Source organism: Gobio gobio, assembly GCF_949357685.1.
Source record: "Gobio gobio genome assembly, chromosome: 24".
NCBI lineage: Eukaryota > Metazoa > Chordata > Actinopteri > Cypriniformes > Gobionidae > Gobio > Gobio gobio.
In genome coordinates, this window is record NC_137120.1 from 14,822,400 (window position 1) to 15,100,141 (window position 277,742).

The 277,742-nt window shown below is 38.0% G+C and overlaps 6 protein-coding genes and 1 long non-coding RNA gene across 8 annotated transcripts in view; 2 read left to right on the forward strand and 5 right to left on the reverse strand.

Moving 5' to 3' along the window:
* Positions 1–5,302, forward strand: part of hoga1 (4-hydroxy-2-oxoglutarate aldolase 1) — an 11,165-nt gene extending 5,863 nt beyond the window's left edge. Inside the window, exons 6-8 of the mRNA XM_079807681.1 lie at positions 718–814; positions 2,268–2,401; positions 2,684–5,302. Of these exons, the coding sequence (XP_079663807.1) occupies positions 718–814; positions 2,268–2,401; positions 2,684–2,833 (381 nt within the window). The 3' untranslated portion in view covers positions 2,834–5,302. The remainder of the gene's footprint in view (positions 1–717; positions 815–2,267; positions 2,402–2,683) is intronic.
* A 30,427-nt stretch (positions 5,303–35,729) lies between these two features.
* lcor (ligand dependent nuclear receptor corepressor) lies at positions 35,730–90,910 on the forward strand (the record flags this gene model as incomplete). 2 transcript variants are annotated; one of them, XM_079807597.1, is made up of 7 exons in its annotated part: positions 35,730–35,852; positions 58,536–58,601; positions 78,272–78,351; positions 81,448–81,574; positions 84,141–84,467; positions 85,225–85,321; positions 87,363–90,910. In XM_079807597.1, 7 exons carry the CDS (start codon positions 35,756–35,758, stop codon positions 88,417–88,419), a joined length of 1,851 nt encoding a protein of 616 aa, XP_079663723.1. In that variant the 3' UTR covers positions 88,420–90,910. The 2 variants fall into 2 exon arrangements, with proteins under 2 accessions (XP_079663723.1, XP_079663724.1); XM_079807598.1 differs by having other exon boundaries at positions 35,756–35,852; positions 84,144–84,467.
* Positions 90,911–103,949: 13,039 nt separating this feature from the next.
* slit1b (slit homolog 1b) lies at positions 103,950–176,797 on the reverse strand (the record flags this gene model as incomplete). The annotated part of the gene is made up of 37 exons (XM_079807599.1): positions 103,950–109,534; positions 109,603–109,808; positions 112,826–113,126; positions 113,196–113,350; positions 113,423–113,553; positions 114,787–115,015; positions 125,072–125,209; positions 125,952–126,048; positions 126,127–126,266; positions 126,336–126,430; positions 126,512–126,636; positions 126,706–126,869; positions 129,663–129,734; positions 129,866–129,937; positions 130,026–130,097; positions 131,906–131,974; positions 132,073–132,211; positions 132,347–132,513; positions 132,596–132,739; positions 134,807–134,956; positions 135,067–135,141; positions 135,293–135,437; positions 135,595–135,621; positions 139,479–139,642; positions 139,719–139,862; positions 140,048–140,119; positions 146,589–146,660; positions 146,829–146,900; positions 149,498–149,642; positions 151,865–152,028; positions 152,106–152,177; positions 152,289–152,360; positions 152,476–152,547; positions 162,662–162,733; positions 163,905–163,976; positions 164,275–164,346; positions 176,628–176,797. 37 exons carry the CDS (start codon positions 176,795–176,797, stop codon positions 109,290–109,292), a joined length of 4,593 nt encoding a protein of 1,530 aa, XP_079663725.1. The 3' UTR covers positions 103,950–109,289.
* A 6,522-nt stretch (positions 176,798–183,319) lies between these two features.
* Positions 183,320–213,505, reverse strand: arhgap19 (Rho GTPase activating protein 19). The gene is made up of 11 exons (XM_079807649.1): positions 213,446–213,505; positions 209,205–209,482; positions 205,742–205,822; positions 199,132–199,341; positions 198,830–199,056; positions 198,667–198,753; positions 194,682–194,747; positions 194,396–194,560; positions 190,074–190,190; positions 189,873–189,975; positions 183,320–184,921 (listed from the first exon to the last, which is right to left on the reverse strand). Exons 1-10 carry the CDS (start codon positions 213,487–213,489, stop codon positions 189,880–189,882), a joined length of 1,371 nt encoding a protein of 456 aa, XP_079663775.1. The 5' UTR covers positions 213,490–213,505; the 3' UTR covers positions 183,320–184,921; positions 189,873–189,879.
* Positions 213,506–213,823: 318 nt separating this feature from the next.
* kcnip2 (Kv channel interacting protein 2) lies at positions 213,824–236,019 on the reverse strand. Its single transcript, XM_079807744.1, has 9 exons — positions 235,589–236,019; positions 222,423–222,521; positions 222,160–222,284; positions 219,221–219,290; positions 219,021–219,091; positions 218,683–218,790; positions 218,473–218,577; positions 215,163–215,225; positions 213,824–214,601 (listed from the first exon to the last, which is right to left on the reverse strand). Exons 1-9 carry the CDS (start codon positions 235,656–235,658, stop codon positions 214,554–214,556), a joined length of 759 nt encoding a protein of 252 aa, XP_079663870.1. The 5' UTR covers positions 235,659–236,019; the 3' UTR covers positions 213,824–214,553.
* On the reverse strand, positions 229,948–233,545 carry LOC307121024. Its single transcript, XR_013815920.1, has 4 exons — positions 232,619–233,545; positions 232,157–232,223; positions 231,946–232,027; positions 229,948–230,197 (listed from the first exon to the last, which is right to left on the reverse strand). It is a non-coding gene; the product is annotated as an uncharacterized lncRNA (long non-coding RNA).
* Positions 236,020–242,117: 6,098 nt separating the features above from the next.
* Positions 242,118–276,285, reverse strand: armh3 (armadillo like helical domain containing 3). The gene is made up of 26 exons (XM_079808269.1): positions 276,174–276,285; positions 275,719–275,828; positions 273,540–273,596; positions 273,317–273,463; positions 270,470–270,577; positions 270,305–270,397; positions 266,481–266,555; positions 266,309–266,395; positions 265,182–265,238; positions 265,057–265,100; positions 264,920–264,980; positions 264,726–264,772; positions 264,470–264,545; positions 264,277–264,370; positions 261,462–261,563; positions 260,954–261,012; positions 260,776–260,841; positions 260,410–260,479; positions 260,261–260,321; positions 258,360–258,448; positions 255,789–255,871; positions 255,560–255,686; positions 255,397–255,472; positions 253,278–253,356; positions 248,444–248,560; positions 242,118–244,460 (listed from the first exon to the last, which is right to left on the reverse strand). Exons 2-26 carry the CDS (start codon positions 275,818–275,820, stop codon positions 244,368–244,370), a joined length of 2,070 nt encoding a protein of 689 aa, XP_079664395.1. The 5' UTR covers positions 275,821–275,828; positions 276,174–276,285; the 3' UTR covers positions 242,118–244,367.
* Between the last annotated feature and the right edge of the window lie 1,457 nt (positions 276,286–277,742).

Genomic DNA, 277,742 nt, shown 5'->3' on the forward strand with positions numbered 1-277,742 from the left:
CTAAAGATGGTTTCTGTCATTTTAGGCAGTTTTTATCACGATGATTTCATTTCAAGTGTTCGTTTTTTTAAATAAGTTTAATTTTAGTTAGTTATTTGATGCTATAAAAACGGGGGGTGTGACGTCATGATTGACAGCTGAGATTGACGGCTTCTCTGAGTGAAGTTGTCACTTGAGACAACAAGAAATCATGTTTTCAGCTATATAAGACACTTTTTACTGAAAATATTATATTGTTATGGCCTTTAACATCTTGTGATCCATGACAATAAGTAACAAATTATTAAAATAATTAAAAATATTAAAAAGCAGAAAAATGACTTTGGACACAATGTACCTGCAATTATAGAATCACCCATATATGAATCATCTAACTCAATATATATATATATTATAAGAAAAGTAATCTAAAAGTAATCAAAATTAGTCTGATTACATTACCTTAAATGTGTAACGTAATGGATCTTTTGTCACGTAATGTGGAATCAGTAACTGATCCACCCAGCTGTGTCTCAGACAGGAAACTCAGACTTTCTCTCTCTGTCACTGGGAGTCTGATCATTTTCGTGCTATTTTCTGATTCGAGTTAAAAAGTGATCACTGTGTTCAAAGTTAAAGGTTTCGTGCCATTCTTAATCACCTTCATGTGTAAAATACAGTATAACAGCTCTGTTCAGACTCTCTTCTACCAGCTGAACCACTTTAATCTGTGATCAGATCAGCAGGATAGCCCTGATGGTGCAGAAGACCAGAGCTCAGGGTTTCCAGGTGCTAGCGGGATCCGCTGGTTTCCTCATGGCTGCGTACGCTGTAGGTGAGAACCACTTCTTCATAATCAAAGTTATATGTACTAATGCACTTATAAACAGCTTACTTACATGCACCTTCAATATGTATGAGTTTCAATACAGACGTAGTGTCCGTGACATTACCCGTAGGTTTCTGAAGAACTTTTTTGAAGCCTAAAGGCCTTTGCACACTGAGTCCGAAATTTTTGCATGCGTTTTTTCGGATTCGTGATCCGAAAAATTCGTCACGCACAGAGACCTTGCACACTGAGTCCGATGCGATACGGAAAAAAAACGCAAAACAACACAAAATGCCGTCTTCAAGTAGTGAGGATGATTTTTTTGTCCTCTCTCTTAAAAAATGAAAAAGAGGAAATATTGGGTCCATCCACTTCTGCGATTGCGTAGAGAGGAAGGAGAGTTCCACCTCCTTATCAAGGAGCGTTGCGGGATTATCCAGACTGATTCAAATTTTACTTTAGAATGTCAGTGGCTCCGTTTGATGCTTTGCTAGCGATACTGGAGCCACATATTAAAAAGAAGACCACAAATTTCCGTGAATCAATTTATCCTGAACAGAGACTGACAGCCTATGTCTAAAGGTATGGATCCGCACGCGCGCACACACACACACACGGTTTACAGGGACTTGGTGTGCTATAATTATAGCTGTGATATAATAATATTTGTAGTATTTTTGATACAATAAAATGTGTATATATAATTGCCGTTTAGACCAAAACCACAATTTGTACCAGGCTGTAAACGTATTTTTTTTCTGCTGTAAAGTTGGCCATTTTAACATGAGGATCAATGAGATTCTGCCGTCCTAACGGCCAGTTGATGAAGTGCAGTCACTTCCGTGTTGGCTTTTCAAATAATAGATAATCAGATATTCAGAATAAATTATATTAATTGCAAAACAGAGCTTATAGTTTTACTTTAAGATGTGAATATACATTCATTTGTGAAGTACATTTTTACAGTGGGTGACTAAGAATGGTGGTAAAATGTATACAAATTGGTGCAAATTCATCAAATTCAGTACCTTAAGAGTAATCTTTTAAACATGACATGTTGAGCATAATAAAGAACAAATCATCCACCGTGAAGAGCAGCAGATTCAGGGACACAGAACATGACGGTGGAGTACAAACAGAAACATGTCATTCCTAATGCAACATCCACTGCGTTTTTTCTCATAATGGCCAGGTTTGATAACTTGCATGGAGAGGAGCCTACGGTTAATCAAATGTCAGCCTCTGGAAGCCTTTCAGTTAATCAACACGATCGAAGAGACTTTAATATCTGTCAGAAAGACTGGCGAGGTATCGTGTGCATGGACGGTGTCGGCCTGTCAGTCAAGCTGTTGTGAATGTTGGAGTGGACTGTACTCTCAGTCAGATTGTATGGGTTATTTTGGGCTGTATGTGTGTTGCATGCGGGCTCCTAATGTACCGTTGTGTGTGTTTTCTGCAGGGGCCGTGGGAGGTGTGTGCGCCCTCGCTAATGTCCTGGGTCAGCAGGTGTGTGATCTAGCTCAGCTGTGTGTTTCAGGACGCTGGGACGAGGCCAGAGAGCTCCAGTATCGCCTCATCGAACCCAACGCAGCAGTGAGCACCACATCACCACGGCAACGCCGCACACTTACACCACGGATACATTTACTGCTATATCGGCACGATAAACATGGAAGCAACCCTTCCCCCAAGAGCTGCCGAGCTTGGCTTCAAAGGCCACGGGGAAGATTCACACTATAGTACAAATGCTCTTTTAGAAAAAGAACATAATTGGCTGTTTCTGAAGGGTTTGATCAGAACGAGCAGACTCTGAATGATGCCGCTGACCTTGTTTTAAGTCTTTTCTCTGATTGATTTGAACTGTATTCTTCATAGGTGACTCGGCAGTATGGTGTTCCGGCTTTGAAACAAGCGATGGAGTGGTTTGGATATCACGGTGGCGTGTGCCGCTCGCCGTTACAGCCGCTGTCACCGGCAGATTCGGCGCGGCTCCACGAAAACTTCTCCTCCAATGGCTGGCTGTAGGAGAATCAAAGGGTTACAGTAAACCCACTGTTTAATTATTCTGTTGGTGTTAAACTCATTTTAAATCTCTTTCAAGAAACATTGAAAAATATTCCTTTTTTTTCCCTTCCATACTGGATGATTTATGTTACGTGTTGAGGAATTATAAACAAAATTGTTCATTCGATGTTCGTATAGTTTTACTGTTTATTTCCTGCATCACAGTAAAAGTCACTCCCGATCTAATATTTCATCTTATACAGTTGTTTTCAAGTAAAGCAAAACAATACTTTACATACTTTGAATGTACAGTATATACACCGATCAGGCATAACATTATGACCACCTTCCTAATACTGTGTTGGTCCCAAAACAGCCCTGACCTGTCGAGGCATGGACTCCACTAGACCCCTGAAGGTGTGCTGTGGTATCTGGCACCAAGATTTTAGCAGCAGATCCTTTAAGTCCTGTAAGTTGCGAGGTGGGGCCTCCATGGATGGGACTTGTTTGTTCAGCACATCCCACAGATGCTCGATTGGATTGAGATCCTCACCTCAAGAGTTGACACCTCAAACTATCCTGCTGAAAGAGGCCACAGCCACCAGGGAATACCGTTTCCATGAAAGGGTGTACATGGCCTGCAACAATGCTAAGGAAGGTGGTACGTGTCAATGTAACATCCACATGGATGGCAGGACCCAAGGTTTCCCAGCAGAACATTGCCCAAAGCATCACATTGCATCCATCGGCTAGCCTTCTTCCCATAGTGCATCCTGGTGCCATATGTTCCCCATGTAAGCCACACACACTCACTCTGCCATCCACGTGATGTAAAAGAAAACCTGATTCATCAGACCAGGCCACCTTCTTCCATTGCTCCATGGTCCAGTTCTGATGCTCATGTGCCCACTGAAGGGGCTTTCGGCGGTGGACAGGGGTAAGCATGGGCACCCTGACGGACACATATGCAACAAACTGCAATACTGCATTAACTTCTTGATCAATTTGAGCTACAGTAGCTCGTCTGTTTGATCAGACCACACGGGCCAGCCTTCGCTCCCCACGTGCATCAATGAGCCTTGGCCGCCCATGACCCTGTCGCCGGTTCACCGCTGTTCCTTCCTTGGAGCACTTTTGATAGATGCTGACCACTGCAGACCGGGAACACCCCACAAGAGCTGCAGGTTTGGAGATGCTCTGACCCAGTCGTCTAGCCATCACAATTTGGCCCTTGTCAATCTCGCTCAAATCCATACGTTTGCCCATTTTTTCTGCTTCTAACACATCAACTTTGAGGACAAAATGTCCACTTGGTGCCTAATATATTCCACCCACTAACAGGTGCTGTGATGAAGAGATAATCAGTGATTTTCACTTCACCTGTCAGTGGTCATAATGTTATGCCTGATCAGTGTATGATGCACTTATTTGAGTAATAGGAATCAATACTTCCAATATTTGTTACATTGTTGTTTAAGAAACCAAACAATATTTTTTAGTATTTCAATGGGACAATATATTGTAATATGCTTTGCATATTTTTTAAAATACAATATTTTTATCCATTCTCCAACTCACTGATCACGGGACAATATTATTATATCATTTTTTAATTAAGACAATATTTTGAAAGGACTTTTCCCTGCATTTCTGGTTTAATAATGCATCAGAGGGGTCAGTTTCATGTGTGACCACCAGTGGGCGTTCTACACCACCAAACTGTGTTTAAATTGCCTGATGAGGTGCAAACCTGTGATCTCTTTAAAAAGGATCAAGAGCATTGGAATAAGAGTCATGCATCTCTAAAGGGCAGATTGTTGCAGGAAGAGGAAATGAGAGAGAAGAAACAATATTGCTACGTCTTCTGACTCTTACTGGGAGCAAAATGACAAGAAACTCTAGACAGAGAACAGTCATTATCCTCTCTCTTTACCTCATTCTCAGTCTATTTAGAGAGCCGCCACGCTGACATTTCAGCTTTTTTCTCTGTAAATTTCTTGTCTGGCTGTCCTTGTTGCCAAACCTTGTATGAACTATACTTTTCCTCTCACATCTCCACAACCATTTCTACAGTACGGGTCATCACCCAAGGCAATGCACTGACCTCACGTTACCCTCTCAGTCATTAATTCAGTGGTTATGAAGAAAAATGTTTTAAACGTATTCATATCATTCTTCGTCCTCTTGACCCTTATTTGTTTCCTGTGCTTTCACACTCCGTTAGTGCCTTAGGCAAGTGCTTTTAGAAGTAGAACATCAATTAAACTTGAACACCTGCAAATATGTTGTATGTGTTGCAAACCTCTTACTGGCCATGTGCACACTGCAAAGTTTTGGGAGTAAAAAACACATTTAAACAGTGCCTTCAGTCCCGTGACCAGAAGTGTGACAAAATGTAATCGAATTTCAAACCAAACAGCTTTCTGTTAGTGTTAGTATGCAGACAAAACCGTTGGGTTTAAAAATGTAATAAAAAAATGTAAAAGCCAGAATATGTGTGTGAAGTTTCATGATTACGCTAGATGATACGCTAATAGGGCGGGGTCCGTCAGCAATCGTGGACGGAGTCTATGCAAATAGGGCAGGGTCCGTTAGCAGTCGCAGGTGGGGTCAATGCAAATAGGGCGGAGTCTGTCAGCAGTCATGGGTGGGGCCTATGATAATATGGTGGAGCCCATTAGCAATCATGGGTGGGGTCTATGCTAATAGGGTGGGGTCCGTTAGCAGTCGTGGGTGGGGTCTATGATAATAGGGCGGAGTCCGTCAGCAGTCATGGGTGGGGTCTATGCTAATAGGGCGGGGTCCATTAGGAGTTGTGGGTGGGGTCTATGATAATAGGGTGGAGTCTGTCAGCAGTCATGGGTGGTGCCTATGATAATACGTTGGAGTCCGTCAGCAGTCATGGGTGGTGCCTATGATAATACGGTGGAGTCCGTCAGCAGTCATGGGTGGGGTCTATGCTAACAGGGCGGAGTCCGTCTGCAGTCGTGTACAGGGTCTAAGCTAATAGGGCGGGGTCCGTTAGCAGTTGTGGGTGGGGTCTCTGATAATAGGACGGAGTCCATCAGCAGTCATGGGTGGTGCCTATGATAATACGGTGGAGTCCATCAGCAGTCATGGGTGGTGCCTATGATAATACGGTGGAGTCCGTCAGCAGTCATGGGTGGGGTCTATGCTAACAGCGCGGAGTCTGTCAGCAGTCGTGGACAGGGTCTAAGCTAATAAGGTGGGGTCTGTTAGCATTTGTGGGTGGGGTCTATGATAATAGGGCAGAATCCGTCAGCAGTCATGGGTGGGGCCTATGCTAATAGGGCGGAGTCTTTCAGCAGTCTGCTGGAATCTGCAAACGACTTGTTCTGAGACACTACTCAGTGATTTATGGGATTAAAAAAGAGGAGGGGGTGGATCTTTACCATTATAGGGTGGTTGTGTACACACTGTTGACACATTTATGTTCAAGTGAATTTTGCATAATGTGCCCTTTAAACCAACGGTTTGGTTTGTCCATATTTTACCCAAACCTGGGTTGAAACAACCCAGCGTTTTTTTAGAGTGTAGCGAATTCAAATTCTGCATGGAGAATTATTTTGCCCTCAAGCGACATTCCCGATCACATGGATTCCTAAAGGATTTTTGATAGTGATGTATTGTGATGATATAAATGTCGGAAATGTTGAATAGACTACACATTTGAAACGATAGTGTCATGAAATAACTTTTTGTCTCGTTTTTCTTGGCCATTCCTACACTTGCATTCACCTGCCATTAATTTCAGTTCACAATTAATATTTCTGATCAATGTCTTTCCAATATTATTGGAAAAAAATTCACATTTTTTTACAGATTTCAAGAAATGTCGTACTCCTGCGGACACATCAAACATCAGGTGTTCAAATGTTATCATGATGGAGTGGAATTAAAGTCAATTTGGACACGCTCGTGCTCAAGGGAAAATCATGCATCTCCGCTTTCATACTCATGTACATTGGTAAGAAATGTACCAAAGCCGTTGGTAAGAAATGTAAAATCTCTGTATAAGATCAATCTTTAAATGTAAGATATTTATACTGTACTTAGAGTATACTTGCAATAGTTCCACTTTAGCACATTCAAGTATACTTCTTCAGCTAGCCTGAATGCTAGCCGAACTTAGCCCCACCCACATCATTTGAGGTCGGGAAGTTCAGTCTGGACTTGATCCGTAGCAACTATGCACGAACCAGAGCAGTTCGGACCAATCAAATTGTCAGGGCGTGCTTTATACGCTTGGGTTGAATTTGTTTACTAAATGGAGAACTTGTTCGAATATGCATTCACCTTTACTATTTCTCTCAAAAATGATGATTGTGTTGGTAAGTACTCCATGTATCCTTAAATTCTTTTTACAACACCTGCAAAGATCGTTTACACTCATCTTCTTTTACTTCTTCCAACGTGCGTGCAGTTGAGTTCTGTTGAAAACTATGCGTCGCTCAACATAAGTCACTTACTCTGTTGCTCTGATTGGATGTTGTAGGTCTATCCAATTGAGTGCAGAGGCATTTTCTTTCCTGGTTCGGTTGAAACACGCCTCATAATCACAGCCCCATGGAGCAGTATCAGACTCATATTCTGACTAGAATCTGAGTATGACGATGTCATGTCAGGCTATACTTCAGCACTACTTCCAAAAAACTAAAGTGCATTAAGTACAGAATTAGTTCTTCCAAGTGCAAGTATATACCAATTATATACCAACTTAGTATACTAAACTTACTATACTTATACCAATTTAGTATACTAAACGTACAGTTGCAGGCTATTTATATTACGTACATACGTATAAATGTAAATATACTTGTACTTAGCATGAAATAACTGTACAAATACATTTTGCCACATTTTTCTCAAGGGGATAGAATTGGTAATATATATTTTCAGTCCCTGAACAATATCATTGTTCAGTTCAGTTCTGAATATTTCAATATTTTGCCATGGCAACAGGCCCTATGCTTGGAACAGGCTAAACTGTCGCAGCACTTCACATTCTGCAGCATCGCTAGGTGATGCAAATGAAACAGACTACAGCGTCAACAGAACAGGTGCCGAGGTTAAAGTCCGTCCTAAACACAACCTGAAGCCAGTTTGGTGGTGATTAGAAGATGTAAAGGGCACTGGCCTTAGAAAGGCATATGAGCATCAAGGGAATTCATACATAAACTACTGTACGTTATTCATTCCAATTATGTGCTCTCGTGCAGAACTATAATTATCCATACATTTAAGACGCAAAACAAACTTTCAATATTATTACTAGCAATGATGTTCTATTGTGTTTGCTTATGTCTAAATCTATCATCTTACTTTACAAAGGTCATAAGGTCTTAATATCATTCATCCTTCATATACAACATAAATTATTCGTTTAATTAAAGATTTTTACATTACAAAAACGCAGCCCCTTTGTAAATAAAAATAACATATTTAAGCTGTCTAATTAAAAGGTTGATATAAATTACTGAAGTTCCAGATAAATATAGCTGATTTATCCAGCATTGTAATGCTGTTTCTTTTTTTAATTAAAAAAAAATGTAGCCTGTAGTTCTCCGTTAAACAGTAGCCTAAAATATCTTTGGTTTCATACTGTAGTCGCCAAGACTGTTCTGCTTGCTGTGAGTGAGGTACTTACGTCAGCCAAAGCATAATGCACTGGACACTAATTAATTAACAAATGATTTGCCTAATTAGTCATTTAGCGGATGCTTTTATCCATAGTGACGCTGAATAAAGCAGTTAACACAGGAATAGTCCCTGGAGTGGCCTGGGGTTAAGAGCCTTGTTCAATGCAGCTGCGGTTCCAGGAGTTTGAACCTACAAACCTGTCAGAAACCAACCTAGAGATTTCACTGCTACTCGGCCACAGCACACACACTGATCAAACACAATGGTCCATGGACACACTGAATCTCTCTTATTGCCATAATTGTTTTTTGATGGCTTAGTTCCTACTTGGACAAAATATCATCTCATTTCTCTACAGGCTAAACACGTTCCCCACTGGAATCCCACAGGGTTCGGTATTGGGTCCGCTTCTGTTCTACAAATCTGTTCACCATATTGCTCGGTAAATTCACCCAAATGTGTCTGCCGTTGCAATCTCAGAAAAGATCTCAGCATATATATATATATATATATATACATACATACATACATACATACATACATACAATACAACACAATATTTATTTATAAAGCACATTTAAAAACAACCAAGGCTGACCAAAGTGCTGTACATAAAATAATCACTTAATGAACACACAACAATAATAAAACAATAACCGAACCTAAGATCAAGGAGTATTGAAAGCCTGATAGAATAAATAGGTATTTAGAGCAGATTTAAAGGTGAAGATAGAGGGACCTAATCTGATGTGAAAGCGCGATCGCCGCGGTTTTTAAGTCTAGATAGGCACGATGAGTAGACAGTGCTCACTGGATCTCAGAGTTCTAGGTGAAGTGTATGGACGGAGCAGATTAGTCAGGTACTGAGGGGCCAAATTGTTGAGGGATTTGTAAACATATAGAAGATTTTTTAAATCAATTCTAAATTTGACAGGTAGCCAGTGCAGTGCAGTTAAAATAGGAGTTACCGGCTCATACTTGCGGGTCCCACCCAGTGAGGAGTCTAGCAGCTGCGTTTTGCACTAACTGTAGACTGGAGAGAGAAGACTGAGAGACACCATAATAAAGGGAATTACAATAATCTAAACGTGTTGTTACAAAAGCATGAATCACTGTTTGGAAGTTGCTCTGGGATAAAAACACTTTAGAGAGTTGGTGAAGATGAAAAAAGCATGATTTCACAACAGCACTGATCTGTTTATCAAATTTTAGGTTGTGATCAAACAGAACACCGAGATTTCTAATGCATTGAGTTTCAAATGGAGCAAGAGAACCACGGTCAACATCAAACACACGGTTTTCCTTAGGCCCAAATATAATTATTTCAGATTTATTTTCATTAATTACTTGAGAGACAAAGTTTGAGTTCTTTTAAACAGGCCAACAGCGGTTGTAAACAATTGTTATCGTTATGTTTTAAGGGAAAATAGATCTGAGTATCATCAGTGTATATAGATGAAAGGATACTCTGTATTTGTTAAAAATGGAAGCCAAATGTAGCATGTACAGGGCAAACAATACCGGCCCGAGGATTGATCCCTGAGGGACTCCACAATCAAGAGGTATACTTGAGGAGGACTGATGACCAATACGAACACTGAACCATCTATTAGTCAGATAAGAACGGAACCACTGTAAAACTGCGCCACGAAGGCCCACAGATATCTCCAGGCGTCTCAACAGGACCTCATGGTCGACCAAATAAAATGCAGCACTCAGATCTAATAAAACTAAAGCCATAGATTTCCCGGAATCAGTTTCTGTGAAAATATCACTTGAAACTCTTAAAAGGGCAGATTCAGTACTGCGTAAAGCTTTAAAACCAGATTGAAATGTTTCATGAAGAGAATTTACAGCCAAATAAGACTGTAATTGAGTCAGTACAACTCTCTCAAGGATCTTTTAGATAAAGGTAAATTAGAAATAGGACGAAAGTTGGAAAGAGAAGAAGGATCAAGGTTTGGTTTTTTAAGATATGGTGTCACCACAGCGGGTTTAAGACTGTTAGGGAAGGAACCAGTAGACAGACATTTGTTAATAAACAATTACAGGCCAGGGCCAACTGTGTCCATGATTTGTCTCAGGAAAAGAGGTGGAATAATATCCTGAGCACAAATAGGTTGTAGGTGACTGACAATATTGTTACAGGAAACCAGATCAATAGACTCAAACTCAGACCAGATGGAAGAACATATATATATATATATATATATATATATATATATATATATATATATATATATATATATATATATATATATATATATATATATATATATATATATATATATATATATATATATATATAATATAGTTGTGGTCAGAATTATTGGCACCCCTGGTAAATAGGATCAAATATGGCTGTAAAAATACATCTGCATTGTTTATCCTTTTGATCTTTTATTAAAAAATTCACAAAAATCTAACCTTTCATTGAAGTAAAAGGTTGAAAGTGGGGGGTAAATTACATTATGAAATTAATGCTTTTCTCCAAAACATGTTGGCCATAATTATTGGCACCCTTTAATTAAATACTTTTTGCAACCTCGTTTTGCCTAGATAACAGCTCTGATTCTTCTCCTATAATGCCCGATGAGTTTGGAGAACACCTGACAAGAGATCAGAGACCATTCCCCCATACAGAATCTCTCCTGATCCTTCAGATTCCCAGCTCTTCTCTTCAGTTCCCCCCACTCATCTTCTATCGGGTTCAGGTCAGGGGACTGGAATGGTCATGGCAGAAGCTTCATTTTGTGCTCAGTGACACATTTTTGTGTTGATTTTTATGTTTGTTTTGGATCATTGTCCTTATGGAAGATCCAACCACGGCCTATTATAAGATTTCTAGCAGAAGCCATCGGGTTTAAATTTTTTTATTTGTTAGTATTTAATAGAATCCATGATAACATGTTTCTGAACAAGATGTCAATATGTCTTTTTATCCCTGTTTGCACCATCTGGTAGGTTTGCTTCCAAAAAGCTTTTTTTTTAGTGTCGTCTGACCACAGAACCAGGTCCCGTCTGAAGCTCCAGTCGTTTCTGACAACTGAATATGCTGGAGTTTGTTTCTGGATGAGCGAGGAGGATTTTTTGTGAAACAGATTCGTAACATCTTTAGTTGTTTGGAACTTCTCAATTATTGCCCTGATGGTGGAAATGGGGATTTCCAGAGCTTTAGCTATTTTCCTACAGCAACTTTTTATTTTGTGAACTTTAACAATCTTTTGCTGCATAAGAACTATATTCTGTGGTTTTACTCGTTGTGGTGAATTATTAAGGGAATTTGACCTTTGTGCTTCCTCATATTTATACTCTTGTGGAAGAAGACGTCATAGCTAGACAATTTCATGCTCATAGTCACCCTGGTGTGCTAAAAAAAAATGGATATATTAATGGGAATATATTCTTCAGAGATATTTTACTCATAAAAATGTCTAGTTGTGCCAATAATTGTGGCGTTTTTTGGAGAAAAGCATTTATTTCATAATGTGATTTTCCCCCGACTTTCCATTCTTTTACTTCAATGAAAAATACAATTACAGATATCAAGAATACTTTTAGAATATATTTTTGAAGTCTTCCCTAAAAATTCTAGTTAACAACTTTGAAATTCATAGGGGAAAACACTCTTCCACCCAATTGCAATATTTACCAATTCCAATATTTACCATTTTGTCTTTCTGCATCTATAATGTTTATCAAAAATATTTATACATTGCAGACAAAATGCCTGCAGTTAAAGAGAAAAAAAATCAAAGGCATTTTTGCTCTCCAAAAGAAGGCAAACTCAATTGTGAACGGGTTCAAATGTAATACATTTAGGGGCAGTTGTTCAAAAGTAATCTGATCGGATTTCGCCTATCGTATTGGATCAAAAATGGTTTATTCAAAAGAAAAAAAAGGTTTCTGAAATCAGATTAGATCACAAAATCCAATCTTGGTTTTGATCTGGAGCAAATCATCAATTTGTGTTGTTCAAAACTTTTAGTAAGATTGGGATACATACATTCATACTGCTCCCAGCAGAAGGGTGGATTTCAACAAAATTTGTATAAAACTTTAAAACTGGTCAAAAAATACAACATTTTTATCATGTAATACACACACACACGTTTTTTTTTTGCTCTTGATTAGTTTTACTGAGAAATCATAATCAACCACCCCTTTAAAGGTTCTCCCTGGAACCATCAAGGCCAATAAAGAACCTGTATTTTCAGCCATTTATTATTACAAATAAATATTACAAATAGTGCATACTTATGAGTGAAATATGTTTCTCAGCCCTTTTCATAGTGGCTTTCCAGAACTGCATATTTTGGATGTGTCCCTAATCTAACCTGATTCTAAGCTCATTAGTCTCCATTGTCCCGCACTGAGAGTCTCTCGTGAGAGTGTGAGTCCAGGTCGAGCCAGGGATCTCGGGTTTCATAAAGAATAAAGGGAAACTTCAAACAAATAAAAAATAGTATGAAGGAGTCTCTTCTGCTCATTTATTTGATGAAAAATACAGTAAAAACTGTGAAATATTACTTCAATAGAAAACAGCTGTTCTCTATGTGACTATATAGTAAAGTAATTTATTCCTGTGATCAAAGCTGAATTTTCAGCATCATTACTCCACTCTTCAGTGTCACATGATCTTTCAGAAATTGTTCTGATATGATTTGATGCTCAAGAAACATTTATGATTATTATCAATGTTATGATACTTTATTTTCTGTATTCTTTGATGAACAGAAGGTTCGCCAGGTCGATGTGGCGTTTCTGTAGCCACAGCATTTACATAAAGTTAAACTCTGCTCAACCGTCACATCGCTCACACATACTGAAATCAGATGAACGGCTGCATGCCTTCAGAATTACACACATTCCTCAATCCTTACTGTTTATGACACATTGGACTGTGCAGTACTCCATTGTGGCAGATATTCACTCCAAAGAGTTTTGAATATATATCGCCAGCATTTCATGCATGACTTTTGTCTTTCTTCTTTCCTTTATGTAATTTGATTAATGTTTTATGATGTTGCTGTATAAATGCTGCCAGCTGCATCCGGAAAGTATTCATAGTGCTTTACTTTTTCTACATTTTGTTAGGTTTCAGCCTTATTCCAAAATGTATTCATATAATTATTTTTTTCCTCAATTCTACAAACAATACCCCATAATGACAACATGAAATAAGTTTGTTTGAAATAATTGCAAATTTCTTAAAAATAAAAACATTAAAAATCACAGCCTTTGCCATGACACTCAGAATTGAGCTCAGGTATATCCTGTTTCCATTGATCATCCTTGAGATGTTTCTACAACTTGATTGGAGTCCACCTGTGGTAAATTCAGTTGATTGGACATGATTTTGAAAGGCGCACACCTGTCTATATAAGGTCCCACAGTTAACAGTACATGTCAGAGCCAAGCCATGAAGTCCAAAGAATTGTCTGTAGACCTCTGAGACAGGATTGTATTGAGGCACAGATGTGGGGAAGGGTACAGAAATGAGCACAGTGGCCTCCATCATCCATAAATGGAAGAACTTTGTGTAGTGTAGTAAACATAGAACTGACTACGCCACCTCCTTATTTAAGGCAGGAGGAGCCTTTTCACAGATAGTGGGATTATAAACAACAACGCTAGTTTGGCAATAATCACAGTTTTATTCTCATTATAACATCGCGATATCAAAAAGGGTTAAAACCAGTTAAAATATGTCTGTAGTAAAATATCCATAAAATCTGGATATTAGCTCTCCTCTAGAATGCAAGAAGGGTCGGGCCTGCTCTCATGCACCACCTGCCACCTGTAAGAAACAGAAGAAGAAAACAGAAGAAACCCACAGCATACACCGCAAATAAGTAATCTTTAAATCACCGTTTCAGTGCCAACCATCTAATACACACCACACAGCAGTGCCACACACCACCCAGATCAGCCACACCAAGGGAGGTTAGGTGTAAATGCAGGCCCGGCCCTGTACAAAGCCACTCGCACTGTAACAGAAGAAAAGGAGAGCAATTCCACACAAAAAAACAAATAACAAAAAGAACAATAATTTATATAACTCAATATTGAATCAAGATAAAATACAACCCACGAAAATGAAAACTTAAATACACAAGAAACAGTGGCTGGTCTGCCCCTTTAACAGAAAAAGATACATGTTAAATACAAGTCAATACAAAACCGCAATAAAAGAAAAACAAACAAAACATACTTTAGCGAAAGTACAACTGCAGCACAGTTATCCAATCTCAGCGCTCAATCCCCAAACATGATACAAAAGATGCTATAAACAGAGAGCACAGATGTTGACAAAGAAACTTGTATGTATTAATTGCATCAACTCATAACTGATCGGCTTTAATAAAACATACTGCATTTACCAGTTATTCAAGGTTCCAGCACAGCCGTCAGCCCATTGAAGGTACTACAGCAATAAATGTTTGACCCGCTTCCCAAACAGAGTGCAAAACTTCAAGTCAGCCTAAAAGAAGAAAGGGATCATTTAAGAATGAAATGGTGCAATCAAAGCGCGAGCATTCAACGCAAGCAAACCACATGTTTAATTCAACATACCTCTATGAAAGGGTAAAGAGGCTGCACGTCGAGCACAACTTCAACACCATACCAATCTAACCATCTGCTGCTGCAACTACTATTTATGCTTCCTTAGTCATATGATTAGACACCCGCACCTGAAACTCATTGCTGGACAGTCCCCTCCCACATTTGGAACCACCAGGACTCTTCCTAGAGCTGGTCGATCTTCCTAACGGAGAAGAACCCTAGAACCCGCTGATAGAGCTTTAGCGTTTCTCTGTGGAGAGAGGAGAACCTTCCAGAAGAACAACCATCTCTGCAGCACTCCACCAATCAGGCCTGTATGGTAGAGTGGCCAGACGGCACATGACAGCACGTCTGGAGTTTGCCAAAAGGCACCTGAAGGACTCTCAGACCATGAGAAACAAAATTATCTGGTCTGATGAAACAAAGATTGAACTCTTTGGCCTGAATGGCAAGCGTCATGTCTGGAGGAAACCAGGCACCGCTCATCACCTGGCCAATACCATCCCTACAGTGAAGCATGGTGGTGGCAGCATCATGCTGTGGGGATGTTTTTCAGCGGCAGGAACTGCGGGACTCGTCAGGGTCGAAGGAAAGTTGAATGCAGCAATGTACAGAGACATCCTTGATGAAAACCTGCTCCAGAGCACTCTGGACCTCAGACTGGGGTGAAGGTTCATCTTCCAAAAGGACAACGACCCTAAGCACACAGCCAAGATAACAAAGGAGTGCCTAGGGGACTACTCTGTGAATGTCCATGAGTGGCCCAGCCAAAGCCCAGACTTGAACCTGATTGAACATCTTTGGAGAGATCTGAAACTCCCCATCCAACCTGATGGAGCTTGAGAGGTCCTGCAAAGACAAATGGGAGAAACTGCCCAAAAATAGGTGTGCCAAGCTGGTAGCATCATACTCAAAAAGACTTGAGGCTGTAATTGGTACCAAAGGGGCTTTAACAAATTTATTGAGCAAAGGCTGTGAATACTTTTGTACATGTGCCTATTTTTTATTTTTTATTTTTAATAAATTTGCAAAGATTTCAAACAAACTTCTTTCACGTTGTCATTATGGGGTATTGTTTGTAGAATTGAGGGAAAAAATTAAGAATTTAATCAATTTTGGAATAAGGCTGTAACATAACAAAATGTGGAAAAAGTGAAGTGATGTGAATACTTTCTGGATGCACTGTAAACTTTGACTTTGACATGAGTGTGAGTTTGTGAGCGGCCTCAGTGTGTGTGTGTGTGTGTGTGTGTGTGGATCTGACTGAAGTGGAGGAGGGAGCTCTTGCTTTTTTTGCCAGCTAATGGTTTACTAAATCAGGCTCTCCATCTGTCGGCTCTTACAGAGATACCTATTCCCTAATCTACCAGACACTCTTAGCCAAGAGATTTCGTACGGGAGTGGGGAAAAGGGCACAACCCTGGGTTTGACAGACTGTACTACGATAGTTTGAATGAGGAAGGGAGAATTGAAACAGACATTTCTTTGGCAAATACAGTGGATTAGTGTATGTAATTAAAACAGTGACATGCTTGCATTTATTATTGTTGTGCACAAAAACATTGACAAAAGCCCATTTATGTTTTTGATTTAGCAAAACCTCTAGTTAGCTATATTTTCAGAACAATCTGTGCTCAACATCAAGCCGATAGCAAGTGACAGTTGCCAGATAATTAGCAGAATTTGTGTGGATTTCGTGTCAATCAGTGGCTTTGATGCTCGTACGTGTAGGAGAAGAATTTGCAAACGACCCAATTATTTTTAAGAAGTCAGTTTGGGGTGTAAGTTACACTCACAGGATCTGTCATCATTGTGCACATTCACTTTGACAAGCGCTTTTCAAACACAACTAACATCTAAAGATGGCACAATAAATACAAAATCATATCCAGAATTGAAACTTTTCCCAATTGCATTCAATAGTGTTATTCATTAATGTTTGGTTTAGTTCGTAATTAATAATTTTGTTATATTATAGTAATTAAACTATATTAATTAGAGTTTGTTCTGTGTAGCTTCTGAGTAGATATACGTAATGAATACAAAATTAAGTACAATTATTTAATCAAGGAAATCCAAGCAGGTTTTATTGGAACAATTAGCAGTAGGTGTGTTTCTTTTATTGAATCTGAGTTAATGAGACTCCGGCTGTTCAGATAATTACTGAACCCACACTTCTCATAGAATATAGGCACTTACATTAATTGTTGAAAATGTGTAGGTTTTTTTAAGTTTGGAAACTGATATTTTGTCTGTGAAAAGCACTGTTCGAAATAACGTACGCAGGTACGTGTCATTCTGTGTTAAATGATTTAATAAGAAACATCTGCTATATAGCCTAGGTTTAAAGCTATTTTTGATGAGTTTTAATGAATTAATTAATGGCATACTTATAACAATACTGATATTTTTGTGGAATACAGTGCATCCGGAAAGTATTCACAGTGCTTCACTTTTTCCAACTTTGTTATGTTACAGCCTTATTCCAAAATGGACTAAATTCATTATTTTCCTCAAAATTATACAAACAATACCCCATAATGACAACATGAAAGAAGTTTGTTTGAAATCTTTGCATCACATGTACATACTGTAAGTATTCACAGCCTTTGCTCAATACTGTTGAAGCACCTTTGGCACCAATTACAGCCTCAAGTCTTTTTGAGTATGATGCTACAAGCTTGGCACACCTATTTCTGGGCAGTTTCTCTCATTCTTTTTTGCAGGACCTCTCAAGCTCCATCAGGTGGGTTGGGGAGCGTCGGTGCACAGCCATTTTCAGATCTCTCCAGAGATATTCAATCGGGTTCAAGTCTGGTCTCTGGCTGGGCCACTCAAGGACATTCACAGAGTTGTCCCGTAGCCACACCTTTGTTATCTTGGCTGTGTGCTTAGGGTCTTTGTCCTGTTGGAAGATGAACCTTCACCTTCACGTCTGAGGTCCAGAGCCCTCTGGAGCAGGTTTTCATCAAGGATGTCTCTGTACATTGCTGCATTCATGTTTCCTTCGACCCTGACGAGTCCCGCAGTTCCTGCCGCTGAAAAACATCCCCACAGCATGATGCTGCCACCACCATGCTTCACTGTAGGGATGGTATTGGCCAGGTGATGAGCGGTGCCTGGTTTCCTCCAGACTTGACGCTTACCATTCAGACCAAAGAGTTAAATCTTTGTTTCATCAGACCAGTGAATTTTGCTTCTCATGGTCTGAGAGTCCTTCAGGTGCCTTTTGGCAAACTCCAGGCTGGCTGTCATGTGTCATCTGGCCACTCTACCATACAGGCCTGATTGGTGGAGTGCTGCAGAGATGGTTGTTCTTCTGGAAGGTTCTCCTCTCTCCACAGAGAAACGCTGGAGCTCTGTCAGAGTGACCATCCAACACATTCTCACACCCAACTCGTCACATATGGACACTTGACCATCGGGTTCTTGGTCACCTCCCTGACTAAGGCTCTTCTCTCCTGATCGCTCAGTTTGGCTGGGCGGCCAGCTCTAGGAAGAGTCCTGGTGGTTCCAAACAAAAGGGCGCAGTGCTCATTGGGACCTTCAATGCTGCAGAAATTTTTCTGTACCCTTCCCCAGATCTGTGCCTTGATACAATCCTGTCTCGGAAGTCTACAGACAATTCCTTGGACTTCATGGCTTGGTTTGTGCTCTGACATGCACTGTTAACTGTGGGACAGGTGTGTGCCTATCCAAATCATGTCAGTCAGCTGAATGTACCACAGGTGGACTCCAATCAAGTTGCAGAGACCTCTCAAGGATGAACAATGGAAACAGGATATACCTGAGCTCAATTCTGAGTGTCATGGCAAAGGCTGTGAATACTTACGTACATGTGATTTTTTTCGTTTTTTAATAAATTTGCAAAGATTTCAAATAAACTTCTTTCACATTGTCATTATGGGGTATTGTTTGTAGAATTTTGTCGAAGATATCGAATTTAATCCATTTTGGAATAATACTGTAATATACTGTAACAAAATGTGGAAAAATGTAAGCGCTGTAAATACTTTCCGGATGCACTGTATATCCATTTATTTAATTGATTTATATTGATTCAAACCAATAACTTTTGGCTAGTTCATTAGAAGAGCCGCTTCAGAAGTCATTTGTTCATAAATCAGAAAACACACAACTCAATCATTGGGCCATCCGGATTCACAACCTCAGATTGGATAATTAAAGATTTCATATCTGGACCATTCTACAGAATTGGTTCAAAGTCAGAGTTAGAAAGACCACAATATACTTTGATAAAACATCCCATGTTTTGGTCGTGACTGCACATTTTATCACATTATGCATCACATTACAGAATTTTAACTCACATACTAAATCATTAAAACACTAATGATTTGCATAACTACTAAAAGTATTTATTTCCCCCAAATTAAAGATTATGTTTTCCCTTTTGTCACTACAAAAACAATGATGTCACTACAGAAACTTCACCACATGTTTCAGTCGTGACTGTTTCGGTACTGACAATTTTAGATACTTTTGAGCCGAGCTCAAAGATGCTAATCAGCACATGGTCAGCTAGCACAGTTCTGAACAGTTGTACACACATAAAAACGTAATTTTATGGAATAACCCCCAAAAAAGTTATTCTTAATGCTTAATTGCAGAACATTGTTTTTTTTTTTTTTTGTAGTGACATTCCTTAAAGTTGCACGCAGATTTTCAGACTTTTGAACACATTTAGCTCAAAATGATGGGATCTACTATAGCCCCATTTGAACCGAAATTACCCGGAACAATTTGTCCCAGGAACTACACCCCCTAGCCCACCCCCTAACCCCCCCACCCCCCACCCCCCAAGACCTGTTGCTGTCTGCATTGACCATCACAGCCTAAAGTAGCCTACCGTGAAGATTAGTCTGGTGACGTAGGACTGCATGCGACTTTCCAGAGCCCACTGGATTTCGTCTTTCGCAAATACACTTAATAAAGCCTAAACCTCATCCTCGGTCCATTGGTCATATTTTTTAAACTTCATTGTTGATTCGAATAGCAAACAACTCTTACTCCACGCACTGCAACTGTCTTTTAAGTTGAAATAAAATGCTGGGTGAGCTCAACCAATCAGCATGTTCAGCGTCAAAGTCCCACCCCCGAAAGTTCCAGAACTTTGAAAAAGTACTACCTCGCAAGCAGGGCCGTTTTTAGGGGGAACTTTTTTACCCTGAACTTCATTTAGACCCCTGTTCCTGCGGTCGAAACACAGAGTACCCCAAAGTCCCTAGTACCTGGGGAAAGTTCCTGCGGTGGAAATGCGGCTTATGAGAGAGAGGCTATGAGAGAGAGGGACACAGGAATATTTCCTGTAGTTAAAATCAGGCTCAGCCAATAGATTAAAGGGTTACAGAGCTGCCAACTTTTCAAAAAAACTTAGAGTGAGATTTGGTGGGGCCAACCAAAATTTTGCCGTGAACAAAGCAAAAATTGCAACAAAAAATAAAATAAATAATAATATTATATATATATATATATAATAGCTACACACACATCATAGAAAACACTCTTTTTGTTGTTGATTTCTTATTTGCCTTTGATAGATAAGGTTGATAATTAATTATTTCTATTAAGACAAAATGCATCTATATGACGCTTTGTATACAGTATATCCTATAGACACACACAATTTTAAAGCACTATGTAGAGGCATGGTTTTGTCTAAATAGAACAAATTGATCATACATCAACCTACAGCATACTTTTACAGGGAAGAAAAAGGAAAATAACTTTCTGTCCTGTCTGTTGCTCTTCTGTCTGTTGTGTGGTTCTTTTTTGCTGTGGCTGATCTAAAAAAACAGTGTTGTAGTAAAAACTACTTTGAGTAGTTAAGTTATATTCAAGCTACCCTTTTGAAAATAGCTACACTACAAGTTACTATCAAAAAGTAGCTGGCTACATTGAAACCATGTTTCTTTTTCTTCTTCTTTTTTACAATGAGATTGTTACAAATAACTGAATAATTATTCATGAAGAATGTTATAATATTTGGGGTTTCAAGCTTCATAATGCAATGTAATTATTTCAAAGAGTATAGGCATTCAGGGTTATTGGGACACTTTTACCCAGTCATTTCAATGGAAAAAACTGTCAGAATCATTACACACAATACTCAAATATAGCCTATATCTCAAACTGGCTGCCCAAGTGCAAAATGGCTACAAATTTAACATCAGTGCAAGAACAAAATGTATGCAAATCAACTTTGCGATGCTGTTTGCGAACATTCGTTGGAACAATGGTTTAGGGAAACACGACTCGTTTAATTATGCTTATAATGACGGAACTTGTGACCATAGATAGCGAAAGACACTTTCGGGAAACGCACCTCTGAGCGTCACAGCGCTCCACTTCGCTCATTACAGGCTCGTTCTCGTCAGAACCCAAAACGGAATGTAGCTTTAGGTCGCGCAAAACCGTATTTATTTGCCCATTTATCTTGAACCCCCTCACCGAAAGCACGGCTCAACATGTAGATATAGATATATAGATAAACTCATCTTTCAGGCATTTGACAGACCGGGTTGACACTTCAGCGTGAGAAATCGGGGGTGTGGCGTGTGAGCGTGTGAAACCAATCAAATGCGTGTGTCTCACGGCCAATGCGTGAGAGTTGGCAGCTCTGGGGTTAGTTCACCCAAAAAGGAAAATTCTGTCATTAATTACTTACCCTCATGTCGTTCGTGAGATGGACTTTGTAACGACGTCTTTAGTACCTTTTATGGGTCTTGAGAGTGTAAAGAACATTGCTGCCAATGGAGGCCTTTCTGAGCCATCGAATTTCAACCAAAATATCTTCATTTGTGTTCCGAAGATGAACGGAGGTCTTACGGGTGTCGAACGACATGAGGGTAAGTAATTAATGACAGAATTTTCATTTTTGGGTGAACTAACCCTTTAAGATTACATACATGAAAACAATACATGAAAACGCGGGATGAAAACTTGAATGCTGTAAAAAATAAAACGGAATTTGAGAAAAAAATAAAATGCATTTCATAGGGCCCTAAATATGTAATAATAAAAAATAAAAAAACATTTAATTGTTGTTCAATTGTATAAGTTTCAATTAATTAGACATGCTTTCTGATTACTAAAATTACTAAAAAGTTGGAAAAAATAAAACAGATTTAATAGGGCCCTATACATTTAGAAAATACGAACACTTTCATGAATCTGAACATGTTGAATGGCCTAATGAACGATTTACACAAAAACTTGTTCTGCTTGTGTTTCATGAATGAGGCTCATTGTCTTTAGTTTATTATTTAGTTCTACTCAGTGTTTTTCTGCCATCTTATCACACAGAATTGGGTGGAATATCATTTGTTTTGGCATGGCGCTGAAGGCTCAACTTAAACAAAGCTATCAAGGTCCACGTAAATGAATGTTGTGCATTCGGAAGGCTTATATTACATCAATACTCAATCTTTTGTATTGGCCCTTTAACACACATACTGTGCTCTCAATCTCCAAAGAAAGCCCCTCCCCCATCGCACTGCTGTTTGAACATCAGATTATCCCTAAACGCTCTGAGCGCTGTACGTGAGACAAAGATAAGGCAAGAATTAGGCAGAGAGGGAGTTCAGAAATGTGTGCAAGTTGAGTCATTTCATGGAGCCTTAAATGTTAAATGTTCCAAAATGTCTCACCAAAGGTCATACAGTCAATGATGTTCATTAAAAGAAATTGAACCAATCAACAGGTCAGGTTGGTCTGCATGAGAACGTGCCACAACAAATCAATTTACAGCATTGTTTTAAATTGCCTACATACACACGCAACAAAACTGTTTCTGTTACAGTACACCATACATTACCCAAAAGCGTATTCAGACGACTGAGTGACTGCTTTGTCTTTCCCTGTGGGACTGATGCCTTTTGTTTATGCCATACTGCAAAGAAGACCTTGAGGGCACATGGAGCCCTGGTACTCACTGCGCCTCTGTCTGTGTGTTTAGCTGTCTCTAAACATGCCTGAAGAAGACATCATTTCATATCAGCAGAGATTTTTGTTTTCCGAAAATTAAATATATTAAATATATATTCTTTCCAATTACCACTCTGACCCTGACTGAGAGAATGCACATTTTTCGCATATCTGCAGTTAATTGTAAAGTCTGAAATCACATGAAGCTTTATACAATCTCTGAGTAACATAAACACTCATCCAAATCAGAATTTCAGTCATTAAATGTCAATCTGTTCCTCACACAAAGGTTCTTTTTTCAAGTTCAGATTATTCCTTTTTATTTGATTTATTGGCTTTTTGCCTTTTATTTGACAGGATAGTGGAGAACTGCTGCTCGGAAACAGAAGCAACTCTCTGGTGTTGCTCGGTCATTTTTGAGCGAAAAATGTTACGTTTTGTTTTTTGTTTTTGCAAAGAACTTATAATGCATTTATAGTTTATTCATTTATGGTTCCTTTCTTTTACCATGTCTTCCTATATAACAGTTTCTTCAATTGTTACCACAGTTACTCATTGAAATCTGCAGTGGCGCTGCTAGTACAATAAAAGCTGTCAGTCACTCCTGAACAGCGTGCCTTTTACTGCACTGTACCTGCTATAGCCTACTGCCAGCATTAATTGTGAGGGAACACTAATTCCTGGTTTATTACATGACCAAAGAATCACTGCCTTAAAATGTTAGCTAATTGATTTAACTCAATCTACTCACAGGATCTCCACTCGAGGCTTCTTCAAAGTGACACCTGATTGGCTGAGAAGATGATGGCAAGCCATGATCCTTTTTTTAAAGGGTTAGTTCACCCAAAAATGTAAATTCATTACTCACCCTCATGTCGATCCGAACCCGTAAATCTTTTGTTCATCATTGGAACACAAATTAAGACCTTTTTGATGAAATCTGAAAGCTTTCTGTCCCAGACAAATAGACAAGCACGCTTCAAAAACTTTATAAAGAGTTCGTAAAATTAATCCATATGAATTGAGTAGTTTAGTCCAAATTTGACATCAGTAAAGGTTCATTTTCATGTGTTACATAGCACGCTTGAGCTTCCACAAGAACCAATGAGGTTCTTGTGTGTTACGCAGCACATTTGAGCTTAAGCAAGAACCAATGAGGTTCGTTCTTGTGTTACGCAGCACGTTTTTAGCTTTCTCAAGAGCCAAGGAGGTTCATTCTCATGTGTTATGCATCCCGTTTGAGCTTCAGCAAGAACCAACTGGTTCTTGTGTGTTACGCAGCACATTTGAGGTTAAGCAAGAACCAATGAGGGTCATTCTCGTGTGTTATGCATCATGTTTAAGCTTCAGCAAGAACCAATGAGGGTCATTCTCGTTTCATGCAGCACATTTGAGCTTCAGCAAGAACCAATGAAGTTCATTCTCATGTGTTACGCATCACATTTGAGATTCCACAAAAATCAATTAGGTTCATTCTTGTGTTACGCATCACATTTGAGCTTCCACACAAACCAATGAGGTTCATTCTCATGTGTTACGCAGCACGTTTGAGCTTCCTCAACAACCAATGAGGTTAATTATCCTGTTACGCATCACGTTTGACCTTCAGCAAGAACCAATGAGGTTCATTCTCCTGTTACGCATCACGTTTGAGCTTCAGCAAGAACCAATGAGGTTCATTCTCGTGTTACGCAGCACATTTGAGCTTCAGCCCGAACCAATGAGGTTCATTCTCATGTTATGCATCAAGAGCCAATGAGGTTTATTTTTGTGTGTTATGCATCACATTTGAGCTTCAGCCAGAACCAATGAGGTTCATTCTCGTGTTACGCATGCAGCACGTTTGTGCTTCTGAAAGAACCAATGAGGTTCATTCTCATGTTACGCATCAAGAGCCAATGAGGTTTATTCTTGTGTGTTATGCATCACATTTGAGCTTCTGCAAGAACCAATGAGGTTCATTCTCGTGTTACGCATGCAGCACGTTTGTGCTTCTGAAAGAACCAATGAGGTTCATTCTCATGTTACGCATCAAGAGCCAATGAGGTTTATTCTTGTGTGTTATGCATCACATTTGAGCTTCTGCAAGAACCAATGAGGTTCATTCTGGTGTTATGCAGCACGTTTGAGCTTCTGCAAGAACCAATGAAGTTCATTCTGGTGTTACGCAGCACATTTTAGCTTCAGCCAGAACCAATTAGATTAGATTACATTAGATTCAACTTTATTGTCATTACACAAGTACAAGTACAAGGCAACGAAATGCAGTTTAGGTCTAACCAGAAGTGCAATAGCAGCAAGTGCAGGATATACAATGGTTGCATAAGTGCAGGACATGGAAATATACTGAATATATATAAATATGTATAAATAGAGAGAGGGTTATTACTATAAACAGAACTGAATTTACAGGTGAGTATGTACAGTGAATTAATATACAGATGGCTATTACTATAAACAGAATTTACAGGTGAATATGTACTATGAATATAATATACAGATGGCTAGTACTTTAAACAGAATTTTTACAGTTAGAGGTATACAATAATATGTTAGGCAAGATGAGGAATATAGCAGTGGATTAAGGTAGTGCAATAAATTATGGACAGAGCTATCCGAAAAAAAAGTGTAAAAGTGCAGTGGAAAGTGGTTGCATATTACAGTTAGAAGTACGGTGCAAAATGCAAATGTAAACATTGGTACTATAAATACAGTCGGCAGTGCAAATGAGCATAATCCAGTTAAGATATGGTAGTGCAGAATGCATAAGTAAACAGTTGTTACTGTAATAAAGAGTTGGTAGTGCAAATAACAAAGTGAAGGCAGATGTGAGGTAGGAGAGTTAGCAGTTTATGAGGGAAGTGGATCAACGGGGGTTTGAGTTCAGTAAAGAGACAGCTCTGGGGAAAAAACTGTTCTTTAGTCTGCTGGTCCTGGTCCGGTGGATCCTGAAACGCCTGCCGGAGGGCAGGAGAGAAAACAGTCTGTGGGCTGGGTGAGAGGAGTCCTTGAGGATGCTGCGAGCTCGATGCAGACAGCGTTTCCTCTGGATGTGCTCGATGGCAGGCAGTGGAGTTCCTGTGATGCGCTGGGCAGTTTTCACCACCCACTGCAGTGCCTTGCGCTCCGCAACAGAGCAGCTCCCATACCACACTGCGACACAGTTGGTCAGGATGCTTTCTATTGCGCAGCGGTAGAAGTTCACCAGGATAGCCGAGGAGAGCTGATTCTTCCTCAGTGTCCTCAGGAAGAAGAGGCGCTGGTGAGCCTTCTTGACCAGGCTGGAGGTGTTGGTCGTCCACGACATGTCCGCCGAGATGTGGATCCCCAGGAACTTGAAACTGGAGACACGTTCAACAGCCATTCCATTGATGTGGATGGTGTCGTGTGTGCCTCTTGACTCCTTCCTGAAGTCCACGATGAGCTCCTTCGTTTTGGTGGTGTTGAGGAGCAGGTTATTATCAGCGCACCATGTGGCCAGGTGCTGGATCTCCTCCCTGTAGGCAGTCTCATCGTTGTTGCTGATGAGACCAATCACCGTAGTGTCGTCCGCAAACTTGACGATGGAATTAGATCCATACACAGGCTTGCAGTCGGCGGTGAAGAGGGAGTAGAGAAACGGGCTTAGCACACAGCCCTGTGGTACGCCAGTGTTGATTGTGATGGATGTGGAGCAGGTGAATCCTGAACGAACATTCTGGGGTCTGTCAGTTAGGAAGTCCAAAATCCAGTTACACATTGAAGTGTTGATGCCCAGGTCTCCAAGTTTGGCTATTAACTTGGTTGGGATGACAGTGTTGAATGCTGAGCTGAAGTCAACAAACAGCATGCGTGCATAAGTGTTTTTATTGTCCAGGTGAGTGAGCACAGAGTGCTGTGCCATGGAAACTGCATCCTCTGTGCTCCTATTGCTGCGGTAGGCAAACTGGTGTGAGTCCAATGTGGATGGTAGAGAGTCTTTTAGGTGTTCTAGGACCAGCCGCTCAAAGCACTTCATAACGATGGGTGTGAGTGCTACAGGGCGGTAGTCATTAGGGCACCTCGGGCTAGAGTGTTTCGGCACTGGCACAATGGAAGTGCGTTTGAAGCATGTTGGTACAGCTGCTTGGGCAAGAGACAGGTTGAAAATGTCCGTAAAAACCCCAGCGAGCTGCTCCGCACATGCCCTGAGAACACGACCAGGGATGTTGTCTGGTCCAGCAGCCTTGTGTGCGCTGATCCGGCTCAGTGCCTTGCAGACATCTGTGGAGGAGAGTGTGATTGGTGGGTGGTCAGCTGAGGGTTTGAGCTTGGTGGCAGTTTCTCTGTTGTCTCTTTCAAAACGAGCATAAAAGTAATTTAGCTCGTTCAGGAAGTTGACATCAGTGGCTGCGGGGGTGGAGTGGGTGGGTTTGTAATCACTGATGGCCTGAATGCCCTGCCACATGCGTCGAGGGTCAGAGTTGGAAAAGTGTCCCTCTATCTTTAGCTTGTAGCAGTGCTTGGCCTTTTTGATGCCCCTCTTCAGGTTTGCTCTGGATGTACTGTAGGCTTGTGCATCTCCTGATCTGAAGGCAGTATTGCGTGACTTCAGCAGGAGTCGAACTTCCCTGTTCATCCAAGGCTTCTGATTTGGGTATGTGGTGATCTGTTTCTGGGTTGTAACACTGTCAATGGTGGTATTGATATGATCCAATACAGAAGAAGTGTATGAGTCAATGTCCGTGTGAGCGCCACTGGTGGCTTGAGAAGCAAACATACTCCAGTCTGTGTTTAGAAACCTTTCCTGGAGTGTGGAATCAACCCCCACAGGCCACACCTTGATGGTCTTCACTGATGGCTTCACACGGTTGATGAGGGGTGAATATTTGGGGCTGAGGAACAAAGAGAGGTGGTCTGACTGTCCCAGGTGGGGGAGGGGTGTCGCAACGTAAGCTCCAGCAATGTTTGTGTAAACATGATCTAAGGTTTTGTTTCCTCTGGTGTGGCAGGAAACATGCTGGTGAAACTTGGGTAGCACTGACTTTAAGTTTGTGTGATTAAAGTCACCTGCAACAATAAACGCAGCTTCCGGGTGATCAGTCTGTTGTTTACTGATGGCTGCATGAAGTTCTTTCATAGCAAGCTTGGCATCAGCATCCGGAGGAATATAGGCTGCAGTGATAATGGTGGAAGTGAACTCCCGCGGTAGATAAAACGGTCTACATTTAACCATGAGAAACTCAAGGTTAGCTGAACAATGACTCCCAACAATAGCAGAGTTTGTGCACCAAGCTTTGTTAATGTAAATGCACAATCCACCGCCTCTGGTTTTACCGGAGCCATCTAGTGTTCTATCCGCCCGGAGTGTGTGGCATCCCGCTAGCTCAATAGCGGTGTCCGGTATTCCGCTGTTTAACCAGGTTTCCGTGAAGATTAGGACGTTACAGTTCAAAAGTTTCTTACTGTGTGTGATGCTGAGTCGAATCTCCTCCATTTTGTTCACTAGCGATCGTACATTGGCAAGGAAAATGCTGGGTAAAGAGAGCCGGTAAGGAGTTAGCCTTAGCTTAGCTCTTAGTCCTCCACGCTTACCCCGCCTTGGTGAGGTTGAGGTTCATTCTCATGTGTTACGCATCACGTTTGAGCTTCAGCAAGAACCAATGAGGTTCATTCTTATGCGTTATGCAACACGTTTGAGCTTCCTCAAGAACCAATGAAGTTCATTCTTGTGTTATGCAGCATTGATCTTCTGCAAGGACCAATGAGGTTCATTCTCATGCATTACGCAACACGTTTGAGCTTCCTCAAGAACCAATGAGGTTCATTCTCCAGTTACGCAAGACGTTTAAGCTTCTGCAAGAACCAATGAGGTTCATTCTCGTGTTACACAGCACGTATGATCTTCTGCAAGAACCAATGAGGTTCATTCTCATGTATTATGCATCACGTTTGAACTTCTGCAAGAACCAATGAGGTTTATTCTCATGTTATGCAGCACGTTTGATCTTCTGCAAGAACCAATGAGGTTCATTCTCATGTATTATGCATCACGTTTGAACTTCTGCAAGAACCAATTAGGTTTATTCTCATGTTACGCAGCACGTTTAAGCATCTGCAAGAACCAATGAGGTTCATTCTCGTGTTATACAGCACGTTTGATCTTCTGCAAGAACCAATTAGGTTTTTTCTCATGTGTTACACAGCACTTTTGATCTTCTGCAAGAACCAATGAAGTTCATTCTCGTGTGTTACACAGCACTTTTGATCTTCTGCAAGAACCAATGAGGTTCATTCTCATGTATTATGCATCACGTTTGAACTTTTGCAAGAACCAATGATGTTTATTCTCATGTGTTACACAGCACTTTTGATCTTCTGCAAGAACCAATGAGGTTCATTCTCGTGTGTTACACAGCACTTTTGATCTTCTGCAAGAACCAATGAGGTTCATTCTCATGTATTATGCATCACGTTTGAACTTCTGTAAGAACCAATGAGGTTCATTCTCGTTTGTTACACAGCACTTTTGATCTTCTGCAAGAACCAATGAGGTTCATTCTCATGTATTATGCGTCACGTTTGAACTTCTGCAAGAACCAATGAGGTTTATTCTCATGTTAGGCAGCACGTTTGATCTTCTGCAAGAACCAATAAGGTTCATTCTCATGTATTATGCATCACGTTCGAACTTCTGCAAGAACCAATGCGGTTTATTCTCATGTTACGCAGCACATTTAAGCTTCTGCAAGAACCAATGAGGTTCATTCTCGTGTTACACAGCACGTTTGATCTTCTGCAAGAACCAATGAGGTTCATTCTCGTGTGTTACACAGCACTTTTGATCTTCTGCAAGAACCAATGAGGTTCATTCTCATGTATTATGCATCACGTTTGAACTTCTGCAAGAACCAATGAGGTTTATTCTCATGTGTTACACAGCACTTTTGATCTTCTGCAAGAACCAATGAGGTTCATTCTCATGTGTTACACAGCACTTTTGATCTTCTGCAAGAACCATTGAGGTTCATTCTCATGTATTATGCATCACGTTTGAACTTCTGCAAGAACCAATGAGGTTCATTCTCGTATGTTACACATCACTTTTGATCTTCTGCAAGAACCAATGATGTTCATTCTCATGTATTATGCGTCACATTTGAACTTCTGCAAGAACCAATGAGGTTTATTCTCATGTTAGGCAGCACGTTTGATCTTCTGCAAGAACCAATAAGGTTCATTCTCATGTATTATGCATCACGTTCGAACTTCTGCAAGAACCAATGAGGTTTATTCTCATGTTACGCAGCACATTTAAGCTTCTGCAAGAACCAATGAGGTTCATTCTCGTGTTACACAGCACGTTTGATCTTCTACAAGAACCAATGAGGTTCATTCTCGTGTTACACAGCACGTTTGATCTTCTGCACGAACCAATGAGGTTCATTCTCATGTATTATTCATCACGTTTGATCTTCTGCAAGAACCAATGAGTTTCATTCTCGTGTTACACAGCACATTTGATCTTCTGCAAGAACCAATGAGGTTCATTCTCGTGTTACACAGCACGTTTGAGCTTCTGCAAGAACCAGTGAGGTTCATTCTCATGTGTTACGCATCAAGTTTCAGCTTCTGCAAGAACCAATGAGGTTCATTCTTGTGTGTTACGCATCACGTTTGTACTTCTGCAGGAACCAATGAGGTTCATTCTCATGTTACGCAGTTTGCTTGATCTTCTGCAAGAACCAATGAGGTTCATTCTCATGTATTACACATCATGTTTGAACTTCTGCAAGAACCAATGAGGTTCAATCTCATGTTACGCAGCCCGTTTGATCTTCTGCAAGAACCAATGAGGTTCATTCTCGTGTGTTACACATCACGCTTGAGCTTCCACAAGAACCAACGAGGTTCATTCTCATGTTTTACGCTTCACATTTGAGCATCCACAAGAACCAATGAGGTTTATTATCATGTTACGCAGAACATTTGAGATTCCACAAGAACCAGTGATGTTTATTATACACAACACGTTTAGCTCCCGCAAGAGGTTTGTTTTCACATGTCAAGCAGGTTCGGTTGAGCTTCTGTTTATTGGTTCTGTATAAAGCGTTCATGTTCATTTTTGACAAAACCGCTCAATTCATATGGATTAGTTTTACAATCTCCTTATTAACTTTTTAAAGCGTCAAAGTGGTAGTTCGTAGCTGTCAAAAATTTCATCAGAAAGATCTTCAATTGTTTTCGGAAGAAGCACTGATAAAAATGATTCTGTGGTGAAGTAAATACGACAGACAAAACAAAACGAATACATGAAAAAGTTAGTTCAGGCAAGAGTTTAAAAAAAAATGGACCCACTTTATATTAGGTGGCCTTAAATTAATCATTTTATAGAATGCACTTATTGTGTACATACATGTTCTTACATTGTACTTACATTTTAAAGCTACACTGTGTAACTTTTTTAGTCTATTCTTAGCTAAAAACACTTAGTTCTTTCAAAAATATATGTGCTCATTAATGTATATTTACTTCTTTCAAGTAATAAAGTATTCTCGTAAGTTTATAATATGCCATTGAAAATACATAAGGTAATGGGATCTAACGGTGGTCGCCATGTTGCCCCTCCATCTTGAAAGTACATTAGCCAAAGAGGGACATACCCGTAAATTCAAGCTTCGCCTTTCGCGTTTTAACAGGTTTTAATACTCGATGGCACTGTACAAAATTCTCTGCCTCGCGCATGTGCACGTCAACTTGTTTAGACTTGTCTGGTGCATGCGCAGAGAGTTTTCATCTCAGCAGCGTCCAGTAACAGAGTTATACGGAGTTTTCCTGGCTTGTTTATTCCTCAAAAGTCTGTTTTTCCTTGTGTGGTATTTCTGTGCGTTAATAACTCCGCAAGTAATAATAGTTATTGTCATTGTAGATGTGTTTCAGAGTGTGTCATCGCGTAATTCAGTTGATGTCACCTCAGAAGTATTTTTGTGTCAACATACATAGCGTAATGCTCACCTATTTGAATAATCATTCAGTTATTTTGTTGTCAACAATGTTTATTCGTTTATAGAAAATATTTGCTTGTAATGTATGTTGATGGAAATATGTATCAGGTCTGATCGGCATATTAACAATTGTTATACAGAGCGCACTGCAGTGCTAACGTTAAAGCGGCAGACACACTTTTGTAATCCGACACCACTTGTTAGCAGCAGCAGCAGCGGCAGCTCCGCTCCTTTTAATGCAGCTGCATTTAGCACCTATATATGGTACAATAAGCTCTGGTTTACTGTTACATTATACAAATGTAACTTATAAGTATAGTTATACAGTTCTTAACTGTGTATGTATATTTACCATCCTTATTTGTTCTCTCACAGAAACCACATTTATGTACATATCCACGCAAACCTGTTTATGCCTTGCAATTGGATGACTGAATAAACATTACTATCATCAAAGTTCACTCTGGATTAGCTGCAGTTCTTTCTAGCCGAATAATTAGGCCAGTTGAGTTCCAACCATCCCACTGCACACAGAATATCCCACAGGCACCGTGTCGAATGTGGACGAGGTCGAACTGGAAGCCATGTTAATCTTGGACTAAATCGGCCACCGTAGGAGTTGAAACGAAATCGGAATTGAGAGGAACAGAAACTAAAATTCATTGGATGGTCATATACCTTTTCACCACTAGATGGGGGAAAATATCACACAGTGTAGCTTTAAAAATACCTGCATGTATTTACATCTGTAATTAGTTTTTGTAGTTACATTTATAATTACACTGATGACACTTCCCTTACACCTAACCCTACCCTTAAATTCACCCATACCACCACACTTGTCTCTAACTTTACCTGTATCCCACCTAAATATCAGTAAAAGTGTTTGCAATACAATATGAACACAATAAGTACATTGAACTTATTTTTTTATGTAAGTACACAGTAGTTAAGGCCCCCTAATATAAAGTGGGTCCAAAAAGACAAAGTAAATTATATATTAGTACTCAATTCAAGCTTGTAGAAATTAAAGCTTAAATATGAATGTTATAAACTTAAGTAAAACTACTCAACTTTTCTGAAACTGGTGTTCCCATCATGCACTGGGTATTCATTTAATAATGAATAAGGTCGAATTTCCGCTGTTTTCCAGCTGTATTTACACTGTTTTATCATTGCTTTTGTTGTCAGGTTTAGTAACTTGCCATTTTGTGACATTCATACTCAAAAACGATCCATCCAATGTTACCATCACTGAGTATTGAGTATTGAGTATTGAGATCTCTGTGTTCGGGTGCCAAGTTACGATTATGCATTTATATTGTGTTATAAAACTTGGATGTTTCTAAGAAAAACATGCACTTTAAAAGTGTGGTTTAATTCAGTGTTATTTAAAAAGTATATCAAAGTTCAACTAAGTAGAAATCGCTCAACCTTTCACTGGACAAGTTAAAATGACTTATATTCTTTGTTAATTTTACTTAACTTAGTTCCATATGTGAAATTTACTTTATATGCATGCAAAAACTTGACAAAGAAAAATTAAGTAAATTTTACTTGTTTTTTTTGTGAGATAATTAAAGGTCCAGTGTGTAACTTTTAGCTGCATCTAGTGGTGAGGTGGGCAACCGCCCACCGCTCACCCCTCTCTTTCGAAGCACATAGAGAAGCTACGATGGCTGACACAGGACAAAAATGACGTCGTCTGAGAGAGCAGAGAGTGACTGCTCTGTAGAGAAGTTTGTCCGTTTTAGGGCTACTGTAGAAACATGGCAGAGCAAAATAGCGACTTCACTGTAAGGGGACCCGCGGTGTATGTAGATAGAAATGGCTCATTCAAAGGTAATAAAAACATAACGGCTCATTATTTTAGGTCTTTATACTGAAAACATAGTTATGTCTATTATATTATAGATCAGGGGCGCAACTACCCAATGCCTGAGGGGTAAGCAGCAACAATTTTGGCGCCCAATGGCGCCCAATTTGATGGTCTTTGCAAAAACTGTCATGCAGATTGGCTGAGGATGGGAACCGATGATGGTGAATTTATATTTTACTGTAACTGTAATCATAGCCGCGAGCGAGATGACAGGATGATAACTGAGGCACAAGCACAAGAACACTTTTGTTAATAAAAAAAAAAAAACACAAACTGAGGGTTCCATGATTTTAAGGGGAATTTCCAAATATCTTTTATTTATTTGTAATAATTCGGGTATAGCTATTTTATGTCATCCTTCTTATTCATTTTTTAACAAAAATTTAATATACGCAAGTTTTTTACTGTTTATTTGAAAGTTAAAGAGGAAATTTTGAGTTAAGCAATATCATACCAGAGATTTTCCAGAGTAGCCTATATCAGCACGATTGGAAAATGCGATATTAATATCATACAACAGTTCAATAAACAACAAGTTGTCATTTTTTACAGTTTTGCTCTATTTTCCCAACAAAAATAGATTCAAACAAAGTATAGGTTTCGTTCTCGAATAATTCACAGTTTTTGAACAATCCACTCACGCCGCCAAATACTGGCAGTTTATAGTTTCATAGGCCTGGAATAATTTCATATTTCTATAATTAAAATATTATATTTAGAACATAAATCTAAAAATCTCATGACATTATTTAGGCAATTGTAATTACAGTGTAAGTGGATTTTGATAAATGGTAAGATGGATTTTTTCATTTAATTCTTATAACAGCCATAGTGTATCGTGGTAAATAGTGTAAATACTTAAAAAGATGGTCAACAATATGTAACGTTACTTTATAAGAGGTGTGCCCTAAAAAGTGTGCATGCAATTTTGAGAAAACCAAGGAAAGGGCATGTTCTTTAGTCTGTTTGGATACTTCAAATACTGTTTGGTTGACCTATTTAACCTAAATAACGTGCGTTTTGTCCGACTCATAGCGCGCGTCTTTGACGCGTGATTTACCATAAGCGTATATAACATATTTTTAAATAGCAAATCACGCGTCGAGGACGTGCGCTTTGATATAAAATCACGCATCAAGGACGCGCGTTTTGCTGTCACATCGCACGCTTTTGACGTGTCAATGCGCAATCAGACGCCCGCCCAAGAACACTTTGGCTTGCCACCGGCGCCAGGTGGGCCCAATTGCGATATTCCATTATTATCCAAAATTCTATTATGGAATCTTATGAGGGCGCCTACTCTAGCCTGTTAGTCCTCTAAAATGTTATATAATATTGAGGAAATACAGAAATTATTTAGAAACGCACAACAGCAGCTACATATTGAAAATACCAACAACCTTTTTTTATTTTTCATACCATCGCTTTGGCGCCCACAAGGTGCAGCGCCCCTATGTGCTGCATATAGCGCATACCCACTTTTTGCGCCACTGTTATAGATCCTCATAAATACTACACACTGCACCTTTAATAGCAGAATTTTCTTTTTTGGGTGAACTATCCAATGCAATAAACATTCCTCAGAGAGACTTTATAATTCAATGCTGTTTCTGTAATGTAAAGTATTTTATGTTATTATCTAAAGTAGGCCTATAGGCTATTATTAATATAATTACAATGTGGCAGCGAAATACGCTAAAGCAAAATGTAAAGCCTCGGTATAGGCTGAATAAGATTTGGATATGGGAGGGACATGTCAGAAGAGCGCTGCAGCAGTGAAGAGAGAGAGAGAGAGAGAGAGAGAGAGAGAGAGAGAGAGAGAGAGAGAGAGAGAGAGAGAGAGAGAGAGAGAGAGGGGTACTGATGACGTCGGCTCTGGGAAGCTCCCAGTAGAAGGCGCGCGCCCGCGGGAGGGGCCGATAGAAAATGGCGAGTCTGTGCAGAAGGCAGCAATGCACGATCGAGAGGCGCGGCTTTCGGCAGGAACTTGACTCGTGGCGGCATAAACTCATTCACTGTGTAGGTAAGCTCGTTTAACCTAACATGCAGAATTGTCTCGTACAGCTTCATGTATTCACTGAATGTGTATATTCGGTGTAGGGGACCAGTGGACATCTATCGCCTTTGGCAGCGAGCGAAGCGGCTTTTTTGTCTCGCAACGATTTTTTCTTACAGCCGCTGGACCTTATTAAAAAAAATCGCAGTTATGAGTTTAGTTATGCGGCCGTTATAATGTCTGTGTGAAGTGCACATATGTTTTTATTTCACTGTATAATTGTTAGTATCATGGCCAAACGTCATTTCTTCCAGTTATTATTTTTTAAGAAATTTTGGGCGATGTTTATTTATTGTAAGCAGGGCGTGTTACGTGTACAGAGGGAATTGTGCATTGGCCAATCAAACGCGTTCCTTTTGCCAGTGTGCGCGCTCCCTGTTTTATTGTAGGCTACTGTATTATTTGGGGTTGGGGGAGGGCTGTGCGCGTCCCCGCCCCACTGTCATGCTGCTGCGCGCGTCACCTCCCTTCCCTCAAATCATCGGCGCTGGGGGAGCGCGCATTGCTGCAATGGGGAAATGTCAGAAAATAATTTTGTATTTTAGGGGAAGGTGGGGGGTTGACAAAGAAAATGACACTGCGCATATTGCTTAGTTGTTATCGCGGCCTTGTGAGGGCCAGATTCTTGCTGTACTGAGCGTTTTAATATCTGGAGATTAATATTTGAGTCTGTTTTGATGTTTTTTTTGTGTTAATCGATTGCTCGCTTTGAAGCAATAAGGCAGACGTGCCAGTCTAGCCAACATATTGTGCAAATAACAACATTATTTGGTTTTAAGAACACAGGAGTCCCGTTTCCATTTGTTATTTACTCATATTTGTTCCAAAAATATGACAGGAAATGTTGTTTTCCCGCCCCTCCCCCGTTAAATCTAATGTTTCATTAGCCATGTTTAATCCCCTTAAATCGCCGTATCTGATGTTATTGGGAGATTATCTATTGAGTCGTAACCTCGAGGTTTCCTCGTTTTCAACCCTAGATTTGTGTTAATCTCCCTTTTAATGTCAGACAGAAAACCCGTGGCTTTTGGCATCTGTTACTGCAGCTTTTGAGTAACGTTAAATGTTGCTCACTCTTTCTATCAACCAAATCAAGTAGATGACCCTGGACCACAAAACCAGTCATAAGGGAACATTTTTATGGATGTTTTTTGGATGTATATGTCACATGACAGCTGAATAAACAAGCTTTCCATTGATGTATGGTTTGTTAGGAAAGGACACATTTTGGCTGAGATACAACTATTTGAAAATCTGGAATCTGAGGGTGCAAAAAAAAATATCTAAACATTGAGAAAATCACCTTTAAAGTTGTCCAAATTAAGTCCTTAGCAATGCATATATATTTACCGTAGGAAATTTACAAAATATCTTCATGGAACATGGATCTTAATATCCTAATGATTTTTGCCATAAAAGAAAAATAGATAATTTTGACCCATAAAATGTTTTGTTGGCTATTGTTACAAATATACCTGTGTGACTTATGACTGGTTTTATGCTCCAGGGTCACATCTCAATGATATAGTGAATATATGGGAATCCATATGTGGATCTCTATGAATGCTTTGCTCTTCCCACGTATTATATCAAATATGATACACGTCTGTGTTGTGTTGTATTATGAGGAAAAACTCTGAATCAAAAGGCCTGTGATATTGGATGGATTCTTTGCTCTTCTGTTCTGAAACATGAAAGATATTAGACCGTGAGACATTATTAACATTCCTACGGTCACAGAACCTGATAATATTGGTGATTTTTCAGACCTACCAAAGTCATGGAAATCATGGGAATTTTATAGTGAATTTTTCTGTTATATTATTGGATAAGAATGTTTTTTTTTAAAGTATTATTATTATTATTATTATTATTATTATAAAGTATAAAAATTATTTCATATTCTTTTAGTAAATCACAAATGTCTTGAAATGTCATGGGGGAAAATGTGTGGGAACTCTATACTAAAAAAATATTCTTGGTATTTTTGTCTTGTTTCCAGTCCAAATATCTAAAAATTCTTAATTCTCAAGATGCTTTTACTAGATAAGTAAAATTACATAAGATATGTTTTCTGGAAAATAAAATAAAAATTAGTTTTTTTGCTTAAAACAAGCTAAATTATCTGCCAATGGAGTAAGAAAAACAATCTGGTTTCTCTTTGGGACAGAAACAAGAAACAAGATTTCAATCAGAAACAAGATTATTCGTCTTACCACATTGGCAGATAATTCTGCTTGTTTTAAGCAAAAACATTTTGATTTATTTAGCAAAAAAACAAGAAAAAATATCTGATCGTCATTTTAATTATCTAGTAAACGCCTTTTTAGATATTTAGACTGAAAACAAGACAAAAATACTAAATAATAAAAGCATTTTTTGCAGTAAACAATTGCTGTGTTTAAGGCGTAAGAATGTGTTGCCTCTTGTATATCTTGTGCTGTGCAGATATTCTGTCCATCATAAGAGATTATCTCTAAGTACATTTTGAGGAAATATAGGCTAAATAATTTGGGCTTAGTCTAGTGAAAATTTGCAGTGAATTCATAATGAGAGCTTAGCTTCGTCATGTGTTTTTAGACGTAAAAAGGAAGCAAAGCCATTAATCTCCCAGCGTATTTCTGGAATCTAGAAGTATGTAAAAGTTGATTCACACCTTCACTCTTGGGCTCAGTTGATAACGCTTTAGGGGGCATCATAAATCATTTCCTCAAACTTTTCTCCAGGGTCAAAGTTCTGAAATCCAAACTCTGTTGTTGTTAATATTCTCTCCCGCATGCCAGCACTGCTATGCTTACGTGTCTTAAAAAGGTCTTAAATTGGAGCAGAAAGTCTTAAATTCAGTATCATGGCATTAAATTAGGGCCCTTTGATTTATGCGATGTGGAAAATGGGTGCGGACAAATGGAATTTACTGTATAATATGGAATGAATATGGAATTTTTGGATGAATCAGGACACTTAAAGTCCCAGTGAACCGGAAGTAGCATCTGAGTTTTCTTCAGTGCTGTGACGTATTTCCAAGTGAAACGGAATATTAAATAGAGGGCAGGGTTTAACTAGAGCGCACCTCTTCTCCATCTTTTGCTCATAGCAGACTAACGGTTGAAGTGGAGTGGTTAAGGATATTCGAACCCAAGCTGTCAAACTGACATCATCGGAAAGGAACGCCATTCCAGACCGGAAGTAACTGTTCAGATTTTGATTAAAGATTTCAGTTTTTTTCTGAGTATTAACTTGCATGGATTAATTGTTCACCCTAAGACCTGTGCTAACAAAGTAAATAGGGTCAATTTTGATTTCATGAGGACTTTAAAGGGATTGTTCACGCAAAACTGAACATCCTGTCATCTACTCGCCCTCATGTGAGTAAATACTTCACCTAAAAAACACAAAACAGAATGTGGTAAAAATAAAACATTCATTTTCATAGTTCTATTTTTTTTTAATTTGATTAAACGTTTAATAAATTGCTGTTATATGTTTCATGATTTCAATAAATCAGACATGCTTTTTAACTAATACAATTAAATTTAAACATTAAAAAGGAGTAAAACTATATATATAAAAAGATTTCATAGGCCCCTACTGCAAAAAATTTTTTCCAGTACAAATATCTAACCATCCTTAAATCAAGAAACATTTACTGCAAATTGAAGAAATGAAGTCTTGTTTTCTGAGAAATTGAAACAAATGAAGTGAGTTTTTGTTTAAAACAATAACAATTATCTGTCATTGGGAATGAAAATGACTGAAAGTTGTTCTTGTTTTAATCATAAAATCACTTTCACAAGATTTGTTATGTTGCTTCTCCAGTAAATGTTTCTTGATGTTAGAATCTTTAGATATTTGCACTGGAAAACAAGACAAAACTACTTTTCTGCAGTCTAGTTAGAAGGTACAGGAAAGGTTATTCCATATTCTAGTGTTTGGGAGCAGAGATGTTCAAACTTTAAGCTATTTTGTGTAAAATTAATTAAAAAGTAATGGAGATCTGTTGGAAATTGTATTTTCGAACTTTGAAGTGTCACAACTCATAATGTGCTTAGGCATTTACATTTAGAGAACATACTGACGTGACGTGTTGTGTTCCCTTCAATTTATCTGAATTGGTCTTAAAAAGGTCTTAAATTTACTTTCATAACCCTGCTTAAAAACAAGGTTTATTTATGTGCGATCCAGTTAGTTCGATGGTGAATTTGGGCTGTTTTACATGCATTTCTTTTTTTGTTTCTGTTTGTAGTCTGACTCTGCATCACCCTCTGTAATGTGTGTTTCCTAACGGCGAGCTTTACCTGTTTGTTGGTAACTTTTAGAAAGCGTTGCATCGTGGGTACAGCAGTGGTTCTCAAAGTGTTGAAATTCTTAAAAGACTGATTAATAAAAGTACCAACATTGAATTTATCATCAAATTCATTAACTCGTAACTGATTTTAGGATAAGCATGTTCGTTTTGTCATTTATTTTCATTTACTTAAAGGTACAGTCTAGTATATTTCAAGATTAGTGTAAAGGAATGAGAGCGGATTTGTGGCGTTAGGAGGTCTGTAATGGATGTTTCATTTGGTTAAATAAATAATTGTGTTTTAATCAGCCAAATCTATGCGTCTGCTGGTTATTTTTACCCCCTGCAAACACACACATGGAGCGCTCAGTGCCAACCCTAACCTTGGCTTCTCAGACTCTTTCTGTGTGAATTTGTCGCCACACATTTGGTGTCATGCACAAGAGCGTCACAAATTCAAACAAAACTGAAGGTCAAAGCTGCTTGCTGTGAGAACCATTACCATCAGGAAAAATGTCACTTTTTATTTTTATCTCCAGTCATCATCTACCTCCCCCTCTCTCTTCCAAAGCTTCCCCAAGCGCCCGCCTTTCCTCTCTTTTCATCAAAGATCACATTCAGAATCAACCTTATGGCCAATTATGTTTCTTGCAGCATTTCTCTCAAATATAGGGCTATTTTGGATATCCCTTTGACATTTACTGCACTTTATCAATGCTTGAGTCTCCAGTTTGGTCTAGATGTCCTAGTGCTTTTACCAGTTCCTGTCGTTCTTCTCAAATATATATTATAGGTTAATAATCTCGGCACATAGTGAAGGCGACTTTACCTTTATTTCTGTATCTTGACCGTAAAGCGTTTCTTGCAGCTCTTGAACATCCATTTATTTTGCGTTTGGCGACAGTTTCCAGCAGATTTAATTGCTATGTAGGCTGAGAGAAGGTGCATTGATTCGAGTTGCATTCGTTTTGACCAGCGCTGAAAATCAACAGCATTTTAAATTGATGCAAAAATAAAAAAATTCATCTGAATTATGTATGGATCTTTGTCTCTGTGGAGATGTTGAGAAGCTGCATACATGTATAGGGGAAAATACCGCATGAAATATTGTGTTGAATTTTTTAACACTTGAATAATTAAATAAATGCTCGATAAAGCCTAGGTTAGGCACCGTGTCAGTTGCTTTTAGTATTTTATTTAAAATATTGAGCAATTCAATGAAATGTACAACAACTGCACTTTAAGGAAACCAACTATTACTGTTTAGACGACCAAAGGAGAGTCGTGCTTTGTTTGCACTGTATGTGTGTTTATAATCCTAACAGTAAGTGTAATTATTTTACAGTGGCGCATTGATTCTTCATGATTTCAGCATACAGTGTGTGTATTATCTAGCGTTTTCAGTCTTCGGAACATGCATATTAAAGCTGTCAGGGTTTCACTAAACTCTACACTCCCACAGAGATAATACTTTTGGTTTTTCCCAACGGTTCAGATGTTAAATATGCCAGGCTTCTGTGCCTAAGTATTTTGACATCTGGGAAGTCTGTCTTCTTTATTCTTTCCTTTAAAACCCCAGGGATTCTCATTCTGTCAAAGGACATCTAGATTAAATCCGTACTTTATCCCAATTCTGACTCCTGGTTTCATGCAAATCCATGTACATGGTGATTGTTTTTGATTAAGTAGACCAGTTGGTATTTTGGATGTTAGATGCGATGCGAATGAATCAAATAAATCTTTCACATTTGCAAGAACAGTTGGAATAGACCTGTTCTCTCAGGTTATGTTTTTCCTAAATTCCCAATGTAAGCAAGACCTTTGATTTGGTAAATCGAGACATTCTTTAACAGGCTCTTGCGTAAGAACAGCAAGGAGTGTTTCTTTTTGATATCCAGTAACCGTAAAGACAAGATAAGCTGAATTTGTACTCTTCCTCTTTCTGTGCTGAAGTTCATTCTAGCTTTCAGCTCAACAAATCCCTGCAAATCCAAATGTGTCAAAATCTGCCATATGCTTTACAAATGTTTTTGGTCTAGTTCTCATGTGACTCTCTGTGGTTGTTATCCATTAAACCCCGTGTTCGGGACGAGTTTAGATCAGGGTGGGGGTTTGAAGGAGTTTTTATATTATTTTTGCTGCAGATGTTTTCAGGGAACGAATGCTGATGCAGATTTTGTGTGTGTGTGATGGTGGCCTAGATTTCAGGTGGTACAGTTAAAACTAGCAAAGTAGTTTGAATCTAATTGAAACATACGTGAAATGTTGAAGACACACAAAGACATGTTGAAGTTTTTCTTATAGCAATTATTTGATGGATATTTCGCATGGATTGGTGTTTTTTGAGTGACTTCTTTCAGATTTTGTTTGTTATTTAACACTGTTGGTTTAACTTAAAAAAAAGTAAGGGTTACACTTTATTTTAAGGTGTCATTGGTACAGTGTAATTATTTATTTAAGTACTGAGTAATATTGATTAACTACATGTACTTACTATAGTGTTAGGGTTTGGTTGAGGGTTAGTTGCATGTAATTATGCATTTACTGTTATTACTATAGTAACTACATGTAACACGTGTAACAAGGACACTGTAAAATAAAGTGTTACCAAAGTAAGTTACCTGGTTGCCTTAAAATTTAGTTAATTGAAATAAAAAAAATCTAAAGTTAATACAACAAAGGCGATTGGTTAAATGAGTAGTAACTCAAAATATTATATCATTTTCTAAGTTGATTTGACAAAAGATAAAAAGTTGTGATAACAAATAATGAAAATGATTTTTGACAGTAGATGTTACCCTGCAAATACACTGAATCAAATGTGAACAAAAGTCACTCTACACTGTAAATCCGAATAAGTTGTCAAAACTCAAAAAATTGAGGCAGTCAAATTTTTTAAGTTAAGGAATTTTCTGTTTAATTAAGATTTTTATTTTGTAATCATACATTTTAATGGCTCTGAGTCTGAGCTTAAAATATTTGAGCAAGCTAATTCATACATTTAACTTAAAAATATCATGTAATCTAAAATTTTTAGAAACTTGACTAGCTTTAACAAGCTAATTCAATAAATGCCACCTTGCTAATTGGTTATGCTTTGGCAGCATTAGCATAGCCTAATACATTTAACATATATCTGTTCTCAAACTAAGCTCATGCTCCACTCGTCACATGATGGAAACCCTACAAAAACCCAACATAACAGAAACTCTCCCACATTAATCTTAAACAGAAAACACAATATAACACTTAATTTTAGCATTTACTCTTCCTTTTGAGCATCATGGCAAAGCATGCTTGGAAATAGAAATCCCAGCCCAGTTTCGGTTAAATTTAAGTTAGTCTAAATTAAAATAAACAAGTTCATAAAACTACAAAACAATTAAACAATTATAAAATAAAAATAAAAAATAGGAAAATAAAAAAGAAGTTCTAAATACTCATAAAGGTTAATTTGTTTGAACTAGTTCGTTTATTTTGAGTTGGCTCTACTCAAACCAATTAATTATTTTGAGTGTTAGGGTTTACAGTGCCACTGTTAATGTTTCCTGTGCAGTCTCATGTCATGTCTTGTTGGCTTATGATTAGCTGTATTAGGGATGGGTTGTTGTGATGGTCGACTAGTCAAAGTACTTGTCGATTAGCTAGTTTTATAAAAAAAAAGGTTTTATAATTTTTGCTGTGTTTTTTAATGTTTTGCACAGTAAAGCACGTCCACCTGAACACGTACAATTAATAATTTTTGCACACACAACCAAGCGTTTAGTAGAGTTTACATGTAGTTTTGCCTACATGTTTGTTTCACTCATCCGGTCCTACATGCATGTGGATCCCAGGATTCTTTTGTTTCTCTGAGAGCAGGAATCCATGTGAAAATCATATGATAGAGGAACAGGCCGGCTGAAATCTCATATCAATTACACAACCCCTCCCCAACAGATATTATCTTTAGGGTCTTTGTGCTGTAAATGAGCACTACTTGTTCAGTAGCTGCCACTAATTACAAAAGTAAAATTACATATTTATTATGATTAGTAAAATCCTGATATTATTATTATAATTCTGGTAATTTGAACATTCTCAAATGTTTAAGGATTTCTCCCCACAGTTCTGACTAAAACTCATTTAGTGGAACGCATAACAATTGTTATCTCCTCAGCCAAGTTATTACTTTTTTTTTTTTTTACATATTCTAAAGCTAGATTAAATCTCATAAACCCATATAGCCTAGAATAATATTTGAGCAGATATAGGGTGCATGAAGTGATGTTATGTGCTGAAGTTTGAGTTGTGTTTTGTTTAAACTTCTACTCATAAATGAGAAATGAGAAACGCAAAACAATAGACCTGGATATGTATGGTTGAATTATGATGATATATTATGAAGTAACATTTTTGGGCATTATAAAATATTATATATTATTATTATATTATTATGCATTGACCTGACTGGTGTTGGATGTAATGTTTTAGATTTGTCCTGGGAGGCATCTGGAGGATTGAAGAAAGATTGCATTGTGGGAAAGAGTGTTTTTGAAAGGAGTATCACATCACCGGCATTGTATGTTGTGAAGTTTTGCTTTCACTCATGTATTGTTGAATTATCGCACCGGCACACAATGGATGCATGTTATGGTCTCTGATGTCTTTTTGAAAAGTACAGGACAAAAAGTGTAGTCTACAAAAACTGTAGCTTGGACATTCTACTCAATTTCTGTCTTCTTTTTTGGAGGTGAGCTACGCCTTTGGAGGGGTTTGATTTCTTATGCTGATTTTGTTGCTTGTTCTAAACATATTTGTTGCTTTTTTTACTATATTAATGGAAATGATTAAATATGGCTCTTTGAAATATGGATCTTTCAAACTGCTTTTAATTATGTACTTTTACATACTTGGCAGCATTGGCTACATGGTTGAAATAATGGTCTGTCTATACTATATAGTATATAAAACAGAAAAATAGATTTTTTTTTTTGTTATATCCCCCATCCCTATTAACTGAAGAGACAGATAGAAGGATATTATTGATCCAAGGTTTTGGTGCAAAACAACAGCAATGTAATACACACATGATGAAGGCCAAGTGCTTTCATTCTCAGATTGTACATGGGCTATAAAAATATTATAGCTTTTAATATAAATGAATTTATTTTTAAATGTGCTACAGATGTTCTGTGGGTTTACGCGTCAGTTTGACATGTGCTAGTCGTGGAAATAAACCATTCGTCGTGACTCACTAACGCAGAGCGCCTTGCAAACATGAAGTATTGTGGTATATTGATCTAAGAGGTATTCTTCGAAAAATAATGGCTCCTTTTTTCTAGATGACATTTGGTTTTTTGGTGAACACTTAACCCTATAAATAACCTGCTTTACAGCGGACGTAAATCCACATCTACTTTAACCTAATGCTGCACATTTGCTACTTAATGGCCAAGTAAACATTGCTTTTGACACTAATCACCACCATCAAAAGCTTAAAATTGCCTTTGGTAGCCAATAGTTGGTTTTTATGACAACTGGTGCATGTACGAGATGTGCATTGCATTCCCTGCAATTGGGGCTTGGTGACCTAAAAGGTCCTGTCATAGAAGGCCGATGCCCTGATGAGTCAATCTGATTGGCCGTCGGTTGCGGGTTTAGAGTTTTCCCGCACTCTAATTCAAACACAATCTAGGTCAAGAGGGGCCCGAACAACATTGTTTAACCTCATCTCCAAATAACACTTCTGCAATGTTCTTGCTGGAATTGAGCAAGGGGAAATAAAGGAGCTGATGCAGGAAGCGCCGGAGTGTGTTTTCTGCGTATTTTGTGCACTCGCTTGTACCTTGTTGCCTGTTTCTTTTTTTTTCTTTTTTTTCTTTTTTTTGCTGGAAAAGCAAAGTCTTTCAGGTCATAGGACAAAATTGTCTGGGAGACGGTGAAGTCTGCTTTTATCCTCTCTTTAGAGACATTCATTGCCTATATCTTTATGATCTTCACAGTGTTTAGACATACTAGGCTAGACTTTAGACATTTAACAATCATTAAAAGATTTTAATCATTTTTGAGTAATATTTATTTATTGACTGTCTTTTTACTTTATTTATACTCTGATCTCTTGGGTATCATATTTGTTGTCTAAATTTGGCTGTTGCTTTGATACGTTGCATTAATTTACATATTTTTGAAAGTGTCAACAAAAGTGACAAAAATGGAAAATGCTAAAGTTTTTATTTGAAGAATTGGGCCAAGATAGGGTACAGATATTTTTGGATAGTCAAATATTATTATTATCAATTCATGTATTATGTCCTTCACATTGACTGTTATTTGTCCATTTTGTGATTCTTGCCTGATATAACTGTGCTAATGGGACAATTCTGTGGTGCACGTTTTGTGTTAAGTTTTGGGTGAACCATTCACTTTACTAGTCTTGAATAAGGAATGGGATGTGTGAAATTTCCCACTCCTCTCGGTGGGGGTTTCTGAATGACTAGTTGACTAATCAGTCAAAAGACCTGAATAATTAGTCCAATTTGAGGTTGACTTGACAGACATGTTCCAGTTCTTCTTCTCCGTTAATCCTGCTCATCTTTTCTGCAAAGCTTCCTCCATTTGTCACGGTCGAGGGCGTCCTTCGGGGCAGTGCTGACGATCTTCATGTCTTCCTTCAGTTGTCCTCATGGTCGAATCCTCAAGGCCGGGATGCACCAAGCCGGCGGTTGGCTTAGTTTTTTTGGTGTGTTCTGCACCGCTGGCTCTAGTCGGATGCCGTTGGGGTTTTTGGTAGGGGTGGGTATCTTTTGGTCCCTCACGATTCAATTCATTTAAAATCAATCCTCAATTTTGATTCGATATGCATAGATTTTATTGTAGTTTACTGTTTTGTTTCCTATTTGACTGTGGTAGACCGTTTAATAGGTTTTGACGAAAAAAAATCCCACTGAATTAAATGTGAACCTTGAAATTTATTTAGTTTTTCTTCCCATTTTTAGTCAACCCAATATTGTTATTCGGCTGCAATCATTGAATAATCAAATAAATCACTGTTTAGTCGTCACTGTATGAAATAAATATAAATTGATTAATAATAGATACAAAAGTAATTCTAGGGCTGGGAGATATGGCAAAAATAAAGAAATCTCGATTTAAACTTAAACTACGATATGATTCAGGTAACATTCTCTTTATTAACCATCTGGTTAAAGTTCTATTCCAAGTGCACACACCTGAAGTGATCATCATGGTGTAAATGTGAAACAAATGACTTTGTTAAAAATCTTTGCAGAAAATATGCATGAAATATGAAGGCAAATATTGTACAAACATATCCTATATACTCAGAAGTAATATAAAATAAGAAAACTGCTAAATATTTCTTAGCCAAAAAGTAATAGCAATAAATAACACCAGTAATAGGCTATTATTAACAGCAAATGCTTTGTAAAAACAGAAAATAACAGCACCTTTCAGCCTGTCACCATCATGCACACATCACATGATATATCAAACAAATACAGTAGTAATTCTTTACAGGGTTTTCATTCCATTGAGCTATTTTCCTATAGTTTTTAATGTTTGGAGGACGTGTTTGGCTGTTGCACCCGTGTCGCAGCATCTCATCCATGAAACGGCATTATAAAAACGCGGCGCTCAAGTTAGAAGAAAGTTCAACTCGCGTCTAATATCTTTGCTTTTTTCCTCCATTCCACTGCCCGCATCTTGTTTTTTTCTGTTTGAACAGTCATTAGATGTTACGTGCTCTACATTCACAGAGCGCGTCACACGAGAGCGTTTAATCAGGCACGCCTTCATGTGGTCGGATCATTTTCTTCTTGTAACTCTTATCTTTGCTGTATTGTCAACATGTCTAGATGTAACGTTTGCTAACATTTGTATTCAAAACCGCGATTTCTCAATTTAAACAAAAAAAATTGTGGCAAAACATTAAATTCGAATTAATCTAAAAAAATCCAAAAAATCGCCCAGCCCTAAGTGATTCAGTCAAAAGCATTGTGATTTTTTTTTTTTCAATATTGATGAAACGGACAGCAACAGTTTATGAGGCTGCTGTCCCTTTAAGAACGAACGCACGGATCTAATGTACTTACACATCCGATTTTATCCCAACTGTTAGTAAACAGACTGTGTTTATGTGAATACTCCACACAATGTGCCTTTTGACATAATGGCGTGTGTGTGTGTGTGTGTTTGACCATTCAAGTGCAATAAGCTGTGAAAGAAAGTGGATTCAGAAACGCCACTTGTTAGCAACCTCCTTTTTCAAGACACGTAACAGCTTCAAAAAAGTCACGAGTGGGGTAATACTGATGTGTTTTATGTCGTAGAATGAAATGTGAAAGTGTTTTGAGCTTGTGTTCACCACAGCCATTTAAACAATACCCCATTCAAAAAACGATGGAACTGGAAGTGCTAAAATGCTGACGTGCTTCCGTGTTTTGGCCTACAAAGTGATGTCATACCTGCACCACTCAGTTGTGATTAATTTAAGTAGTACTGGGAAGTTTACTAAAAATCTAGTCCTAACACTTTAGAAAATCAATATTCGAAATTTGTGAATTGATGCGAATCGGTAGAAGATAGAATCGCAATTCATATGTGAATGAATCAATTTTATTTCCCCTCACACCTAATTTTGGGCGTCAGGCCGTCAATGAGAGAGGTCGCTCTGATTGGCTGTTCACTATAGCGAATAAGTCGGTGCACGAGAAGTCAAGAAGAATGTTCTAATTTTACATCATCTTAACTGAGCTTTCCAATGTGTGAATATTTTCATCATAACACGAGCCGACTGAAATGTGATCAGCGTGACTGATATTCATAATGGTTAGCAAGCGCTGCTTTGTTTATGGTTTGTATATCTACAGTCCTGGTTTTAGTTTTTAGTAGGGGTGCTCCGATTGATCGGCAACCGATCTCGATCGGTCGATAATCGCTTTGGGATGATTGATCGGCGGTCTCTAAAAAGGCCGATCTCATGAACCGATCGCAGCTGAAGACACATAAAACACCGTGCCTGCCGGGAGAGCTAGGGCATGATATGCAGCGACACCGTCTCATTCTCTTTCCGGCGCGGGTAAAATAATTATAATGCTGAAGGTGAGGTACAATTCATATTTCTATATTAAATAACTTACGCAGTCATTTGAAAACTTTCTGTGAGACGCAAGTTCACAAACAGCGCGAGTGAATCACCGTGTGCGTGCTCTCTCTCTCTCCCTTTCAAAATGCTCAAATTGCTTCACATCAGCGCATCGCATCTGCACTAAAATCAAGCTGCACAGTTGACACAGGATTTGCCACTTGCACAATCAAGGCAGTGTCGCATCGTCACTAAAGTTTATCATTTGCATTTATTTTTAAGTCTTGCCAGTGTTCAAACCGCTCAGCACTCGCGCGCTCTCCAGACCGTGAGCGCGCGCACACACACACACACACACACAGGCCATCTCACAAAAAGCTCGCGAGTACAAATTGCGCTGAAATGGTCAAATACACACAAATGTATACTAAATGACCGTCTTGACGAGTATGCACGTAAACCCAGTCGTGACTCGCGAGTGAACGTTTGTGCAGCTGCATGTAACCGTATCCGTGTTCGCTCTTAAAGTGATAGCTGTCGAATAAACTGCTGCTGTCTCTGAGTTTCTCTTTGTCTTGTGTTGTTTGATGAACCTTTATGACACTCACTGCTCTTGAATGACTAACTTTTGCAACCTTAAGTGTAAGGATTAATCTAATTTAATTTATTCAGGGAAGAGCAATTCATTTACATTTGATTTCTTATTAAATGTCTTTAGTATTTCTTACCTCAATACTAATGTTAGACCTACCTGACAATTTGTTTTTAAAAACAAAAATGCACTGCATGATCAAATATTTAGGTGAGATAATTATATACATTTATTATATACATTTATTTGGGAAAGATGGCCTACAGTAGCCTTAAGTTATCTCATTTTCTAAAATAAACACTTGGTGGTTCTTCAAGATCTTGACTCTAGCCTATTTCTACAGTTTTTTTTTCAATACAGTTAATTTAGAGTTAGTTTCATTTCTACAAATGGTGCAAACTCTGCAAGATTATATATAAAAGATTGCCATTCCCCTGCCATTCTGTGATCGGCAGTGATCGGCAATCAGCAGATCATGATCTTGGTGATCGGTAATCGGGGATCGGCCCCAAAAATGCTGATCGGAGCATCTCTAGTTTTTAGTATTTAAGTAGGCTATTGATATATCTTGCTGCTGATATAGAAGGTTATAGTTGACATTCGCCTTTAGTCCTTTTGGTGTGTTCAAGCGCAGCTTTTTGGCTGTGAGTTGAGGTGATGACACAGTCGGCTTTCGTCGCCACTAGTTAATTGACGTTGGTTTGGTGTGTCCCGGGCTTTAGTACGACGTGTCATACCACCGTAGTCACGCATTGCCCATCTTCTCCTTGATTGTATCTTCGTTCATTCCGTGGTCCCGTCACGTTAGCCTTATGCTCCACTACATCCACATCTCCATGACGTGTTTCGCCGTAAAGGGCCACGGGGCGAACAATGCTCTCCTAGATCCTGGCCTTGAGGCGGTCAGGCATCCGCTCTAGTTGTTGTCTTCAAAAACAGACAGAGCTGTTTAACTTCGGATTCTAATTAAAGCACCAATTAAAACATTGGTTGTAGTTCAGAAATGTTGTAGTTCAGAAAAAGTCTAAATCAACCAGTCAACCGTACTAAGTTCCAATAGATGTGCGTACATCTAATTTGCTCTCATTTAATTGTGTTGTACTCTATATAATCAGAATTATATCTGCCATCTGCCACCTCGATCTCTGAGTATCAACATTAAAAACTCCCGTCAGTCATTCTTTCGTCTCTTTATGCCTCTGCATCTGCAGTAGATGCTCCTACTGTTACGGTCAGCGTGTTATAAATACTTTCCTAACTTCATCAGATGCTACGCCACATCATCTGAGGATCATAATTAGTCATTCATCTGCAAACAAAGAGCCCTAGGAAGTGGATGATGGAGTAGCTTTCTTGATTTGGTCCCCCCACCCTTTACACTAACGCGTGTGCTTTAGAAATCAAAAGCCAGAGGTTTTTTAAAAGCATGTTTTCAATTGCAATCCAAACATGTTATATATAGTCCAAAAAATGACTGACAGGCGGCAGGAGACAAAGGGATGGAGGGAAGGCTAATTAAGAGAAGTGTAGCGATCTCGCCCAGCGTCTCTAAGCAACGTGCACAAGCCTTCCTTACGCCCTGAGGTTAGAAGTCTGCCTCCATAAACTTCCCTTTCTCTTCTCTCTTTAATAATAAAATATGTGCACCTTGCGACCTCATAATTAGCTTTTTCAGCAGTCCTTCAAATTAATTAGTTTGATGTCTGTGTATGAAATACGGGGATAGAGGGCATTAAACAGTGAAGGCAGTCAAAATGGCAGTAGCGTACGCTTATTTATAACATTAATCTCACACAGGTGATGTGCACTCTTTTATTTAAGCTTCTGCAATGAAAGAAAACAGGGTTTTTAGCAGTTACAGTTCTTGGATGAACAAGATGTTCATGGTTAATGGCGTTGAGCTCTGATGCTCACGCCGACATTGGAGGCTCAAATCCGGCTTTCAACTATTTGATTTCTGTCGTCTTCACACTCTCACACTGGAAACATGATATAATTTTTTTTTTCTTTACCCCAAAAATGTTTTATTTCCTCTCCATTTAAAAATGAAGGCCAAACATTAAAAAGCAAGGAAAGGTATGTGTTTTGAATTCTGTTTTTTGAGCCAAAAAAAAAAACATGATTAAGTTAATTTCCTTCTCTTTAGTTGTGCTACTACATGTTTTTATTTTGGATATGTTGAAGGCATTGGACAAGGTCATCTGTGGGCAATGCTTTTGTGTCAGTGTTTACGGTTTATTTCGAACTGAAGTGAATTGAATCTGGCAGAACATGGGAATTGAAGCGGAGGAAACCTATAAAGCTCTTTTCAGTGTAAGAATAGAGATATTCAGTCTATTGATATGTCACATAGTCACCGACAGCAGCCGCATGCGATCTCTGCGCTATTCACTCAGCGCTGGTTTGTGTTTGTTAGCCGTAGCTTGAGGTGATTGAGACGAGAGCAGGAATCTTCTTTCTCAAGGGTGAATCTATCCAGCTGCAGTAATCTTCATCATTTCCTCAACATCTGTTGGACCTCACCAACAATATGAGCGTCTGAAACACTGAATAAAACATACGCTTCTGAAAACAATATTTTTTTTTCTCACTTTGTGTCTCCGATAATGATTTGTGAATTTTAATTCTGTTAGTACAGAATGTGAAAATAGATGTCAAATTGTTTACTTAAAAAAAATGATATATATATATATATATATATATATATATATATATATATATATATATATATATATATATATATATATATATTGCTGAAAAATATTAATATAATTAAAAAAGAATGAATATTTATAAATAAATGTTATAATATATTTAATATTATGCATTATAATTACTTGCTGACAATCGAATTAAAAAATTAATCACACATTTTTCTTTAATTAATCGTGATTAATCGCAATTAAAAACATCAAAGTTTTCAATATTTTTATATAGTAATAATTTCAGTTACTCTCCAAATGAATGTAGAAACAACTTAAAGACAGTATGTTTTAAATATTTGTTGTAATGGCATCTTTTTATGAATGAAGGAAACCACTGAAACTAATACTGATACTGATGTCTCTATGAAACATTAATTATAGCCATTCAACATTACAGTATAATTCAAAACTATCAATTTCAACATTTATAAGGCTTTTTTTATTTTTAAATAACACCTTTTAATTTAAGTGGACTTAAAACAATCTTCACATAAACCCTTTATAATAAATGTCATATTTACTTGTGGGCTTCATACACTGCCCACCCAAAAAATAAAGTCGCTGTTTGGATTTAAACAAATGCTTAAGAGTCTATGAATGGATGATTCTGTTTCTAGCATGTTATATGTTTGGCAACAGTTCTTTCAACCCTAATTGATGGAGTGGGTAGCTCTTCGTTTATAAAACAACCATGGAACGCGTTATGGCCATATTCTAGGATGACAATGTCAAGATTCATCAGGCTCAGACTGTGAACGAATGGTTGGGATGGTGCATGAATGATCATTTTCACACTTGAATCGGCACCTCTGAGTCCAGACCTTGAATTAATTGTAAGTCTTTGGGATGTGCTGGAGGAGACTTGACAGAGTGCTGGACTCTTTCATTGTCAATACATGATCTTGACCAAAAATGATGTGATGTAATTTCCATCAAGAGGTGCATACATTTTTGGTCAAGATCTTGTATTGACAATGAAAGAGTCCAGCACTCTGTAAAGTCACCTCCAGCACATCCCAAAGACTTAAAATAAATTTAAGATCTGGACTCAGAGGTGCCGATTCATGTGTGAAAATTATCATTCATGCACCCTCCCAACCATTCGTTCACAGTTTGAGCCTAATGAATCTTGACACTGTCATCCTGGAATATGGCCATGATGTGTCTTCTTACATGGTTGTTTACTGTAATTATCACTTTTTATTATTTAATTTTTGAACTTTATTTCCTGGGTCAAATCGGAGTGGATGTTAATATACATCTGCTTCTTTTCATGTTTCTAATTGTTGGCGTTCCCAGCGTGCATTGACCCTCTCACACTGTTTAGATCTGTTTTGTATAATGCATTGGAAGATAGTGAGACCTCTCAAAATGAGTTTAGTTTAGCTCCATAGTATTCTATCTACATTTTGTGGTGCGTGAATATTAGAGCACATTAAAAAATTATTTTATTGTTTTTTTGTGTCAAAGGAGTAATAAAAGATATCAAGCCTGAGTTTTACAATTGAGCTCCTAATCATTTCAGTGGCCTTCAGTCGGATAATGAAATAATTGGATAATTAATTAGACGTTCTGCTTTTGGCACATGGCGCACTGAATAAATCATTGGCCCCAACAGGACGGTTGAACCGCGCAGCATGACTCCTGCGTGCCGCCACACTTCAGCCGTCAGCTTCCTGTCAGAGAATTATCAGGGAAATGTTCCTGCTTTTTCCCCTACATACATAGACGAGCCATCAGGGTCACAATGGCAGGTTCTTCACAGATTAGGATTGCTTACTCAAACACTGCGGCTTTTTTTGTGGGTTAACTCCTTAACCAAACAAAGAGAAATGACCCATTTTCCTCCGCCCCTCCCCAATTTGAATATGCTTGGAGTGAAATTGGATAAATGCAGTTGAAATGCAGAGAAACTACTCTTTAAACACAACAGTGGACTGAAGAATGGGTCTAGGATCATATTTTGGAGTGTTTTTCTTTTGAACTGCTTGGGGCCGGATAAATGGTGACATCCGGATGTATATGTGGGAATCTACTGATTTTTCTGCAGTGACTACCAATAAGATTTAACCGAGTGTGTGTTAGTCAACTATATTGTTCTTGAAAGCTCAAAACTAATTTTGCTTCGACACAGTGATTTGTAGTGTTTGCCTTTGACCTGGCTGTCACGATACTGACGTTTTTGTGTATCATCCGTCTCTGGGAATGGCTCTACCAGATAGAGATGGTGGTAGTTGACACAGATTTCCTATGAAAGAACAACCCCAACCCCCTTTCTACCTTCTGTATGGAGGAGGATGTTATGGATTGGGGGGAGGGAGTTGGCGTAATTTTGGGTTAAGATAAACCACGGGGAGGAAAGCATGCACCGTCTCAATATGCTGATTTTAATGATTTAATGAAGGTATTGTCCTCCCTAGAGAGAGAAAGATCTTTTTTTCCCCCAGTCTTTATGTAAGATGATATTGACCTCTCGGGTGGTGCTTGGTTCCTTAAAATGTTACAGAAGAAGTCCGGAAGATATTGACAACAGCGCAAGCCTTTAGGAAAGTCTATACATTGCAAAAAATGCTTTTCTTACTTAGTATTTTTGTCTTGTTTCCTGTCTGAATATCTACAAATTCTTAAATCAAGATGCATTTACTAGATGAGTAAAATGTAACATTTTCTAGGAAAAAAAACAGACAAAATTAAGTTAGTTTTTGCTTAAAGCAAGTAAAATGATCTGCCACTGAGGTAAGAAAAATAATCTTGTTTCGGTTTGAATAATATTTCTTACTCCATTGGCAGATCATTTTGCCTTTTTTAAGCAACATTAAGAGTTCCCCAGACATAATATCTTATGTATATCTTATATTTTAGTAAATGCATTTTGATTTAAGACATTTTTTATATTTGGACTGTAAACAAGACAAAAGTACTAAGTAAGAAAAGCATTTTTTGCAGTGTATTTTAAGACTGAATTAGACGATTATTCATTTTTTTTAAAAATGTTAATAAAGCAGTACAGTCAATTCTTCGCAACATCTATGAAGCCAAAGTGTTATCAAATTATTGTAATATTCATTCAGAAGCAGTTTATATCCAAGTTCATTATAAAGGGGCCAAATGTCAAATGGTGTGCCTCAGGGTTCGGTACGTGGTTCAGAGTGTTTGAAAATCTCCAAATCGACATGCTGTCGCCACAGATAAAAATAATGCGCACATCTGGTGTGCGGCGCTTCGATTTTCTTTTCTTACTCTTATATAAATTTAAAGGGGATAATTTTATAGGAATTTTAAGTCGATAAAAAAACCCTAATGTAGTTCATGGATTGAGAAACATAAGCAAAGCACTCCATGTTAATTGGGTTTGGACTAATTTCTGCATTAGACGTAAAAACATGATTATGAACTGAGCCTTCTATAAAAATCTGACCTCAACGTAGATTAAACATATGCAGTTTGTTATGTTATATTTAATTAAATTTAAGATTTATCATGTGTGGGAAGCTTGCTCTTGGAAATAGTGCCCTTCAACCATCTGCAGTGTTCAGAGTCTGTACGATATATCGATCTTATCTACTGGTTAGATACATGGGTGCTTGTTGCCCAGTGAAAGTAAATTATTCATACATCCACTACACTATATATAGACTATTAATGGTCATCAGGAAGTTCAAACAAAAAGCTGCTGACATGACCCTCCCTGGTGTCAAATTGATTGGCTTGTTTCTGTGCGTTGATGGGACGTTTCCCCGCCCTGGTTTGACTGTTCTTCAGTGAATGCATTCTTTACTAGTTCTTGGCGATTTAGGCTGTGAATGAATGTTAGTTTTGTTGGCTTGAATGAGTGGCTCTGTGTCGTTGTCCCACACAGTTGTCCTCTTGCATTTGTGCATTTTGTATTAAGTATTATGCCGAGACTTGATAAAACAAATACTTGATACCCTGCAACCCAACTTGGGTTAGGACTAGATTTTAGGCCTGATTTTATAGTTGTTTATTTATTTTTTTGTGACAACTGTAAATTATTTTAGATTTTTTTTAAATTTAAAAACACTTTTTACCATCAAACATTCCTTGAAGTAACTTTAGGACTGCAAAAAATGCTTTTCTTACGTGTTTTTTTTGTCTTGTTTCCAGTCCAAATATCTAAAAATTCTTACATCAAGATGTATTTACTAGATAAGTAAAATGACATGCGATATTATGTCAAAACTAAGTGAGTTTTTGCTTAAAACAAGCAAAATTATCTTTCCAATGGAGTAAGGAAAAATAATCTTGTTTCTGTTTGAAATCTTGGCAGATAATTTTGCTTGTTTTAAGCAAAAACTCGCTTAATTTTGATTTTATTTTCCAGAAAACAAGAAAAAATATCTTATTTAATTGTACTTATCTAGTAAAAGACAAAAACACCAAGTAAGAAAAGCATTTTCAGTAGTAGTTTTGTGGTACGTGAGATCATTAATCGTTGAGAAAATGTACTTTTAGCAGATGTCCTTTTTTCCAGAAAAGTGTCTCATCTTGCATTGCTCGTTATTTTATACAATAAAAAAATAAAAATAATAGGCCCCACTTTATATTAGGTCGCCTTAACTACTATGTACTTACATCTAAAAATAAGTACAATGTACTTACTGTGTTCAAATTGTATTGCAAAACACCTTTGCTGATATTGAGGTGGGATATGGGTAAAGTTAGGGACAGGTGTGGTGTTATGGGTAAGTTTAAGGGTAGGGTTAGGTGTAAGGGAAGTGTCAACTGTGTAATTACAAATGTAACTACAGAAATTAATTACAGATGTAATTACATGCAGGTATTTTTTTAAATGTAAGTACAATGTAAAAACATGTATGTACACAATAAGTGCATTGTATCAAATTATTAATTAAAATGTTAGCACATAGTAGTTAAGGCCACCTAATATAAAGTATTAACTAAAAATACAGAACACTCAGAAATCATACATTTTTATAAAATTCTCTTTGCAATATAACTCATAATGTGTATCTTTATCATATGAACAACCACACTGACTTTCACAAGCATTTAATGCAATATAACTCGGTATCAAGTCAAATTCATGAGGGTTTCATTGTTTTTGGGAAGAGCATGGCAAAAAATGTGTATGTTTGTGAAATGTAATTACAAAACACACCAACAAAAAAAATGTTGTACTTTATCGCAAATATCTTTGCATTCTGTGCCCAGTGCTCGATGATTGTGTACCAATGCAATTATCCACTAGAGCTGGAAAACCGCTGCAGTTTGAGCATTAATGCGGTGCGTTTAATGGACTAGAATGTTAGCAGTCTTTGAAGTGCTCATTTTTGTTTTCAAAGCCTCCTTTGTAGCCAGCAACAATTTGGAATGCATGCTTTACAAGCAAACTGCAGTGGGAACAGCTGATGAATAGTGAATCGCACTGTTTCTGTTTCTGTCAGAAAGACAGCAGCTCCTGAAGGACAAAAACTTGTGCTCGTGTTCTTCGTAATCATTGTGACAGCAGAGCTGAGGACGTCATTGAGCAAACTCTATGGATTTGCCTTAATTCCAGAAAAAGCCACTGTAATGCGTTCAAGTGTATACGGTGTAGATGCACACAAATGTTATTTTGCTAATGTTTTTTTAGCTTTTATATTTTTGGTGGCAGTTCTCTACATTCAGACGTCTACTTCGCATCTGGCTCCTTTCTAAGATTTCCGGGGCTTGTATAATATAACTATTGTAAGACACTGACACAGAATAATACAGATTTTTTTTTTTGGTTTTGTTTCCTATTTTAGCAGGTTCATCAGGGTATATTCATTCAACGATGCTGTTGATCCAGTATTTGCACTTAATTAAATTGAGTGGCGGAGTTAAATTGGCAAAGAATTGATTTAGTTCATAAAACTGAAGCGGTTTGTGCATGTGTGGGGGTGGACGTGGGTGGACATGTGATTTGTACTTATAGACCTTTCATATCGCTACTAAGAATGTACCTTTGTCTTCTCCACAGGGTTTGAAAGCATTTTGGAGGGGCTGTTTGGACCAGGACTCGTAAAAGATCTTACCCTCTTTCAAGGTCAGTGTCACAGTTTATATGATGTAGTGAAGATTGCAATGACAAGGAGCTTGACGCTTACTTTTTCCCCAAGGAGCACTTGTGCTCCTAAATTTAAAAATGTAGGAGTGCATATAGAAACTTGGAAACTTTGTATATATATACTTAAACGCACTGTAATAAACCGATTTTGCCATACTAGTGTTATTTTGGCATTACTGAGTTTTTATTAATATTTTGAATTTTCTGCTGTCATTTTAATTTTAGTTTTAAGTAATTTTGTTGTTTTTCAAATTTGTATAGTTTTTAATAATTGTTTATTTCAGTTTATTTCAGTTCAAGTTAATTAAACTAAATTAAAATAAGAAAAGTTTACAAGTATTTCAAGTAAAGAGATGTTTTTATGGTTTTAGTTTTTGTTAACTACAATAACACTGATACTAGTAAAATCTATATATTTAATAAGATGTTTCAAATAATGTTCGTAGCCTTTCCTTCCTGTGACGTGCCGCCCCAGAGAGAAGCTACAATAGTTTACTCTAAATTAAATGAAAATTAAATTAAATTACATACAGTTTGTGTAACCAAATCATAACTGGGTGTTAATTGGACACGCGGCGTGACTTTTATTTAATAAACGAGTCTGAAATAACACTGGGACTCTTATTTTGAAATGTCTATGCTTTATTATTGCAGCTGCTCAATTACAATTCAGATAAGGAGAGAAAAAATATGCGTTCTTACAACCGTACACAACATATTACAGTATAAACATTGTCATATTTGATCAGCATTAGTTTGGTTTGGCATAAATGTGTGTGAGTCTGTCGAACGCACAACAGCGCCACCGTCAGGCTTTGAGACGTGAAGCGCTCACATTTATTTAATGAAATCATAGCATTTTGAAGTATCACGATTTATGTTTTTCCATCCCCAAAATATAAGATGCCTTAAAATGATCATTAAGATGCTTGTTGTACCATTTAAGGTATTGAAGACTTTTTATGATCTTACATTTAAGAAATCTGATATTCAAAATATATTGTACAGTTCACACACATCTATCTTTAGTCGCAAATGCGAGTTAAATGGTCGCACTGTCAAGCCCTAATACTTTTAGTTTAGGATCTAATTAGAATCTAGTTTTGTTGGAAACTTCTACAGTCTAAATAAAGAAGATCAAATTTAAATCCTCAGATTTTATTAATTTAGCCATGTCACTGACCTTATATTATAATTTATGAAAATCTATTAAAATATGAATTATTACATATTTAAAAGCATATTTAAAAAAAAACATTTGGCCACAACAAACAATTTTGCCTGTAAAGTTGTTCATCTGGTTGTTGTTCTACTGTATGTTACCAAAGAAACACTAGTGTCAGTGAAGAGCATGTTCAGAACGAAATATGAGCTGAAATGAAATTTACTGCTCATAATTTACAATCGACCTGTAATTTTGTCAAACTACGAAAAAGTTAGCCGATTTATTTCAGAAATGTTTAAAGTGTCATTTTAGTCTCAGAATGCTTTAAACATAATACATAATCTGAGATTTAGTGAAGTTAGGAAGGACATCTGGAATAAAATACATGTACAGCTCCTAATGGGAGCCACTAAAAGTGAGAGAGAGATTTCTAGAGGTCTTAAGTTATTAGAGTTTTGATGTCATTAGTGACATTTGCTCTGATAAAACGAGTGCACAGACACACCAGTAGGGGTCAAACCATCATATTCATTCACGGTGAAAGGCTAAACCAAAACCCAAGTCACTTAATTCCAAATGACTGGCGGAGGAACATTGTTTTGGTAGTTTTATGCCTCCACTAAATGATGGACAAATCTTTTGTATTGCACCTTTTTAAATAAGCTAGTTAGAATGAAGAGGTTTCCTGTCGGCTCAAATTAAATTGCTCAGTTTAAAAGCACCTAGTTTCTTCTTTTGTTCTGGAGTACCTCAGGGCTCTATTTTAAGCCCTTCAGTCATTTTGTAAATTCATAAAATAAAATGCATCAATCTAATTGCACATTAGCAGGTCAGCCAGAAAAGGCTCAAATGGTCTGTTTCTATATGTATAAATACTTAATTGTTCACTCTATTCATGAGCTTAAATCATCAAATCACATAAAGCTAACTACTTTTTTTTCACAAATGAGCGTGGAATATAAACATGGCTTTGATGTTCTTTTTTCCAGCACTTGAAGTGCAAATTAAAAGTTCACACAGTGAACAGAAATCCGTGTGGCAACATGTGACCTTTTTCTCCAAGCTTTGACTTGTGTTGGCAATCATTTATTTTTGGCTAGAGCGGTTCATATTAATGAATGTCCAATATATTTTGTGTTTGATAATTTTAAGGACATTTCTGTTTACCTTTTGCTGTTACTAGCAACTACAGTTAAATATTAAGAAAACTAGCATTCATACCCGGATCAGCACACGTTTCTTTGAGAGATTGATTGCTTGAGACTTTAGTCATCATTTATCAAACTGTTCTCGGGTTTTCTTCACTATTAAATAATATACCCTTGTAACACATGACTTGTTTAACGTACCTGTCACACATGCAGTAGTCTAGAATAGAAAGATTGTCTCCTCTTGGGTTATTCTGCAGTCAAACGGTCAAGAGACGGCAACTCCTAAAAATAAGCAAAATGACATTGTCATGTGATTGTTAGCTAGCAGCTATGATCAGACACAGCGTTGAAAATATAATCTGCCAAGGATCATAACAAAGAAGAATATTTAAAAGGGTCATATGAGGGGTCAAGTTTTATCACTTAAACCCCTCCCCCCGAGGCCCACTTATGGTAGTCAAGGTTTCTTACACCAAAACCATTGTAATTTACTTTCTCATGACTGTTTTCCACCCCCTCTTAGAAATAAACGGACCATTTTATGCCTTTTATGAAGTTTGCACAGGATTCCTTTCAATGTTCACCAATTAATTCGATCGGCGCAGTCTTCCATGTGATTTAATTTAATTCATATGTTTAAATCAATTGACTATCAGTGTTTAATCAGCTGTTTTTCTCTCCAAATGTGATTTCACTGCATTAGCAGTGCGCTTGAGATCATCATCAGGCTGAAAAATAAAACCATTCCTAAATCAGGTGATAGAGATCGACCGATATTGTTTTTTCTATAACCGATGCCAATGCCGATGTTTAGAGGCCAGGGTCAGCCGATGGCTGATATGTGCTGCCAATTTTTAGGGCTGATATCTTGAAGTTTTTCCCTTCATTTGCATGCTAAAATGTCACTAATACGTGGATGCACAACATTTCTAAACTTAACTTCATAATTTATTGAACACTGACTTGAACCATCTCTCAAATCTTAATTTTGTGCACTGCATGGTATTAAAATAATTTTTATCCAAAGTTAACCAAACAAATCAATAAACTGACCAAGTATTAATGATAAACATGGCCATAAATGCCATTCCCATTCTATGCAATGCATCTATACAGTATATCTAATTTGCATAGTAATGTGTTTTTGGGACAATATGTAATGTAAAAAGACGTGTAATAAAAGGAGTAATAAAAAGGAATATTTTCATAAGAATATCATATTTCATAAGAATATCCAGACAAAACTGTGTATGTTGTCAGAGATATTCACTAAAATATAATGTCCTCAACAGAGACAAAACCTCTTGTGCAGAGTGAATCCAGAATTTATATTCAGATGTCACTTCCGAATGAATGAAAATCAATAGTTTTATTCAATGGATTTTATAGCCTCGAGTTTCGCGAGCCTGCATTAACTCAGCACTGAATAAAAACTCTGCCGTTTTGAGCGGTGCTGCAAAAACACGTTGTAAATAGATGCATTTGGCGCTCTCCAGAGTGCGAACACAAATGTGCAAATCTGCCCAATCTGTTTCGCCAGTATATTATTACAGTATCAACTGAGGGTGCTTTTGCTTGTGTTTGAGGGTGCCTAGCACCCCTGTAGAACCAGGCCTGCATCAAACCATGCTTCCGAACATGGCTGCTCCAGGACAGCTCTATGTCTCCGAGCCCGGTGCTGTCTGTGAGCGGGGCGGAGTAATGTAGCCCTCGCCCTCAATCACGCTGTAGTGTTTGTGAGAGCTGCCACCTTTTCCAGAGGGAAATTCTCTGAGTCCGATACAGGAAAAATAAAACAGAACTTATAACATTGGGGCTAATATGTTAGCAAGCAAGCTGCTGATAGTTTTCGACTACAGTCCTTAAAGTTAACTGCAAGTTAGCGAACCTTCTACCTGGTGTAACATTATGCCAGTTCCCAATGGCACCGCACCAATAACACGGGGCTGCCTGCGGACGTGCCTGACTTTAAATCGGCGCTACTAAACATGGATATCGGCCGATGCCGATATATAAAAAAAAGAAAGACAAATTTCGGCCCAATATATCGATATATCGCTCAACCTCTAATTAAAACCTGTCTGTACCTTTCAGCATTCATGATCCCATCAATTTGGACAATATTGCCAACACCACTGGCAGAAAAGCAGCTCCAAATCGATCTTCACTCCAATCTTTGTGAGCTTTAGCATATCTTGGCCTTTTCACCCTTTCCCCTTCCAAAAAAGTGGTTTCTTGGCTGCTACCCTTCCACAAAGGCCCTTCCTGATCCTGGTCAAGTTGGCATCCTGATGAAGCTGCCAGATGCTGAGCCAGGACTGGACTTCTTCCAGCCTCTCACATCAAGTTTTCTTGGCCTTCCAGTCCTTTTTTTTGTCCTTGTCCTTTCCTGATTCTTCAAATTTCTTTAAAACAGCTTGAATACCCCATCTTGAGTATCCAGTTCAGGGCTTGACAATAAGGACTGTCCGATGGCCCGGTTGCAGCGTGAAAGACACTCGGGGCAGGTTGACGGAACTGTCACCTGCACGCTTGGGCCAGTGCTGCATCTTCATTGATAATTCGCGCATTTGTAAGCTTTGCCTATTTAAATATTCAAGCACACATAGACGAAAAAATGCCCGTGTCTCTCAGTTTGTTTCTCGTGCGGCGCAGCAACACTAGACTATGAACACTAGCTTAAGCGCACCTACGCGTCTCACAGTGCGCAAATATTCACACATAATTATGTCAAAATGCCTGTCTTGCCGAGTAGCATCGTGAACATAGTCGGTTATACCTTTTAAATGAACGTAAACATGAAATATGCCAGTCACCTCCAAGTTTTATGGCCCACAGAATATCTGAACATGCAATATATCAAAAGAAAGAACAGACCCTCTGCTTTATTCTAGCTTCATGAGTTTTTTTTTTTTATCTACACTTGAATGTGGGTAAGTTTCATGAAAAAAAGCAACATTTTGAGCAAAAAGCAGAGAAAATCGCGTTTTTTTGTTGTTGTTCAAAAGACTACATCCAGATGGGATTCAGAACGATGATCAAAACACAGATGGAGTAGATCGAGTCCATCATCACCCCCAAAGCTTTACAGTCATATAGCTCGTCCTGGGGCGACATTTCATTCAGTAACAGCCATTTTGATTTAGATGCTGTTTATTGCAGATGATTGCATTATTTTTCATATGCATCTGCTTATATGAGGTTGCTCGTTTCTTTTTCTTCTTCGCCTGTGTTTTGATTAGGAGATTCTGCACTCGTTAAGGAGATGTGTAATAGTGCCCCCTACCATATAACAGTGAAATCCGGGAAAATATCATCAATGGCAGGGAAGCATTTTCTTCTTTTATACAGTCTATCGTTTTCTCATAAAAGACGAGATGACAAAAGACAGAAAAAAATCACTCTCTGCTCTTGACTGAATAACTTTAATAAGAGTTAATCTATATTTATACTGTGAAGACTATGCAGTGATAGTAGGTAGACAGGAAGCGAAGTGGGAGAGAGAGAGAGAGGGGGACGGGATCGGGAAAGGTCCACGAGCCGGGACTCGAACTCGGGTCGCCCGAAGCGCAACAGCGCTATATGTCAGCGCACTGCCCACGAGGCTATTGGTGCCGACACAGTGATATTTTTTGTTCACTATTTCGGTACCTGAAATTCTAGTTTAGACCAACATGAAAAGAACCGTTTTTCATTTAATTTGTTCTGTTGTATTTATTTGTGCTGTTGCTTGTAATTCTATTATTTGTTTATTTCATTACAGACTGTAACAATATCTAAAATGTATATGAGTTAGGCTTTTTGGAGTCAACCTTATTTATTAAGGTTACATGGATCAAAAACAACAAAAACAATAGCAAGGCCTATTTTATTTTATTTATTACTTTTTTGTGCAGGGCAAGTAAAAATGTGAACCACTGGCCCAAGCGGGCCCAAGCCCTGCAGTTTATTTGCTGATTTCCCTTTGAGAGTGGCCTTGCTGATGCAAAAGTATGATTTTTATCTTTAGCATTTTGAATGTAATGATATGATTGAAATTGGTCTTCAAAAGCCTCCAATAAATTAAACTCATACAGCATGTGTATATAATGCTTAAGCCTGGTGTAATAGACCTTTTTCACAACAGTCATTTTGACATCAAATAGCAGGACAAAAAAATGACATTTAAGTAGGGATCCATTACATTTAGGTTTTTTCGAGAGCCAGGCTCCTGCTATTGCTCGAGTGTATTGCTCACACTAAATACTCGCCACTTTAGCCTATAGAAGCTGTTTTTTAAGCAAGCAATAAAGTACTCAAGGCTAGTGCTGTATGGTGAATAAGTCATGGCTGAAGTACGTGAAGCAGAGTAAAAAACAAAGCCAAATACAGTATATATCAATGCAACTTTCATGAAGTTAAATCACTAAAGCCTTCCTTCCACTGGAAGAAATAGTCTGACTGTGAAGACTTTTATATTGAAAGGACTGAAACTTGTTGTGAACACAGAGCAAGATGAAACTGACAAATGCTTTGACTAGCGCTGTCAGTGTCAGGACACAGGAAAACCTTTACAGTTAAAAGCACATATAGATATCGCAGTGGACTTTCATACTGATTTTTTTTTATGAACATAGGACTGACCTGAAGGAAAATGCTACAATGGCTAGAAAAAGTATGTGAACCCCTTGCATAATCTGTGAAAATGTGAATAATTTTAATAAAATAAGAGGGATCATACAAAATGCATGTAATTTTTAATTTAGTCCTCTCCTGAATAAGATATTTTACATAAAAGATGTTTACATATAGTCCACAAGACTGTAATAAAAAAAATAGCTGAATTTATAAAAAGTGTATGAACCCTTGATTCTTAATCCTGTATGTCGTTCCCTGATGATCCACGGCTGTTTTCTGTGTTTTGTGATGGTTGTTCTTGAGTCTCTTGTTTGTCCTGAACAGTTAAACTGACCCACGTTCTTCAGAAAAATCCTCCAGCTCCTGATGATTGTTCAGTTTTCCAGCATCTTCTGCATATTTGCGCACTTTCCAGCAGTGACCGTATGATTCTGAGATCTGAGAACGATTGAGGGGTTTACGATTGTACAGGATAAAGATGTCAAAATGTTTCTTATTTTGTTTAAAAAGCTTTTTTTTCATGTAGCATTGCCCTTCAGAACCAACAGAAGATACTTACATGTTTCCTGGAAGACAAATTAAGTACAATTGACCTTGATCTTCAAATTCAGAAAGTTTTCACCCCCCGGCTCTTAATGCGTTGTGTTTCCTTCTGGAGCATCAGTGAATGTTTCAACCTTTTTTAATAGTTGTGTTTGAGTCCCTCAATCGTTCTCAGATCTCAAAATCATACAGTCACTGCAGGAAAGTGTTCAAATATGAAGAATATGCTGGAAAACTGATTTTTCTAAAGAACGTTGGTCAGTTTAACTGCTCAGGACAAACAAGGGACTCATGAACAACCATCACGAAACAAAAAAAAAAACAGTCGTGGATCATCCAGGGACCGACACACAGGATTAAGAATCAAGGGTTCATAAACTTATTTGAATAAATTCAGCTTTTTTTTGGTCTTGTGGACTATATGTAAACATCTTCTATGCAAATTATCTTAGTCAGCACAGTACTAAATAAAAAATAACATGCATTTTGTATGATCCCTCTTATTTTGTTAATGTTTCACAGATTCTGCAAGCGGTTCACAAACGTTTTCTCGCTCACTCAATCTTTCTCTCACATACTCTACATAATACAGTATGCATCAATGAACAATGTCAATGAGAACAAACATATGTTTACGTTGCTAAGAGTGGTTGCTAAGGTTGTTGTGCAGTGATTGACAAATAAGAATCAAGGACTGGAACCAACCGTTTTATAATACTGCATACAAATGTCCTGTATTTTCTGGTTGTATTCTAATGAAGAGACTGAGAAATATGGTCATTACACTATTGGGGCTGAACCATGAATATTCGAATATTCGTTCGGTGGGTTGGTATTCGATTTTCAATTTTGGGATTCGAATATAAGTTTGTTTGTTTTGCATATGTTTACACTATAACTGCAAATGTTTACACTATAAAATCTGCCGACAATTTTTACAATTATCTTACAGCCTAGCCATTTTAATAGGATGGACAGTTGAATAGAAACCCAACCTTGTTATCCTTAATAAATATATTTGCTTCTTCTTAGGCTAAGTGTTCCCTGCAACTGAGTTCTCTGTCCAGAGCGCACAACTGCATGAGCTTATACGGAAGAAGTGCATGCCTGAGCTTGCATTTTGGGTTAAGCTGCGTTCGTTTGACTTTGTGGAAAATAGAATAATAGAATCAAAATGTATTAGCCTTTTTACCCATTAGGGATGTGACGGTGAGGGCTGTCAATGAATGAGAGTGCAGCCTGTGCGCATTTTAGTTTCGTTTTGGAATTAGCACCAATTCGGGTGCAGGTTGCTTGAATGGTGGGTTCATTAGCCTATTATTATTAAATTAAAAACACAACAACAAAACAGTACAATGACTTTCTATTCTAGCACCGTCCCCACCGTCGTTTGGATTTTTTTATTCGGTTGTTAAGTCTTATGTCACGCGGCAGCGCTTCCGGGTCCAAACGCTCTCATACGCATCTCATACCACAAGAAAAACAACAAACGGTGCTAATATACACACACAATGGGGTGTAATACTACAAAAAAATATATATAATCATAACCTTTATCTCCAGACTAAAATTCCAGATGGCCAGACAATGATTCATCTTTTATAAATCGTTAAAGTATTAATGTCTGTGACGCTGTGAGACTGTTGTGTAGACTGTAAGTATTTAAAATGTTTAACTTTTTAAAATGTTTGATGTTTAATATGAATAAATAGCACTCATAAACGGCCGTCGATGGCATTCTCAAGTGAAACGAGTTGAGGCTTGGACCCAGAAACGGCGTTCCTTACGTCACGACTTAACAAGTGGATAGTAATACAATAATTTAGTTCAGTTAGAGAACGTCCGGTTACGTATGTAACCCTCGTTCCCTGAGGAGGGAACGGAGACGTACGTTAGTGACTAACGAATGGGGGTTTCGCTTAGAAGCCAATCATCTTCATCGTATTCAACAGCGCCCAATGGCAGTGCCAATGCCATGGGCATGCGGAATTTGCATGCGTAACTCCGCCCCACCTCGTGGGTATATAAGGAAGTACGCTGCGAACATCGCATTATGTTACTGCTGCAGGAGCCAAGACTGAACTCCTCGCGTTCCAGGCAGCACAGCTGACGTGGCTAAGGAAACGTACGTCTCCGTTCCCTCCTCAGGGAACGAGGGTTACATACGTAACCGGACGTTCCCTTTCGTTCAGTCACTACGACGTACGTTAGTGACTAACGAATGGGGGAACCTGTAAAACAGCGCCACTCAGCTGTCATCCAGTGCCCTGCGTAAGTGTGAGATCCCGCCACTTAAGGCCCTAGGACTCCCACTTATCACAGGATTACCAAGGTACACTGGGAAGCATATCCCAGTGAGGGAATGCCAAGGTGCCTACCGTAGGGAGGACTTAGAGAATACACATATGACCCGCTGAGGGTTGCATATGGAAGATCTCTAGGGTACCAGCCGAAGGTGGATTTTTAACCCTAGGGGTGGCAGGGACTTGCCAAGGGAAAGACACCTGCTCACTGAGGAGGCTTACGGTGGGAATACTCGTGTGGGGGTCGCCAGAGGGGAACCATGCACACGGAGCACCTGGCCGGACATGAGGGTCTGGGCTCGAAAGGGCAGACTGAACTGATGTCGGCGTCGACAGTGCTGGAGGAGCTCAGGGCTCCCGGGGAGCTCACCTGAGGAAATATCGCACGTATCCAGTCATGGGAGTGGAATGGCGAGCAAGCGAAGACACCTGAGCGTGGTCCATTACCGGCCCCTCGGGGGGGCGAGTACAAAGTCGGACACTGGCTCCACTCGGAGATTGTAGAATCTGGCGAATGTGTTGGGTGTCGCCCAGCCTGCAGCTCTGCAGATGTCTGTTAGCGAGGCGCCATGCGCTAGAGCCCAAGAGGAGGCCACACTCCGGGTGGAGTGTGCCCTCACACCAAGGGGACATGGTCGACCTTGCTGCTGGTAAGCCAAAACAATGGTGTCCACCACCCAGTGAGACAACCTCTGCTTTGAGAGAGCACTTCCCTTCCGCTCTCCACCATAACAGACAAAGAGCTGGTCTGAGGTCCTGAAACACTGCGTCATGTCTACGTAGGCGCGGAGAGCGCGTACTGGACAGAGCAATGCCAAGGCTGGGTCTGCCTCCTCCAAAGGCAGCGCTTGCAGGTTCACCACCTGATCTCGGAACGGAGTGGTAGGAACCTTGGGCACATATCCGGGCCGGGGTCTCAGGATCACGTGAGAGTTAGCCGGCCCGAACTCAAGGCACGCTTCGTCAACCGAAAATGCTTGCAGGTCCCCGACCCTCTTAAGCGAGGCCAATGCGGTCAGCAGAGCCGTCTTCATAGACAAGAACTTAATCTCGGCCGACCGCAAAGGCTCAAAGGGAGGCCTCTGCAGAGCACTTAAGACTACTGAGAGGTCCCAAGAGGGAACGAGAGGAGAGCGAGGAGGATTCAGTCTCCTCGCTCCCCTCAGGAACCTGATGACCAGGTCGTGCTGACTTACCTTTTTGTCTCCCAGGAGATCGTGGTAGGCAGATATTGCGGCCACGTACACTTTCAGGGTGGAGGGAGACAGCCTTCGCTCCACCCCCTCCTGGAGAAACGATAGCACGGACCCGATCGGGCATTTCCAGGGGTCTTCTTGGCGGGAAGAGCACCATGTGACGAAGAGGTTCCACTTCAACGCGTAGAGACGTCGTGTAGACTCAGCTCTAGCGGAAGTGATGGTAGCGACCACCGCAGGTGGAAGGCTACTCAAACCTGCCGTGTCCCGTCCAGAAGCCACACGTGGAGCTTCCAGAACGCTGGACGCGGGTGCCAAAAGGTGCCCCGTCTCTGAGTCAGAAGGTCTGGTCTCAGAGGGATAGGCCAGGGAGGGGCTGTCGCAAGGAGTAAGAGTTCTGGGAACCAGGTCTGGCCGTGCCAAAGCGGGGCGACCAAGACGACCTGCTCCTTGTCCTCCCTGATCTTGCACAGTACCCGTGCAAGAAGGCTCACTGGGGGAAACGCATACTTGCGTAGCCCGGACGGCCAGCTGTGCGCCAGTGCATCCGTGCCGAGGGTGCCCTCGGTCAGGGAATAATACAGGGAGCAATGGGAAGAGTCCTGGGAGGCAAACAGATCTACCTGTGCGTCGCCGAACCGTTCCCATATCAGCTGGATCGTCTGGGGGTGGAGTCTCCACTCTCCGGGGAGAGGCTGAAACCGTGACAGCTCGTCGGCTGCACAGTTCAGGTCTCCAGGGATGTGGACAGCACGAAGGGACCTCAGGCGCTTCTGACTCCACAAAACGAGATGGCGGGCGAGTTGAGACATACGGTGGGAGCGTAGACCGCCCTGGTGGTTGATGTACGCTACTACGGCCGTGTTGTCTGTCCTGACTAGCACATGTTGACCCTTCAGCAACGCTCGGAAGCGGTGCAGGGCGAACCGTACAGCCAGTAACTCGAGGCAATTGACATGCAGAAGGCGCTGGGGTCCTGTCCAGGAGCCCGCGGCTGCTTGTCCATTGCACATGGCACCCCAGCCCGTGGATGATGCATCTGTTGTCACAACAACATGCCTGGAAGCTCGTTCTAAGGACACTCCGGTCCGTAGAAACTTGAGGTTCGACCACGGGGTGAGTGTCTGTAAGCAGGCCCGAGTCACTAGTACCCGGAGCGTGCCAGACCGCCATGCCCATCTCGGGACTCGATCGCGTAGCCAGTGCTGAAGCGGTCTCATATGAAGCAATCCGAGCGGCGTTACCGCGGCTGCAGATGCCATATGCCCCAGGAGCCTCTGAAAATGTTTCAGTGGAACCGCACTCTGGCCCTCGACTTGTCGAAGGGCAGTCAGCAGAGACTGCGCGCGCTCGCTCGAAAGCTGCGCGCACATGGCGACCGAGTCGATATCCATACCGAGAAAAGAGATCCTCTGCGCGGGGCAAAGTTTGCTCTTCTCCCAGTTGACCCGAAGGCCCAGACGGGCTAGGTGATGGAGCACCAAATCTCTGTGTCCGCAAACCTGCTCTCGAGAGGGACCCAGTATGAGCCAGTCGTCGAGGTAGTTCAGGATGCGGACCCCGTGCTGCCGAAGGGGCGCAAGGGCTGCCTCGGCAATCTTCGTAAAGACGCGAGGGGACAGAGATAGCCCGAATGGTAGAACTGCGTACTGATATGCCCGCCCCTCGAAAGCAAACCGTAGGAACGGTCTGTGTCGAGGCAAAATGGAGACATGGAAGTAGGCGTCCTTCAGGTCGATCGCTGCAAACCAATCGTGTGGACGAACGCATTCGAAAAGGCGTTTCGCTGTCAACATCTTGAACGGAAACCGGTGAAGGTAACGGTTCAGGATGCGCAGGTCCAGGATTGGCCGTAGCCCACCGGTCTTTTTGGGTACAATGAAGTACGGGCTGTAAAACCCGCAATTCATCTCGGCTGGAGGGACAGGTTCGATCGCACCCTTCGCCAGTAGGGTGGCAATCTCCGCTCGCATGACGGGGGCGTTGGCCCCGATCATGGTGGAACGGACTCCCTGGAAGCAGGGAGGAACCCGTGCGAACTGAATCGCATAGCCGCGCCTGACGGTCCGCTCGACCCAGCGGGACAGCCCTGGAAGCTGAAGCCAGACATCCAGAAACTGCACCAGCGGGGTCATACGGTGTACAGACGTACCCGGTGTGGGCTTGCAGCGATGCAGCGTCACCGGCCCGGACATGGGAGGCTGTGGGGCGTCCCGGTGCGGGGGCACGGTTGACAGCTGCGTCCTGACAGAGGAGACCAGGGAAGGACCAGCGTTCCACTGGGGTCTGCTCTGCCAGGAGGCTGGCGACAGAGTGGGATGCGAGTGGCGGGACCCGTGGGTGGCGCGCACCGTCATCACCGGACTCTGTGGGCTCAGGGATGGGAGTGTTAATTCTTTCTTTGACCAACATAGGGTGCTGCTGACCCGGGGGCCAGCAGCTGAACAAAGGATTCTCCCCCGGCCCTCCACCGGGGGAAGGAGTGGTCCTGCTACCATCTCCTTGAAAGAATTTCCCATCCCTGAGCCGTCCGTCTCAGGAGCGCCGCTTGGCCTGGCGTTTAGCGGGGCGCGGGGCGGCCTGAGGGGACTTGGACGCCTTCCTACGGCTTCCTCCGCGACCCGGCCCGGGTGAAGGCTGCTGCTTGGACCGGGTGGGAGGGGCGGGAGCCTTAGGAGGGCGTCCTCGGCGTGGAGCAGACTGAGTTGACTGCGCCGGCGGCGGGGTGGAGGCAGCAGCTGGCCGCCGGGGCAGTACGTGCTTAATAGCCTCAGTCTGCTTCTGGGCGATTGAGAACTGTTGGGCGAAGTCCTCAACCGCCCCGCCGAAGAGGCCGGCCTGGGATATGGGGGCATCGAGGAACCGGGTTCGCTCGGTGTCCCGCATATCGGCCAGGTTCAGCCACAGGTGACGCTCCTGGACCACATTTGTGGACATCACTTGACCCAGGGAGCGTGCGGTCACCTTCGTCGCCCGGAGAGCGAGGTCGGTGGCGGCACGCAGCTCATTTAAGAGCCCCGGATCAACTCCACCCTCGTGCATGTCCTTGAGGATCCTGGCCTGGTAGACCTGGAGGATCGCCATGGCATGCAGCGAAGCGGCAGCCTGCCCCGCGGCTCTGTGCGATTTCGACACCAAGGTTGATGTGAATCGACAGGCTTTGGAGGGGTGCTTAGGATCACCACGCCAGGTTGAAGCGCTCTGAGGACACAGTTGCATCGCAACAGAACGTTCAACTGGAGGGACCCCAGTGTACCCTTTAGCTGCCGCCCCATCGAGGACGGAGAAGGCGGAGGAAGTCACCGAACGGTCACGGGAAGACAACGGGGACTTCCAGGACCGCGTGAGTTCCTCATGCAGCTCGGGAAAGAAAGGTATTGAGGGCAAGGACTGACGGGTGTCAGCGCGAGCCCCCAAAAACCAATCATCGAGCCTTGAGCGTTCGGGACAGGGTGGAGGGTTCCACTCGATCCCTAAACTCGCGGCTGCCCGAGACAACATGGCTGTCAGCTCTGGATCTGACTCGGGCAATGCTGGCACGCCCGAGGGCGGCAGCACAGCCGAGTCATCATCTCCAGAGGACTCGAGCCCACTTTGTGATGCGGTGATCGACATCGCATCCTCCTCTGGAGCGCCAAATGAGATGCGCGGGGGGGCCGGAGCCGGCCCCGCGATCTGCATCTGAACACTCGCGGGTTGCAATGTGCAAGACGGGGGTGTGGCCCGAGGCATGAGCGTCGGGGCTTTGTTCCACACCGTAACCGTCAAGTCACCCTGACCACCAGCCGAAGTACTGGGCCTCTGGGACTCAGTAGATCGGGGTGTGGTAGAGGGGACTCTCACTTCAGTACGAAGGTCATGGAGTCTTGACCGCAACATTGCGATGGTCATGTTCCCGCAGTGAGAACATGACTCATCCGCGAACGCTGTCTGAGCATGCTGAAAGCCCAAACATATCAGACAGTGTTCGTGCCCATCAGAAGAGGAAAGCAACCGACCACACCCAGAAGTACACGGACGAGACATCCTGAAAAGGACGCGTCACGTGTAAGCTCTTTTATGAGAGGAAGCCTCGCAGAGAACGCCGAAGCGCCCAGGGACCACACACCAGCTGTCTAGCGGACCACTGCGCAGATCAGCAGGCAGGCAGTATGATGATCACTGGAACGCGCCGTAACACCAACGCCTCTGGAAAGCTGCTCGTCTCGAAAGCTGTCGATGACTCAGATCAGGCTTGTAGGAGTGAAGAGATCCTCTTGGCTCCAAAGCAGAAACATAATGCGATGTTCGCAGCGTACTTCCTTATATACCCACGAGGTGGGGCGGAGTTACGCATGCAAATTCCGCATGCCCATGGCATTGGCACTGCCATTGGGCGCTGTTGAATACGATGAAGATGATTGGCTTCTAAGCGAAACCCCCATTCGTTAGTCACTAACGTACGTCGTAGTGACTGAACGAAAGGGAACAGACAATACAAATAAAAACTGAACGTGTCTGCTTAATAAAGCACAAGTCTCGGCACAAGCGCAGCAGGAGTCAGATCTCATTCATCACGAGAGTGAGGAGCTGACTAATTTGGTTTCAAAGCGAAACGTAAAAGCGCCTATTTAAGTGAGTTTGACATTTGTTTTGTTGTTGTGTTTTTCATTAAGAATAATAGGCTAATGAATCCAAACCCGAATTGGCGCTAATTCTAAACCGAACTGGCATTCATTCATGGCCTCACAGAGAACGCATTTACAGACGAACTGTCATTCACGGCGTGTGCGCACTGGAGCGTTTTCAGTTCATGCAAATGGAAGCTTAAAGGTCCACTGAAATGCTTTGGGACGTGCAGCATTATTCCACGTGTTGACTTAATTTCCCCTGAAACGACTCAAGCTGTTAGCAGCTCCTCCCCTTTTTTGAAACAGCCAGTAGCGTTTCGTTAATACCACAGTTTGACTAGAGCCTTTCTGTTTGTTAAAGGGCATATTGCAGGTAAAAAAAAATTCGAGATTAATATATAACCATGTATGAAAATACCATATGAAAAGGTAACGCAGGATTTAAAATGTTTTAAAAAAGACATGAGCACAAATTTAGTAGATAAAGTGGCCGTTTCGTTGGCCGCTTGGAAAAAGCGTTTTTTTTTCCACATCACGTCATATTACGTCACGAGAGGGAGTCACTTGCCGAGCTCTGCGTTGGCTCAGTGCAGAATAGGTTGGTATTCAGTACGAGTCTGTGTATTTTCGGTCGTTTTTCTATTCCAATTTATCATTGTCATGTTAAATTATTGTGTCCAGCCTGTCTGGACATCGAGTCTACAGGTTTCCTAAAAAAAAAAGTTAGGAATTCAGCATAGTGGCGTGCAGGTGAAGAAACGGGACTTCCCTTCGCGCATCTGCTTCGAAACACGCGGTGGTGTGTATAGTGCTTTAGACCGGAGGATTATCATCCCTTCGATATGATGGAGTCAAACATTGTTATACTCATGTAAGGCCGGCTACACACTGGCTATGTGATTTGAGCGGCGTTTTCTATGTCTTTACACACCAGAAGCGTGTCTGACACGGCGCTGCTGCTGCTAGGTGAAGTACAGGGAGGGCTATACTTCATGTTAAACTACTGATACAGCAAAGACCATGCGTGCGTCTCAATCAGCTCCCTAGTTCAGTAGTCAGGGCACTGATCAGGACATAAGTCAATGGGCTGACTCCCTGATCAGTGCCCTGACTACTGAACTAGGGAGCTGATTGAGACGCACCCAATGTCGGCAGTATTGACGGCAAAATAGGCTACAGAATATTTAGTTCTGTATTGACAGGTAGCCTATTATTTGAAAATCGAGAATATTTTTCTTTCTTAATTACAATTATGTCTGCATTTATGTCAAAACCTAGACTTTCAAACATCATAATGTAATTTATTAATATGTATTCGTGTCAAAATGACAAACAGCTTTTCCTATTCTATTTGGCCTGGAAACGCTTCCAACACACTTGCATGTCGTGAAAAATATGCGTTGGTTCTATTTCTAGCATGTGCTTTCGGCACGGCTCGAGCCACGCGTGTCACGCAGCCAGTGTGTAGCTTGCCTAAAGGATGAATAAACATCCACACGCAATGCTTCTTTGCCGTCGTGTTTACATTGATGAATACAAAGTATGTACATTAACACAAATTAATACAGTCTCACACTTTTTCGAAAAAAAGTTCTGAATTATGTGCTGGTAATGTAAATATTTTATTCATGCCATGTATGTACATTCAAGTTCACTCAAAAACATCCTCACACTATCGGTGAATCGGCACGAAATAAACCCATAACACAGAATTAAGGAATAAAGGATAAACACAATAACACTATGCTGCCTGTGGTTTCGCCGCCGGCGGGAGATGTGACGGTCACAGATCCGTCAGAGATGCAGCTCGGAGAAAACGTGAACTGTGCACCGTGAGTCTTGTTTTTTAAACATTTGCTAAGTACCAAATCAGTCGTGATGAGAAACCGCTAACATTATATCACATAAAGTTTAGTGTGGACGGATATTAACAAGTGTGACTTTTCCTGATGGTCAAAGCCTATACGTTTTTGTTATTGGTAAGTATCAATACTAGATGACAATAACGTTACCAGCTTTGCTATTGCCTGAGACATGATAATAATCAGTACAGTATTGTAATCTGAGCAGTGTTCATATCGTTAGCTATCTTAAATATAAGCTAACACCGTTCTCTCATGGAGACACCTGCCGCTGTTCTCCACTGTTTCTCCTCACACAACAACTCAATTTGTCTCCTGTAATTGTTGTTCTGTCTAATCCTGGTCTGTCCCTAATTGTGTGTCATAATTGTATGGCTGTGGTCTGCCATATGAGTATTAATAAAAATGTATAATGTCCTCAGCGTCCGACCTGTCATTGCGATTCATTGTTTTCCTATCGCTGAAATTCACCGCACTCCCTCTCGTTATGTCACGTCCGGTTTTGGCATTTTCAGATGCGGAAGTAAAATTTTCTCACAAAAACGACTCCAAAAGCCTTAATAGTGTATTTTAAAGAAAATCTAGTTCCTACATTATTTTTCTATACATTGACTCACTGGAGTTTCTAACCTGCAATATGCCCTTTAAAGCCAAGCCAGTTTCCTCCGAATCTAACCGTTTATCATCATAATCTCTTCCATATCTCTTTGAAATACAGCATTCTGTGCAGAATTTAAATGGGTCCGATATGTTTTGTTGTCTGCGCCGACTCGCGCATATGATCCGCGCTGGGCTCTCGTGTCTGTAGTCAACGGCTCTGGTCTAGACTATGTGTGTGCGCTGCTGCGGTGAACCCAGATTTAATTCGCCTCAACTGAAAGCATATTTACACTATCTGAATCGTTTCCTATAGCATGTATAGTGCGCTATGTGCCATTCACCATGTAGAAAATAGAAAATGCGTGAACATCTGACCGTTTTCAGACGCAGTTCAGGGTCTATTTATAATGCAGGGGGCGTGACTTCAGATTCTAGAGCGCATTTGATTGGACAGAAGATTTGATGAGAAGGTGAAGTCTGCGATGATGTCATCAAAATCTGTGATTTGTTTTAGCGGAAGTGAGAGACTGTAAGTTTTGAATGCTTATATCTCCTAAATGCAAATGTTGTCATTGTTTTGGAACACACCAGCTTATTCATAACCTTAAGGCTAAGATAATCATACTAAAAGCTAAAAAACGTTATTTTGATTTCAGTGGGCCTTTAACTTTCATAGGAATTCACCACTCGCTTTGCACTGCTGCGTTATGAATGCCCAAGCGGTCGTGTGCATGTTACTTTCGGTTAGATAGAATTAGTGATTTAAAAGCCGAGTCGGTGATACCGGTATTACTGGTGTTGTCACACGTTGATTAACCAGTGGGAAAATTTCCTCACCGTCACATCCCTAGCAGACACATTCAGTTTTAATTTGTAGTGTCTGTTCTCTAACTGAACTAAATTATTTTATTACAATAAAAAAATCTAAACGACGGTGGGGTGCGGTGCCGCGGTGGGCAAGTGGTGTAACCGGTGTTAAATGCCGGTGTTATGCCTGTTAAACTGGTGTTATGCCTATCGCAGCAAGCCTATTACCGGTTATTATTATCAATCTAAATGATTCTCATGCGAAATATAGGAGCTTGTTACTGGGACGTGTTTTGTATCACTAGTGCAGTGTCGGTTCTCTGAGCATATGAGCCCTGCCCGCGTGAGGCGCGCTGCTTCTCCAGATTCCTGCCTTTATTAGAGGAAGAATATGTTCAGCCCCTTCCCTCCGAAGCTTCGAATATTCGGTGTTGATTACTATCGAAGCTTCGAAGCTTAAAAAATGATATTCGGACAAGCCCTATACACTATTGCTAAAACAACGAATCGAATGGTGGCTTCAGACTTTTGCACAGTACTGAATATTTCTGAACTTCTGAGATTTTCTAAAAAAAAAAAGGCTTCTTTCATCTTTTTCAACACTTCAATATAAAAACATAGCATGTGAACCAAAATATTGTTTGCTACTGAAAAATTGCTACGTAAAAAAAACTGAATGTTATTATTTTTAAATGCATTATTTTTAATTGGTCAAGATGTTTGTTGTCATTTGTTATGAAGTGTTTGTTTGTAAAGGCCAGCACTTGACTAATGCCGTCTCTGTTTCTCCTGCAGATTGTGAGCCCGAGGGTGTGTCAGATTGGTCGTTTAATGAAAATTGTCTCTTTTGCTGCTTAAGACGTGACAAAGTTAAGGTAATTAATCCCGCTCTTATTATCTATGTATTTCCACAAACAATGCATTAGCGATTTCACATTGAGTCATGCAATGTTTTCAGCCACTTTAAATATGTCTGTAATAGCTGGCTTTGAATAAAAAGAAAAACACAGGAGATACTCATTAACGCTTTTCAGTCAGATGACAGGTAATTAGGGGCCAAGCACCGAAGGTGCACCTGTTGAAACCGTTCCCGTTCTTCTTCTTCTTCTTCTTCTTCTTCTTCTTCTTCTTCTTCTTCTTCTTCTTCTTCTTCTTCTTCTCCTTCTCCTTCTCCTTCTCCTTCTCCTTCTCCTTCTCCTTCTCCTTCTCCTTCTCCTTCTCCTTCTCCTTCTCCTTCTCCTTCTCCTTCTCCTTCTCCTTCTCCTTCTCCTTCTCCTTCTCCTTCTCCTTCTCCTTCTCCTTCTCCTTCTCCTTCTCCTTCTCCTTCTCCTTCTTCTCCGAAGGTGACAAGACATGTCAATATGTCATTGCAGAGATATAGCCTCAAGAGGCCTTTTCATTATAAGTATGGACCACATGGCGGTGCTGTTTTGAAACCGTTTAAGCAGCTTAAAGGCATGGTGCTGATGGCCAATTTCAAGTTTCGTAATGATACACCAATTCATTTGTGAAGCATAGCATTTTATATCATAAAACTGCATTGTAGTCAATGGGAATTTCATGTTTTGTTCTATTATAGCGCCACCAAGTGGCACAATACTATCATTTTTTTTATGTGTCCTTGGAGTGAGCCCATACATGTCTGTCAATTTTGGTGAAAATATCTTGTTTAGTTTTGGAGTTATATACATTTATATGAAAAAACACATGAAAAATGACTGACACCTGACTTTGATTGGATTTTACACCCCCTTACTATCAATATTTTGACATTTGGGCATTAGCATGTAGCTATCGACCTATGTTTCCGAACTTCTGATGCTGGTTTCGTCTCGATCGGACTAGCGGTTTCGAAGATATCAGCTTATGTTTTTAAAGTGCTAAATTACAACGCTGCACAAATAATACGCCGAAACCTGGCAAGTCTGGTATCGTTGGACTCGGCGAGGATTCAGGAGACAAACAACGTTACTCTCATGAAAATAAGTCAATCTCACCTAAAGTTATAAGCATTTTAAAAAAAAAATCTCCACTAGGTGGCGCTGTTTCGAAACTTCTTGGGCTCATTCAGGGCACCGTGTTGATGACCGTGTTGATGACTCTTCCTCTTCCTCTTCCATTTTTAATTTTCCGAAAAACCTACTTTTACAAACTCGTCCTAGACGGTTCATCCGATTTGCACGAAAATTTTACCAGATCATCTTCAGACCATGCTGACAAAAAATCTTGCAAATCAAGTTGATTCGTCAAATCATTTGCGATAAACGCGCAAACAAATTTTACGTAGTGGTTGCAAAAACACACTTAAGGCAATATCTCCGCAACGCTTTATCGTATTCAAACAAAACTTGGTACATCTAATCACAAGCATGACATGAGGCGACATGCAGTGTTTCGGCGCAGCGCCACCTACTGGTCCGGAGATACGAAAAATGGCTATTTTTGCTTATAACTTCTGAACTGTTTGTCCAAAAATCATAAAAGTGGTCTCGTTACATTCAGGACGGCATGCCGAGTCGTCTGATATTCAATTTTACCATATCGGCCATTTTGGCTGCCGGCCATTTTGAATTATGTGCTAAAATGCTGTATTTTATGAACACATGAACGGATTGTTACGAAACTCGGTTTGGGTCATCAACACGGTGCCCTGAATGAGCCCAAGAAGTTTCGAAACAGCGCCACCTAGTGGAGATTTTTTTTTTAAAATGCTTATAACTTTAGGTGAGATTGACTTATTTTCATGAGAGTAACGTTGTTTGTCTCCTGAATCCTCGCCGAGTCCAACGATACCAGACTTGCCAGGTTTCGGCGTATTATTTGTGCAGCGTTGTAATTTAGCACTTTAAAAACATAAGCTGATATCTTCGAAACCGCTAGTCCGATCGAGACGAAACCAGCATCAGAAGTTCGGAAACATAGGTCGATAGCTATATGCTAATGCCCAAATGTCAAAATATTGATAGTAAGGGGGTGTAAAATCCAATCAAAGTCAGGTGTCAGTCATTTTTCATGTGTTTTTTCATATAAATGTATATAACTCCAAAACTAAACAAGATATTTTCACCAAAATTGACACAGACATGTATGGGCTCACTCCAAGGACACATAAAAAAATGATAGTATTGTGCCACTTGGTGGCGCTATAATAGAACAAAACATGAAATTCCCATTGACTACAATGCAGTTTTATGATATAAAATGCTATGCTTCACAAATGAATTGGTGTATCATTACGAAACTTGAAATTGGCCATCAGCACCATGCCTTTAAGCTGCTTAAACGGTTTCAAAACAGCACCGCCATGTGGTCCATACTTATAATGAAAAGGCCTCTTGAGGCTATATCTCTGCAATGACATATTGACACTATATTGACACTCTGCTTTGATATATTGACACCAATCTTTGCATGTGTCATTGTTCCCTTATTCTGACCACACCACATCAATTTCATAACTGTGCCACCTATTGGTTGAAAGTGATAAATCATTAAATCATTATTATTGACTGTATTTATCATTTTACAGCTATTTTGCCTAAAATCACCTTAATAGGTCTTTAATTGCTCATTGCTGCCGTTGATCTGACATTGCCAGCATTTTTGGCATGTCTTGTCTTCTTCTTTGCGCTTGGCCCCGTTATTGCTGCTTGCAGCTATATTTGTTATTATAACTCTTTTAGTGTTTGATAAGATATTACTTGACAACACCCTGAGATGTGACAGAAAAAGATTTTCTCTACAACAGAAAATCTTTCTTTGAAAGTAAACAGCATTACAGTTTTTGTGTTGACTAATTTTAGCTGCTAACAATATTTCTACATCGTTGTCATATAGCACTGAATGCACATACATTTTTCAGGTGAACATTTTTTTTTCTGAATGCAATTCATTTGTTAATGAAGTTTCAAATATGATTGCTTCTGCCTTTTAATTAGCTTTTTTTATATAAATTGTTTTTTTTTCTCTAGGAAAATTTGGTTGGTTTGAACAACCAAGTGTTATCAGAAGCGGACAGCTTCAAGCAAGAGCAGTCCAATATTAACAAACTTGAGAAGCAAGCAGAGGATTTCCTCAATGTTGTCTTCTACAGAAAGGGTAAGACAAGTAAACATTACAAGAACGGAGACCAAAGTAGTTGAATAGTGTCAGTTTTTTTCTTTTCTTAAAGTTATTTGTTATATTCAAAGGCAATTACGGTGGGGAATTGAAATGATGCCTTTTTTAAATAAGACCAAATAATGATCACGTTGCAAAATTCCATTTTGAAACAATTGAAAATGATCAAAACCCCTAAATTTAATTTAACCTGTTCTGCTTTTTACACTAAATAAAGATGAACATGGGAAAAATGTTGCTGTTTGAGCATGGTAAAGCTCTTGAGTTCTTCTCTATATCAGTGTCAGTGTTTCTGAACTCCTTTTTTTATTTAAGTCCATTAAAAGTCTTAATTGTACTTAATTTTAGATGACACTTTGAATACGTATCTAAATCTTTACCTAATTAAAACTCGAATTATTATTATACATTTTTATTAGTAATAATAACTATTATTATTTATTTAAATTAGTCTTTCTTTGTGGATTTGCTTGTTCGCATGACAATTCGCGTTGTAAATATGACAGCGTATAACGTACTGCATCCTGCATGCGAAAGGAAGAGAGATGGAGAAGAAAATGGGTAAATGTGTATATAAACACCAATCAGGCATGACATTATGAACATTGTATGAAGTGAATAACACTGATTATCTCTTCATCATGGCACCTGTTAGTGGTGGGATATATTAGGCAAGTGAGCACACATGTGTTAGAAGCAGGAAAAATGGGCAAGCGTAAGGATTTGAGCTAGTTTGACAAGTTAGTAATGGCTAGACGACTGGGTCAGAGCATCTCCAAAACTGCAGCTCTTGTGGGGATTTCCTGGTCTGCAGTGGTCAGTATCTATCAAAAGTGGTCCAAGGAAGGAACAACCGTGAACCGGCGACAGGGTCATGGGCGGCCAAGGCTCATTGATGCACGTGGGGAGCAAAGGCTGGCCCGTGTGGTCCGATCAAACAGACGAGCTACTGTAGCTCAAATTGCTCATGAAGTTAATGCTGGTTCTGATAGAAAGGTGTCAGAATACACAGTGCATCGCAGTTTGTTGCGTATGGGGCTGCATAGCCGCAGACCAGTCAGGGTGCCCATGCTGACCCCTGTCCACCGCCGAAAGCGCCAACAGTGGGCACGTGAGCATCAGAACTGGACCACGGAGCAGTGGAAGAAAGTGGCCTGTTCTGATGAATCACATTTTCTTTTGCATCACGTGGATGGCCCAGTGCGTGTGTGTGTGCTTGGCTTACCTGGGGAACACACAGCACCAGGATGCACTATGGGAAGAAGGCAAGCCGGCGGAAGCAGTGTGATGCTTTGGGCAATGTTCTGCTGGGAAACCTTGGGTCCTGCCATCCATGTGGATGTTACTTTGACACGTACCACCTACCTAAGCATTGTTGCAGGCCATGTACACCCTTTCATGGAAACAGTATTCCCTGGTGGCCTCTTTCAGCAGGATAATGTGCCCTGCCACAAAGCAAAAATATTTCAGAAATGGTTTGAGGAGCACAACAATGAGTTTGAGGTGTTGACTTGGCCTCCAAATTGCCCAGATCTCAATCCAATCGAGCATCTGTGGGATGTGCTGAACAAACAAGTCCGATCCATGCAGGCCCCACCTCGCAAATTACAGGACTTAAAGGATCTTCTGCTAACATCTTGGTGCCAGATACCACAGCACATCTTCAGGGGTCTAGTGGAGTCCATGCCTCGATGAGTCAGGGCTGTTTTGGCAGCAAAAGGGGGACCAACACAATATTAGGAAGGTGGTCATAATGTTATTCCTGATCAGTGTATGTGTCCAAGATAAGTGTTTTGAGGTTCAAATGCTCAGGTTGTTTTCCTTCCTTGCGGTATGTATTTGATGTTTTAAACTCTAAAGGAAACTGTCTTCCCTGTAGGAAATGTTTTCACAGCCTAGCCTGCCGAATCCAGTGGCTTTGATTTTAACAATGGCAGTAACCAAGAGTGTTGTGAAATAGTTATAGTGATGGTGCAGTTTATAAGATATAAAATTCATAGAAGAGAAAATTTGATGAGAGCGGTACTTTTAGTCAAATATTAACTTGTATTCATGTTCACCGGCCGTTCAGAGACTTGTTCAAATGTGTGTGTGGAAGGGTTTAATAAAAATAAAACCATAAAGAACATTTTGTTACTATAAAATAAATATTAACTGAAAAAAATAATAAACATAGTGCAAGAGATATTAAAAAATAGATATCAAAAAACAGCACAATTATTAAAACTTTAAAATTAAAATAATTGAAAATATAACAATAAATATTAAAAACAATAGCATCTCAATGATAAAAAAATAATAAACATAGTGCAAGAGATATTAAAAAATAGATATCAAAAAACAGCACAATTATTAAAACTTTAAAATTAAAATAATTGAAAATATAACAATAAATATTAAAAACAATAGCATCTCAATGTACTAAAATAACACTGGTGTAAAGTGTGAGCAGTGAATACTATTGGGACTTTATAGCTAAAGTCAATTTCTCTACATCTTGAAGTAAAACATACAGTAAATGCATTGCTTCCGTTATATCTCCCAGCAGACCTCCCCAGATTTACAGACCCCCACATTCCTCTAGTGGCTCGTGAGATCATGCAGCGAATGATCCGACAGTTCGCTGCCGAATATACCTCAAAAACCAGCTCAACTCAGGACGTACCCCAACCCCAGTCCCAGCCCAACGGCACCAAGGACCAAAGCCTGCCGAAAGCGCCCTCGCTGGACCCGGACGCCTCCACCCCTGCTCCCGGTACCGGCACCGCTGCCTCCGCACAGAACCCCGTCCTCAGCAAGCTTCTCATGGCAGACCAGGACTCGCCGCTGGACCTCACCGTCAAGAAACCAGAAACCGAGCCCAGCGAACAAGGTCAGGCCGCGCTCCTTCATAGTTACTGCTTTTCTTTATTAGTATTTTCAGAAACTTCATTTAAAATATGCTCTATGAAAACAAGTCTTTATTTTGGCTACTGAAGAATTGAGAAAATGTAAAATACCTATTTAACATAGATATACATAATCAAGGCATGTATTCCATTCCATTAAACATTAAAAACAGAGAATATGCTATATATTTTTTTTTATATGTATTCACTAAAATATCAATACATTATAATAAACAGCAATTTACCTACAGTTTTTATTTTTTCTTTAAAAAATATTAAAGCAAGAGGGGACATCTGTCAAAATTGGGAAAATTATGAATCAGTGTTTTAAGCAGATTCTAAAAGAATTCTATTGCACTGACACCGTTTTAAGAAATTGTAAAAACATGCTTTAAAATCACTTTTGGTCAATTTTATATATGAAAAAACAATATTATATCAAGTCAGCTTGCAAGGTTTTGAGACATAATGTTGCTTGGTCGTTTGTAGATGTACATGAGATGTGCATTGCTCCGTTAGGAAACTGAATATTCCAGTGTTTGCAACAACTGTGCTGATCACAGAAATGATTTTAAATAGAAGCAGAACCTCATAAAGAGCATGTGAAGATCGTTCAAGGCTGTAACATATCAAAACGTTGGATCTATGAATGGTTAGGGGAAAACTAGATGGTTTGATTCAGTCTGGTCAACTGATTTTGTGTTAGTTTGGTCTTAGAATATGACAACGTTTTATTTGCAGATGGAGTCCTTGACCTCTCAACTAAGAAGAACCATAGTCATGGTAGTGTCTCAATGAAAAGCTCTCATGGTTTCTCAATCGTGCCCACAGTTAAGGGGTAAGAAGTCTTTTTTTTTCATTGTTAAACAATTACATCTTTCCGTTTAGGTCTCACGCTGCATTAAACACACGTCATGTTCACAAAGTCCTTTGGCATTGTTACCATTACAGGCATGTCCGTTGTACACATGACCTTCAAATGAGCTATCAGTCCCATCAACTAGATGCTTATTTTATATTTCACTTTTGATCCAGTATCTGATGACGAGTATCTGATGCAGAAACATCACCTGACACAAAAATAAGATTCAGTAAGTCGGGATGTCCCGATCCGATTTAAGTCATTGAATATTTGAGTCATTGAATATTAATCTGCCAATACCGAGCCCCGATCCGATAGCCTACTTCTATTTTATTTATATATTACATTATATAATACAGTAATACATATATAATACAGTAAATATACAGTATATAATACTATTTACAGTATTTTTGCTAAAATTGTTACTTGTATATACAAAAAACACCAAAACGTGCCAGTCTGTGCAGTGAAACTAGTTTAACTCTGGTACAGAATGGTGTGTTTTTACAGTAAAGAACTGTATTTGTACCATAGGCAAGAATTACATTTCATAATTTAGCTGAACAGAGCACCCAGAGTAATCTAAGCATCTTGCTGATTATATGGATAGCCCCCTGTGGGACCTTCAATTTCCTGCTTAGACTATCAACTTTCTGTTTCCTTTCTGTACTAAGACACTTTACTGAGGTACAGATGATGTGGCACATTTCCTCAGAAAAGGTACATTTATTGTACTATTATTTTTGTTCTCTGAAAGATACAGAATGGTACTGTGAATGACCGTCTATGAAACCACACAAATAAGGTACAAAACTTTTTTTTATCAAATGGTAGGTGTTTAACCTGGGATCATACTACATATTATTTTCTTTTTATTTTCTAGCAATTTTACATGTGGTTTGCAATATCTATGTATAAATACACTTTAAAACCCCGATTTGTTTGATTTTTATTTTTTAGCAATAGCTTAGATCGAAAATAAATAAATAAAAAAATGACAAAAAAAGTATGAAATATTAAAGGTTAGAATGGGTAACAGATTAGCATATTTATGTGTAAATTAATCTGTCACTGAAGTAGGGGTTTGCTAGTTTGGGACCAGATGTTGGTTTCAATTTATTTTCCATAAATTAAAGAAAAAATATGAATTAGATTTTTTTTTCTTCCAATATCTTTGGTAATGGGGTTGAATGATTGAGCTTGACAAATCCAGTCAACATTGCAATTTGTGTAAAAATCAAGATTATCCAACAAGTAGGGCCCTATGAATTATTTTTTCCTAAATTCCGTTTAATTTTTTCCCGTTTTTATTTTTCTGGGTGTTTTTTTTCCTCACTTTTATTATTTTTTGGATTCCAAAAAGTATGTCTATACAATTTAACAAAAATGTATTGAAAGTTTAACAAAAATTACATGTTTAGGGCCCTATGAAATACATTTTAACCAAATTCTGTATTGTGTATTTAAATTTTTCTAGCAATCAAATGAAGGCATAAAACATTAATTTAATTAATCTATTAATCATATGAAATTAAACAAACGTTTTTGTCAAAGTGCTGTACAACAGAGCTTTACTGTTCAAATTAAAACAGAGAAGAAAAGTTGTGATTATGAATAATAGGGCCCTAAACAAGTTTATTTACATGTCTTCCCACTATGCTGTAATTTAAGGGGGGAATCATGTGGTAACAAGGTTGAACTCAAAATGTTGGAAACAACTAAATATTAAGTTTATAGTATTTAAAATGAGTGAATCATTATAAATAGTTTTATAGTCATAACAATTATAAATAGTTATATAGATATTTATCAATTTATCAAGATTATGTGTAAATGATCACGTTTGGCATTCATTGTTGGATACAGTTGTAAAAGTGGTATTTATTACACCGAAAAGTCCCCTTTTGGATTTCTTGGAGACAACAGAATTGTACAAGAGTACAAAAGTACAAGACTTCACTCCAGTAACAAATCACATTCTCACATATGAACATTTTATCTTTTCATAAATCAGGCGTTCCCAGAGAGCTGATCACAACTATCGAGATGTTGACGATGAGGATGGCTTGCCACCGAGAAGCTTGCATGATGGGATCAGGGAGAATTGTATTGGTTCTGAACCCCTCAAGCCACCGTTGGCCCGTTCACTCCTCATAAAAGAAGAACTCCTGAACCAGAAACACCGCCTCCTTGGCCAACCCACACCTCTTTCTTTGGCTAGCCTAGAGTCCGTGGGTCTCCTCAACAGCCAAGCCCAGTCCCTTCTGTCACGTGATGGAGCATGGGGGAAATCCCATCTAGACGGCCTCCTGAAGCTCAAACAAATTGGTGGCAATCTTAGTGACCTAAACGACCTGCCTCTTTTCCAGGAGAGCCAAGGCCTGTTCTCCAAGGGTACAAAGTCCCATGACACCGGTTCCATCATGGTAAAGAAAGAGCCAGGACATTCCCCTCCAGTGGACTTGAAGATTCCTCAGGTCAGAGGCATGGACCTGTCTTGGGACTCCCACGGGAATGCCTCGGATCTCTACGGTTACAGCTCTATAGCTATGAGTAACGTGCACTCGGAGAACGCGCTCAGTAGGAAGCTGAGGGCCATCTTGCCAAAGCAGAGTCGCCGGGCCGCTCTCGGAGGCCTTCTCGATGGAGCAGCCGTGGGCGAGTACTGGGGCGCAGACCTCGAACCGCCAACACTGGGACCCCAGTACCCAACATCAGACCCAGAGGCAGACCCGAACGGCTCCAAGCAACCCCGGAAGAAACGGGGGCGTTACCGGCAGTACAACAGCGAGATTCTAGAGGAAGCCATTGCTGTGGTGATGGGTGGGAAGATGAGCGTTTCGAAGGCGCAGAACATCTACGGTATCCCCCACAGTACCTTGGAGTACAAGGTAAAGGAGAGGATGGGCACACTCAAGAACCCACCAAAGAAAAAGCTTAAACTGATGATGAGGGCAGAGGGGCAAGACTCGGGGATCACCGGCGAGTCCGAGTCCATGTCGACGCCTGCTACCACACCCGTTGCAACGCAAGTGGATGTCTTGCAGGGGACAGGAGACAAAGTCGAGTAGATTACACAGAACACCTCATAAATTGGGAAAAGTTTTAGATTCTGACAGAAACAAAAAAAACTAAGATGATTTGGAATTGAGGATGGGGCTTTAATTGTGCCAATTTACTTGCAGTATCTGGGTGAGCACAACTGCAGGGATTGATGGGAGGATTTAAGCCTGATAACTGGGGATAAGAAACCAATTGGCAGTTATCAGTGGTCGCGGTGACACTGCAAGCATTTGCTGAAGTTTCTTACAACATAAAGCAACAAATGCGTACTAAAGCCATAAGAGAGTATCGACAGAAAGACATTGTATTAAACACGAAAAGCAAGCAGATTAACCCTTTGTTCACCCTCTTCATCTGAACTTTGCGAGCTGCGCCATTAGTGCTCATGCCATTTTGAGAAACGAGAAGTGGGGTTTGAAGGGTTACGTGCAAAGCTGGAAAAAAAACACATTTTTCTCCTCTGATTGGTAGGTTTATGAAATAATTCAAGATCTTTAAAAGTAATTTATTTCAAATGGAGTTGACGAGCATTCTCACCAGGGATCAGTCCTAGGCCCGTTTTTCTATTAACAGGTAAAAACAATTGCTTTCAACTCTGTAGTTTCCTCCTTTTATATTCTGCACCATTGAAACAGACTAAAAATTAGACACGTCCATTTAAAAAAAAAAATGAAGCTTAAGATTAGTCATTCAGGGATGCATGTTTGTGATGTTGAAAATAGTTTTTTTTTTTTTACTTTACTGTAACTAAACTTTTCTTTAACTCTAGCGCTTTCTTTTGCACTACACTTTTCAGTCTGGCGCTCGCCAGAGCCTAAATCTGGCAATTAGACCTGATTACCTCGACACTGCTTGCATTACGCACTTACTGTTCTGTCTGGCATACTGCATAATACTCATTTTACAGTACTCTACTCTTTCCCAAAAGGTTTCCAAAACCCACAAAGGGACAGTGCCGACTCAAACCACACAGGACAGGAATGTGTTTCTACTAAAATGAATCGAGGGAGGGTGCGTGCAGTCGATTTCCGGCTGCTCCCTCGTCGCTGCTTATAGTCAGTCGCTGACGTGTATATTTATAAAAAGAAAAGCATTTTTCGCAGAGGGTTGGTTTCGGGGAGGGGGGGAAATGTAGGTCGGGTTATGACCATGTAACCCTGTTATATTATAAATTTGCGTTCTTTCAGAGAGCCAATTATTGTCTCTGAATCCACATGTAAAACTCAGGGCAACTGAGACAAATATAGCGATCATGTTTTTAGAGAAACAATGCATCTTGCCTACTTGAACTGGAACCTGTGACACTTTCTCAGTAAATGAGTTGGGTCAGGGGGCAGGGCTTTAAACCGGGCATAGGTTGGGTCGAGCTGAGCCATGGATTGCAGATATCGGTGGGATGTCGTCGTTCCAAACACCTGGCCAGATGGGAGATCTCTCTGAAAATAGCACTTTGTTTTAAAAAAATGAAAGCGAATATGTTTGGGGGTATGTTTTAAAGTAGCTTTTGCAGTAGCAGATAGCATAAAGGAGACTTGCGAGATCAAAGGGGACGCGTTTCAACGACCCCCGCCGTCCTGCAGCTTAGACCCAAACATGCTCATTTTGTTTTGGAACAATTACCTCTTCAATACACAGTGGTCGACAGCTTGAGTCCTCAGATTTGTCTAGTGTTGCCTCACTGTTTATTGTCACATTGCCCCCCTTTCAAATCTAAACTGTGTCATCTGATGTATATAAAACCGAAAAAGCGCATAGATCTGTGAAGGTTTCAAAGAGAAGGCTTTTGGATTGGCATGCTCCACTTTGATGTTGTTTGAAGGGCATTCTGGTATATCACTGCCTGGTGCTCACCCAGTCTGTGACAAAAATCAGACTTCAGGGTTTCTGATGGTGAAACTGACTCTTTGAAATGTACCTTTTATTTATTTCATTACTTAATTTAAGCAAATGGCATGCACCAGTTCACCGGACGCTGATTTACTTATTTATAATCAGACACTTTTGATATCCTTGTTTTCAACAAGGTCTTACAAATATCAGGCCCAGGGAATTCAAGTAATTTCCCACCTTGTATATATTGGGCAATTTCCTACGACACTAAAGTTTGTTGTCGTTTTATTTTAATGATCTTATCAAGTTTTGTTAGCTTTGTTTAATGACTTTGCATTATATGTGTGGACACACTACTGAAATTAGTAGGAATCTCGATGATTTTTAGCATAGTAAACCACTGACGTAATATATATTTAGTTCAGTTTGTAAATTATGATCTGTACTTCTAAGTCGAAGGGAAGTTAAAGTCATATTCAGTGTAAATCTGGCATCAAATGCACCAACACTTTACCGATGCTGAGCGTTTGAAGTGTCTAATTAGAGTGTAGTTTGGTCCTTAATCAATCAATCAGGTTATTTATTAATCAACGTGATGTAAAATAATACTCTTCGCTTGACTCTTGCCATTTAGACATTTTCTTAACAAGTATTGTCTTGTTTTATGGTAAAAAAAAACTAAAATAAAACCCCAAAAATATTTATTTATTAATATTTGAAACCCTTGAATTAAATTTGTCTTACCCTACTGGCAAATTAATTTTTCTTGTTTTAAGCATGAATTCTATTGGATACTTCCAAGTTTGACTGGAAAAATATTACTTTGCAGTGCAACTAGTAAATCACTAGCTACAAATTAGATTCTGTTATAATTGAATATTTGCCCCGCACTTATGAATTATTGCACTGATGGTCATGACTGGAAGTTGTTTTGCAGCACTTAAATCTTTGCCCATTTGTACCCGGACAGCAACATAGCGTCGGTCCAGATCCGGGCCACATCTTGTACATGTGGATTCAACGCGTGCCAGATGTGAGCCGGATCTGTGCCGACACAATGTTGAGTTCTGAGTAAGAAAACCTCCCTATTGCTAATCTAGAAAGTTTTGAACTTTCGCACTGCTACTGTACATTCCTAATTTATCATCAGCTGTCTGATTCACAACGGTGCATGCCATTTCACCATATTTATTTGATTTGATTTCAATGATTAATGTATTACAGGGTTAACGGCTCCCCCTGTCCAAAAACATCCTCCTCTTAAAGAAATTAAACCGTCTTTACACTAATGAATGTACAACTGTTTCGGAATAACTTCCGAAATAAGTTGTTTAGTAAATAAGGCACTTTCACATTTCATACTTTGAACAGACTGTTTTAGTTTCTCTCTTGCTGCTCGTTTCAGTAGTTTTTTTAGTTTTTTGCACCTGTAGCCTTCAGTACTTTCGTATCTCAGGATAGATTCAGCAGAAGGGTTCGCAATATTCGTCAGTCGGATAACGATGCAGACATAACTACCTGAACAAGATGTGCACAGACATGTTATATTAACTACAGTCTCTGCACAATATACCTCATCCTTGGGAATAAACGCACCTTTCTGTGCCGCATCCTTAAATACCATTCAGGGGCACGTGGGAAAGGAGCAGTTGAAACTCTGGGAAATTGATTTTATTTTCCTATTTCACCCTCTTGTGTTGTCTTCTTTGAGAGAGATGGCAAGCGAGGCGTTTCATGTGTCTGACTGACCAATATTTACACCCTTTTCATTCAGGTACAAAAAAACCAATCATAAATTTCGCATATTGCCAATAACGGGTCCCATCCTTTAAGTTAATCGTCAAGGCAGACATCGACGGATGTGTTTTTCCTCGACTCAAATGGAGGTTTGAAGGGGAGAATATGGGACAGGTGGAAATGTTAACCTTCTGTTGTTTTTGTGCTTTGTACACTTGTTTTTAAACTGCATTCCAAAAATTTCAAGAGATACCTTTATATGGAAGAAAAATCTATACATATACAAATGAATATATTCTATTTATTTTACTGTTGTTTTTTTTTCTTTTCTGGTTGACATCGAAATGCTACACAAAGAAACGATGGAAATCAACGCCGACAGCTACAACCTCAGTTTCTGTACCATACGAAGTGCCATTTGTTTTGTCTCAAGTGGCTCATGATGATTTCCTTTCTCAGATAGCCTTTTATTTCCTTTGAGAAGTTGTTAAGGTCCACTGCATATCCACATAACGGCATTACCTCAGGTGAGATCTCTCCAGAGCAGCTGATTCTACACACGCTTGTAGAAATCAGGACCCGTACTTGACTTTTACACGTTTCCAAAAACGCAACTAGGAAGCAGTTTTTAAGTAACGGCAGTCACGTTTTCCTCCGGTGTATTTTAAAACCGAATGCTTAACTGAACCACGGGTCTCTTTTTGAATACAACTTTAGCACACGTTCAGATCAACAGGGCACACGTTTGTACTCCGCAAATAACACACACTCCAAACACCATAAGGTCTACAGTTTTACGCCGTTGGTTTGATAACTCTTCAAGTCAAACTAGTCGGTTGTGACATTAGAAAGAGTCTGAAAAGGCAGATATAGGCACTCCAAATGTAAATGTCTCTTTACAACTGCCATTTAAATGCATATTAGAGGTTTAGTTGCATTTTTTTGAGTGTTTAAGCGATTCCTTCACGCTTAACTTTTGTTTTCTTTTGATTTTGGCGGAATGAAAAGGAATAGGCACACCTTTATTCAACAAAACGCATTGGGAGAAAGAAATTGTCGGCAAATATTGTAGTCCAATTTAATTCTAGATATCCATCAGGCTGTCAATCTATGCACTCGAGAGTTTTCTGTGTTTGTGATTATATCAAGTAGTTTCTTTGTTGACGATTTAATGGCGTTATATTAAGTGAATACGTTGGATATTTTATTAGATTTAGATCAGCAGTATAGCTCAAAATAGCAGTTGTCATGGTACAGCTTGCAGCTCATGCCATGGTGGAAGACGTGTAGAAACATGTCTCAGTCTCTCAGAGAAAAATGATGGGGTATGCATTGCATACATTATGCATTTCAGTGGAATATTCGTTTTGGTGTCATCCGGAGTGCCTGTCTTGCAGTGTTCAATCGCCATTGATAATTTGATAATTGCATTCAATCATCATTACACGATTAAGCGTTGTTTACTAATTAATATAAACGATGATGAGCCGATGATACCCATTTGATAATTGGTAACAACAATCGAAAATCATTAACCAAGGCGACTTACAATCTATATATTAGTTTTCTTGTACTGAATTGACTCAATGTCGTCTTGATTACTTTCATGCAATTAAATAAAAAAATAAATGCATGTCCCTTTTTTTTATAGGTGAAGTGTGTAATTTCTGGGTATTTGTCATTGGTCCAACAAACATAACCACACCCCCAACTCGCGCTATTGGATGCTCATGCAAACAGATCGATGTTTTGAAAAAAAGCACCAGTTTTTTCGGGGGGAATCCACTCTAGCACACACACTTCATCTTTAAAATGAGATGTTCCTGCATAGGTTTAAGAGAAACTGTGAATTATATGGAACAGAGCCATGAAAAGTCAACACCAGACCTCTGCTGTCTCTAGTAATGCGCTCAACGCCAGCTCAGCGAGAGTCTCAGCAAAAATGGGCTTGATCAAATAGTCAACGTTCTTCTAGAGAACTTGAGAGCTTTGGGCTGTTAAAGGGCTGCCCTTGTGTTGCCATGACAATCTTGGAAGATCATTCACTAGTAAAGGTGTGCCTATTCCAATTCCTCTTTGCCTTTAGGCCAAATCCTCATTCTTTTCTGTTGCCTCATCTTATACCTGGATTGTGCATTCTCAGTTTTTTATATCTGTTGTGACACAAGCGAAGAGAATATTTAGATTGAAACGTGTTAGAGTCCTTCTTTCTGTACTTTGTGTTGGTCTTGTTGGCATTGCATGCCTGAATCCGCTCTTGACCATTAGTTTCATCCATGACTGTTTCGACCCTGCAGTCCATCGAGTTCTGCAGGATTAGGATTATTAGTTTTGCTACCTCAACTTTCAGATGGGTTTGACATTTTGTAGTTAAGCAAAAAGGACTTGTATCTTGAGGGACGGGCCGTCCCCGAAGGCTTAGTGGGAAAACGCGTTGCCGGTTTGATCGGCTCACTTGCCGTACTGTATGTAGCATTTCAGATGCACGGATAACACTGGCTCGTCGTTCCAGAAGTCACGCTCCCGTTCTGTGGGAAAGAGTTCTACATTCCACATGTGTACCTAATAAACCACATTTCTGATAGAGGTCATGGTTCTTATGCATCTTGTCTGAGTGTTTGGGAGGAATATCAGGTCGACCGATCACCTCTAAAGTTGGGAATGCGTCGTTGTGTGTGTTTTCCCATTCCACTTGAGTTTGTGCCCTTGAATTTCAAGCCAAATGCAGTCTGTGGGCAGTATCTTTGTTTGCAATCGCATTCGCATTCGTGCGTTGATGGCTCGTCTCATCTCATCTGTAGACGGGGTGCTTTCGGGGGAGTCGAAGCTTTATGGAGCAAAAATGCCTTTTGCTCTCTGTTCGGCTGTGTTCATATTTCCCAAGTACTTTTTAAAGCTGTGTAAAAATGTTTTCCGAGTAGAGTGTTGACGTTGTAAAGGTTGGGCGTTCAGTGTAGTTTTGATCGGATCCCTTCTCCCGTACCCCTCAGGTTAATGCATGAGAGTGGAATGATTCGGCTCGGCTAAAGATCGATTCCTTTTATATACTTCTTAATACTATTGATATTGTGATTACTTTTAAACTTTGATCAGAAACGCTTGCCTTTACGTTCCATTTCTTTCACCGGTATCGAGAAGTTACCCCTGCTTAATACAGTCAAAAAAAAAAAAAAGCGTTTTTTATTTTGCAATACGAAACGGCAATACTTAGTGATTTAAGTCCCCTTGAAAGTGAGTTTTCCCAAGAAAGCAGACGCCTCGACGTCCCCATCATGCCTTTTGCATTTGAGAAGATTCTGCCAAATATCCTTCGTTCAGTGCTTTATAAACAGCGAGGATTGTAAAGTACGAATTACCTGGGGAAACAAAAAAGAAAGGACGCTCTAACTTTAGATCTTTCGTTCGGTCCCTCAAGACCCACAACGCCACAAAGACTATTTTGTTTCTGATGTCTGTACAACGTGTGATGATGTTTCAGCTTAAAGAAAAAAAAAACCTTACAACGCAGAATACCTCAGATAATAAATCCATGTAAATCTTGACGGCCTCCACGTGTAGATAGAGCCCTGTTCACTGCCTCCCCACCTCACGTCTCTTCTTCTGTCCTCTCACTGCCGTTATATGTCGTGGAGGTTCCATTGCTTTCTTTTCATGTCCGTTTCTAGTCCCAGGCATTCATCGTTCACGGGCGTTCACACTGACCGCACTCGTGTTCCAGCGAGAGTTCGAGGCATCGTGAGTTGACGACGCGAAGTTGAGCTATTCGACTTTATGCAAAAGCGTAGCGATGAGGAGTCTGGATATAATGTGGTTGAGTTTCGATGACAGTGTGAATGCCATTTTAGGAAGGGAAGACATTGCCTCGCTTATTTTTACGGTCCATCTCGGTAATAATCAGAGATTTTTTTTTTTTTGGTAAAGTACCATGTTTCTTGCAGATTTCGGTCTGGTTCGTATTACGTAAATGTAGTTTTGGCTCAAGTGTGGCTTTGTCTTCTTTTAGAGGTTGTTTGTTGAGCATAAGCCATAGTTTACGCATTTCATCATTCATTTTCGTTATCAGCTAAACTGAATGTAGGGGGAAAAAACAATACAAAATTGAAACTCTTAACACACTAACTTTTTATGTACCTATACATACTTTAGGACAAGCTATATATTATTATATTAATGTGTTCATATATATATATATGTACACACAACAGTCACAGTGCATTGTATATAATGTTCTGTATAGTTATATCTTCTGGAACGAGATGTATATCTCTTCCTCGTTTGATTCAGGGAACAGACTTTTCAGTGCAGTATCTTTAGACTTTGTATAGTTCGTTTTCATTTGCTCACACGTTTCTTTTTTCGTCCACATACTGGAATAGTAGTTAGTCTTGAAGTGAGCTAAACAAAAAATAACTTATTGTAAGGCATCTAGCGCTGTGTTTTTCCACAATACTGTACAAACAGAATATATATTAAGAGGAAACGCAAACTTTTTAAGGTGGATGTGTATATAGTCTCGTAACCCATTGCGCGATTCGATTTTTTTTGTTTTCGTTGAAAAAACAGAAGTGATTTTAAAGTATTTATTGCGACATCATTTGGTGATGTAAATTAATTTTCCCCGTGAAAAAGCCAGGTTTTACGGTGTTGCCTGTTATTTTTGCTTGCTAAGTGTACATGGAGTTTAAGTTTAGAAGTGGGATGGTGAACACTGGACCTGAAATTATCCTTATTGGTTATGATGAGGAAATGCTTTGCTGCAACTGCTTTTTCCTAGCGATACTGATGTTTATTACTATTATTATTTCTCGTGCGAAGTGAAACGTCTCCGTGGTGTGAGTGTGAGCTTTTTACTTTTTGCTCATGCATTTTGTGGATAAACCATTTCTTAAACTCTTAAATCAGACAAGCCTGAAAAGACAAGTAGTTGTTTTCTTGGACATCTGTGAAACGATATAAAACGTTCCTTAAACCATGTCTCTTTTTATCTTAAATCCTATTATTAAGCCACAACTACGAATCCCTCAGGGACAAACGACACTGATTCAATCTATTCAGGTACTTTCTCTAGATTCTGCGGCCTAGCTGTTAAAATACGACTAAAATAACGTACATATTTTTGGAAAAAAATCCCTCGTGACGAGAGTCATTTTTAACCCGTTGTCGCTTTATTTCTTTTCCTCTGTCCTTTTCAGTTTTTGTATTCTTTGTATCCAGACTGAAGTACAATACACTAAATGAATGTCAAGCTGAAGCTTCAGGTGAAGAGCAACACTCAGTGCTTTTCATTACAATGTCCTCTGCACACACTGTGCCTCAAACGCCTGAAGACAATAGAAGCTACACTACAGCGACAAACACCACACCAGACCCCTCGACGATGGCGGTCTCACACTCCTATACAGACGTACCTCTACAGCGCCAGGCCTGATCTTTCACGTCTGCAGGCAGTAATTGCTAGTTTCGCTCTCTGCTTTTAGCATGTAAGTATTTCAGCGAAGAAACTGCCTGAAGAAACTGCCTCTCAATATGTCAGTGGTTTCACGTTGTGATCCGGTTTTTCATTTGTGCTTTTTTGAGCTTTTAGGTGCCTACTATTATTGTCAAAAAACCTCAGATACTTCACGAAGGATGTAAGAACTGGCTGTAATTTTCATCTGCAAAGATTATTAGAGGTAGTGTGAAGAATAAGGGCAGCATTTACTGCGTGATCAGTCTCGACGTTGAGTTTTTGTTGTTTTCCTTCAGATTTGCAGTTCTTGAAACATTCCTGTTGTTCGTGTCGTGGTGGGTTTTAGTTTGTGACGCCTGATCATGGGCTGGTTGTTTTCCACACATGGACTTGATTTAAGGCAAAAAATGAAATACTTACATGTTAACTAATTTTAATACGAGACGGAACGGGTTTTTAAAACGGTAAGGTGCTGCTTTTCCGAATCTTCTCTGTTTTCGATATACCTCAGACCATCTAGATCGAAACGAGTGCTTTTACCGAAACGGCATCTTGCCCTGTAACACACTGGCTCCTCCGAGTCCAATTGTTGGAAGACAGGCGCTCCAAAACTGGAATAGACCTCATTTCAATATATACTGTTTACTCTTTGACAAAAAACATTGTATAGTTTAATATTTTCTTGTACTGTAGATTTATTTATGTATATTAATTTGTTCTTTTTTTTTGTACTGTGTGTTTGACTTTTATTCTAGAATATTATCGATGTCCGTGTTAGAGCACTTACGAGGATCACGATTATTTTTGTTTGATTGCACTATTTGTTTTGGGTTTGTTTGTTTTTGTTTTTGCGTTTGAATGCAGATTCTTATTTTTGAGCTGGGCTAATGAATAATAAGCTGTCTCCTAATGTATGTGATTTTTACAAAAAAAACAAACAAAAAAAAAAGGAAAAGGAAAAAACTGATTAGATTTTCTGTGGTCTAATTTAAAAACAAACAAAAAAAGTTTTCTCTTTCTTTTTATTTGCATTGACCGTTAAGCAAAATGCTGATTAGATCCGTCTTTGTGCATGTGTGAAGTTTTACTGGTTATATTTTACCCATTAGGAAAAAATGCCATTTTTCAACACATTTTAATTGTAACATTGTGCAAGTTAGTATTCACTGGATGCTAGAACCTTCTTATGAAAACCACTATTCTTCTAATAAATTTTTGTTGTGAAAACGACGCGTGGAGATGTTTTTATTGTGCAGTTGCATGTTTCTACTGTTGTTTTTTGATAAATCATTTTTTTATCACATCATTTATAGTTTTAATTTTCAAGAAATCTTTGGTAACACTTTATTTTACAGTGTCTGCTACATGTACGTACCATAGTAATAACAGTAAATTGTGCATAATTACATGGAACTAACACTCAACCAAACCCTAACCCTATAGTAAGTACATGTAATTCATTAATATTGCTCAGTACTTAAATATAAAAGTACATATATAAGTTACACTGTTACAATGACATCTTAAAATAAAGTGTAACCAAATCTTTCTTCTTGGGTGACCAGCCCAACCCTCAATTTTTGTTACAAGGGTTTTTCAATGAATGATTTATGAACAATACATAATTTTAACCCTGTCATAGAAAGCAAGTGTATTAATTGTCCACTTTTTTTGAAAATAGGCTTTTCCCAACTCCCCTAGAGTTAAACAGTTGAGTTTTACTGTTTTCGAATCCATTCAGCTGATCTCCGGGTCTGGCGGTAGCACATTTAGCACAGCTTAGCATAGATCATTGAATCTGATTAGACCGTTAGCATCTCGCTAAAAACACGATCAAAGACTTTTTATATTTTTCCTATTTAAAACTTGACTCTTCTAGAGTTACATCGTGTTCTAAGACCGACGGAAAATAAAAAGTTGCTATTTTCTAGGCCGATATGGCTAGGAACTATACTCTCATTCCTGCGTAATAATCAAGGAACTTTGCTGCCGTTATATTACACACAGAGCCTGAAAATAGTCCTCAGCACGCTCCCTGTGCAAGCAGGTTGTCACGTTGGTTATGTTGACGGAAGTTAGACTATTTTCAGGCGCTGTGTAATATCATTGACATGGGCGTCACTAGGCCCTTTTTAGGGGGGCTTCAGCCTAAAATTCTGTCCAGCCCCCCCTAAAAAAAGCTTTGTCCCATTTTTTTAATCTGCGTTAATCAGTGTGTCCTTCAATCCACTGTGGCGGCGAATAGAGCGCACGCCAGACGCAGAGGTGTGTGTGTTGATCTGAGCCTCATTGGTCTGTCACCGCTCGTCAATGTCAAAATATTTGAGAAAACCAATCAAATCAAAGTAGGTGGGCTTTATGTACGCACAGATTCTACTGAGGCTGAGCAGCAGGACTGACGTCAAGTGCGAGATATGTAGCTTAACTAAACATTTCATATTTGACAGCTGCTTCTTTAAGTCAGAAATGTTAAACAAATGACAAAAATATTCAGCCAAATTAATAAACGTTTGTCTAATTTCGCCATTTTGATTTGAAATAGGCCTATGTAATGTCATTTATAATATAATTAACAAACAAGAAATATTAACAAAGCCGTTTTCTTCCGATTAGGCCTAAGATTAATAGTAATGAATGTGTGCATATTGTAAATTAATAATTCCATTTGTAGCTCTCAGTAAATAAAAAACTTCAGCTTTTTTCATCTTGTATTGGGCATAAGATTAGTAGCTAATGAATGTGTGCATATTGTGAATTAATTTTAATAAATTTAGTTACCTAGCTTTCCTGTTAGCCTTCGAAAATGATTGATTCATAAAACATAAATATCAGTTAAACATATTTTTACTTTCTTCACTGACAAAAATGGAAAAAACTTTATCAGTCATATCTGCCCACTGACATGGTTTTCAAGCTATTGTTATTTATTTTTTTGGCGTTCAGAACACCTTAAAATGCACATATGTAGATCATAAGCCGCGTTTCCACCAAAATTACTGGGAACAATTTGTACCAGGAACTTTTTTTACAGGAAATTTTTTCCCCCAGATCTGCTACTGTCTGCGTTTCCACCACGGTCTAAAGTACCGTGAAGATTAGGCAAATTAGTCCGGTGATAGGACTGCGCGCGGCTGCTCCTCCCAGTCAGCGACGGACAGTAATCATTTTTGTGCGATACTGTCTGCAACAATAACAAGTATGGAGGAGATGCAAGTAGCGCTGCTTTTGCTGGTTATGTATTGGTTTACTAAAGAGGTAATTAACAAAACTGCGGAAAAGAGACAAGCACTGATACTAAAGCGTATTCTGAAAGCATGTAAAGCTAAATTTAAATTAAGACAACGTATGTTATTATCAGCTATTACGGACATTGCCTGTGAGATTGCTGAGACGAACGCGCGCCATCGGACAGAAAGAGCAAGACTGATATTTACTGAATGCAGAACGAACCTCGCAAAAGAAATGCCGGTTGAAATAAAATGCTGCGTGAGCTCAACCAATCAGCATGTTCAGCGCCCAAGCCCCACCCCCGAAAGTTCCCGAACTTTGAAAAAGTACTACCTCGGGAGCAGGGCCGTTTGGAGGGGAAAATATTTACCCGGGACTTCATTTAGACCCTGGTTCCTGCGGTCGAAACACACCGAGTACCACCCCAAAGTTCCTAGTTCCTGGGGAAAGTTCCTGTGGTGGAAACGCAGCTATAGAAATCAAAATTTTCTCAAGGGGCCATGACCCCGAAACGAAATAATAAACAGCCAATATCCTAATATGCATACTAATAAGCTACTAGTTAATAGTGAGAATTGGACCCTAAACTAAAGTCTTACCAATTTTTTACGCTTCATCCATGGTACGGCAGCAAAGTTCCTCGATTATTATGCAGGAATGAGAGTATAGTTCCTAGCCATATCGGTCTAGAAAATCGCAACATTTCATTTTCCGTTGGTCAAGTTTTAAATAGGAAAAATATTGAAAGTCTTTGGTCATGTTTTTAGCAAGATGCTAACGGTCTAATCAAATTCAATGATCTATTCTAATCTATGCTAAAAGTGCTACCGCCAGACTCGGAGATCGGCTGAATGGATTCGAAAATGGTAAAACTCAACTGTTTAACTCTAGGGGAGTTGAAAAAGTGGTGTTCCTTTAATAATTATGTACCTTATAATCCATCACAAATTATAGATACAATTTAATTTCTCCTTTTGTACCAACCCTTTAACTTTCACACAATTTCAGGGTTTAAGGTTACAGAGTTGAAGATCAGCACAGCACAGCTAATAAAAGTTTTATCTAGAAAATATAATTCAACCAATGCATATTATTTAATCAATATTTGATATTATGGTCAATGCATTTTTAACAGAGTTTAACTATACAGCTTGATGATAGAAATTTACCAGTATACGGTCTTTCATTATGTTTGTCAACTCTGTTATGGAACAAATCGGTTATTTTTCCCTCCATAACAGAGTTGAAATATTGAAATTTGAAATATCATGGAATGACGCCACATTATTTGCAGTCATTACTCTTGTACTTTGTGGCCAAAAAAAATCCTGATCGCTGTAATTTTTCCCCCATAACAGAGTTGACTTACAGTAGAGAGATTGACAGTGTGAATGTTATTATTATACTGTCTTAATCAGTAATATATGGTTATACTGGCCATGTCAATCTCAGTGGTTCAACTGTTACGGAGTTGAACTATTGAAATATCATTGCACTTCAACATTTATTATCGTACTTAGTGCCAAAAAATACTGTTTTATTGTGCAGTTGCATGTTTCTACTGTTGTCTTTTGATATCATATATATACATTTTAATCATGTCATTTATAGTTTAATAATTTTCAAGAAATCTTTTTTTGGGGGGGTGACCAGGCCAACCCTCAATTTTTACAAGGGTTTTTCAATGAATGATTCATGAACAATACATTATTTCAACCCTGTCACTGAAAGTGTTTATTTCATTTTAATAGATTTAACTTTAAAAGATTATGTGCCTTGTAATGAATTACAAATTATAGATACAATTACCATTTCTCTTTTTGTACTAACCCTGTATCAAAACAATTTCAGGGTTTAAGGTTACAGAGTTGAAGATCAGCGCAACACAACTTTACGAGTTTTAACTAGAAAATATAATTAAACCACAGCATATTACAGTGAATATTTTTATATTATGATCACTGCATTTTTTTTTTCCATAACAGAGTTGAATTATAAAGCCCGATGAGGCAAATATAAATAGAAATTTACCAGTATACTGTCTTTCATTATGTTTGTCATTATACTGCCTACATAGTTCAACTGTTACGGAAAAAATCTGTTATTTTCCCCTTCATAACGGAGTTGAAATGTTACATTATTTGCAGTCATTACTGCCGTACTTTGTGCCCAAAAAGATCGCTGTCATTTTCCCCCATAACAGAGTTGACTTACAGTAGAGAGATTGACGTGGCCAGCATATATATTACTGATTAAGACAGTATAATAATAACGTTCACACTCAATCTCAGTGGTTCATTTTCCCCTGCATAACAGAGTTATGACCATTGCACTTCAACACATTTATTATTGTACTTTGTGCCCCCCCAAAAATCCTGATCACTGGATTTATTCAGTTGATCTACTGAGAGACTGACATGCCATGACCTTTATCATTATACTGTCTTAATCAGTATATGCTTATCTCAATAGTTCAACAAAATGTGTTTTTTGCCCATAACAGAGCTGAACTATTGAGCTTGCTGATGAACTATTGAGTGCTCACATAATGAAATACTGATAAACACTTACTATGATTTGAACGATCAAGATGGTGATGGTAAAAGACGGGTAGGTGGATGTGTTCTCAAATCAAAAAGGACACCTTATTATTTGCCCTTTTTTTCCAAAATCATGTTCATGTCTCTATGTCAGAGATAGAGGTTACATGCCTAATAATGACTTAATTTTGGCTGCTTTCTTTCCTTTTAGATTTCCAATTATGTTAATGTGCCATTTAGGTAATAACCAGCCAGCAACACCGAGATATGGTAAATGGCTACACCATTTGAGATTAATCACAATGTTGTTGTGTACTGCGCACAGTGACCTTAAGCACTTTACATCAGCGAAATCATTTGACATCACCCATGTTTGATTGGACCATATTTTAACAATACCACCACACTGCACTTACGCACTAAGGGTCTGCATTGTTTTAAATTGACATATGTCAGTGAGTGGAAAGGTCAGGTCCATATTCACAGAGCCCGTCCTACTGTGCGCAGTTGCAAGTGCTCAGCAAGTGTCCCCATTACTGAATAACAACTGCAGAAAATGGATTCAATTAAGAAACTGAGGACAAATCACAAAGTATTTATGTCTTTGGTCATAAAGAACATAATGCTCTCGAAGGCATGTTCAAGAAATGAATCTATATATATATATATATATATATAGTATATGCTTATCTCATATGCTCAATATGCTTATCTCATATGCTCAATATGCTTGGCATATATATATATGCCAAGCACTGGCAACTGTTGTCATCTAATAGTCCATGTTTTTTGTTAAAGCACGTACATGAATTGTTTAAAAAAAAGTTGTTTATTTATTTTCCAGTTAGACTGGAACTTAAACTTTTGGTACTTTTCGGATTCAGGCGCGTATATGTGGAAGCTAATGAGTTTAAAACTGGATAAACCTTATAGCGCAGATAGGGGTGGAAAGCGATTCCAGCATACTAGTCTCTCACTAACATGTGCAATGCTTAATTCTGTCATCATTGGAGACAACATTGGAGCCATTTGACTGACATTTTTCGAAATATCGTCTTTTATGTTCCACAGAATTAAAAAATCTTCAGTCTTTGAATATCCTGCATGCTAAGATGTTTTCCGCCTCCAGTTGTATATACAGTCCAGGTTATTAAACTATGCTCCGATGCCTTCAAAGCAACATAAATTAGAGCAACAGGTCTGTAATCATTAAGACAGTGTGGATTGGAGGACTTTGGTGCAGAGGTTACCGTGGCTAATTTGAAGCATTGTGAATTGTTGAGGCTTGTTAAAAATAGCATTGTACACTTATAGTGCATGGACAGGGATTCAAACTTCTTGTTGTGGCTGAGGAGGCTGTTTTGATTAATTTATTTTATATTAATTTAGTTTTTGTTGTTTGGAAAGTGTGTGTATAATACACTGGTTTTATTATTGGTGAGGATACATCACTATTGCTCATATAGTCGGGGCTCGTGAACAAACACCTAAAATTATTAAACTTGGCTGTGAAACCCATACTATTCTTTTTACAGTTGGTTAAGAGTATTCAAAGAGATCATTCTAACTATGGTAGTGGCCTAATGTGATGTCCAGCTGAGAAAAAGGAGCATCTTCACCCTTTATTCAAATACTATTCCAAATTTGTTAAAGATTTTGTAAGAATATTGCGTAGTTGTGCTTGAAGTCAGTTGTTGTATTTGTGATTATTCAAATGAAACATGCCAAATTGTGCTGTCATACAAAGTAGTTATGAACACATGCAAAAACGTCTTGGTTACTAGTGTAACCTCCATTCCCTGATGGAGGAAACAAGGTGTTGTGTCGAATGACAAAACTAGGGGTTGTACTTGGGAGCTCCAATTGCTGCTGAGAATTCAGAAAAGGCCAATGAGAATGGGCAAGTTGTGTATCATACGGGTGTGAATGAGCGGAATGCAAACACACTAGTGTGGTTTGTGCTGAGGAGGCGAGAGCGTGTCCTGGCCATTCATTCGGATGGTTCAGCGCTGTGGCAGGAGGGACATCTCTAACGAAAATCTTATAGGTCTGAAATGACATGAGGGCAAGTACATGATGACAGAAATTAAATTTCTATAATACCTAAGCTGAGCCTTGGATAAAATTAACTCTATATCGTTTACATCAACGATACATATCACGATATATCAATATATCAATATAATAATGTATCGTTACACCCCTACTAGTAACCAAGACATTCCCTATCTGGGAATCGTCTCGAGTTTACCACCTGATCCCAGAAAGGGCACTTTCGAGGTCTCAGGATTAGGTGAGAGTATGCTGGACGGAACTTAAGGCATGTTTCGCTGACAGAGAACGGCTGCTGGAGAACACCCCCAACCCTCTTGATGGAAGTAAGCGCGGTCAGGAGCACCATCTTAAAAGAGAGGGCACTTATGTCTACTGACTCCAGCAGGTCAACGGGAGATTTCTGTTGGCCCAGTAGGACCACAGAGAGATCCCATGAGGAAAAAGGCATGGCCTATTCAACCTCCTGGTGCCTCTGAGGAACCTGATGATCAGGTTGTGCTTCCCTATTGCCTTACCTTCCACTGCATTGTGATGTGCCGCTATGGCGACCACATACACTTTTAGAGTGGATGGGGACACCCGACCCTCCGACCTCCTGCAGGAAGGAAAGCACTGACCCGACTGCACATCTCTGTGGGTCTTCCCCACAGGAAGCACACCAATTAGCAAAATGACTCCACTTCAAAGCATTGGCCCGCCTCATAGTTCTTGCCTGAGTAATGGTAAAAGACCACTCAAGTCTTCCGTGTCCCGTCGAGGGGCCAGACACGGAGGTTCCAGTGGCATGTGTGCCATATTTTGCCCCGTCCCTGAGAAAAAAGGTCCTTCCTTAGGGAAATTCACCAGGGAGGGACTGTAGTTGTAGCATGAGCTACGAGAAACAAGTCCAGTTTGGCCAATACGGCGCAACTAGCAAGACTTGCTCTTCATCCTCCCTGACCTTGCACAATGTCTGTGCAAGCAGGCTCAATGGGGGAAATACATACTTGCGCAGATCGTGGGCCCAGCTGTATGCCAATGCGTCCATGCTGAAGGAGGCCTTGGTCATGGAATACCACAGAGGAAAGTTGTAGGATCCTTGGGAAGTAAACAGGTCTACATGTGTCTTGCTGAATTAGAACCAATTAGAACACCACGGAATGGAGTCTCTACTCCCCTGGGAGTGTCAGCTGATGTGACAGCGCATCCGCTGCACAGTTGAGCTCACCTGAGCTTGACTGCCACCGAGATAAAGAGGACAGCATATGCCTCAAGAGCCTCTGAAATTTCAGTTTCAGTGGAGCCGCTGTCTTCCCCCTGAATAACTTTCCAGCACCAATTGGGCACGTTTGTTTGTGATACATGGAGTTCAACTCCATTCCGATAAAAGAGATGCTCTGCTCTAGAGAGAACTTGCTCATTTCCCCGTTGACCTAAAGCCCCAAACGGCTGAAGTGTCAGAGCACCAGGTCCCTGTGCGCACACAATAAATCTCGAGAGTAAGCTAGGATCAGCCAGTTGTTGAGATAATTGAGAATGCTTGTGCCAACTTCCCTTTACAGGGTAAGGGCAGCCTCTGCGACCTTTGTGAAGAAGCGAGGTGACAGGGACAGCCTGAAGGGTAGGACCTTGTACTGGTATGCCTGACCCACAAAAAACCCCTGAAGAAACTTTGTCAAGGCAAGATCGTGAGATGAAAGTATGCGTCCTTCAGGTCTATCGCCGCAAACAAATCTTGTTGGTGAACGCATGTCACAATGCATTTCTGCTTCAACATCTTGAACAGGAGCCTGTTTTCCAAAATTCAAAAACTTGCAGATCTAGGATTGGTCGCAACCCACCGCCTTTTTTCGGTTCTCAGCTGGAGTAACAGGCTATATAACACCCTTCGCCAATAGGACCGCAATTTCCACATGCAGGACAGGGGCATCCTTGCCTGCCATCAAGGTAAAGAGGACACCGTTGAACCTGGGCGGGCACCTGGCAAACTGAAGCGTGTAGCCGAGTATGATTGTCTTGATGAGCCACCATGATAGATTAGGAAGCACTAGCCAGGAACCCAAACTCCACCCGAGGTATCAGAGGAACAAATGTTTTTGACATACCTGCGGTAGAGCGGAGGTGCAGAGCATTGGCTGCCATGCTGGGAAGCTGTTCGTCCTGATCTGGTGGCTGTGGGTGTGCTGGAACACCTACCTTGCTCTGTGAACCCCAACTGGAATTGGCCAGTGGTGGGTGAAGAAGCTTTGGTCCTCGGAACACGCCACGCCGACCTGTGTGGAGTTCTGAGTGAACTGTGGCCGGATATAAGGAGGCAAGAGGGGAGTGGAAGGAGCGGTGCACTCAACACCTGACAAAGAGCAGTCAATGCCATCTCTGGGCCACCTGTCTCAGGGACGTTTAAAAGTCACCCTACTCGGGTTCTTTGTGGTCCCCTGACGAGCGGGATGTGTCGCTTTCCTGTGGGCAGCTCAACGCTGTGACTTGCTTTGGGTTCATGCAAGTGGCGGACTTGGGATGGCAGCTGCAGGCGGATGCCCTTGGTGACAAGCAGATGAGTGTGCCCTTGGCAGGCTGGAGGCATTTTGCAGAGGCAAGATGTGTGCGATCGCCTCAGTCTGCTTCTTTACTGCCGAGAACTGCTGGGCAAAGTCCTCAACATTGTCGCTGAAGAGGCCACCCTGCGAGATGGGCGAGGGGGTTTTGAGAAAGTGCACTTTGTTGGGCTCCCTTGTCCTTCAGGGAAGTAGTCTTACAGGCCCTGGATGGGAGCTTAGGGAGCAGGCACAAGTGCACCGCGACCACATGCTACACCTGGGGAAAATCCTGGCAGCCCTACCATCGAGGGTAGTGTGGGTGGAGGAGCAGTAAACCGGGCAGTAAAAGGTGTCCTTCACGACTTTGTGAGCTCCTAATGCACCCCAGGAAAGAAAGGCACTGGGGCGGGGCATGACTTACAGCACCAGAAACCAATCATGCAATCCCAAGCACTCAATCTGATGGTCATGGTGGCCCGGTTAAGCATGGCTGCCACACACTACCACACCCGAGGGTAGGAGCTCAGCTGAGTCTTCTGCGTCAGGAGGCTCTAGCCCACCCTCCAAATGCTGCCATCGACAGCTCGTCCTCATATGAATCCCTGATTGAAATGGCGTGTGCATCAAGTGTGCATCTTGTTCGTGGTAGAAAAGAGCATGAAATTCGACAGAACACAGTGCAAATTATGGGTTCCAAACATGAGAAATTCTATGAATTAAAGTATATTCCAAATTAAAGTTGTATTAGTGGTCGAAATTTATATTATTATATTTTATTTACATAGTATGCCATCATACCTCAAACTTCTGTAATACGCACAACATAGAATTTTTGTCTTTGTGATGATGTTGTAGGTGTTCCAGTTGTTTATTTCAAGTAATGAAAATGTTTTTTATTAATGGTTTTAGTTAACGATAATAACCCTGGTATTGATGATTTTTATAACTTTATAGACGTTATACGATTTTATAGAATTCATTTTTCACAGTTCTGAGAAACTAAAACACACGGTCATGTTAAACCAAGCCTTTTTAAGAGGCAAAAACCTTTAATGAAATAAATAAAAAACACTTGCACAAAGAAACACTGCATTAAATGAAAACAGAAAGCAGCTTCAACTACTTTATCAAACAATTGTGGGTAGAAAACAGACTAAAAGGTAAAAAATTGTACATCACCAATGTTGGTGTTCAACATACAAAAATACTATATGGAAATTAAAAACCGTATATATTACAATCAAAATGAATGTTAAACAAATATTTTACAATTATATTAAATACTATAAATCCTGTATAACATGCTGTTTGTTAAACTGTATTCTTAATCCAATTGTTAGATTTTTACTTTCTGACAGCACAACTCAGAAGAAAATACCCATAATTCATCATTCACATGCAAGGGTTATCTTTTCTTAAACAGTTCTTCAAACTACCTCACAGATGTTATGCTCCATGGTATGCAGAAACAAATGCACGCTATTTTTCTTCAACGTCTTCCGTGTCTCTCTGATCTTTGATGACTACACACACTTTCCACAGCCGCATTCGGCTGTCAATTCCACATCTTGTGTGAAGGTACTGCCATCGTCGCACTCGAAACTGTAGCGTCTGCGTCGTACTCTGGTGCCGCTACAGCAGAAGCCCGTGTCTGGCCTGCATCCGCCGCGACACTCCACCCAGGACATCGGTTGCGTGCTGCGGCACTGGACCTTGCCGTGCCACACGCGGTGGAAGTCCCGCACGGACTCGCCCTGGCAGGGAGCCACTGGAAGCAAAGGGTACATTCAAATAATGTCATTATGATAATGGCTTATGTATATGAGCGTAATTTACCGATGTCACACAACTGGCCGCTGTATCCGCTGTCACAAACGCACTGCGCCTGCCCTGTCTGTGAGATCTCGCAGAAGCCGTGTTGGCATGACAGCGCTGTACAGGGACTGGAGGATGCTTGGCCGCACAGGGGTCCGAGGAATCCCTCCACACACTCGCAGCGATACGACTCCAGGTCCACTGGAACACAGGTGCCGTGAACACACCTTACAGGACGGGGAAGACACGAGTTAGCATGGTTACAAACTCGCTCAAACAGTAGAGCATTGTGCTTGAACGCCAAGGTCATGGCTCTGATTCCCAGGGTTTACATGAACTTGACAAAATATATACCTTGATCACTTTGGGCCTTGTCCACACTAATATGTTTTCATTTGAAAATGCGGTAACACTTTACAATAAGGTTTAATTAGTTAACATTAGTTAATGTATTAACTAACATGAACTAACCATGAGGAATACATTTGTTACTGTATTTGTTAATTTTTGTTAACGTAAAATAAAAATACAGCTGTTCATTGTTTGTTTATGTTCACAGTACATTAACTAATGTTAACAAGATTGTAATAAAGTATTAGTAAAAGTTGAAATTAACATTACCAAAGATAAATAAATGCTTTATAAGTGCAGTTTATTATTAGTTCAACTAATGAACCTTATTGTAAAGTGTTACCGAAAATTCCTCTCTCCGTTTTGGCCGTCCGTCCACACTGAGACTTCCACGAACTCAAAGCTTTTTGAAAACGCTCTCTAAAGTGGATAAATGTGTGAAAATGTGGACTGTGAAAACGGAGGCTTTCGACAGTATTGCCAAGTCCACGTTTTTCCCAAAAAATTAGGCTACTTTTAAACGGGCTAATTAATTTTTCTGCGGGTTGATTTCCAACCCTGTACGTACGATTTTAGCGCTGACCTGAAAACCCTGGCTTTCGAAAACAATGACACATTTTCAGCCCAATCATGATGGTGGACGATGCCGTACCGCAGTTGTTTTGGCTGCTCTCCAGTTTGATAGCGTTCTTAAAGATGAATTTGTACATACTTCACATTGCATTGCCGCGATATTTCAAAGAGGCAGAAAGTAAATATACGCCTAACGGAAATGACACATGTCGAAGCGTCTAATGTTTAGCTCATGGGACGTAAGCGTTTTCAGACGTTTCAGTGTGGATGATGAGCAACATTTGGAAAACGCTAGTGTGGATGAAGTGCGTTATTAAACGAAAACGTTAAAATGTGTCCTACGGTGGCCGAGAAGTGCAAAACAAATACCAATTATGAAAACAAATGAACAAATCCAGATACAAAACAACAAATTATAAACACAAAGGCAAGTCTAAAAACAAAATAATAAGTCCGAAAACACAACGACAAGTCAGACAAAACGGAAAAGGTAGGTACATTTTGCGAATGGAATTCTTACTGCTGATTGGACGAGACATCTGTCAATCAAGACATACAGCATGTACAGCAGGCTGCGGCAGTAGAATTATTATTTATTTTAACTTTTTACATAAATGTAAATTTAAAAACATGTAAATAAAGTGCCTAACGGGTACTGAATTGACATACAATAATACTTAATAAAACAACCTGAACTGAGAAGTTGGAGAGTGGCATAAAGAAGAAGAACAGCAAGTTTAGCTTTTAACGCGAGGGACCAGAGTTCAAGTCTCCCATTTCCCGATCGCAGTCTTCTCCAAATACCCATCGCTTATCAATTCAATTGAGGCATTCAATTTTGAAGAAAAATAAAGAAAATATTAAAAAAAAAAATTTAATTAGGTGCCTAACCTTTAATATTTATATATATGTACACTGCAGTTACAATTGCATAAATAATTATATGAATTGTTTTGTTTTATTGAATATTAATATATGAAATTATACTTTAAATATGGAACTAAAACCAGCAGTAAGTCACTGCCTTGACGAATCATTCAGGAATGAAGCATCTACAGAAAAGCTGCAGCCTTGAATTTTTAAGTACAATCAACTTACCTGTATAAGTCATTTAAACTTAAATGACATTAAACTGATTACAAGCAAATTACAAATGTGTTGAATCTTGTAAAACTTATAAAAGAGGTCAAAATTGCTTAAATAATTTCGATGTTGTCATAACTTATTGATCATATGGTTTTTTGTGCTGTGGCTCTGTTTGGAACTAGCAAAACTGACATTATTAACAATTTATGTCTAAAATGTAATTAACAATATTAGCTTTGTTTATTGAACTGTATAAAAACAAGGTACACATACACTCGAGCTGATATTCGGGGGGAAAACAGCACTCTTGCTTGTGAGCTTAACTATATATCATATAATATAAGTATAAGACAAAAACATGGTCATTTTGCTCAATAACGTCAGCTCATACATCGTTAAAACAACAGTTATCATTGTAGATGATACGGCTCTAATATTTACACATGCACGCGTGAAACGACTTTCTCTATGTCTTGATTGACAGATGTCTCGTCCAATCAGCCGTAAGTATTCCATACGCAAAATATACCTACCTTTTCCGTTTTGTCTATGATTTATGACTTGCTATTTTGTTATTGTTGTTTTATTATGCGTTCATAATAGTGATTTGTTTTGCATTTCTTAAGACGTAGCCTTGGATAAAGCCGTCTGCCAAATGCATCAATGTAAATGTTGAAATACATGTATACATCATTTCATATTATATGTGAAATGTCATTTTATTTCATCTGTAAAAATATTTTGCCTATATTTCTATAATATATGCATATAATTTATTAGGTGTAAAATTGTATTTTATATATTTTTACACAAAACATTTTTTTTTATATTGGTAACATTTCATAGATAAACTGTAAATAATATATTTTTCTGTTTCATATACATTATTCATTAGCTCTAAAATTAAAAAACTAAATAATATGTTAATAAAATAAAGTATTTTTTATAGATAAAATTAGAATGTTTTATATTTTAACAATTTATATAAAAATGTCAGTTGGCATTGGTTATGTTGTTCAAAAGCATAATATTTAAAATAAAAACAAATAAATAATATAAAAAATGTAATAAATAATATAAAAATATTGCATTATTTAATAATAACATTTTTATTTGATCTATAAAATATTTCTAGTATTGTATAATCAACACTTGTGTGATATTGTATATTATATTAGTATATTTAATTAGCATGAAATAGTGATTGTATGCAGATGAAGGGACAGCTGCTGACTTGTGTTTCTGGCAGGGGTCGTTCGCGGCCGCCAGCAGGGCCTGATCGCAGTGCCGGCCGCCCCAGCCCGGCTGACAGTGGCACACGGGCCCGACGGCGGAGGCCGGCTGACACAGGCCGTGGACGCAACGCAGCTCCTGACAGGCCCGGCACCCCGGCACCACCCCGGGCTTCATCTGGGTGCGCGTGAAGTCCTGCAGCTCGTTGTTGATGTACAGGTTCCGTATACAGCCCTGGAAACTGGACCCGTTGAGAGGGGGCCACTGATTGAAAGACAGCGACTGCGCGTTTTCAGGCATACCTGACGGGAAAACATCTGTTTAGAGATGATAGGGGCGAACAGCATGCATGTTATGGCTGACCATCTTACCTCCGACGTATAGTGGGGCGTCTCTGCTGAGGGGCTGGACGTGTCCCGAGCTGTCCAGAGTAGTAGGAAGCCCTCCATCAACCGAAAGGTTGACCATCCGCTCATAAGTGACCAGTTCAACCGTATGAAACTGCCCATCATTAACTATTTCAGAACTGTGGGAACAGGCACATGAGGCAGTGATCACAGCGGAGATGATTTATATGAGATCATGGTGTTTACTGCACCTGTAGATGGTGCTGCCCGACTGACTTCCTGCATCATAGGTCACTCTGACATGCCCTTCATGCAGCTCCACAGCAATGTGGTCATTGACGCCGTTGTACAGGAGAATCCCAGTGTCCTCGGCTGTGGAGACCTGAGGAAGTTTATGAGCGTGAGACCTACGATTGAATGTACCAGTGTTTATATTCCAAGTACACTGCTGTTTAAAAGCTTACCGTTTAATTATTTAAAAAACAGTTTTTAACAGAAGTCTCTTCTGCTCATTTATTTGATCATAAATACTGTAAAAACAGTGAAATATTACCCTAGTGTAAAGCAGCGGTTCTCTATGTGAATATTTAGTAAAGTGCAATTTATTCCTGTGATCAAAGCTGAATTTATAATCATTACTCAGTCACATGATCCTTCAGAAATCATTCTGATAAGACGATTTGATGCTCAAGACTCAAGATGTTTAAAACCATGTGAAAACGGTGATACATTTTATTTCTCAGAATTATTTGATGAATATAAAGTCCAAAAGAACAGCATTTATTTGAAATAGAATCTTTTGTAACATTATAAATGTCTTTACTGTCACTTTTGATGTATTTAATGCATCCTTTATGAATAAAAAATATGAATTTCTTTAAAAATAAATGATCTTACTGACTCCAAACTTTTGAATGGTAGTGTATGTTTAAATATTTAAATAAAAAAAAAAAGTAAAATTAAAGTTAATGTTTTATATATCTTGTTATATATTTACATATTTATCTATTTGCAATATTTATGTATGTATTTATTTATTTGCATCTATCTGAAATATCTATTCATTTACATGTTATTTATTTGCATATATTTGCAATGTTTATTTTTTCATCTATTGGCAAAATGTATCTATTTACATATATATTTGCATATATTTACATATATTATGAAATACTTATTTATTTGTTTGTCTCTATTTGAAATGTTTAATTATTTACATAAATATTATTAAATGCATTTATTTGTTTGCATCTATTTGCAATATTTATTTATTTACATTATATTATTAAATATGTATTTATTTGTGTCTATTTGCAATATTTATTTTTTAAATATATATTATTAAATATTTTTTGCTTTTATCTATTTGCTATATTTATTTATTTGCATACATTTGCAATATTTTTTTACTTAAAATGCTGGACACGAGAACTATTAGTTCATGCACAGCCAACAGAACAAATGCTGCTGTCATGACAACAGCAAAGTTTAAGATGCAGGGCAAGAAAGGTGGACTCGATAGACTGGGATATTAATTTAATGATTCCTGCCACAAGAATAGCACATGGATCTAAAGCCGGTCAGATGACGTCCTGATGACTGATGAAGCGTTCACCTGTAGAGTGATGTTGGTCTGCGGATGGTTCTTGAGGTCACTGAGCAGCAGGTACGAGTCTCTGTCGATGAAGTTGACGCTGAGGAGCTTCTCACAACGCGGCCCCCCGAACCCTGAGAGACACTGACACACCGCAGTACCGCCACTCTCCACACAGGGGGCGCCGTTCTCACAGCGCAGCAGCTCACAGCCCGAGGGAGGAGAGAGAGACGCCTCGCATAACCGCCCACTGCAAACACACACAGCCAGAGGAATCACAGAATAACAGGACCATTGACAAAAAAAGAGCGCCCATAATAGTTTCCAAGTTCTTATAAAAAAGACTGAAAATTAATTGATTGTTTACAAGATATTTTAAATGTACTTGTGACAAAAATTGGGTCCTTCTTACAAAATAAGTCCTTCAACTTTTGTCCTGATAAAAACTGGCCAGACCAAAAACGTTTAGTTTCATGCAAAACATCTTCCAATAAACCATGCATTTCCATTACATTCAAAAATATATTAATGTACAAAAACTTCTCCAACATAAATTATTATATTTTAATACGTGTTATCAAGGTGTAAGGAAAACGTGTTATTAGTTTTTACTCGACGGTTACACCATATGACATTTTTAGAGTATTTAAATGAAGCCTTTTGTGGTATAAGTTTTCAAAACTATAAATCAAATGTTTGAAAAAAAACAACCAGTCGCACCACGACATTTTACAACATCGATTAACCTGTCAAAAAAAACCATCAAATTATCATTATTTTACTTTTTTTTTCTCTTCCTGCATGTTGGTCGCACCACATGACTTTGATTTAAAATACTTTGTTATATATTTATTATATTTAAACAAAACAATTCTATTAAAAGATTATAACAAACTACTTTACTTCAAGAATTTCATTATTTTCTTTCATTCGTTTATCATTTGCTTCTGCTTCTTCTCCTGTGTTTTAATCAGGAGATTCTGTACTCTTTCAGGAGATGTGTAACAACGCCCCCCTACCGTATAACAGTGGAAACACGGTTAGCCGGAAAATTCAGTCAATGGAGGGGGAAGAGTTGATATATTTTTGAATTAATTTTCCCATTTAATTGATTGCCAGCTAGCTGTTACTTTCTTTACTATAGATATTGAGCAGTAGTTTATGGTTTATTTTGACGTGACGGTGGTTAATACTTTCTCAGTAACTGTTAACAGTTAGCAGTCAGTGCAAGTCCTCTTGCTTCAGTATCCCATACAGAAATGTAATATATGTGTATATATGAAATATCAATATATGCAATATATGCTCATATAAAGTAAAAACAAATATTAAACCTATTAGAAATTGGAACAATTACATATATTGACATTATTTACCCCATATATTATGTATGTTTATGTATGTATAATACATATTTTGACATGTCTCATATATGAAATCTCCTAATATGCTCATATAGAGTAAAAACATAAATGCATATTTATGCACAGCTATGAAACCAAATCAGAAATTAGAACAATTCAATATATTGACAATATATTGACTAATATATAGCTCTATTCCATATATTATATGTTAAAATTATATATGTGACAAATTACTCTCACTGACATGTCACTGATAAATGTTGTAGAGTCTTAGTATAGATTTTATGTATAAAAGAAATGAAATGCTCATTCTATTATGCTTTTATATTTGATTCGATTAGTATTATCAAATAGTTATATAATAAGGGGGAATAAAGGGGGAGAGCTCCTTGGCTGCATGCTTTCAGTTTTAAATGTTTACATTTTTTCCGGTATAAGATTCTTTGTTTGAATATTCTGTCTGATCCTTTTTCTTCGTATTTCTAACTTAATGCAGGGGCAATGCTGAGATATGTACAAGGAGGAGCACGTGGCCAAGAGGAAGATACAGACTATGAGCAACCATCTACAGGCACACATCAACCCCAGCCGGCCAGCAGGTCTGTAGGTCTGGGCTTTCCTGTAGCTCAAACCGTAGAGCGTGGCGCTAGCAACGCCAAGGTCATGGGTTCGATTCCCAGGGAAAGCAAGAACTGACAAAATCTAAAATGTGTACCTTGAATGCAATGTAAGGCGCTTTGGATAAAAGCGTCTGCCAAATGCATAAATGTAAATGTAGACTCTGCAACAGTACCAAGCCCTGATCAATCACCCTCAACCAGCAGTTTAGGGACAGATACACAGCAGAGAACCACCACCTCTGAAATCACAAGTCCTGTCACTGAGAGTCCATCAGCAGGTGACAATGTAGAGACCTGTGTGCCCCCTCCAACTGATCCTGCTCTAAGCCGTCACAGGTTTTAGATGTGGATCGTGTTGAACTAGTCCGAAGAGGCCCATTAAAAGTCCCATCAGATTTTAATTTTCCAAGGGAACTAGATGGCAGGGTGTTTCATAGTAGCCTACAATTCACAACGCTCTCAAATGGAGAGAAAATCATCAGAAGTTGGCTTGTTTACTCGCAACAGAACAATGCTGTGTTCCGTTTTGCGTGTAAACTTTTCCGTTTGAAAGCTATAAAGCTGACTGCAGAGGGCCACAGTGACTGGTCCAACATAAACAGTAGTTTGAGAAGTCATGAATGTAGCTCAGACCATGCCCAGTGCATGTTTAAATGGAGAGAACTGGACATGCGTTTACAGACAAATATGACAATAGACCACCAGAAACTTTCATTGCTGGAGGCAGAAAAAAGAAGGTGGCGAGATGTTCTCAAACGGTCACTTAAGCCCCCTTTCCACCGAAATTACCCGGAACAATTTGTACCAGGAACTTTTTTTAAAGGAACTTTTTTTCCCCCAGACCTGCTACTGTCTGCGTTTCCACTGCGGTCTAAAGTACCGTGAAGATTAGGCAAATTAGTCCGGTGATGTACGACTGCGTGCGACTGCTCCACCCACCGACGGACAGTAATCATTTTTGCACAAGCGCTGCTTTTGCTGGTTATGTATTGGTTTACTAAAGAGGTAATTAACAAAACGGCGGAAAAGAGCTCTAAAATAACCCTATCTCTTGCCTAAAGGAATTTGTCATTTAGAGGCTCTTCACAGTGTCTCTATGAGCCAGACAATGGCAACTTCTTAAAGGAAGTGGAGCTTTTAGCCAGTTTTGATCCTGTGATGAAGAACCACCTGAGCAAGATAACCGATGAAAGCTCCCGAACGTATTTTCTTGGACAGCAGACACAAAATGAACTGATCCAGATCATCGCCAACAAAACATTACAAACAAACCAGACACAGATTCATGAAGCAAAATATTTCTCCATTATTCTTGACTGTACACCTGAAATAAGTCACAAGGAACAAATGTCCCTCATCGTGCGCATTGTTGATTTGGTGCCAAAGCCAAATATCAAGGAATATTTCCTTGGGTATATGGAGGTGGTTGAAACAACTGGCCTGAACCTGTCTACTGTCCTTCTAGAGAAGTTGAAGGAACTCGACATTCCGTTTGATATTGCCACGGACAGGCCTATGACAATGGAGCAAACATGAAGGGGGAAAAGTAAGGAGTTCAGGCCCGACTGCTACAATTTAATTCGAGGGCGTTGTTTGTTCCTTGCGCCGCTCATTCGATTAATCTTGTCATAGCTGATGCTGCCAAGTCATCTAGGGATGCCACTGGCTTTTTTGGCTATTTGCAGAAGGTATTTTGTTTCTTCTCAGGAGCTACACAGCAATGGAGCATCTTGAAAAAACACATCAACCTGACTGTGATGTGAGGTGGGAGAGCAAGCTTGAGAGTGTCACAGCTGCCAGAAGCCAAATTAAAGAAATCAGAAATGCACTCATCGAGGCTAGGGAAACTGTCAATGACTCAGTCGCAAAAATAGAGGCTCAAGCCCTGGCAGAAGAGATGGACTCTTTTAGATTTCTGATCTCTTCGGTTTTCTGGTGTGAAATTCTTACAACCACTAACCAAGTAAACAAGCTTCTGCAGACTAGTTCAATGCAGCTTGACATTGCTGTCAGGCTCATTGACAATGCCAAAACCTCCCTCTCCAGATACAGGAACGCTGGGTTTGCTGAGGCAGTGTCAACTGCCAAGGACCTTTGCGAGGCCATGAACATAGAGCCAGAGCTCAAGGAGAAAAAAGGCTCAGGAACACAAAAAGGCAGTTTGCATATGAGAGTGCTGACGAGCCCTTCAGCGATGCCCTCAAAAGGGATTGAGGTGACATTTTTCAATAGTGTTGTGGACTCAACATTTGCGTTTTGAGACCATGACCCTGGTCAGAGACAAATCTGGAGTGCACAGAATTTCCAAGGAGGACTTACAAAAGAAAAATGCATTGGAGTGCAGAAGACACTGACTGAGAAAGAAAATTCTGATATTGATGGACTCGAGATGGTTCAGGAAATCATCAACCTTCCTCAACTGTCACCACAGACAACTGCCTTGGAGTTGCTCACATTTCTCCATGAGAATTGCCTTCAAGAGGTGTATCCAAATCTCGGGGTTGCTCTTAGAATTGCATTAACTCTCCCTGTTACAGTTGCCTCTGCTGAGTGAAGTTTTTCAAAACTAAAGCTCATTAAAACATACTTACGTTCAACAATGGGGCAGGGACATCTAAGTGGTCTTGCTGTCATCAGCATCAATGGTGAAGTGGCTCAGAAGCTGTCATATGATGACCTAATTAGTGATTTTGCAGCGAGGAAATGCAGACGTGTGCCTCTATAGAGCCTCCCAAAATGGGTGGAAATGCTAGCTTGATCCATACAGAATAGCATTATGCGGGGGCTGGGCTGGGGGGTGGGGGTATCATAAAGGAAATATGCTTATGGCACCAAAATGGCTAGCAGCAGCACTGGGCATATTATTTATATAAAATAATATTTATTGAACAACAATATTTAAATTAGCAATAATAGCCATTATAAAAGACAACAGGAAATAAACACAAGCAAACTTCAGTCAAACGTACAAAAGCAGCGCTCTAGTACAAGTTAAATAACTTAACTCAAATCGATTTGCTCTGGAATATGTTATAGATTAATAAAACCAAAGATTGCCCGTTTGATATACACCAAATGAATTATATCTCATGTTTAAACTATGTACATAACATTGTTAGGCCGACGCCCTGGAGCTCACATCTCTAAAAAGCATCTACTCAGATTATAAAATATGCATTGTTTATATATGAGTCAAATATTTGAGGTCTAAATAAGTACATTCTCACCTAAAAAACTTACATTTTGTGACACAACAACAGTAGTATTTGTAAAACTTATGGTGGATTTGCTCGACCGCCATGACAGTCGTTCAAGTGGAGTGATACAAACGGTGAAACGGTTCCAGTGCTGATACTGGGGGAATATCACACAGCTGGAAAAGGCTCTCAGCCAATCAGATTCGAGAGAAGAGAGAAAGAACTACATTTTAATAAAACATTTTTAAAGTTTTTATTAATCCGGGTGATTAATCGCATCCAATATAAAAGTTTGTGTTTACATACTATATGTGTGTGTACTGTGTATAATTAATATGTATATATAGTAAATACACATACATTCATGTATATATTTAAGAAAAGTATATTATCATTTGAAATTATAAATTGCATGTATATATATTTATATAATAAAAAAAAAAAAAAAAAAAAAAAAAAAAAAAAAAATAATAATAATAATAATAATAATAAATATATATATATATATATATAAATATATATATATATATATATATATATATATATATATATATATATATATATATATATATATATATATATATATATATATATATATATATATATATAAATTCTTGTATATATAAATACAGGGTATATACAGAACTTCTTAAGTTGAATTGAATACCTTTTACTACCTTTTTTAATACCTTAAAAATATTTTTTAATACAGCATCAGCACGAAAATCAGCACGACTTCAAGCTGCAACTATAGTAGCGTAAATGAAATATCTTTCCAAATGGAATAACATATTGCATCACAATGTAACGAGGTCATTATAACTTAACATCAACTGCCCACAGAGATGAGAATAGAAATAAAGACAGAAGAGGAAGGAGACATCTTCTTCATAGTTCGTGCAGTGTACAGAGGGAAACGAGAGCAATTTTCACAGCGCAATATAGATTTTTTTTCTTTTTCATTTTGAATCATGAAGGCGAGTCAGTGGATATCACACAAAAACGCAATGTGTGCGAGAGTCGGTGAAGTCTCAAACCTAGTCAATTATTCACTACAGAAAGTGAAAGTAAAATCTGACAAGCTTTCGGCGCATATTCTCACAGAGACAAGAGATATCTCTTTATTTATATAAATCTGCTTTAACATATGCTGATAACGTATAGCCTATAACTGTCTGAATTTATATTCTTAATATTTCTCTTGTGGCCCATATTGTGAAACAAATTAGAAGAGAAGTATAGGCCCATTTTGTGTTAAACAAGTTGTTTTTGAAATAAAGCTGCTCTTACTTTCTGATAATACTGATATTATTGTAGTGTTCTGACATATTATAGACTGATAATCATTTTAATTATAGGCCTATAATTCCTTGTTTAATTGGGCAAAATGTATTTAAATAATGAGGAGTAAGCTAATCTATCTATTCTTTTATTATGCAGCGTCGGTTATGCATTGATGCATTATGAAATTATCACGGGGGCAAATTAAATGTTATATCAATTTAATAATAAAAGTAGGCCTACCCTAATAATAATAATAATAATCATTTATATACAAAAATTGTAAATGCTAAATCCTCTTGATATCGATAGCTGATGCATTTGATAGGTATTGATCTCTATTATAGGTTTTTCGCGCATATTGCACTCGTACAGTGAGCAGACAAGTCGCGCTCGACAATCGGACCGCACAGTGTGAGCACATAAACCGTGAGCTTTGGCTTTACATCGCATCTACTCGTACAGTGTGAGTAGGTAACCTTGCTGAAATCGCACAGTGTATGGCCAGCTTTAAGCAACTTGCATATATCGAAACAGCTTTTCAATGCCATCGCTCAAATATAAAGAGTGGTGTTTAGTTGCAAGGATCTAAACACCACAGCACTTCAGCTCTGGGGTAGCGGTGGTGATGGGGCATAGCGTCTGCTGTCAGTCTGACCCTTGTCACGCACCTGTTGATGAAGCTGCTAGGACTAACGTTAGGGTTAGGTTAGGTTAGGCTACTGCTGGCAGCAGTGGTTTGAATCGGGAGAGCAGTCGGGGTTGAGGGCAAAGCAGTGGAGGTTGAGGTCGTTGATGCATCCGTAGCGCAGATCATTGATATGGGAAGCTGCTCGCTACGTCCGCGCATCCTAGCTTGGTGGCTGCTATTTGATTACATATGCGATTTGACGCCATTCACCCCAACCCAGGTTATAATAATTGTCTTCTTGCAAACGTGGCAATAAGCCTCGCGGCTGTTGCAAACTACTGGCCTAAGCCAGTCTTTAAATCGTGAGTCCTCCAGCCAGAGGTCCGAGAACTTGCATTTCCCCATGCTTTAATTACTGAATGGAAGCGAGCTCGCGTACATGTTTGGCAGCAAGCCAGCCGCGGACCCAGTTTGTTTCAGCGCGCGCGCGAATGAACACCAACTCACATGATATCGCGCAGGTCCTACTCTCAACATATAAATAAATCCACGCGAATTTTAGAAAAAAAAAAGGCCTGTACTTAACACAAATTGAAAATGTATCAAAAAAAATTGGGCTCGAGAATTTAATACCTCGTCAGATGACGTTTACTACTTTTTACTACTTTTTAATGCCCTTAATTTTGGCTAATTTAATTTACTACCTTTTACAACCCCGCGGACACCCTGAAATATTATGTACACCGATCAGGCATAACATTATGACCACCTTCCTAATTTTGTGTTGGTACCCCTTTTGCTGCCAAAACAGCCCTCACCCGTCGAGGCATGAACACACCCGGCCATCCACGTGATGTAAAAGAAAATGTGATTCATCAGACCAGGCCACCGGTGGTGGACAGGGGTCAGCATGGGCACACTGACTGGTCTGCGGCTATGAAGTCCCATACTAGGCTTGCTGCGATAGTCGGTGTTGCCGGTGCTACCAGAGTTCAGGCGAAACACCAGTTACATCACTTGCCCACCACGGCACCGCCCCCACTGTCGTTTTTATTTTTATAGTAATAAAATCATTTAGTTCAGTTAAAGAACAGACACTACAATTAAAAACGGAACGTGTTTGCTCAATACAGCTTGAGCCGAATGAGAGTCGCAGCGCAAACGCAGCAGGAGTCAGATTTCATTCATCACGAGAGAGAAGAGCTGACAGACAAGATGATCGCGGAAGATTTGGTTTCAAAGCAAAATGTAAAAGTAAAATGAGTACGGCTGCACAGTGCATAAGCATTTTCAGTTCATGCCTATGGAAGCTTAAAGGAGCTGTATGTAGGACTGTGGCCAAAACTGGTACTGCAATCACTTTCAAATGACTGTAGAGCGGTGTATCCCCTCTCCCCCTCCCCCTGACTCGAGGCTGCCAGATAGGCTGCAGGATCCAGCAGGAACGTAGGCTGCTACACGGAGCTTTCAATGGCAAGTGACGAGTCGTACACAGTAAGTTTTTTTTCTTTCTGTTAATTATGTTTATGCTTCAAGAGCGATGCTTTATGAAGTAATTATGAATCGCAAAAATGTACTAATGGCGATTAGCCAAATATAATCGTAAATATGAACGCTCGTATGTGACAATACATTCCCACATGAAAAAATACTATAGTATATTATAGCAAAATTACAGCAAAGCTAAATAACATTAGCAATGGTCATACAGGTCAACTTGCAGCATGTTTTGTCCACTATATATGCGAAGAAGGAATGAGGAATAATTTTTACCGAGGTAATGTTAGGCTACTGTCTCAAATACGTTTTCACATTTCCTCAGCGTCCCAGCATAATGACAGAGAAACGGGCTCTGATAATGCATTACTAATGTTAGCAATGACGACTCGCCGTTTTTATTTACCAAACAATTCCTTAACGTTACCTTTTCAATTCAATGACCCACCTCCTCCATCTGCGCTAACCTAATGTTACTTTGCACGAGCATAACTTTGTTCGACTGTCATGAATATTTGAAATGTCCATTTACATTAAGTACAAGTTAGCCAACAATAGATGAACCTTACCTGTCCAGGAGAAAATTAGCAATGTTGGCATCAGTCTTCAAATGATTCTACGTTTTCAGCCGTCTCCATCTTTCAAAGGCATCTCTTATACAAATCCTTGTTTTATTTCGGACACTGTCACAACGTTTTTCTTATTCATAACGAGGTCGTTTAGGTTTCGTAAAGTTAGACATTGTTTATCCAAAAAGTTTATAGCTGCAGCTGTGGTAATTAGAGCAGAGCTGGCAACCCGAATGCAGAAACACTACTGACTTCGTCATTGGTAGACAGGTGGAGGGTGGCGCTTCAGGCCAAAACACAACATGTCAACATCAACATCAGTTGAGGGCTGCAACTTCACTTTTAAAATGACAATATCTTGGACGGACTACTGTTGTCAGTGATATAAGTATTTGAAATTAACATGATTTCTTAATGTCTAGTGACATATCAGGGCCATTTTATGATTAATTGAAATACATTTCTTACATACAGTTCCTTTAACTTTCATTGGAATTCATTGAAAACACTCGCTTTGCTCCGCACCGCTCCGTTATGAATGCCAGAGCGGTCGTGCGCATTTTACTTTAGATTTAAAATTAGCAATTTGAAAAGCTCCCGCCGGTTATACCGGTTTTATCAGTGTTGTCACACGTCGATTAATTTGAGCAATTTGAGCTACAGTAGCTCGTCTGTTTGATCGGACCACACAGGCCAGCCTTCGCTCCCCACATGCATCAATGAGCCTTGGCCGCCCATGACCCTGTCGCCGGTTCACCACTGTTCCTTCCTTAGAGCACTTTTGATAGATACTGACCACTGCAGACCGGAAACACCCCACAAGAGCTGCAGTTTTGGAGATGCTCTGACCCAGTCGTCTAGCCATCACAATTTGGCCCTTGTCAAACTCGCTCAAATCCTTACGCTTGCCAATTTTTCCTGCTTCTAACACATCAACTTTGAGGACTAAATGTTCACTTGCTGCCTAATATATCCACCCACTAACAGGTGCTGTGATGAAGAGATAATCAGTGTTATTCACTTCACCTGTATTCTATTATTCTATTTATTATAAAACAAGAAGTTTCTATATGATATAATTGGTATTAGTCTTTCATATGAAGTAAAATATGATTATTATACGTCATGTGTAGAGTAGACTTACCTGTAACCTTGTGGACAGACGCACGTATATCCCGCCACATGATCCACACAGCGCGCTCCATTCTGACAGTAATGTCCCTGGCATTCGTTATAATCTACACTGCAGTCATCTCCCACAAACCCAGGCGGACAGATGCATCTACACACACACACACACACACACGGCTTTCATTAGAGGGCACACATGTCATTTATTGAATTATTTGAATGACCTTAAAACGCAGCTTTTCAGCTGAAAGGACTATTCACACCAACAGCAAATATTTGCCGTAAACAGGATCTTGAATAGAAATGACACATTCCTATAGGGCTATTCACACGGAGGAGGAGAATTCCGGCTTTTTCCATCAAAAGAATTTCCTCCTCCCTTTAAAAAGTTGATAAAAAGCTATTTAATTTGCTCTCCTAAATACGTGATTATACATTTACGTTCATATACTACCATTCAAAATGTTGAGGTCAGTAAGTTCATCAAGGACGCATTCAATTGATCCAAAGTGACAGTAAAGACTTTTATAATGTTACAAAAGATTCTGTTTCAAATAAAGCTGTTCTTTTGAACTTTCTATTCATCAAAGAATGTATGACGGTTTCCACACAAATATGAAGTTATCATCGCTGATAATAATCATAAATGTTTCTTGAGCATCAAATATTAGAATGATTTCTGAAGGATCATGTGACTGAAGACTGGAGTGATGATTATTCATCACATGAATAAATTACACTTTACTATATATTCACATAGAAAATGGCTATTTTACATTGTAATAATATTTTACTGTTTTTACAGTATATTTGATGCAGCCTTGGTGAGCAGAAAATCATACAGACCCCAAACTTTTTAACAGAAGTGCATTGTTATACATGTGAGCACTTACTTCGGTCCTGTGACGGTCGGGATACAAGTAGATCCGCGACGACAGGGGTTCTGCCCAGGATAACACAGGTCTTCCTCGTACTCTTCACACTTTGGCCCTGTAATGCACATTCACACTTTCTTTACCTATCCTGTCTCACTCCAGTCCGTCCGTATGAATCACGGGTCATGTGTACCTGAGAAGGGGTGTGGACACACGCAGCTGTAGTTTCCCACTCCGTCCACACAGATGGTGCCATTCTCACACTTGTTCTCCACACAGTCGTCCACATCCACCTCACAGAACTGCCCGTCGTATCCCAGAGGACACGCGCAGCTGTGGACAGACACGTCAGCTTCATGTGTCTCGTGTTAGTCGTCAGCGGATTAAGGTGTGTGTTCTCACCTGAAGCCTTTCCTGGCCTCCTCGCTGTGACAGGTGCCTCCATTCACACACGGATCGCCCTCACACGCGCTGACAGAGACCTCGCAGTGCTTGCCCTGTAAACAGACACACTCTTCAGTACATCACACTCGTACGGGATGTTTTAGCAGTGCCTGTCAGTGGTGTATGCTCAGGACCTTGTAACCCAGCGCACAGCTGCACTTGTACTGGTGTACGGGGTCGCTGCGGCACCGCCCTTGATTCTGGCAGGGGTTTGAGGAACATGGGCTGCACTTCTCAGAGACGGACGGATCCACGGGACCTGAGGAAGACCAGACCGCTCAAGCTTCATCCTGAAGGGAAATGGCCATCTGTTATGGTTTTCACCCACCTGCGCATTGGAAGGTGTTGCCTGGTGTCGTGAGCAGTAGCTTTCCCTCCATACCCTGCGGTCCACTACAACGGGCGATACCAGGCTCCTTGTACCCGCTCTTCACCCAATCAGAGAGCCAGCGCAGCCGGCAGTCACAGTACAGCGGGTTCGCACCAATGGCCCTTCAGAAATGTATTTGCAAAAAACAGGCATGGACGTAAAATGAGATGGTGAGTATTTGTTTGACAGTATACTCATGCATTCATATCTTATCCAAAATTGTAACATTTGTAAAAGTTGTAAAATTTGACCATTTATTTAAACTTTTCTATTCTTTATTATTCACTGTAATTTGTTTTAAAATTATTTACATTAATCATTTTTATTAAAAATTTTTTTCCAATTTAAATACCATTGTTCTTTATCTTTTTTTGTTTCTTGTTTTATTAAATCCAAGTAAAGCAAAATAATTAATAAAATAATGGCAAAACATTTAACATTAAATAATAATATTCGGAAATTGAAATAAAGCTGAAATAAAACAATATGAAATATAAATATTACGTAAATAAAACATAAACTTAAAAAGCAAAAAGGCCTTGGCAACTAACTGAAATCAATTACTAAAAATTACTAAACAAAAACTGCAATAAAAATTAATTTAAGCTATACAGTGGCAAGAAAAAGTATGAGAACCCTTTGCAGAATCTGTGAAAATGTGAATAATTTTCACAAAATAAAGAGATCATACAAAATGCATGTTATTTTTTATTTAGTACTGTCCTGAATAAGATATTTTACATAAAAAAATTTTACATAGTCCACAAGACTAAAAAATAGCTGAATTTATTAAAATAACCCCGTTCAAACGTTTATGAACCATTTATTCTCAATACTGTTGTACGGCTGTGTGTGTGTTTTGTGATGGTTGTTCTTGAGTCCCTTGTTTGTCCTGAGCAGTTAAACTGCCCAATGTTCTTCAGAAAAATCCTCCAGGTCCTGCACATTCTTCAGTTTTCCAGCATCTTTTGCATATTTGAACCCTCTCCAGCAGGGACTGTATGGTTTTGAGATCCATCTTTTCACACTGAGGACAATTGAGGGACTCAATGCATCAGTGAATGTTTCAACCTTTTTTTAGTAGTTGTGTTTAAGAGCTGGGAGTGAAAACTTTTGAGCAGGATGAAGAGGTCCAAATGTTTCTTATTTTGTTTAAATATCTTTTTTTTTTTTTCATTTAGTACTGCCCTTCAGAAGCAACAGAAGACACTTGAATGTTTCACAGAAAACAAATTGAGTACAATTTACCTTGATCTTCAAATTCAATACATTTTCACCCCCAGCTCTTAATGCATTGCGTTTCCTTCTGGAGCATCAGTGAATGTTTGAACCTTTTTTAATAGTTGTGTTTGAGTCCCTCAATTGTCCTCAGTGTGAAAAGATGGATCTCAAAATCATACAGTCCCTGCTGGAGAGGGTTCAAATATGAAAAAGATGCTGTAAAACTGAAGAATGTGCAGGATCGGGAGGATTTTTCTGAAGAACATTGGGTAGTTAAACTGCTAAGGACAAACAAGGGACTCACGAACAACCATCACAAAACAAAAAAATAGCCGATAAAATAAAATAAATTTTTCTTGCCACTGTATTTGCCTTGTTTTTAAGATGTATTCAATTAATAGTAAAATTCCATCAGATTGAATTAAATAATCCTTAATCAATTATTCATTTAAAGTATGTAAGGATTATTCAATTTACTGGATTTTTACTAATAACTGAAATACGTAAATCTTAAAAAAATGTAAGATTAATTTTAAATAAATAAAAATTGTGAGTGTAGAAATATTAAAAAACTAATACAAATATCGAATAGTTTTAAATTGTATTTTTATGTAATTTATTTTTAATATATTACATCTATGCAAAGCACTAAGAATTTCCAAATAAAATAACATATTTTTTGTGGAAACATTAAAGCTGCAATATGTAACATTTTTGCAGTAAAATATCCAAAAACCACTAGGCCAGTGTTATATATTTTGTTCAGTTGAGTACTTACAATATCCCAAATGTTTCCAAGTTTTGAATAGGCGACCTCTAGCGGACAGAAAAGTTACATAGTGCACCTTTAAAAAAAATTGGTTACTGAAATAAAGCTAAAATAAAATATAAGAATTAGATTTAAAAACATGGACTTAAATAGCAAAAAAGAATTGCCAAATAACTGACATAAATCACTAAAATTACACAAAAAAGTTATTATTTACACATAATAATAATAATTTTTTTAAATTGTAATTGCAGTGTAAATACATTAATTTCAATATATATAGCTGTAAATATATCTAAATACCAATTCAGAGGCAGCTTTTAAAAAACAAAATCATGGCCCTTGTAGCCTAGAAGTTTTTCTTTAATAAATTCTGTTGAATCAAATAAAATATTTCTTTCTAAAGCTACTTTTGTAATGTCTAATTGATGCTTTTCTCATTTAACAATAATGACTTTACATGATCTTTTGGGTTAATTTCTCTGAATGTGCAATGAATTAGATTAATTAATCGGCACATCATGTAATTTAAAAAATTAAATCACTTGACAGCCCTAATATAAATATTAGATGAAAAATTAGAAGTAGTGCGTTGGCAACTAACTGAAATTAATGACTAAAGATTACTACAACTAAAAAAAGAAAGCTATATAAAAATATTAAAAACTAATAGAAATGACAAAAGCACATAATAAATTATTAAACTTAACTTTAAAAAAATACTCAAATAACTTCTCAAAGGCACTTCTCTAATTTGACAAAAATGATGCATTACAATGAAAATAATTTCATTTGATTTGAACAATAGTAAAGTAAAGACTAGATGAAAATGCCTGATCTATTGATTATGGGGTGAAATATGGCGTGTAATTGCGTGCGAGACAGAGAGAAGCGAGATGCGGCTGAATCTGTATGTGCGACTCACAGGTGTGACAGAGATGCAGCGTCGCTGAACACTTCTTGGTGTAATTCAGATATATTGTTGCCATGGAGAGATCTGTAATAAATGGACAGCAGCGAGGAGAAAACATGTGGGTTGAGGGGAGGTCAAACGATTATATCTGTATGTCTGCTTCCTTCACCATGATACAAACATGAATGTCTGTAAGAGGCAGAGCAGAAACTCACAGCAGTCGAAGAGAGGCCAGTCCTTTAAACACAAGGGCAGGGATACAGCGCAGGGCATTATAACTCAAGATGCTGGAAATCACCATAAACAAAAGCCAGATGAGTAAGAGACACACAACAGCAGTCAATGGAAAAGTGTGTGTGTGTGTTTTAGGCTCACAGTGTGGTCAGCTGACTCATGTTGGCGAAAGACGAGTTCGACAAGGAACTGATTTTATTGTTGCTCAGGTCACTGAAATAAAGCACAAAGATATTTAATATACTACATATTTGTCTAGCACATGTTTTTTGTTCTCACAGGTGTTTTGGTGGATGGGATCACAAGTAGACGAGGGAGACACATTCCCGTTTACACCTGGTGTTTAATCCGTCACTTCTGTCCTGATTTCTTTGACGGGAGGGTAAATGTGGCTTTTTCAGACCTTTCCATCTAATGGACAAAATAAGCTTGCGTAATTTACATATAAACACATCCGGAGATGACAGAGAAACAGACGGAGAGCATCAGCTTTAGTTTCTGCTCTGACAGCCGCAAAACCAGCCGAACGCTGTGAGTGTGTGTTAGAAATCAGGAATGGTGAGGGAGGTCATGGGCGGCCAAGGCTCATTGATGCACATGGGGAGCGAAGGCTGGCCTGTGTGGTTCGATCAAACAGACGAGCTAATGTAGCTCAAATTGCTCATGAAGTTAATGCTGGTTCTGATAGAAAGGTGTCCGAATACACAGTGCATCGCAGTGTGTTGCGTATGGGGCTTCATAACCGCAGACCAGTCAGGGTGCCCATGCTGACCCCTGTCCACCGCCGAAAGCGCCAACAGTGGGCATGTGAGCATCAGAACTGGACCGCGGAGCAGAGGAAGAAGGCGGCCTGGTCTGATGAATCACGTTTTCTTTTACATCACGTGGATGGACGAGTGCGTGGCTATAGGAAGAAGGCAAGCAGGCGGAGGCAGTGTGATGCTTTGGGCAATGTTCTGCTGGGAAACCTTGGGTCCTGCCATACATGTGGATGTTACTTTGACACGTACCACCTACCTAAGCATTGTTGCAGACCATGTACACCCTTTCATGGAAACGGTATTCCCTGGTGGCTGTTGCTCTTTCAGCAGGATAATGCGCCCTCCCACAAAGCAAAAATGGTTCAGGAATGGTTTGAGGAGCACAAGTTTGAGGTGTTTACTTGGCCTCCAAATTCCCCAGATCTCAATCCAATCGAGCATCTGTGGGATGTGCTGAACAAACAAGTCCGATCCATGGAGGTCCCACCTCGCAACTTACAGGACTTAAAGGATATGCTGCTAACATCTTGGCGCCAGATACCACAGCACACCTTCAGGGGTCTAGTGGAGTCCATGACTCGATGGGTCAGGGCAGTAAAAGGGGGACCCACACAATATTAGGAAGATATAGATATATATATATATATATATATACCATTTTTACTGACATAACTATATAATTGCTTACGGTAATTACTAACTGCACAATGACAATAAAGGCCCCTATATACTTCAAGCGAAATGTGACACCATTTCAAACAAAATAATGTCACATCATTCTTCTGATGAGACGAGACACTGACAGTGTTTTTCATGTTTAATACGATAAACTTGATTTTAAGCTATCTATTGTATAAAGTGCTGTATAAATAAATGTGACATGACTTTACTAGAATGCCGAATTGCAGAGCTCATGCAAACATATCCACGATGCTATAATCAGATGCTTTTCTCATGCTTTATTGAAAAATGCTTGGTGTTTTCTCAGTTTTGTTGTGTGTTTATTTTGTTATTGAGAGGAAAGCGAGCAGCACATATTTACATATTCATCTAAGTGTGGGCAGCATCGGATGTTTGCTAACAGTTTATCGCTGCTCACGTATATCAAACTTTGTTTTACCCCTAAACGAAGAAATTCGCCGTGAGTATATCGGGGCCTTTACACAGAATCTGATCTGATCTTGAACATGAATATGATACACAGACAGCCTCCAGTGGTTAAATATGTAAGTGCAGGAGTGAACCGAGGTCAACACTCACACCAGCTGCAGGTGTTTGAACGCTGAGAGCTCTTTGGGAACCGCAACAAACAGATTCCCATCCAGGTATCTATGGAGACAGAAAGAGTTTATGAGACACCCAAATACAGCCAGACAGTAATCCCAAGCATTTGCATAAACCCTTGCGCCCACCCGAACATGACTCACAGTTCAGTGACATTGTGTGGGATGCCACGGGGTAAACCGAACAAGTGTTTGTTGCTGCAGCGCACCACCGCCTCTAGACAAGTGCACTCCTCTGGACACTCTGGCTTAGGAACGCAGCTCGTGTCGTCTTCAACGACCGCTGAAAGTGTGTGGGACAGATATATTTAGAAATGCAGTCATAGAAATTATGGCATGACTTGACGAGTTTATTTAATTAAAAAAGTGAATTCGGTCAAATGATGAAGAGAAAGTACAGAGACAAAAGTCCATTTACCCTTGTCACAGAGGAAGTCTGGCTTTGCCACATCCTGCAGTGGGATCTCTCTAAGGAAGGCTGGGTTCTGGCAGCGAGGGTTCCCGGTCACAATCTGCCGAGACCGCAGCCACTCTCCCAACCAGGACAGACGACAGTCGCAATTAAAGGGGTTTGCCAGCAGGTTTCTGAAAAGATCATGGAGATTAACATAAAGCATATATTTATCTCAGATACATTTATAAATGCAGCAAGAAAAGCGTATTGTACAGGGTGGAGAGGTTTGGCAGCGTGTCGAAGGCTCCAGGCATGATGGTGGTAAGCTGGTTGTCGTAGAGCGACAGCAGACGTACGTTCTGCAAGCCTGAGAAGCTACTGTTGTGGATGCAACGGATGCGATTATTCCTCAGCATCCTAACAAAGACAGGAAAAAAGGATTCAGAGTGTAGCCTCAGGGTGACCGTGAGGAATAATGAAAATAAATCCATAACGGATGCGCTTGCTTAGACTGTTCTTGAGAAATAACACATTTACAATAGTACAATTATGCAGCAATCTTTTTTTATAAATAATACTTTTAAAGAAATAGACAGCTTAAATACAAACATATCAACATCCTATACAGCTATACAATAAAGACGACTCATTCTTTCAAACTTTAATACTTGGTTTTCTGTGATATATATCTAAATTATTGTTGCTGATTCCGCTGATTTCTCATCAGGATCATGTGATCTAGCTGGTTAGCAGAGATTGTGTTTTGTTGAAATTGCTCAAATTTAGTCTTGAAAGTTTCAGTAACAATGTGTTGAAAACTACAAACTTATCATTATAAGTGATGTATAAGCGTTGTATGCCATTGTCTTCCAGCAAAAGTGCATTCCCACCAATCAATCAGTCAACCAACCAACCAATCAATTAGTCAACTCGTCAATAAATCGATCACCCAACCAACAAATCAGTCATATTACCAATCAATCAATCAACCAACCAACTAATCAACCAACCAATCAGTCAACCCGTCAATTAATCAGTCAACCAACCAATCAGTCATATTACCAATCAATCAATAAATTAATTAATCGACCAACCAATCAGTCAACCAACCAATTAGTCAACTCGTCAATAAATTGATCACTCAACCAACCAATCAGTCATATTACCAATCAATCAACCAACCAACCAACTAATCAAACAACCAACCAAACAGTCAGTCCATCAATTAATTAGTCAACCAACCAATCAGTCATATTACCAATCAATCAACCAACCAACCAACTAATCAACCAACCAAACAATCAGTCAACCCATCAATCAATTAATCACTCAACCCATCAATTAATCAGTCAACAAAGCAATCAGTCATATTACCAATCAACCAACTATTCAACCAACCAACCAATCAATCAATCAACCCATCAATCAATTAATCACTTAACCAACCAATCAATCAGTCATATTATCAGTCAATCAATCAATCAGCCAACCAATCAATCAGTCAACCCATCAATCAAACAACCAACCAACAAATCAACCAACTAAACCAACTAATCAACCTAACAACAAACCAACCCATCAATCAATCAACCCATCAATCAATTAATCACTCAACAAACCAATCAGTCATATTATCAATCAACCAACTAACTAACTAACCAATCAACTAACAAACCAATTAACCAACCAACCAACAAATCAACCAACCAGTCATATTACGAATCAATCAACCAACCAATTAATCAACCAACCAACCAATGAATCAATGAACCAATCAATCAATCAATGACCCAACCAATTAATCAGTCATCCTACTAGTCAGTCAACCAATCTATTAGAATCTATTAGATAAATTGAGAATAACCATTTTTTAACAGTCACTTGTCGCCACATGCTGGTGTAGCAATGTCATCGACATTTTTTTACATTTTTAAAAGAAGATTTGGTCTATTTTGGTTGCTTCAGACAACATCAGTGTTTATATCCGAACTACAAACTTTTATCCCAACAATCTGTGATAATATAAATATTTGTAACATAAATAATGATACTGTGTGTTTGAAAAGACTGCTTGTGATGCTGTTTCATACCTAGATAGCCTAACTACTCTCTCTGGATCAGCGGCAGCACAAACACAGATCTGAATGTTCGCTCTGATCGTACTTATCAAAGGTTTATTAGACAGAGCCAAATCGTTGTCTTTTAGGAATTAGATCATGTGGGTCTTTGAGTGGAAATTGTGATCTTTTAATGCCTAATCGTGCAGCTCTATAATCTATTAATCAACCAACCAATCTATTAATCAAACAATCAATCAGCCACCCAACCAAAGCAAGTCAGTCAGTCAACCAATCAATCGAGTAATCTATTCCATAAATGATTCTGTGATACTGATCACTTTAGTTATGTTAAACCACAGCCAGTTGTCTAGTATGCGTCTCAGAGTGCTAGAAGCGCTGTGGCAGAGATGCTAGTGAAAAGGACACTTGCAGCATGCGTAATCCGTCCATTCCCCGTAACATTCCTCCCCGTACGGACACCAGGTGGTTGGCGGTCAGGTGAAGTTCCACCACAGATGACGCACCATCAAAAGCTCCATCCTCAATCTCTGTGATTTTATTGTTGCTAAGGTTTCTGTGAGAGAAATGCACAGAACACTAGTTTATTATCCAGCTCAGTTGAGTAATACAGTGTATTTTGGTGTTGTTTCATCATATTATGTTTCACACAAATGTCAATCTCACATTTTCTTGAGATGTGTGAGGGGCCGAAAGAGCCCTGTTGCCTCCAGGATAGAAAGGTCATTGTTATTGAGACGTCTGAAAGAAAGACAAAGAAATAAACGCACAGTTACCATGTTATGCTAACAATGTGATTATATAATGCTACAAGCAACACAAAAATATGCATAACATATTGTCACAGTTCTGTGTTTATTTGTTCAGTGTGAGTATGTGTGTATTCTCTTACAGTTCAGTAGTAGAAAGTGGAAGGTGCTCTGGGAACTTGGTTAGGCGTAAATTCGAGCAGTCTACCACAGTCGCTTCACAGCGGCATTTGGGTGGACATACAGGCTTGCTGTTGCAGTCTTTATTCAAACGTGTGTCCTCTGCACCTGAGACAAATATAAAGATGCTTTCAGAGAACCATTATTTACAGTAGAGTAAGAACGGGCCATTATTCAGTTTGTGTCACATTTAATACTTCTAGTCGTATATATAAAGGCAGGTTTTTGGTCTAAAAGAGATCATTAACAGACAGAAACAACTTACCTGGGATGTGGTACTGTTCCTTGGCTGCTATGGCAACACATGCAAGAAAACAGAAAATACAGCTGCTATGAAAGCATAGATAAAAATGCAGCCAGCACACACATAGATCTGAGACCTAAAGCTGGACAGCTCCCAAAGATCTTCTCTAATATACTGGCATTTACACTTAAATCTGCTCAGTCACTCTTTCTGCAGGTTACATCTTTATGCCAGAAGGTGGCAGCAAAAGTCAATGAATCAGAAGAAGATCGCGCCGGCGCGACCGCCTCAATGTTTTTCTTATCAGTGCGAAAGAGACTCAAAATACTCTGTCGATTTTAGTCATTCAGGCAAGTGTTATACATCATTATAATCTGTTAAGTTTCTACTTTTATTTTTGTACACTCACAAAAAAAACTAAATGTTGTGCTTTTTGCAAAATAAAGAAAACATGATGCGCGATCTGCAGCCTCCCTGTCAAAGAAGTCCATTCTGATACTCTTAAGAAAATGAACTGTAACTTAGTGAATACTTGTCACACAAATATGAGACATATGTCTAAAGAAATGTTGAAATGTCAGGTTTTAAATAATGCTGCTATGAAAGCATAGATAAAAATGCAGCCAGCACACACATAGATCTAAAGCTGGACAGCTCCCAAAGATCTTCTCTAATATACTGGCTTTTACACTTAAATCTGCTCAGTCACACTTTCTGCAGGTTACATTTTTATGCCAGAAGGTGGCAGCAAAAATCAATGAATCGTTCATTCAACTGATTCATTCAAAAACATTCCTTCAGGAACAAGTCTTTATAAGCAAATCATTGAATCATTCACTCAATCAATTTGTTCAACCATACTGATTCATTCAGGAATAAAACGAGTGACTGTCTATACGAATGAACCATTGAATCACTCATTCAACTGATTTGTTCTTAAACACTGATTCATTCAGGAATTTAATAAGTGACTGTCTATACATGTGATTCACTGAATCATTCATTTAAATAACTTGTTCAAAATCACTGACTCATTCAAGAACAAAACGAGTGACAGTCTATAAGAGTGTGTCATTGAATTATTCATTCAACTGATTTGTATTCATTCAGGAACAAAACAAGTGTCTGTCTTTATTATGGAACCATTAAATCATTCAGTCAACCAATTTGTTCAAAAACATTGAAACATTCAAGAACTAAACAGTGACTGGCTATGTCTGAGTTAATTAAACATTAATTTAACTGATTCATTCAAAAACATTTATTCAGGAAGAAGATTGCGCCGGCGCGACCGCCCCAATGTTTTTCTTATCAGTGCGAAAGAGACTCAAAATACGATTTTAGTCATTCAGGCAAGTGTTATACATCATTATAATCTGTTAAGTTTCTACTTTTATTTTTGTACACCCACAAAAAAAACTAAATGTTGTGCTTTTTGCAAAATAAAGAAAACATGATGCGCGATCTGCAGCCTCCCTGTCAAGAAGTCCATTCTGATACTCTTCAGAAAATGAACTGTAACTTAGTGAATACTTGTCACACAAATATGAGACATATGTCTAAAGAAATGTTGAAATGTCAGGTTTTAAAAAATGCAAATCAAATCGAAAACAAATATTCTGTATTTATGTAATCTGTTTGAAAAGAGAGATGTCAGTCATTCACCAGCTTCTTCATTATCCGCTAATGTGGCCACGCCCACGGAGCGCGCATTCTTTTAAGATTCAAATACTGAAGCAATCCATGAGAGTCATATGATGCATGTAGGCCTACTTTACATCGTTTGGAGACGCAGTGAGGAATAATCCTGGTATAATTTATTTCTAAGAGCAACGGATCCAGCCGATGATTGTGAGGTAAGTTTATTCTGTAAGTGTCTGTGAATATTAAAATATTAAACCTAAAAAAAAACACTTTTAAATATGAATCCTGCTGCAACAGAAAATGTCATAGACGTAAGACTGTTTAGACAAGATTTCTTTGGCCTGTTTTGGACAGATTATGAAGTGTTTACTGTAAAATAGCCTAGTGTCACATCAATAAAGCTTTTGATCGCACATTTCTGCTCAGTTGCTATAGTTTTGCATACAATAGGCTACTTATTGTAGCCATTAAAACGTATTTTGTTTTTATATTGATGTTTAAATTTTATAGCCTGTTATTTTTTAAATGTAAGTTATGTTGATTGTGAAAAGTGAACAGCACGAGTAAGAAAGGACACATCATAAGATGCGCAATATGTCAGAAGACATGGAGTTTGTCAGAAATGATTTTGACCACTTCATTAAGTTTTGTTTTGTAGAAAGCCTTTCTTTAAAGTGAATTTCATTTTGTATAAATTGTATCTAAATATTAATCAATGTTTCATCAGCCAATTGCCTGGATTTCATAAATAAGAAGCAAATATAGCAGACAATAGCCTATAATAGACGCCAGCGCAATCATGCATTGCACGGCGCATTCTCATAAATGAACCGAATATTTGAGTACTGTGTGTTTCAGATAGTTTACAAAATCGAATAATTCAGAAAATGTTTGCCATTGAAATGACTGGGAAAATAAACCTGAATTCACACTACGCTCTTTGAAATCATAATTGCATTGCATTATGTTGTTTTAAATCACAAATATTTTACTTATAACATTCATCATGACCAATTATTCAGTTATTTGTACTTACTGAATACTGAATTGTGTTCAATGTCACAATATTACAGTTTTTTTAGCATGAGACATGAGAAATCTTTTGATAATTTAAAATATAATAGGCCTTTGTAATGTGCCTTTGGCTCTCACTTTATATTGTTAACTATATTTTAAATAAACTACAACAAAATATATTTATTTTGTCCTGTTCCTTAGCTCCCTCAGTCACATACCTGACTCGAAGGCTCATTCATTATGCAGCTCATTCAGTTCTATTGTCTCCACAGGTGTAAATCACAGCATTATTCATGACCGTTCACGCCTCTTCGCATATGGGCTTTGTAAAGAAAAAGTGTCTTACAAAATATTAATCAATATATTGTTCTATGTGAATGAGCAGGCACAATGATTCTCACATCAGTTTGAAGCAAAAACTCTAGGCAACAACACCCATTAGTCAAAAGTCTTGTAGACACATATCTATTGTGTTTATGTCCGTTGTTTTGTGGACTTGTTTTTTTCACATAAACGTTACTCTCTCAAAAATACAAGCATGTACATACATACATAAATGTACATACATGTTGCTCACATATTATGGTAGCCCAGTTTGTGCTGAATACAGAGCAATGACACTTTTGTCATTAATATGCTTATAAGCAACTGAAAAAAAGCACGAATGTCAGAGCATGTCAAAACTTCTAAAGGGCCCCAAAACTGTGCAGACTTCTAGGGGTTAAATAACTTGTTCAAAAACACTGATTCATTCAGGAACGAAACAAGTGTCTGTCTTTATTAGCGAATTATTAAATCGTTCACTCAACCAATCTGTTCAATAACACTGATTCATTCAGGAATGAAACCAGTGACTGTCTATGATTGAATCGGTTAATGATTTTTTCAACTGGTTTGTTCAAAAACACTGATTCATTCAGGTCAAAAACAAGGGACAATCGTGAGTAGATGAGTAGATCACTGAATCATTCACTCAACTGATTTGTTCAACAACACTGACTCATTCAGAAATTAAGCCACTGACTGTCCATATGAGTTTATACAATTATTTATTCAAAAACACTGATTTATTTAGGAACAAAACACTTCTACTGTGTGTCCCGCCCCTTTTGGAGATCCCGGCTCCAGCATTTCCAATTAAAGGTTATGTGCATACTTTAAAATGAATTATTAGTTATAAATGTAATTGTGCATAATGATTCATAAATCATTTATCTGTAAAACAGTGTGTTTGTGTATTGTACCTGAACAGCGGAACTTCTTGCTCTTGATCTGACTGATGCGTTTGTTGGCGAGCCGGCGAGGACTGGAGCATCGCGCGCCGCTGGTCTCGATCGGATTGGACCGCAAGAAGTCCGCCAGCCACTTCAAACCACAGTCGCAGACGAACGGGTTCTGAGCTAAATGACTGAAAAGAAAGCGAACAATAAAGCTGATTATACAGTATGTGCCTAATTCAGTGTTCATTATATAAAGTCTCTTACAGAGTCTGGATGGATTTCAGCGGAGTAAATGTGCCTTTGGCTAGAGTCTGGATCTTATTGTCGTACAGGGACAATAGAGATAAGTTCTCAAGGTCCTGGAAGACGTTGACACGGACACAGTGGATTTTATTAGCATTTAATAGTCTGAAAGAAAAAAAGAAAGACAGACACCTCAAATATTACAATGACTGTCTGGATGAAGCTGTTTCAGTGTGCTACCTCATTCACGGACCATTAAGCAGCGACGTCGTGACATTTTTCATGTGGGTGGTAATTTTGCATTGACATAAGCATCAGAGGTGATCTACATCACGCTGTTCAGTACTTACAGTAACTCTAATGCACTCAATCCGTCAAAAACTCCCCGAGGCAGATCTGTAATCTTATTTCCATAAAGAACCCTGCCAAACAAAACACGAACATGAGTTACAATGGTGCTGATAAACTGCTTCATTTGTACCAAGTCTGCAGGGTTGGGCAAGCATGTGGATTTCATAAAAATTAACCATTCAGACACAAGATTATACATACATTAAAAAACTGCCACAAGCACAAAAGGTCTGCAAAGTCAAAAGAGTCTCGGTGATATTCTGGTCTCTAGATATGACTTCCTCCTTCAGTATAAGTAACTTCAGATCCATGACTGAATCATTCTAATGTATCGAATCTTTTTAATGGTAGATGGTAGATGGATGGATGGGTGATGGATGAATGGGTGGATGGATAAATGGATTAATGGATGGGTGGATGGATGATGGATGGATGGATGATGGATGGATGGATGAATGGGTGGATGGATGGATAAATGGGTGGATGGATGGATGAATGAGTAGATGGATGGTAGATGGATGGATGGATGAATGGGTGGAAGGATAAATGGTTGGATGGATGGATGGTAGATGGATGGATGGATGAATGGGTGGATAAATGGGTGGATGGATGAATGGGTGGATAAATGGGTGGATGGATGGATGGTTAAATGGGTGGATGGATGGATGGATGGATGGATGGATGGATGGATGGATGGATGGATGGATGGATGATGGATAAATGGATGGATGGACCATTCGGCCCGATGGTGGAAAAACGGCTTATGACTCCCTTCAATACAGGGAGTGCAGAATTATTAGGCACGTTGATTTTCTGATCATATTTTTTTTCCAGGCACATTTGACCAATTCCAAACCACAGTAATCCTAATAACTACTATTAATTTAGTATTTAATAATGTATAAGTGATATATAATTGTTCATGAAGGCTGGAAATGAAAAACACCTTATATTCAGGTGTGCAGAATTATTAGGCATGTTTTCTTTTACAGATAAATTGAGCCAAAAAAGAGATTTAACTCAGACTGAAAAGTCAAAAATTATTAAATGCCCATGAGAAGGATGCAATACTAATGCAATACTAGACATTGCAGTTAAGGCGTGACCATTGGACAGTGAAATGCTCGTTGGGTCAGCAGGGTCAGACAAAAACATGTGGCGGAGAAAAGACACCTGTTAACTGCAAAAGAATTAAGAATTAAGGTGAAGAATTAAGGGTGAAACCATCAGGAACCCTTTAGTCTCCAGCGCCACCATTTTCCAGAGCTGCAACCTACCTGGAGTCTCCAGAAGTGCAAGGTGTCAGGATCTCAGAGACTTCAGTTAGGTAAAGAATCCTAAAAAATGACCCCCACTAGATAAGAATCATAAGCTGAAGTGTTGTAAAATACATGAAGCCTGCTTTTTTATAGGCTTTATAGGTTTTATATGTTGAGAGTGACTCTTGAAGGACCAGCACCACATCCTCTAGTAGCACTGTTTGAAGAATTCATCTTCCAGAATCTGGCAGTACGTTTTGGGAGTTCATTTTTAGTCCATCTCTGCAAAACGGACTTCAGGATGGACTAAAATGAACTCCCAAAACGTACTGCCAGATTCTGGAAGATGAATTCTTCAAACAGTGGTACTAGAGGATGTGGTGCTGGTCCTTCAAGAGTCACTCTCAACCTATCTGTCCATAAAGCCTATAAAAAAACCTTCTTCATGTATTTTACAACACTTCAGCTTGTGATTCTTATCTAGTGGGGGTCATTTTTTAGGATTCTTTTCCTAACTGAAGTCTCTGAGATCCTGACACCTTGCACTTCTGGAGACTCCAGGTAGGTTGCAGCTTTGGAAAATGGTGGCGCTGGAGACTAAAGGGTTCCTGATGGTTTCACCCTTAATTCTTCACCTTAATTCTTAATTCTTTTGCAGTTAACAGGTGTCTTTTCTTCACCACCTGTTTTTGTCAGATCCTGCTGACCCAACGAGCATTTCACTGTCCAATGGTCACGCCTTAACTGCAATGTCTAGTATTGCATTAGTATTGCATCCTTCTCATGGGCATTTAATACTTTTTGACTTTTCAGTCTGAGTTAAATCTCTTTTTTGGCTCAATTTATCTGTAAAAGAAAACATGCCTAATAATTCTGCACACCTGAATATAAGGTGATTTTCATTTCCAGCCTTCATGAACAATTATATATCACTTATACATTATTAAATACTAAATCAATAGTAGTTATTAGGATTACTGTGGTTTGGAATTGGTCAAATGTGCCTGGAAAAAAAATATGATCAGAAAATCAACGTGCCTAATAATTCTGCACTGCCTGTATAAGTTATGTCTAATTCACGAAAAAATGATTCTAATGAATCCGATATTTTTAATGAAATAAACAAAACAATGAAAAAAGCAAACAAACAAATCCTTTAGACATCATCATGAGTCAGATTGTCAACTCACCGAAAGAGGTTCAGTCAGAGTGAGTTGTGAACCAGTTAAAATGATTCATTGAAAACGTCTAACTCAATAGAACGATATATTGCTACTTACTTACTTAAATATGGAAATAAATAAATGTTAACAATCTGTGCCTAGTTTTAGATATGATGTAAGTAATACCCGATTCATAGATGAATCCGAGTAATGTAGTAACTGCTAAATCCTTTTTTGAACCGTTCACTGAAATGAACTGTTTGGAAGAGCCAATTAGAAGAAATAAATTGGACTAACTGGATCTAAATGACTAAACGCAAGTCGATGAGATTTGATTGGCCATTTGAGCAAAGTTAGTTAAAGTTTAAGTTAGGTTAATCGCTTAGTAAAATCTCAGTGAGCATGGCAGACACATTCAGAGCCTGTCTCCCGCTGAGCTGTGGAATCATATAAGGCATATATGCTGGAGGCTAGCCAAACGTTCATATATTTACACGCAGCGCACAGTCTCTACATCAGACCCCTGGTGAGATGTTCCCATAACACGCTTACAAAGGGCTCTTCGTGCAACATGATGCATAATTCAACACAACTAATAAGCTCGCACGCGTGAACATGCTGGAAATACACACAGCAGTCGTATGCAGATGAAATGATTATAAACATAAATGCTGTATAATGTACACACAGAGAAGGCTGTTTTTTTACAGATGTGAATAAATGGATATGTAATTCTCGAAACAATCATGTAAGCAGAGCCGAGCCAATTAATTTAGCAAATAATGGTGGAAATTAGCTTTTGGGATCATAACTGTAATTTTATATTCATGTGTGAAGTGTAGCGTAGCATACAGGCAGGATAATGAACTATATTACATGGAAGAACATTTGTTTATTGTAATTTTAATTATTAATGCATGAAATTATGTATTCTTATAGGTGTTGCTGCCAGTTTATAAAGGTTTGCCGTGGTTAAAAATTAAACTTCTGTGGAGAAAACACACAGCTGCTCCAAACGCTGTAGCCACCTCAGTGTGAATCTCGTATTGTAGTCAGTGTTGATTAAGAAATGAAAGCTACACACTCCATCTGTTAGGGTCAGAAGAACTGTTGCCCAACAGAAGCAATATATCACACTATTCCTCACAACTGAAGTGATTTGACCATCAAACCTAAACTCTGTCAAAAATAAACCCCAGATTCTTGACATAGGACCTGGACTCATTGCCACATTATTGCACAGCGACTAGGACCAAAATTTATAATTTTTGTCTTTTTCTAATTTAACTGGAAAATTATATTATTCATCCAGCATTTTACTGTCTTTTAGACATTCAAAAAGTGAACAGTTTAATTAATTTTTTTCCCAACAGTAGTTTTTAATGCCAAAATAGGTTTTGCGCTGGCGCAAGTGGTTAGTAAATCTGGCCCCAAATGTTCTAACATTCTATCTGCCGTTCTAACATTCTGTCAATCTAACGTTCTATTTGATGTTCTAACGTTCTCTGTCATTCTAACATTCTATCTGTCGTTCTATCTGTCGTTCTAACGTTCTATTTTATGTTCTAACGTTCTGTCTGTCGTTCTAACGTTCTATTTGATGTTCTAACGTTCTATCTGTCGTTCTAACGTTCTATCTGTTGTTCTAAAGTTCTATCTGTCGTTCTAACGTTCTATATGTCGTTCTAATGTTCTATCTGTCGTTCTAACGTTCTATTTGATGTTCTAACGTTCTGTCTGTCGTTCTAACATTCTATTTGATGTTCTAACGTTCTATATGTCGTTCTAACGCTCTATCTGTTGTTCTAAAGTTCTATATGTCGTTCTAATGTTCTATCTGTCGTTCTAACGTTCTATTTGATGTTCTAACGTTCTCTGTCATTCTAACATTCTATCTGTCGTTCTAAAGTTCTATCTGTCGTTCTAACGTTCTATCTGTCGTTCTAACGTTCTATCTGTCGTTCTAACGTTCTATCTGTTGTTCTAACATTCTATCTGTCATTCTAACGTTCTATCTGTCGCTCTAACGTTCTATCTGACGTTTTAATGTTCTATCTGACGTTCTAACATTCTATCTGATGTTCTAACGTTCTCTGTTGTTCTAACGTTCTATCTGATGTTCTAATGTTCCATCTGTCATTCTAATGTTCTATTTGATGTTCTAACGTTCTATCCGCCGCTCTAACGTTCTATCGGACGTTCTAACGTTCTATTTGACGTTCTAATGTTCTATCTGTCATTCTAACGTTCTATCTGTTGTTCTAACATTCTATCTGTCGTTCTAATTTTCTATCTGTTGTTCTAACATTCTATCTGTCGTTCTAATGTAATATCTGTCATTCTAACATTCTATTTGGCGTTCTAACATTCTTTATGTAATTCTAATATTCTATTTGACGTTCTAACATTCTATTTGACATTCTAATGTTCTATATGCGTTTCAACATTCTATTTGACGTCCTAACATTCTATATGATGTTCTAAAGTTCTATCTGTCATTGTAACGTTCTATTTGACGTTCTAACGTTCTATCTGCCGTTCTAATGTTCTATTTGATGTTCTAACCTTCTATCTGATGTTCTAATGTTTTATTTGATGCTCTAATGTTCTATTTGATGTTCTAACGTTCTATCTAACATTCTATCTGTCTTTCTAATGTTCTATTTGATGTTCTAACGTTCTATCCGTTGTTCTAAAGTTCTATCTGACGTTCTAATGTTCTATTTGACGTTCTAATGTTCTATCTGTCGTTCTAACGTTCTATCTGTTGTTCTAACATTCTATATGTCGTTCTAATGTTCTATCTGTTGTTCTAACATTCTCTGTCGTTCTAATGTTCTATCTGTCATTCTAACGTTCTATTTGACGTTCTAACATTCTTTATATCATTCTAATATTCTATTTGACGTTCTAACATTCTATTTGACATTCTAATGTTCTAAATGCGTTTCAACATTCTATTTGACGTCCTAATATTCTATTTGATGTTCTAACCTTCCATCTGTTGTTCTAATGTTTTATTTGACGCTCTAATGTTCTATTTGATGTTCTATCTGTCGTTCTAACATTATATTTGTTGTTCTAATGTTCTATTTAACACTCTAATGTTCTATCTGTCATTCTAACATTCTATTTGATGCTCAAGTGTTTGATCCGTTGTTCTAATGTTCTATTTGTCATTCTAATGTTCTATTTGACGCTCTAGTGTTCTATCTGTCGTTCTAATGTTCTATTTGTATTTCTCATGCTCTATTTGACGCTCTAGTGTTCAATCTGTTGTTCTAATGTTCTATTTGTTGTTCTAATGTTCTATTTGATGTTCTAATATTCTATTTGATGTTTTAACATTCTATATGTTGTTCTAAAATTACATTTGTTGTTCTAATGTTCTATTTGACACTCTAATATTCTATCGGTCGTTCTAACATTCTATTTGACATTCTAATGTTCTATTTGACGTTCTAACGTTCTGCGTTAGAATTGCAATATGCCATTGAGGGACGCCAACAGATAACAGAAGCTACTGATGATGATTCTAACAGATACTGTTCTATTCTGAAGATATGAGACGAACCAACTCAGACGTTCAATAAGGATGGTGGGGCCAATCATATCAAGATCCAGCAGAACTAAGGAAACACTGCTACCAGAGTCAGTTTTTAATAAAAGCTAATCTAAAAGTTGATCTAAAACCAAATTTTTTCAGACAAAATACAATCTTCTCTAATATTTTAGATTAAAATGGAAGCTTAGATATTGGCCGATAATTATTTGTATCTGCAGGATTTAAGCCAGGCTTTGTAAGAAGAGGCTGGACAACCGCAAGCTTAAGGCTGGAAAGAACACAAGCACTAGTCAGACTGCAGTTTATAACAGAGAGAATGATTAGTATCCATGAGCTTGAAGCACATCACTAGACGAGGAAGTGGAAATTATATTTACATTCAAAATCATTCAAGTCAGAATAAATGGATATTTCATGACATGATGTGTAAGTGTTTTTTTTTTTAACTGAATTGTTTTAACATGATTTTCTTCTCCATTCCTCTATTATCAGGCATGTAAATACATAAAACAGACATGATACAAAAGTGAATGAATTATAAATGTACACTTACAGGGAGTTGAGTGAGCGCAAGCCTTGAAACGCATCAGGGGCTATTTCAGATATTTGGTTATTACTCAAATCACTGTGGAATAAAAGACAGAATTAATGGAGGAAAACAAACCTCTGTTTCATAACTGAAGTAATTTATTCCATTATTGTATTACATTTACAAAAACATGTGATCCCTGTAACTGTCTGTGACCTGTAATGAAGTTCGTACTGTAGTCAGTTTGTACCGCTGATCACTCACATTCTGCGCAGTCTCTTGTAGGAGGCGAACGCTCCTGGAGGAACAGACTTTATACCGTTCTGCTCTAATCGTCTGAAAGAGAGAAACGCAGAGAACTGGTCAAGAGAACGCAGAGGCTGGATGGTCAGATTTATTACCAGGGACAGCGTGCTGTGAAGGGCACGACCTTTAGCACTAGTCAAGGTCAGAGACACCCATGCGGGTCAAGAAAGGTTAAATCTCACCAGATGTGAAAGTCAAGACACATTAACATATTGCATAGTGGAAATGTATGTATGAGTTTGAAATACTATATATATATATATATATATATAATCACATAATTCAATTAAATTGTTCTGGCTCTAAATTATAATAGCGTAGCCTACTGTATTTGGGTTACAAGCAACATGCATTATGTAATCAGATTACTTTTTTTTAGTAAAGTAACCCACATTACTTTTCAGGTTTATTTTTTATTTTTAAAGTACTGAATTCTCTCTCTTCTCCATAACACAAATAATGCAATTATTTACTTTTGTCAGGGAGTAACACAATATTGTATCGTGTTACTTAGAAAAGTAACTTAATACAAACAGTTTTATAAAAAAATATATATACTACTTTTAAGCTTTGAAGTACACTACAATAGCACTTCTTTTCACAAGGGTAGACTAACCCTTGTGAAAAAGAAGTGTGCTTGTTGTGTACTTCAAACCTTAAAAGTATATTTTTTTATAAAACTGTTGCCGATCATATATTAATGAAATAAAGGGCGTTTTAACACACTTAAGTACACTTTTAAAAAGTGAACTTTGTTATAATGTCAAATATTTAATAGTTTTGATACTAATCTAATATTTTGATATTTTTGAATAACATACTTAAGCACATATAAAGTGCATGATTATAATTTTAACTGTGTTCTTTCATATTTCATTTAAAATGGAAATTAACTGTCAGTCAAGTTTACATTATTTATCAAAGTGATTTTCACTTCTATAAAAAATTATATAACAAACATGATTAATGTAACCATTTTAAAGGTGCAGTGTGGGAATTTTAGCGGCATCTAGCGGTGATGTTGTGAATTGCAATCACCAAACGCTCACCCCTTCCTTTCGAAGCACATAGAGAAGCTACGGTGGCCGACACAGGACAAAGATGTCGTCGTGTTGGACAGCAGAGAGTGACTAGCGCTCTATAGACAAGTTTGTCTGTTTAGGGCTACTGTCGAGGCTTTGTCGGAGGCTTTGTCGGAAGGCTTTCCACAAGGTTTAGGAGTGTGTTTATGGGAATTTTTGACCATTCTTCTAGAAGCGCATTTGTGAGGTCAGGCACTGATGTTGGACGAGAAGGCCTGGCTCGCAGTCTCAGCTCTAATTCATCCCAAAGGTGTTCTATCGGGTTGAGGTCAGGACTCTGTGCAGGCCAGTCAAGTTCCTCCACACCAAACTCGCTCATCCATGTCTTTATGGACCTTGCTTTGTGCACTGGTGCACAGTCATGTTGGATCAGGAAGGGGTCGTCCCCAAACTTTTCCCACAAAGTTGGGAGCATGAAATTGTCCAAATTGTCTTGGTATGCTGAAGCATTAAGAGTTATTTTCACTGGAACTAAGGGCCCATGCCCACTGAAAAACAACCCCACACCATAATCCCCTCTCAACTAAACTCTACACTTGGCACAGTGCAGTCAGGCAAGTACCATTCTCCTGGCAACCGCCAAACCCAGACTCGTCCATGGGATTGCCAGACAGAGAAGCGGACAGAGAAGCAGAGAAGCTCTAGAGTCCAGTGGTGGCGTGCTTTACACCACTGCATCCCATGCTTTATGTTGTACTAAATTATGAATTAAAATTATACATTTGCATAAATGTACTAAATGATGTACTTAACTTAATCATTACAAATATTTATTTAAATGCAAAATTATGAAATTACATATAAATATGTACTTGAGTGCTTAAAAAAAGATTCTAAAGTCCAGCTAATAGTATTTAATATAAACTTAAACTATAATACATATTCATTCTATAGCAATTCATATGCAATTCTGTCCAAATATATTTCATTCAGTTCATAGTATATTACTGCCTTAATAGGGATGTGATGATACCAAAATTCCAGTAGTCGGTAACAATACCATAAAAATTGGCAGAAGTAATATTTAAATAGTATTTTGCAGTTTAATATTCACAGACACTAGTATATATTCGGCTACAGTCTGGAGCCCTGCACTTAGATAAACACAGAAACTACTGAACGCAGCTGCGGGTACCGAATACACTTGGGAGTTGGTACTACCGGTTCTACAAAAATGCTGGTATCGTCACATTTTTTAAAATTTCAGTACCGACTTGGTACCGAAGTACCGGTACTTGTGACATCCCTATGCCGTAATAAGCACTCTTTTTAAAAATAAGCTGAAAGCTGGCTGAAATTCTTTTTAAAACTGTAGTTGTGAATGTAATTGTTTAGTGAGCATTGTTTAATAAAAGCAATAAGCCACTTGAGGCAGTGCATTACATATTGGATTTTATCATAATTAAGTGACCTCTCTGCACAGCCTCTCGCGGCTCATAACTTTACTGCATCTCAATCAATGCATCCTACATCATTTAAGCCCAACAGGCTTCATCTTTTTCCTTAAGAAACATCTGAAATATTCTTAGTAAATAATTCACTCACATCTCAGTCATACTCTCAGGCATGTTGGCTGGAATCGCCGTGAGACCCTTTCCTCTACAATCCACGATATTGTTATTGCACGTGCACATCGGAGGACAGGAACCCGACGCAAGGCCACAGGGCTGGGGACCAGAATCAAAAACACCTCGAGAAGAGAAGGAAACATTATATATATTAGTCTTGAACACACAACAGATCACTTTAAGGTTTGCTTGATATCAGTCTGGGTGTTTCTGCAATTTTGGGCATTGTTGGTGTTTTTTAGAGATTAAACTTCCCTTTTCCTCACTTGTACCATCAGAAATGACATTTTTAGAATAAAATGGCTGACTTCATAAGCTAGCATTTTATTTATTCAAAATACACAAAATTACATAATACTTTTGGTGAATTTCTTATATAAAATTACAGAAATAATGCACAATAAAAATATTCACAAGTGAACAACTAACATTTTTTTTTTTTTTTGGAGAAAATTGCAAATTTGATGATTGTTGAGGAAATGATGCCACAAATGGGATAGCCAAAATTTGAGTAAAAAATTCACATAATAAATACTGAAATGGTTTATGATTGCCTCGCACTTTGTTGAAGTTATAGTAGGGGTGGGAATCTTAAGGCACTTAACAATTCGATCCGATTCCGATTCTGGGAGTAACGATCCGATTCCCAAAACGATTCTTAACATACATTTTTGGTAACTAATTATCCTACTGTGCAAATACATGAACTTTACATTTTAACCAAAATTGGAGCTAATATGTGTTTTGTTTATAGTTAGAATATCTGTTTGACAGTATTGCCATATTAAAAATGATTATGAAGATTTCTTTCAATACTCTTATTTTATTAACAAAGTTATATTCAAGCTCTAATGAAACATAGTAAGCCATACAATTGCAAAGAACAATCATTAAGAATAAACAGTTCTCAATTTACAAGTGTGACAATTTTTCAGTTTCTTTAAAGCAAAAAAAAGTTTACTTTGGTTAGAGCCACAAAAAAATATATAAAACATAGGCTAATGCAGAAGAAAAACAAATTTAGTGCTCGCTGAGAAGCCAAATTCAGTGTGTGCGCATAACATCTCACACGGGAAAACTTGCCAAGCTGCAAAAGTCATGTTAGAGACATTTAACGAACCACTCACGAAAACGAAGTCTTTGTTCAAAATTTTCCATTCGTTTGAAACATTGTGCAATAGTTCAGCAATATTCGATAAGTCATTCAAAAAGTTATGCCACGGATGTTGGTAGGTTTATGTCCCGGCCACCGCATCGGAGACATAGGAGTGTTATTAAGCATTAATGGCAAGGAAAGCGCCTTATAGCCTACTTGAGCACCACTTCGTTATTTTGGCTCAGAATTTCGTTTGTTGGAAATATGAACTTAATTTAGAAATGCTTTTGAAATTAAAAACTTTGCATTTAATAGGCAAAATACATTTTTGAAATGGGGAGGCAGCTGCAGCGAGCGCACACTCTAAAAAATGCTGGGTTAAAAATAAAAAATGGAAAATATTGAAAATGGACTAACCCAGCAATTGGGTTGTTTTAACCCAGCAATTGGGTTGTTGTAACCCAGCGGTTGGGTTAAATGTTTGCTTAAAACAACCGAATTGCTGGGTTAAAATAACCCAATTGCTGGGTTAAAACAACCGAATTGCTGGGTTAGTCCATTTTCAACCCAACCCAAGCATTTTTTTAGAGTGCAGACACAGCGGCCAGAGAAACAGAGCGACTGCTGTAAGGCGTTAAAACTGCGGAAAAACTGCATAAAACGTGCGGGTGTTGAACCCTCTCACCGGGAAAAGTGTCCCCCCAGGTGCGACGCCCCTGAGCAGGTCGTAGTTTGTCCATTTTATCTTAAACGAAGCCAATTCACCAGCATACGAATGTTCGCCTATCAACGGGTTTTTCTGTTTCGCCGGAGACCGCGCGCACAGTGGTGAAGTGGCCATTTGAATGGAACACAGAATCGATTCTGAATTTTTGAGAATCGATTCTGAATCGTTGGATAACGAATCGCGATGCATCGACCTTTTCTCCCACCCCTAAGTTATAGTAGTAAAAATTTACTAATATTCATAACCTAAGATTGAAAGTCTGAGGCTGGAACAACAATTCCTAAAAGTAGCAAATAAATAAGAAGGTTATTATAAAAAGTCTCCAAAAAACTGTTAATGTGACCATAATATTATTTATCAAAAAGTAAAAAGGCAAAAAAAAAGTTTTAAATGTTAATCTAATAAAGTTTTTAGACTTTAATAAAATGTATTAAAATATATTGAGTTTACTAAGAGTGTTTAGTTTTAAAAATGTTTTAATAAACATTAACCCAGCCTGTGTCACAGGAGCCCAGACTCACCGGAGCAGGTGAAATCCTTCTTCTGCAGTTCGGCCAGGTTGAGGCCGTGTAGGTTGGGTGGTGAACTGCATTGTGTGTAAAGTCCCAGCGTTGGTCTCTGTCGGAGCCACTGAGACAGCCATGACAGGTGACAGTCACAGCGCAGACTGTTTGAATGCAGACGGCTGCCGAAACAAGACGGGGAAAATGCTCAAGTAATTGATTTAAACATCTATGTGAGGATAAAAGGGTCTGGACTCACAAGGTCCGTAACTTGGGCATGTGGTTGAAGCTGGAAATGGGGATGGTGGTGATATTGTTGTTGTTCAGTGTGCTATGGAGGAGAACCAAAGAAAAAGGAGGTTATATATAATCCATACACACTCTACGTATATCTGTAAAAACAATAAAAAGCGGCTTTATAATGAAACTGCTCATGACATACAGGACCTCCAGGACTCTCATGGCACGAAACGCTCCATCCTCGATGCAGCCGATGTGGTTCTTATCCAGCTGTCTGAGAGAAACACACACAAAACATTCTGATAATCGAAAGGGTACATTTAAATGATTTTATAGGGAAAATGAAAAGAAAAGTGTAGATAATTAAAGTTGTGTGCAGTTTAACTCACAAGTTCTTGATGTCGGTGGCGCCTCTAAATGCTCTTCTTGGTATCATCTGGATGACATTCTCACTCAAGTCCCTAATTAAAAGAGTTTGTGAATTATACTGTTAAATTAAATCAATATTTATTCAGGGAAAATACAACTGAAAGTCCAGTTTAGGTTACAAAACATCACCAGATAAAAAAACAGCATAACCAATGTATATAATATAATAACTTGTATTGCTTTTGAGAATTTATGAAATTCTTAAATATGTTTGATTTTTAAATCAGCTTTGTCTCAGATATTTCTTATACAAACTAAACAAAATAAATATAGTCAAATATGACATTCAGAAAGTGTGTAGGACTACAGAAAACCCTCTGGGGTTTTACATTTTGACATTTTTATTTTTATTTATTTTTTTCATCAGAATGGGATGACACTTGGTGACTTTTGTCGTATTAGCTATGTGAACAAAAAAATCATGGACATGATTCGGATATGTCAAAGGGTCGGGGGGAAAAAACACTTGGCTCCTTCATGGTCAAAAAGGACAGACATAGGAAATCATGGGAAATACAAAAACACACACACAGTAATGAAGGGGGAGAGAGAGAGAGAGAGAGAGAAATGAACTGGTAAGACTCCAAATGTTGAGAATGTGAAATAAAATCAATAAATGACAAAAAAAAAAAAGAATACAAAAGAGTCTCTCTCTCTCACATTCACACACAGCAATGAAGGGGCTAACCTCCAAAACATTTTGAGTGCAAAATAGACACACACACACACACACACACAGAGAAAGAGAGTGAGAGACAGAGAGAGCGAGAGAGAAAAAAAAGAACTGGTAAGACTGCAAATGTTGAGAAAAAGGGGAAATAAAATCAATAAATGAAAAAAAATATATACAAACAACACACACACAGAAATTAACTGTCAAAACTGCATCAGAGTAAGACTGCATTTACTGAATTAAACTGAATAAACTGAATGTATTAAGTGTTTTGAATTATCGCTATCCCTTCGTTAATTTGTTAATTTTTTAATTGTCATTCAAATACTGAGTAATAAAAATGCTTTCCATGTGTTCCCTTTCTAACTAAATGTTAATGTCTGATTGTAATCCTAACTTCAAGAAATTGCATTTATTGAAATATAATTAAAAAATAATTAAAATAATAAATCTAATGAAGAAATACCTTATAAAAATTTTATAAATATTGCATAATATCATAAAATCCCCTCAAAATTCTAAATAATAATCAAGAAATATTGAAATAAAATATATTACACTGATTTTCCGGAAAAACAGTACAATTTCAAGGCTTCAGTCACAATTGTCAGCAAGCTAGCTATCTAGATGATGTGGTGAATGTTTATATGGTTGTCAATGAATGGGACACTAAATCATTTTGGCTTTAATAAGATTTCCTCAAGAAATAGTCAAGAATAAACTTGGTGTCCTGTCCTCCATGATTCCTGTTCTTTCTGACAACAAAGCACTTGAATGCAACAAGCTCGTAATCACGACTTCAGAAGTGGGAAGTAGGACATTTCTGATGGAGCACGTGAGGGCAGCATAATTATAATACAAATAAGTGATTTATTAATTTATTTATTAACTAAAATAATTTTATTTTATTTAATTTTTCATTGCATGGAGAATCTACTAAAAAGTTAAATGAATGAAAATAGCACATTTTCATTAATTATTCCTTGATAGCAAATATCAGATCAATCTTGGCAAAAGTTTGAGCACAGTTTGAGACATTCATGAGATGTAATCTCTGTTTTTGTTATGACTACTTTGTTATGATATATTAACCATAAAAAATTAAGCCTGTGAGAGGCTTTTGCTGAGAAATAAACTTTGAAATGGTTGTGAAAAGCATATATATTTCATATCTAGTCATGCTCAGTGCTGTTCTGCAGACTGTTTGAGGAAATTGGCATTTAATAAAAGAACATCTGGATCCCTAAATGTCATTTCAACTGTTTTCTCTGCATGTGAAAGCCATCGGTGACCTTTTCCTAATGCATGTGATTTCGGCAGCAATCACAAACTGTTGTTAAGTTCCCCACAATTGGTTCAAGCTACAGTCAACGTTTGATGAAAGCTTTTCCTGGCCCTTCAGGGCGAACAAAGAGCTCTGCATATTAAAGCTCATTCTCTTTGTTTAAAGAGTTAAATGCAGTTAAAAGCTAAAAGCTAACAGCAGGCGCTGAGCATTAGCTGGATTATCCAGTAGAAGTCAGGCCACTTAACTAACACAACGAACCTCACACACAATAAGAAATCTGTTATAATAGAGTGTAAAATACAATGTGAAAGAACGAGAAACTGCATATAGAGCATTTATTTTAACTCTTTCCCCGCCAATGACGGAATTTTTCGGAATGTTGCCTTTATTTGAAACTCACCCACATTCACGTGTTGATAAAAAAGAATGCATGAAGCTAGAATAAAACAGGTTTTATTGTTTAAAAAGAGAGGCTGTGTTATTTCTTTTGATATATTGCATGTTCCGATATTCATACAACAAAATATTCTGGGGGCCATGAAACTTTTGTGTAAATGATCAAAACACTGGCAGGGAAAGAGTTAAACTTAAAGGAGATTCTAATCAACATTATAGAATATTTTAACTTGAATATCATACAAATAGCACTAACGAGTAATACCAGTTTGTATTGAGGCAAGACACCCCAGGTGAATTGAGTAAAAAAAGATATATATATAGTAGGGCTGTCAAAATAATGCGTTAATTTCGATTAATTCATCTGAGAAAAAATTACGCGTAAAAAAAAATAATGCAGATTAATCCATTCCGTATTGAACTTTGACCCTGAGCTGTTCACCACCATTCGACGGTAAAATGAAGGAGGGAGACGAGAACGCACTGCCTGGATCATTGATTGGAACATTTACTTATAAAACGGCCTGATGGAAGTGTTGATAAAAATAAAGTCGTCTGTAACAAAGAATTTGCATATCACCGGAGTTCGTCAACTCTAAAGTACCACATCAATGCAAAGCATCCAGGAGTTAACGTTAATCCGGAGGTACGATCTAGCACGTCCCGTGATACCAACTCCAGCGGTCAACGTCATCTTCAAATCACATTGGAGCAAAAACTGAAACGCAAATCTGTATGTGACCGACTGAGCAATTCCCTTCCTAAATGGATCGCAATGTCCTGCAGACCAGTTTCCTTGTATGTACAGTGAAAAAAATCTTCTTCCTGAAGCACTTTTGAATTTATTTCCTCAGCATAAAGGTCATATTGTTTATTGTTATGGCCAATATTTGAACAGTGAAAATAATAATAAAAGAGTTTTTGAACTTTAATGTCACTAATTTTTCAACTTAATATCGAAATAAATCTAATTATTAAACTAAATTAACCATATAAACTAAATTACTGATCTAAAGCCCACACTGTCACTGTATGATAAAATGAACTGATGACATTTTTTCTCCAGAATGGCTAGACGGCTGAATAAAATTATGCTGCATTATTTTCCTGTTTAACACTGTAAAGCTGCTTTGAAACAATCTGCATTGTTAAAAGCGCTATATAAATAAAGTTGACTTGACTTGACTAATTCTGATTATTCATTGATTCATTTGAATTGATATATTTAAAATACTTTCGCAGCAAAAATTATGTATATGATTAATTTTGATTAATTTATCACAGAGTATGTAATTAATTAGATAAAAAAATGTAATCAATTGACAGCCCTAATATATAGATACCACCATACTTCCCAGGTTGATTGATTATATTACGAATTGCAAAGATTTTTTTATTAAATTATTCTGAAATGTTATATTTAATTATATGCAAATTAAGCATTATACAATTAAATATGCACTAATTTGTAGTGATGCACCGATCATGATTTTACATGGCCGATTCCGATACCGATTTTTTTTCAAGAAAACTGGCCGATTCCGATACCGATTTCCGATTTTTTTTTTTTTTTTTTTAACACAATAAAAGAATGAAAGAATACATGAACAAGATGTTTATTTGGTATTTAACAGGCTAAATTGGCTTATGGCTAATGAAAACAAGTCCGCAATCTGAAATTAACAAGAAATTTAATTGGAAATTAAAGGCTGAAAGGTGAAATTAAAGGCAACAACTGCATATTCTGCAATCCAAACAAAGATGTTACTTAAATCAGCATTTGTTTTTAAATTCAGTGTAAAGAAAAAAAGTCTTTACCAGTGAAATTAAATAAAACCAAAGTATATAATTGTTCCAAAATGTTAAATCAAATAATGTTTAGTGCAACGAAAAAAAACTAAGATGCTACAGCAGGTGCTTTTTAAATCAAATTAAGTCAATGTAGGTAAAATAAAAGGTAACACTTTAGAATAATGGTCATTAGTTAACATTAGTTAATGTATTAACTAACATGAACTAACCATGAGCAGTACATTTGTTACTGTATTTGTTCATCTTTGTTAACGTTAGTTAATATAAATACAGCTGTTCATGGTTTGTTCATGTTAGTTCACAGTGCATTAACTAATGTTAACGAGATTTTAATAATGCATTAGTAAATGTTGAAATTAACATTAACAAAATTAATAAAACGCTCTATAAGTGCAGTTCATTATTAGTTAATGTTAACTAATTTAGTTAACCAATATTAACTAATGACCATTATTCTAAAGTGTTACCAAATAAAAATGATCATCCTATAGCAGGGTTTTTCCTGGGTCAAAAATGGTCTTCGGTGGTGGCTGACAGACATTGTCATCCACACACACAGTAAAGAACTCTACCTACGTGATCTGTGAGCGCAACACTGACAATACATGTAAAATAAATGCAAAGAAACTTTTGTAATTTTTGCTTATCTTATTTTGACATCTGATATTATGTATGATCTCTACCTTGATGTTTGTTTCTTTTGATCCTCATTTTTTACACTATTTAATGATAATTGTTTTGGTATAATCATATCAATATTAAAAAGCAGCATAAAAAATTAATAAATAGCCTAATTTTCTACCATATACAATTTAGTAAAATTATCAGCTAGCTAACAACTTTGTTCTGGTCTCACCTAACTCCAGTCTACACTAAATTATATTTCACTACACATTGTCAACATAAATAAGCTGAATGACTGTGGATGATTAAACTAATTCTTACTATTCACTCTTGCTGAATTGGGTAAGCACACTTGTGTTCTCATTTCAGAGGAGTTCTGAGTAAATTAATAAACTGGTTCGTTAGTTCAAGTGTTGGACGGATCAGTTGTTCTAACCAGTCGTTAAAATTATTTGGTTCAAAGGAGTCATTGTTTCGCGAATCGGACATTAGCAGACGCGTTGTGTGAGCAGATGAAGGTGAGCTGAACAAACGCTCACTATCTGCACTTATCGGAGAGGTAGGCTCGCGCAGGAAAGCGGCTCTTCCTCAGTTCTCCAGGTTCCGTTTGTAACACACAAGTGACATGTTCGCGAATGATTGCAATATAGGCGTATGTGCACGCGGGCGCACTTCCGGATAAATCGGCAGAAAAATACAAAGAAAACCGGCCGGTTGCCGATCGCGCGCTAGAAGCAAAAACCGGCCGGTTCCGGTTTTTGGCCGGTCAACCGGTGCATCCCTACTAATTTGCATTCATTTTTAGAACAAAAATCTAAACATTGGATAAAGCCAGGTGCGAAATTCAAAATTGTTTAATTTTTTTTTTGACATAATAGAGTCAAAAGTTTTTACAGAGGGGATTTTGGAAATCTCTTTTTATCACTCCACACATCAGAAAAAATACTGTCAATAGCCAGAAACAATAAATTAATTATAACCAATTTTTAGGCATAACATGTTGTATAAAATCAGGCACATTATATTTGAACAAACCTCTTGGTAAACACCTTCAGAATATAGATAGGAATAAAACTGTAATTGATACTGAAAGTAGGAGCAGGAGAAAAAGGTAATTTTGAGAAAACATATTCTGTAATGGAAATATACAGATGCAAATAGATAAAGTGCTATAAAAGATACACTTAAAACTGTATTTTGGATATTTTCTTTCCACTAGTCTGAAAAAAAAAACACTTTATGAAAAGCTAAAAAGACAAAAAATTTACAGATGCAATGAAAAAACAGTGTTTGCCTGTAGTGTCTCCCCTCAATCCTGGATGTATACTGTATATATGACTCAAAATTATTTCCTGTTATTTAATGCATTACACTTCATTGCACTGGTAATTACATTTTCTTTACATCAGTTGTATATGTGTTCTAGGGTTAATTAAACTCATTTGTCATTGTCACTCATGTAAGCAATATTTTCTGCTCCAGAGTGCAACCAGATTTCCCCAGTAATCTCATGTCAAAACACCAAAGTAAGAGATATCGTTATGAACTCATACATTTCTCATGGGATTCAGGGTTTAAGCTACTCTGCGTTCTTACTGTACGTCTCAATTGCAACCTCTGAGCATTCAAACCTTCCCCTGAGTTAGATAATTGATCAGCTGATAATTGATCGTCATTTTTATAGTCTCAAGGAACTCATTTGACTTCAAAAAAATATGAGTAATATACAACATATACATAATTCACCCACTATATTGCTATTTAAATTTTTAATATCAACAAAAAATATACCAGGATAACCTGGCTTCTCTTGAGACTCCCCTGCTAGCTAATGATATATTAAAGCCCACCCACAGCAGTCATAGATAATGATAGGCTAAAGCCCTCCCACAGCAGTCATAGTTAATGATATGCTAAAGCCCGCCCACAGCAGTCATAGTTAATGATATGATTAAGCTCTGCCCACAGCAATCATAGTTAATGATATGCTAAAGCCCGCCCACAGCAGTCATAGTTAATGATATGCTAAAGCCCGCCCACAGCAGTCATAGTTAATGATATGATTAAGCTCTGCCCACAGCAATCATAGTTAATGATATGCTAAAGCCCGCCCACAGCAGTCATAGTTAATGATATGCTAAAGCCCACCCACAGCAGTCATAGTTAATGATATGATTAAGCCCCGCCCACAGCAATCATAGTTAATTATATGGTAAAGCCCACCGGCAGCAGTCATAGTTAATGATATGATAAAGCCCGCCCACAGAAGTCATAGTTAATGATATGCTAAAACCCGCCCACAGCAGTCATTGTTAATGATATGCTAAAGCCCGCCCACAGCAATCATAGTTAATTATATGGTAAAGCCCACCGGCACCAGTCATAGTTAATGATATGATAAAGCCCGCCCACAGCAGTCATAGTTAATGATATGCTAAAACCCGCCCACAGCAGTCATTGTTAATGATATGCTAAAGCCCGCCCACAGCAGTCATAGTTAAGGATATGCTACAGCCCCGCCCACAGCGGTCATAGTTAATGATATGCTAAAGCCCGCCCACAGCAGTCATAGTTAAGGATATGCTACAGCCCCGCCCACAGCGGTCATAGTTAATAGGCTTGTTCAACTTGATGCAGCGATGCGCAGACCGATCGGTGGCTGACTTGAAGCAGTGCATGCCGGTTAGAAATTTTGTCCGACTTGAGGCAGCGCCGACGCCACGTGACAGTGATGTATGGCATCAAAGTACCACTAGAGCGATTCGAGAGCAGTCGGCTAATACAGCCGGTGCAGTTTCTCTAGAACAGCTGCACGGACTCTGATGCGACACAGCTGTTCCACGATTGGCCTGATTCACCGCATGACAGCGATCGCATGTTTTTCGTGTTTATTCTAAAACCTTCAGTTACACAAATACTCACAAATCAGTTTTTTATAATGGTAAAACCTCTTTTCTTGTAGTCACGATGTTATATTGTCATGTTTATCAAAATAAAATGTAGACCCCACTTCATTGATAGTGTAGGTTTATATGTTGAACTTTATTCTGAAAACTTTATATGTTGAAAAAATGCTTACTAATCTTTTCTGTGTAAAGTTATATCCAACTTTACAAGTTTATTATTTTTTGCACCATAGTGCCTAAAATTCTAAAACGACCATAAAAATAACTAGAAAAATTCAACACAATCTACAAGGTTTAACATAAGAGTTAATGCTTTATAATTTTCACATTTCTGCTTCAAAAATCTACACTCTTTATTTCCATTGTAAGTTCCTCACTGCAACCACGATATTTGCTTTGTTTATAGTAAACAATGAACGAGTCAAATTTTTTTTCATGGCAATCAAATGTTTTTTTGTGCTTAACTTGAATTGAAACCTGAGTATACACTGAACTCGAACGCAAGAAGGAAACAAAATTATCTTGATAATGCAACGCAGCTTTCCATTATTTACATGTCACATGGCCAATTCTCTTCCACATTAGTGTGATTTAAACACAATCTAACTGCAATCATATCCATCCTTAAAAAAATGAAGGAAAAGCAGCAAAAAGCTCTGGGAAGAATAAGCTCCGATGCTCTCAGTGTGGGCGCAGGGTTTCCTGGTAACCGGCTTTAATCAAAAATGTTTGCCAAGGATGTTCAGTTTGCAGTTCAAACCTGGATAACATCCAGAGGTGAAGGCAAACAGCATAGAGAGTAAGACTGCTCAACCTTGGCAAATATTACACTCCAGATCTGTTATTGGAAAGCCCTTGAGAGAGGGTCAGAAGAAGAGGACAATAGAGGCCTGAGAGGGAGATCTGAGAGACTACGACTAGCCACTCTGGTCTTCTTTTGTTAGTCGTCGTCTTTCTTACATTTGTCTTCTTGTGCTTGACGCACTGTTTACTGAGGGATATTAAATGTTAGCAAAGGCAAAACTCATTCATCACAGCTCAAAGACAGTAAATAGAGAGAAAATGTCTTATCATGAGAATGAATTTGTACCCATCTTTTAAATTGTTACATATTTTGTAAAGAACAGAGGCTATATATTGTGAATTTTTTCTGTTCGCTTATGTTTCGTAATCCCGTAGCATTTTACGTAAGATTCGACATTCGAGGGCACTTTAGGAACAGCAACCTGAACCCTGCTTCACATTACAACCTCGGGTGTGCATTAATTTTCAATAATTAAATGGGCCGTCATAAATAATTCCTCGCGCCACCACTTGCGCGACGACTAGGCAGATGTCTAACTTAAGCGCATCTGGTGTGACCGGCCCGTGAACTGCAGGAAGTGCTTGAGTACTTATGTTTCTACACCAAACGTTTTTCAAATGCAGTCTTGATAGGCGGCTCACTAGGGTTTGGAGCGCAGCTATTCACGCCACGGTATCCTGTCAAATTATGACAAGGTAGAAGAGACAGGAATGACATGAGCGCTGAAGAATAATTAGTCTTTTCTTTCATCGTAACACAAACATTCTTAGATAAGCTCACACCCGCTTAGCGAGAATTACATTTTTTGCTACCCAGAGTGACAGGGCTGAGGTAAAATCTACATACTAATTTGAAACCGATCATAATTAGCAATCACCCCTGTTATTTCCTCTCCTAATTAACTGTGTTAATTAATTGTGTGTGACGAACGGTGCCAATTAGTAATGAATCTTTGAGTATTAGGAGACTATTACTTGTTTTAATGAACTAGATCTTGCTTTGTTTTGAGTGCACTCCACAAAATGTCCCAACATGGAGCAAAAAAATGCAAAAAAATAGATATCTATCTTGACCCATATTATCATAAACCAATATTCCTGAGGTTTAGAGTCTCCGAAGGAAAAAGATGTTGTGAATTTAATTTACAATAGTAGACATCTTTCCCTAAAGGCATGTGTGGGTGGATGGGGGTGTTCGCAGGCAGATTGACTGAACGCACCATGTCCATATGGCAACTCACTAATGAGGCAACGTGTGAAATGGCATGAACAAACAACCAAATAACAAGCAAACACAGCTGTCTCTAACTATTTGTTCACACCCATTATGCCTCTTTCCGTACTCCCACACATTCCTACATGTTTCCCTTTTTGACCCACTGCCCCTGACTTTACAGACAGTATCTGTATTCAACTACAAAAACTCTTCACCCAACCACAGCTAACTAACCCAAGATCTTCCTGAGAGGTGAAGTCACTATAAAAAGTTTTTTTTTTTTTAAATATCAAAGGTGTTTTGGCACAAAGTCATTGGTAGAAACTAGCCGAATTAGTTAATTTTATTCTCATGGTTTTATCTGAAAACGGGTGGCTCCATCTTAAGCTATTCCTGATGGATTCCCGATAAGGAAATAGTCACTCACAGTCTAGAGAGAGTGGGATTTTTCAGGAACAGGAGCTCTGGGAGTTGCTGGAGACGGTTTCGGTTGAGACGCCTGAGGGAAGCACAAAGACAGACGGATCACAATTCAGGAAACCCAGCTTGAAGATTACTTACTAGCTCCCAATATGATGTAGCTGTCAAGGAAAAGCTTCTAATTTCGTGCCAGTTTCTAATTAGTTACACAAAATGTAGTGTTGACTGTATTTGTCAACCCTGTTACATGAGTTATTGTAAAGTTATGCCACACATTTTTATTTATGGTAGACTACAAGCACACATTATCCCAAACTAGCATAGTTTAGATATTTTCAACCCTGTTACCCATTCATGGATGGATGGATGGATGGATGGATGGATGGATGGATGGATGGATGGATGGATGGATGGATGGATGGATGGATGGATGGATGGATGGATGGATGGATGGATGGATGGATGGATGGATGGATGGATGGATGGATGGATGGATGGATGGATGGATGGATGGATGGATGGATGGATGGATGGATGGATGGATGGATGGATGGATGGATGGATGGATGGATGGATGGGAAAATTAATAGATATTTTGTTACCCATTTATATATTTATATTTATATATTTATATTTATTTATATGGTGGTGGATGAGAAGATTCCCCCCTTCTATGTAAAGCACTTTGAGTGCCTTGAAAAGTGCTATATAAAATGTAACAAATTATTATAATTAATTAATATAATTAATTATAATTACAGATAGATAGATAGATAGATAGATAGATAGATAGATAGATAGATAGATAGATAGATAGATAGATAGATAGATAGATAGATAGATAGATAGATAGATAGATAGATAGATAGATAGATAGATAGATAGATAGATAGATAGATAGATAGATAGATAGATAGATAGATAGATAGATAGATAGATAGATAGATAGATAGATAGATAGATAGATAGATAGATAGATAGATAGATAGATAGATAGATAGATAGATAGATAGATAGATAGATAGATAGATAGATAGATAGATAGATAGATAGATAGATAGATAGATAGATAGATAGATAGATAGATAGATAGATAGATAGACTTCATAATTCATAAATGCGAGATGTAAACTCACAATTGTGAGATAAAAAGTCACAATTATGTTTGAAAATGTTTTATTCTGTGGCGGAAATAAGCTTCCATAGAATTCTGTATTATAGAAAGAATAAAAATATGTGTTTAAACTCACAGTCTGTCTAATTCCTTCAGCTCACTGAAGGCTCCTCTATCAATAGAGACGATCTGGTTGTCCATGAGGTGCCTGTATAGATTGATAAAGTAATGCATAGTGAAAGTTAAAAGGATGAATAATATTCAGTACAGTGGAGGATGGGGAGTGTAAAGAAAGGCCACAGATTCCATCCACTAACAGCATACAAACTGTAATAAAAACACAATAAAACTGTGTGATTGCTAATTGTTGTTTACATGTTGAAATGTGCTCTTGTCTGCTTCCTCTTCCTCTTTGTGGCATTTATACATTTATACATTTAAACATTTGAACTGCTATAAATTACAAAACACAACAGAAATAAGATTGATGTCAAACTAAAGCTCACAGAATTCTGAGGTGCTTCAGGCCAGTGAAGTCATCCTTGCCGATGTGTGTGAGGTTGTTTGTGTTCAAGTCCCTTTAAAAGCAAAAAGAAAGAGAAATTGTTAATCACAAATGGAATATTGATTGTAACTTGTCCATTCTCTGCTTGACCACTCTTGTTTCAAATAACTATGTCAATGAGTTAATGAATCAACTGCAATTAAACAGGTCAGAAATGTCTTTACAATGTGCTGAAAAGTCGTACAACATTCATAGGAATGGAAACTTTGTGCACCCTTCATATACAGTATATTATAGGCGTTTATATCCACGTTTATGTTCTCTGAATGTTTAAAATGTCCAGATTTTATGGATTTTTTTCTTGATTATATAAGCCTTATATAAGTTATACAAGCATTTCTAAACTGTTAGTTGTATAATGGTCTTGAACTTTTTGACTCTTTTCAAACAGATTCTAGCATTATATGCTTAGGCCCCCGCCAATAACTGCTGACGGACTCCGCCCTATTAGTATAGACCACGCCCATGACTGTTGACGGACTCCGCCCTATTAGCATAGACCCCACCCACGACTGCTGCTGGACTCAGCCCTATTAGCATAGACCCCACCCACGACTGCTGCTGGACCTAGCCCTATTAGAATAGAGCCCACCCACGACTGCTGCAGGACTCCGAAGATACCTACATTAACAAAATACAGTTACGTGACAAAAGAACGAACGACTAGAACCAGAGACTCGAGAGATGAACCAATCCATTCTGTATCCGGTACCGACTGCATAGCCCAGCTTATGTGGCTGTCACGTGATGAGCGAATGACTCGAACACGAAGACTCGAGACGTGAACTAATCAATTCTCGTGATGATCACGTGATGAACGAACGTCTCAGATCGGGAGATGAGGTAAACGGTCTGCATAGCCTGAATGAAGACCCAGATAAGCAATGAATTAATTGTTTTTGTTTCTCATTATTTGGCCTTGTCTAGTGCTGGGCGGTATAACCAAAAATTTATATCACGGTATTTTTCTAAATTATACCGGTTTCGCGGTATATGACGGTTTTTTTCCCCTATGCATGACAGGGTATTTTCTACTCATTGAGAGAGGAAATACTGCAGTAGATTGACTAGAATGCCCTATTTTACTGTCATGACGAGTGAATATTGTAGAAAAATTCCACACTAAAGGAATTGCTGTGGGGAGACAACAACCAATACAACACAGACCTTCAACACGCTCATTACATCACGCATGTTTGAATTATCCCCTGTTATCGTGGCTGAATCCGAAATTGCCCCTAAACCCTCAATCACTATTCCCTACGTTAATCCACCAACATAGTTCACTTGAAGGAGTGAATGAAAACGAGTGAGTGAAGTCAGAAAGCCGTTGAGTGTACATCGGCTGTACACTCATTATTGCGGTGCAATGTGGGATTGAATGAGTGCACTCAACGTCCACAATGGTTTCGGACACCACTACAAATGGCTGTCCCCTCAAATAATGCCCTTTTTGAGGGTATAGGGGGTGATTTCGTATTCAGCCATAGGCTGTAATGCGATCTCAGCTGTGTCCTCACTACAGTGCAACAGTGAAACAGAACCCCTCTCAAACAATGTCGCGCTGCGCCGCATTCCGAACATTGTTTAAGCGACTTAATCAATGAATAATAATTAATAATGAAAAGACTCAATCTTAGGAGGGGCGTACACCGTGTAACGTCACACGATCAGACGGCTCAAACACTGGATGCAGGGGCGTAAATTTCATCTAACAGTTGGGGGGGACGATAAACATGAAATTTCTCAAGAGCAATTTTTGAAGGGGATACAAATAATACAGCCAAAATCATACTTGTAAGGATATGTGTACCACAAAAAAATATATAATAATATAAAAAAAAAAAAAAAAAAAAACATTTTGTGCTTATTTGGCGTTTTGGTGCACTGAAAAATGATCTAATGTCCGTTTTTCTTTTCTCTGTCATTTTATCTGACCAACAACACAAAGCGATAGTTGTTTAAATATGAGTAAGGTTCCCCACGCAGTCATATTATAATTATTAAATGATCTCGTATCCTACACATAGTATTTTATACTATGATATTCAGATCTTTAGATATTCAACTGCAGCAAGCCCAACACAGATCTGGCGGAGCGGCCGTCCACATATAAGTTACTTTAGATTTAGAATTAGCGCCAATTCGAGGGCGGGTTCGGGTTGCTTGAATTATGGGTTCATTAGCCTATTATTCTTAATGAAAAACACAGCAAGAAAACAGTACAATGACACACTCCCTTAAATAGGCACTTTTACATTTCGCTTTGAAACCAAATGTTCCGCGATCATCTTGTCTGTCAGCTGTTTGCTCTGGTGATGAATGAAATCTGACTCTCGTTCTGCTCGTGCTGTATTGAGCAGACACATTCAGTTTTTAATTGTTGTGTCTGTTCTCTAACTAAACAAAATTATTTTATTACTATAAAAATGAAAACGACGGTGGCCCGGGGCGGTGCCGCGGTGGGCAAGTGATGTTAACAGTGTTTTGCCTAATCTGTATTAAAGAGAAAAGAGTCCGAAAGAGTTCATCTGATGTTTAAAGTGAATAAAATATTATTGACAGCTTACTGAAGTTTCATAACTGCTGTCTGAAGGGCTTGTCTCCCCAAACTTGTGTTGTAGTTTTTTTTACGTTCTATGGGTAACGTTAAGTTAGTTGAGGTGCGCGGTGGATCAAACCACTGTGGGGCAAGGGGGGAGGGGGGAACTCAACATTTTTCTAAACTTAAACGCATTTTTTTGTCCTGTTTGCTTTTGTATTGTTTTACTACTTACACATGTATTTTAAGTATATATCATTATATTATTTACAATACTCCGCATGGTTTTTAGGGGGGGACAGCCCTCAGATTGGGGGGGTCCTGTCCCCCCCGTCCCCCCCGTGATTTACGCCCCTGACTGGATGTATTTTTATCATTATAGGATGGTTGTGTACAGGCACTGCCAACACACATTTCCGTATAATCAACTTGTAAAAGTGCATGTACCATTCTATGACCCCTTTAAGAAATAGAAATAACATCTATAAAAGGCTATAAATGTATGCATGCAAGGTAAGGTTACGTTCATTGTTAAGAGGTGAACAGTGACAGGCGGCCCCTTTTGTAGTGGAAATATACATTTGCACACACAAGTACACTGGTGTCACCAAGGACACGGCCTGTAATGGCACTATTGTGGAAAAGAGCCCAGGTGTGACCAATCAGGGCAGTGGATAAGGTGACTCCTTTAATCCTTTAATTAGTCCAGCATCTGCGGCCAACACTGGGACCATTAACGTGGAAAATTGGACACAAAAGCAGCTTGATCTCTTTATCTGCTACACCCCTGCACCTTCTTTGAGAGCTTGAAAAAGAAGCTAATAGCTTTTCACAGATGTATACATAACCAGTAGATGTTAATTTGCACCAACGCAGCCGCGTGGTAATAAAGAGTCTAAGCGTAATTCATGCATCTACATGGGTTCATTATGAAGCCTTACTAATCTTGAGAAAATATATTAGGAAAATAATCATTAATTAGACAAGAACAGTTTTCTTTGAAAAATGTAATTAACAAATAACCTTAGAGGTGGTTTATTTTTTACTTTTTTTCTCAGGGAGACAAATATTAAATATTACTGTAAAGCATTTTAGAACAATTAAGATTTTTAGAAGTTTAAAGGCTGAGCAGATTTAATAATTTTTCTGTCTACCGGGGCTAATGACTACCATTGGGTCTTCAAAGTCAAATTTTTTGGTGTGTTACAGAACAGTTCTGAATATTAATAACTAGGGGTGTAACGGTAAAAAAAATTGATGGTTCGGTACGTACCTCGGTTTTGAAGTCACGGCTCGATACGGGTTCGGTACAGCACGGGAGAGAAAACTAAATATAAAATTGCTTTTTTTTTTATTAAACAATGGTTTACTGAACAAATTGTGTCTGTCCTTAAATGAATTCAATTATAACAAAGTTTTTTAAAGATAAAAAAAATCTCTGCTAATGCTGTCAAGTGTAAACTATATTGGGCCCTTCCTTGCACATAACAACAGAGCCCACATTACCTTAAATTAAGTAGTTATATATTTTTTAGATATAATAATCAACACTCAAATGACATTGTATGCAAACAAATAAACTTCGCATTAGGCAGTTTTTGCATTAACTTCTAAATCTAATTATAAAACAGTTTTTACTCCAATTCGTTGTTGAAATATAATCATACACAGTGGCTGTCATTTTCATGACAGATTTATTTAAACATACATTTAATAATCAAGACACCACTAACAGGTTAAGTAGAATAGAATGTAATGTTTTATAATGGTTATCCTCATAGCGTCAGCTGTTGATTCATGTATATTCTTTGACTAGGAAGTGATGATCGCGTCCACTCGTTAAAACGGCATTCATCGTTTGAATTTTGTGATAAAATGGACAGAATACTTAAAATGTTTGTGTGGGAACTCGGATTTAAGTGTGTTCTGTGCTTAAAACAAGATTGCACACGTGCACCGTACCGGAAGCCCTGGTAGGAATACGTGTACCGTTACACCCCTATTAAAAACCTTTTAGTAACTTTAATGGTCATTTGTTGCAAACCTAAATAAAAAATTCTAAATGGCAGAAAATCTAGTCAGACTGAATCCTGGTGGAGAACGCAGGCAATACTTTGAACTTTAAAAAAAAAATGGAAATGCAAGATTTCTTAAAATTGTGACACCCAGGAAATTTCATCCTTTCTACATCATGGCAAGAAGAAAAATACATAAACATATTGCAACCTGGTCTCACAGAATTCCGTGAAATGAACACGGGCCCCTTAACTCAAAATCCGTGGCAGTTTCACGGAATCGCCGAAAATTACGTGATGGGTCCACGGAAGTGAATTCTATGCAAGTCAATGACAGTAAAAAGTAGACATGATTTTATGAATATTTATAGGCTACTTTTATATTTTGGAGCAACTAACTCCACTCCTACCCTAAACCTACCAACTCTCAACAATATAAAACACATTGTAGGCAAATACAAGTACAGTCACAGGTATTTATTGCAAAAACTGACCCAAAACAGCATAAAAGTATTAAAGGTGAACTATGTAAGATTTTTGCAGTAAACTATCCAAAAACCACTGGGCCAGTGTTATATATTTTGTTCAGTTGAGTACTTAGAATATCCCAAATGTTTCCAACTATTTGTAAATCGTGAGAAACTGCAATTTTAACCAAGGAACCGGGACGTGTGAACTATGCGTTTGAGGGAGTCGCCTGTCGATTGCGTCATATCTGCGTTCCCCTAGGTTTCCGTTTTTAGCAGAAACGCTGTACTCTCACTGCAGTGTAAACAAGTGTCAGCAGCTGCCGAGCGAACGTCATAACTTCATTTTCAACACACTCAGATATATCTAATACGATAAACAGAGTTGCATTACCTCTTACTCGTGACTGGAAAAGAGGAAGTGGCGCCGGCGACTGTGTCATAATAAAAGTCCCGCCAGCGACTATGCCATAATAACAGTCCCGCTCTTCAATCGCTCCTGCGGCCTTGCTTGGCTCCACAACACTCGGCCCTGCTCTGCTTCATACTACAGTTGTGTTAATAATTGCATCCATGAACAGAAAACATCCCCCACACCATTACACCACCACCACCAGCCTGCACAGTGGTAACAAGGCATGATAGATCCATGTTCTCATTCTGTTTATGCCAAATTCTGACTCTACCATCTGAATGTCTCAACAGAAATCGAGACTCATCAGACCAGGCAACATTTTTCCAGTCTTCAACTGTCCAATTTTTGTCCAATTTTGGTGAGCTCGTGCAAATTGTAGCCTCTTTTTCTTATTTGTAGTGGAGATGAGTGGTCCCCGGTGGGGTCTTCTGCTGTTGTAGCCCATCCGCCTCAAGGTTGTGCGTGTTGTGGCTTCACAAATGCTTTGCTGCATACCTCGGTTGTAACGAGTGGTTATTTCAGTCAAAGTTGCTCTTCTATCAGCTTGAATCAGTCGGCCCATTCTCCTCTGACCTCTAGCATCAACAAGGCATTTTCGCCCACAGGACTGCCGCATACTGGATGTTTTTCCCTTTTCACACCATTCTTTGTAAACCCTAGAAATGGTTGTGCGTACATTGGTCCCAAACTAGCAAAGATCCATTAAGTGACAGATTTATTTAGGTTACTTTACAACCCTGTTACCCATTCTGGCATACGCACAAACACAGTGGCGCTGTAAAAGAGGGAAGGTTGGAACGATTCTAAGGGCTCTGGTCAGACGGGGACACAGAGATTTCAGCGTTCTCCAAACCCAAGTCAATAACCTGTCCAGGGGCCCAGAATCCCTAGCGGTGCCCCTACATCAGCACTTAAACACCTTCAGAGTTAGGCCCCTAATGACCAGCCATACTTCAGATTCAACATCTTTTTTTATTGAATTTATTGGACTAAGATCTGCTAAGTGACAGCTTAATGTAGGTTACAACCCTTCAACCCAGTTACCCATTCTGGCATATGTAGCTACGCACCTTCAGAGTTCGGCCCCCAACAATCAGCCATAATTCAGATTCAAACTCTTATGAACAGCCGAGTTAACATATATAATTCATTGGATTTTATTTCTCTAGAAATCAACATTGGTCCCAAACTAGCAAAGATCCATTAAGTGACAGATTCATTTAGGTTACATTTTCAACCCTGTTACCCATTCTGGCATATGTAACTACGCACTGTCAGAGTTTGGCCCATAACAATCACTTCTGATTCGATCTCTTATGAAGAGCTAGGCTTACACTGACCTCTTTTTCATAACATTTGAGATATGAGATCTCATTACCTAGATATTTAATATGATGATCTAATCAGTCAGTTTACATTTACTTCCAATTCATTTAATTTGTCAGGCAAAAGCAGCTTGTGCACGGATATCCTGTCCGTTCCAACTCTATTATTGGCCAGTGATATCATGTTGAGTCGTTTGAGCGCTGCTACCCTCAGCAGGCTTGTGCCCTCCTTCACGACCCCCCTCCTCCCCCCAGCCAACTCAAATAACGGCGCCTCCGCAGCTCCATTCTTTACCACTGCAGGGGCAAGGCTCAAGGGACGATGGGGGATATTATTTGGCTAGTGCAGTCTCCTTGATAAATGACTCTCTTTGCTACACATCGCCTAGGGAATGTCCTCCTCACTATAGAGCTGCTGGCTGTTATCAATATTGCTTTCACTGCTAATTGTTCAACAGGGTTGAACACATTGAACCTTATCTAAATGCCTTTTCATTGTTCATTGCGGCACGTTCACAGTCCTGAAACATCATTACAGTTGCTAGTCTTAAGGTGCAGTTATATTTACTGCTGTTCAGCGAATTTTCACGGGTGAAATCCAGTCAAATCCAGTGATCTGGAATTTCGCATGAGGGTGAAAGATTCCCCCCTGTGGATTTCGCAGCGGGTTCAAGTTGGTCACGTGGATTCGCCCCGATGACCAACAGAAATCTGCTTTGATGAAATTTAGCAAATGTGACCACACCTTTATGCTTAGAAGTAGATTCAGATCTTTTTAATGAATCAGAGTCTAAATCACAAATCCAGCCTGAATGATTCTTTCGTGGAGGGGATTTGGTTCTTGGGTTAACCTTAGTGACCAAATGTCTAAATGTAGCACTCAACTAATGGTTCACCCAAAAATGACCATTCTGTCATAATGAATTTTGTCATTCAATACCTGTATAATTTTCTTTTTTTTCTGCAGAATGTTTAAAGGATTCCTGAACTGGCTCTCTAATTTTTTTTATACTGTTGTCTGAGGTCAAGTTATGATGTTTGCATGTTTTTTTAATTCAAAAACATAAATAAAAGGCTATTTTCTACCCTGGTTTTGAGCCTAGTTCCTGAAACGCTTGGTTTTTATGGACTTGCCGCATTGAAGACTTGGGAGTAAACGCCCACTGCTATGATTGGATAACAGTTTTGCATATTGTAATGAGATTCGGCTCCCCCGTCAGTACCATAGACTGTACAAAAATATGGATGTAGTGTCCTTCAGTGACGTCACCCATAGGATTCTGAAGAGCCGTTTTGAAGCGTAAAGTAGGGTCGAGCTGGCCGTTGCCATCTTGGCAGGGCGTCATTGCGCGTCACTCCCGGATAATAGAAAATTGGCAAAGAGGCGAGACGTGGGTGGAGCTGAGGTGGCGCGATGACTAACAGACATAGCTAGCCACCTGTCACTCAAAGTGGCCACGCCCTTAATTATGCAGAACTTTAAGCCTTTATATAATGTAAACGAATGAGTTGTAAAAAAATTCACCCCTTCACAGTTGTCATGAAGGGCAAAATTGGCCGTATAGACCAAAACCAAAATTTGTTCCAGGTTGTAAACATGTTTTTTTTCTTCTGTAAAGTTGGGCATTTTAACCTCAGCTCAGTGAGATTCTGCTCCCTTCTGGAGCCTGTCCCTAGTGGCCAGTCGATGAATTGCAGTTTAAGTCACTTCCGTTTTAGCTTCAAGAGAAACGTCAGTACACGTGAAGGATTGTTTTAAAAATGTGCGGAAAAACGGCAACAGGAATGATCCACCCACAGGGCTCGCAATATGCATTTATCAAACAAACACAATGATTTATCTCTCATCCACCCGCAATTAAATGGAATGCTATTTTTTATTACTTGGCCCGCCCGATAACCGAAAAACTTCACTGCAGACAAATCACCATGTTCAAAACTTCCGCAATAGTATTTTTCCTTCAAATATCAAGTCAAGAGTGTGAACAGCGCACATCAAGAAAGGAATGTTATTTCACTATTTAAGATAGCCCGTGATACATTTTGGTAGCCCGACTGGAAAACATGTCCGAGTCTGATCATGAATCGCAGGACAATGAACCAACAACCCCTCAAAAACAAAGGATACTCCAGCCTGTGACAGCGAGGGAAATTATCATTAATTATGTTCAGTTAGAAACGTCCACATAATCAGTAGATATCAAACGATCTGTAACAATGCAATACTCTCACATAGACATGTGCCGGTAAACGGTAATACGATATACCGCAATAATGAACATGCACAATATTGTTATCGTGGGCACTTCAAAATACCGTGAATAATTATTTATTACGAATTATTCACGAATATATGATTTTTAGAATGAATTTTAAGAATACTTTACCCATCAACCGTTTAAAATGAAAAACACGTCAAAGAGGAATGCGCACTGATGTAAACAGACTGTGCATGAGCCGAGCACATGGCGGAATGGGGTGACCCGCTGAAGTGCACATTCATTCTTCGACAGCAGAGGGCGCTGACGGAACAGCAGAAATGCAGCCGTTTCCCAAATAATCACATAACCTTAATACATAATACTTAAAGACTTAAGGCTATTCATTTTCAAACTTCCATTTTATATTTTAATCTGGACTATATTACATGCCCTAGATATTGTTTGAATATGTTTGATATGTTCACACACTTTACAAGGCTCCAGTATTTAACATTAGTTCCTTCATTAACAAACTGACAATGAAAAATACATCTAAAGCATGTATTAATCTTAGTTAAATGTACATAAATTTCAGCATACCTATTGTTCTTTATAATTCTTTTGCACTTTAATCTGTTTTAAATATTTGTTTACTTTATACGTTTTTGTGTATTGCTTTATTGTATTTAAATGTTTGGTTCTTTTGTTATAAGAAAGTGATTTAACCTGTTATAGTATGACAACACTTTTTTTGCAACTTATTTCAATATCGTGATAATACCGTATACCGTGATAAAAGCTTCAGCAATTAATCGCAACATGAAAATTTGATACCGGCACATGCCTACTCTCACATATAAAAAGCATTTGGTTGCATTATTCCTGTTGGATACAATATAGAAGGCACAGCATAGTTTTTGAATCTCATTCTGTCTGCAAATCCAGTATCTTGTTTACAAACGAATCCGCAGTGAAATGAAGCGAATAAACGGGCAATGTCTTCCCCACGTGAGCTGGATCTTCATTCAAAATAAAGTTCAACCGCATTCCTAATATTAGAATCCGAATGAAGCTAAAGGCATGTTTATTGCTTGGAAGTTCGATCCGGTTTAGCTCCACTTAGGCCTATGTTATTTATGTCACACATCATGCGCAAATCGGTGGGGAGGGCAACAGAATTAGGCGTTCTTCTTCTTCTGTTAAGGCGCCGTTTCACTGCACTCTGACGTCACAGGGAAGAACATTCGCAGATCGAGCGTTTTGCTGGGCCTGGTGTCAATAAAAGCTTTTCTTTGACTAACAAGGAAGTTTTCAGCTCTGAAACTTACAGGATATGCTAATATTACTATGACCTTTTATATATCAAAAGCTCAAGGGAAAGTTGATTTCTCAATTCATGACCCCTTTAAAGGAAGCGTGACTTCATGTACCAATGGGGTTTGATGTTACTTGCGTACTGCCATGTTTGATTTGGGGCTACAATTTTAAATTAATACCTACTTAAGTTTGCTGTGTTCACCATACAAAGTGATTGAAGATTAAAGTACTACGCTACCTTTTTGGACCCCATTGACTTCCACTGTATCTACAGAAACAGCTGAGAGAAGAAACAGCCCAGAAGAAAGTTAAACAGCTTTGGAATGACGTGGAAGAATCTTATTTTCCTTTAAGTGTAAGATTTGCAATATGAAGCAACACAACAATCTCAGAAAGTAAACATTTGATACATCTCAATATGATCTGAGAGCACGGTCGAGGAGAGCGATAGCCGGAACTACATCCTCTAAATCAATGGACATTATGTCCTGTAGTATCAGTTACATTTGACATGTCTTGATCCACACCGGGTTTGATGGACACGCTCTGACACTGATACTCTGACCTCAGACACACAAACACGCTCATATACAGAGCCGGTGCACTGTAAACAAATCCAGAACACAACAATTGTGCTCATTTGTCTATTGTTACTGACATAAATCCTGTAAATGGATTTGTCTCTGTGTAAACAGTCCATTCCCGGACTTCCTAAGCACATCAGGCAGATCCTACAGTGTGTACCACATGGTCATGACAAGATTGAAAGATTGGATTTAATTTTGCACAGACAAGGTTAGCAGTGATTTTTAAAATGTTTTCATTTTAAAGATTTAATTTTGTTATGTTTTTTTTTTTTTTTTTTTTTTTACAAATATTTAATTTTTAATTCAGTTTTAGTTACAGTCAATTTAGTCCTTCAACTTCAACTTATTTTATTTTAGTTAGTTGCAAAACTTCATGTTTACATATTTCATCTAATATTTATATTTTGCTTTATTTTATCTTAATTTAAATTTCTGAAAACTACTTTAAAAGTTTTAGTTAACATTAACTAAAAATCGTCAATTGCCAATATCTGATATTATCTGTGGGTAATTATGCTCTGATAATCTATCACTTGTGTATATCAATATATCTATCTATCTATCTATCTATCTATCTATCTATCTATCTATCTATATATATATATATATATATATATATATATATATATATATATATATATATATATATATATATATATAGAGAGAGATATATATATTTATAATCGATAAAAATAAATAAATTAATTAAAAAAGTTTTTTTTTTAAATTATATATATATATATATATATATATTAAAAAAATCAATAGTTACAAGTAAATTTAGGCGTATGAAAATGGATATTAATTTAAGATTTGCTAAAGATTTTATATATATATATTCCTGCGTGAAAAAATATATATATATATTTATTTTTTTATCAATAGTTACAAGTCAATTGAGGCATATGAAAATGGATATAAAGTTTTAGATTTTCTAAAGAATACATTTTAACGATGTTATTAAATTATTACTGTTATTATTGTGTTTATAAGATTAACTATAAGGAGAGTTAGGTGACAAAAAATTATTTAACCTAAATATAATATAATATAATAATATAATATCTATTACCCACTAATACCAATAATTAAAAAAAGTTTTTAATATTAGCTGATAATCAATATTTGACTGATATATTGTGCATCTCTAATTATAACATTTGCCCTACGTTCCGAAATGTTTCTTTTTTTAACAAGATGAAATGATTTTCTGTAGTATTTTCCACATAGTTGAACTTGTTTTGAACCCAAAACATTCCTTGAGTTGTCCGATGCAACTTTTGGAGTATCTTAGATCTAAAATAGCACTTTACTGATTCAAGCAGATGAAATATATCCAGCGCCAACCCACACCAGTCATGAATTGATAAACATGCACATGCATTAGTGACGTACAATGACACACAGCACAGTCATGATACTCACAGTCGTTCTGTGTTCTTTGGTATGTTTCGTGGCACGCTCCTGAAAGCGAGCCCATGGCAGTCCACAGTCGTGCCGGTGCAGGAGCAGTGAGGCGGACACGCTCCGGAGTGACCCGCCAGAAGAAGGGCGCTCAGCACAGCCCAAATCCACAGACCGCAGCCGGGAACCATCAGCTCAGTCCGAACCGGCATTACCAAACCGGGTCTGAGCCTCCACTGCATAAACTACAGAACAAGTGTCCGCTCTTAACACACAGGACCCTCGGGAACAGGATTACTTGTGATGTTCTTCTCTCCAGGCTGTGTTCTGTCCGGTCTTTGTGCAGCGCTTGTGTTTCTTCAGCGGTTCCCCCTCTCTCTCTCTCTCTCCTCCAGGGTAGAGCTGTGAAAGAAGAGACTCGTAGAATCTCCACACGCGTCCTCCCTCATTCACACACAGGAATCATCCATCACAGATCTACAAATCCCAGCCTCTGACTCCTCCCCGCCAATATTACACCCTCCAACGGTTTCTAACGGTCACACACACTCACAAACACTCATACAGACACACTCACACATACAGAAACACTCACAAATACAAACACACAGACACAGACACACACACTCACATACACACACACACACACACACACACACACACACACACACACACACACACACACACACACACACACACACACACACACTCGCACATACAGACACAGACAAATACACACAGAAACACACACACATACACACACGCACATACAGATACAGATACACATACAGACACTCACACAGACAAACACTCACACAGACACACACACACACACATACTCTCACACAGACAGACACAGACACACACTCACACACACACACACACACACACACACACACACACACACACACACACACACACACACATATACAGACATACACACAAACAAATATTCATACAGACACATATTCACACACACACATGCACACAGACACACACTCACAGACACACACACAGACACACACACACACATGCACACATACACTCTCACACAGACACACACTCACATACACACACACATGCACACATACACACTCTCACACACACACACACATACAGACATACACACACAAACATTCATACAGACACACGTTCACACACACTCACATATACAGACATACACACACACACACACACACAAACATTCATACAGACACACATACAGACACACATTCACACACTCACACACACAGACACACACACACACACACACAGACACACACTCGCATACATACACTCACACATATACACACACACACTCACATATACAGACATACACACACACAAACATTCATACAGACATACACACACACAAACATTCATACAGACACACACGCACACACACGCACACAGACTCACACACTCACATATACAGACATACACACACACACAAACATTCATACAGACACACACACACACACACGCGCACACACACACACACACGCACACACACATGCACACAGACTCACACACACACACACACACACACACACACATATACAGACATACACTCACATACATACACTCACACATATACACACACACACTCACATATAGAGACATACACACACACAAACATTCATACATACAGACACACACACGCACACGCAGACTCACACACTCACATATACAGACATACACACACACACACACACGCACACACACATGCACACACACACACACACTCACATATACAGACATACACACACACAAACATTCATACAGACACACATACAGACACACACACACACACACGCACGCACACACACACACACACACACACACACACACACACTCACATATGGACATACACAGACACACACACACACATGTACACACACTCACACATACAGACACACTCACACACACACACACACACACACACACACACACACACACACACACAGACACACACTCTCACACACATACACACACACACACACACTCACTCACTCAGACACACACACATACTAACACACACACACAAACACACTCACACAGAGACAGTCCCAGTAATGGGAGTCCTACTGCAGTACTGCAGTCCAGAGCGATGATGATGATGATGATGATGATCCTCTGGGTAATTATGCTCTGCTGGTCTGAAGAAGAGGCTGCAGAAACACAAGATTTCACACATCTAATCATTTATGTGGTATGGCTTTGAAGAATTGCAACTTTAGGACAAAAATACTGTGGCTCATGAACATAAACAACACAGAGTAATTTATAAATTACACATTAATTTAATAAAAACATTGTGGGTGTGTGTGTATATATCAATTAGGCATCACATTATTTGCTGCCAAAACAGCCCTGACCTGTCGAGGCATGGACTCCACTGGACCCCTGGAGGTGTGTTGTGGTATCTGGCACCAAGATGTTAGCAGCAGATCCTTTAAGTAGCTCGTCTGTTTGATCGGACCACACAGGCCAGTCTTTGCTCCCCACGTGCATCAATAAGCCTTGGCCGCCCATGACCCTGTTGCAGGTTCACCATTGTTCCTTCCTTAGAGCACTTTTGAAAGATACTGACCACTGCAGACCGGAAACACCCCACAAGAGCTGCAGTTTTGGAGATGCTCTGACCCAGTCGTCTAGCCATCACAGTTTGGCCCTTGTCAAACTCGCTCAAATCCTTACGCTTGCCAATTTTTCCTGCTTCTAACACATCAACTTTGAGGACAAAATGTTCACTTGCTGCCTAATATATCCACCCACTAACAGGAGGCGTGATGAAGAGATAATCAGTGTTATTCACTTCACCTGTCAGTGCTCATAATTTTATGCCTGATCGGTGTATATATATATATATATATATATAGATAGAGAGAGAGAGAGAGAGAGAGAGAGAGAGAGAGAGAGAGAGAGAGAGAGAGAGAGAGAGAGAGAGAGAGAGAGAGAGAGAGAGAGAGAGAGAGAGAGAGAGAGAGAGAGAGAGAGAGAGAGAGAGAGAGAGAGATCGACTAAACGAGTGTGTTACCATCTGATATAGCATTCATTCTTCAGCTTGATGTCCATAATATTCACTCAGCATTTTCACTGGCCACAATTTTGCTGTTTGGAAATTACATTTTAGATGATTAAAGTTGACTTTGGCATGCCTAAATTTCTTGATTTTGAGTCATTTTACATGATTTAGAAGATTTAAAACCCTTTCAAACTTTAAAATGCAGAGTGACCCCCCGAGTTCAGACTACATTGTATATCAGCTTGGACAGTGTGGGCAATATGAGCATAGGCTAATATGAGAAATTTAATATGATATGAGGCTATATAAAAGAACAAAGATGCAAATGACAAAAAACAAAAGTAAATTAAAAAAAATTCTGATAAAGTAGGTTTATTTAATATGTATAGGCCTACATTTATTTAACATCTGTAGTTGATTGATTAACATTAATGACAGACAGGTATTTAATCGGGCTGCTGAATACACGGACGTAATATTCTGACACATATCCAGTTATTACCCACCTGGTTACGTACACTTCCGCCATTACCGACTGTGTTCATGCGAGGTACTCCACACGATAGACATTTTGACATCTGTGTGAGCGTGTATTTGACTATTCAGGCGCAAGGAGAACTGATCGCGCGTGCGACAGAGAGAGAGCGCTTCTGTTGTGTGTCATTCAGCGCGATTCCGCCTATCCCACCGTCACTAACTGCGAGTTAATCAATAAAGAATTGTAACTGAATTGTCATTTTGTGATACGACGGTCTTGGCATTTCATTTGGCTGTAGGCTGAAATTAAATTCAGCCCGCCAAAGTGGCTAGTGGGAGTGGGCTGGCAGGTGTTAATGGCAAGCCCTGATTATATCCATTATAAAAAAATCTGTTTGAATCTCTACTGAGGACACAATCCACTGTCTTTGTCTCTTTAACAGTTATGGGGATTTCCCATGACAGCGCTAATCAGTGCATTTGTAATTTTGTGTCTCACTGTTTAGATGGTTGTCCAGTGGGTTAATCCATGGAATTGATATGCAGAAGGTTGCTGGTTCAATCCCAGCGGTCACCACCAGTGTGTCCTTGAGCAAGGCACTTTACTCCATGTTGCTCCAGGGGGATTGTCCCTGCAATAAGAGCACTGTAAGTCGCTTTGGATAAAAGCGTCAGCCAAATGCATAAATGTAAATGTAAATTGTTTACAACCTTGTTTCAGTCCCTTTCAATATAAAAGTATTTGCTATTGAATCACTCATAAAGACAGTCTTTACTGCCATCTCAGGGTAATGTAACTTTCACTGAAGTCCATATCACAATCACTAACGGACCCTTTATAACAGATTACATATCAGGGCTGCCAACTTTTGAGTTTAGCTTGGAGTGAGAATAATGGAATTTGCTTGACACAATGTCATGATTTCAATTCTTGCGATTTTATTCTTGATTCAATATCGATTCATTTTGGATAAATATTAGGTACAGTAAGTGCTGTAAACATACAGAGAGCCCTGTGAGCTGGTATTATTATTATTATTATTAAAAGTTAAAATGAACTCAAATTAAATATAATGCAGTTTTTATTATAACAACATTATAATATTTTAATGATATATAGAAGTCAAAATATAGTAGATATAGTGCACGTTTAGCAAAATATAGCTAATTTTTCCAGACCGGCAAACTCCTCAGAGTAAAAAAGGTGACAGTGTCGCGGGGGGTGGGGGGTTTTACGTGCCCCCTGCTCGATTTTTTTGTGATTTTAATATGCAAATGACACATTTCTGAGCGTGAAAGAGAATGACACATTTCATATTTTAAAAATGATTTTATTTACAACACAGGAAACGCCTGGAACTCAAGGAAGTGTTGTGACGCATGACTCAAATAAAAAATAAAAGACTGACAGTAGGGGTGTAACGGTACACAAAACTGACGGTTCGGTACCTACCTCGGTTTCGAAATCACGGTTCGGTACAGCAGTTTTACAAAATTGCTTTTTATTTATTTTTATATTTAACAGTGGTTTACTGAAGAAAAAGAAGAACAGTGTCTGTCCTTGAATGAATTAAATGATATCTAAAAGTTTATTGAAGATATTTCTGTAAATTATATAGGGAGCCCTTACTTGCACAGTAATATAAAGGTTAACAACAGAGGCCAAACTATTAGCCTAAATTCAGTTGCTATTTATTTTTAGGTATAACAATCAATACTCAAATAACACATTGTATGCAAACATGTAAACTTCACATAAGGCAGTTTTTGTATTAACTTCTAAATCTAATTATAAAATATTTTTTTCTCCAATTCGTTGTTGAAATATAATAATTTATACACAGTGTCTGTCACTTTCATGACAGGTTTATTTAAACATACATGAAATAATCCAGACATCACTAACAGGTTCAGTAGAATATAATGAATATATAGGCTAATACAGTGCATATATTTAGTGAAAGAGTTGATTTCTCTAGTGAATAAAATTCTGTGGACAGTGAATGACTGCCTGAGGTAAATGTGATGCTAACGTTACATGACATTGTTTAGTTTACAAGCAGTTATACTGACGTCTTTCCGCCGTTGAAACACTGATTGAGTGATTACACCACATATGATACATGACAGTAAATTGTAATGTATCCTCAGCATACCTTCAGATGGTCATTCATGTTTATTCTTTAGTAAGAGGTGATCCATCGCCTTCACGTCGCGCGGCCGCTTGAACTGTGATCAGTCACGCCACATAGAGCGTCAAAACGGCATTTATCGTTTGAATTTCGTGATAAAATGGACTGAATACTTAATGTGTTCGTGTGGGAACTCGGATTGAAGTGTGTTCTGCGCTTAAAACAAGCCGACTGTTAAAGATTGCACTCGGAAACCGTTCGGTAACGTTACACGCCTGCACCAAACCTTTGTTTGTTTATTCACTATTAACTTGTAGTAAAGAGTAAAAGAGATGATCTGTCACGTGACATTTAGCGCCAAAATGCATTTACTAAAAGATTAAATTGACAGAATTTGAGTTGGAAATTAGTTTCATATCAGAAGTAACCTGTTCTGTGGTGTCTGTCGGTGAGTGTCCGCTTAATTTGCTTCGCGATTTTTCTCTGCGTGACAAAAATGGACTCGTTGCGCGAGAGCTTGACTGCCTTGGCATCCCTTTAACCACTTGGCTCATATTAAATTGATTTTTTTTTTGTTTGTTTATTAATTAAACCCATTACTATAATAACATTTTTGAAGATATCTCTTAAACTACATCTTTATACATTACAAAGAGGCTTTTTTATGACTTAGTTTGATCAACCAAAAATACTGAATATAAAATCAATTAAATAATAATAGCTAGACTTCGCCTAATGAAAATAATATTTAAATTAGCATCCAATACGAGAAATAAACGAGAACGAATAGAAAAGGTTAAAATCGATTGCATGTAGCTATTTGTAGGCCTAACGTTACGTGACGACCATTTATCTCTGCCAACAGAAACATTTCAGTTCTCTTTTAGAAATGACTAGAGTATATTTGTGATAACTAATACATTACAATCGTGATGACAACCAAGCGTCTGTCAGCAGCGCATCTACAGCAGCAGAAGTCTCTCTGACGGGCATGAGTTGCGCTGCGGTGACCTCTAGCGGACATGCGCGGAACTGACACGAACATTATAACAGAAAAAAAAAAAACAGATACAATTCAGCTGGTAAAAGTTTTAATAAAAAATATGAAATCCGCAGAAGCACCCATTGTTACAGCCGATAATGTACAAAATACAAATGTTTCACAGATCAAATAGATATTTTTTTAAAGAATCCTCCAGTTTTAAACTACTGTAACATTAAAAAGTCACAAAGGAAAATGTAAAACTTTTAATTTGAAGGTGTAAAAAAAATGTGGTTTATGCCAACTCAATGGATTTCCCAATCCGTCACATCACGTTTTTCAGTAGATGCCCAAATTCCACACACACTCGCGCGCACACACACATACAATATATTTACACAAAACATCCCACTTAATTACACAATGCAAATAAGTTTGTGGCACCTACAACCCTATACAACAAATTAGAATAAAATAAAGCCACTTCTAAAAACACTTCTTATTGTGAACCATTGTCAACAGCTTGAACCATGACAAAACACTGACTTGTTTCGCTTATTTACTGTCGATATTCCAAACATTTAAAGGGACAGTTCACCCAAAAATTACAATTCTGTCACAGACTCACCCGCAAGTTGTTCCAAACCTGATATTTTGAAGAATATGGGTAACTAAATAATTTTTTTCTCCATACTACGGAAGACATTTGGGTCTGAGATATGTTTGATTACCAATATACTTAATATCACACAGGTTTAAAACAACTTGAGGTCGAGTCAATGACAGAATTGTCATTTTGGGTGCACTGTCCCTTTAAATGTTTGGAATATCACCAGTAAATGATGACAATTGTCATTTTTGGGTGAACTGCCCCTTTTCCAAAATTGTTGGCTTAATACAGATTTAGGAAAGCCACATTTGAGTATTAAAATGGCAATTACTAGTAAAAATGACACCAGTTACAAATTACAATGTACGACTTTTTGTAGTCGAGGGAATGTGCATTGGACAATGAAAGGAAGTGACATCACAGCACTCTCTGAGCAATAAGACATGTGGATCAAAGCCAAACCAGCATTAACACTCATTCCTTTACAACATCCTTTAATTCCCACCGATCCCAGCCCAAACTTACACACATCTCAGTCCCAATTACCATCCTTCCCATAATTCCACCCTCGCAACATACACAGACCTTCGAAACACATCCCGGAGACCCTTGACACGCAGCACAACCCTTGAAATGAAGTGTGACAGAGAGAAACTTCTCTCAAACACATGAAGCTCCTCGACTTACACCAGAAAAGGGTTCAATAAATCACAGTCGTCCTGTTCTAGTCACAAAACATCATATTCTGAACGGTCACAGTGTTATTAAGACGATTTCAATAGATGTAAACAAACACCAGTTGTTTAAATAACAGTAATGAATTTCTGACTCCAGCCTGAGCTGTGACAGGTGTACGGCACACACAGCTATATTTACACACACACACACACACGCTAGTGGTTTACCCATACACACCTGATGTAACAGATCAACTCTGCAGAGAATCAAAGAAAAAGTCACATTAAATGAAAATTAGTCCCAACATTTAGTATGTTAAAATATTCGTGAATATAAAATATAAATAAAGTAATGAAAATAAAACTATCTCCTCTTAGGGTGGCGTCGTCTGTTCAGGCTGAACTCACACTGCAGACAAAGACAAGCAGAGATTCAGTCAAATCATTCAGAACTTTACAGAAAATATTACATGGCATTAAGAGCCAAAAACAAACCAAAAATTTTTGAACAAAAACAAAATAGAAATAAATTACACTTAAATAAAGCAAAAAATAAATGAACAAATAAAAAAATAAAAAATAAATAAATTAAAGCTTTTATATATTTTTTAAATAAATAAATACAGTATATATATATATATATATATATTAGGGCTGGGCAAATTGACGCGTTAACGCGGGCGATTATTTTTTTCAGCTTAACGCATTAAAAATATTTAACGCAAATAAGGCAGCGTCCTTTTTATATCCATTTAGGCCTAGCGTTACATGATCACGCTCCTATTCATGTAAATGCTTCCAAGCGCGACAAGACACAAGAGAACGCGCTGCATGTCAATGTCCTGTCTGTGTGTGTGTGTGTGTCAATGTCCTGTCTGTGTGGCTCATAGGTGTGGCTGCGTCTCATGTCAGCTAATCGAGGGACAGGGACACTGACACACACACACACACACACACACACACACACACACACACTCGATGCACAGACAGACTCACGTCAGTCTCCTGCTCACATCGAGTTCTCTTTTGCTCTTGAACAAACAATAAAAACAACACAGAGAATTTTGAGTATTCTCATATTAGGAGTCTTAAATTAGTTAAATAACGTCTTAAAGGGGCTATATGCGTTTTTCTGAAATTTAAACTCGCGACTGACACCTGTGGCCAAAAAACAGAACTGCTCTCATTTTCTGCTCGCTCTCGCAGCGGTGGTGGCGTCACATCCGCAGACAGCGCGGGAAAAGACGACCCGCCAGAAAATAGGAAAAATAGGATACAGGCTTATAGGTGCACCCACTGTGAGCGGACAAGGTGTCAGTATGCTCATCAGGAGATGTTTGAGTCATAAATGGTAAAATAAAAAGGCTATTGTTACGTTTATTTTTGGGGAAAAAGTTGCATATAGCCCCTTTAAATGAACTTAAAGAGTTGTGAGGAAATGAGATGCGCGGGACAGCGCTTCTGATCCGCGTCATGTTCGGCAACGGCTGTTCTTAAAGTGACAGGAGCACTGATGATGCCTGTCATTAATGTTCATCAAAGAACTGAGAAAATTGTAGCTTTAATGACGTTTAATCTATATTTCATTTATTATTTATGCAGTTAAGAAAGGTGTTTGATAACTATCACATTTCTGTATATGTCTAACAGGGAAGGCCACAGGTAAAAACTAAAATTTATTATAATGCGTTTATGTATAGATTGTTTTAAGTTCACTTAAATTAAAAGTTGTTTTTTTAAACTTTCAGTTATACTGTAATGTAACGTCATTAATGTTTCATAGGGACATCAGTATCAGTGATTCTGGCCTTCATTCATAAAAAGATGCCATTACAACACATATTTAATATATACTGTCTTTAAATTGTTTCTACATTAATTTGGAGAGTAACTGAAATGATTACAATATCAAAATATTAAAAACTTAAAATATTAAAAACTTGCGATTAATCGCGATTAATTACAGAATTTTTTTTGATTAATTAGTAAACTTAAATTAAACTTAATTTAAATCGATTTAAAAACAATCTAATTCAAAGATTACAACTTTATTAAACTCATTTAAGACTACTCTTATGAGAATACTCCACAAAACTGACATTTGGGCATAATTCTGTGCGTTATTGATCGTTCAAGCGCGAAAGAAAACTCGATACTGGCGCACGACTTTGTGTTGTGGGTGTCAGTCAGGAGTCCAGGACATTCACAGAATCGTGTTCTCTTCTGTCTTGTTGTGCGTGTGTGTGTGTGTGTGTGTGTGTGTGTGTGTGTGTCATAGTCAGGACATTCACAGAATCGTGTTCTCTTCTGTCTTGTTGTGCGTGTGTGTGTGTGTGTGTCATAGTCAGGACATTCACAGAATCGCGTTCTCTTCTGTCTTGTCTAGTCTTGTGTGTGTGTGTGTGTTATAGTCAGGACATTCACAGACAGCGCATTCTCTTCTGTCTTGTTGTGTTTGTGTGTGTGTGTCATAGTCAGGACATTAACAGAATCGGGTTCTCTTCTGTCTTGTCGTGTGTGTGTGTGTCATAATCAGGACATTCACAGACAGCGCATTCTTTTTGTCTTATCGCGCTTGAATGGTTTAAAAGCATTTGCATGAATAAGAGCGTGATCATATAATGTAACGCTAGCCAAAGGATGACAGAAAAAACAGATGCTGCATTAATTGTGTTAAATATTTTTAACAGGTTAAACGGAAAAAAATAATTGTGTACGTTAACGTGCTAATTTTGACAGCACTAATATATATATATATTTATTTATTTATTTATTTGTGCTGTCAATATTTAGCGTGTCAAAATATATATATGGTGCAGGGATGAGATCAGAAGTCTAAATCAATGCTGCCTTTGAGATTTTCCAATGAGATTTTTCAATTTATGTCGACTATATGACCAAAATCTTATATCACAAAATGAGTCATTTTATTTCATGGTAATGATATATATCATGGTGGAGAGTTCCTGCCCCAAGTGGAGGAGTTCAAGTATCTAGGGGTCTTGTTCACGAGTGAGGGGAGGATGGAATGGGAGATTGACAGACGGATCGGTGCAGCTTCTGCAGTAATGCGGTCGATGTACCGGTCTGTCGTGGTGAAGAAAGAGCTAAGCCGTAAGGTGAAGCTCTCGATTTACCGGTCAATCTACGTTCCTACTCTCACCTATGGTCATGAGCTTTGGGTCATGACCGAAAGGACAGGATCCCGGATACAGGCGGCCGAAATGAGCTTTCTCCGCAGGGTGGCTGGGGGCTCCCTTAGAGATAGGGTGAGAAGCTCAGTCACTCGGGAGGAACTCGGAGTAGAGCCGCTGCTCCTCCACATCGAGAGGGGACAGCTGAGGTGGCTCGGGCATCTGTTCCGGATGCCTCCTGAACGCCTTCCCGGGAAGGTGTTTCGGGCATGTCCAACCGGGAGGAGGCCCCGGGGAAGACCGAGGACACGCTGGAGGGACTATGTCTCCCGGCTGGCCTTGGAACGCCTCGGTGTCCCCCCGGAAGAGCTAGAGGAAGTGTCTAGGGAGAGGGAAGTCTGGGCATCTCTGCTTAGACTGCTGCCCCCGCGACCCGGCCCCGGATAAGCGGAAGAAGATGGATGGATGGATGGATGGATGGATATATATCATGATATAGTTTTTGCTTAAAATAAGGTTTTATTACATTAAAATTTTTGATGCCAATGAAATTTCATAATTCTAATCATTATTTTCAGTATCATTAAAAAACTAATACTATCCTCTCAAGCTAAAGACAAGAAAAGTGATAAAGAAAGAGCACAGAAAACAAACTACAATAGAACAGACCCATAGCCTACCTGAGAAACTTCAAGCACTAGAAATACTACACAAAATGTATAAAGTAATCAAATGTATATATATAAAAAAACACTGCATAGTGTTTACTGTGTAAACTAAATATACTTTTATTCTTATTAACGTTACAAAAGAGCAGTGAGAGATTTTCTCTCTTTTGTTGCTTGATTAGCATCAATAATGACAGCAGGTAAATTTGGACGCCGTCACTTTAAAAGCGACTGCAAGGATCCAATGTACTTGTGCGCTTTCTTTCAGACATAAACTCTGTTTACTTGCAAACACTATGACACACGTATGTGTGTTTAACAGCTCAAGCTCAATTAGGCAGCAAAAAAAAAGCACTGAGTTGAGTTCTCACGCGCTCCATGAGCAGCGGCTTGATGTCGCCCCGTCTATCAGACACACAGCGCTGAGAATGTACAGAGAGCGCGCATATACTGACATGAGTTCTCTTTCACTGCTAATTGTGTTTCAACCGCAGTGCTTAACAATTAATGCAAACGATGAGCTTTCATGACCGCGCAGCAATGTCACATGAGCGTACCCCAAGCGGCAACCTCCCCGTTTTTCTTGAAGTCAGTACGGAAGTGACTTAAACTGCAATTCATCAACTGGCCACTAGAGACAGGCTCCAGAAGGGAGCAGAATCTCATTGAGCCCCATGTTAAAATGACCAACTTTACAGCAGAAAAAAACAGCCTGGTACAAATTGTGGTTTGGTCTACACGGCTAATTTTGCCCTTCATGACAACTGTGAGGGGGGTGAAAACTTATATAAAGCCTTAAAGTTCTGCATAATTAAGGGCGTGGCCACGTTGAGTGACAGGTGGATAGCAGTTTGTCTGCTGTCTGTTAGTCATCATGCCACCTCAGCTCCACCCACGTCCCACCTCTGCCCATTTTCTATTATCCGGGAGTGACACGCTGCCAAGATGGCAACGGCCAGCTCGACCCAACTTTACGCTGCAAAACTGCTCTTTAGAATCCTATGGGTGACGTCACGGACACAACGCCCATATTTTTTTACAGTCTATGGCGTACCTCCGTAGAGACGATAGTCCAGAATCTAAGCGGTTAATCGTGTCTACCGGTGTATCGTCCGCCTCTAAATAAAATAAAACCTGTGGTAAACATAAGTTGACGATACTGACGTTTTGTTCTACTCACACCCTAAACTGTCCAATCTAGTTACTTATTAGAAACACATGCTTTCGAAAATCAACATAACTGCTTCAAATTTCATGTTTTCGGTATTGGTGTGAGAAATTTACCTTGTAGAACAAAACGTCAAAGTATAGTCAAGTTATGTTTAGCTCAAGGCTTTATTTTACTCAAATTATAAAACCCCATAGGAAAATCTGTAAGGAACCAGCGGAGAATTAGACTTCCAGGATCTGACTTCACACCGACAACTTGAAATACAACAAAAAACAAATTAGAATAAGTCAAATAAATGTAAAAAAAAACCCTAAAAAATGTCAGTTTTGAAATAAATCAAAGGAAAGCAGTTGTAGTCTAGGTGTTCGACTGGTTTATGCCACTCACCTCCTCCTCATCTCGCGGGCTCACAGCTGATGTTCTCCTTCCCCGGAGGAGACACGTGCCGCACTCTCCTGTCTGTGGCAGGCTGGCTCCCCAAGACCTTCCTCTGCGTGTAGACACAGGGACATCATCACACATGATCGGGTTGTGTAGGTTTGTTATTGACCAGTATCACACACAATAACTCAGAGCTGAAGAGCTGACCTTGATGAGCCCACCGAAGGAACGTGAGCGGGCGTGTTTTTTACTGGTAGGAGTCGTGTTCTCACTGACAGGGGTCCCAGGGGTCCCAGGGGTCCCAGGAGTCGACTGCTTGCCAAGCTGAAACCATTAACACACACACAATGACTACAGCAAACGTGCTAACACAATCAAAGACATGTTTCTTTAAATAAATATAGCAAATACATATTGAATGTCCACTAACAGAAAAAGGCACCTCAAGTTGTCTGGTGGCATTAGTATCAGAATAATAATAAATAAGAATGTCAACAACAATAAGCATTCACAAATATTAAAATAAATCTCAACTTATAACAAAAAAAGTATGTCCCATAATAATAGCATGCTCTATTTTGCCTTTTAAAAAACAAACAAATGAAAAAATATTTTTTAATAATAATAATAATAATATAGTATATAATTATAGTTAACCGAATAAAACAGCCTCAAGGGGTCTACTGCCATTACTATATTATTATTATTATTACAGTAACACTTTCCTACTTTTCACGTTAGTTAATACATTAACTAATGTTAACTAATACAACCTTAATGTAAAATGATACCATTATTACTAATATAAATAATAAGCATGATTTTTTTTTTACCCTCTGAGCCTCTTTAATTTACCTTCATGGTCAAAAGTGACAGAAGCAGTTGAAAGTAACCATTTCCCCCCTAGGAAAATCATATTTTATATGAATATATTTTTGTTCAATAATATTTTTGATTATTAGTAAGAATTTTGAGGGGATTTTATGATACTATGCAATATTTATACAAATTTTATAAGCTATTTTCCCATTAAAATTGTTATTATTATTATTTATGTTTTTTAATTATATTTCAATGCAATATTTCAGATTAAAATAGAGTGAAGGCCTTCGAAATGCATGTTTTGAAGTGATAGTAGAATCTGGAGGCCTTAATAATATAAACGTGCGAGATGTTATGTGTTATCGCCTGTATCGCTCACATTTACTGTAAATATACAGGGAGGCTTTTGATTCCCAGTGGATTTAGACATCATTTCTTACTTTTATTAGGGTTTGCATTTTGACGTATATTTAGAAATTCTTAAAGACTACTTTATGTCAAGGTTTAGGTATTTTTTGATAGATAAGTATCAGGTTTGTATTAGGATTATAATCAGACATTAACATTTTGTTAGAAAGGGAACACATGGAAAGCATTTTTGTTAGTAGGGCTGGGAATTGACACAAATTTCACGATTCGATTCGATTTCCATTCACTAGCTTTCGATTCAATATCAATTATTGTGGATATATATACAGGGCTTAAAGTATTCCGGCACCGTGCCGGATCTCCGGCGTGCGGCGTTTGGCTGCGGAGAAAAATTATATAAATAAAAAACCGTGTTGATATCATGTTCGAGTTAATGAGTCCGCCTACCAATGGTTTGAGAGTAACATGCAGAGTCAGCTGGCATTGGTGTTGACGTCGCCGACGAGCACACACTTCCAGCCAATCAGCGATCAACAGGCAGACGCGCTCATGAAGGGTTTTTTTTAGCGCGATATCTTGTAGCTGTATATTCAAGTGATCGCAATGCTAAAGTGGCATAAATATACAATTGTATCTGCATAAAGAAGTTGTATCTGTATTAGAGTAAAGAGTGGGAGAGTGATCCAGCGTGGATTACACCTCTTCATAAACATAACCAACTCTGAGAGCCCAGTTGAATGGCTTTAATTGAATGACGAATAAGTGACTATGAGTCCTGTCCATCATCGTGTGCACACTGACCAGGACATCTGCAAGTTTTAAACCATAGACTGCGCTGTACTCATCCCCCACGTGATGCATTTTTGCTATTCGCAATCCAGAAGAGAGAGAAAGCGAGCTCTCTCACGTGGAGCTACAGCGAACACAACACCACAGTCAGCTTTAATGAGGGACGATGGCCAAGAGAACTACACAACAGTTTAGTCTGCTTAAACTTTAGGTAAGTTATGTGCTGTGATATTAATATAATTTTATTTTCGATTTCGGCTTCCAAGAATTATAAAAAGATGATATGAGGTAAAACTAAGTCTATTCCTATAAACTAACGTGTTCCGTTGAGCATCCTTCCCTTCACAGTCTTGCGCTGTAATATCTCCCTAAACCTAAACTTATCGTCAGAATCAGTGGTTGTTGTAAACTGCAGTCTCTACTGTTGCTAAACTGCGGGATGTGTCTGATAATAAAGAGCTATTAAATGCACAATAATCCGCGCAAGAGACGCTGTTTCCAACTTCAAGGCGGCTTATGTGTGTGTGCTGTGAAATGGACCGACTTATATTTTAGGCTTCCTGTGCGCATCTAAACCATAAAATAAACAACAAATAGCCAGTGTCAAAATGACCGGATTGGAGAGTAGTTACTTTGACAGTTTATATCTTAAATGGGCGTAAATAGTTTGGAGAAATAGGAGAATATGATATTATTAGTTCTGCGTTCGGTCTTAAAGGGGCAGCGTCTAATAAACCTGCTGACGATTGAGCCATTAATTCGAATCAAACAAAAGGCAAATAGAAAATATTCACATCTCTTGAATGAATAACTTTAGCTTTTATAAGCATTAATCTATCAATTTATACAGTGAAAACTGTGCAGTGTTATTTTACATTTCATTACTTTATTTGATTTCTTTGTAGGTTTGTTCTTTCTAAGTAATATTAATGTTAGCAGACCTTCCGAATGCCTGCACACTGGTCCATTTACAAATAGATGTTTTATATTTTTGTTCAAACATTGCTGTTTCTTTTGCTATAGATATTTTACTTTTCAGATTATAAAGCCATGTTAATTATGTTCTTAATTAGGTTTTTTTAAAATTAAAATAATATATACAGTATAATAAAAGAAACGAGAAGAATACCGTTAAAGTACCGGATCGATAAGCAGAGTAGTAATACCGTTAAAACGATACCCATCCTTATTAGTAATACAGTGGAAATTAGTAGATTTGGTAAGCATGTTGATTTATGGTGTGCGCCCCTAAATTTTCTGGTTGTGCCCCTAAAATTTTCAGTTGGGGGCCACTGTGCTCCTAGTGAAAAAGTTAGTCTGGAGCTCTGGAAAATCAACGTGCCTAATAATTCTGCACACAGTGTATTTGCCCTGTTTTGATCCAATTTCCTGAGATTTTTTTGTTTGTTTGTCATCAACATTTTTTGGCGCTCTCCAACACACAATGGGCTTCCCCCGAACGCCTGTAGAGGGACAGATGTCCACCCAACATAGCTTTACAAAATTCTGTGGGAAAAACTGATCATGATCATTATGAACTTTACTCCAGTCTAGTACAACAATGTTTCTCAAAGTCAGTAAAGTTGATAAAGCCAAATTAAAATGTAATTTAACAAACTAGATTTGGGCTAAGCCCCGAATCTTTAAAATGTCTGGCTCCACCCCTGGCAGATACATTGTACTGTTTTTTTTTCTTTTGTTTGCCAAATAACGTATTTGTCCACTCACCCAGCCCCCAACCCCACTGAAAAAAAAAAAGTTCAGGCGCAGGATTTTTTTTTGCTTTAACCCCTGTATATATATATCAGATACAGTACATGGCACATTTTCTTAAGGAAAACATTTCTTAACTAATACTGTAAACTATACGTGGTAGTCAGTTGAGCATTACTATTATTAAAGGTTAACTAACTGATTAAATACAAACATAAATGACACTCAATGATGTTTTTATAATAATAAGGTTATAATACTAACTTTACAATTACATAATCATATTTCTACTCTAATTTGTTTTTTGAAATGTAAACATTTAAATGGTGGCAATTTCCCCGTAGCCCTTTCCAGCCTTGTGGAGGTGTACAATTACAAACAAACGACAGCTCTTTGGTCTTGGCCATGTTAGTAGATTGACTCTTACTGATTGTATGGGGTGGACAGGTGTCTTTATGCAGCTAAAAACCTCAAACAGGTCTTTGAGGGTCAGAATTCTAGCTGATAGACAGGTGTTCAAATACTTATTTGCAGCTGTATCATACAAATAAATAGTTAAAAAATCATACATTGTGATTTCTGGATTTTTTTTTTTTGATTATGTCTCTCACAGTGGACATGCACCTACGATGACAATTTCAGACCCCTCCATGATTTCTAAGTGGGAGAACTTGCAAAATAGCAGGGTGTTCAAATACTTATTTTCCTCAATGTATATAATAAAAAAAGAAAGCTCAATGGATCTACTGTCATTATTAAAGTAACTAAACACACATTATTATTATTATTATTATACTAAAGCAATGAGGCACTGTATGAAGACATCCCGCTCTCACCTGTCTGATGAGTTTCTTCTTCTTGGCGGAGTGCGGCATGTTATCAGTGACGTGTCGATAGAGCTCTCGGAGTGCCTCCTCTGTGTGATTCTCCGCGTCTAACCCCATGTGTGCGCCGCTCCTCTTACACGCCACACCGCTGACCGTCAGCAGCTCCAGATCATCCTGCAAACAGCAGCAGAAGACCGTCAGCGTTCAGTTCAGTCACTTACAGGAGTGAGTGTGTTTGAAGGTAGCCATGGGTCAATCAGTGCTCAGACTGGCTTTAGGAGCACTAGGCACAAACCTTGGAGTGAATGATTTTAGTGTTGGCAAACTGAAGTCTGGCGTGCTCCCGCAGATACGCTGGTGCCTGTACATGAGAAGACAACACAAGGCCATGTGATTTCACAATCCCTCCTAAACATCCGGCAACATTTAATAAGATAAGAGGAGAAAATGCCACTTATAAAAAGGTAAAAATGTCACAAATGTGCAGATTTTAATATGTCAAAGCTGACAGAACACTGATGAGAATATTGCTTCAGAATAAAATTGTATTCCATATTATAACACACACCAAAGAAAATTCCCAGACAAGCAACTTTTTTACTTGGACAAGAGAATAAGTGAAGGACGAGCACATAAAAAGGCTTAAAAGGTGCCCTGCCACACAAAACCGTTTTTACTTGTATACGTTTGTGTTATGTCGTGAATGTGAAAATGAACTGCTACCTCCTCTGTCAGCTCTAGCCACTGAAAAGAAATAAGCGGAGAAACCAGGCCGATCACAAAAGCTGGTCAGTCTGACGTGGTGTTGCCTGAGCTCATTACTATTCATGAGCTTGCCCAGTTGAGACCACGCCCACTTCTAGCTCAGTGGCAGTTTTCGTATACAGCAAGGATGGCTGAATGTCAACGGGCTAGATTAATGGACTTATTTGCCGATAAATACCGGCGGACAATACATTATCCCGCTTATACAAAATACTTGCCAAAACAAGAAAAGAAGTTCTTTAATAATGATTTTGCTACCGTTTCGTGGCTTCCGTTTTCAAAATAAATAGTTCGCCACGCAGATAGAACTTGACAGTTTCAGGTGTTGCGTGGCAAACTTCTTAATAGCTGAATAATTTTCAATGAAATTCCATTGCAATAACCTAACGGACTTCTCGCGGAATGATATGAAAGACGTGAATCAAAAGCACAAAACCCGTTGCCATTGACAGTGGTCATTATATATAGATTTAACGGACCTCTGAACATTGGGAAGGCTCATTCATGTGAATGGAACTTTCTGCAGCACTCTGAAGAGCCGTGTAATAAGCTATAAGAACATGCTGTAATTATCATTTCAATTGGCAAAACTACCAGGCTCAAACCATCTTTGCTTCTGTAATGGCAAAATTACAAGTAGGCTATTTGTCTTTGAATGTCTATTGAAGGCAGTCGCCATGTCTCCAAATGCTGGCATAGCCCTTTTTGTCATATTGCCACGAATACATTTTATAACTATTCACACTGTTTGATGGTTTACTTGCACATATATTACCATTCAGACACATCCATGTCTAAACGAACTGGTTGTGGTTTTTGTGGTGCTTCGGTCTCCTCTTCAGATAAACCATTTCTCCAGCGATTCCAGACGATAGTAAACAAAGTTCCTCTACTTGTTGAGCTGGGTAAACTTATTTCAGTTTATTGCCAAGGCAACATTTCTAATTTAAGTTTTTCAACTACTATTCTATTTTATTTCAGCTTTATTTAATTTAACAGAAAAGTCGTGGTTTCAGTTAAAGGTGTCATGAACAGGCTTTAAAAAAAAAAAAAAAGTATACTGTTGTCTGGGGTCAACTTATGACGTTTGCGTGGTTTTTACATTCAAAAACATCATAATGAGTAAGTAATAGGCTATTTTCTGCCATGGTTTTGAGGTTCTCTGAAAAACGCTCGGTTTTGATGGGCGTGCCGCACTGAAGACTTGGAAGTAAACGCCCACGGCTAGGATTGGATAAGATTTGCATATTTAATGAGCTTCAGCTCCCTTAGTACATGTGGGGATTGTTTTGAAAGCGTCTGAGAAAACGCTCACAGGACTCAAGAAATGCCTTTATCAAACAAACACAATGATTCATCTCTCATCCACCCGCGATTGATTGGAATGTTATTTTTGTATTTTGGCCCGCCCGATCGGTCAATAACCGCGACGCGTACACGCACGTTATTTCACTATTTAAGATGATACGTGGTGCGTTTTCGTAGCCCGTCTGAAAAACACATAGCCCTGGGACTATGGGCTTTGCGAGCACTGGCGTTACAAGTCCGAGTCTGAACATGAATGAACCAATAGCACCTTCTCCAGCCTGTGACAGCATGCTAAGGTATGTAATCAATTGATATCAAACAATCTGTAACAATGCAATACTAACACATATAAAAAAAAAACATGTTTTACTCACATAAGTGTGTGTTGCACCATTCCTATCGGATCCAATATAGAAGCCACAGCATTGTGTTTTAATCTCAATATGTCTGCAAATCCAGTCTCGACCTGTATCGCGTTTACCATCGATTCTGCGGTAAAATGAAGCGAAAAAACACGCAATATCTTACGCACGTGAGCTGCCGTTTAGCTCTACGAGTCGGTGGGCGGGATTGAGGTGGCGCTTCTGCATCTTATTATACATCAGTGGTCGACATATTCTGAGATCTCTCGTTTTCTGGGCCTGGTGTCAATAAAAGCTTTTCTTTGACTAACAAGGACGTTTTCAGCTCTGAAACTTACAGGATATTCTTATATCACGATTAACTTTTATATATCAAAGGCTCAAAGGAAAGTTGATTTCTCAATTCATCACCCCTTTAATGATAATAAACCTGAATTTGAAAGGTTTCCTTCGGCAAAGAAATGCAATAAATATGTTTAAGCAGAAATGACAAAAGCACATAAATTAATACAACTAACTAAAATTAAAAAAAACTGAAAATATAAAAAGGCTCATTCAAAATATGAATAAATACTATAATAGATAAACAAATTATATAAAGTTAAATATATAAATAGTGACAAAAGCTCATAATTAATAAAACACAAAAATTACAAGCGTTCATTGGAAATATTAATACATTTTTATAATAGTATATAAATAGTAGGGCTGTGTATTGCCAAGAATCTGGTGATACAATACGTATCACGATACAGGGTTTACGTTACGAATATATATATTGATATATATTGCGATGTTGTAAGAAAGGCGATATATTGCAATATTTCTAATTTAAAAGAATAAAGAACACAACCATATGTATAAAACCTGGCAAGTAACTCTTTTATTTAATTAATACAGCATCATTTATATCCCTAATCACTATTTTATGCTATCTAATAGTAAAGTGACTGCAGGATTCTTTATGTGTGTTTTAAAGGTTCACAGTAGCCTATAGCAGTTTTTAATTTCTAAACTATTTAACAACAGAAAGTGCATAGTCCATTCCATGACTGAATGACTGTTTGTTTTATATGTAATACTGTAAAGCTGTTTGCTTTAAAGCAGTCTATTGTATAAAGTGCTATTTAAAGTACTGAACTGCAGAGCTGGTGCATCCATGTCCACATCGCTATCATCAGAAGCTTTCGTTCTGCTGCCACCGCTGTCAATTTTGTTGTGTGTTTATTTTGTTACTGAGAGGAAAACCTGCAGTACATATTCTATCGAAACGCTTCTCAGCAGCGCGGATGACGTCGGGATGTTAAGCGAGCTCTCAGATTCAATGTGTTTCCAGAGTATTGGATTATAACTTGGCCTATTTTGCAAACAAAATGACTCTTGTCAATTTCCTTAGTGGCTATTTTACAGCTGATGCCAAAATTAGTCCACACTTCAGCTCTGTATACCGCGGGAGCGGAATGATTCTATCTTCTTGTGAGCTGGGTTTACTAATACAAACACTAGCCATGCACGCATCTTCATCTTGCGCTTCTCCAGCTCCGCGTCAGTTACGTTCTGAGATAACACTGCCATCTAGCGTTTGGGTTTTACACAGTCTGTGGTTTAAACCGAACACAAAGCCACAAATCTTGAATGTAAATAAATAAATATATAAATATCGATACAGTGTTTTTGAGAATCGATACAGTATCGCCAAACATAATATCGCGATATTCACGTGTATCAATATTTTCTTACACCCCTAATAAATAGCATTAAAATAACACTATGATATTGTTTTCACTCCCATCAGTTTGTGCACACAAAAGGCTGCAGTTGTAAAAGACGCCCAGGAAGACGTACCCGAAAGATCTTCTGTGAATGTTTGATGAGAAAAGCCATGCCGCTGTTGAGTTTCTTCAGGTTCTCCTGCAGGTCACTGGCATTCATCTGAGGAAAGCAACACATGACACGTGAAAACCACGCTTGGACGTTTAACAGTTAAAGACGGAAAGCAAGCACATACATTCTTGGGCCAGATGACGTGGGGGGCGAACATGAGCGCAAGGTTGTGTGCAGACATCTTGTTCTTGTCCTGTTGTTTGGCGGTGTGGTAGAGCAGGTCCAGCAGCAGCTTGAGCAGCGTCCGGTTAGCCGTGGGCAGAAGCAGCAGCAGCAGCTGCAGGGCCTCGATCTGACGCTCCTTATCCGGAAAACTTGTCTTGTTGCCCTGCTCGTCAAACGTGGTCAGCTCTGTCGAGAAGAGCAGAAGGAGCGTGATCAGGAAGTGTGAATGATGGACAGGACGTGCGGAGAAAGCAGACGAACCTGTGATCTTCAGGTGAGCGTGCAGGTGGCGCTGCGTCAGCAGGGGCTCGGGCAGCTCTCCCAGGAAGCTTTTCAGCAGGGTGGCAACATCATTGGGATGGAAGTCACCGGACGAGAAGTCAATGTCGGCTGCCCCGTTGAGCTGCTCTCTCAGCGTCTGCTGTCTCAGGCTGTTCCCAGGAACACGGAAAAGACCCTCCACATGCAGATCTACAGGAAGAGCACCAGATGAATCTCAGCTTCTTGGAAAACACTCACATTGCAATATTTAGATTTTATGCGATATACAGTATACTGAGATATTTCACCAGATGACTTTAACCCTCTGGTGCTCCTCGTGTGGAGGGCAAAAATGACCAATGTTTTATTATTAAATTAAAAGTGTTCTATTTTAGGTGTTTAGGTAATGTTTTCTATTTAAAGTTTTTTATTTAAAAGGAACACGCCACTATTTTTGAAAATAGTTTTCCAACTCCCCTAAGAGTTAAACAGTTGAGTTTTACAGTTTTCAAATCCATTCAGCCGATCTCCGGGTCTGGCGGCAGTATTTTTAGCATAGCTTAGCAAGATCATTGAATCTGATTAGACCGTTAGCATCTCACTCAAAACATGAACATTATATATATATATACACACACTCACCTAAAGGATTATTAGGAACACCATACTAATACTGTGTTTGACTCCCTTTCGCCTTCAGAACTGCCTTAATTCTCCGTGGCATTGATTCAACAAGGTGCTGAAAGCATTCTTTAGATATGTTGGCCCATTTTGATAGGATAGCATCTTGCAGTTGATGGTGATTTGTGGGATGCACATTCAGGGCAGGAAGCTCCCGCTCCACCACATCCCAAAGATGCTCTATTGGGTTGAGATCTGGTGGCTCTGGGGGCCATTTTAGTACAGTGTAGGGCTGTAATCTCCCAGTCGATTAGTCGATTATTGGTCGATACGTTCTGGCTCGACCAAAATTTTGATTGGTCGATTTTTTTCAGCGTTCATTTCATTAGTTTTTGCCGCGTTCATTTCATCAGTTTTGCTGCGCCGCGTTCATTTAATCAGGTGGAAAGCACTAATTGCTAATGGGGGTGTTTTCAGAGCACCCCTGTTTCACAGGTATCAGTCTGACTTCAGAACACCCCCATTGTTTTCACTTCTTTTGGATTGGCCCAACCAACTGGCGAAGAGAAATCTCTCGCCGGTCCTTTGTTTTTCATTCCCCGCTGGCTCAAACGCACACCCATAGCGGTAAACTTGAGGAACGCCCATCAACATACACATGAGGGGAAGCGTCACAACACCACGCTTCAGTCGTGCCGCAAAAGTGGATCTGTACTGTCCGTTTTGCCGCGTTCATTTAATCAGTTTTGCCGCGCCGCGTTCATTTCAACAGGTGGAAAACACTAATTGCTAATGGGGGTGTTTTCAGAGCACCCCTGTTTCACAGGTAACAGTCTGCCTTCAGAACACCCCCATTGTTTTCACTTTTGGATTAGCCCAACCCACTGGAGAAGAGAGACAGATTGAAGAAGGCTAGTTTTCTGTAACTTATATTATTTATTTAATTGTGAGAGCGTTTTTTCTGCTATTGATCTGGCTTGTTTAATAAATATTCCTTTTTTATTAAAGTGGAGGTGCCTTTTGTGTTTAAGAGTAAAAGCTTTAAGTGAATAGTCTATTCGTGTCTCAGCCGCGAAGCTGAGCTCAGCTGATCCTATGTTCGAGCTGCACAGTGCGGCTGAAATTATACTGTCTGTCAGTTATTATAATACATATGACAAAAACAATTGTCTAAATTATGTTGCATATTCCTCAAAAGTTCTTGTGATGATATCTAGTTGACAATAGTACTATATTTTGGGAAGTCATAGGCTATGATATTGCGCAGGTGCACGTGATGCGACGCTGTCAGAACCGACAGACTCGTGTCTCAGACTCATTTCAGTGCAAAATAATCAGCTCAAAAACGATTTAATATACTGCAAATAGCCTACTAGTTTTTTATGTTTATTTATAATTAATTTATGCAGACAACAAGGCTACCAAGTACTGCGCACAGTGCGCAGCTAATTAATTTAACTTTTTTTTTCCTAACGTCATTTTTAGTCGATTTTTAGTCGAAAATTTCAGGACTTCAGTCGACCAAGATTTTCTTTGGTTGATTACAGCCCTAGTACAGTGAACTCATTGTCATGTTCAAGAAACCAATTTGAAATGATTTGAGCTTTGTGACATGGTGCATTATCCTGCTGGAAGTAGCCATCAGAGGATGGGTACATGGTGGTCATAAAGGGATGGACATGGTCAGAAACAATACCCAGGTAGGCTATGGCATTTAAACGATGCCCAATTGGCACTAAGGGGCCTAAAGTGTGCCAAGAAAACATCCCCCACACCATTACACCACCACCACCAGCCTGCACAGTGATAACAAGGCATGATGGATCCATGTTCTCATTCTGTTTACGCCAAATTCTGACTCTACCATCTGAATGTCTCAACAGAAATCGAGACTCATCAGACCAGGCAAAATTTTTCCAGTCTTCAACTGTCCAATTTTGGTGAGCTGGTGCAAATTGCAGCCTCTTTTTCCTATTTGTAGTGGAGATGAGTGGTCCCCGGTGGGGTCTTCTGCTGTTGTAGCCCATCCGCCTCAAGGTTGTGCGTGTTGTGGCTTCACAAATGCTTTGCTGCATACCTCGGCTGTAACGAGTGGTTATTTCAGTCAAAGTTGCTCTTCTATCAGCTTGAATCAGTCGGCCCATTCTCCTCTGACCTCTAGCATCAACAAGGCATTTTCGCCCACAGGACTGCCGCATACTGGATGTTTTTCCCTTTTCACACCATTCTTTGTAAACCCTAGAAATGGTTGTGCGTGAAAATCCCAGTAACTGAGCAGATTGTGAAATACTCCGACCGGCCCATCTGGCACCAACAGCCATGCCACGCTCAAAATTGCTTAAATCACCTTTCTTTCCCATTCTGACATTCAGTTTGGAGTTCAGGAGATTGTCAGCAACTGCCATGTGATTGGTTGATTAGATAATTGCATTAATGAGAAATTGAACAGGTGTTACTAATAATCTTTTAGGTGAGTGTATATATCGCCTGAAAATAGTTCCCAGCACGCTCCCTGCGCAAACAGGTTGTCGCGGTTGGTTATGTTGACGGAAGAAGTTAGCCTATTTTCAGGCGCTGCGTAATATCATTGCACCTACTGCACTCATGGTACGGCAACAAAGTTCCTTTATTATTACACAGGAATGAGAGTATAGTTGATAGCCATAACGGTTTAGAAAATAACAACTTTTCATTTTCCGTTTGTCTTAGTACACAATGTAACTACAGAAGAGTCAAGCTTTAAATAGGAAAAATATCGAAAGTCTTTGGTCATTTTTGAGCGAGAGGCTAACGGTCTAATCAGATTCAATGATCTATGCTAATCTATGCTAAAAGTGCTACCAACAGACCCAGAGATCGACTGAAGGGATTCGAAAACAGTAAAACTCAACTGTTTAACTCTAGGGGAGTTGGAAAATGAGCCTATTTTTAAAAAATAGTGGTGTGTTTTCCATTAAGGGGATTTTATGGTACTAAATTATATTTTATGCTGCAGTTGTAATCCATTTATTCACTTTTTGAGCAGAGACAAATTTAAATGTCCAAGTTAACCAGTCATAAATCTTTATGCTTTAGAGCAAAAGTTTGGTCTCCTTTAAAGGTCCCATGGCATGAAATTTTCATTTTATGAGGTATTTCAACATTAATATGAGTTCCCCTAGCCTGAATATTGTCCCCAAGTGGATAGAAATGTTGATCTGTGTAAAACCGAGTTCTGGCTGTCTTTCTCTGCCTTTGAGAAAATGACAGGCCAGACGAGCCAATCCTGAAGTCTCCTGGTTTGACGTCCAAGCAGGAACGGTTTCCTCCCTTTCCTCCGCCCAGAGAATCTGGCACGCCCATGCAAGCGCTCGAGAGATCATAGCTTGTGAACGAGTGAATGCTGGCAGTTTCTCAGTGTTTGGATGTACAAATGAAAACAGAAGTCTTTTTTCAGTTCCTTCTGATCTGTGATCAGTGATTTCTGATGTGTAGCTAATTATTTATTATTCGTGCACACACTGCGGCTTCTCTCTCTCTCCCGACAGAACTGTGTTTTCTATCTTGTGAGTCAGTGTTTTTGTACGTCCTCGTCGCGTCTATCTGTTCTTAAATGTGCATACAGTCGGGAGTTTCTGCTCAACATTGGCAGAGCCACATCTTTAGAGATAAACCTCACGCACGCCGAAGCTCGGCCTTCAACATCCCCGACCCCCAGTACTGCATCTGGCCCACAGCGGAGGCACCAAACGCGGCGTGAGATTAAGCAGAAGGGGGGTAAGCGTGAGGGTATCCGGCTAGGCTAGCCAGCTTTCCCCACAATCAACTGGATTACATTCGATTACTGCTGTTGTGTCTTTGTTTGCGCTGTGTAACGTTACTCAATGCGCGTCACTGACGCTTTTCATATGATTGGAACATATCTAGAAATAATGCTTTAATCAAACTTACTAAATCGTTCATCTCGCTGTAATGGTACATTGCATGTGTTACAAAGTTGGTAGAATAATGATGAAGACGGACTCGGTGTGACTGGGACTCGTGTTTATTCAGAACTCTCAGATACAAACACAATAAACTCGCGCTGACAGACAGCGCTCTCACAACTCAGTAGTTACTATAAATAACTTTGTTAGCAATCGCTCCGTCTCCGTGATGTCCGGTTCGCGAACGAATCATTCTTTTGAATTGGTTTTTTAGTGAACCTAACCAGTTCACCAAATCGGACTGAATCGTTCTAAACGGTTCGCGTCTCGAGTCAGCGCTGATCCATAATTTACTAAAGTTTCTAACTTTCTGACATGAGTGACAGCCCCTCCGACTAGAAATAAACTAATAACCTGAAGTGTATTCTAGTAACTACAACAGTTCACCCTGAACTGAGACATGCTGAGAGAACTGATGAGAAGTGAACTCAGGTCCATCCGTCTCTCTGGCAGCAGCTCGTGCGTCGTAGACCTCGTTAAACCACGCCCCCTCCGCTCATATCAAATGCAAAGATGTCAGCCAATCACAACAGTGGGCGTTTTTACTGAAGTCTCACAGCAGACACGCCTCTTGAAACAGGGCAGCCAGCCACAGGGCAAACAGCAGTATAGACAAAATGCCTTTTATTTCTAAATTATGACATTTTATGATGTAAAAATCATACTAACAATATAAGTACACCTCAGGAAACATTATAAAATAATAGAAAAATGCCATGCCATGGGACCTTTAAAAGACGACACATGAAAGATTGAAAAAAGTGAACTTAAGTAATAGAAGTTTAAGTTTATTGTTATGAAAAATGCACAAAAATACTATTTTCAATTTTCATATGAAATATATAATTCCCAAAACAAGTTGTCACAATGTCGATGCTGAAACTAAATAAAACACGAAACACAACAACTTTATTCTCGAAATGTAATTATTCTCAACATTTTATTTAGACTTTTTTTCTCGAAATGTGACAACTTTATTCTCAAAATTCAAAACTCATTAATGTCGAGAATAAATACATTTCGAGAATACATTTCGGGGAAAAAGAGTTCTCAAAATTAAAGAGTTTATTCTCAACATTTTATTTCGACTTCTCTAAATGTAACGTTTTTTCTCGAAACTTCAAAATGTAATAATTTTATTCTCATCGTTGTATTTAAGAGTTTAATCTCGCATTATAATGACTTTAATCTTGAGATGGTTTTATTTTTATTATTATTATTGCTTTGCCCTAACCCTCTTCCGTAAGCTGCAGTACCAAATGCTTCCACTAGATGAAATTAGTTTCCCATTAATTCCCAATGCACTCATTTTTGACCACGAACAACACAAGTGTGACTATTTTTTCAGGATTATTTTGAAATCATGTCCATAATTTTACACAGCAAGTGCCAAAACCTTAAGAAAGCAAGTTTCATACCAATCCAATGAAGTCAAAAATGCTTAAAAATGACATTTACGCTGAAGACTTTTTTGAATGAGAACTAGGGTTGCACGATTATGACAAATCATTTTTGTTGATAATTTCCCTTGATATTTTAATTGCATATTATCAGTGTCGATGAATTTATCCAAATGCTGTTTAAAAGCAGTAAACCTGCAGGTTCAAACATAACGCATCTTTGGTCACACCAAACCGGTCAAACATCCTTAAATCAGAGTTTATTATCAGACTTCTCTTGTACATCACTCATGGAAAATTAATGTGCTTTCTTAACATGGCACATCCTGTGATTTGACTAAGTCGCAAAGTCGATGCTGAAACGATATATATCGTGCAACCCGATCAGTTTCCTTTGCATATATTTGTGAAAAAGGAAAAATATTGCTGAATATTGTTGTTGCTTGGTGTAATTCCACAAGAAAATCCAGCAAAATCATTTGAGAAGCGATCAGCACAATCAGGCATTTTGAGTAAGAGCAAGAAACGTTGCTGTACTTTTGCTAACGTGACGCACCTCACATGTCCAAATGTTTTTGAGGGCGTCTGTGTTTGATTAAGAGCCGTTTAATATCCTGGACTTACTTTTGCTGAGGTAGACGATGAGCTGATATATCTGGGCTATTCCTTCCTCTGTGAGGGGCATGCCAAACACAACGCCTTTGTCTGAGAAATAAAGATCATCAGTTATTGAACAATGAAACATCTCGCCAATAATAAATATGCCAAATGAAATCAGTTGCTGTTATTGTATATGTATTGTTACTGTTTATTACAATTATTTTACTCAATTGACAGCCCTAGTTTGTTACAGAAAGAATTTTTAAAACTTAAATTTGCATTTTATTTTTGCATATATATTTGCATTTTTTTGTTTGCTCACTGGTTGAAAGGCAATATTATCTGTATTTATTGTAAAAAAGTGCAAAAAAAATATTATTTTTGACATCAAAATGTTTCCATTCAGCTGTGAAAACTTAACCTTACTGGGTGTGAAGGGTGAAAAAAAGTGCTGTCAGCTTAAAGAGCACCTATCATGGCATTTAAAATGTTCCAAATATTGTTTTAGAAGTCCCCAACAACAGTTTTGCATGCATGCAATGACAAAAAAGACTTTAGTTTTCTTATAATATGCATTTATTTTTACCTGTTTTGACAGCGATTCTCAAATGATTCCTTTAGTGATTCACTTTTCAAAACCCCGCCTTTACGTGACGCTAATCAGCGGTGATTGGTCCGATGACCCAGTCAGTTGTGATTGGTATAGTCTGTGCAGATATTTTCGGAAACGGAACGCCCATCAAAGTCTTATAGTGACAGTAATTTGTTAATATGTGTCAGGAGTTATGAATATGAAAACCGCGTCTGTACGTTTGATTGTAATATGAGCCTCAGCTGATCTCATTCATAAAAAAACTCATAAAAATATTCTCCTCACGAAGACATGCGACAAATCAACATCCCTCAGGGCTTTTAGTTCAAAAGTGTGCAGATGAGGAGACATATTGATAGATTCTCATATGTCTGTGTCAAATTTCTAAACAGAGGAGTATTTTTTATTCAATACTTCCTCAAAATGGGCAGTTATAGCCTAATCATGAGCGATTGAGTCTCTTATGTGTTGTTTTCAATTCATACTGGCAGCCGGAGGGCGCTCTGTGCACATGTAGTCCATATATGGTACAGACAGACGAAGAAGAACCATGTGCCATAATAGAAGTCCATAATAAAAGCTTCCTGAGATCGCGAAACATACATTTGACGACTAATAAACACACAATCGCGACGATGTATGGTTTGTCTTCAAGCCACTTAGTCTTCAAATGCTCATCCTTGGGCAGATGAAAGAAGTTTGCTTTTGAGTGGCACTTCAGAACACAGCGTCTCGTCGCCATGATGTTTTCTAGTTTTCACTGGCGTCTTGGAGCGCAATAAGTGGGCGTATCGTATTCAAATAACTTGACAAGTTGACGTCATCTAGTCAGAGAAAAAGCTTCGGTCTTCTAACGATTCTTAAAAATGACTCCGAGTCGACTCTTACTTTTGAAAGAAAATAACTATATATACGGTGCACTGTCATATTTCAAGCTATCACAGGATGTTTTTGTTCACTTAGATCTATGTTACACACTACATGAAAGGTAAATTTCAAAATTCCATGATAGGTGCTCTTTAAAGCAAATTATTAAAATATTTTCAGGAAAATGTTTATTTTGAATTGTCTTCAGTGCAACTACAGAGGGATTTCAATAAACCTAATGATTTATGAAATTAAATACACCTTGAAATTAAATGTAGCGGAGACCATAAAATAAATCAACATATCATCAAATAGCTATAAGTAACAAATAAGTATTTATGTAAAATTTAAGATGCCAAATTTATGCATCATGTCGTTTTACATTTGTGTTTGAAAGAGTCTCTTCTGCTCACCAAGTCTGTATTTATTTGATCAAAAAATCAGTTAAAACAGTGAAATATTATTCCAATGTAAAACAGCTGTTTTCTATGTGAATATATAGTAATGTGTCATTTATTCCTGCGATCAAAGCTGAATTTTCAGCATCATTACACCAGTCTTCAGTGTCACATCGGACTGAACTCAAACTTTTGTCTTTAAATGTGTAAATAATTTTTTATGAATAATGCACTGACAGTGCCCACATATGAGCAGTTACTCTGAGGTCCTGAAACAACAAAAATATCTGTGCCAGAGTTAAGTTTGGTCTGATTTTAAAGAAAAGCCTTGACAGATTATTGCCGAAGTGAAAAAATGTATAGAGGTTTAAGTTTATGGACCTTATATTGAATTACATTTACATATATTAATACATTTAATAAAACTATTGAACTCAAAAACTGCTAGAAACTCAAAGCCATACATCTAAATGAGTTGTGCTCCAAATTTCAATAAAAAACTATGGAAGTCAATGGGGTCCGAGATCAGTTTGATTACCTATATTCTTCTAAATATCTTCTTTTGTGTTCAACAGAAGAGAGAAAATCATACAGGTTTGGAACAACTTGAGGTTAAGGAAACGATGAGAGAATATTCATTTTTGGGTGCACTATCCCTTTAAGGACGCACAAGGCTTAAAGTGCATATTGCAGGTTAGAGACTCCAGTGAGTCAATGTATAGAAAAATAATGTAGGAACTAGATTTTCTATAAAATATACTTATAAATACACTATTAAGGCTTTTGGAGTCGTTTTTGTGAGAAAATTTTACTTCCGCATCTAAAAATGCCAAAACCGGATGTGTGAACTCGATGTCCTGACAGGCTGGACACAATAATTTACCATGACAATGATAAATTGGAATAGAAAAACTACAGACAATACACATACTCGCACTGAACACCAACCTATTCTGCACTGAGCCAACGCAGAGCTCGGCAAGCGACTCTCGTGACGTAATATGACGCGATGTTGAAAAAGAAGCGCTTTTTCCAAACGGTCAAAGAAACTTTATCTACTAAATTTGTGCTCTTATGTCTTTTTAAAACATTTTAAATCCTGCATTACCTTTTCATATGGTATTTTCATATGGTTATAAATTAATCTCGAAAAAAATGTAACCTGCAAAATGCCCTTTAAGAATGTATTTAGGGTCAAATTTGTTGAATTACGTCTTTATATCAGAGTCTTCACTTGATTTGGGAAACAAATACAGTTGGTCACACATTGAATGCAGTGAGGTCTTGACTTTTGTTTCAGCCGTCACTGTTAGCTAGACGGTAATTAATCTAGAGCTAGCCAGTCGATAGCAGGAGCCGATGGCAGGAAACGGACTTGAGGAGCGATCAGAGAACTTCCCAAAACAGATGATGTAATTCTCACGCTGACGGTTACTCAATAGATTATGTCGATAGAGTCTGAAGAATCCCCGGGGCCTCCGTAATAAGCTTAAAGCCATATTGACAACGGGCTGGTTGTAAATGTGTCGAACGCATGAGGAAGAATTAATGTTCACCGCAGGCTAAAACGGGAAAAAGCTAAAGAAAGAAATACAAAGAGAAAACTGGCTGGCTCCCCAAACCTCCTGACCTTTGCGCTTGAGGAAGTTGAAAGAGCGGAAGAAGCCTGCCGCCGCAGTGCCATTGGGGGTCTTGGGCTCCTCTTCGCCTAGTAGCTGTGAGAACTCGGCCCCAGGGAGGTCCAGGAGCCGCGTGACGTTACTCAGCACCAGCTCGGTGAAGGCCTCCGCGCGCTCATGACGCAGTTTCTCCACAAAGAAGTCAGGGTTGAAGATGATGGGAGGCTGGCCGTCACCACCGCCGCCCGTCTCGGACTCCTGACTGATCACAACATTACACACCGTGCCCCTGTGAACCCACGGATACACACGACTCAGTCATTTTATAGTTCATCTATAGATTCATTCATTCATGACTAGGCCTGTCACCATTATGAATTGTGTGCTGACTAGAGATGCTCCGTTCAGCATTTTTGGGGCCGATCACCGATTACCAAGATCATGATCTGCCGATTGCCGATCACTGCCGATCACAGAATGGCAGGGGAATGGGAATCTTTTATCTATAATCTTGCAGAGTTTGCACCATTTGTAGAAATGAAACTAACTCTAAATTAACTGAGTCAAGATCTTGAAGAACCACCAAGTGTTTATTTTAGAAAATGAGATAACTTAAGGCTACCGTAGGCCATCTTTCCCATTTAAATGTATATAATAAATGTATATAATTATCTCACCTAAATATTTGATCATGCAGTGCATTTTTGTTTTTAAAAACAATTTTTCAGGTAGGTCTAAACAGTATTGAGGTAAGAAATACTGAAGACATTTAATAAGAAATCAAATGTAAATTAATATTGGTCTTCCCTGAATAAATTAAATTAGATTAATCCTTACACTTAAGGTTGCAAAAGTTAGTCATTCAAGAGCAGTGAGTGTCATAAAGGTTCATCAAACAACACAAGACAAAGAGAAACTCAGAGACAGCAGCAGTTTATTTGACAGCTGTCACTTTAAGAGCGAACACGGATACGGTTACGGTTACATGCAGCTGCACAAACGTTCACTCACGAGTCACGACTGGGTTTACGTGCATACTCGTCAAGACGGTCATTTAGTATACTTTTGTGTGTATTTGACCATTTCAGCGCAATTTGTACTCGCAAGCTTTTTGTGAGATGGCCTGTGTGTGTGTCTCTCCAGACCGTGCGCGCGAGTGCGGTTTGAACACTGGCAAGACTTAAAAATAAATGCAAATTATAAACTTTAGTGACGATGCGACACTGCCTCGATTGTGCAAGTGGCAAATCCTGTGTCAACTGTGCAGCTTGATTTTAGTGCAGATGCGATGCGCTGATGTGAAGCAATTTGAGCATTTTGAGGGAGAGAGAGCGTGCACGCACGTGGTGATTCACGCGCGCTGTTTGTGAACTTACGTCCCACAGAAAGTTTTCAAATGACTGCGTAAGTTATTTAATATAGAAATATGAATTGTACCTCACCTTCAGCATTATAATTATTTTACCCGCGCTGGAAAGAGAATGAGACGGTGTCGCTGCATATCATGCCCTAGCTCTCACGGCAGGTGCGGGTTTTATGTGTCGTCAGCTGCGATCGGTTCATGAGATCGGCCTTTTTGGAGACCGCCGATCAATCATCCCAAAGCGATTATCGACCGATCGAGATCGGTTGCCGATCAATCGGAGCACCCCTAGTGCTGACGATTAATTGTCATAAACAATTGCGATTAACAATTTAATTCTGTCACAGTTTAAGCCTAATACGTGTTTGTTTACTTAGGACTGCACAATATATCGAAATATCGCAAATTTACATATCGCGATACGCATATATACGCAACGGCACGCAATATCTGAATGATTTTAATAGGCTACTTCAACATTGTGAAAAGTGTACGTTTTAGGTCAACACATATAGCAGAGACTGGGCACACGACTGTTACTTATGTGACTTGCTTGACATTAAAAAGAGTTATTAAACGCAAAAACTTGTGAAAAACAACTCCTTGCAGTCTCACGCTGTCTGACACACACACCGAAACATACACACAAGCCGCCTCTCTGAAAGCGTGTGATCCCTTCAGTTCCGTTTTGTGTCTTGTTACACACTCAAACTGTCAAATACACACACAGTTATGTCAAAATGGCTGTCTTGACGATTCATGTAAACGCAGTCGGTTATGCTTTAACTGAACAATATCAGTTGGGGAAAGAAACCGAATGCATGTCAATAGGATCCGTGCATTAGGTCTTAAAGTGACAGCCTGCTAATACAGTAAACCTGCCGCTGTCTGTCAAACAACAGAAGAAAAAGAGAAAATCACTCAGTGCTCTTGGCTGAATAACCTTTGTAGCTTTATTATGTATCAGTGTATATTTAATTCATGTGAAGACTACTGTTTTGTTCTTATTTTTAATAAAGATAAATGAAATAATTGTCCACCCCTAGTTCAGGTATCTTTGTTTACCTAGATGTTCTTGATGTTAAGTTTTAGGTTGATATAACTATATATTACCAAGTCAAGCAAAGAGGTTTTTTTGTATTTTAATATTGGCATTACATTTTTTGTTTGTTTACATTGATGTTAAAATTATATTGTCAGATTTGTGACATTAATTGTTGCTAAAACACTGCTGGTCACTTTCAGAAGTTGTAGCGATGGAACTTGGTTCTTTTCCCAGGAAAAATGAACAGAAATTATTTTTTATATAATTTAAATAAATTGTACACACTTAAAGCAATATCGTATCGCATATCGAATATCACATTATTTAACAAGGTATTGCATATCACATTTTTCTTCAATATCGCACATGGAATAATATAATAATAAAAATCAAAATAAAATAGGCCCATATGATTAACATTAAAGTTGTGAAAATAATATTTATATAATTATTTATAATACAAAATAATTTGATTCTTGAATAGAAAACCTTAGTAAGTAGTAATGGCTAAATCGTATTATTATTAATAATAATATATATATATATATATATATATATATATATATATTATTATTAATAATATATATATATATATACATACATACATACATACATACACACACACACACACACACACACACACACACACACACACACACACACACACACACAAAACTGCCACTTTTTATTAATATTTGAAAACTTTTGTTATGTAGTGCGACCAATATGCAGGAAAAAAAAGTTTTGAAATAATAACTTAGATGTTTACACTCATATAAATGTTTAAGATGTAAGGAAAATATGGTAACACTTTACAAAAAGGTTGCATTAGTTAAGGTTAGTTAACAAATAAACTAACAAAGAGCAATGCATTCATTAAAGTATTCATTCATCTTTAACATGAATATAAACAACTGTTCGTTCACTAATGTTAACAGATATAACTTTAGATTTGAATCAGATATTTGTACATCTTGAGATTAATATTAACTGAAATTAATAATTGCGTTAGACAATTTTCATTGTTAGTACAATATGTTATTCCTTTTTACTTGATGGTTACACTACATGACATCAAGTTGAATTTGAACATCATAATGGTATAACTAGTCATGTGTGTTTAAAACTTGACTTTTCCTTTTCTTTTGAAGGCCATAAACTGTAAATTAATATACATGTTTAATTTTATCCAGCAAAGACAGTGATGGAAACATTGACTGAAGAATCACGAGCATAAAATTGTGATAAATTACTTCAGATCTGTTGATCTCTATAAATGGTCTTATTCTTTAGATGGCATTTCTATTTACCAACCATTACCATGGTAAAACACTTTGTGAATCCTAACTGTCAGTGTCACTTGAACTCATTCCTGTTTCGATGGCAATGAAAAGTACAGTGACTGTTTCAGATGGTAATAACATGGAATTATGGACTGAAAGCTTCCCACATTCATGTAACTTACAGAGGAATTTAACGTTAAGTTACATGATTTTCTACAGTTCTTCAACACGGTATTACCATGGTACATTGTGTTTATGCCCATTCAAAGTTACGGCATTAAAATAAATACATACACATATACATACATGCATACATACATTACAAAAACTATATATAACTCGAGTAACTTAGGTTATATAGCAGGATCTGTGGTAAAAATGTTATTGTGTGTGTTATTTGCGTTTCGTAGGCACAAAGCATTTCGTAAAAGACACTTGTGTTTCTACCTCGGCGCTCATATCCAGCAGTTTCTTCGCAGTTACTCAAAAGTGTAACTATTTTACTGTCTTTTCAGACGGTGTGTATTAAGCGAATATTTTTTGTAAATAAATCTTGGTTACCTTCTGTCTCGTTTATTTACATCGGTGTCTTTCTCCGCGGCCATCTTTCATCTTCCGTTTGAATCCGCCGCTGCCGAGGCGTTAACCGCCGCTTAATCATGATTGGGCAATGGGGGACAAGTGGGAGGGGCTCTGGAGCCAGGCGCGTGTTCTGAGCGCTGATTGGTCTGTTCAAATGTTACCGAGCATTTGTGCGCTACAGTTCCTGGATCAGCCTTCTAACGCCCTCTTCTGTAGTAGCCAGGAGGTTATCATTCAAATATACAAAATGTGACCCTTTTTATATTATTATATTCATATATTAATTTAGCTTATTTTTTTATTATTGCTAAAATGTTAACACATTTATGAGCATAGAAATGCAATCAACACTGTAGTGCATAGCAATCATACATTTATTTTAAATAAAATAAATAAATAAAACAAATAAGAAAAGGTCGATATAATCATCACACATTCCGACAGCTTAGCAAACACATGAAAAAAATTCCACATTAAATATGCATCATGTACTGAAAATGTATGTCTTAACATATTTTAAGATATGTTTAAAACATTTAAATTGCTGTTTCAAGTAGTTTAATGTGTGTTAAAAAGTCTTATCGCCAGAAATAAACTGCATTCATGACATAAATAGATAAATATAATGTAAAACATTTATTAGTGCTCCATTGCGATTCTACCAAAAATTGTCCCACTTTTGCATAGTTCATATGTTTCCACCATCATTCCCTTAAGCAATATTAATTATACATTGCTGTGCATATATATATTTACAATCATCTTAAGTAATGCATTACAAAACAAATAAATTAATAACATCTGACATTAATCATTTTTGTAGGTTGTGCTTATAATGGTGATGTTAGCGCCATTAAACAAAATGACTGAATGATTCCCATTCTAAGTGCCTTTTATGTTGAACTGGCTTAATTGATCTAATCACATTATATCTTAAAAATGATACATATATATAAACATGCAAAGACGTGTCATATAACAGCGGATCTGTGAAGTGAGATAGCGTGGCACGCTCGCATCGCAGCGGTTCAGGACGGGATGGAGGAAGTGCTGGATCAGAAACTGCTGCTGCGATCATCCTATAGAGCTAAATGACATGATCCAACATATGCATGGACTCCATGATGGCCTCATCCTGAGCAAAAATGATATACAAAACAAAGAACATATGAAAAATCATTACAATCATTATCATTTTTGGGACTTTAGCTTATTCACTGTATCCCCCAGAGTTAGATAAGTTCATACATACCGTTCACATGCCATTTACACATACCACTATTTTCAGGCACTGCGTAATTTCATTGCGCCGCTGCACCCATACTACGGCAGCAACGTTCCTTGATTATTACGCAGGAATGATTTTTAAGTGCATTTCGCAACTTTTCATTTTCCGTCAGTCTTAGTACACGATGTAACTATACACATCACAACATGTAAATAGGAAAATGTTGGTGTTATTTTGTCACTTATTGAGCAGTAGGCTAGCTGGAGCCATTAACCCCCAGTCTTTGTGCTAAGCTAGGCTAGCGGTGGGTGCGTCAGACAGAGTTATGGCACACACGGAGATGAGAATGGTATGTATGGACTTATCTAACTCTGGGGGATATGGTGAATAAGCGAAAGTCCCAAATAGTCGGAGTGTTCCTTTAATACCAAAAGCATAAAAATATTAATTTTGGTGCCATGCTTGTACCATTTGACAGGATTCCAGGAATTCCTCCATTGTGACGACACCATCATTGTTACGATCCATTTTCTGAGAGCAAACAGAAAAACAATCAATAATTTCAGATCTATATGGTGCAATGGCGAGCATTATAAATAATAATAATTAAAAGGTGCACTATGTAAATTTTCCGTCCGCTAGAGGTCGCCTATTCAAAACAAAGGCGTAGCTTGATGACGCCAAGTTTGAGCGCAGAAACTTGGGATATGTGGTCTTTACCTCACAGCCGGTGGAAAATAATCGGGATAGGACTCGGGCAGAAATCATGTTCATGGATGCGATTATTAACATTACTGTAGTGAAGCAGAGCAGGACCGAGTGTTGTGGAGCTGAGCAAGGCCGCAGGAGCGATTGTTAATAAGATGAACACAACACACATCTCGCGAGCAGCGGGACTTTTATTATGCCACAGTCGGGCGGCATTTACGCTTTTCCGGTCATGAGTATGAGGTAACGCAGCTCTGTTTATCATATTAGATATCTAAGTGTGTTGTAAATTATGTTATGACGTTACTCTGTGCGTTCACTCGGCGACTGCTATGACACTTGTTGCACACTGCAGTGAGAGTAAAGCGGTTCTGCTAATAAAACCGGAAACCGAGGGTAACACAGATATGACACAATTAACAGGCGACTCACTCACACGTCCCGGTTCATTGGTTAAAATAACAATTTTCTCACGATTTACGAATAGTTGGAAACATTAGGGATATTGTAAGTACTCAACTGAACAAAATATATAACACTGGCCTAGTGGTTTTTGGATATTTTACTGCAAAAATGTTACATATTGCACCTTTAAATAATAAATTAAATATGTATTCCCAGAAATGTTGCTAACGTTCCCATTAAGTTATGAAAACGTTATTTCTGGATGTTTTTTAAAATTATTATTATTATTATTTGTTATGCGTTGTTTTGCAAACATTATGGGAACATTACTTTTTAATAATTTTTTTTTTTTTTTTTAAAACATCCAACTAAAACATTTCAGAATTTTTTTTTCTATTTAATGATGTTTTGAGAACATTATTAAATACCAAATAACTTTAAACAAAAGTTCTATCCACTTGTTAAGTCGTGACGTACAGAACGCCGTTTCTGGGTCCAAACCCCAACTCGTTTCACTTGAGAATTATTATTATTCATATTAAGCATCAAACATTTTAAAAAGTTAAACATTTTAAATACTTACAGTCTACACAAGTCTCTGTGCTCACATCGTCACAGATATTAATATTTTATTGATTTATAAAAGATGAATCACTGTCTGGAATTTTGGTATAGAGATAAAGGTTATGATTATAATTTTTTTGTGGTATCACACCACATTGTGTGTGTATATTAGCAACGTTAGTTGTTTTTCTTATGTATGAGAGGTATGAGAGAGAGCGTTTGGATCCGGAAGCGCTGCCGCGTGACGTCAGACTTCACAACCGGATTAACGTCACTGGGAGAATTTTTGCTCATAACATTTTGAGAACGTTCCCTGTTCCTACTCAAGATTTTATATCATATCTTAAAGGTGCAGTAAACGATTTTTGAAAAACACTGTTGATATTTGAAATTGACACCCAAACACACACACCCCTCCCTTCATTGCTCCGCCCCCGAAATAGCAAACACGCTACACAACACAGCAACACCTAACATCCGACAGTTCCAAAAAAACGAAATATAGAGGTCTTCATTAAAGCATTCATCGCCATCAGGGGCCGTTCACACAGAACATGCTTTTCCATTCCAATACGCAACTTTTGTTTTTCTATGTAAACATGTGCTAGACGGACGTCTTTAGCCGTTGCGCTTGTGTCTTGCATCTTTTGCATCATCTCGCGTATGACACAGCGTTCTAAAAGTGTGGCGCGCAAGTTAAAATAAGTTAAACTTTTAAAAGCAAGGTTTCTGCAGGTTTTGTGAAGGTAAATTTAAGACCAATTAACGCTTCCCTGCCAAAGCCAGGCTTTTTTATACGCTAGGGGGCGCTATTACGCATCATCTGAATGAGTACAGAATCTCCTGATCAAAACACAGATGAAGAAGACGCAAAAAACAAGCGATCATATGTAAGCTGATGCATATGTAAAATAATGCGATCCTCAACATTAAACATCATATAAAATCAAAACTATCTAATGTTACTGAATGAAATTTTAACCCAGGGCGAGCTCTAGGACTGTGAAGCTTTGGGGGTGTTGATGAACTCGATCTACTCCATCTGTGTTTGATCATCGTTCTGAATCTGATCTGGATGTAGTCTTTGACAAAAACAATTTTTCTCAGCTTTCTGTTCAAAATGTTGCTTTGTTGCTTTTTTTATGAAACTTACCTCGTCTTAAGCATGACACAGTGTTCTAAAAATGCGACGCTCGAGATAAAATAACTTCTAAAATGAAATACTTCTAAAAAGGGTCTGCACTTTTGCTTTGAACGTTTTGCTCAGTTTTGCTGCTGAGCGTTCTCACATAACTCTGTGCTCATTCATTTGTATGTTCATCTGTAAGTGTTGTTTGGGCTGTTTAATATTATGATTTAGTTTAAAATCCTCCAGTATGGCACCGTCCCTCAATATCAAACCCCCCCAGCACCCCCCTTATAAAACATGTACACCCAGCTGAAATCGTAAGGACATCGACTTTAGATTTTTACGCCCCCTAGACATGACGTGGAACAAAACTAACTTTAATTGGTTGCTTTACAAGTCAGACGGCCTCTGGGTGGTCATTGGCCAATGAAAGCTTCTGCCGTCAGTCTGAAGCTTCGGATACTACGCTGGTCCTAAAGCACTTGCCTCGTCGTGACCCTTCCATTTCCAATCACATTCCTCTGACTTTTCCTTATTGGTAATCAGCTATCTCTCTTTCTACAGTCGAATGAGAGTGGACACGCCCCCTGCTGCTGATTGGCTAAGAGAGCGTTTTGGTGCATTCCGATCCACTTTGTTTTTTTCTCCTATCTACGCAATATATTTTTAGCACACACACAGAACAGACATCTAACAAATAGTCACAAAATTGTTTGGGTGTTGATTTCAATTTTCAACAGTGTCAGAAATCGCTTACTGTGCCTTTAATTTTAAACTAAATGAAAAAAATGTATATTTTGTGGTTATATTATCACTATCAAACTATCAAACTTTTCAACAAATATTTATTTTAGAACTAATAGTCAAAACATCCTAGAAAACTTTTTAAGACTGCGAAACATTTCGTTTTGACATCATTCCAGCTTTAATTCTATGAATCTCTATAGAAATATTATAGATATTAGAAAATACCTGAAAGAAACTTTCCACATGTTCTCTAGATGCACAGTCCTTCATATATGGATGTGTATACTTCCCCATCATATCATAAATGGACTTCATAATATCATTCATCTCCTGAAACAGACACAATAAATGAGTGAATACAGTAATGGATTCGGCTGAAATAAATCTCAAAATACCATTTAAAATACATATTTAAAAAAAAAAAACATAAGATACCTCTTTAGTGATGCAGCCATCTTTATTGAGATCATACAAACTGAAGGCCCAGCACAGTCTATCGGTGACGGTACCGCGCAAAATGATTGACAGGCCAACCACAAAGTCCTGAAGCCAATGAGAAATAAGAGACTATGTGTAAAAGAAAGTACTGAGTACTGTGAAAATAATAATTAAAAACAAAACAAAACCATTGCTATTATAGTACAAAATCCATGTAATTGACTTTAAGATACTTTTTACATAACGATTGTATATTACTATATGGTTTAAAATTGAATCAAATAAATATAAGTATAAGAATAAACAACTGACCTCAAAACTGACCGCAAACTGACCTCAAAACTCACTGCTCCGTTCCTGCGTCGATCAAACGCCTCGAAAAGGAAATGTGCATATGCACTAGAATCTTCAAGAGATCGAGCATAAAGCATGCAAATTAATTTGAGAAGCAAAAGAGGCCTGGTTTAAATTCGAGTAATTAAAGAGTTGGAACAAATGAATTCAATTGAATTGCCTTCATGCATTATGCACTCACCTCCTTGAGGAAAAAAGTGAGAGTAGATCAACTTAAAAGTCTCTTCGTTTACTGCTCCAGTTGGACACTCCTACAGCACAATCAAATACTTTTCATGAATCATGAACAATACATTGAAAAATATTATATAAATACAATGATTTGAGAAAATATTTTTTTAAAAGGGACAGAGCCCTTGGATATGTGCCAGGAAGAAGAAAACGTCTCGTGTGCTCTTTAAAGGGGCCGAACTGATCTCATGAGAAAAAGTACGTATTTTACAATTTTTTACAAATTCATACAGTGTGATTTGGTAGCAAAACGTAGGGTTTATACAGTTAAAAACTAGGCGTGAACCTGCACCCCTAAACCTATCCCATGGGGCATGAGCTGCTCGCTCGTACAAAAGTGTACAAATGAGATTGTATGAATTTATATGAACAATTCGCCAAAATAGTTGGTATTTTGGAAAACCAGATTCCCCAAATGAGACTGTCAGCAAACCCCCAAACCGTGAGTAATCTGTCTTTATATGTTAAGGAGTTAGCCAATCACAACAGAGGTGGTTTACATTTAGGAGTCTTAAAGGTACAGTAACCTTTTTTTGCCTGTTTAATAGAGTGCATTAATGCCCGCCCCTTTTTTCAGGGGTGTTGATTCCCAAAGTATTTCTTCCATTCATTTGTCCCATAGGGATTTCAAAAAAGTATTCCTTTAAAGCATTAAAAGCCGTGAACCAATCAGCTACAAAGGGAATCACAATATTACAAACTTTGATTTGAAGCAAAACAGAGTTGGAAAAAAAGACAAAGACTGTGTATTTAACGGCTTTAGTGATGGAAAGAACTGCAATCTCATGAAGCATTGCGAACAGCATAATCAAATTAAAAACAATGGAGATATAAATATGAATTTTATATATATATATATATATATATATATATATATATATATATATATATATATATATATATATATATATATATATATATATATATATATATATATATATATATATATATATATATATATTTTAAGTTTATTGCAAAATATGCATATATATTGAAATACTGTATTTTGAGACTATAAGGAGATCGACTTGATCCGATCATTCGCAGTGCTTCATGGGAGTTGTAAGTACTGAGGCTGACTCCCATTCAGCCGGGCCACCAGAGGGAGCTCTCTCCCAAGTATTGAACATGGACTGATCGAGTATTGATCGTTCATTACTTCCTGTTTGCCACATGTAAAGCCATATTCATAGCATGCTAAGTTTTGCCAGTTTCCACTGCCTTACCGAGCATTTTCCATTGCCTGTTGTTCTTGTCTGTTTTTATGACCATCATGCCTGTTTCCTTGGATATCGTTTGTTGGATTGACCTTCTGCTTTGTTTGCCAGGTTGGATTGTTTTCAAGTGACTTAATTGCTGCCTGTTATTTCAACTACTTCTCCCTGGTTTTTGATTTGGTAAACTTCCTGCAAATGGATTCTAACTCCGACACTATAACCCAGTTCGTAACAGGAGTGGGCGGAGCTTAAGAGCTCTTTTGGCGGATTTTGCTTGTCTTGACTCTGATTGGTGGAATTTTCTACACAGCATCATGGGTAATGAAGTTTCCCACCACGAATTCCGCTGTTAAACATGATTTTCAAAACTAAGTTGAAATAATGAAGGCTGACGGCTTCAACAGAAGCCAATACTATCGATCAACAACCTCGTAGCTCACAGTAAGGCTGTCTGTAAAGGTTTAAAAGTTATCATTAAAGGGTTAGTTCACCCAAAAATGAAAATTCTGTCATTAATTACTTACCCTCATGTCGTTCGACACCCGTAAGACCTCCGTTCATCTTCGGAACAGAAATGAAGATATTTTAGTTGAAATCTGATGGTTCTGAAAGGCCTCCATTGGCACAATGGCACGGTTCACTCTCAAGACCCTTAAAAGGTACTAAAGACGTTGTTACAAAGTCCATCTCACTACAGTGGTTCTAAAATAACTTTATGAATCGGCGATAATAGTTTTTGTGTGCAAAAAAACCCTAAATAATGACTTACATAGTGATGACGACTTCAAAACAAGGCATCATGAAGCTTCGAAGCGTTTCGAATCAGCGAGTCGATTCAGCGGTTTGAATCGCCAAATTTCAGCAGTTTGGCGGTTTGACACGCGATCCGAATCATGATTCGGCTCACTGATTCATAACACTTCGAAGCTTCATGATGCCTTGTTTTGAAATCGTCATCAATATGTAAGTAGTTATTTAGGGTTTTTGCGCACAAAAACTATTATCGCCGATTCATAAAGTTATTTTAGAACCACTGTAGTGAGATGGACTTTGTAACAACGTCTTTAGTACCTTTTAAGGGTCTTGAGAGTGTAAAGTGCCATTGTGCCAATGGAGGCCTTTCAGAGCCATCAGATTTCAACTAAAATATCTTAATTTCTGTTCCGAAGATGAACGGAGGTCCTACGGGTGTCGAACGACATGAGGGTAAGTAATTAATGACAGAATTTTCATTTTTGTGTGAACTAACCCTTTAACAATGAATTTCCCTATGGAGAAAATGAATGGGGTTTTTACTTCCAGAAGCAGACTCTTGCACTCTGGAACCGCACCAGAGTTTGTTTAGAAACAGACCAAAACCCATCTTTCAGGGCTCTCGTTCCATTGGTGCACACCAGGGTTCAGATGGCAGCGCTCACACTTATTCAAATGAACTGCACTAACAGAGCAATCGCACCAGAGTTATATTTAATCCAACCAAACCTGACAAGAGTGAACACTAGGGTTGCAAAGTTTCCAAATCCTTGACATTTTTGGGGACATTTTTGGAAAGTTTCTGGAAATTTACCGGAAATTTTCAGCCCCTTTGCAACCCTGGTGAAGACACCATTATTGTTAAGGCCATTAACAGGCCAAATTGGTGAGGACCGTACAAAAGCATTACGTTTCTTACATTTTTGAAACTTCTGTAGAGGACTTTTAGCTCTGTTCTGGTGAACTTGGTCTGTTCTATCAGTTTATCCAGACTATCCGGCCTGTAGCACACGGTAGCAAGCTCAAAATCCTCCTCAAGACTGTCTATATAACAGATGAAAACATAAAGAAAACATACAGAAATTGCAAAAACAGTACTGAATTTACTTTAGAGACATATGTCTAATCAGTCAAGGAAGAAGAGTTCACAGAAAGGAAAGCAACAGACAGTGGATCACTTGCTTTGGCTGACAGCAGGGGTGGAGTCCACATGACAGCAGGGCAAAAGCTTGAGGAAGCGCTGTTTCATGTTCTTTTTTCTCTGGCCTGAGGGAGGGTTACCTGCAAACACAGAGAACTGCTTAGCTATGAAAAAAGTGCTTTGTAAATCATTTAAATTGCATTACAAGGACACAAAACATTTCGCAAAATGGGTGTCTGTCAAAGTCAGTTGGCACAGTTTGCTGCTCTGGCTTTGATTCAAAAATTAATCGGATCACTGAATCTGAAGAATTGAATTTAACCAAAAAAATAAAAGAATATGGGCACACACGGTTTCTTTGACCCTTTTGAGTGTGCTGGACATGGCACTTGACATCAGTAAATTCCATAGAAGTGGGACAAATGACCAATAATGTATTATAAAGGCATGGCCACATTAGCAAGACTTTGGTGAAATTTTATGGGCAAAGTAGGTCTATAGTGTAGCGATGCATGAAGCACTGCTTATTCAGAAGCCAAACCAAGCAGTTTTATATTGATAAATATCGTGAATTCAAGTTACAGTTAATTGTGACTTTTTATCGTAGAGTTCTAACTTTGTCCTCACAATTGCAAGCTCACAATTTTAAGGAAAAAAAAGCCAGAATTGCAAGCTATAAAGATACACTACATTGCCAAAAGTATTGGGACACACCTCCAAATCACTGAATTCAGGTGTTCCAATCACTTCCATGGCCACAGGTGAATAAAATCAAGCACTAGGCCTCCAAACTTCATGTGGCCTTCAGGTTAGCTCAAGAACAGTGCGTAGAGAGCTTCATGGAACTGATTATGTGGTAAACTGATTATGTGAAGAGGTCACCACATAAACCTTAATTCACCTTAATCTCCTGTCCCCGCTGGTCCCGTCCAGCTCAATGTCTCCTGTGTTTCCGCCCATCTCAAAGGGTGTCACACTTGGGTCCTTTTTAAAAGAACCGAAATCAGACTCCTTTAAGTGGACCAAGAGGTGAACCAAGTGAAAAAGGACCCAGTTCTCTTCATGTTCACACTGTCCTTGTACCTGGAAGAGGACTCAGATAATTTTTTGGTCCACTTTAGTAGGAATGTGGTACTCTACTGGTTCTTATATTAGGCTAGTAATGCAGATGTTTACATTCACTTGAGACAAAACCACCTGTTTATGTGAAATTTGTCTATTTTTGACACTTTAAAATAAACGCAATAAGACGCTAAAGATTCCGTTTAGTACACGCGCTGTGACAGCTGGCTTCTGTGCACGCGCTTTAGGTGTGTGTGCTCGTAACACCATTTTAAACTGACATGGCACGCAGCCGCGTCTCTCTTACACAGTTCGGAAGCGGTTTAAATTGCAATAAACAAGTGTAAGTTGTGAACGAATAATTTGTAGAGATTTGCCAGAAGAAGCAGCCATGATGAACAGACGATTTGAACGGAGGCATCTGATGACCAAACTACATTGGAATTCGCGAACAGAAAAATCAAGGAAGCCCAGAGCGGTTTGTGTTCAGATTGCGTGTTTTTAGCGAACCGTACCCAGACCACCTCCCAAGATGGTCTCGGTTTGGTTCGCTTTAAAGGGGTCTGAGATCGTGTGGAGTGTTCACATATGGGCAAAATATCATGCGAACCACGCTCAGACCCCTGAAAAGGACCAAGTGTGAAAACACCCATAGTCTCACGTGTCTCCCTCTCCCGCCTCCTCTTCAAAAAAGAGCCAATTCTTCAGCCCCGCCTCCACTGGTTGGCTTAAGTCCCTTGGCTCCTCCTCTGACTCCTCTCCATGGTGTGGATTTACCTCGGGTCTTCTGGTCTCTAGCTCTGCCCAGTAAAGAGGATCCCCCAGCTTTGCCTCCAGTCGCTGACAACTCCACCTCAGTCTATCAACCTGTTGGCTTCGCTTCAACTCCTCCCTCCCTTGGCTCTACCAGAGACCTCCTCCTTGTGGCTCCACAGGGCTCCCTCGTCCCTCTGGCTTCGCATTGGTCAGACGTCACCCTGCCTGTGGCACTAACTTACAAGCTGTCCACTGCGCTGCGTCTCTCCACCCCTTCGGCTCCATCTGACTCCGCCTTCCTTCCAGCTCCGGCTCAGTCCACAGGCATCCTGGCTCCACCTTGAAATCGCATTGCTGCTGCTCGGCCTCGGCCTCCAGAACCATCTGTGTTGCCCGGTCTTGCTGGCTCTTCATCTGCTCCCAGCGTTCCACTACATTTCTATCAGTCGTCCCCTTGCTGTCATATGCCAAACCTCCACCATGGCTCCTTCCTCCCTCAACTTGTCAACATCATCCTGTCTGTGTTTTGGGTCCCCGCCTGGCTCCTCCTGCTCCTGGCTCCTCCCACCATCATTGCCGCCCTGATCTCTCCTTCCATCATCTCCTTTGATGTCCTGCCTTTTGCCAGCCCTCCGTCCACCTCTAGAGCCCCCACTCTCCCTCCTCAGTTGGACTTCCTGTTACGGTGCAAGGACACGCCTTTCCGGAGGGGGGGTTATGTGTTGTTCATTGTATTTTGGTTTGGTTCTGTTCTGGTTCTGTTTCCCTGCCATGTGTATCCTGACCTAGTTTCCCTGTTCATGTTGTGTCATTGAGTTTCCTTGTATACCTTTGTGTATTTAAGTCCTGAGTTTCCCTTGTTCACTTGTCCCTTCTACGGCTATATTAGTTGTTCTGTTCCTGTGTGCTAATAATCTCCTGAGTGTTTGGTTTTTTGATTTATAGTTTATTAAAGTTTTACTGCTGCAATCAGTACCTGCATCTACTCATCCTTGCTGTAACCATTAGTGACAGACAGTTGACAGCTAACAATTATTCCCAGATTGTTCTGGGAATAATTGAACAGAAAAGAACAGACATCATAATGTTCTCTGTTGGTAAAAGTTATCTTTACATAAATAGAATGTTCCCTGAAGTTTTTTTAAGAATGTTCCCCTAACATTCCCAGTATGTTCCCAGAACATAACCAAAAATAACCAAATGGGAACCATATGACAACGTTAGGGGAACGTTCTGTGTTTGCTGGGACAGTAGTGGCGTTCCTGAATGAATTAGTGCTTTTAGAATCAGTTGAATGAATGATTGAATCCCTCATAAAGACAGTCGCTTATCATCCGTATCTTTTGTTTTGATGAAAATAAAAATATTTTATCTTAAAGGGGCTATATGCGTTTTTCTGAAATTTAAACTCGCAACTGACACCTGTGGCCAAAAAACAGAACTGCTCTTATTTTCTGCTCGCTCTCGCAGTGGTGGTGACGTCACATCCGCAGACAGCACGGGAAAAAACGACCCGCCAGAAAATAGGAAAAATAGGATACAGGCTTATAGGTGCACCCACTGTGAGCGGACAAGGTGTCAGTATGCTCATCAGGAGATGTTTGAGTCATAAATGGTAAAATAAAAAGGCTATTGTTACGTTTATTTTTGGGAAAAAGTTGCATATAGCCCCTTTAAGGGAAATGTACATTTTGAGACTGACATTTAATTTTAAATTCCAATTATCAGAACATATGTTTAACTTCATGGTAATGAAATTACGGACATACGACGTTGCAGTTACTTTACAAATAAGACATGAAATTATAGCCTGGATGCCAGCCAAACTTAGCCCCGTCCACAACATTTGAGGTGGGGAAGTTCGGTCTGGACTTGAACTGTTGTGGAGCAACTATGCTCAAACCAGAGCTGCTAGGACCAATCAAATTTTCAGAGCGGGCTTTATACGATGATGGACAGATGACCAACAGTAACGTAACCATCCACGTCACCAAAGAGAGCTTGGGTTAAATTCGTTCGAATCCTAAACAGAGAACTTGTTCGTATGTGCATTCACCTTTACTGTTTCTCCCAAAAATGATGATTGTGTTGGTAAGTACTCCATGTATCCTTAAATTCTTTTTTACAACACCGGCAAAGATCGTTTACACTCATTTTCTTCTTCTACTTCTTCCAGCATGCGTGCAGTTAAGTTCTGTTGACAACTATGCATCGCTCAACATACTTAACTTACTCTGTTGCTCTGATTGGTTGTAGGTCTATCCAATTGAGTGCAGAGGCATTTTCTATCCTGGTTCGGTTAAAACACGCCTCATAATCACAGCCCAATGGAGCAGTATCAGACTGAGTATGACGACGTCAGGCTAATGAAATTACCCACGTACTACGAATATACGTAGTATGTAACTGGAACATTCTTGGTTATCTTATAACCTCAAGTGATTGGTAATTGGTAATAAATTTGTTGGTAATTTGATGGTAATAAATATACGAGCATGTGACATTGTAGTTGCGTTCCATTTGTCCTAAAAAATGGGAAAGTCCTAGTTCCCAGTAGGAACTTTTAATTGGAACGCCCCCTCAAGTCAAAGTTGCATCTGGGAAACTTGGGGAAACTGCAACAACCCCGACTTCAGAATCCAATATGGCTTCTCAGCGCATCAACAGTGAAACAGAAGTAATATATTGTTTATTAGCACTTCTTTTTGTCTGTGTCTAAATAAACTCAGAGGTGCACACAGTACTATACAACTACTATTTGTGGACATGATACTTTGGCATTGTCTGTGCAAAATACAGCATTTTTATGTGTTTGTTTACCAAAAAAGTAAGGACAAAGGTTTGCCTAGATGTGTCCATCTTTGCCTGGACACGTCCATCTTAATCTTCTGACCTACTGGAACGCAGCCTTAGTAAATTATAAAATTATCAATAAGTTGCATTACTGGTATGATGTGTGTTAGCTGGCTTGCTTTGTTCCTACATAAATCAGCGATTTTGAATGAATCGGTTGAGTGAATGAATCATACTTATAAACTCACAGTAATGTTTCGCCACTTACTGATGTAACTTAACTAGTGCACCAATAGCCTGTCTGGAATGCACAAACAAAGACTGTTATTAAAGTGATCCATTGGAACAAACAAATGCAAACGAGTCATGAATAAAACATCAAACTAAAAGTCAAAGGCAAAATAAAAATGAAAGTACTTTATATTCAGATCAGACCTGAAATCAGTTTCATTGAGTGCATTTTTTACTGGTGGTACTGAGCTTTACCTATCATCAACCCAAGTTCATGTCACTTCATTTTGGTGAATTATTTCAAACACCTGTTCCTCCAGAGCTTATTTATACTGGGATGGAAAAACAAACAAAACCAGCGCTACGCTGAACACACAGCGCACGCGCACAGGTGCATACAGCCCATAATAAATGATGGTGCGCATCAGCAGCAGCACAAACACCACAGCCCTACATTCAGTTTATGAACAACACACTGAACAATGCTTTGCCAAATGACTGATGCACTCTGGATTAAGGTCACTTATATAATGATAAATAGTGTGCAAAATATCCATACGAGTAAACTGTCCTATCCTGTTACAGTCCTATAACAATAATGTCTAAACAGATACTTAAAGGTGGGGTAAGTGCTTTCTGGTAACCAACGCCCCTATTTTGATAGCTCTGCCCCACACATACAATGGACAAGCAAGCAAACATGACACATGAGCATATTCAAGCAAAAGCCAGCATATATTAGTTCTGTGAAACAAAACAAAATCAGTGTTACTCGCCAATCGAGAAGAAATAAAGAACCTCTGCCTTCACTCCTTGAGTTATCTGCAGCGCTGGAAAGCTGATCTGATATTTACACGGGTCCTACTTCTTGCCTGATCGTAAGGCTTCATTTGCACCACAGACATCCTCCACATTTGTTTTTTTATCTGCCATCTCTCTTTTTCTGTCGTCGCTCGGCTAATGTCCGTACTGTGTCGTGTCTTTTGACTGTGCACTGAGCTCTTCTCACCATCATTAGTAGACACGCCCCTTACTGCTGATTGGCTTTAAGTTTGTTTTGGTACTCGGCCTGAAACACTTTTCTAAAGCAGTTTTGAAATACCACTCACCCCACCTTTAATATGACATATCTATGCATAAAATTGTATCTTAACACATGTACATGGCCACCCAGAGTATTTTTTTCCTAATTTAGAGTAAATTTTAGTATGTAAGTTATTGATGAATCATGAGCACTGATTCCCTTGTTAAGCGAGTCTTCAGGGATTGAGTGTAGAACCCTCCCCTACGGCTGAGGGGGTACCTCTGCTCCCCATAGGTAAGCTAGGTCGGGTTTCAGAGAGTGTTTTTTTGCCTGGAATTGCAAACACACTTCATTGTTGAGCACCTTTGCGAGAACTGGTTTTCTTGAGACACCAGAGGACAGCTTGAGTGGTTGTAGCAAGCGTTCTTTGCTAGCTCCCATTGGTTTACGAGTCTTCACGGGTTGTGTATAGTACCCTCAGTCTTTAAAACAGGGTCGTCCACTTCCCTTAGAGCGTTCCGAGTCTGAGGATACCAGTTTACTAATAGTCAATTTTCAAATAGCATCTCGGATGAGATCAGGACTCTGACCTCATTGAAAGACATTCTGTATTTTGTTTATCAGTTTCTCATTTGGCCTTGTGTATCACCACATGGTTTTGTGGCAGAAATAGGCGAATGTGTGTTTTTTTTTTTTTTACATTATTCATCTCAGAGTTGGTACAACCTTTTGAGAGTGAAATTCAAGCACTTTTCAAGGGCTTCACACTTTTTCCAGCACTTCAAATCTCCAAATATTATCCCATTTTAATGTTATATTTAATGTGATGATTTGTAAAACTAAAAGTTTAAACGTGTAGACCACTTTGTGGCAAACAAACACTTTCATTTGAAAAAGACATGAAATTGCCACTATAACCAGTAGATTGTGGCAGAGGAGCACTTATTGACTTATTAGCCATTTCCACTTCTTAATATGGAAAAAGGGGAAAAAGTCACAAAGTCTCATGAAAAACAATTAACTGGATTACCCAGAAAGCATAGACTGGGTAAACCCAGCCCAGCTCAGGCTGGAAACCTGTACTATCCTGCTTCTTTTACAAATTTGCGGGGACCAATCACAAACCAGCTTATCCACCCGGCGCACTATTAGCGGGTTTAACACTCTGGCTGTGTCCGAAAACCTAGGCAGCTTACTCATTGCCTCACTGCCTTATCAGACAATGACTTGTAAGGCAGCGTTTGTGCATGAAGGCACCTCACGAAACGAATTTCGGATGGACTGCTTAGGCAGTGTAACTGTTTAATGATCTATAGCAAAATAGAGCGAGCTTTGGTGAGAACTAAACAAATATTTAATTACACTGTTAAAAATTTGTTGTAATTTTACAGGAAATTCCTGGCAACTAGTTGCCGTAAATTTACAGCAAGTTAGATACAGTATTTTTCCTGTTTTTTTTAATACAATAAAGTATTGTATTTATACAGCAATACTACTGTGATTATGACAGTAAAATGCTGTAATTTATTATAATTTCCTGTAAATTTACTGCAACTCAGTTGCCAGGAATTTCCTGTAATTTTACAGGACAGAATTACAATTAAATATTCCTGTTATTTGTAAATATTACAATAAAATACTGTAATTTTCTGTCTTCCGCAATTAACAACAATACAATGGCCTCTTTTCTTTGTTTTATTAACACACTATGCAACAACACATTACACACTTATAAAAGTATCCACTTTTTTTTTCATACAAAAATTACAGTCTCACGGGAGAATCCAGCTCATTTCCAGATGTCCAGAGAGCCCATCATCAGGGGGGAGGTGGGGGTTTACTATAAAGGCTCACACCACTACTAGCCCATCAACTCAAAAGTCCAGGAGTTCTTAAGAGGGTGCAGACAGTTGTGTTGAGCCTGTGTCTCTTCTCTGCTTTGCTGCCCGCCTGGGAGAGAGAGAGAGAAAAAAAAAAAGTTTCATAAGTTTTCATATCTGTTGATGTAAAGTGTAAAAAAATACAAAGTTACCTAATTCCTACTTGCTGATAGAAGAAAACTACCTTGATGTACTTAACATTAACAATTTATATATTACAACAGACCCAGCTATTGCCGTTAAGTGTCTGTTCTATCTAGAGTTGGTATTCATTCCCCTGCAGGACATTTATTTAAACAGAAGAGTCTGACGGACAGCAGTTTAACATCACAAAATTTGACATTAATTAATTAATGAAAGTCGTAAAGTATGGTTAAGGTATTTAGCAGACCCTTTTGTCCAAAGCGACACAATATACAGTAGATGCATACATACAATGACATATATTGAAGAAAAACATTGTAAAAGCCAATGTAATTCTAAATGTTAAGTTGTTAAAGGGTTAGTTCACCCAAAAATGTAAATCCTGTCATTAATTCCTCATGTCGTTCCAAACCCATAAGACCTTCGTTCATCTTCAGAACACAAATGAAGATATTTCTGATGAAAACCGAGAGCTCTCTGACCCCTGCATAGACAGCAATGTAACGAACACTTTCAAGGGCCAGAAAGGAAGTAAAGACGTCATTAAAATCTTCCATGTGACTCCAGTAGTTCAACCTTAATTTTACAAAGCGACGATAATTATTTTTAGGCGCAAAAAACAAACAAAATGACTTTATTGAACAATTTCTTCTCATCTGTGTTAGACTTCCTAGTTCTACGGCAGAACGACTTGTGCACATGCATCGTGGTGCTCACGTGAACAGTGTCGGCCAATGGTAAGCCAGCGTTCTGAAAACGCTGCACTGTTTGCAATATGTGAACAGCGTAAGAGTCTGACACAGGCTAGAAGAAATTGTTGAATTAAGTAATTTTTTTTTGTTTTATTGCGCACAAAAAGTATTTTCGTGGCTTAATAACATTAAGGTTAAACCACTGGAGTCACATCGACTATTTTAACGATGTCTTTATTTCCTTTCTGGCCCTTGAAAGTGTTCGTTACATTGCTGTCTATGCAGGGGTCAGAGAGCTCTCGGTTTTCATCAGAAATATCTTCATTTGTGTTCTGAAGATGAACGAAGGTCTTACGGGTTTTAAAGAGGAATTAATGACAGGATAAAATTTTTTTGGGTGAACTAACCCTTTAACAACTTAACATTTAGAATTACATTGGCTTTTACATTGTTTTTCTTCAATATATGTCATTGTATGTATGCATCTACTGTATATTGTATGTCGCTTTGGACAAAAGGGTCTGCTAAATACCTTAACCATACTTCACCAAATTTGACATTAATTAATTAATGAAAGTCGTAATGTTAAACTGCTGTCCGTCAGACTATGGCAATAGCTGGGTCTCCATCCAACTTTTTAATGTACATTTGAAAAAGAAATCCTGACTGGAAAAAAATTCACATAAAATATTCTAATGTGAATAAATGTTTTTATGTGGATTGACTCGATATTTCGTTGAGATAACAGAGCTGATGGAAATGCTCTCTAATTAGAATGTTTTTTTTTTTTTGAGTGTGCCAAATTTGTACGAATGCACTTAATGAGCAAATGAGTTGGATGGAAACCTGTCTATTGACATCAATGCATATAGTATATCATAGAGCCTAATAATACTGGAAAAAAGGAAGTGATTAATGGGACTTTCCATATGAGAATGATAGATCTATTTTCTTTATTAGTGTGTAAACAGTTTAAACATACCTTTGGACAAATTCAAGAGTTCTTGAGGCCTCTTTAGGATACTGCAAGTTGATGTCGTTCCATGGTCCGCATAGTGTCTCTCCTGAAATGCATTACAATATGATAACTAAAAGAGCACTAGAAAACTGCACGACATAAACACACACAAGTGGCGATGTTGGCATGCAGAATTCCAGCACAGTGCTATTAAACAAAAAAGGGAAGAATATACCTTGCACAATTAAGCAAGGTGTACTGGGCAGGGTCTCTCTCTGGATATCAGCAGCTGTGGCATTGGGCTAGGGAATAAAAATGTAAACATTACAAAAGGTAAATTACACAGCAAATTACAATTACTATTATTTTAAGATTCCATACAGTATGCCAGGCAGCCATATATAATTTGAGACAAAGAAAATGGTCCACTCAACACAGAAGAAAAAAAAATGGCTAATATTTTTAATATACTGTATGTATACTACACCATCTAAAACAGTTAAAGGATGTTAGCCAGTCAATTCCCTATAGCGGTTCAGACTGTCTATGGAATATTAGAATAATTTTGAATAGATAGTCTGTGTGAAGACTATATTATCAACACAATGGTATTGCACAAACAATTTACAAAATAACTGTTGGAAGAGAGAACGAGCCAAAGTAAGTGTGTGTGTGTGTATTTGCAAGTTATACTCACATGAGCCTTAATAATGTAGGTGGTCTTGCTGCCATTCTTTACTTAATAGACATTCAAGACTTCACCCACACCTGGTGTCAATTACAAGACAGCAAAACAGAAGTCATAATAATGTTACAATAGCCTGACCGGTAATCAATGCAATAATAACCTGAGCTAAGGAAGCTGACCGGGCTACTAATGCTTATTTTTACAGTCTAACGTTAGTCTAGTGGGCCAATGTTAATGATGCTAACGTTTTTTGAGCTATCGTCATTGTGGTGGTTTTCCATTAGTTACTAGTTCAGCTCGCCTCAACTGTATTCCCCATGTTTGTTTTTCCATTGTGAAAATCTCGTGCCTTGTGGCTGTAAGGTAACTGTGACTGTACCCGTCGAGGTAACAAGGCGAGCCGATGAGATGACGTTCAAGTCAACAGCTCTGGTTCTGATATAATTGACAACAAATCCGTGTCTGAAATAATCCAGCTAGGAGCCGATGTGCAGCTAATTTACTCCCGCGGCGGTGTTACAGCTGCTGCTGAGTTTGTCTACGTTAGTAACTTATGATTCCTTCGGTGTTGACCGTTCAGGGCCGCGGTGAAGTTCGCGTCTTACTCTATCCAACTTAACTAACGGTGAAGTTAGTTAAGTTGGATAGAGTAAGACGCGAACTTCACCGCGGTCAGTTCAGGAGGTTTCTACCGGGAGCGAGCGAGTCGAGGCGAGCTAATTTTAGTAACGGGACCTAACGCTAATGTCACGGAAATAGACCAAACTAAACAAACAGCACTCACTCAGATCACCGGTATTAATATATCCATAGACTTATAAAATAAATGTCATGTTACATACCTGAGATGTTCCTTCTTCCAAAAATGGTTGAATACTTCTGGTACCGTTGGCCGGCTGGCCGCGTAAATTTCGAAATTCAAACAGCAGCGATCCCACAATGCTATGCGGTTGCTGTAAAATAACGCTTCTACAGTGTAGTTACAATAATATTACAGGACTGACCAAAAATTTCCCGTCATGCATTTGCATTTACAGGAAAACCGTGAATACAATACATTGTTGTAAAATTTATTGTAAAAATTACATCAATTGCTAACAGTGTACTACATCAGTAATTTTGCGCTAGAAATGACAGAAGTGGAAAATGTTGGTTAAAAAAAACCCTACATTTACACACAAACTGACCAGCAAACGCAACTTTCGAACGCCATCTTTTTTTTTTCCAGCTCAACTGTCACAATATGGAAAGCACAGGACTGTGGGATATCAAAGGCAGCGAAGGATACATATATGCTGCCTTCAAAACTCGATCAGATGAAGGTCTCTCAGGAGGCAGGAAGTAAAGCTAACATTAGATTCGGACGTGACTTGATGCCTTCAAATGTGTCCTCGGAAGGCAGCATTTTCCAGGTTTCGGACGTAGTCAACGGATAGAGAAGCGATGGATCGTTGGTCTGATTGGTTGAAGGACTATCCAATTGCGTACAGAGTCATTTGAACTATGCCCGTTGATCACGCCTCTTGTGCAGTAGAAAATACAGAGCAGACTCCCCAGACCAATGTTCAATCTTAAAAGACTGAGCTTGGTCTGGTGATAGCCAGACAAAAGAAACCAAGTAAAAAGTGCTCATTTTATGATCACTGAAGCTGTCGGTCAGTTCAGTGTGAGAATAAGCAATGGTACATTAAATAAGAGTAGAATATTTACATTTTCCCTATAAAAATTAGTTTTTTTGCATATTATCTGCATATCAATTCAAACTCAGTGCTTCACAGTTAAATTTCCAATAAAAAAACATGTAATATTATTAGTAACCTCACTTATTAACAAAACAAAACAAAGCTAAAGTATTGTAATTTTATGATTATATAAAATATATAAATTTTCCATCTGTAGAACTGAGTGGCGCTTGTGCCGCTGCTCTCTAATGTTAGTCTGGAGCCCTTAACATGTTTTATAGATTGACTAAAGGCAATGGTACAGCTGTGACACTGACAAAGAAGTCTGACTATACTTGACTATACTTTATCAATTATTTAAGCAATATTATAAAGCCTTGTTATGACAAGATAATGTTATGACTAAATGGGTCGAGTGATTTATTGAAACCTCTTTGGTCAATTTTCTGGGGAATTAGTATGTAGCCTAGTTGGTCGACTGAGATAGTTGGTTAGTGTGTGAATTTGGTATTTAATTTAGTCATTTTTTCACGACAAACTAACAAATCTAAAACTGATGTAGACATTTTGCTATCAGGTTTGTTACTGGTGCAGATTTCACAGAAATTAGCTGTAAAGTATGAGTTAGCTATATGATAATTTATTTAGATCAAGCTGGTTATCAGTTTAGACAGTAAGCAGCAAATTAGATAATAAAAAAATGAATCTGAGCTCTATGTTGGTATAATATTTATTATGAAAAAACGGCATACATAATAATTGCCTATATAAATTAATTAGCTAAATGCTTTTTAAAATAGCTTGAGATAGAGCCTGTCTACTACCCAGATATTGCAGTGTATCCTATTCTCTTTCAAGTATGAAACATGAAACGAGAGTGAGCATTAAAGCACACTGTTAAGTTAAATAAGTAATTTATGTAGTCAATAAAATAATGTTAGAATCGACAGTGAGATAAATCTAAATCCTGTCAGATAGCCTAAGCAAAAACAGCCTTTAAACATAAAACTCGTGAAGCTTAATATGATTAAATCGCAATGTCGCTCATTAAAATGCGTTATTTGCTCGGCACAACAACTGTTACGTAGCCTAACAGTCATGTCTAATTTGAGCTTGTATGCAGACACAATTCGTTACATGGGAAAACAGGCGGTAAAAGTATTTTTGAAAAGTGAAAACCTATAAACAAAACAACTAAAATGTCAGTCAAGAGTTTGGGGGGTCAGTCAACTTTAACCCGAGAAATGACTAGATAAAAAAAGTATGAATTGTGCGTGTCGTAGGCTTGAGTACTCACCCGTCAGCAGGTCATGGGATCCGTCACATTCTCCCGTGTTCAGACTCTCATCTCTGGACTTCACCTTCATGTTGTCCTCGCACAGTCAGATAGAACAGGCTACCTTCCTTCCTCAAGCGAGGAATACTATTGGATTACCTGTCAATAAAGCCAGTTAATGTATATCCAGGGCTTCAGAGTGTGAATAATTCTGTTATATTTCCATTAGAAGTTCCCGTCGGTCGGTTAAATGCGCTCCAGTATCCGGTTCATTCGCGCGGAACATGTGTAGACTGCTTTGACTGTACTATCAGAGACAGGTCTTCTCTGTTATTATAGAAGAGTCTCTGCACCGCTTCACTGCCATCTGCTCTGCCCTACTGCAAAATGAATGAAGCTGTTCAGTGAATCAGGACTCTCACACAGCATGCTTGGGCTTCATCTTCATCATCATCATCATCACTGGCATCTTCAGAATCAAGTCAGTCAAAACAATCGCATTCCAACAACACATTCCAAAACTAAGGCTTTTTTGACGCTTTTGTGAGTAATAGACTTTTGTCTCTTTCTGAATCAATGAAATGAAACACTTCAAATTAAACGCTTTTTTTATGTGTTCTGAAAGAGAAAAAAAAATATGCGCATTCTAAATAAAACATTTTCAAAAAAAATTGTGCATTAAGAATCAAATATGTTGCATTCTGGAGTAAAAATAACATAAAAAAAACATTTTTATATCAAAGTATTTTTTACATATTCCGAATCAAAGTATTTTTTACAGATTCTGAATTAAAGTATTTTTTATACATATTCTGAATCAAAGTATATTTACATATTCTGAATCAAAGATTTTTTTATCATATTGTGTTGGTATGTGTTTCATACTACATTACCCAAAGTATTTTGTACATATTTTGAATCAAAATATTATTACAGATTCTGAATCAAAGTATTTTGTACATATTTTGAATCAAAGTATTTTGTACATATTCTGAATTAAAAAAAGTACATATTCTGAATCAAAATATTTTTGTTGCATATTCTGAATTACATATTCTGAATCAAAGTATTTTTGTTAAATATTCTGAATCAAAGTATTTTGTACATATTCTGAATACATTTTTTACATATTCTGAATCAAAGTATTTTGTACATATATTCTGAATCAAAATATTTTTTACATATTCTAAATCAAAATTTTGTTACATATTCTGAATCAAAGTATTTTTTTACATATTCTGAATATTTTTTTACATATTCTGAATCAAAGTATTTTGTACATATTCTGAATCAAAAAATGCTTACACATTCTGAATCAAAGTATTTTTTACATATTCTGAATCAAAGTATTTTTTACATATTCTGAATCAAAGTATTTTTTTACATATTCTGATTTTTTTTAACATATTCTGAATCAAAGTATTTTGTAAATATTCTGAATCAAAATATTTTTTACATATTCTGAATCAAAGTATTTTGTACATAATCTGAATATGTTGTACCAAATATGTTTGACATATTCTGAATCAAAGTATTTTTACATATTCTGAATCAATGTATTTTTTACATATTCTGAATCAAATAATTTTTTACATATTCTGAATCAAAATATTTTTTACATATTCTGAATCAAAAAATGTTTACACATTCTGAATCAAAGTATTTTGTACATAATCTGAATATGTTGTACCAAATATGTTTGACATATTCTGAATCAAAGTATTTTGTACATAATCTGAATCAAAATATGTTTGACATATTCTGAATCAAAGTATTTTTACATATTCTGAATCAATGTATTTTTTACATATTCTGAATCAAATAATTTTTACATATTCTGAATCTAAGTATTTTGTACATATTCTGAATCAAATTATTTTACATATTCTTAATCAAACTATTTTTGTACATATTCTGAGTCAAAATATTTTGTACATATTCTGAATCAAAATATTTTGTACATATTCCCAATCAAAGTATTTTGTACATATTGTGAATCGAAGTATTTTTACAGATTCTGAATCAAAAGCTGTTTATACACATTCTAAATCATAGCATATTTGGCTTTTTCCAATAATAATTTTCAACCACTTTTCAACTCTTTTTTTCTGCACTCCAAATCCAAATCTATGTTTGTGTATTTTCAAGCATTGTTGTGCACAAAGACATTACACATTCCAAATAAAAGCATTTCCCCCCCCCCATTTTTTATACATTTAAAAATTTCCAAATGCTAAATTTTTACTGCATTCAAGTCCAAAAGAAAATCCAAAATCAATGTTTGAGCATTCCAAATCAAAAGTGTTTTAATGTCTTCCAAATCAGCATTCCATTTCGGAGATGGGAACGCATGAATCTCCTAAATACCTTTTCTTCTCAAATGAGTCTTCCAAATGTCTAAATAATATGAATAAATCATTCATTTTCTGTGGTTCGAAATTTTGCACATACTTAATATTTCATAGACCAGACTAGTGCAAGGATGAGTTTTTTGTCTTGAACTATTTTTAAACCACACTTCTCCAAAAAAAGATTTATCTCCCCTTCTCCTGAAAGCTATATTAATGAAATCATACTGTTAGGATGTATATATAACTGGTAGGGTGACTATGAATTTGTAAGCACATATTGGGTTTATATTTATCCATCTAAGGTCTGAAAACATGAGAGTAAAGTACAGGACACGGGCTGACAGCACAGACTCTTGATCATGAGGCTCTAATAATAAAACACAGACTCAATCCTCCTCTGATGTGCACAGAATAATGCACTTTGTAGGCTCGACTTTTTTAATAAAAAGGTGTCGATTTTAAGAGTTCAACAATGTGATCAAAGTTAGATGATGGGATGGAGTTATTTTATGGATATAATGCTGAGGATGTTAAAGGTCCAGGTATCAGACATGCATGCCAGAGGAGGTTCTTCAGTTCATTAATTGATTTTAAATGATAAAAGGTGTTGAAGTAGAGAACGACAACATTATAGATATCAGCACAAATATCCCTCAGCAATATTGATCAATGTGTTGTGATGGCCATTTGTACAAGTACAAGAGTGCCATATGATCATACTCATATGATCCGTGTGCCATAGCTGCAAAAGAAATTGCTGAATAGGAAGTTAATAGTAAGAGAATAAACTAAACGAAAGGCTAGAATGAAGATAGAGAAATATGGTTGGGCAAGATAAGCCTATAGAGAAAGAAAATCAACACTGGTTTTATGCAGTTCAGCTTTAGCTATAAAGTACTTTTAACAATGGAGACGGTCTCTAAGGAGCTTTTCAGGAAATCCGTCCAAACAGAGAAACCGGACCATACACTCAGTGTTTAGTGGTTCAGCAACATTTACACTGTCACTGTTTTTATATCAACGGCGTTCCATAAATATAACATGTCGAAGTTGTGGTCATATGCACTGTTATTTTTATTTAATTTTTTGCGAGTGAAATTGCAGATGCAGTCGAATTCACCGTTGCTCAGCGAAATGTTGCAATCCAGTCATTCCAATAAGAATCCACAATGGGAGTTTCACATAAAAGCAAAATGTTTTCCACAATGATTTGTCTCACGTCCAAATTTGACATGCAAATGATCTGCCATGACCAACAAAAATCAGCTTGTTCTGAAAGTGGCTTCGTGAGCTGTGCTTCTAACATCTCATAGTGAACTGAAAATGGACTTTAAAAAAAGTCTTTGTTAAAGCGTTAAAAGCCATTACATAAATTAGGTATCACGAACTGCATTGTTTTAGATTTATGTTTCCTAAGGTGCACTTATAATGTCAGTGTGATTTTTACATAAACAATTGTCATAATTTAGAAATAAAAGGTATTTTCCTATCTTGATTTTAGCCTCTGATTTTGGCTGCTGTGAGACTTCATTATATTTATAGCATTATATTTAGATCTATGGCATTATGTTTAGATCTATGGCATTATATATAGATCTATAGCATTATATTTAGATCTACTGTATATAATTATATTGAGCTCTATAGCATTATATTTAGATCTATAGCATTATATTTAGATATATGACATTATGTTTAGATCTATGGCATTATGTTTAGATCTATGGCATTATATATAGATCTATAACATTATATTTAGATCTATAGCATTATATTTAGATATATGACATTATGTTTAGATCTATGGCATTATGTTTAGATCTATGGCATTATATATAGATCTATAACATTATATTTAGATCTATAGAATATTGAGATCTATAGCATTTTTAGATCTATAGCATTATATTTAGATTAATGGCATTATGTTTAGATCTATGGCATTATATATAGATCTATAGCATTATATTTAGATCTATATAATTATATTTAGATCTATAGCATTATATTTAGGTCTATGCCATTAGATTTAGATCTATGACATTAGAGATATATAGCATTATATCTAGATCTATGGCATTATGTGTAGCTCTATGGAATTATGTTTATAGATTTATGGCATTATATATAGATCTATAGCATTATATTTCGATCCATAGAATTATATTGAGATCTATAGCATTATATTTAGATCTATAGCATTATATTTAGATATATGGCATTATGTTTAGATCTATGGCATTATATTGAGATCTATAGCATTATATTTAGATCTATAGAATATTGAGATCTATAGCATTATATTTAGAGTTATATAATTATATTGAGATCTATAGCATTATATTTAGATTTATAGAATTACATTGAGATCTAAAGCATTATATTTAGATCTATGGCATTATATTTAGATCTATGGCATTATGTTTAGATATATGACATTATGGCATTATATATAACATTATATTTAGATCTATAGAATTATATTGAGATCTATAGCATTATATTTAGATCTATAGCAATATATTGAGATCTATAGCATTATATTTAGATATATGGCATTATATTTAGATTTATAGCATTATATTGAGATCTATATAATTATATTTAGATCTATGGCATTATATATAGATCTATAGCATTGTATTGAGATCTATGGCATTATATATAGATCTATGGAATTATATTTAGATCTACAGAATTATATTAAGATCTTAATCATTATATTTAGATCTATGGCATTTTATTTAGATCTACAGAATTATAATGAGATCTATAGCATTATATTGAGATCTATGATCTATAGTATTATATTGAGATCTATAGCATTATATTTAGATCTATGGCATTATATTTAGATCTATAGCAGGGGTCTTAAACGTTTTTCAGGGCAAGGACCCCTTAGGCAATAGAGACATGGAGCAGGGACCCCCGATTCAAAATGTGTCAAACAAAGCTGCTTATTAAGCATATAGCCTTCAATATGAATAAAAACGAACTATATTATGATTAAAAATGAGATATATTATGTTAAGACAGTAGTTCCTTCAAAAACAGTAAAGTTGTCTACACTGAATAATGAATCTCTTACATCATGTCTTTGTTAATGAGAGAATTCACTAGGGCGAGCAGAAAACTTCTAACTTTAACACCTCGGATTGGCCATTATGTTCCAGAGATCAACAAACATGTCTATGATTGGCTACATTTCTCAATGCTGCAAAACCCGCTGTGAATGTTTCACGTTCTCCAGAGCTCTAATAATATTATACTATTACAGCATCAACGAAGGGTGCTTTGCTTTCGTTTCAGGGTACTTATATAAATTTGACTTTGTGATGTTTTCTCCCCACGTTATATATTTTTTTACCCCTTAGCGCACAAATAAATAATGCGCAACTGAGACATTCACATTGTTGAAAATAAACAAGCACATTCCTAGCATTAGGATCCTTTGGAAGGTAATGTTATTTTTAGTGCAGTGATCCTGTATCGCTCTTCTCTCCTCGTCATCTCACTAACACTCCAGTGGGCGGGGCCAAAGTTGCAGTGAGGAAGTAGACTCTTCTCATCTTTCACCATCTATTATAGGCTCATTCCACAACGAGTCGATCTCTGGGCTTGGTTACAATACCAGCTGTTTTTGGACTAACAAGGAACTTACATGAAAATTTGATTTCTTAGTTCATGACCCCTTTAAACTGAGTGATGGTTCACCCCGAAACGCCATCCACTCACCCTATTATGTCATTCCAAACCTGTTTGACCTTCTTTCTGTGGAACATAATAGACAATCTCTTGAGAAATGTCTGTTTTTTTTGTCTATACAATAGAAGTCAAAGGTAACCTATAACCAAAATGGTTCGGTTGCAAACATTCTTCAAAATATCTTCTTTTGTGTTTTACAGAAGAGAAGTGTAGATATTGTATTGATGATGCATGATGTATTCTCACATTTAAGCAGATGCTGTTATTTTTATATAGCACATGCCGTCTGAAAGAGAAACTTAAAGCTCTTTTATCTCACTGCCACACACAAATGTCTCCAACTTGGCAGTTATGAGGAATAAATCCTTAATGGAAAGGAGTTTAACTAAAAAGTTGAAGGTTTTTTAGAAGACAACAATGTGATCATGGCAGAAGTTCACCGTGATAGCAGAGCAAGACACACACACAAACCAACACACTGGCCATCATTGTGCATGTTGTACAAAAGAAGATTTAATTAGGAAACAAACACCCATAAATAATACTAAGGCAAAGGAAGTCAAATACTCATTTAGAGCCAGGTACAGGAAGAATGTACAAAGAACTTCTTAGAAATGTGTCAGTTTTATTCAGCGATGTGTTGATTTAAATAACTGGTTTGGATGTTCTAAACTCAAAGCATCTTGTAAAATTAATACATGTGTTTCTTTCTTTGCTCAGTGTGACACAGCTCAATATACAGCTGTTCTTACACTGCAACTTCATATCTGTTCATGATGCAGCACTGAAATACTGGCAAATACTGAGTGTGAAGAAAACAGTCAGACTTTAAAAAAAATTATGCATTCATATTCAAAGTCGGATTTCATGAAAACGGTCGCGTGTTAAAAAGCATAAGAAAAATTATATTTTGCTTAAAAAAAGCCCATTAAATTTGGCCCAAAAGCCCAAATTCTCATTACCACAATACAAATAAAGTCATTTTAAGTATGTGTTATGGGAGTGTGTGTTATACTGAAATTATTTTTTTCAATTTAAAAAAGGGCGGGACAATTATCATTACTTTATTATGGTATAATAAGAATAAGATTGTTTTTACATTACAATAATGATAATTTAAGGGGGAAAGTGCTTAAATGTCATGAAAATTAAACTTGCTTTAGGAACATAAGATTTTTTTGCATTGTAAAATTTGATGACAATTAAACAAATTTCACACCCAAATTTTCATTACCATAATATATGAAAAAATCCAATATTTACAATTTTAAGTATGCATTATGGTAGTACATGTTTTTTTTTATATTAATTATATTATTTTGTGTATGACTATTACGATAATGAGAATGAGATTATGGCACATTACAGTAGTGAGAATTCTTTTCTTTTCGCAGTACGGTAGTGAGAATTCTTTTCGCGTTACGGTAGTGAGAATTCTTTTCTTTTCACATTACAGTAGTGAAAATTATTTTCTTTTCACGTTACGGTAGTGAGAATTCTTTTCGTTTCGCATTACGGTAGTGAGAATTCTTTTCCTTTCGCATTACGGTAGTGAGAATTCTTTTCCTTTCGCATTAAGGTAATGATAATTATTTTCTTTTCGCATTACGGTAGTGAGAATTTCTTTTCGCGTAACAGTAATGAGAATTATTTCTTTTCACATTACGGTAGTGAGAATTATTTTCTTTTAGCATAACGGTAATGAGAATTATTTTCTTTTTGCATTACGGCAATGATATCTCTTTTCTTTTGCATTACGGTAATGAGAATTATTTTCTTTTTGATTACGGCAATGAGAATTATTCTCTTTTGCATTACGGTAATGAGATCTCTTTTCTTTTGCATTATGGTAATGATAATTCTTTTCTTTTTGATTACGGCAATGAGAATTCTTTTCTTTTGCATTACGGCAATGAGATCTCTTTTCTTTTAAATTATGGTAATGATAATTATTTTCTTTTTGATTTACGGTAATGAGAATTATTTTCTTTTGCATTACGGCAATGATAATTCTTTTCTTTTGCATTACGGCAATTGAGAATTCTTTTTTTTCCGCATTACGATAATGAGAATTCTTTTCTTTTTTACATTACGTAATGATAATTATTTTCTGTTTACACTACAGTAATGTTCTGCTTGCATTACGGTAATGAGAATTATTTTCTGTTTACAATACGGTAATGAAAATTATTTTCGTTTTTACATTACGGTAATGAAAATTTGTTTAATTGTCATGAAAAAAGGTCAGAATGCAAATCTCACAAAAAATCTTAATGGCCTTTTATTAAAGCAAATTATAATTGTCTTTCTTTTGAATATATAAATTATGACCCAGACATGTTTTCAGGTTCATGCAAGGATATCTTGTTTGCATTCTCTCGACTGGACACAGGTATATAGAAAAAGACTAAAATAAGCGGTGAGCCTGTGTGAGCATAATGTATTGATTAGTTTGATACTAAGGCAATGAAGAAGAATACGCAGTAGAATCAACTGAAACCGCACCAGACCACCAATATAAGGAGAAAAGAAAATACCAGGTAATCAGAATTTCATCAAAATCAATTCACATTGTGCAAAGATGGGCTGATTGCTTTGTAGAGCCGATACCAGTCTGTTCTGTTCACACTGCATCAATAATACAGCCCGGGGATCAAATCCAGTCCTGTCCTCTGGAAGTCTGTTGTAACATTGAAGCCTCAGATGTGTGGGGTGACAAATGTCAGTATGAAGGTCCTGTTGTTTCAGGATATAGAGGAGAACTCCTTCAGCAGAACATCCTGACTCATGGTGCTTAGAGACACGTTCTTCCTCACATTCAGACTGATGGAGCGCACCTAGAGAAAAAGAAACCGCATCAAAACACATTGATTTCCTGCCATCATGAGCAGAGAAGTGTTAAAGCAGGTGTGTGTGGTCATGAATTCACTTCACATAAAAATTTTACAAGAGTTCCTCAAGGCAGAGTGACTGGGCTCAGTTAAGCAGGAAAAGCAGGTTAGAGTGACGCCAAAATGTTTGGCTTTACAATAACTTGACGCAATGTACACTGTTGAATATATTTGCATATCACAAAATTTTTGAATTAATATCTATCTTATTATTAACTGAATTATTTAATTTCTAGGCCAGTCTCACTTTTCCAAACATATTCTCCAAATATAACACAATATAAATAGAAAAGGTTTTATTTTCTCCCAAATTTGATGTTTTCTGTCTTAGATTATTAGTGTATTGTCATTCCAGCCATATACAGGTAAACAGTGGAACGAAATGTCGATTTTCTAGATGAGCAGTCAAAAAAAGACAAATTCCAAAAAAATATAAAGGACATAAGGAGACTGTAAACATATCACTGTAAGCCAGGTGTTTTCAAAGTGTGTGTGCCTGCACAGAGCATGCCAGGAGAGGTGCGCAGAGTGGTAAAAGAAAATAATGAATTAATGATTAATAATTTCAACCAATTAATCAAAAAGACATCTAATTAATTGAATCAATAAAACGTATACAATTTCTTAAAATGTTAACACCAACAGTGATGCAGCGAAATGAAAATTCTGGGCTGAAACTGAAGGTTCAGGATGCACTTGGCTGAAAACCGAAACCGTCTTTAACTTATTTGTATTTACTTTTTTGTATAAATGGTATTAATATTAAACATTTTAATACATTTCATGAATTTGACCTAAACACCAAAAGTAAAATTTTTAGTGAAATAAAAATAAAGTTCATTTAATAACACTCAGAAAGTTTAAATTGCACATAAGGCAGTTTTTAATAATAGTTTGTTTTCACGAAAGATTCAAACAATGAAGACCATCACTAACAGGCCAAGTAAAAATATAATGAACATGTAATACAGTGCAAATATTTACGAGTTTATGGTCATGAATGTTATGCTACATGATATTGTTCTCCAGCTGTTTTATTGACATCTTTCAGCGGTTGAAACACTGATTGATGGATTACATGAGATTTGCATCTCAACATTCCTTCTGATGTTCATTCATGTTTATTTGCTGCTGTAACTAGTAGTGAAGAGGAAGAGATGATCGGTGAAAATCATAGAGTCCTACATAAACATTATATAGTGGGAACCATGGCAAATCACAAGGTCAGTGGTGAATAAAGTACTTGAAAGCCATACTTTAGTAAAAGTATAGATATCTCATCAGGAAATTACTTTGGTAGAAGTAAAAGTCACTGTTTAGAATATTACTTGAGTAAAAGTTTTAAAGTATGCAATATTTTGTATGAAAGTTATTTTTTTATGTTAAACGTACTTAAGTATTGAAAGTAAATGTACAAGTAAATGCAAAATACAAAAGAAGCAAAAAATATTATAAAAAATTGTTCTATACACAGTTAGAGCAGCAAGATTGTGTTCAGTTTTCACTCCTTCCATTTTGTTTTCTTTGAATTAAAGAAGTAATTTTGACCTCAAAATCAAGTTATATTAATGTTATATTAAAGTTAGGGTAACATTTCAACATAATAAAATAGGCCTATATTCTGACAGAATCTGTTCTGAGAGGAGGGTTTCTGACAGGAAAATGTATTTTTCTGAAGTATTTTTGACCTCAAACAAGTTATATTTGAATGATTTTTTTAAAAGTAATGGGAAATGTAAATATATATATATATATATATAAAAAGAACTGAAATCGAACGCATTTCTGATTTTCTGTCAGCTGCATAATGAGGATTAAGTTTAAATATGCAACTTTGCTCGATAACGAATGTATAAAAGTGAAAAAATGGATATGAACTAATGCAAATAGATAGTAACAGTCGTGACATTAAACAGTTGGGTCAGATTTGCATGTGTTTTTGTCACATTGTTTTAACCCTTGAACTACTACTAATGTAATCGTCCTCTCAGCCTCGGCAAACATACTGCCGTTCTCCACTAATGCAGCATCTCGTCAACAAACTAATTACTTTAAAGTGATATGAAAACATGTAGTGTAGTGTACTGTATAACATACCGTTTAGTTGTCTATGTTTTAAATCCGTTTTTCAAGTGTCCCGCTCTGTGCAGCGCGCAGCCTCAAGTCACGTGTCAAAACAAACTCTACTAGTCATCAGTGATCGTTTTTATTTGGCCTCTAGAGGCTGCTCTTGTACTGTATAATGACAGAGGACACTTCTAAGCCGCTCCAGCAACAGACACAACCCGGAAAAAATTTAACCAACCTCGGCTGTGCGAGCACTTGTTTGCACATGCTTGCTTGCAGTCTGTGTTCTTCCGACTTTATTTTGTATCAAGTAACGAAAATGCTTTGGGGAAATGTATGGGTGTAAAAGTATACATTTTATTTAGTAAATGTAGTTGAGTGAAAGTAAAAGTTGACAGAAATATAAAAGTAGGGCTGTAACGATTTGACCAAAAATAAAAACCTCGATTAATTGAACATTTTACCTCGATTATGATTAATGAACTATTATTTTGCTCTTTTTTTTTGGCTTTCCATTTTTTGCCCTCATAAGGTTTTTGAGTAAGTTCCTAATAAAGGTTTTTACTGTAAATATTTTCTACTATTAAAAGGTGGAATTTTTTTTTCTAATGAAAAAGTGCATTTCTTTGTGATTTTAAAATACTTGGAAACGGTTCACTTTCAGCAGTTATTGTCTATGGGGCAGATTTCTGCTTGTTGTACATCAGATAAATTATAGGCCTACATTACATTTATTTGAATGCATTAATGAAAGAGTGATTGTGTGTGTGAATTACTCATACCGTCTCGATTCATTATGAAGCTGTGGCTTGTACTTACTTCAAAGGTATTAAAATATATGCCTGTAACGGTTGAGTTTCTAAGCTACTTTAGTGACTTTACTTTAGTCACAGGACGGCGTTGACGCTGCGTTTCTGCGCTCCTCTCTGTGTGCGATCTTCACGTGATGTGCAAGCTTCTGTCTAAGTGTTCGTTTGTCACAATATATCAGGCATTAGTTCAACATAATACACATCTGATGGTCTAAAATCGCTTTAATGTTCAAACTTGCAGGCCTTAAAACACATACAAATGACAAAGCTTTGTCAGGACGCAGAGGTCTGCCTTCAGGGCGCGTGCGCGTTGTCAGAGACGCGACACGGCTCGGCTCTCTGTCTCACAGAAAAAAGCTGAGCACTGAACGGATACGTTTTCCGTATTGTTGTTTTTGAATAGTGCACAATCACTTTTAAAAGCGATCTGGCTTCGGGGATTGCGCGCGCCTTCTGTGTGTGTGTGTGTGTGTGTGTGTGTGTGTGTGTGTGTGTGTGTGTGTGTGTGTGGCAGCGAGTAGGCTATAAGAACGGCAATTAACTTAGGCTACCTGTATAAACTGTGTAAAACATGCAGTTACTATAGTGATTCTGGGCATCTATAAACAAAGAAAACTGCTCCTGTATCTCTCTGTGTGCCTGCAAACTGCACTTGATGTGACTGACGGGGCGGAGTCACGCGACAAAATAACCGACATGGGAAAAATACGTCGGTTAGAGGTTCTGAATTTCGGTTTCGATTATTTTTCGATTAATCATACAGCCCCATATAAAAGATTTTCCCAAAAAAATACTCAAGTACTGTAACAAAGTATTACTTTGTTACATTACACCACTGCACAAGGTAACTATAAAATGGTCAAATAAAATGTCAGGGTATTAATAAATTAATAAAATGTGCCACCAGGGACAATTTGTGAAATACTGCCATTGAATCACTTGAACTCTTTTGCATTGTGGTACCTTTTGTTGTATACTGTGCCATGCAATCCATCATTAATAGCCAAAGGAAGCAAGAAGCTTGCCAAGCAAACTCTTAAAAAAGCTTACCAGCTCCTTGAAAAAGCCAGCTTCTTTGGGCTGCTCTGAGTAACGCTCAAACTGATCCAGACCGTCCTGCAGCTTCAAGGTTAGTGTGTCGTAGTTTGACCGTACCACCTCCAGCACCTACAGAGCACAAAGAGACATAAACCCCATATACATTTACAGGAAATCTTCTACTTCATATCTGTGCTCAGCATTGATTACCACAATTCTGACACTCAGTATGTAAAAAATACAAAATGCATTGACAGAAATCCACTTGAAAGACTATGGAATATTATCCATGTTAAAACAACGGTCAATAGAACTACAGGAACACACTAAAAGCTAGTGGAATGATCACATGACCTCTGATACAGACATGAACCAAAGCAAATGCTGCACCTTTCTCCAAATATCAGCTGATCAAGCCAGAACTGAAGTACTTTGCAAACTTCGCATTTATCTTATAATATGTAACATATAATATTTGCTTGCTGTAGTTTTTCTGGGGGGTTTTGATTGCATTAAAGCTATTGTGGTTGTATAATTCACATTTTAGAGTTTCAAAATGTTCAATTTTACATTTAAAGTAATTTCAATTTGTTAACATAAAGCAAATTTTATGAAAAATGTAATTCATTTTATTCCTATATTTAAAAATACAATTCTAAAATTCTAAATAAAACCATAAAATCATAAATTAAATGTAATGGTATTACATTTAATAAACATTTTATAAAAAATAATATATTTTTGAAATAATAATAATATTTAAATAATATTTTCTGACCTTTTACCTTAAAACCTTTATATATATATATATTTTGATAGATTATTTTGGTAGATATTTAAAAATAGACCCCCAATTTAGATTTTCAAAGAATCGCTCGTTACATTCAGGGAGGCGTAGATGCTCCCAGACCCCTCGCAAATTTCTTTGTCAAAATGAGAGACAAATCAAAGCAATGTCCCGTGGTAATATATCACAGTGAATTTAAATGGGATCGGTCTGGAATTTGACTGGGACAGGCTGATAGAACATGGAACACAGATCCATATACTTCAACTAATCCAAGAGAGGGTAGACAGAGGTCATGTGGAAGCATCTGGCATAGAGAGATAAAAGAGAAGAAAATGTGCGATTGCGAGTGGCAGCTGGCATAACTGACCTCACTTCCAGCACAGGGCATCATTACCCTACAGATCAAAGGCTAATTGAGCAACACCTGTGACTGTCCCGATGAACGGCTTCTCTAGAAGAGCTCTTTCATCCACATATATAGAGTTTCTGCGTATTCAAATTCCAAAGCAATTCTCCCATTTCCCATAATGACTTTAAATATTCTGCCACAGTACACGGCTAGTTTTTATGTATCTAAATACATCCTCACTTTATTACATACCTAGGGCCCTATTTTAACGATCTGAAACGCAAGTGTCAAAACGCGAAGCGCAAGTAACTTTGTGGGCGGGTCTCGGCGCTGTTGCTATTTTCCCGGCGGGATAAATGGCTCTTGCGCCCGGCGCAAATCTAAAATGGGTTGGTCTGAAGTAGCTTCATTATTCATAGGTGTGGTTTGGGCGTAACGTGAATAAACCAATCCGAGCGTCATCCAACATTCCCTTTAAAAGCAGGTGCGCAAGTTCCATTATGGATTGCTATTATTATGGCGTATTTACCAGGCGCACGCCAGGAGCGGTTCACAGCCGAGGAGACTGATGTTCTTGTAAGAGCAGTGAAAGACAGAGAAGTGAAGTTGTAATGTTGTACATTATGGTAAAGGTGATTTCACAGTCATTTTTTTTTTCAGTCTTTCAGTTTTTTCAGTTTTTCAGTCGATTTTTTTTCCTGGTTCTTGACGGACAAACCAATTTGTCAGATGTCCTTATATACATATATGTCTTGCCACTATTGGGCAAACAGGTCTTATCCTTAATTATTACAATTAGCCTGAATCATTTGTAAGCTAGATTTATGCCTATTTTTTCACATCTTCGTGGCACACCACAATGATTTCCGTCATCTCATGTGTTAATATTTTTTTAGTGTAACAATTTATGATTTGCAAAAATAACTGTTGCATCTGTGTAGATTACATGAGCAAAGTGTATGCGCGTTGTGCACGCTATACATTATGGTCAAGCATGCGCCCTTAAAATAGCATAATGAACAACGCGCAACGCGCCACTGACTTTAGACTAGGTTTTTTCTGGTCAGTGGCGCAATTGTTTAATGGAACAGCAAAATAGCACCAGGGATTGTTTGCGCCGGAACACGCCTCCTTTTTTGCGCTGAACCGCCCAGGTAGCGCAAGTTCATTCACTAGTTTAGCGACGTGCTTCTGTGGAGGGAAAAGCGCGCTTTGCGCGGGTGCAAAATAGGAATGACACATGCGTCGGTGTACAAAGTCAATTGCGCTGGGTGCAAGATAGGGCCCCTATAGTTATTTTGTTCTTAAAATGTTTACAATGTCATTTCCAGCACAAAAAGAAAGAATCTAAAATGTGGTAGGAATTACATTATACTTAGCTTGCCATTTGGTGTTTTTCTAGATCGTAACGGTGAAATGGCTATTAGGCATTGTTTGAAAAACGCATGCTCTGGAATTTTATATAATCCTCCTAGCAGATACATCCAATCGCCACCAAATTCAGTCAGCATGAAGTCAAGACATGGATTTACATTTTAAGCAAATTTTTTATCTCTCAAACGGTTTGGCCATGTCGAGGAAACTAATTTATGGCGAGAAAAGGTAAACAGGAAGTGTGTTATAACTTCTGCAAACATTGACTGATTTTGAAGAAACTTAATCTGTGTGTTCGCGGTAGGAGGGCGATCACATGTATGTGATTATTGAGAGTCAAAATCATAGCGCCACCAACTGGCAGCAGGAAATGTGTCACTTTCAAAAATGCCTTGAAATCACCCTCTTATTTTACCCAATTTGTGAAAGGATTCTTGATATCTTAAATACTGTTGTTATTTTTGAAACTCTTAGCATCCTTCAAATTGCATGAAACTCGGCACACACACGCATCAAAGATGTCGTCCAGTAGACATTGGCAAAGCCTTAGAAACAGGCGTGGTGGAGGGGCTCAGTAGCGTTGTTTTACCTACAGTCACCAAACTCAGTACATATATTGATCTCATCAAGCAGGACATTTTGGCTATTTTGGTATGAATGTGTATTTTTGTGAAAAATCAGGCTCAGATTTTTTTAACTCGTCCTCCTAGGGCAGGGGTGTCCAAACTTTTTTTAAAGGGGGCCGGATTCGATGTTGTGGACATACCCGGGGGCCGGTCCCTTTTCTATTATATATATATATATCATGCTTTTCTGACTTGGTATTTCTGTCTTTTTTCCAGTCCAAATATCAAAAAGTTCTTAAATCAAGATGCTTTTACTAAGGAAAATTACATATTTTTTCTTGATTCCTGGGGGGAAACAAAGGAGTTTTTGCTTGAAACAAACTAAATTATCTGCCAATGGATTAGAAAAATAATCTTCCAAAATCTTCCTTAAAGATTCCAAACAGAAACATTATTATTCTTACCCCATTGGCAGATATATTTGCTTGTTTTAAACAAAAACTCACTTCAATTAAATTTTATTTTCCAGAAAACAAGAAAAAATATATAATGTCATTTAACTTATCTCGTAACATCTTGATTTAAGAATTTTTAGATATATTTAAACTAGAAACAGGACAAAAATACTAAATGACAGCAATTTTTGCAGTGCACACAAGGCAAAAAAGTAATACATACATATATATACATATATATATACATATATATATATATATATGTCTAGAATGGTATTTAGTCTGTAGACATATAAATACAAAAGCACAAAACTGCAAGTTTATGACAAAAAAATAGTCTGCAATTTGGCCTTTATTACTCATTTAATACATGTCTACATTACAAATTGAATAGATATTAACCTACATTTCTGACAAATGACCACGGTTACAGGTGTTACCACAGTAAATCCGTGATACATTCGAAATGCGAATTGTTGTTTGAAAAGTATTTTGAATCGGCTCAGCTGATTTGCACATTAGTGTTGTTTATTAAGTCAGCGCTATTTAACTGGATTTAAATTAAATCAAATCACAGAGAGATTCAGTACCGGAGACCTCAGTGCTGAACTCGAACACTTCTCACGGGCTTCGGAAGGCTATTTAGTGGGCGCGTGGTCGAGACACTCAACAGGTAAACACATTTGTTCAGAGTCAGAGCTCGCGAGTTGCGCAGAGCACAAGCAGTAGCGCTGTTTCGTTCCGCTTTGGGCGCTGTTTCCCTGGCCTAAAGTCTAGTACTGCCACCTTGCGGCGACATCGTGAAAATGCATGATTTGTAAATGATCCGTGGCGGGCCACATATAATACACTTTAATAGACGCGCTGCGGGCCGTTTGAAATTCATCCCCGGGCCGCATTTGGCCCGCGGGCCGGACTTTGGACACCCCTGTCCTAGGGGATTCATACAATTCAGACCAAACTTTCTGAACACGATGGGAAGACACTGAAGATGTCAAATTGCGAACGGATATTGGATATCGCAAACGGTCTTGCAATGCAGAGGGATTAAAGTAGTGACAAAAATGGAAACAGGAAGGGTCTCATATCTTCTAAATAATAAATTATCATTAAACCATTAATTTCTATAAAAAAATAGTAAAAATATTAATAAACATATAATAAATTATTATAAATTATAAGGCTAAATGTTCCTTTTCTTTGCAGAAAGCCATTAAAGTCTATTGTTGTGAATTTACTTCTCGCCTATTTCATCTTTATAAGACAATGAAATGTCAAACCCAGTCAATCTGATGTGAATGTATTGAGTTACCTGATCTTCTGAGAGCTGCGAGATGTGGTTCACAGCAGCGTATGACTCAATCTTAGGATTGAAATGGTTAATAATTGCCCTGAAAAAAGTACAAAAAACAGGCAAAATGAGATAGATTTCATATACTTGAGTTAGTATGTGACCACAGTGACCTGCATTGAAAAACGCCTTAGTAGCTGTCATATACGGACTACCGGCACATCCGGGAACTTAACTGTCAATTAGAGGAAAATAAACTAGACTTCCCATAGACTTCAATACAAAATAGTGGCACAAAACAACGTCCGTACACAACAGGCAGGCGTGAATAACTTAAGTAATCACTAATATTAAACATGTCAAGTAATTATATGTCCAGCCTGCCTGCTATAGAGCGTAAAAAGATACACACTTAATTTGGTCAATTTAAAAAACATGTCCCTTCATTCTCCAGGCGTCAAATTGGTGTAAAAAGTGAATGATTTTACTTTGGTTTTGAAAGTAAACATATTTATATGTATATATTATGTCTTTATATTTAAAGTACTGAGTGCACTTTTCTGTCCAGACATACAACTGACTTAGCTTCCGATAGCATCATCCGTACTTCATGATTCAAAAACGAAGTAAAATCATTCACTGGCTTACCTGGTGACTCGATGAGGTACGAGTAAATGGCCGGGTAAGACACCTCTGGCCACTGGGTGGGGTTGTTGACGGTGGGAGAATGAAGGGACATGTTTCTTTAACTGACCCAATTAAGTTTGTGGATGCATCTTTCACACTCTATGGCAGGCAGGGTGGACATATAATTACTTGACATGTTTAATCTAAGTGATTTCTTAAGTTATTCACGCCTGCCGGCATGTGTACGCACGTTGTTTTGTGCCGCTTTTTTGTATTGAAGTCTATGGGAAGTCCAGTTTATTTGCCCCTAAAAAGGGGTGGTGACGAAATTGACCGTTAAGTTCCTTGATGTGCTGGTAGTCCGTATGATACGTCTGGCTGAGAATAAAAGGTAGAAGTTCAAAGGTGTGGTTCTTTCAAATATTCTGCTGTAACCCTTTGCATTATGCATGCTTTAAAAAAACAACAACACTCGACTTCTTTTGTGCGGCACAAACACATGGTGACATCTCTGAAAGCCCAGAGAACGCTTCCACATTACCTCAGACTCTAAAATCAATAATTTATTCACTATGCCCCAAACCAAAGAAAATAATAAAAAAACACACATTGTACCAAAGCTATCCGATGTTAGACTTACACTAAAGCAGTACATTCGATGATTTCATCCAGCATCTTTAACTGGTATCAAAGGCTGTTCAATAATATCTTTATCATATTTTTTTTTTGCCTTTTATAGACATATTTATGGCTTTTATAGAAAGTACTTCAATGTTAATTTTTGTTCATTTCAAAAAGTATTATATTTTGATAACTAAACTATGATAATTTAAATTTAAACCATCTCAATATTTATTGTGAAAATTATTTAAAATGAACCCTATAAGGCCTACTGTATCATATTTCATATGCAAAATTCTACAGCCTCTAAATGATAAAAAATTGGCTTAAAACCTAATCTACTACATGCCTTCTGTCGTCTGATTAATAGTTCATAATTTTTAAGAAAGTAAAAGCCTTTTAGTATAATTGTAAAAAAACACATACATGTGTCTTTTTGCTGTGAAAATCAGATTTTTTTTTCTAAAGAAAGGTAACAATAACTTTTATTTTGCTAGTCATTTTTCAAGATGAAACTGGACTGAAGCAACCTTTAAGGTGTACTTGATTATCCATACATGGATTATTGTGAGAAATAGAGTGACGACTGATATTTATATGCATTTCATGCAAGTATTCCACTTAAACTCTGCGGACCCTGTACAGGGGCCTGTGCAGACAGTTTTGGCTGTTTCCATTAGATTCCAGAAAATATTGGAAAGAAAAATTTTGCCTGGATCATGTATGCAAGATTTATTAAAATGAATCTGAATGGTGGAATATGACCTTTTTTATGTAATTTTATCCGTAATTTTCGAATTTCATCTTACTTTCTGGCCATATAAACATCAGCATCTATCTATACATATTTTTGCTTGTTTTTCCTCCATGTTCTCAGTATATCAGTTCTTACCTGACGTTGACGAGAGCGTGAGTAACTTTGCTGGCAGGCTCCTTCCACTGGCCAGCGTTGGTGGAGACTCTCAGCACTGCAGCATCATGAATATCAGGTTAGTGCTTTAGTAGTTATGGATGAAATCAAACATGTGCACAGCAGGACTGACGTGGTGACTTACCCATGCAGTAGAGGTTATCAAACACCTGATGCATGCGTATAATCTCATAATAGAGCTCGTCGTAACTGCTGGGGGTGGGCAGAAACGTGTCTCCGTATGTGATGAACATATTAAAGAGGTTCACCACCTGAAACAAACCAAAGCATGAGGGGGAAAAATGGACAGATAGGAAATGTGTGAAATTTAAACCCCATGTGTATCTGTACTTTTCACAGTGAGTGTGGTTTACCTGAAGAGCCAGCTGGAAGATATTGTGCTTCGCCAGAAGGCCGGTCTCATTAGACAGCAGGAACTTCAGAAGGTTAATGAGAGCTGGAAAAACATAATCAACAGAGCCATCTGAAGATAAGAGACTAATTTGACCTGTGACTCCACACAACTGTTAGAAGATTTAGATGATCATTAAGGTTCTTTTTTAGGGGGGTTGCAGGGAAATATAGACAGACAAGAGTGTTTTTCTTTGTTATTATAAATAAAAACAAGGTAGAAATAAATACATACACAAAGCAGAAACAAAAAAATAGTGTCTATTTACACCAAGTGCAAATAGCACGCCTTGTTGGCAAGTTCTATTCGCACTACCTCCGCCTAACAATTGCGTTTTCGGAGAAACAAGATAAAAAAAACGGACAGGCGTATTTCATCGTTTTCAGTGGCGTATTCAGTAAAGTGTAAGGCTTAAAGATCTTGGTTTTGACGCGATTGACCCGGGTTCGAATCCGCCTTTTGCAGAGCTTGCTCTTCTCTTTTTTCCCATCACATATCACATCGGAAATAAAAAATAAGAAAATGTTCTAGAAATGGAAATAAAGTGCCTAACGAAATGTTTAATAATAATAAAAGCATTTATTGGGTATGGTTAGGGGAAGGTGTAGGGAGGGCTTTTAATAATCGGCATATATAATAATTTACACTGTTTATGTAAAACAATACTGAGGTGCAAATAGTATGTATCTTTCAAAATAAAAGTATGAATAGCATGTAATTACTATTTACACATATTGCAAATAACTACTTTTACATGTAAATTGAATATATCACTATTTTCACTTAGTAAATAGCATCTACAGCTAAGAAAATATGTTATTTTCACTTGGTGTAAATAGCATCTATTGATAGCCGCTGCCAAAAAAAACCACACCAAAAGAAAAATGTAAATAAAACATAAAAGAAAAAACAAACAGGGTTCCCACACCTTGATTAACTGCAAACTCAAGGACTTAATGTGGGGACACATTTCAAGCGAGAGCAAGGTTACATTGTGTTACCTTAAGATACACAGTTTTCAAAAAAACTATTTTTTGTGCATTTATTTTTGCCCATATGACAGAGATCTGATATTCTATTTGTCGTATTTCTGTTTTGCATAAAACTGAAGAATATTCGGTACATCCTATACTGTATTCTAAAATGATCTGATATGAACTTTTGAATGGATTTGATTGAAAAGAGCTTAGGCTCATGTAACCAGAAGGTTTACTTGTCTCATGGGTTTGCATTATCATTATAACATTATAACAAGCTAAGCAATTCAACATTATATTAAATAAAATATTTGGGGATACAGATTATCACAAATGTTTTATGTTTATAGAAACACAATATACAGTCACTGACTGAACATATTTGGGTTTGGTAAATGTGTGTAACTAACGTAAATCAAGCAAGCTAGTATGCATAGGCCACAAAGCGTTGGCATAATAACATATTAGTGGACTGGAGGGAATAATATGGAATTTTTTCCAGAAAACTTCTTGCACAAAATAAATTTAAGCACTTTCAAGGACCAGCATCTATAAGTCTTTTTGTTTTCAAAAACTTTCCAGGGTCTTGAAAAAAAAAAATGGATTCACAAACTTTTAAGGATTTCAAGGACCTGTGGGAACCCTGAACAAAATAAAAAATAAAGAAAGAGCAGAAAAAAAAAAAACGAATGCATTTGCACGAGGGCTGCACGATTAATCAAAATTAACCCAAAATCGAGCTTAAACCGATTTGGTTTTTAGTGATTATGAAAAGGCAAAGGCTGTGATTATGTTTTATGTGCAGCACGGCTCTGTGATCAGCAGTCAATCTGAAAGCAGAAGCACTAACACCAGTTGAGCATCCTTCTGTGAGCTGATGTGGCTTCTTACACAGAATAGGCCGTGTTCACACTTGACGTCTTTTTTGACAAGAAAAAGTTGACAAGCTCTCTTTTAGTAAAAAAAAAACAAAAAAACAAAACCATAGTTTGGTTCCAAATAGCAGCCGAGGGCGTCTTTTGTTGTTATAGCAACAGCTGCAACAAGAGTGCTGTGTAATGCAGATATACAAAATGTCAAGTTGAAAGTTGGCTCTTGCGTTGGCTTTTGAAGTTAACGGGGAGGAGAATGTCTATGGAGGCTATGTCGATTAGCATTGAAGTATAAATATACTTTATCATCATGAAAATACCCGAGAAGGCTTGAATAACTCAGATAAACCATATATTGTCACAGTCATGTGTTTATTAGTCCTGTTTAATCAAAGCGTGCCAATCTTCTGTTTATTCAGCTACAGTGATTGTACGATGTGGGATTTCCTGAACGATGCGTGTTATTGTACTTCTGCGGGGCATGTGTAGAGTTTCTGCGCGAGAGCGCCCTCTAGCTTTCAGATGGAGTATAATTTACTGCTGATCACAGAGCCATGGTTCACTGAAAAAACTGAGCATACAATAATCACAGCCTTTGCCAAATCATGTGTGGTTCAATTTCGATTAATCATGCAGCGCTAATTTCAACACATCTGTCTGTTGTTCGCATGGTAATGATCATACCTGACCAGAGTTCTCTCCATGTGTAGTGCAGTCTAACTCTGCACTTCTTCTGGTAGCAGATCAGTTTGTGAATTATTTGAATGCAGCGCCTAAAATAAATAAAACAATTAATTCTCATCATATCCACATGTATCCAAGCATCGCAGTGTTTAAAACTGCTTATACTACAGGGCTGTTGAATGCTTGATTCTGATTGGTTAATGAACGTTCTGGTGTGCAATTATTTTCCAGTAAATGCACAGCTAAAGTTCCAGATTGGCAAATTTTGTTATTTCAAAGTGATTTCAAAAGGTCCTTACAGCCCACAACGACAACGAACAAGCAAATAGATATAACAAAAAATAGGATAAAAATGACAAACAATTTCCATGTTTGTCCTACAATATTATTTTTCATTATCTATGGAACGCTCTCTCTCCTATACAAACACACACACATACAGTACGGACACACAGAGGAAAGTATTTACACACACAGAAACTTGCTATCAGTGCTGTCCAGCGACTTTATCAATAAATTAGTTATTAGTGCTGGGTGGTATTACCAAAAATGTATATTGCGGTATATTTCTTAATTATACCGGTTTTGCAGTACACTAGCACTACAGTCTCTGAACAAACGACACACGTCAGTTTAACACAGAAAGAATAAAGCAGTTACTTTTTTGCCCATACTTCTTCGAATTGTTGGTCTATTAACTTACATCATTGTCTTCGGTGTATCAGAATAATCCATCTGGTCATCATCGCGGTCGTGATCAGACGTATGGCTGTATCAGTGTCCTTGTTTGCACATAGATTTAGATTCAGGCTAGATTTCATCTGAAGAAGTTGTGATGAAATATGTGTGCATACATGCTTCTGGTTCATGTTTAGAGCACTAGAGTATATTAAATATGTCCATAAAAAACTTAAACGCGCTCGCTCCGGTCTGTGTGATCTGATCTATATGATCCACGTGGTGAGCATTATTAATCTCATCGCAGCGCTCGGCACAGAAACCGTCTTCTGTCTGAATTCTCAGCTGTAATCATAGGCTGAATCCGAAATCACCCCCTTAACCCTCATTCACTATGTTAGTCGACTAATCCAGTTCACTTGAAGGAGTGAATGAATATTAGTGCGTGAAGTTGGACAGCCGTTGAGTGTACATCGGCTGAACACTCATTACAGCGGTGTAATGTGGGATTGAATGAGTGCACTCAATAACGTCCACGATGGTTTCGGACACCACTACAAATGGCTGTCTCCTCAAATAATGCCCTATTTGAGGGTATAGGGGGTGGATTTCGGATTTAGCCTCTGTGTCCTCACTACAGTGCAACAGAGAAAAGAGACCCCCCTCAAACAATGTCACGCTGCGCTGCATTCCCAACGTTGTTTAAGCGACATATACCGGTATAGCGGTATATTCAAAATTCATATCATAACAAAAATAAACACTGGTTTCGCAATAAACCAGTATACCACCCAGCACTATTAGTTATGCAATTGAAAAGCTACATGACACTTTCTGAGCATCAATTTAGTAACGTCACTGTTCTTGAAGCAGTTCACTTACAGCTTCCCTATTAGAGACGCTGCTGCCTATTGAGAGATGCACAGACTTGCGCCTAAATCAATCAATAAATCTCCAATAACTGCATTAGTCTGCATATCAGTGGCTCACGCTTCCGTTACGAGCTCTGAAATGACGTTTTGGAATTAGCAACGGATGCTTGGGATGAGATGCGTAAGAAATTATTAAACACAAGAGCTTTTTAAGGACAAAATCTCCTAAAATAAAACCTCTAAACAATGTGTTAAGGCTTGGTAACCGTATTATAAGTGGAATAATTGACTCCAGGCCATTGAATTACAATCTCAGGTGTGAATAATTTTTCATATTAAAAGGAAACTCACACATAGAGATCCATGGGAAATTCCTTCATCATATGAGTAACTATGAACTCGACCATTAGATCTGCAAAGGCAAAGAATATAAACATACACAATTTATGGTCATAAAATCATTCACAAAAGAAATCCCTAGTCCTGAACACTGGACTCACCTAGAACTGCACACACTAAAGGTCGGGAGGGGATGTTCTTATCTGCGGCTTTCTTCCGGTGCCTCATGGGCTGAAATACAGGTGACGTCAGTAAGACACCAGTATATTTCAGATATGACTTCAACCAAAGCAAAAAGGCCAAACTACATTGACTTTCATTGTATGGAGAGTAAGAGTTGGGCTACTTTCACATGGACAGACGGGAGCTCTTTCACTAGATTTACCAGCGGCTGCCAGTCTGGGACGTACCATTTAATAATGGATTGGATGTAACTTGGGGCCAGGCTCTTGGCTGATTTGTATGCCAGAAACATCGTCTTCATTTGGATTCTGCCTGGGAAACGAGACCTGAGCAAAGACTCTTACCATTTTGTGCAAGTTGACCCTGAAGTTCATGTTATCATCGTGGAGAAAGGCATCGGCATACTGGTCCTGTTGAACAGACAGCGAGAGGACAAGCGGTCAAAGGAGAGAATCCTTCACTCACACACACACACACACACACACACACACACACACACACACACACACAACAACGCATTACCTCAGCTATACAGGTCAGAATGATGAGGCACAGTCGGGCACTGTTTAGTCTGTGTTCATCTGAGAATACAGAGAGAACAAATACTGTAAGATGTGCACAATCATGGGCTAAAAATAAGATAAATGAATGGCTCCGTTCCAAAAATCTAGTGAGCTCCCTACGTAGGCAGCATTTTAAGTTCCTCAACACAGAAGCTGTTCCAAAAAGTTATGTGCCTTCTATGACACCTTCTCTCAGCCAAATGCAAGACTGCATGTATCCTTCGCAAATAATGCAATCCTATAATGCATTACAACAAGCTCCAAAATCAAAAATGACGGACGAAGCAGTAAAAAAATGCAGATAATAAATATAAGAAAATAAGTTTAATCCATCAAAATACCAATTAAAAATGGATTATTTTATCGAGTCTACCATGTGTATGAGTTTGGACGCTGCCTAGGTAGGCTGTAGGCAGCAAGGAAGCTCACTAGGTTTTGGAAAACGTGCAGGAACAGTGATCTCTTGCCTTTGGTGTCCTGCATTATGATGGAGGAATATTTCAGGAAGGTTATGAGAAGATTACTTGTCTGCAAGTTCGGGTCCAGAGGAAGCTCAGGATTATTCATCACTGCAAAGAGAGAATGAAAGAATGGTGAATCATTTCTGAGAATGATCATTCGCCCCAATGTGCGCATTTCTACTACACACTACAATACTTCAGTCTTAATTAGAAAGTCCACACTTTAGAGTATGAAGCAAGACTATTAATGACAATATATTGTGATTGTATGATATGGGAGTTCCTGAGCAACGCGTTATCGTCATAGACGATAAAAAAATATGGACGTAGTGTCCATGACGTCACCCATAGGGTTCTGAAGAGCAGTTTTGAAGAGTAAAGTAGGGTTGAGCTGGCTGTCGCCATCTTGGCAGCGCGTCGCTCCCGGATAATAGAAAATGGGCAAAGAGGCGGGACGTGACTGGACGTGAGGTGACGTGATGACTTATGCTGAGTTCAGACTGCCCGATTTTAGCTCGCCGACAGGTTTTGCGAAATCGCAGACAAATGCCCGAAATCATAGGCAAAGCGGTGCTCGTGCACTTGAGTGACAATCACGCCGACGCTCGTGAGATATTTGGCATGCTAAATATCTGGACCTGTCGGCGATTCAAACTCCTGCTGTGTGAAATGTGTTCTGACTGTTAAATACATCAGCGATGACCTACAGCCAATGAGAGAGCAAGATACAGGGCAGCGGGAGGTTCAGGGAGCAGTTATAGAATATATACAGAATATCAGTATTTTAATAAATATATTTACATTTATATCAAACCGAAACAAAGCAAGTTTGAAAATCGTGCAGTCTGAACTCGACATAAGAGACAGCAGACAAACGACAATCCCCCTGTCACTCAAAGTGGCCAGGCCCTTAAAAAAAAATCACCCCCCCCCCCAGAGTTGTCATGAAGGGCAAAATTAGCCGTCTAGACCAAAACCACAATTTGTACCAGGTTGTAAACATGTTTTTTTCTGCTGTAAAGTTGGGCATTTTAACATGGGGCTCAATGAGATTCTGCTCCCTTTTGGAGCCTGTCCCTAGTGGCCAGTCGAGGAATTGCAGTTTAAGTCACTTCCGTATTGGCTTCAAGAAGAACTGGGGGAGGTTGCCGACCTTCTCTTAGAAAGTCCATACTTTAGAGTATGAAGCAAGACTATAAATGGCAATATTAGGGCAGACACCAGCGTAGAACAATCTGTTGATCATAAGTGTGCGCTGCCGTTTTGTCGTCTGACACTCAAGTTATTGTCCTTTACTAAGCTATGGTAATTATATAGTACATTTTTCTGGATCAAGTAATCAGTGCCATCATGATTATAGATGATTGAGCTCTGTTGGCACACTCAAGCATGAGAACACGCCACATGCACCATGGGAGTTTCCGTCTGCCAGATCTGAGTGGATTTAATATTTCATACAGCTAATGGATATCAAGATTTCCATGCAAAAAGCATGTGTTTTAGACGCAAATGTAAGTGTGGAGTCAGTTTAAGGACGTGCGGTGCTGCTCTACTATATAACGCAGACTGAAGGCACCATTCACAGGGACATTTGGCTGAACATTTATTCAAAAAGCTCAAAGCATTTCATTATTCAAACAAACCTTACTACTGGTTACTGCTATGAAATTTAACAGAAGTTTGTTTTATTATATCACAGCCACTGAAAGTAAGAAGCCATGCATACGTTTTCAGATATGACTTTTCATGTAGTGTGTGATAAAGCTGTTTGTGAATGTAAAAGTCTGCAAAAGTTTCAAGGATTAAAGTGCATGACAAATGGAGTTACATACCCTAGTCAGGTTAGACGCCATATTGAATTTAAGAGGCAGTGAGGGACAGATGTACAGTCTTTACAATGGCACGCACTGTATAAAGGTCACAATTCATAACTTTTAAAACGGTTTTGTGGAGTTGTCGTCTTCTGAAACCTTTTTTGGAAAGACGTGAACAATGGGTGTGTTGTTAAACAACAGTACAATCCATTGAACACACTGTATTCCATCCCTCAGAGCCTCGTTTTTACCCCTGTCAAAAAATAAAATATGGCACCACCCTGACTAAGGTCTATTGTCTCCCAAAAGAAAGAACCGATTCTGAGCTGCCTGAAACGAGTCGTCAGTAATTCCAGTCGTAGCTTTGTGACAGATTTGCATAATGCCAGTCTATGGTCTTCACTGGCTGTCCGTGAACACAGTCTACTCTGACCCTAAAACACTGCAGTTATAGCTGAGACTGGAAGAGTTTGGTTTGTGTTGTTGACATGTTTTCTGCGCTGCCGAAACAAATCCAATTTGCTGCACTTCCAAAGAATGAGGACTCGCACTGGAACTGTTACAGTAAAACCAATGCCATCGTTACTGTTCGTATCACTGTGTATCGAGGAAGATTCAATCAGAGTAGAGTAGACCAATCACAACACACTGGGCCATCTGACCAATCAGAGCAGAGTAGACCAATCACAACAGACTGGGCCATCTGACCAATCAGAGCAGAGCAGCTCTCAGAAAGGTGGGGTTTAGAGAGACTGAATCCTTTATCAAACCGTTTCAGACACTGTGAGAAAACAGCTGATGCTGCAATGTGTTTTATGCAAAAATGTTTATGTGTTTTTAAGATTTGATGCATGTAAACCTTTAGGAGACTGCATAAAATAGCATGTGGGCACTTTACAATTTTAAGATGTTCATGTTCAATTCAAATATGGTGCATCAGGACTTCTGCAGAAAAAAGAAGGTAATTTGACACGAGTGTGAGTAACTGAAGATCTAACAGAACTCACTGTCTAGAGAGGGTGGTGTCGTTCCCAGCGGGGTTAAGGGAGAGGGTGGGACAGGCGTAGCTGGGTTCGTTGCCATATCAATCTCTGGATGACTCTGTGATTGTCAAGTACAGAATGAAAATAAACCACAGCAGAGGCCAAGTACACGTACAGTATATGTTAAATAATGCCAGTGCATTAAGACAATAATAACCTGTGCAAGAACCGTGATGAAGTTTCTGTTGAGATGTACGGCCTCATACAGCGCGAGCAGGATGGCTTCATTAGTCCTAAAGCATAATCAAGTCATGTGACGTAATAATACAAGAATGAGAGATTGTTTCTAAAACATGAATGGTAGTAGTGTATGTGAAAAAGAATGGCAATTTAGGTACTATTTCTTATTTGTGGTCAGCAGTTTAAGTGTAACAGTAAAGTCATTGTTTGAAGGTGTTTTAGGCGTATCTTACTGCACTGACAGCTTCTCGTCTGCGTCAGCGATAAACATACTGCCCACCTGTGGACCAGAGCCAGGTTACAACAAAAGCGACACTTTCACTGAATGGAAAAGAGCAGCGCCAACATTCTGCACAATATCTCCTTTAGCGCTCCCCAGATTCAAAACAAGTCAAAGGGGTTTGGAGCAAATGACAGAGGTTCATACCATGCTGGTAAGAGTAGAGAAGAACCCTCCCTGGTTTTCTTCTTCTTTGTCTTTATACTGCCTGTGTAAACCGGATGCAATACATGTAATCTTTCACATAGATGTTATTAAAAGCAAAATATCAGATTGCACATTACCTATTGTACTCCGTAAGTGCGTGGTGGATGACCATTCCCATGCCCTGTGAAAAGATCACTATATTAGAGCTCTCCATGACAACGACTCAATATCCTGAATTTAAAGAATCTCCCGAATCACTCACATCCAGGGTCGGCTCGTCGTCCACTATTGACAGTTTGACAATGTAAGGATTCACAGACTGTAACAGAGGAAACAACAGAAATATTACAGTCAGTGCGCTACAACTTGATATGGTTGTCTGAACTATTATTGTGTATTTGCTAGGGGTGTGACGAGACACTTATCTCATGAGACGAGACACGAGGTTGGGTTCACGAGAACGAGACAAGATTTTGTGTATTTTTAAGAAATCCTCAATGATGAAATACATGACTAGAAAAATTGTTTGCAGGTGCATTTTGAAATATTTTAACTAATCAACTTGTAATGAATGTCATTTTAGTTCTACTTTCTGAGTATGAATTATCATATGCAGTAAAAGACAACAAGCACTGTAAAGGTTTTGCCAAAAACTCAACTGACTGGCTTCTCTCCAGTATGATTGTCTCTTCAGACCTTAGGACTGCACTTGAGCTTCTTTTGACCTCCTAACTGAACTGCTTCCCACAAATTGATCATAGATAAAGTGCAAACAATAACTATAATCAAAGTACTCAATATTCAAAGTACACATTTTTCTTCAAGCATGATACAGACCTAAGAGATGGTTACAACTAGATCGTTTTCATATTGGAGATATTCACATGGCTCAGGGAGCCGCTTTCAAACAGTGGTAACTTACTGAAATCGCGTTTGAATGCGTGCTCCCATTTACTTTCACTTTCAATTTCGCGATCTTGCATAGGCTACTCTGTGAATAGGGAGCGGTGGTACTGAACGCGCATTTTAAAATATAAGACAATTGTCTGACGCTTCTGCGGTCCTGTCAGTCTTCTCGTCACATGATCAGTGAACAGTGCGCCACACTATTGTCAACTCGGACAGCTCGTATTGGATTGAATTGAAGCGACCGAACTTGAATTAAATTGTTTTTATTTATATAAAAAGCTAAACTACAGTGGAGGCGTAGTGTAAACGTAGCGTTGGCATATTCTATCCGAACTTAACCCTCACACTCCGTCAAGACCAGGTTCGCGAGACAGCTTTTCACCTCGAAGAGAAATCTCGTCACAGTTTAGTCTTGCGAGATCTCGTCACACCCCTAGTATTTGCAAATAAGTGAATTTTGAAAAAGTCCTGTGCGTTCACCTCATACTTCCTGTAGTTGACCAGCAGAGCTAAAAGGACCACCGCATCATAGCCGTGCTGCGCTCGACTGGACACATCCGACAGAATCTGGACAAAAGAAGGGGATGAGATGGACAGTGCAATGCTAATAATGAGAAATTACACCAAACATAACGCAAACAATCAGTTTTACCTGTAGAATTGCCTCAAATATACTGTTGATCATCACATATTCCAGGATGGTGTTCTGACTTATATTATCGGTGACCTAAAAGACAAAAACATACATTATCACTTGTGCTGTCAAACGATTAATCTCATCCAAAATAAGTTTGTGTTTACATAATATATGTGTGTGTGTACTGTGTATAATTATTATGCATGTATATAAATACACACATATTTAATAAATATTTGCATGTATACACTGTATATGTATTTACATAATTTATATTATACATAAATAAATATATATATATATATATAAATATAACACTTTTTTCTTAAATATATACATGCATGAGTGTATAATTATTATGTATATAAATAAATACACACAGTACACACACACACACACACACTATATTATGTAAACAAACTTTTATTTTGGACGTGATTAATCGATTTGACAGCATTAATTATAACTAATGGTGGGGAAGTTACTTTAGTTACACTGTATTTTAAGGTGGCGTAGTTACATTGCACTGTAAATAATTATAAGATTTACATTTCTGGGTGAAGTGTTCTGACCTACTTTTGATTTATTCATCCAAAATTTTACCAATTCCATGACATTCTGCATTATACAGTAAATTACATTCAGTCAGTAGGTGCGTTTACATGGAGCACTGTAATCGGTTTAAAAGTCCAATCCGAATGAAAATGCTCCATATAAACACCTCAATCGGAATAAAAATGGCCAAACCGGATGAAATTGTAATCGGTTTGAGAGGGGTGGGATAAACCTTTTCATGAACCGATCAAACGAAAAATTTCACCATGTAAACGACCTGATCCGATTACTTTGAGTGCACGTCTTTCTGTGACGTGATATACAGCACACGCGCCTCCTCAACTGAAGAACGCGCAGGCTAATGTTGACAAGAGAGGACGGTAAATTTTTCTGAGGTATTAAACGTTTTATTTCGTAACATGTTATGAACATGATGTTGGAATAATAACACAGACATAGCCTGGCTACACCATCTCATCTTGACAGCGTTTGTCCTATAGGCTTCAACTGCACCTGACAGAAGAATTAATTTTTCTGAGGTGATTATTACACTTTACAACAAATAATGAATAGCTTTTATAAAACTGTCTTGGTGGCCGTTGAGAGTTGCCATTTCAACAAGGGAACATTCAAGCTGCTGGAGAGAACGTGTTGACATTTCTCTGTTTCTCGTAAGTTAGATATTTAAAAAAAGTTCCAACAACTGCTTCAAATTGGTTAAGTAACATTACCCACAGTCTACTTTAATTACTTTTGTTAATATTTATACCTTTGTGATTATGGTATCTTTCCTTAATCATCTGAAATATCTATGCGTTTAGTATAGTCTTGCTGAGCACGTCTTGAATGCTTTCATTCATTTTTCACCGTACATCCTATGTTTTTATTAATAATTTGGGTGCATTTTATTGTTAATTTTGTGTTTTTCAAAATAAATGAATTTAATTCATTTTGATTCCGCATTCATTCACAGCTGTTGAAATAGCCATTGTATAGGACATACATTAGGTTAAACTACTGCATGTCCGCCCACAGAAAAATAAATAAATACAAAAATTACCTACACAGAACTATTGATCCACGATACTAACATTACGAATCTGATGCGGCAGACAAACTGTGTGCGCAAGTCACAAAATGATTCCGACTGAAAGTCAGCACATGTAAACACCAGATTGGTTTAGATAACGTCTCATGTAAACAGTCCACCGAATCTTTCAATCGGAATGAAAAAAAAAGTGTGCATGTAAACGTGGCTAGTGTTTTCTGCATCACAGAAACCATAGTGCCCTAATTGAATGCCATGATATTAAGACTTTCTTCTCCAATTTAAAGCCGGATACATTGTGCGATTTATAATAGTCCTTCAACATTGTTCCTTGTCAGACTGTACGAACATGATCCCCACTATAAGCCATGTCACACTGTAAGATCTAAGTTGTCATTAATGTCAGACTGTACGATAGTCAAGGCGTACGCAAGAAAACTCGTCCGGAGTTTTATATCAAAGACGCATTCTGTGACAGTGAGCTGCATACACGCGGGATGGAAAAGGTGGCTACAAAGAAATCTCAAGTGCTCATTTTGGTTATAGTTTGTCTTGAAAAACGAAGATAATTTGACGGTTGTAGAAGTAGTCACACTGCAGGATTGTGCGCCAAATCTTCAGACAGTGCCAGAATTTCGTCTGAGGTTGAATTTGATCGCAACAGTCATTAACTGGCTGCCAGTGAACACGTCAAACTAACGATCAAAGACTTCAGATTTTAGCCTAGGATCAGAGGAATCTTTTAGGATTGGCAAAATTTGCCTCAGGCGGCCAAAATCGCAGTGTGCACCCGCCTTAAGACATTTTTAAGGCCTTAAACTGTGGTAGGTCAAATTAAGACTTTTTAAGACGCAGAAACCCTGTATATAAAGTAAAGGGTTACTTAACTTGTTAAACCATAAAAGTAAACCGATTACATAATGCACATTGCATGTGATGCATTACGCCCAACACTGATTATAAAACCCCACCGTTTGAATAAAAGAAACAAAATAGAACGGCTCAATCCAAAATCGCCCCTATAACCTCAAATAGGGCATTATTTGAAGGGACAGCCATTTGTAGTGGTGTCCGAAACCATAGTAGACATGTTCGAGTGCACTCATTCAATCCCAATGAGCCGATGTACACACAGCAGCTGTCCGAATTCACGCACTCGTTTTCATTCCCTCCTTCAAATGAACAATATTAGTGAACTAACGTAGGGAATAGTGAATGAGGGTTTAGTGGGCGATTTCAGATTCAGACAACATTTACAATAATGCACTTAAAGGGTTAGTTCACCCAAAAATGAAAATTCTGTCATTAATGACTTACCCTCATGCCGTTCGACACCCGTAAGACCTCCGTTCGTCTTCGGAACAAAAATGAAGATATTTTAGTTGAAATCCGATGGCTCAGAAAGGCCTCCATTGGCACAATACACTTTACACTCTCAAGACCCATAAAAGGTACTAAAGACGTCGTTACAAAGTCCATCTCACTACAGTGGTTCTACAATAACTTTATGAATCGACGAGAATAGTTTTTGTGCGCAAAAAAACCCTAAATATTTCTATAGTGATGACCGATTTCAAAACACAGCATCATGAAGCTTCGAAGCGTTATGAATCAGTGAGTCGATTCAGCGGTTTGGATCGCCAAAGTCACATGATTTCAGCAGTTTGGCGGTTTGACATGCGAATCATGAATCATGATTCGACTCGCTGATTCATAACGCTTCGAAGCTTCATGATGCCGTGTTTTGAAATCGTCATCACTATACAAGTTGTTATTTAGGTTTTTTTTTGCACACAAAAACTATTCTCGTCGCTTTTTAAAGTTATTGTAGAACCACTGTAGTGAGATGGACTTTGTAACGACGTCTTTAGTACCTTTTATAGGTCTTGAGAGTGTAAAGTGCATTGTGCCAATGGAGGCCTTTCTGAGCGATCGGATTTCAACTAAAATATCTTAATTTGTGCTCCGAAGATGAACGGAGGTCTTACGGGTGTCGAACGACATGAGGGTGAGTAATTAATGACAGAATTTTCATTTTTGGGTGAACTAACCCTTTAATGAAAGCCTTTGGGGAAGTATACCAGAGGGGTTCAAAGCTGAAAAAATATATAAATCACATTAGTCTCATGTGAAAAATAATTGCAAATGACCCTTTCTTGCTTGCTTTTAGAGACTAAAGTGTGCATAGACATTATTTTCTGTGAGTGAAGGAGCAGGATGAATGTGTAGCTCTTACAGTGACCAGACACAGCAGCAGTTTGAGACACAAGCTCTTCAGACTCTCTGACCCGTCACCACACAGCAGACTGTCCAGGCTCTCCATCAGCTCCTGTGAGGACGAGTACAGTACAGATAAACCTGCCTTCAGCAAACACACACCGATCATGTGCAGGCGACTGACCTTCATTCTGAGCTCAGCTTTGTCAAAGCCCATCAGCATATTGATGATGTCGAAGCCCGTGGCGGACTTGTTCTTTTGGTGAACTCCTCTAAACAGGGCACAGAGAGTCTAGAGGGACGCAGAGAAAGAGGATTCGATCTGTAGTCGTTTGAATGCAAGTATATAAGTAACTGAATCTCTGAAGAGTCTGAAATCTGAAACTGAAGTCTCCAAACACAAAAGCTGGTTTGACCGCTACACCATTTTATGTTTCCAAAGGAATGTTTTTTTTATGCAGTTCAATCTTAAACCTAAAAATCACAAGAACATTAAAAATATATATTTTGTAGATTTCTTAATGTCGCATTGATCAGAAATACAGTAAAACAGTGAAAAGTACTCCAGTGTAAAATGGCTGTTTTCTATGTGAATATATAGTAAAGTGTAATTTATTCCTATGATCAAAGCTGAATTTTCAGCATCATTACTCCAGTCTTCAGTCACGTGATCCTTAAGAAATCATTCTGATATGATGATTTGCTGCTCAAGAAACCTTTATGATTATTATCAGTGTTGAAAACAGTTGTGCTGATTCATATTTAGGATTCTTTGATCAAAAGGAATGCCTTTACTATCACATGCATCCTTGATTAATAATAATAAAGTATTAAACTTAAAAAAATCTTACTGACCCCAAACTTTTGAACGGTAGTACATTTTTAGTACCGTTAATATTTTTATGACAATTAAGCTCCATAATTCTCATTATCATAAATGCAAAACATTGTGCATAGATGTTTATCTTTTCAGTTTGTTTGTAATTCTCATTATTCATATATCGAATGTTATCCTTATTCGATACTTAAAGGGTTAGTTCACCCAAAAATGTAAAATAGCCCACGATTTACTCACCCTCAAGTCATCCTATGACATTCTTCTTTCAGACGAATAAAATCAGAGTTATATTAAAAAATGTCCTGGCTCTTCCAAGCTTTATAATGAAAGTGAATTGTTGTCTCGTTTATAAAGTCCATAAAAGTGCATCTATCCATCATATAACTGCTACACACGGCTCTGGGGGGGTCAATGAAGGCCTTCTGAAGCGAAGTGGCGCGTTTGTGTAAGAAAAATATCCATATTTAAAACTTTATAGACTAAAATAACTAACTTCTGGTGGAAAACCGTACGCAATTCGACTTACAGTGAAAAAGTAACCCCTGCGAGGAAGACGCAAAAAAACAAGCGATCGTATGCAAGCAGAAGCATTTGTAAAATAACGTGATCATCAACATTAAACATCATATAAATCAAAACTGTCTAATGTCATTGGATAAAATGTTGACCCAGGGCGAGCTATAGGACTGTGCAAACAGTAGGGGTGTTGATTTAAGTGTTGATAAAAAAGGAATGCATGAAGCTAAAAAAAAAGTTTTCTTTTGTTTAAAAGCAGAGGGTCTGCTCTTGCTTGTGATATATTGTATGATCAGATATTCATACAACAAAAATATTCTATTGGCCATTACATTTTTGTGAAAATTATCAAAAACGCTGGCAGTGGCTGGCAACTTTTTTTTTTTTTTTTTTTAAACGCTGGCGAGGAAAGAGTTAATCGCAATGAATCGATTTGACAGCACTAATATATATATATATATATATATATATACACATATACAACCACTAGTGCTGTGAATTGATTTAAAAATGAAAAAAAAAAACTAATTAATCACATTTTTTCTCTAATTAATCATGATTACTCAGAGTTTTTAATATTGCAATAATTTCAGTTACTCTCCAAATTAATGAAGAAACAATTTAAGGACAGCTTATTTTAAATATGTGTTGTAATGGCATCTTTTTATGAATAAAGGCCAGTATCACTGATACTAATGTCTCTATGAAACATTGATGACGCTACAGTATAACTGTAAGCTACCATTTTCAAGATTTATTAGGCTTTAAAAAATAACTTTTAATTTAATTTAACAATCTTTACATAAACCCATTATAATAAATGTTATATTTAGCCATGGCCTTCCCTGTTAGACATAGCCTATACAGATTAAATTGAATAAAGTTATCAACACCTTTCTTAACTGCATAAATAATAAATAAAATATAGATTAATCATCATTAAAGCTACAATTTTCTCTGTTCCCGTTGTTCTTTGATGAACATTAATGACAGACATCATTAGTGGCTGCTGTCACTTTAAGATCTGCCGTTGCCGAACATGACACGGATCTGACGCGCTGTCCCGCGCATCTCATTTTCTCACAAGTTCGTTTTAGATGTTATTTAACTAATTTTAGGACTCCTAATATGAGAATACTCGACAAAACTGGCATTTTGGCAAGATTCTCTGTGTTGCTGTTATTGTTTGTTCAAGAGCGAAAGAGAACTCGATGTGTGCAAGAGACTGGCGCACGTGTGTGTGTGAGTCAGGGTGTCCCTCGATTAGCTCCCTGATCAGTGCCCTGACTACTGGCCTAGGGAGCCGATTGAGAGACGCACCCACACAGACAGGACATTGACATACAGCGTCTTGTCGAGCTTAGATTGTTTAAAAGCATTTGCATGAATAAGAGCGTGCTCATATAATGTAACGCTGGGCAAAAATGGATATTTAAACAGACGATACGTTAATTGCGGTAAACATTTTTAATGCGTTAAACTGAAATTAATCACCCGCGTTAACCCGTTAATTTGCCCATCACTAATATATATATATATATACACAGCTGAAATTTTACCTGGAAAACTATTGAAATAATATAGGGATGCAATATTACCTGGATAGAGAAAAATTCTCCGAATAATTATGAACATGTTGTTTATAAATGAAGCATGGTTCATGAGCGCTGATTGTACCTGTAGAGCGTTGACCACTTTTATCTGGTGCTCTTCGCTCAGGGCTTGGACACAGTGATGGAACAAACTGTTGATGTTGTCCTTGACCTTCATGACCTCATCCCCATCCAGAGACTCCAGCTTCCCCTCCAGATACTCCAGATTGACCTGCTCAAAGCACACGGTCATTATTCATCAGTCTAGCACAAAAAACATCTGTGTCAGAGGAGCATCTGCCAGTGACCTTCATCAGAAAGAGCTCATCCCAGAAACGAGGGTTGTTCTTAGTAGGGTCTTCTTTCTGAAGGGAAAGAGCAGAAACACTGTTAACCATCCACAACATCTGCACTGACATCACATGAAAGCAGAGTCTCAAATGAGGATTTCTACACAAGAGTTTGAAATAATCACACTATTTCTAAAGGATTTGAAAAGCTGATTTTTTTCTAAAACCTTGTTAGTATATACAAATGCACTGGAAGATACAAATAAAATAAAACATCTCTTTTTAATAATTGTATTGTGTTATTTATTTCTATTTCTATTAATTACAGACTTCATTATAAATATAAAAACAGCTTTCTTAGAAACTGTTATTCTATTTCATAGATATAATCTATAATGTAATTTATTTAATAGATTTTTCCCTCTTCACTTTGTAGACAAACTACTTTTAATTTTAGATTTAATTAAACATATTAAAAATAGCTTTCTTTGTTAAGAAAAATATATTTATACATTTAAAATACAATACATTTTATAATACATAATATAAATTATCATAGTATTTAAGATCATAATATAATTTTTGATTCATAGATATAATATATACAATTATTTATTTAATAGATTTTTTCCCTCTTCCCTTCATAGACTTTTTTTTAATCATTTTTAGATTTTATTAAAAATACTTAAAATAAAAAGCAGCTTTCTTACAAAAACACTGTGTTGAGAATTTTAATTTTATATAATAAATAATATATTTAAGTTAATATATTTGTTATGACACATATAAATGATCATAGACAGACTTTTTAATTTTTTATTTTATTTTACTGATAATATTAAAAACAGCTTTCTTAAGAAAAAATGAATTACCAGTTAAGTTATTATATAATAAGATAATATAGTTATGTTATTATATTATATATAATTTTACTAAAGATAATAAAGACAGACTGTTTTTATTTCCTAGTAATTATATATTATATACAAAATATAAAAATATATAAAAACAGCTTTTTCACTTTTTTGTAGATAGATTAAGTTATACATTTAATTTAATAGATTCGTTATGATACATATAAATAAATGCTTATAATACAATTCTTGATTATTGGTAAGATTTTCATCTTTCTTTCATAGACATACATTTTATAATTTTTTTAGATTATTTAGATAATATTAAAAACAGCTTTCTTAGGGAAAAAACCCTGTTATTTTATTGTATAGGATAAATTATATATTCCAATGTAATTTATATTTTATGATAAGGATAAATATAATTTTATTAAAGATAATAATATAAGACCCTTCATAGACAGACTCCTTTTATTTCCTAGTAATTATATATTATATTACAAATATATGTTGTTATTTTACCCTGTTATTTTATTTTATAATTAAATAATATATTTAATGTAATATATTTTTATGATACATATAAATGATCATAGTATTTAAATTCATAATAATTACTGATTATTGATAAGACTTTCATCTTCCCTTCATAGACACTTTTATTTGTATTACTTTTAGATTTTATTGATAATATTAAAAACAAAAATAATTAAAAATTGAATTACCAGTTATGTTATTTTATAGGATAAATTATATATTCCAATTATTCCAATCATTTTATTTAAGATAATAATATAATTACTCTTAATTTTTATTTCCTAGAAATTATTATATATTATATAAAAAATATAAAAACAGCTTACAAAAAACAAATTGTTAAATCAACAGTTTTTTTTATCATAGAATAAATCATATTTTTAATTTAATTTAATTTTATGAAACATATAAATGATCATAGTATTTAAACTCATTATATAATTCTTGATTATTGGTAAGATTTTCATCTTCCCTTCATAGACAGACTTTTTTTTTTTTTTTTTTAGATGTTATTGATAATATAAAAAAGCTTAATTTTAAATTACCAGTTATTTTATTGTATAGGATAAATTATATACTTAAATTTAATAAATTTTATCATAAGGATAAAATATAATTTTAAAGATAATAATAATTCCATTCATACTCTTTTTATTTCCTAATAATTACACATTATATTACAAATATAAAATCAGCCTCTTAGAAAGAGTTATTTTCTTTTATAGATGAAGTTATATATGTAATGTAATATTAGTTATGACACATGATATTATTGTAGATAATATGTATTGTGAAGTGAGTCTCACCGCGAACATGTCCTCGTACATCAGCACCACCTTCTCCTTCAGAGGCTTCTTAGATGAGGATGTTCTCCTCAGAAGTCCTGACTTCTTCTCAGTCTGAGCCATAATCACACCTGCAAACACACACGCACCCTCACATTAATATCATAACTCATAACTGAAGCTGTCAGGCTGTTTGTGTTGACACTTTAGCTTTAGCATGTAGCTTCCAGGCGTTACTCAGAGTGTAGGGACGCGTTTGACAGCTCAAACACCATCACTTACAGAAACTAAGAGCCATACAGTTATTCAACATGAATATTAATAAATGATAATTCAGTACAGTCTCATTTGGGACAGTCGTGCTGCGGATAAGAGCTAGCTGTTGTCTTTCTAACACAACTATCACTCTAGCGGTTACTTTAACAGTCTTTGACTGGAATACTTCAGTTTAAAACACTAAACTCAACAACACATACCCGAGTAAATGAATTACTGGAGCTTTTCCATTACTCTCGAAGATAAACAGACGGATTCAGCTCGGCGACTTCCGGTGAGCACAAACCCCGCCCATGTGCCCACATCACATCCGCTGGGGCTCACTGATATGATCTGATATGATCAATACACGACGATGTCATTTATTTCTAATATATAAATGATAATACACATTATATGAATGTAATCTGCTGGAGTCTCTCTCACTCGACAGCAAACATCGGGACTTGTGAGGGACAGATGTGGTAAACTTTACACACAAGTAGCTATATTTTATTAAAATAAATAAATAAGCAAACATTTTAAAATCTGTCTTAGAAATAGGAGAAAATACGAGGAAAAAAACAAATAATTTTATGAAACGACATCAACAATTATTTATAGATTTGCAGAGATATTTAATTTAATATGTAATACCATCATACCTCAGTGTACTAAAGGATTTGAAAAGCAGATTTTATTTCTCAAACATTGGTAGTATGAAAAATAACATGATAAAAATAAAATATTTTATTTTGTATTAATTCTTTATTTAATTATTAATTATTTAATTAATTACAGATTGTTATATATATATATATATATATATATATATATATATATATATATATATATATATATATATATATATATATATATATATAGATTTATATATAAACACTTATTTTATTTTATAGATTAAATATTTAATTTAATAATTTTAATACATTTTTATGATATAAATGTATGATAATATAATATAAATTATCATAATATAATTATTGATTATTCATAAACAGAAATTTTTAGATTTTATATATCAATAAATGTGTGTGTGTGTGTGTGTGTGTGTGTGTGTGTGTGTGTGTGTGTGTGTGTGTGTGTGTGTGTGTGTGTGTGTGTGTGTGTGTCTGTGTATATTTAGATTTGATTAAAATTATGAAAAAAAGCTTTCTTTTGAGAAATTTGAAAAAAAAAAGTTTTTTTATTTATAAAAGGATATATTTCATTGACTTTTTTATTTTATAGATTCAATTATATATTTCATTTAATAGACCTATATGGAATCTTTTTTATTTTCGTATTAATTTTAGATTTTAATAAACATATTTAAAAACAGTTTTCTTAGAAAATATTAAAAAATTAATCAACAGTTGTTTATTTTATAGATTTAATATTTAATAAATGTAAAACATTGATATAAATGATCATAGTAGGCTATAATAGCTATAGTATGATAATATAATATGAATTATCATAATATAATTCTTGATTATTGGTTTTTACTTTTTACAAACAGCTTTCTTCAAGAAAACTAAGAAAAAAATAGTTATTTTATTTATGAAAGGATATATTTCATGGACTTTACATTATATATTTAATTTAATAGACATTTATGGTGTTTAAGATCATAATATAATTGTTGATTATTGGTACTATATGGACAGACTCTTTTTATTTCTATTTTATTTTTAGATTTTACTTATTTTACTTTTAGATTTTAATTAAAAAAAAATTAAAACAGCTTTCTTTGAAAAAAATGTAATCAACAGTTATTTTATTTTATAGAT

Excerpts from the sequence above, each read along its gene's own strand:
- arhgap19 (XM_079807649.1), bottom strand. The coding sequence starts at position 213,489 with ATGGCCGCGGAGAAAGACACCGATGTAAATAAACGAGACAGAAG. Across the intron at positions 205,823-209,204 it reads CAACTTCCTCAAGCGCAAAG|ACAAAGGCGTTGTGTTTGGC; the intron begins GTCAGGAGGTTT and ends TTTATTTCTCAG. Across the intron at positions 199,342-205,741 it reads CATCGTCTACCTCAGCAAAA|ATCTGCATGTGGAGGGTCTT; the intron begins GTAAGTCCAGGA and ends CTCTTCCTGTAG.
- kcnip2 (XM_079807744.1), bottom strand. The coding sequence starts at position 235,658 with ATGAAGGTGAAGTCCAGAGATGAGAGTCTGAACACGGGAGAATGTGAC. Across the intron at positions 219,092-219,220 it reads TCACTTTTTTCCTCAAGGAG|ATTCTAGTGCATATGCACAT; the intron begins GTGAGTGCATAA and ends GATCTCTTGAAG. Across the intron at positions 214,602-215,162 it reads TCCTGGAATCCTGTCAAATG|GATGAGGCCATCATGGAGTC; the intron begins GTACAAGCATGG and ends ATTTTTGCTCAG.
- armh3 (XM_079808269.1), bottom strand. The coding sequence starts at position 275,820 with ATGGCTCAGACTGAGAAGAAGTCAGGACTTCTGAGGAGAACATCCTCA. Across the intron at positions 270,398-270,469 it reads AAGCTGAGCTCAGAATGAAG|GAGCTGATGGAGAGCCTGGA; the intron begins GTCAGTCGCCTG and ends TCGTCCTCACAG. Across the intron at positions 264,371-264,469 it reads TCATCACGGTTCTTGCACAG|AGTCATCCAGAGATTGATAT; the intron begins GTTATTATTGTC and ends TGACAATCACAG.